At 41.2% G+C, this 243,680-nt stretch overlaps 5 protein-coding genes, 1 long non-coding RNA gene and 1 other non-coding gene across 9 annotated transcripts; 3 read left to right on the top strand and 4 right to left on the bottom strand.

Moving 5' to 3' along the window:
• Positions 1–24,277: 24,277 nt before the first annotated feature.
• Fh (fumarate hydratase) lies at positions 24,278–47,224 on the bottom strand. Of its 2 annotated transcripts, XM_027418901.2 has the most exons (11): positions 47,065–47,196; positions 43,794–43,993; positions 43,157–43,291; positions 41,616–41,726; positions 39,291–39,467; positions 36,000–36,182; positions 33,388–33,553; positions 31,176–31,379; positions 29,312–29,439; positions 27,020–27,173; positions 24,278–24,466 (listed from the first exon to the last, which is right to left on the bottom strand). In XM_027418901.2, exons 3-11 carry the CDS (start codon positions 43,193–43,195, stop codon positions 24,324–24,326), a joined length of 1,305 nt encoding a protein of 434 aa, XP_027274702.1. In that variant the 5' UTR covers positions 43,196–43,291; positions 43,794–43,993; positions 47,065–47,196; the 3' UTR covers positions 24,278–24,323. The 2 variants fall into 2 exon arrangements, with proteins under 2 accessions (XP_027274702.1, XP_027274701.1); XM_027418900.2 differs by lacking the exon at positions 43,794–43,993 and having other exon boundaries at positions 47,065–47,224.
• Positions 47,225–52,586: 5,362 nt separating this feature from the next.
• Kmo (kynurenine 3-monooxygenase) lies at positions 52,587–84,386 on the top strand. Its single transcript, XM_027418897.2, has 15 exons — positions 52,587–53,065; positions 58,413–58,482; positions 58,779–58,876; positions 60,006–60,095; positions 63,874–63,922; positions 68,289–68,376; positions 70,108–70,273; positions 73,239–73,310; positions 74,143–74,264; positions 76,315–76,462; positions 78,280–78,337; positions 80,306–80,388; positions 82,123–82,224; positions 82,308–82,367; positions 83,977–84,386. The coding sequence occupies exons 1-15, from the start codon at positions 53,009–53,011 to the stop codon at positions 84,154–84,156; spliced, it is 1,443 nt and encodes a 480-aa protein (XP_027274698.1). The 5' UTR covers positions 52,587–53,008; the 3' UTR covers positions 84,157–84,386.
• A 2,174-nt stretch (positions 84,387–86,560) lies between these two features.
• Positions 86,561–115,517, bottom strand: Opn3 (opsin 3). 2 transcript variants are annotated; one of them, XM_027418899.2, is made up of 4 exons: positions 115,029–115,517; positions 89,628–89,947; positions 87,945–88,196; positions 86,561–87,290 (listed from the first exon to the last, which is right to left on the bottom strand). In XM_027418899.2, the coding sequence occupies exons 1-4, from the start codon at positions 115,393–115,395 to the stop codon at positions 87,027–87,029; spliced, it is 1,203 nt and encodes a 400-aa protein (XP_027274700.1). In that variant the 5' UTR covers positions 115,396–115,517; the 3' UTR covers positions 86,561–87,026. The 2 variants fall into 2 exon arrangements, with proteins under 2 accessions (XP_027274700.1, XP_035300988.1); XM_035445097.1 differs by lacking the exons at positions 86,561–87,290; positions 87,945–88,196; positions 89,628–89,947 and adding an exon at positions 111,261–111,396.
• Positions 105,486–111,323, bottom strand: Chml (CHM like Rab escort protein). The gene has a single exon (XM_035445096.1). The coding sequence runs from the start codon at positions 111,072–111,074 to the stop codon at positions 109,221–109,223; it is 1,854 nt and encodes a 617-aa protein (XP_035300987.1). The 5' UTR covers positions 111,075–111,323; the 3' UTR covers positions 105,486–109,220.
• Positions 115,518–120,893: 5,376 nt separating the features above from the next.
• On the top strand, positions 120,894–213,913 carry Wdr64 (WD repeat domain 64). Its single transcript, XM_027418895.2, has 28 exons — positions 120,894–121,265; positions 127,844–127,974; positions 137,693–137,795; positions 139,602–139,705; positions 143,189–143,218; positions 144,851–144,961; positions 147,175–147,389; positions 149,825–149,959; positions 156,896–156,975; positions 166,540–166,679; positions 169,861–169,987; positions 173,010–173,158; positions 175,668–175,791; positions 178,142–178,317; positions 181,546–181,725; positions 186,250–186,380; positions 190,256–190,357; positions 191,379–191,448; positions 192,293–192,329; positions 193,333–193,466; positions 195,640–195,745; positions 197,420–197,478; positions 198,524–198,633; positions 204,226–204,414; positions 205,727–205,832; positions 207,730–207,810; positions 209,518–209,631; positions 213,792–213,913. The coding sequence occupies exons 1-28, from the start codon at positions 121,121–121,123 to the stop codon at positions 213,870–213,872; spliced, it is 3,270 nt and encodes a 1,089-aa protein (XP_027274696.1). The 5' UTR covers positions 120,894–121,120; the 3' UTR covers positions 213,873–213,913.
• Positions 198,791–198,978, top strand: LOC113836116. Its single transcript, XR_003486120.1, has one exon. It is a non-coding gene; the product is annotated as a U2 spliceosomal RNA (small nuclear RNA).
• Positions 213,270–238,345, bottom strand: LOC103163788. Its single transcript, XR_003486095.1, has 3 exons — positions 238,165–238,345; positions 232,612–232,670; positions 213,270–213,573 (listed from the first exon to the last, which is right to left on the bottom strand). It is a non-coding gene; the product is annotated as an uncharacterized LOC103163788 (long non-coding RNA).
• Positions 238,346–243,680: the final 5,335 nt, after the last annotated feature.

Below are 243,680 nucleotides of genomic sequence, written 5' to 3'. Positions count from 1 at the left end.
AAGAAAAAACAACCAAAAATTCAAGAAATAAGTAATTCTCTTAAAGAATGTAAAGAAAGAAAACAACCAAACAAGTGAAGGAAGCACTGGAAACAGTTCAAGGCATAAAAGCTGAAATAGAAACAATAAAGAAAACACAGAATGAGGGGACACTGGAAATACAAAGGCTGGATAAACATTCAGGATCTAAGGATGTGAGTATAACCAATAGAATACAAGAGATGGAAGACAGAATCTCAGTTGTTGAAGACTCACTAGAGGATATATAGTCATCAACCAAAGAAAATCTCAAGTCCAACAAATCTCTAACACAAAATATCCAGGAAATATGGGACACTATGAAAAGTCCGAGTCTAAGAATAATAGGTATAGAAGAAAGTGAAGAAATACAGCACAAAGGTACAGAAAACATATTCAACAGGATCATAGAAGAAAACTTCCCCAACCTACAGAAGGATATGCCTATGAAAGTACAAGAAGCTTACAGAACACCAAACAGACTGGACCACAAAAGGAACTCCCCTCGCCACATAATAATCAAAACACCAAACTTACAGAAGAAAGAGAAAATTTTAAGAGCAGCAAAGGAAAAAGGTCAAGTAACATATAAAGGCATACCTATCAGAATCACACCTGACTTCTCAATGGAAACTTAGAAAGCCAGAAGGTCCTGGATAGACAAACACTAAGAGAACATGGATGCCAACCCAGACTACTGTACCTAGCAAAGCTTTCAATCACGATAGATGGAGAAAACGAGATACCCCATGACAAAACCAGATTTAGACAATACATATCCACAAATCCAGTACTATAGAAAGTCCTAGAGGGAAAACTCCAACCCAACGAAGATAACTACACTCACAAAAACATAGATAATAGATAATCCAACTTTACCAAACAGGAAAAAAAACAGGAGGGCAAAATCCACACACAATGACATCACCAACAATAAATCCAAAACAAACAAGAACAAACAATCAATGGACATTAATATCCCTCAATGCCAATGGTCTTAACCTGCCTATAAAAATATACAGGTTAACAGAATGGATACGAAGACAGAATCCATCCTTCTGCTGTATACAAGAAACACCTCAATTTCAAGGACAGGTGTTACCTCAGAGTAACAGGGTTGGGAAAAGATTTTCCACTCAAATAGACCCAAGAAACAAGCTGGTGTAGCAATCCTAATATCTAACAAATTAGACTTTAAAATCAATCAAAAGAGATGAAGAAGGGCATTTCATACTCATCACAGGAAAAGTCCATCAAGATGAAGTCTCAATCCTAAACATCTATGCCCCAAATATGAAAGCACCCACATTTGTAAAAGAAACATTACTAAAGCTCAAACCACACATAAAACCACACACACTTATAGTAGGAGACTTCAACACCCCTCTTTCACCACTAGACAGGACCACCAGACAGAAACTTAACAAAGAAACAAATGATCTAACAGAAGTTATGACCCAATTGGAATTAACAGACATCTATAGAACATTCCATCCAAACACAAAAGAATATACCTTCTTCTCAGTGCCACATGGAACCGTCTCTAAAATTGACCACAAATTGGCAACATAGCAAACCTCCACAGATACAAAAAAGTTTAAATAAACCCTGTATCTTATCAGACCACCACACTTTAAGATTAGAATTCAACAGCAATACAAATTGCAGAAAACCTACAAACTCATGGAAATTGAATAACACCCAATTGCACCATTCCTGGGTCGAAGAAGAAATAAAAAGTGAAATGAAAGACTTCCTAGAATTTAATGAGAATGTAGACACAAAATACCCAAATTTATGGGACACTCTGAAAGCAGTGCTGAGAGGAAAGTTCATAGCACTAAGTGCCCACATGAAGAAATTGGAGAATAGTCACACTAGAGAATTGACAGAACAACTGAAAGCTTTAGAACAAAAAGAAGCAAACTCACCACGGATGAGTAGACACCGGGAAACAATCAAACTGAGGGCTGAAATTAATAAAGTAGAAACTAGGAAAACATTACAAAGAATCAATGAAACAAAGAGTTGGTTCTTTGAGAAGATCAACAAGATAGACTAACCTCTATCCAAACTAACCAAAAGACAGATGGAGAGCATGATAATTAACAAAATCAGAAATGGGGGGATATAACAATGGACACTAAGGAAATCCAGAGAATCATCAGGTCATATTCGAAAACTTGTACTCCACAAAATTTGAAAATCTAAAGGAAATGGACAATTTTCTCATAGATAATACTTACCAAAATTAAACCAAGAACAGATAAGCAGTTTAAATCGACCTATGACCCCTAATGAAATAGAAGCAGTCATCAAACCCTTCCAACCAAAAAAAAAGCCCAGGACCAGATGGCTTCACTGCCGAATTCTACCAGAAATTCAAACAAGAGCTAATACCAGTACTCCTCAAATTGTTCCACACAATAGAAGCAAGAGGGACATTGCCAAATTCTTTTTAGAGGCTACAATTACTTTGATAACCAAGTCACACAATGATACAATTAAAAAAGAGAACTACAGACCAATATCCCTCATGAACACCAATGCAAAAATACTCAACAAAATATTGGTGAATCGAATCCAAGAACACATCAGAAAAATCATCCACCATGATCAAATAGGATTCATTCCAGGGATGCAGGGATGGTTCAACATACGAAAATCCATCAATGTAATCCACCATATAAACAAACTGAAAAAGAAAAACCACATGATCATCCCACTAGATGCTGAAAAAGCCTTTGACAAAATCTTGCACCTCTTCATGGTGAAGATCTTGGAGAGAACAGGAATAACAGGAACATATCTAAACATGATAAACGCAATATACACCAAACTAACAGCCAACATCAAACTAAATGGAGAGAAACTCAAAGCGATTCCTCTAAAATCAGGAGCAAGACAAGGCTGAACACTCTCTCCATACCTCTTCAATATTGTATTTGAAGTCCTAGCTATAAGACAACAAAAGGAGATCAAGGGGATACAAATTGGAAAGGAAGAAGTCAAGCTTTCACTGTTTGCAGATGATATGATAGTCTACATAAGTGACCTGAAAAACTCTACCAGAGAACTCCAACAGCTGATAAACACCTTCAGCAAAGTAGCAGGGTACAAAATTAACTCAAAAAATCAGTAGCCCTACTATATACAGATGATAAGCATAATGAAAAAGAAATCAGAGGAACATCACCTTTCACAATATCCACAAACAACATAAAATATCTTGGGGTAACACTAACGAAACAAATGAAAGACCTGTACAGTAAGAACTTTGATTCTTTAAAGAAAGAAATTAAAGAAGATACCAGAAAATGGAAAGATCTCCTACGTTCTTGGATAGGTAGAATCAACATAGTAAAAATGGCAGTCTTGCAAAAAGCAATCTATAGATTCAACGCAATCCCCATCAAAATCCCAACACAGTTCTTAACAGACCTTGAATGAACAATTCTCAACTTTATATGGAAAAACAAAAAACTCAGGATAGCCAAAACAACCCTGTACAATAAAGGAACCTCTAGAGGTATCACCATCCCTGACTTCAAGCTCTATTATAGAGCCATAGTCCTGAAAACAGCTTGGTATTGGCACAAAAATAGACAGATAGACTAATGGGACTGAATTGAAAATCCTGATATTAACCCAAGCACCTATGAACACCTGATTTTCGACAAAGATGCTAAATCTATGCAATGGAAAAAAGATAGCATCTTCAACAAATGCTGCTGGCACAACTGGATTCGGACATGCAAAGGACTGCAGATAGATCGATATCTGTCACCATGCACAAAACTTAAGTCCAAATAGATCAAACAACTCAACATAAATCCAGCCACACTGAAACTTCCAGAAGAGAAAGTGGGAGATACCCTTGAGCGTATTTGTACAGGAGACTGCTTCCTGAACATCACACCAGTAGCACAGACACTGAGATCAACAATTAATAAATGGGACCTCCTGAAACTGAGAATCTTCTGTAAGGCAAAGGACACAGTCAGTAAGACAAAACAACAGCCCACAGAATGGGAAAAGATCTTCACCAACCCCACATCTGACAGAGAGCTGATTTCCAAAATATACAATGAACTCAAGAAGCTAGCCACCAAAACACCAATCAATGAAATTAAAAAGTGGGGTGCAGAACTAAATAGAGAATTCTTAATAGAGAAATGTAAAATAGCTGAAAGACATTTAAGAAAGTGCTCAACATCCTTAGTCATCAGAGAAATTCAACTCAAAACAACTCTGAGATACCATCTTACACCGGCTAGAATAGCTAAAATCAAAAACACCAATGACAATCTATGCTGGAGAGGATGTGGAGAAAAAGGAACACTCCTCCATTGCTGGTGGGAGTGCAAACTTGTAAGACCACTTTGGAAACCAGTATGACGGTTGCTCAGGAAAGTGAGAATCAGTCTACCACAAGATCCAGCAATTCCACTCTTGAGCATATACCCAAATAATGCAGGTTCATACAACAAGGACATATGTTCAACCATGTTCATAGCAGCGTTGTTCATAAAAGCCAGAACCTGGAAGCAACCTAGATGCCCCTCAGCTGAAGAATGGATAGAAAAAATGTGGTACATTTACACAATGGAGTACTACTCAGCAGAAAAAAGCAATGGGATCTTGAAATTAGCAAGCAAATGGATATAACTAGAATAAACCATCCTGAGTGAGGTAACCCAGTCACAAAAAGACATACATGGTATGTACTCACTCATATATGAATTTTAGACATAGAACAAAGGATTATCAGCCTACAATCCTCTTCACCAAAGGAACTAGGAAACAAGAAGGACTCTAAGAGAAAAATGCATGGTCCCCGGAGATTGGGAAGTGCCAGGATCTCCTGGGCTAATTGGGAGCATGAGGGTAGGGGAGAGGGAGCTTGCAGAATGTGAGGAGGAGAAGAGGAGGGGAGAGGAGGAAATGCACGAGCAGAAAGATTGAGTTGGGAGAAGAATAGAGGAGAGCAGGATGAGAGATATCATAACAGAAAGAGCCATTATAGGTCCGAGGAGAGATCTGACACTAATGAGATTTCCAGAGATCTACAAGGATGATACCAACTGACAATCTAGGCAATGGTGGAGAGGCTACCCTAAATGCCTATAAAGAGACTGATGACTACTTTATATGCCATCCTAGAGCCCTCATCCAGTGGCTGATGGAAGCAGAGGCAGACACCCATAGATATACACTGAATTGAACTCTGGAACCCAGTTGCAGAGAGGGAGGAATGAAGATCAAGGGGGTCGGTACCAGGCTGGTGAATCCCACAGAAACAGTTGACCTGAACAAGGTGGAGCACATGGACCCCAGTCTGCTGTCTAGGAGGCCATCACAGGACTGATCCAGACGCTAAAAGTGGATGTCAATGAGGAGGCCTCGGCACCCTATGGTGCTTCTGGTAGTGGATCAGTATTTTTTCCTGGTGTAAGAAGGGACTTTGAGAACCCATCCCACATGAAGGGATGCTCTCTCAGCCTGGACACATGGGGGAGGGCCTAGGCCTGGCCCAGGATGATGATGTGGAACTTGGGGAGCCCCCATGGAGGGTCCTACCCTCTATGTGGAGCAGAGGGGTGAGGGGGGAGGAGGCTGGTGGGAGGCTGGGGGAGGGGGGGAGGGAGAATGGATTGACATGTGAAATTATAATTTCTAAAAATTAAATAAAAAATGGAAAAAAGAATATAAAAAATTTTCATTCTTTGGTCATTACTGACTGATCTGGGCAAACTGCCTACTAAGGCAACTTGATGAAATTTCTTTGCTTTCCTCCATGCCACAGATCTTTCCTAAGATGAAGCACACATCAAAATGAAAACATTCCTATTCACACCACCTTGAGCTAGGCCAAGCCACACCCTATCCACTCATATTCCTCACTTCTCCCTAGTCAAGAAAACCTTCTTCCCCAGACACTTGCAGACTTTACAGACAGAGCATTTCCTGGAATTCACAGTGCCCCTTTCCTTGTGCGATGGTCCTTGTGAATTTAGTAACCCTCCATCTAAGTCCAGATTTCCTTTTTCAGTTGCAAGGAGAAATTGCACTTTTTAACCTGCCCCTGATCTTTTGAGTGTTTCTTTTTCCCTTGAACTTATCTATTAAAGAAATATGCATGTATCAAAATATATATCAAGTTCACACTTGGTGCTAGAGATAAAAATAAAAGCAATAAAGTCTCCACTCTACAGAAGATGAGATGAGATACAGATAAGAAGCAAACCTCAAATGAAATGATTTTATAGATAAATAAGGCAAACTACAAGTAGGAAGATCATGACATTATTTGGGGTATTAACTTGATTTGGCCTCATTATTTACAACTAAGAAATTAGTAACTTCTACTCTGTGCCCTCACCTAACTCAGCCCCTTTCTCACACCCAGCATTTGTGTTTATCCCCATATAACCCACCATATCCTTTAAACTGTCTTCCCGACACAACATTTAGTATAATTTCACACAAGCAGGGGTCAGAATATTGTTAAGATTAAATCCTCTTTCCTATTCAAGCAGAAAGTCCTTTTCAGAGGAAGGCAGTAGGTTTGCTTATTTCTGAATGATGCAACTATTTCTGTGTGTGCTCTATTTTCTAGGCCCCATGAAATGTGTTTCAACTGCAAAATCTGGGTCTACTGGTGAAAGTCCAAATCCTACTGCTGGGGGTAGAGAAGGATGGGTTCAGAGCCTCTTCTTGCCAGCAGTTCTTAAACTTCATAACTTGGCAGAGGAGCTCAGCAACGCATTTTTTCTCATGTCCTTCCACAGCACTCTGAACCTCTCAAAAATAACTGAGAGCACCCATCCAGCCCCAAATATACTGTGTAGGAATGGTATTTATCTGTGGTTTTCAGATGCTTAGAAAATATTTTTGCTTCTTATGTAAATAGGAATTTGGAAGAAAGATCACCAATGCCTTCCCTTCATGCAGCTATCATGCCCAGAAAGAATTTCTTTATATATAACTCAAGACTGGGCACATTTGAAAAATAATCAGAGAAAAAGGTCTGGTGACCAACTTGTTTGTTCATGTTCAACAAACTTATTGAATGCCCTTATTAAATCGGTTATGGTGGCTGTGGATACACATATATCCAGACATGTTTCCTAGTTTCTCTAATTCTGCATATCTAAGTGGATAGAGCTGGATTTGGACCCAGGGGTAATAGAGAAGAAAGAAGAAGAAATTGATCCAGACATTGTGGCTTATTCCTATAAATCCCAGCACGTGAGAAGCTGAGACAAGAAGATCTAGTGTAAAAGATCAATTTTGTATTCTATAGAGGGACTGTCTCAAAAACCAATAAAGATAATAGAAAAAGGGTTGGAGGGTTGGCACAGGGATTGAGAGTCTTGCTGCTTTTGCAAACGGCTAGAGTTGTGTTCTTAGCATCCCCATCAGGCCACTTACAAGTGCCTGTAACTCTTATCACCAGGCCTTCTTCTGGCTTCTTCAGGCACATGAACATACACATAAACACACTCACTCACACGCACATGTTAAAAATAATAATCTTTTTAAAAAAGAGAAATCAGAGAAAAAAGAATATGAACTTAAACTACCAGGATACAAAAGGTCTGAGGGTAAAAGTAATGACTTTTCTTAATTCCTTTGGTCCTTCCTAGAGCAAGATACAAATAAACATGAGATGTATTTAAATGAGTCATACTGAGAGTAAGCTGGAGGGGCTGGAGAGATGGCTCAATGGCTTTTACAGAGGACCAGAGTTCCATTTCCAGCACCCACACCAGGCAGCTCTACACCTGTAGTGCCAGCTCCAGGGCATCCCATGCCCTCTTCTGGCCTCCTTAGGTACCTGCACTCACATACATACACATAATTTAAAAACAAAAGCAAATTCTTTTCCTTTTTAAAACAGAGTAAACTGAAGAGCAAAAAGAAAAAAAGTCTGTACATCTGTTCTCAAATTCTGATCCTGAAGCAATGATTGGCCTTCATGTCTCCAGCATTTAAAATCATGTTGCCAGTTTCTGTCTCATGCTGTTCACGGCAATTCATCAAGGCAGAAGTAGATGCATTTAAATTGCCCTAAATTTCCCCTTCTAGTTGCCTATTCATTATGTTACTCATCTTCATCTTTTTGCCAGAACTGTGGGGAGACAGTTCTCAGCAAAGTAAACAACAGTGGGTGTCATTTAGACAGCTGTGAGGTGTCAGTGGAGGGTGACGTGGCTAAATTACATAGCTATCTCTGGCCATGTCATTCAGAGATTTGGCAGTATTCAGAGCCAGACTAAGGCCCTTATGAAGTTAACCTGAACAAACCACAGATCCCTGAAATGATAAAATGCATAATTATCAGTAATAAGTTATATAACTGCGTTATTGACAACACACCCGTGTAGGCAAGAAGCAGAGCTTCTAGGCCTTTCTGGGTTTGCTAATGTGCTCACAGATGGTAACTATGGGAAACATAAAACCCAGAGAAATTGGCTCTCAGAGAGGCTCGCTGGCTTATAGCCGTAGCTGTGCCGCTGCATTAGCAGTGTCATTCAGGCAGGTGGGGGAGTATTTGGAAGGATAGAGACCATCTCCAAAGGGGCTTCAGGTGGCAACAGTAGTTGTAGCCTACAAATGTGTACAGGCACAAGGGCCTGGAGAAGGGGCCAGAGGATCAGCAAACAGTGGGTACCAGGGGCAGAACAGGAGCACAGAAGGTATTGGGGAGGCGTGGGGGTGAGCCAGCAGATGGAAGGTTGGAGAATGACTTGGAGGTTTAACTAATTTCCCCCTTGTTCCTAAGAATAATTCAAAAGCAAATCCAATTTAAATCTGAAACATTTTATTTTTGAAAGCTAAGAAGTCTTTCGTTTCTATTCATGTGGAAGTCCGAGGTGGTGCCAGATATATACATCGTGGGACTGCATAGCCTGAGTCCTATGCCTGAGCTGCTGTCGTCTCACTAAGCTTGGCTGGGGCATCTCTTGCTCGCAATTGCTAATGCTGAAATTTCCATTTGGAAACAGCCCAGGTGCTTCACACAGAGAAAAGAGCAATTTCGTTTCTATTACCCTGCCACTTCCTTTGCCCTAGTCTAACAAGATGGCCTAGATTCAAGTGTTGAGTTAGTGTGAACCGTAAGGATGTCTAACTTTTACCATTTCATGGATGACAAAACTTGGGACCAAAGAAGGTAATGGACGTGACCAAGGTCAATACCTACTTAATAAGAGAGCCAAGACTAGAACTCTGGTCTCTTAGATCCTTATATTGTTCTCTTTAGGTTGGCAGGGAATGTTTTCTTCTAGGACATTATAAAGAAGGTATCATGTTGTACTAAGTTCTATAACGAATGTTTAAGTACAACTAAGGAAAAGAAAAAAGGTCACCAGCCATAAAATGTCAGTGACTGGATGTTGCATTTGGTTTTAGGGAAACAAAAATATTCTTTAAAGCATCTTATAACTGATTGAAGAAACAATAGAGAATATCAGGCATATTTAGGGCAGTACGGTATTAAACTGTGTCCTAATGACCTATTGATACACTCATAGACCAGCACATCACTCAGCCCTCTTAGAAAAGCTTCTTCTTACAGTAGACGCTGATTAACACAGAGACCCACAACTGATCAACATGAAGAGAAACTGCAGAGGGCACAGCCCCAAAGGAGATATCTATAATATGCCTATTCCCAAGGATTGTCAGGGAAGAGGAGGCCAAAAAGAGTATAAGAGAGAGCCAGAAGCAATGGGTGACTACAATGAAGACGTGTTTTCTAATTACAACATGATAGTTACACACATGAACTCACAGAGATTGTGACAGTGCACAAAAGACCTGTGTAAACTTAGCGCAGACAAAATCCCATCATAAATGAGGCAGGAGCTATTGACATGTGATAGTCACTGGGAAAGGTAGTTGGTTTTCTTTAAGGCTTAGTCCCTGGTATGTCAACTATGCTCCAGGAGTTAGCCCCACACTTAATAATATCTGGGCAACAACAAATTGGACTCCATGGGCAGAAGAAAGAGGAGAAGGAGGAGGAGACAAAGTTGTGTGGGTTAGAGGTGCATATGGATTTCAGAAGACTTCCAGGGGTGTGTGAATATGACCAAACTACATTTTATGAAATTCTAAAAGAATGAATAAACAAGTTATTTAAAAACTAAATAAAAAAAAAAAACCTCAAACATTCCTAGCACTGATTCCTAAGGTATCCTAGATGATTTTCAAGCTGGGAATGTGGGGACTTTGGGGGCCTTGTGACTAGACCATGGCCATATGACTCCTTCACAATAGGCTCTGACAACTGCTTTGGAGACATCCACCAGAAGAAAGTGAGACATCATCAGACTCAAGAGTAAACTCATGGAGGCAGGCTGACTCCCTTAAATGGCATCGCAGGCCCATAGCAGAGTCCATAAAATAAACTTTCATTTCTCCTGAAATGAGGGCAAGAAAAATCAGCCTTTAGGTTGTTAAAAACAAAATCTAGAAGGCCATTGGAAGAACAGAGTTAAGAATGACTGTTAGATTTCTGCTTAAATTAGAAGTACAAGAGAGACGAGACATGGATCTAACAATGACAATGGATTACTTGCACATGTTACTCATTGCCAACCCCATACCATCTTTGCCATTGTAGTGACCTGGTGCTAACCAGTCATGTCTCCCTGATCCCTTTACAAGAAAAGTAACTGAAATAACCAATCTGATTTTTGGTTTTGTTTCTGCTCTGCCAGCCTTTCTCTGTCCTTAAAGCCAGAAACTAGGGGCATTGGTACATATATGCATAAAGTATTGCATAAAGTCTTCCAGAATGGAAAATAAAGCTGTAGGGCACATGAGTCAGTCAAAGATGGCACTTAGGGGAAGTCAGGTGGGCAGGTCCTGAGTTGTTTACAAAAAAAGATGATTGGTTGCCTAGATCAAACCAGATGAGGTCACTGCATGAACAGCTGGCATTCAGTGGATGAAGTGTAGGGCGCCTAGGCGCATGATAGGCTGACCTTTAAAACCACTGGCTGACTGTTTTCCCGCTCTCCAGGTTTTTTTTTTTTTTTCCTTTAAAAGGTGCTTGCTGTGGGACAATAAATGAGTTCCTGCTTGACTAGACTCCCTGCTGCATCTGATTGTCTTCAGGATCCTGGGAGGCTGGGAACTTACCTTTCCTCAGACCAAGCTCAGCCTTCCTTGGTTGGGCTAAGACCCTGCAAAAGCCAGTTGGAATCCTTACAAACCCATAAACCTCTGTTTTCTAAATAAGCCAGATGCTTAGAGGAGAGAATTCCATTCTTACTCTAATGTGATATCAAGAAACTATCAGGCCAAGTATAACTGCCATACAAACTCACAACCCAACAATCTGGAAACTGAAAGGCCAACAGCTGTTCAGTCCACAAGGCTTGGTACCTCAACTGTCCCAGCCTGAAATAAATCCTGAAGAACCACCACTCCTCTGTCTGCACTGGAAGTCCAGAAAATCTGGTTCTAGTATCAGCAAAGGAATTAGTAGCTGAAACAGGGACGGCTGAGTGAGGAGACACCAAGTATCTTCCTTCTCCTGTGTTCTTTTTAAATCTGGGCTGCTACTAGAAGGTTCCACCCACAAGGTGGCCGGGTCTTTCCAGATCAATTAAAATAATCAAAGTCCTCCATGAACACTCCTATAGGCCAACCTGTTGGAGGCAATTCCTCAACTGAGGTTCCTCACTCTTGTGATCCTGTTTTGTGGCATGGTGGCATTTAAAATCAACCATCACAACAGCTCATTTCTTCCCACTGTGAAATTTTACATTGTATGGATATACCGCATTTGTTTACTCTATTGAAGGACAGTGGTTAGTAAAAACTTGGAGTGTCTCCAGTTTTTTTGGTTATTCATAAAGCTTATGTAAACTTCATGTGCAAGTTTTTGTATAGAAGTGCATCCATTCATTGTTGAAAAATTAAAGAGTGCAATTGCTTAATCATATGGTGGCAACATTGAGTTGTGTAGGAACTGCCAGCATCTCACATCTTTGCCTTTCTCCAGGATGCGCATGTATCTGTCCCTTTCATGTAGCAACTCCTTAATGATGACCTTGCGGAAAGGTGCAAGTAGTTTTCTTCAGAATTAGAGATTTATAATAGAAAAAAAGCAACCTCCCAGTAGGACAGTATATTTCAGGGCTGTGTAATTGTAAGTGCTGTTGGCTTGGATGAGAACGTGTCAGGCAGCAAATGTCTTCTTGTGACCAGTCAGATGAATGGCAGTCCTTCCAGCTTCATCTGCTTGCTTCATGACAGTCAGAAGCAATAAAAATGTTTTCTGATTATCAGGCAACTGATACACCGAGATTAATTTAAAATTGTGGTTGGATATAAACATACCATTTCAGAGTGTGTATCATCATGGCACATCTGCAAAAGGCTAAAGCAGGCTTGGTCAGTTTCTTGGGAAGTAATTAAAACTGATCAACAGAAATGATTAATTTTAAAACTACATTAAGTAGCTGACTGTCATAGGCAAGTGCTATCAGGTCCAATTTAGAATCCACACATTATTATTATTATTATTATTATTATTATTATTATTATTATTCGTATATGTGTTAATGTGTGTGGTGTGTGTGTGTGTGTGTGTGTGTGTGTGTGTGTGTGTGTGTGTGTGTGTGTGTGTGTGCCACAATATGGATGTAGAAGTCAGAGGACAACCTTCAGGAATAGGTTCTCTCCTTCCACCATGTGGGTCCTGGGAACTGAATTCAGGCTATCAGGCTTAGCAGCAGCTTCCTTTATCCTCTGAGCAATCACTCTAACCCACATATTTCTTAATACACTCAAATAATAACACTAGATTATTTCATTACCCATCATAATGTTCACTGACACATCTGGCCCTCTCCTACACAGAGGTGGAGGCAATGTCATTTCTTTATTTCACAGATCACATTTCCTCTTTCCCTTGTGGGGGTTATGGTCTAGTTTTCATACATTTCTAGACTCTAAAACAAAATTAACATATGGTTTATTTTCTAGGATACTTCAAATACCTATGAATCAAAATATTGTGTCATTTCTATATATGCATTAGTATATTGCATATATGTATACATATACTAATATACTATACTTGAGACTGTTCCAAGTCTTAATGAAAAGCAATTTAAGGTGACTCTAGTATACAAAGGAGAAAAGTAAAGAACCAATTTTATAATAGATGTACAAGTATCTAATCTTTTCTTATTTTCTTAATGTTTAAAAAAACAATGGGAGTCCAGAGCCTTGGGCTGGGGCTGTTGTTGCTTCTGGTCCTGATGTTTCTACCCTCCATCTGTGACAAGCTCTGGATTCTAACCAGATACTCAGAGACTCTGTTGACACTGTCCACTGCTTACAAACTCTGTAAACCTGCTCTTCTCTGTGACTAACTCCTCTAGACTCAGGTACTTGAAAGCTATTGGGATAGGACCTCCATTTTTATCTTTCTAAGTAGCAGACTCTGAGTCCTCCCCATATGAACATCCAGGATTAGCTCTTCTACACATTCAGATCTTGAAAAAATACTTATCTATTTAGGATTTAGGATGGCTCATTCCCATTTATCTTTTTTTTTTTCTTATTGGGCTATGGTTCTTATTGGTTTCTTATTGGGCTATAACAAAAAGACTGTTATAACTCATTGGGATGGTTAGTTTTAATTATCAACCTGACATGATCTAGATCTAGGAATAGAGCCTCAAAGAGGGATCACCTATATCAGATTGGCCTGTGGATATATCTATGGGGGACTGTCTTGATTTGCATTAACTGATGTGGGAAAAACCCAGCCTAAATGTGGGCAGCAGCATTCCCTGGGTTTGTACCAGATGTGTGTTGGTTCTCTCTCTTTCTGACTATGAGTGTAACAAACTGCTTTGAGTCCCCTCCTGGACTTCCCTGCAATACTAGACTCACATGAAACTGTAAGCCAAATAAACCCTACCTTCTTAAGTTGTTTTTCTCAGGGAATTTCATAATAGAAATGACACGAGGACACTTACTGAAATGAAAGAGAGCCCAGAGCTTGAGAGCCTGAAGCTATCTACCCTTCCTGCGTGATGAAACACAAATGTTGTTGGGTTTCCATAGTCACCTTTCCATGTGACTTTATGGCACTAATGATGTTGGCTCCAGTAACCTTATGAATTTTTTTTACACAATCACTAACACCTCTGCTATCCTAACTACTACTACCCACTCTTATCAAGTGTCCTTATCAATCATTTTTCCAAAGCTAAGGATAAGGATGCACCTTAGCAGCAGCATGTTTGCATAGTGTACATAAAGTCCTAGGTTCTACCTGAAAAAGGCACAAGATAAAAATAAAAAACCGGAGGCCAAACACAGCATTGCTGCCAAATATTCAACACTGCTCCACCATAACAGCATTACAATACAAGAGAAGGCCTGAGAGTATAAGGATAGAAAGAGTATCATGCAAATAGTAAGAACACTGGCTTTAAAGTAATGATTGCTGTAAGAAACAAATGAGATCTACTTACCATGTTTGCAAACAATTCTTTTGTGTAGATTTTTTCAGTAATATGTGACACATTACTAAGGCCAGTCCTTTTATGAGTCGGCTCATCCTGTGTGTCCATTCCCTCTGTGTGAAAATCCATAGGTAAGGTCATTCTTGCTCTTCTCACCAGGGACCAGACCAGACAAGCTTTCGGCTGCCCTAACTTTAAGCTCCTGCTGTATACAAGAGGACATTGGGGTTCATGTCCGTTCACTGTATTTAGTCTTCAGGTAGAATAATAGTCCTAGTCCTCATTTACCATGCTTGTAGAAAAAAATTGAATTATGAAACTACAGTGTCCAAATTGTATATCTCTGCAGCCAAAATGCAATCTCTCTTTGTTTGAGGTTGGCTAGATAACAGGGCAGCTGAGTATTAGAAAACCTGGGAATAAATAAATAAATAAAAGTTCAAAGATGTGAGCAATGGTTCCAACCATATACTGCCCCCACCCCCATCACCTGCCCTTCCACCACCAACTATAGGAATGATTTTCTGACTAGGACTGGTGGCACCATAGTGTTCTAGGGACAGAATGGTAGTCTGCTGAGTCATCAGCCACTAGAAGAAAAATATTCAGGAAATGCAACATCATCGACATTAGAAATATTTCAATACTGTGAATCTCTTCCTAAAAATAAGGACAACAAAATAACTTTATTCACTGACAAGAAGCCACACATCCAAGCAACTGTGGCAGATATAATTATTTAAAGAATCATCATGATTACTCATAAAAAATAAATAAATAATTTTTAAAAATCCTTAGCATTTGCCAGCCATTTTTCCTTGTCAAAACATATTGTTTCTTGTGGGGTTCAGACCCTCAATTTTCCCAATTACCCTCCAGAAATGTTCTCTTTCGTGGCTGAAGCACACAATGCCATTCAGATTGTAAAAACTGTGGGAACATTTGAGAAGCAGATGAATAGCTTTCAAGGGTGGTTTTACTTAATATTTGTGAGAGAAGAAGAAAGTTAAGGGCTATCTGGGGGCAGGGTCATCTGAGGACTTGGGCCTCTTCTGAGGAAGCGCCGGGTTCTGAGCAGTGCAGGCAAGCCGGATGAATAGCAGAGACCACCATGCAGGCCCCTGCTCACTCTCCCCCACTTTATATTTCTTTCCCTGCATCTCTTCTTCAAAATGGTTCACGTTTCTCTTAGCCACTTTCCTCTAGCTCCCTCCCCTCTGCCTCCTTTTCCCATGTTTTTTGTGTGCATGCTAGATTTCTGAGATCTAGCCTCCTGAGGTAAATGTTTGGTAGACCCCACAAAATAAATATGAGGGGCTATCCCTTTCTACTATGCCCTTAAAACAATGTTTCCAGGATGCAATGAATTCCACAATATCTTACTCCAAGTTGGACAGAGAATATCTACACTGAGTAGAAATTAGTCCATATCTGCACTAACTGATGCTTCTCATGAGCTCTCTCCTGGATTGGGATGCTCTTCCTATAATGAGCCTCCTCTGATTCCCTGCTAGTTGCTCAGCCACCATCTACCCCAATATCATAGCCATACTTCTTGCTTTGACAACATCTTATGACCTTGACCTTCTGCCATCCAACTGTGTCCAGTTCTCCTAGGACACTGCTAATTGTGCAGCTAATGTAATTACTAGTATAAGTCAAGACACTGGCCATTAAACAGATACTCCTTGCTTTATCAGGGTTTGTACATTTTTACTTTTTGTTGTGGTAGAGCTACTGCTCTGCTTTGAGTGGAAAATGTCCTCCAAAGGTCTGTGTGTTAAAGGACCAATCTCAAGTGCACTGTTGGGGGGGGGGGGGGCTTTAGGAGGTAGGCCTTCAGAAAATTCCTCAGAGTATTAGGGAGATGGCCTTGAAGAGGGTTGTAGATGATGGGCTCTTTTCTCCTCTGCTATTTCTTACAAAGTGTTTTTTATAAATATGCTAGTTCTTTGATTTTCATACAATGTATTTTGGTCACATTTACCCCAACTCCTCCCCTTTATCCTCCTCTACTTTTATTCCTGGCCATGAGTCATATGGTTTTATTTCACCAAACACTTCCACCTTGACAAGCTAACAAAAGCCCAAAACAAACACTGTGAGCCAAAATAACCTTTTGTTTTAGTAAGCTAGCCATCTCACGCACTTTGTTATAGTAGTAGAATGTTAACTAAGACAAATACTTAACCTCTTCCTTGAAAAGCGGCTCAAAAGATTGTTCCAGTAACATCTTCATATTGCACCTGTGTGTGTCAGGCATTGAATCAGGCACTGAGTACACACAAAGGTAGACAGTGTACTATTGTATCTATGCTTGGAGTTTGCATAGGGAGAGTCGTTTTGTTTCTCCTCTGCTCTGTTTTGTTTGAGACAGGTCTCATACTGTAGCCCCACTCTGTAGTCAGGTTGGCCTCAAGTTCATGGTGATCCTCCAGCCTCAGCCTTGCAAGTGCTGGGACTATAGTGAGAGATCCTATGCCTGGCTCATGGTTATCTGTCTCCTGAGCACTGTAATGTAAATCATCAAGCCCAGCACACTAGATTGGCTGTCTGTGAACTCATTCTATACAGAAGAGAGGTGCATCTGTTCTGTCATCTTACGAACTGTAGACAATTTTGCATTACAAAATTCTCTTCTGAGACTTATTCCTGAACAAACAATAAGTACATGGGTTCTGTTGCCATTTAGCAAGGAACGATAAAGCTAGCTTTACAAAGGTCAGCCTTCTCCCAGTGGTCACAGGACAAGCAAATAGCTCTGTTGATGGATGTAAGTTTGTACACCCAGTGTAGCACTCTTCACTCTACCATTAGGGCCATCTCAGTGTCTCAACCAGCCCCCTTCGACAGGCCACAGGTAGATTATCAGGGTGTGTGCCTCATCTTCAGTGTCTTAGCACAAGCATTATGGGTGAGAAGACTAGAGACAGAATGGAGGCTTTCAGATACTATTGTTGCAATAATCTCATGCTAAGACTGCATCACTGTTACTGCATAAAGCACACTGGCTAGAATCATCTAGCTAGTACCCTACACGTCCTTTAACTCCTCAGTTCTTTAAGGTCCCGTATATCCTCTCCACAAAGGTCAGCATAGCACAAGAGTTTGCCTCTAGTCAGTCTTTTCCTGTCTGACTTTCTCCTAAGGTACAGTGACATTCATCATTCCCCTTCCTCTGAGGTCAGCTTGTTGACAAGATCCTCAGCCCTCCAGCTTGCCTTCTTTGACAATCATTCCTTAGAATCAGGAAACCGAGAGTTGATGTAGCACAAAAGCATCACATGAGGCTACACTGGCATTTTCTTGGTTGGCAATTGATGTAGAAGGGACCAGGCCACTGTGGGCAGTACCATCCTCCAGCTTCCTGCCTTGATCTCTTTCCCTGGCCTCCTTTGATGATGGACTATAACCTGTAAGCTAAAATGAGCCCTGTCTTCCTCAAGTTGCTTCTGGCCATGGTGTTCATCACAGCCATAGGAAAGCAAAGTAGGACACAGTCCATGGGAAAGGAAACAACTCTTCCTCAGAGTAGAATTCCACGTAACAAATTGTAAACAGAAAGTGAGAGACATGGAATTATTAACAAACAGCTGACACAAAAGCTGTAGACAAGGTTCACTGATGGATGAAAATCATGAGTAAAGGCTTGAGGAGAACAGTTGTAGTTTCAACATGTAGTCCCAACATGCTTGCTCACTGCAAGAAATAAAAAGTAACTTCTCAGTATGGAAATGTGACTAGTACCCTCTTGATTAAATATCAATACCACCCATGAGACACAACAGGACATGGTAGCACTTTTTCTATGGTATTCCTTTTGGTTGTTGTATTGCTGTTGCTTTTAAAACGAGGTCTCACATTGTAGGACAGCCTGGCTTCTAACATGAAATTCTCTTTTCTAAGGCTTTGTGAGTGATGATGGTAATACAGGGGTGTGGCACCACACTCAAAGCAACACAGCCAAGACTGAAACCAGTATGGTCAGAATTTACAGGACTTCTCAGAATGGAGGAGATTCTATAAAATGAAGGATCCACCCTCTAAATAAGCATCAAAAACAAGGGGTTGAGAGGTTGTGACAGACTGGAAGAGACAAAGGACAATTTACAGCAGAATGCAGTGCAGGGGGTCCTGGGTAGAATCCAAGAAGAGAGAAGTACAACTGGGGAAAAACTGGTGAAGTTCGAGCAAAAGTCTGCAGTTTAGCTAACGCTACTGTACTGAGGTTCATTTCCCAGCCTTGACTATTGTACTAGGGTTACATAAAATGCTAGCATGAGAGAAGCTGGATGAGGGCACAGAGGAGCCTTTCATCCCAGCCTCTTAACTTTGCTGTAAGCCTAAAATAGGTGAAGATAGAGGTTTTAAAAATAAATTATGATAAAAATAGCTAGTGGTCAGTGAGGTAAACTCCAGCATGCTAGCTAGTGTCATGGCTGGGAAAACTGAACTGGATGAAGCTAGCTCACAGGAAGTCTTTTGTCAAAAGTTTCATGTTAAAAAAGGAAACAAAAGCAAGAAACCAAAAAGAACCATGATCTAACCCAAAGTAACTGAGACACAACACCTTGGTTTTCCACTCTGGCTTTCCTGTCTAATATATGTATTCCTTTTCTAAAGTAACTGCCAGGAAGCAAAATGCCACACATGGATATATGTAATAAAAGGATATCCCGTTACTGTGTTCTAACCTTCGTGACTGTAAGCCAGAAATGGATCTAGTCAAGAATAAAGGAAATAACATTTATTTAAAGACAACAGAGGGTGCCGTCCCAGAAAACAGCATTGGCATGGGCCCCAAGGCTTACAAAATGGCATCAGCTTCAAGCCACAAGGCAGCTGGTAAATACCACGCATGTTAATTAGGAATGATGATAAGTACCAGCAAAAGTTCAGCTGTCCTGTGGATGAAATGATCCTGAGAAGACTGCCTCCCTTCCACTGCCCATGGTTATTTGCTTTGACTTTAGAGAGCATGTGCTAGCATGTGCCCCCATTAGATTTGCTATAGATAACACCTCTAAAGAACACTAATTATATTAGTTACCATCACATCCTGATCACAAGATACCCAATGGAACGACTTAGAAGGAGGATAACTCATTTTACCTCATGGTCTCAGAGGTTTAGCTTATGTTGGGAAAGCATGGTGGTAGAGTAGAATGCTTCCTGCCCCAACAGTCCAGGAAGCAGAGAGAGTAAGGCACGATCCAGGGGTCAGGTCTAATCTTCAGTGTTCTGTCTAGTGACCCAATTCTGCTAGTCTGGCCTGCTTCCTAAAGGTTCCACAGACTCTCAAAGCAGCACTACCAACTGGGGATCAAGACATGAGTCCGATGGGTAGTTCAGATACAAACTGTAATAGTAATGGTTATGTACGTTGTTTCTAGGAACACAGAGGCAGCTCAAACCAGTTGAATGTGCCAGCCCTTCACTGGGACTTGCACAAAACGACATCAGAGAATCCAACAGTGTCCTCTTAGAGCAAGCTGATGCTGCCATTTTGTCATCGCCTGTCCTGTGGAGAGCCTCAGTTTGTCATCGCCGGTCCTGTGGAGAGCCTCAGTTTGTCATCACCTGTCCTGTGGAGAGCCTCAGTTTGTCATCACCTGTCCTGTGGAGAGCCTCAGTTTGTCATCACCTGTCCTGTGGAGAGCCTCAGTTTGTCATCACCTGTCCTGTGGAGAGCCTCAGTTTGTCATCACCTGTCCTGTGGAGAGCCTCAGTTTGTCATCACCTGTCCTGTGGAGAGCCTCAGTTTGCTTTCGCTTCTACAGATCATTTATGCTGCATTTCCCCACATCAGTCAGTTGCCCTTGTTTTCCTCCCACAAATATCCCCATATTAGTTACTTTTCTCATTGTTGTGACCCAAACTCCCACCCCCATCAGCCAAGCTAGAAACTCCTTCACAAGTATGAGTTACTTCTAAGTGATTCCACACTGTACTATCATGTTAACCATCACGTGTCAAAAACATAAACTGGGGAAGAGACAGCCTCTTTAACCAATGATGCTGGGAAATCTTCATACCCACATGTAGAAGAGTAAAACTGGACTCATTCCATTGACCTGGAGTCAGCTCAAAGACATCAGTGTAAGACATGAAAATTTGAAACTGGGAGAGGATGACATAGGTAAGTATTTCAAGACACAGGCACAATAAAAACCTTTCTAAAAATGACTTCAATAGGATAAGAAATCACCTCAAGAATTAACCAATGGGACTAACGAAATTAAAATGAAACAATCACCAACATAAAGAGACAAGCTACAAGAAGGGATAATTATTTGCTGATTGTACATTAAACAGGACATTAATATCTAGAATATGTAAGAACTCCACAAATTAAACACAAAGTATCTTAAATCATTTAGTCAATAAATGCGCTAATGGGCTAGTAAACAGAATAAATAGTTCTCAATAGAAGAAACACAGTCGTGCAATATTTGAAAAATATTCAACACCCTATGAGGAAAATTAAAAGTAAAACTACTTTTAGCACAAGTGAAGTTCAGTAGACAAAGGTGCTTGCTGCCAAGGCTCAATGAACTCAATGAACTCGAGACTCTGAGTTCAATCCCAGGATCCAGATGATAGAAAGAGAGAATTGACTTTTGTGAGTTGTCCTCTATTCCACATAGTATGTGGGCATATGTATGCACACACACACACACACACACACACACACACACACACACACACACACACACACACACACACGTGACAGAGAAACATGAAAGAAATCAATCTGCTGTGAGATTCCACCTCACCTCAGTCAGAATAGATATAATCCAGAAAACAAATGACAACAAATTCCAGCAAGGATGTGGACAAAGAGGAATGCTTACACATTGGTAGAAATTGGCGCATTCACTATGGAAGTCAGTGTGGAGCATCCTCAGAAAAAACAAAACAAAACAAAACAAAAAAAACCCAAATACACAAAATCCTACCATGTGATCTAGCCATACCTTTCCTGGTTATATACCCAAAGGACTTGGAATCAACATATCAATATACCACAGAGATATTTCATAGGCATGTTTATCATTATACTATTCACGATAACTAAAAAATTGTAACCTGCCTAAGTGTCCATTTAACAAATGAATATATGGAACCCACTGGAGATCTCCTTGTCTCCAAAGGGTTTGTGTAGACACCTCTTTAGTTCTGTCATTCAAAGTATATACAGCTTGTCTGATAGGCACAGGCTGACTCCACTTGACACCTGCCACTGTCCTTGTTGGTCATCCCATGGTCCTGGCATCTCCAATATGCTGGGTTCTCCACGGCAACTGAGCCTGCACCCTCACCAATGTCTTCCAGGCTTCTCTGCTGGAGTTTACTCCTGCCACATGGTGCCAAGCCTCAGTTTCTTTCAATGGACCTTAAAATCCTGCTTATGTAACACCCAAACCAATACTATGTGGGGGACTTTTATTCCTTATTTTCCAAATTTAGCTGCCAGACTGAGTTGTGGCCTAGGGCCCCTCAGGAGTACAACTACTTTCTGCTGACTCAGGAAATATTCCCCAGGAGACTTCTCCTCCGTGATGCTGGCCTCTTACTAATCACAGCTGACTCTTCAGTTCTGGCTAACCAGCATCCATTGTCCCAGCAACACAAAGATTTCCTTTCTATAGCCTCTTAACCCAAAATTCCTCATACATCTGACAGTCTTGCTGTGATTGAAGGCAGGAGCCACCACTCCCCACCTGCCTATCTTTACTGGGAAGAGAATCTTTCCTATTAGCACCATGGAGTGGAGCAGGGAAGTGAAACCTAGCTGAATGGTCGTAGGGCTGGAAAATGCCCTTGGAGGGGGCTCTCCTGTGCATTGTGTTTGGCAATCTCTTTGGCTTCAACGAGTTAAAATTCCTTCCACAGCTGTGACACCTAAATGTCTGTGTAGACTTTGCTAGATGCCTCCAGCAGACAAGTTTCCCAGTGGAAACATGAAGTTAACCTTCAATTCAAGGATCCAACAGAGAATTCTAAGCCTTCTTCCCATGACATCATCCTGTACTATTTTGCTTCAGCACCATCAGAAATGATTGTCAATTCAAAGGATTCTTTGGCCTGTCATACGCTGGGCTGAGTCAGTCATACAAATGCTATTTGAGAAGCTGGGAACCTGATGTGCTATTATCTATATTACCTAAATAGTTGTCTCTAGACAAGCCCTCAAGTGACAGCCTGCCAAGGTAGACATCAACATCCAAGCAAATACGGATGTCACAACTAAAGATCAATTGTCACAACTACCAGTTATTTGCAAGTTTGTTTGTTGTTGCTATACAATGTAATTGATTTTTATTAATTTCAAAACCCTTCTTAGAAGCAAGCTGTACAAGTATTATAGTATCAACATCTTACTATCACAGGCAAAGATAGCACTATAGGTAAGAAAGTATCTCAGCGGTAAAGCCTGCCTAGCATGCTTGATGTCCCAGGGTCAATCCCCCACATTAAGAAAGAACACAGAGCACGTGCGCATGCACGCGCACACACACACACACACAAACAAGTAAGTACATCCTTACTTTTTGGGAGTTATATAAGAAAAAATCTGAAGCTCTTTATACTAAAACTGCCTAAAGTTGGAAAAATAAAAAGCACTGGCTGCTTTTGCAGACAACCTGGGCTCAATTTCCCAGCACTACACGGTGGCTCACAACATCAGTAACTCCAGTCCCAGAGAATCTGGCCTCTTCTGGCCTCTAGGGCAGGAAGCATGCACACGATGCACAGACATACATGCAGGGAAAACACCCAGACACATAAAAATAAAGAAAACATGTAATGTCCATTCAAGCGTTAACAAATTAGAATTCAGCAAGCTGAGGTCTGTCCTATAATCCTAGAGTAGGAGGCCAAGAAAGGAGGTTTGCAAGGACAACACCTGCCAGGACTACACAGACAGTTCAAGGAAACTGGGTAACTTCATGAGGGCAAGTGTGAAAAACGTAAAAAGAAGACTAGGGCTAGAACTCAACAGTGGAGTGCCCAGCATGTGTGAGGACCTGGATTCCACCTCCAGCACCACCAGAGAAGTAAATAATAAAAATTCATCTTCCATAACATTTCTAGTAGTTTTAGTTACTTTTTGCTTCTATATAGACAATGACTTTAAACTGACACGGAAGAATTGGTGGTATAATTACTTTCCCAACAACAAATATTAAAGGATTCTTGGCCCAAACATACCAGTCTTTATAACTATCTGTACTATAGCATGTATATGTCCCAGGTTTCAATTGATCCTATTTCCTGACACTAACACACACACACACACACACACACACACACACACACACACACACACACACACACACTACACATATACATATACATATCCTTACACAAAAGGGTTTGGCCAGCTTAAGCTCTGAGAGCCCAGGAAAATTCAAGCTGGTTGGAGACATGATTTGTGAATCAATAACAAGTACTTTTTACTCTCAGGGAACTTCATTAAAATACTACCAGCCATAAACCAAAACCTTAAAAACTGATGGGGCGCTTTTAAAAAGTTCATGAAGTGACCAACACATATGCACAGATATCAGAGCTTTGATTATCTGTTATTTAGCATAAAATAAAAATTATTTTGTTTTCTTCTTTATTTTAAGAAATCATTTTGCACTTATTTAGTTTACTGTGGCCCTGGAGCATCATGCAAATGGTCAGTTCAAGTCCACAGAGTTTCCTTTTTTGAGTTCTCATTTTTATCTAAAAGCAGAGCCTTGTTTTTTAAATTTCATACAAGTTTATTTTAATATAAATTTATTTAAGTCACTTTGGACCCAGCATATCCTTGGGCTTCACCCACTCATCAAACTGCTCTGCAGTGAGATAGCCAAGTTCAATAGCCGTTTCCTTTAAGGTTGATCCTTTCTTGTGTGCTGTCTTGGCAATCTTCGCTGCTTTGTCATACCCTGCAGAGAAGACACACAACACACACATTAGTAGTGAAATTTTCTAAAACAACAGGCAACCACACTGTTTACTGATACTGATGTTACGGCTCTCTGAAATGACACATTCTATTTTAAAACTAAAGCCAATCACTGTCATGTCTTCTATAGAATCTGACCTTGATTACCCTAGGAAATAGACTTAAGCATACCTCATTTTATGCAAGACTTGTTCCTATGTTGAAGTGGACCAATAATGAAAAGAGAGCATAAAAAATTGAAAATAAAGTACCATGGTATAAAAATTCACATTTGGGTTTGTTGTCCCACAGTTACTCTCCCCAACCCCCAGACAGGATTTCTCTGTGCAGCTGTGGCTATCCTGGAATTGGCTTTGTAACCAGGCCGGGCTCAAAATCAGAGATTGCCTGTCCCTATCTTCTGAGTGCTGGGATTAAAGACGTGTGCCACCATATCTGGCCCTAATTATCTTTCTAAGGCAGCACTAACATTTAACTGTGGCAGGCTTGCAGAGCAGACAGATGTTTAACAGGCAGCCACTGAAACTGCCTATGGAGGGAGAGCTGGCAGTCCTTGTTGAGGCAGGAACAGGGTACCATTCCCTGGCGTCTGCTTAGATATTACAAGGATAAAAAGGGAAAGTTTTAGTAGAGATATGTATTTGGAAAAAGGAACCCAGGCAACCCAATGCACTGAAATACTAGCATCCAGGAGATGACCGTGAGTCTCAGCCTGGGCTACTCAACAAGCCTGTCTCAAAAACAAAACAAAAGGAAACATCATAGGCATTGGTTTACTTCAGAGTCATCTGCTTTTTAAATGAAGACTAACACTGGGAAGTTCTCAATGTTGTTTTGACCTTAAAAATTGATAGTTTTAAAAAGAAAGAAGGCAAAAGCAATGAGAGAATACAAAAATGAAACTTAAAAGTTCAAGAACTATGACCAAAGGGGTGGAGCCTGCTGGGGCAATAAGATAACCAGGTGGTAAAGTGGTACATGTCTGGATGTAACCAAAATGGGCTTGCATGACTTCATTCTTAGCTGAATCTATGAACGTTCACTGAGCTGGCATGGAGTAACCAGATGTTCACACTAAATTCTTGGGTCCAGCTGTCTTAGGTACTTTTTATGTGAACGAGGACGAAAGCATAAGCATCCCTGCTCACAAACACAAAACACCATCAGCCACCAGCTTCTTGTATCACGGGACCACTGAGAGAGCCCATGACCAGGCCTCACTCATGAGGCACACTTGCCAGAGATGTTGCCTTGATGGATCTGTCCAAGGAAGCTTCCCAGTAATTCTGCTTAGACAGTGTCTCTAACCTACAAGTGTCCGATGGAGTGTTTGTCACGTGAGCCTTTGGGGTTGCTCTGCACCCTTCCAGGTGAATACTGGTGTGTAACAATTTTAAATCAGTCAAAACATTTAAACAGCTTTATAAAAGTAGAAACCCATGCATAAAAGCTGCTCCAAAAGCTCAGGATTATAGAACATTCTAAAGTGGAAACTCTATCATGCCACATAACGGCACCATCACTCATTTAAAAACAGTCCAAAGTCATCTGCTCAGCCGAGGGAATGTAACACAGTGACTGCCTCAACCTGAAGAAACCAGAGCAAATGCCTTATGGGCTGGGTGGTGGTGCCCAGCCTGCAATCTAAGTCTGTATAAAAAAAAAAAGCAATTACAATCTGGAAAAGACGAGGAACACAAAGGATAATTTCAGAAAAAGCATTCAGTATTTAGCCTTTCTCTTAATTAGTAACGTTCCATATCTGAATTGGACAAAACAAAATCCAAGAATTACATAGTACCTAGAAAAGGAAAAACCAAATGAGTCCATTCACCATTGGTAATCAGGCAGTGCCACCTAGTGACATTACCAGCAGAGGGTCTCCCAGATAACCCTCTCCAACTGCATGCAGCACCCAGCATCTGAGTCCATTAACATGAAATAAGGGCTACTGTGAGACCTTAGTGTTTCAAGGCAGCCTCTGAGTTCTATCCCACAGATGCACATGATGGAAGGAGAAAACTGACTCCTGCAAGCCTTTCACTGACCCCTACGTGTATCCCATGGCACAGATGGACAGACAGACAGACAGACAGACAGACAGACAGACAGACACACACACACACACACACACACACACACAGAAATGTAAAAGTTTTTCTTTTTTTAATTTAATTTTTTAAATAAGAGTTCAAAGTCATCCAAAGCTATATATATACCTGAAACCCTGTTCAAAAAAACAAGTCACTTGAAATTTTGGAGACCAACAAAATGGTTCGGCAGATAAAGGTGTTTGTTGACAAGACTTCTAACTGGGACCAGCATAATACAAAGAGAAAACATGACACACACATATACACCATGCCATATATGTATGTACACACACATACACATACACACATACACACACACACACACACACACACACACACACACACACACACACACAAATTTTTTTTTTAATTTAAGGTTTTTTTTTTTTAATTTCACTTTTAAATGCTGTTTTCAAAATGGCATTATCCTCCAAACTTACCTATATGGGGATTAAGAGCTGTCACCAACATTAAAGACTCATTCATTAGCTTGTTGATCCTCTCTGTGTTGGCCTGGATCCCCACCACACAGTTTTCTGTGAAGGACACTGAAGCATCCCCCAGCAGCCTGGCTGAGTGTAACACATTCTTAATCTGCCAGAGAAACACAGAGGAAGACGGAAAGAGAATCATTTCTAAGCCCCAGTTTACTTTGGTTTGCTTTTGTGCAATAACATGCATTATTTGATGTTCCATGTTGGATATGTGATCCCATAACCATGTATCCCTCCTGCAAATCCTGCAGTATATACCCAAGAAGACAAGTGAGAAAGGAAGGCGCTGAAAACACAAAGTTGCAAATCTAAAAATGATAGAAAAGTCTATGGTGAATAACCAACACAAAATAGCCCACAGTGAGTGACTAACACAGGATAGTTCATGATGGACAACAGGAGAATAACTAATGCAAGACAGCCCACAATGTATAACTAACACAAGAGCCCACATCAAACAACTAACACAAGGGAACCAATAACTGATAACTAATGCAAGACAGCCCATGGTGGGTAACTAATTCAAGACAGCCCAAAGTGAGTAACTAATAAAAGACAGTCCATGGTGGAAACTAACACAAGACAACCCACAGTGAACATGCAAAACAGGTGAGGTGTTGTATCCACAATCCAGGAGGAGTCCTACAAAACACAGAAGTGGACATCCAGAGCTGGATGAACACTCATCCACGAAGGGGAAGGATGTGCAGAGGCGTAAAGGCCTGGGATAGTTGCTAAATGTTGCTCTGTTTTTTTTTTTTTTTTTTGGAGGGGGGGAGGGGGGTTCTCTGATTTTATGCCTAATGGAACAAACATTCCAGGATCATTTTAAAGTAACATCACCCACAGTTTAAGATCATATAAATCCAATTGGTACTTAACACCTGTTTCTTGAGCAAACTTCCCATATATACATACCTCTGTCTAAAGCTATACTTCCACCAATGGACTAACAGAAGCTAGACATTAAAGGTTAATTTGATTCCAATGACTTAATTATAAATTAAATATCACCTTGATTTTCTAATTGAAGTCAAACTTTTTTTTCCTCAATTAGGTCTACCCCTCACCCCAATGTTTTCCCTGTCTCTCAGGCTCACATAGTAGTTTTTACTCTATGAGATGGAAAGACTCTCTACCAAACTGTTTTCTTCCCTTGATTTTTACAAAGGAATAAGACGGCATTACTTTTAAGACATAATAATGATTTAAAATCTAACAATAAACAGTTGTTACACTTCTATATATGTCAGGCAGCTAGTATTAACTGTTGGGTATACAGTACATAGATCTAAAGGTCACTTTGGCCAGTCTTTTATTTACCAATCCCAACAGAATATGCATGTCGTAAGGGCAAAAACCAAAACCCTCATTATGTTGATTGTTTTATTGTGAACAACTAAAATTCTGTGATCCAAAGTGAAACTTCAATCAATGTACTAAGCTATTTGCATATTCTTATCAATTAGATTTTACACCACAAACCAGTAAGATATAGTCTCTAGTGTATTTCATATTCAGCACTGTATAAATGAAGGACTTAAAGGTGACACAGCTTGGCTGTCTGAAGCTCAGGTACGGGCACACAGGTTGACACAGGTTGTTCCATATTTGGAATGATGTAGGAAAAAGGAGAAGTTTGGTGGACAGTTTCTAAGGTACATGAAAAAGGCAGAAGGAAATTAAAGAAAGCCTTGTTGAGGACAGAGAAAGTCCTGAAGGAATGGAGAGACAGTCAACATGTCCGCTGGAAGGAAAAGGTCACTGACGATGGAGAACAATGCAAGCAGTGTGAAAGGGCTGAGGCTGGACCACAGTGATCAAACCATAAAAGAACGAGACAACGTGTCAGTCTTTGCCATCCACATCTGAAGGAAGAAGGCACATAGCAGCAGTCTGAGCAGGGACGGCTGTAAGGAAGGCGTCTTTTTAAACTGAGCAGACCTAAACTGACTGTTAACTCTTGGCACCCATAGTGGGAGGAGACAAAAAACCCATCTTACTTCCAGATTTCTTTCTTCTACTTAAAAAAGAAAGCTATCAGATCACTTGAACTGAGTGAGATCCAATCCTAGTATCTCAAGTTATCCCAGTAACAATTTGGTACACTTGACTTCCAGTTGCTACAGACACCACACAACTACCTAATGTGGACGCTTCAGAAACCTTCAGGAAAGACAAGAGCACTGGCAATTAGTCTTCAATAAAAAGTTGCTAAACAGCAAATTGAAAGCTTACCATCATTGGTTTAAAAACGTTCAACTCAAAATGTCCATTGCTGCCTCCAACAGTAACAGCAACATGATTCCCCATAACTTGGGCTGCAACCATCGTCATTGCTTCACATTGAGTAGGGTTCACCTTTCCTTTGAGAAAACCAGTGCAGAATCTCATCAAATAGGCTCATGGTTTCCCATATCACTTACAACTGTTTTTTATACCAAAGAAAGAAATGTAACATTATTAAATAAAGACATAAAAAGGAACAAAGTTGAGACACAGACTGAAATTCTAGTCACTCAGGAGGCTAAGGCAGGAAGATTCCAAGTTCAAGGACTACCTGAGGCAAGGCCAGACTAGGCAACTTAGTGAGATCTTGACTCAAAACATACAAACAATTTTAGGGATACATCTTAAGGACAGAATCTTGCTTAACATGAGGGAGCTTTAGGTTTAACCCCCAATATCACACACATACAAAAATATCAAAGAAACAGGGAAGCAAAGTCACAGAAAATCACTCAATGAGAACTAATGATAAGCTGCACCTACATATGGTTTTCCATCTTTATGGCTTTTTTTCCTCCTATGGAGACATTTATGCAACCAGGCATGAAATATACAATTAAAAAGACATAGACTCCACCCTCCAAGAGGGTGACAGCCAAGAAAAGAGTTAGCAAAGCTAATAAATAAGGGCAGGCTTCTCTGGGGGAGATGCCAGGGCTCTAGCTCAGCAACCCTCCTTTATAAGCCCAAGCCCAAGATGCACACTTAGACCCTTCTATCCCGCGTGAGAGAACACATGCGCTTCTATTTGCTTTTTATTATGGAAACAGGTTTTGGCTTTAGTTGCCCAGTCAGGCCTGAAAATACTGTTTGTAGCCCAGGTTGGCCTTGAACTCATAACCTTCCTGCCTCAGCCTCCTTAGTGCCAGGATTAACCCCATGCATTACCACACCTGGCTCCGTTTCTCCTTCAAACAATTATTTAAATTTGCAACCAACCAAATCTACATGTCATTTTCAACACAGACTACTGCAAATAGAGATCTTTTGGTCTATGTACACATATATAGTTAAAAGTCTAGGCCGGGCATTGGTGACGCATGCCTTTAATCCCAGCACTCGGGAGGCAGAGGCAAGCAGATCTCTGTGAGTTCGAGGCCAGCCTGGTCTCCAGAGCGAGTGCCAGGATAGGCTCCAAAAAAAAAAAAAACATAAAGAAAAAAAAGTCTAGTGAAAGCATTTTCTATAGAGTAAACTGTTGAAAGTCACTTTGTCCATTTTAGTACAGCTCAACTGGTCTCCAGAGAGTCTTTGTGAATCTTGACTCTGTTCTACAACCTACTGCCACCTCAACCTTTGCTATTGACTAAATGATTAGCAAGTGTTCCTCGTCTCTATCCCAAGTCACCAGTAAAATGCCAAATGAGTAAAGCCCAGTATCAAGACATTTCTCCAAAGAAAGGCAACTCATTAGTCACTCCCTTAAATGTCGGTTTGCCCAACTATGTTCACGTCCCACACTCTAGTGACTGTCACTTCCTTTTAATCTGAGGCAAATCATGACACAAGGACTTTAGTAGGGGGGCTCATATTTATTCAACCTAGGCTAATTGTTTTACCCTGCCATTCTCTTACAACTATCACGAAGGTTCCAGTATGAAAACCTCAACATGATACTAACTCATGTCATTTTCCTGACTTGGTAAGTGACACTCCCAAAAGTTCTGCAATGATCCACATGGACACCATGAAACAAGTGCTCCCCACCTGTCCCCATCACTTCAGGGATGGCAGTAAATGAAAAGGCATGTTCTGTGGTTACGGGTCCCTGGGATCTAGTCAATTCCAGCTCCAGAATCAGCTGTGTGCTTACCTGGCATGATGCTGCTTCCTGGTTCATTTTCAGGCAAGATCAGCTCTCCTAAACCTGACCGAGGACCAGAACCCAGGAAGCGGATATCATTTGCTATCTTCATCAGGCTGCAGGCAGTGGTGTTCATGGCTCCACTAAGCTCCACCAGGGCATCGTGAGCGGCCAGAGCTTCAAACTTATTTGGGGCAGTGACAAAAGGCAAGCCTGCAGGAAGGAAAGGGTTCTGAGGGTAAGCAGGGAAGAGTAAACATGCCATCAACCTAAGTAAGTTAAACAAAGTTCAGTGTTCACAAAGCGAATTAGAACGGAGGGCTGTGTGCACAGTTCAGTGACAGTGCTTGCCTAGCATGTGCATGGTGTTGGCCGAGCTTGAGTTTCACTACTATAACCATCTAGAAACCAATAATAAATGAAAAATGCAAATCTTCACTTGAGGAAAATGCTTAAGAGTCAAGCTGTGTCAACACTGCTTTAAGACATCCCAAAGGGCTTAACATGACTCTTTAAACAAGCACTTCGAAGAAGGCCAAACTACACTCAAGTAAGGATGAGAACTGTGAAATTCACTCTCTGATCTTATTGCTTAAAATCTCTGTCTACGGGCTGGAGAGATCAGTTAAGAGCACAGGCTGCTCTTCCAGAGGACCTGAGCTCAATTCTCAGCAACCACAGTGGTTCACAACCATCTCTAGTGGGATCTGATGGCCTCTTCTGGTGTAACGGTGTGCATGCAGACAGAGTCGTCATATATACATAAAATAAATCTTAAAAAAAATCTCTGTCTACTCCAGTCTGTTCTACTTGAGAAAATAGGAACACAGATAAGCTGTGGTCTCAGTGCTTCCATTCCACAAACAAAGATTCTGAAGTCTGTGTAACTGTGTAACACAGTTCCTTTCTATTCAAACGTGATTTTTAAAACAACTCAGCTAGAGGATAAGCGACCATGTGCTCAGCCACAGAAGGCACTTCTCTATCACCCCAAGCCAAGGTTCAAAGACATCCCAGAAGAAAAGGCAGGAAGAATGGAGAGCTGGGAGATGGGGAGAAGTGCTGTGAAATGCTGTCCTTTGGACACAACAAGGATCCTGAATACGTGAGCAACACCAGCTATGGGTATCTCACAAAGTCAAGCCAGTTAAAAGTTCCTGCATGAATCCCACCCCCACCTGAGGAGATACTCCAGATACTGGCTGCTGGAGGAAGGAGGGTTCCTTTTCTTTGGGGAATAGCTACTAGTAGGCTGCCAAAACCTAGTGGATAACCCCATACCCATGTATATGAGGGAAGCAGAAATTGAACTTGGGGACAGATGCTGAGAGAGAGAGAAGGTAGGAACTTGAAGTTGGAAGGGAGACATATCTGGAGAGGGCTGGGAGATGGGAGCTAAATATGGTCAAGATGCATTGTATACATTTATGAAACTTTAAAAATTTACACGCCTTTAATCCCAGCACTCAGGAGGCAGAGGCAGAGGCAGGGATATAGATCTCTGTGAGTCTGAGGCCAGCCTGGTCTACAAAGCAAATTCCAGGACAGTCAGAACTATTACACAGAAAAACCCAGTCTCAAAAAAAAAAACAAACAAACAAAAAGCAAAAAACAAATAATAAATAGATGGATAGGTGACAGAATAAATAAGTAAATAAGTAAATAAAAAATAAATGAATATTTTAAAAACTCACCTACTAGACTGTGGTACATATTATATAGTTATCACTGCCCTAACCTTCTGGTAATATCTGTATCTTAATTATTTTTCTAGACATGACAAGCTGGCTCTAACTATAACAGTAATTATTATTCAGATTATAGTACTGTACAAGAGCGAAGACAACACTTTAAAGATGTTAAGGCTAAGAAATATCACAGTGTAACATACAAAATACTAAGCTTACAGCACAGTTATCATTTGGTAGGTTTCTCAACAGTCAACTGTTTCTACTTTCTTTGAAAACTGTACTTAAAACCCTTTGAAAGGAAAGGAATGACTTCTACCAGACAGCAAGCAAAGCTATCACATAAATTATAATTGCATGCCTAAAAACTCTTACATGGAAGTCTTATAAATTACAACGAACTTGATTAATTTCAAAAATGGACACATGTTTAATGGGAACATGTTACTCCTAAATTTTTTTAAGCCTAGAAACATCTAGACAATGTATAAGCTGGCATGAAGAAAATGAGCAGTAATGCATGCAGTCCCAACCTGTGAGTGCAGCCACTTTGGCAGCCACCTTTTCTGCAAAGCCGATTCTGGTGTTTAAACCTGTCCCGACAGCAGTGCCTCCAGCAGCGAGCTCATAGATTCTTGGCATGGCGGCTTTTATTCTCGCCATTGCATAATGAACTTGCTGAACATAACCACTGAATTCCTGCAAAAGAAAATTCACAGTAAGAACAAACTTCCTAACAGTATACCACTTACTAGGATGGCATTAAAATAGGAGCTTTTAGAATACACTTCAGAATATTAAATTATATGCTACTCAGTGTTAATTCATTCACATGATGAATTAAGAGACAGGAGGAAGGGATACAAATCTACAAGGCAGGACAATGTAAGTCAAAAACATGCAGTTTAGTTTGTTTATAACTTAACGTTTTAATAGTCAAGAAAACAGCTCATGAAATAAACTTAAAAAAGAACAGTTCCACTACATTAAACAACGGCTCTACCTGCTATCCACCCAATAAACTGATCCCCTTCCCAATCTGAATATTCCCCAAAGAAAAAAGAAAATGGAAATGTTTTCTATACAATTTCAGCTGAAAGACCTGAGAGGGAACCCAAGCACCTCCTTCACAGGGCTCTGAGAGTGAAACAACTCCTTCAGCGGCCTGAGGAGGCCATAAGGGCACAGGTTCATGGCTCCACTGTTCACTGTCATTCTGCTTCCATGTCACGCTGCTTTCCACACTACAACACTTTAAAGCAACCTCAATCTGTCATGTTTTGAGCATTGTGAATATTAATAATTATGCAGAGATAAAAACTTTATGCCTGCTGAGCAGTGGTGGTGCACGCCTTTAATCCCAGCACTCAGGAGGCAGAGGCAGGCAGATCTCTGTGAATTCGAGGCCAGCTTGGTCTACAGAGTGAGTGCCAGGAAAAGCTCCATAGCCACATAGAGAAACCCTGTCTTGAAGAAGCCAAAAAAAAAAAAAAAAAAAAAAAAAAAAAAAAAAAACACACAAATGTTATACCCTTTGTATTTTATAATGGGGCTTATCTGTGTAAATTAAGATATACAGATAAGCTAAATCTTTTCTCCCACCTGAAAGTACTGAAAAACTGAATATTTTTAGTGGGGTTTGTGGTAGTTTGAATGTAACTGGCCCCCATAAGCTCATAGGGAGTGGCACTATTAAGAGGTATGGCTTTAGAATAAGTGTGGCCTTGTTGGAGGAAGTGTGTCACTGTGGAGGCGGGCTTTGAGGTCTCATATGCTCAAGTTATGTCCAGTGTTTCAGATCAGTTGCCTTAGGATCAAGATGTGGCTCCTTCTCCACTCTCAGCTCCTGCTCAAGCACCATGTCTGCCTGCATATCACCATGTCCCACCATGAGGATAATGGACGAAACCTCTGAAACTGTAAGCCACCCTATTCAATGTTTTCCTTTATTGGAGCTGCCATGTTTCTTCACAGCAATAGAACTCCTAATTAAGACAGGAGATTACATTCTAAACAAAACACTTCAAAGGTAGATATAATTCATGAAACATTAACTTTTTCTTGTTTATCTCCCGTCTCCCCTTCTCTCCCCTTACCCCCATGTGACACATACATATCAACAGTATACAGTTAGAGCATAGATTTTGAAAATTGCAAAAACTCAAAAGACAATTCCAATCAAAACAAGTATACATGTTCTCATAAAGTAAAAAAAAAAAAAAAAAAAAAAAAAAAAAATAGAATTCCTGTCATGATGAATAGTGTGATGATTTCCTACAGAAGACTAACTGAATTTTGGCATTGTGGCTTTCAACATACAACATACCAAAAGAAAAGAAAGTAAAACTTAGAAACTGAATTGCATATATTGCTCCTCCTTAGAAATTATGTAAAGAACTAAGTGTAGTGAGTGACTCCTCCTACTTCAGGCTGCTGGAATTAAAAGTGTGTGCCTGGCTTCTATGGCTTGTGGCTGACTTTGCTTTTCTGAATACTCAGTCAAAGTTTAATAAATCATAAATATCACTACACTGTCAAGAATTCCCTCTTGTTTCTTTGCAATGCACATTATTAGATCTCCCTTCAGCTACTGGTACAGAAACATAAAAGTACTTTCTGGTCTCCCGAAAAGTAGTATCTCTTCCAATGCAGTCAAAATCATTGTAAAGGGTAACACCAGCCTCCCTTAATTACTTTTAAAAATCTGCTTTAATTAAATAACCTCTTGATTTAGGGTGAGACAAATGACACAATCATGACCATGCAGTGACGATGATGATGATGGCTATGTACCCAAGACGGTTCTAAACACTCTTCCGTCAATCAATCACTACAGCCTCACAACTATGCATTCTCTTTACTTTATTACCCCGGAAACTGAGGCACAGAGAAGCTAAATAACTGTCCTACAGTCATGTAACTGGTCTACAGCAGAGCAAAACTTGAACCCAGTAGTTCAGCTGAGTCCAGTTCACTGCCAGCATGCTCTCATCTCATGGGGACAATATTAAAAGTTGCTGACTGGTTAATTCAGAAGATCAACCCTGATCTTTGTTGTTAAAAAGTTGGCCTTTTAATTTTGAGGGAAAACATAGACAATTTGTATCAATCCCTAAACTGAACAAAATGAGTCAAACTCTTGTACCTGCCCAAGAGTAAGTGGGACAGCGTCCTGCGTGTGGGTTCGCCCAATTTTGATGACCTGTGCAAACTCTTTGGATTTTGCACTGAGTGCATCATGCAACTTCTGTAGTCCTGGTAACAAGACCTCATGAACTTCCACCGCAGCGGCGATGTGCATTGCTGTGGGAAAGGTGTCATTCGAGCTCTGTGGGGAATTTTCAAAAGAAACAAGATATTAACTCAGAGGTAAGGAAAGAAGACCTCAAAATAAACCAACTAGGTGCCTATTCAAAACCCAGCATACACAATAGTGTTGATATGGTAAGTAATAGGTCAGCTGGTGAAATAAAAAACAACCTGGCTTCCTATAAGGTACATATTCAGGACTGTCTCATATATAAGTGCACTGGGCATAATATATATTATAACTTAAGTACACTAAACCCACTATATATTACAAGTACTCCCTAATAAAGGACAGTAGACATAGGAGCTAACAAGCACATTTGAAGATAGTAATGTGTCCTAGAATGCAGCCATTCTTTTATTAAAAAAAAAAAACATTTATTTAGTAATCATGAGAAAAATTCTGTGAGGCAGAAAGCCAAAAAAATAAGTCAACCTGTCAAGCAGATAACATGACCTGAAAAATATTTCGAACTTATAAAGCTGATAGCCAGGTGTGCACACTCAGCACACAGCTGTCCTTGTACTTTTACAGTACTTACACAGTTCAGTGAACACTACAATGACCACTCATGCACCTAAAGCTAAGCAGAAATTCAGCAATGTGCATTTAGTCTTGTGACACCTGTTTCTTTATCCTACTACATCATTCTGAAGCAGACTTCAGACTACAAATTATGTTTAATAAACCACACTGAAAGGCAATACTGAATATTAAAAGTACTTTATAAATGAACTATATAAAAACTTTGCCTGGGGGGAGGGGGGGCGGCAAGGTTTGAGACAGAGTTTCTTTGTGTAACCCTGGCTGTCCTGGAACATAGTCTGTGGACAAGGCTGGCCTCAAACTCACAGAGATCTGCCTGCCTCTGCCTCCCGAGTGCTGGAGCACCACTACCATCCAGCTTTTTTTTGTTTTTTAAGATAGGGTTTTTCTAAGTAATCCTGAATGTCCTAGAACTCAGTCTGTAGACCAGGCTGGACTCGAATGCAAGAGATCCACCTGCCTCTGCCTCACCAGACTGGGATTAAAGAAATGCACCACAACCTAGCTAAAGCTTTGTTTCTGATACTTGAAAATACTAGACCAGCACCTAAGTTCCATTTTAAATAAAAAAAAAATAAATAAATAAATAAAGACTGTTCCACAGCTGAGCAGGGAAAATACATGATAACGGGCTTGGATATCTCACAGTGGTCTTAGATATCTTTCCATGACAAAACATAAGGGTGTGGATTCAGAGAAAAAAGATGGTGGCATGCCCCCAAACCCAATCTTAATAATATAAATAACAAAATATAGGGTTATAACTGAAGGAATGGAAAGCCACTGTGATTTTAGTGCTACATTTGACTGAATAAACAAAAAAATGGGAGAACAAACCTTCTTTACAGAAAAATTCCCATTAATCAATGCAAAAAGAAGGAAAACTGGAAATCATTACTAAGACACCACACGTGGGCTCAGTGGTAGAACAGCTGCCTGGCATGCTGAGGCCTTGGATTCCATCCCCAGCACTGCAGACAACTAAAAAAACCACCATAAAACAAAACAAGAAACTACCACAGAAATATGGCAATGGGTAAGAGTCACTGACAATGCTGTCTCCTTGTTAAGGGGAGGTTATTTTCACAGTCTCAAGGTATCTTGTCAGGGTCCATAAAAATGGCTTAGCTTCATCTTGGCTTAAGATCAGAGAGTTCAAATCTATCCTTACTTTTCCAAGGTTAAAGTCATAAGACCTAAAGGTCTAAGGCATAGCTACTGTAGGACATTTGGTCTAAAGAGTGGATGTCTTATCTAAATAACAAGAGATTTAGTCTAAGGCATGCTTACTAAATGTTTGGAGAATTAAGGAAGAAAATCTGTTTGTTCCTTGTATCATGATAAAGAAGTCTTTTGTCATTTCCCCCTTTTTGGTTGGGGTATATAAGAATGTTGACGAAAAAATCTGGTATGTTCAGTATTCACTGGATTGCCCTCCTGACTCTATTCTGTGTCTCTATGTTTTCCATAGTATCTTTACCTGCTGTTTCTCAATCCACACTCCCCCTCTCAGGTATGAGCCGGGCAAATTGGCTAGATCTGACTGTAGTCCCCCAAAGACGGGTTCATACAGATGGCCCCTCATAGTGGGGCACAAACAAACACGGGCTCCTACAGATTGGTACCACAACTACAATATCTCTGATAACTTCTGTGGGGATATAACACATATCCACAAATCTCCTCTACTTCTCCTCTGAAGGGATGCTCCAGTGTAACACCAGGAATGAGGACAAATAATGACAAATATGACATGGAAACAAACATGATGTAATGGTGGTGACAACTAGTAGCATCACCTTACAACCAGTGATAAAACATAACATCACCATGGCAAGTCAGGCTGCCACCAAATACTCGACAGGTTGTAGTGTGAAGGGTCTCTCACTTCTGGGGAGAGTCCCCCTAAGAACTCATAGCCTCTGCCTACATACCAAGTGTAACTGCTACTGTTACAGATTATATATCCACAACCTGTCCTCCCTTGGGAAACCCAAAACCACAAAGTGAAAACTTGGTAGAAAATTGGGGAAATCTTGAAAAAAGCCTGTATAAGAGTACTGTGCCAAGAGCAACTTCTTAGTTCCAGAAACTGAAGCCAGATATAAGAGACATTAGCATTACGGGAAGGTGGTAAATGAATAAAATATTTTTACAAATCTATTTTTAAATAAAAAATGTTCTAGCTGGGCAGTGGTGGCTCATACCTTTAATCCAGCACTTGGGAAGCAAAGGCAGGTGGATCTCAGTAAGCTCAAGGCCAGCCTGGTCTACAGAGTGAGTTCCAGGACAGCCAGGACTGTTACACAAAGAAAGTCTGTCTCAAAAAAAAAAAAAAAAAAAAAAAAGTTCTAAATAAATGGAACAATAAAATGTATACATATACTAAACCAAGATGTCCTAACAGTGATTGTTGTAGGAAGTTTGAAACCAGTCACGATTCCTGGAAAAAACAAACTTAAAAGTCTTCTCTAGTAAAGAACACAATCTCTCCTTGTCAAAATGCACATGCCTGAGTTACAAGCACATCTCCCATACGCTTGTCAATCTATCTGGATGGAGCTGAGAGCATGCACCCACCTGGCTCTTATTCACATGGTCGTTGGGGTGCACAGGCTTCTTGCTGCCAAGTTCACCTCCTAACATTTCAATTGCTCTGTTGCTAATGACTTCATTTACATTCATGTTTGTCTGGGTTCCTGATCCAGTCTGCCACACCACCAGAGGAAAGTGATCGTTTAGTTTACCTTCAGCTACCTGCAGGAAAGAAAATATTAAGTCTTTTTAAAATAAGGAATACTGGGTATTTGTTTAGCTGTTTAAAATAACCATGGAAGAGTAAAGCTCTGCATTCAAACTAATTAAAAGATGACAGTTGTTTCATATGTTTAATGGCTTGCTAATGATTTCAAGACAGTTAAAGGCAGCCATGGCACAATCCTAAATATCTGTGGCATCACTTTTTCTAATTACAGTCACTTTGAAACACCAAACTATATATATTCTGAATGATGACAACTCACTGGCTTCGGATAGAAACTGAATGAAAGCCATTTTCTTGTTTCCCTGTGCTGCCTGCTGCACTGGAGGACCACCTGTGAAGCTGCTAGTATGATGTCTTCAGATATATTAATTACTGGTACTCAGCAGGCACATCCAACAGATGTTACTGCCACAGCCAGCGTGATAATGAACCAGGGCTTGGTAATGTGAGTTTACTAAGAGCTACCTCACAGTACAAATGTTCAATGAGCAGCAACTGCCAAATGAAAAGGCCTGCCCATAATTGCCCCAATTTCTGCCAGATTTCTCTTTGAAACTTATAATTTATTTTTCTGTGTGCAGGTATGCCACAGTGTGTTTGTGTGGAAGTCGGACAACTTTGTGGAGTTAAGGCTCTCCTTCCACCTTTACATGGATTCTGGAAATCAAACAGGTCTTTGAACTTGTGTAGCAGGAGCCTTTACCCACTAAGCCATCTCACTGCCCTGTGAGATTTTTTAATTCTTAACTTACTTGAAAGCTTTTAAACTGTAGGCTTCCTAAAATAATGAATATTTAACTTCACTATAAAATGACACAGAAGATCAGAATGTATTTGAGAGGGCCATTAACCTGATTAACTGGCTCCTTTTCCAGGTATATGAACGCCACCAGTCATCTGCCTAGAGAACTCTGAGAACAAAGGAAAGTGTAACTCCATCACTTCCCTCTCCCCTGCAATGGTGTGTGTTCATGAAGGCCCTCAGTAACTGTGGGCTCCACCTTCACAGATTCAACTATAAGATAAAACATTCTATACAACTATAAGGTAAAAACATTCTTTAGAAACCTTTTAAACACTGCGGTTGTACTAAGCATGTGTACCTCACTGACAGGAACAGAGTTAACAACTCTTCCACAATATTTACAGTCTTGCTATTTCGAGTAAGTGAGAAACAAAACACATGACAGGGAGTGCCCAGGCTTTATCACATGTTTTACAAAAGGAACTTGAGCATTTGTGGATTCTACTACCCAAGCTGGGGCAGGGGTACACAGGGAAACACACATTTTCTGTCCACTTTATTTTCCTCATTAAAATTAAGATCCTGAGATGTTTAAAGAATGTTCCTCTAGGGCAGGGGAGGAGGGGAGGGAAAGGGACCTGGGATTGACATGTAAAATAATTTTCTTTCTAATAATAAAAAAAAAAAAGAATGTTCCTCTAAGCTTAGGCTCTGTTCTATGCCAAATTTTAATATCTAATTTCTATTACTGGTAACATAACTAAGGTAGCCAAATTACACACAAAGCTGTTGTGATGAAAGCCCAGCCTTCCCATCATCATAAACACTGTAAGGCAACATTGTAAACACAATGTTTCATTCAACTCACCTCCGACCACTTCCTCAAGAGAGTGCTTAAGGAGATTACATTCTAGATAGATAAACTAGTTGATAGATAATCAACTAGTTTAAAAAGAAATCGCTTATTCATAAGACCCTAAAGTTCAAACCATCTTTTTAATTTTGTCATTAATTTCTCTGTATTTTATGTGCATTGGTGTTGTGCCTGCATGTATGTCTGTGTGAGGGTATCGCATCCCCTGAAACTGCCATGTGGGTGCTGGGAATTGGACCTGGGACCTCTGGAAGAGCAGTCAGTCAGTGGTGCTCTTAACTGCTGAGTCATCTCTCCAGCCCCTTAAACAATAAAAAGACTTAAGATATAAAAATTACTGAGAAATGACATCACAAGATGTTTTGAACACCATATTGAATCCTCTGAATAATGCTGCCACCGTACCCTGAAATTCATTAACCCAAGACTTCAAAATGCCCCTTCCTGCAGGCAGAGCTTATTGTCAAACAGTGAACCTCAGGACTTTGATGCCATTGTGTAAACACTCTTATCACCTCCTACCTCATCTGCTGCCTTCATTATTGCACTAGCAATCTTTGGATCAAGACCATAATCCTGGTTTACTTCAGCAGCAGCTCGCTTCAAGATGCCAAAAGCTTTAATAACTGGGATCTAAAATTAATCAGAAAAATACCTTAAATTTGCAATTTTAGATAAGCATGAAAATTTAGTTTATGCAAAAATAGTACCAACACTATGACCCTCAAAAGTTTAGAAAGCAAAGGAAATTATCTAAGTGAATCAACAGAACAGAATCTAGATGATTATATACATTTATACAAATCTATAACCAAAACACACATACACACACAGAAGTGTTCATATAAAGACAATGCCAATAATAACTATGCTACATGGATGGATATGTAAGGTATGGGTTTATTTTACACAATATGTATTAAAATCAATAGTATTCAATCATTTCATCATTCTAACCTGACTTCATCATTCTAGCATGACTTCAGAACACCCACAAAGAGCTGGGCATGGCTGTTGTGCACCTGGAACCTTAGCCCATGTAAGGCCAGGAGGGAAAATCATGGGTTTGAGGGCAGCCTGGGCTACATAGAGAGGAGGAAAAAGAGAGGGAGGAGAAAAAGACAAGTAGGACAATTAAGAAGAAGAGAATTTGAGAAATGAAATAAAAATGTTTGCCAACCGTGAAATCCTACCCCCTCGCCCCCCCCAAAGAACAACAACAAAAAGTAATTAAATAAATAAATAAATAATAAATAAATAAATAAATAAATAAATAAATAAAAAGAAAAAACTTTAAAATGTCTGCCTTGGTTGTCAACTTGATAACATTTGGAATCACCTAAAGCCTAAAGAGCTGGGCACTGTAAAGGATTTTCTTGGTGGATCATTTGAGATCAGAAAACCTACCCTAAATCTGTACCACACCTTCTGGTGGGAGACCATGTAAAACTCGTGGAAGGAGGAAGCGTTTGCTTTTTGTCTGTTTGCCCCACTCTTACTGGCAGTTCACCTATCCTAACACGGAGATGTTCCCTCATGGCTACTAGACCTACTTCTTCAGGATTCCAGCACAGACTGAAGTCCAGCTGCTCTCCCGGAATTCCCTGGGAGCCAGCAGCTGACTGGCACTGCTGAGACATCCAGTGCTGTGAATGGGACCAGATCCTTGGCCTTTACATCAGGAGTCAGTCAGCTATTGTTGGACTACTCAGATCATAGCCTGTGGGCCAGTCTAATAAATCACATGCACACACACACACACACACACACACACACAAAATCACTTCTGTTCCTTTGGAGAACCATGACTAACACAGACCATCAGCAAATAATATTTAATTATAACAGCTAAAAATACAAAGTATTCAAAGCCTTGGCTGAAAGCAATAGCATTCTAAAACTTTAATAGTTTCTTGGGATCTTAATGAAAGAGAACTTCCTTAGAAACTTAGATAGTTTTCTCATAACTTTGTTTTAATTTTATAAAATATTTATAAAATAATATGATTCCTGTGACTGACTACAGCTTAGCTCTAAGTCAACATCTCCACAAAGCCACTTACTGGCATACGTTCCGTCGGGCCTCCAATCTTAAAATTCATTGTAGATCTCACGGTCTGGGCACCATAATACTTATCAGTTGGGACCTTCAGTTCACCAAAGGTGTCATATTCTATACGGAAGGAATTTTGGCTTGCCTAAAGACAGGGATGAGACATTATTTTAACTTGGAAAGAAATCCAGGATCAAAGCAAACAAAATCTGATCAGCTGTAAGGAGAAAAAGAAATGTTTAAAGTATCATAAAAACATAAAATTCCATCTGGTTGTTCTATTCCTCATTTTCAGTTTTCTTTAAAAAATTTGACATCAATATTCATAAATTCGGGTATTAAAGAAAGCTACTGTTAAAGTTAACCTACTGTTAACACAGAAAGTCTTTGAAATACAAAAAAAAAAAAAAGTGTGCCTATCACTAGTCAAGATTTGACCAATTCTGATCTCATTTAAATTTTATTTTACTGGAAACTTTTGAAAAGTATAAAAACATTTTGAGATTTTTAAATTTACTTAAGTAAAGCTAAAACTTAGCGAAACTGTCACTATGCCTTAGACAGTAGTGACAACATGAATGGCTCAGACTAGAAGGCAGACAACCACTTAACAGCTGGATCTCCACCTACAAGTCAGCCTTTCTCACCTGTCAACCTGGTGAATATGCAGGGAGGAAACCAGCTAAGTCTCTTCTTCATCTTCTAGGTCAATGGAAGCATTTCAGAATCTGAGGGAAGCTAGGGAGCCTCTCTAGAAAGACGGGCATGAACGCATGCATGCAAGTCTTCTATGACTCAGGAGCCACATCTTGAAGGTCACGTAGAGTAAGAACAGGGACCAAGGCTCCTGTTTATGGAGAAGTTGGGATTCTATCAAGTGCATCAACTTAAACTAACAAAAAATATTTAACAAATACTCAACAAATTTATTGTGAAATATCTTAATATAAAGCTTATACAATATTGAAGAGTAAGTGATAAATATTTAATACTTGAATAATCTCAGCAGAATATTCTTGAAATATTAAGAGATCTCTAACTTTACTGGGGGAGGTTTAGTTAAAATATAATAATATAATTTCCCCCCTCATTCTTGGGCATTTGAATGTTTGGTCCCCAGATGATGGCCCTGTTTGGGGAAGCTCAAAAGGTGTGCTCTTGCTGGAGGAAGTGTGTCACTAGGGAGCTTAAAGACTAGCGCCATTTGAGTTTGCTATCTCTGCTTCCAAATTAAACCCTTTCTTCTGTAAGTTGTCTTGGTCACGGTGTTTTAGCATAACAGCAAAATAACTAAGACACACATACTAACTAACCACTATAGAAAAAGAGGCCATGAGTCTGAGATGGGACAAGAGGGCGGGTATGTAAGAGGAGTTGGCAGCGAGGCAAGGGAAGGGGAACATTACACAATTGCATTTTAATTTAAAAAATAAAATATAAAATAATTTCAAATAGATAAAACAAGCTGAGTACCAGCATTCCTCTCACTGCTTCCTGAGTGCACACCCAGTGTGAACAGGTACCTCAAGCACCTGCTCCAATCCCATCATGCAATACTGCACCCCTAAAACATGAATCAAACCTTCCCTCCTGAAGTCACACAGCAGGGACTCGACCCTCAGCCACCTCTGCCCCCTGCTTATTTAATCTTTGCCAACAGTCTCTAAATTCTAAGCAATTATGCACTATCTTATTTACAAATCCCCAATCAGAAAGAAGGCAATGACGCACTTCAGGTGAACTCTGGGATGTTCTTTTAAGTAACAGGTAACCCAGGGCATCCAGGGTTATGTGGATTTCTCAACACTAGGGAACAACTTTTAACAAAATCAGCAGACTTGTTGGAAATGACAAGAGGGTGAGATGTACAAGTAAACAGTAAATACCACAACCTCTGTTTCAGATAACCTAAAAAGCACCCTTATGTTAAAATACACTTCAAAACAAACAGCAAATGACAACAGCAGCAAACCACACCAGCCCTTCATGTCTTCCTCACCTTCTTAGATAGTACTAAAATGTTGAATCTCAAGGGAGACCAGCTTTCATCTGCAAGCTTTATGAAATTAAGCTTCAGGTTTAAAATTTCTATGATCACCTTCTGTGTTCAAAATTACTAAAATTTCATTATTACATATCAACAATGTATCTTCTAAATGGGTTTGGTTAGTGTAATATTTGGAATAAAAAATACTGGGCAAGATTCCTTTTAGTCATGTCTTCAGCTTTAAATCTTAAAAAAAAAGGAAAATTAATTCAAATCAAGTTTAATTGCTTAGAGGGATAATTGAATAGCCAAGCATCTGCTAACATGCAGGTAACCGTAGGTCCATGGGACAGCATCACAAACGTAGAGACGAAGCAATGGAGGCACATCCTAGGATTCTGATACCCACATTTTAAAGTGCTGAAAAGTGAACTGTAGCTAAAATCACAATCTCAGCACACACTTCAAAGCATCCCATCTTGATCATTAAAAACATACCCAATGTATAACAAAAGCAAACACAGCAGTATCTCAGCATACAACAAACTCTTTCAAAAGCTACTTTCTACCTTTATCCTCAGGTGTGATGATTAATACAGTCAACCTGACAGGATCTAGAGTCACCAGTAAGACAAGCCTGTGAGGGCTTGCCTGTGAGGATCATCTAGACTAGGGTAACTGAGAGGGGAAGAAGCTGTCTTAGCATTATTGTTGGAAATGACAAGAGAGTTATGTGGGAAAATGTCCTTGGAACTATGGAAAAAGAAAACTATCTTAATTCCATTTTCTGACATTACAACCCTAAGAGCAAGGAAGTGCTACGTTTTCACATTTATTCTTCTCTAAAATATCTTTAAATGCATTAAAATCTCCAGAGAAAAGTTCCAGGAACTCTTGGCAGCCTGGACTTTGTAGTTTCTTTCATGATTTATGTTACTGCATGTGTGTTTTCCCAAGTTCAGTCTTGCTGAGCCTCTGTAATTATCTCAATTTTGCATGTAGAAACTGAGGCACAAAGACAACCTGCCTGAAAGCCGCAGCAGGATTTGAAATCACCTCACACTGCAAAGTGCACACTAAACCCCAGAGTGGTTCACTTCTCAGCCTTTTTCCAACCACACACATTCACGTATAAGGCATCCTAAAGCACTCTAAACACAAAAGTGACTTAACGAAGCACGTCATACTTTAAATTTGGCCCTGTAAGTTCCTTAGCAGTCTTTCTGACAAAATATTGATTCGGACACAGTTTGGTCCTATGCAATCTCATCAGCCATGATTGAGCCTTCTTACGTCCGTATCTATCGATTTCAGAGTTTTACAAGTTTTGAAGAGAAGGCACGTGCACTCTCACAAGCTAAAGAGTCAAATTCGTAAGAAGAAAAGCCTTTCCGTTCAAAAGACACACCGGCTTCATTCACTTGGAGGATCTGGAAGAACGAGAGTGCACGTTGGTGGACCAAGAACCCAGAGTCGAGGGGTTCCCAGCCTAGGCGACACTCTGTGTCTGGCCAGCAGGGCCTGCCACCTGGGTAAGGAGAGGGCTGCCCCTTTCCCTGTGCCCTCCTCCCTCCCCGCACTTCCTGCATCCATGTATCCTTGCATCCTAACTCACCCCTCTTGCCCCGCCACCCACCCGGCATCCTCCCCCAAGCACGCACGGCCCCAGACTTGTCCAAGACCAAGGGCCTCTGCGAGCTCACGCTTGGGGCAGCTCAGCCCTGCCGCCCATCCTGCCCCACAGGAGCGCGTCCCTCCGCGGGGCCGCAGTCCCAGCACACCCGGCTGGAGGCGGCGCCCGGGGCGGAGGATAAGATGAGCATGTGTGCGGGCGCTGAGCCCAGGCCCGGCCCGGCCCGCGGGGACACCGGGGACACGCTGACACGCATGAAGGTCACCCCGGGGAGGCCCAGCCCGAGATGCTCGCTCACCATTCGAGCGACGTTCGGGACACGCTGCGGGAGGGCGCCTGCTTCCCCTGAGACTGCAGCGCCGGCCGACGGTGCCCTCAGGAGGCGACGCGAGCGGGCGAGGAGCCGGAGTGCGCGGTACATGGTGCTGCGGGACGTGGGTGGAACGCAAAGCCTGAGCCACGCCCCCCTATCGACGTCAGAGCCCGACCACTCTCATGCCCAATCAAATGCCTTAGCCTGCGCTTCTAGGGCGGGATTAAAAATAGCTGGCCAATAATAACTGAGGGGATGGGTTGACTTCCCTGGGCGTGTAGCGCCGCGTTTGAGGTCCTCAGGTTTCTGGGAAATTAGTGAGGAAGGAATTATGGGAAGAGAGATGAGGTGGGCGGGACTGTCTTTCCGCGATGTTTTTAAATGTCGCTGCTCAGAGGCGGGATTACCAGCGGGTGACGCCTATGGTTCTAGGTCCGCGAAATAGCTTAGAAATTAACGCGTTATCAAGTTATTATTTATCGTGCAACCATCCATGGTGTGGATCCAAATCCTGCCTTCCTAGAAATTTTAGGAAGTGCCGCGAACTTTAGACAAGGACCTAGTTATTCATTGTCCCACCACGTTAGGTTGCTTTTAATTGTCATTTTGGAGTCTTGTCAACTTTCCTCTGTCTTTTAACATGTGCTCTGATAACGTTTTTAATGTGTCCACAGCCTTTGGGATTTTTGGCCTCCGGGTTTTCTTCGTGGTTACTGGTTAATGTATAGGCTTTCAGGCTAGGAGAAGCATATGGATTTGATGATGACGAGTGACATAAAACTGCATCTGAGCCATCATTTTAACCATTTTAATCTCTTCATTTAGCTTTCTACTGCAGAATCAGAGGACGGTTTAAAGAGAAAGTTGTTGGGGGTATGGTGGCTCCAATTTTAATCCAAGCATTCTAGAAGCCACTGTAGGGAGGTGGTGAATTCAAGGACAGCCTGGCTTCATAGTGAGCCTGCCATGATCTGCATGGTAGCCTTAACCTGCAAGCCCAACACTTCAGAAATAGAGATAGGAAGTACAGTAGTTCAGGGCCATCCTTGGTCACACAGTGAGTTTGAGCCATCCTGGGATACAAGACACCTAGTCTATAAATAAGACAAATGAAATAAAGTAAGAATGAGACTAATATTGAGCTAAAATCAAAATGCTTAAACCAATATCAAGTTTTCAGACATCAGTATCTATCTCTTCTTGCCTCTCACAACTAATGGTTGAGAAATTCCTAGAATATTTGGTGAAAAGGTGAAACCAATTTTACTTCAAAAGTTAGGTTAGAAAAACCAAGACATTAAGATAAAGTATAGTCATATACTTTATAATCCTAACCCAAATGTTTACACTTTCATCATTAAAGAGCAGCCACAGGTTAATTGTGAAGACAGTGGTGTGTGTGTGTGTGTGTGTGTGTGTGTGTGTGTGTGTGTGTGTAACCCTAGGGTTCCACTTGAATGAAAAAATGGAATAAAAGGAGAAGGACGTGACTACTTCTAATGGAAGCCCAGATCCTCAGAAGGAGATGTTTAGGGTAGGGGCAGGATGAGAAGGGCTGGGAGGAGGCAGAGGTACTGAGGGATGCTGGGAAAGCTAGTCTAACCCTAACCCCCTGTGATATGTTAATAGGTAACTCAGTCATTTGCTGGGGTTTCTGAGACCTAACTCCAGTCTTCTTCAGCCATTCATTTATTTTATGTGTCATCTTGAGTCTCTTCCTCCATGCCCTACTCTCCTACCACAAAATAACACAAACATTTACCGATTGCTGTCATTTCCTAGAAAATGACAACATTGTGTTTGTTCCATACCCTTAATGAAAGACAAGATACATTTCTAAACTTCAGCAGCATTTTCTTTTCCCCCTTCACAGAGGCCCTCATTTTCTTCATATGTGTATCCGTCTATGTTGTTTCAGAAACAATGATTTTACAACTTCATCTCAGGCCTGGCATGATGGTACACCCATTAGTCTCCACACTAGGGAGGCACAAACATGGATTTCTGTGTGTTAAATGCTAGTATGGTCTACATAGTCACTTCCAGGACAGCCAGAGCTCCATAATAAGACCCTTGTTTCAAAAATAAAATAAAATAAAACAACTTTAAAGCCTGCTTCTGAAACAGAATCCTGTGTTGAGAATGTAGCCTTGATCTTCTTAACTTAATAGTATTCTATTTCATGAATTTAAATTTTTATTTATATTTTCATTGTGAGTTTAGTTTAGGTTTTGGTGCCACAGCACATACATATAGGACAATTTGTGGGAGTTGGTTTTCTCCTTCCACTCTGTGGACACAGGGAATGAACTCAGGTCTTCCGGCCTAGCGGCAAGGACATTTACCTGTTGAGCTGTCTCCAGGACCCAAGGGTGTCTATTTGTATTACTGTTTGCTATTTTAAGTTCTTTTTAATACTGGTTTATTTGTTTGTTTGTTTCATTTCTGTTTCAAACCTATCTCCTGTTCCTACTGCACAGTTTAACTTTTTCAAATCCCTTACGATGAGCTTTCTATGAGTGGGATATTTAATATCTTTTTAACAACTGCCTATGACACATACAATATTCCAGAGGTTTTTCTTTTTATGGTTTTTATTTTGTTGAAATACCATGTATTTCAGGGCCCAGGTTGGCCCTGAATTTGAAGTCTTGTTGCCTCGATGATTCCAGGTCTGGGATTGCAGATGTGCATGTCATTTAAAATGTATTAATTAATTCATTAAACACTGAAGTCAATTTTATGAGATAGTACCCACTATGGTCCTTTTTACAAAGAGAATATTGATATCCAAGAACTTCCTATTATTAGCTTTTAATTTCTATTTATTAATGAAATTAAATTTCTACTTGTAGTAGCAATATAAAGTTCCATTTTAGTTAAATAAAATGTATAGGGACATGAAGAAATAGTAACAAAAGGTGAAGTGTGTAGGGAAGGCAGAATACAAGTGACTGAAATGTGGGAAATGTGGCTTAGTTCATTGTTGTCAATAATGAAAATGTATTTAAAGCCTTTTCATTAATGGTTGGCACTGTACCTCTTTATTTTAGGATGCAACCTTATATCTATGTAAAAGCATGTTTTTGCATTGCTTAGAGTTGCAATTTTTAAACTCTGGACTTGTCTGGTAACAGGGACCTGCTTTGTTCTTGTTGACACTTGCTGATTTGTTTGTGTTTCCAGTTTATTTGCACTCTGTTCTTTATGGGTTATGACCTCTGTCCTGCTTGAAGAGGTGAGTGCTAACCTAACAGTTTGCTCTTCTGCTCTAAATCCCAACTCCCAGCTGGCACAATTGACAGCAAGGTTCAAGTCTGCTCAAATCATTCTGGGCCTAAGGATAACAGTTCAGGAACAAAACACATGCACAAAGTTCAGAGTTCCAATCTAGCAGTGAGGAAAGAGACTGGGGGCGGGGGGACCTCTCCCTCCTTTAAATAAAGACCGTGAGGTGTGAGTACACCACCTTGCTGGGGTGGTTAGAAAGGAGTTTTTGTTTTCTTTTGTTTTTCGAAACTTTAAGATACAACAATAAAAAGCTGTATATATATAAAATTATAGGACGTCTATAAGATAAAAACATAAATTTCTCTCAAAAATTAGAGCAGAAAAACAGTATGGATTTGTTCATAGGCTTAGCAGTCTGCTCTGGTAAATATTAAATGATATACAGGAATAAAGTTGGGGGAAACTTTAAACCAATGAATTCCCGAAAGGGCCAATGGAACTGAAGAGATGGTTCAGTGGTTAAGAGCACATGCTTTCTGGCAGGGGACCAGGTTTGTTCCCTAGCATCTGCAGAATCCTCACAACCACCTGTGGCTCTAGCTCCAGGAGATCCTATGCACCTTCAGAACTCTGCAGATACATGTACTGTCATATGCATGCCCTCACATATACACATGATCTCAAAACACAGATACATTTTTAAAAGAAGAAATTCCATTGATCAAGGAAATCTGAACAAGCCAGAGCAAAGTATGTTAACATGAAATGTTGGAACTCCATAAGCAAAGATAAGAACCCAGAATCTTCCAAGGAAGAACATAGTAAGCTCTGTACCAAGAATCTGAAATACCTCAAGATTTAGAACATGGCAACCCTGGGAAAGTAATACTATGACAACGAAAAGTAACAAACAAGAGCCATGGATCTTAAGAAGCATACCATTGAGAAAAAGAACTAAGCTATGCAACAAAACAGGACCGAGAATATATTCAATGGTAGCTAGAGTGTTTAGCATGCATAACGCCCTGGGTTCAATTCCCAGTGATGAAACTTGTGCACGTGTACACACACACACACACACACACACACACACACACACACACACACTTATGTGTTCATGTATAGTAAAGTTTAAAAAGAGATACAAAATTAGACTATTTCTAAGGTTCATGTATGATGGCACAGATCATACAAACAAAAACAAGAAGATAATGTTGGCATGTTGGCCACTCTGTAAGGGAATGAGGGGTCTGGGGCAGCGAATTTCTGGGAAGCTGGCAATATTTTCCTTCGAATTCCATAGTAGGCACATATTATGAAGGAAGCTGTCACACTTACATTTGTGCTTAAGTACTTTACTTCTGTGGGTAAAAGTCCTTAACTTTTGAAAAGCTTCTCCAAAGATACAATTATTTCATATTGATACTAAAGAACTATTGAGTTATATGTTGTTAATCGAAAGAAAATAAATGGGGTGTGAAGAGGTGTGAAATTTGCTAACATGACATTGAAAGGGAAAGGAAGGAAGAGAAAAGAGGAAAGTGACGTCAGGTGGCAAAGTAGGGAAAGAAGAAAAGAGGGCCAGGGAGGAGAAAAGAAAAACAGGGGCGGGGGGCGACTCGGAGCTTGGAGGGGAACAGGGTAATCCACACAGCAAAACCACTGCTAGATGCTTGTTTCTGGACAAAAGAACTAGGTTCCCAAGAATACAGGATTCATAGAATTACCCTTCCCTGTGTGCCCTTGCTGTGTCTTTAACTTCATTGCCATGTGATACCTACTCTAAATACTCAGTTTGCTAGCACCTCTATCATACTCACCAGAAGGGGCGCTATGGAGTGGGTTTCCTTCCAGTCCCTACCAAGTGAATTCTTCGCCATCTGACCAAAAATAAAAGAAATAAATCTTCATGTATGCTTTCATTTTATTCTACCCGACAATACGTCCCAGAAAAGAAGCACAACTCACGAATACTCGCCCCCAAACCAAGTATATTCATCTCAAAAGTCAAAAGAGTGATGAGATGCCCTGAAACCAGACACAAGTCTAGACCCCACAGTGTGTTCACCATTTTGTCCATGGCAGGCACAAGCTAGAATCTAAAGTCCAGTGCTAAAACTCCACAACAACGAGAAATGTGCTCAGCTGGTTACACATCTACAAACAGGAAACTATGAAGATGGCAAAAAAAAAAAAAAAAAAAAAAAAAAGTTCCCAGCAGAGACGGCCAAAGGCAACCAGCCCACAAGAACCTTTCAGGCCAGATTCTAGGTTTGTCTCTGCAGCAGGGATAAATTGTGAATCCAGTCCTCTCACTCTCTGAGAGGTGGAAGATGCTTCCAAACCTCAGACAATACAAGTTTCATTCATAACCGTAGTTTGAATGAAAATGAAACTAACAGATGCCGTAGAAAAAGAAGAAGGAAAGCCCCAAGACTGTTATTTAAAAAAAAAAAAAAAAACGTGTCTTCTACATGGCTGGGTTTTTCAAATTTTGGTTATCGCAATGAATTGTCTCTGAGAGCAGAGCTGATCGGACTTTGGGCTTCTAGCGGGTTAAACACTATCCGAGGAAGTGAGCTTTGACCAAACCTTGCTAGGGCTCCCAAAGGCCCTGGGCTTCTGGCAATAAAAAGATTGCAAAACACCAGCATGTAGGACAGAGAGTTCCAACCTGGACAGAGGTGTTCGGGCAGCTATGGCCTCATCTGATGATACTCAAGGGAAAAGAGTGGCTGTTATCGGCGGTGGTTTGGTAAGACTGTCCAGACGTGTATTGCTCTTCGGGTGATTTTGATTATTATTATTATCTCACTAATGATTGTTTATCATGTGTAGATGATTGATTCTAATAGTTAAACTTTTTAATGTTTAAATATACCTATTATAAGTACAGCATTGTTTTTATTACAATTAACACAATAAGTGCTGATATTGTCATAAACACATGTCCATACACTAATCATGCCTATTTTCCCTTTTACCCCCTTCCTTCTCTCACACCGCCTTCTCTAAATTTTTAGGTCTCCTTTCTTTCCCCTCCTCTGTGTGTTGGTATTTTCATATATGACAGAGAATATGCAGTACTTGTCTCTATGTATTTTTATTATTTCATTCAGCCTGATGTTCTCCAAATCCACCCATTTTACTAAAAGGACCTAATACATATTTTCATTCTTCTTTATGGCTAAATGCTACTTACTCCATTGTGTATGTGTACCATATTGTCTTCATCCATTCATTCACTGGCAGCCACCTCAGCAATAAGTATGGGTAACAGCATTTGTTCTAAATTGTCCTTTCTGGGAAAGGTATTTTTGTATCCACTAAGCATAAGGATGTCTGTTTTCTTTTGTTGTTTTGGTTTAGTGTTTCCTAAAAAACAAAAATAAAACAAACTGAACTTGATTTTGCTACCAAACATGGCTATGTGTTGCCCCACTCTGGTTAATAACTCAGTACTCTCTAATGAGAAGAAAGGGTCAAGACACATGAAATTAATAGTTTTTTAAAACTTATCAGATACTCACTAGCTGTTCAGATAAATGAGAAATAACACATTTGCTCACCAAAATTACTTGGCAATTCCAATGTGATGGGGTGGTGAGTGAGCCCCTTACTTTTTACCTCAGCAGGTGAGGTGACAGGGCTGTCACTAACACCTAGCAAGATGTGAGATTGTGTTGATTTTTTTGCCCCCAACAGTAGGAAGGAGTGTGAATGTGTGCCATATTTTTACAGCCAAAGCTAATCCCCCCCCAAAAAAACTGTATTTATTTCTGCTCAGTAGAACTCTGATAGAATAAAAATATTCCAATAAATGAAAACCATCACACAGAGGCTCCTTAAGATTAAAAATAGAACCTCTCTACAATCTAACTACACACCGGGCATTGGTGGCACACTCCTTTAATCCCTGCACTCGGAAGGCAGAGGCAGGTGAATCTCTGTGAGCTAGAGGCCAGCCTGGTCTACAGAGTGAGTGCCAGGACAATACAAAGCAATACAGAGAAACCCTGTCTCAAAAAAAAAAAAAAAAGCAATCTAGCTACACTACTTCTCCATTTATACCTAAAATAACCAAGTCAGCTCTCTGTAGAGATACTAGCATGACCGTGCTTACTGCTCCAGTACTCCCGGCAGCTAGGTTACAGACTCAGCCTAGGTACCCACCAGAAAATGAGTGGATAAGGAAAATGTTACACACACACACACACACACACACACACACACACACACACACACACACACACACACACCCCACACACTGGTATTATTCTCCCATAAAGAATGATAAAATTATGTTGCTTGCAGGAAAATGGATATGACAGGTCCTTTAATATATCTAAATGCCTCGAAATGAGCATGTATGACTGCCCACATCTGTAACGCTCGGACTTGGCCAGCTGAGGCTGGGGAGTAGACTGAGACTGAGGCCTATGTGGAATGCACAGTAAGATCCTGTGTCTCAGCAAAGCCAAGCAAAACCAAGCATTAAAGAAGATCACTATTTGCTGTGGTTGTCAGGCTTCAGGCCAGGCCTAGCTCTAGCTCTTCCCTATGAATTGTTGAACAAAATGAGAATGCATGTATACCTTGCTGCCCATGGTGTTTAAGGTATTACGGATAAAGGAGTGGGCATTCTAGGGAGGAGAAAGGCAATAAAGAACAAAGCAAGATTGCAGGGAGATGCAAGAACAAGGCAAACAGGGCAATACTTATAGCAGGTCTTGGCAGTTTCTGTTTGTAGTGGGATCAAGGACAGCCCTCTGACAAGATAATTCCAGACACCTACATGAGATGCAAAGCTGACATGGCCAGTGTCTACAACATTTGAGAGGATCAGGGAAGAAGGCTGTGTTTTACTCAAAGTTGCAATGCTCTTAAAGGCCTTGGGAGGATTTTAGATTTAGAAAGATCCTTCATGCTTGGCATAGTAGTGCATGCTGTTAGTCAAAACTGGGAAACCGAGGAGGGATTAAAAGTTCCAGGTAAGCCTGGGCTTCATAACAAGTCCCTATCTCGAAACAAACAAACATTCTGCAAGCTTTTTAAGGAAACATCTGGGGAAATTAGGAGGAGATAAGACCAGTTAGAAAGCTGCTGTACATTGATGAATTACTCAAGGGTAGCAGCAATGATGTCTCTTTAAGCATCTCAGAAATCCAAGAAGGGAGGGAACAAATCTGCAAAGAGTTGAAGAAGATGCAAAAGTGAGCCAGTTTTCTGTGGATTTCTCCCTGAATAACACTCAAACTCTTTCTCTGCTGTGAAATGGCTTCCTACACATGCCCTGAAGCTCCTCAGCTGTCATTGCTGTGTTTGTTTCTGACAGTGATTTCCAAACTCAAAACGCTGTTGATGCTAAATTGGTTTCAAGTGTTATTGCTGCTCAGTGACCTGGAGATCTTTCTACACTATAGCCAGTGTAAACTCAGCCTAGAGAGTGTGCACAGCCCAAAGGAACAGGCATGTCTGCCTCCAGGCAGTGGCTCTTGGGTTTCCTCAGTTTCTACTTCCCCCAATTTCTTCCTCTTGGGTTAAAACTAAATCCCAAGTGTTGAACTCAACTCTTCTTCCTTTTTGGACTCCTCACACAAAGATCTCTACATTATTCTCCACCTAGTCCTTCCCACTGCCAAAATCAGGTCATTAGAACTTTCACTTCTCCTGAAAGAAACATCCCTGATGCATAGACCTCAACAAAGCTCATGTAATCTTGGGCCAAGGTCTTTATACAGTGTCATTTAGGTCAAGTCTATCATTTCTACAAATGCTACTGATATGTACACATAGAGGACATGCTGTTAGCCTTCCTTAGTGCACTTATTTTAGTAATACTAAAATAAATTTCCATTCAGTTTTTTATTGATATTTTACATTATGTTTTGCAAAGAAATGAACTTTTTGTTACATTTTCATAACATGTCTGTCATTATACTTTATTTTTCGCTCATCGTTCATACAGTTCCCTCCCTGTCCTCTGTCCTTGCCTCTTGCTGGCCATCCTTCTCTCCTTCTATTTTTATGTCATACATATACACCCCCCTGCCTCCTTTAGACCTCTTCCCCCCTCCACACTTACTTAAACCTGTGTTGTATATATGAGCAGGAAAAGCTGTTTATCTTCATGATCTTGCTTACTCCACTTAATAGAATCATCTCCAACTCCATCTGTTCCCCTGTAAATGTTATAATTCCATTTTCCTTTACAGCTAAATAAAATTCCATTGTGTACACTGCCACATTTTATTTTCTTTTCTAGATTTTTTTAATTAAGTTAGTTCTTGGACAGTTTCCTGGTATAAAATGCATACTATTTACTCTCTCCTCCCACCCTCTGTAATCTCTCTCCCACCTCCCTCCTCCTTATCTGTCTCCCAGATTCCTAATTTTGCTTTTGTTTAGTGACCCATTTAGTTTAACAAGGATCCTCTGTGTGACCATTCATTTTCCTTCCCACTCTTGAGGCTCTGAGATTCCTCTCTGTCATTCCATCCCTAGGCCATCTTACAACAGGTGGGGTGGACTTCAATGGGCTGTGGAAGTCTATCTTCCTTTGTTGGGGGGGGTGTCAAGGGACATTTTTGTTGTTTCTACGAATCTCCCTCCATCTTTTGAGGCTCTGGTTTCATCAGAGAAGTTTTAACTCTATGTCCTCTGCCTTTATCTCTCCAATGGTCTTGGTGGGTTTTTGAAGTACTTCACAGAAGCCAGTCTTGCCTACATGCAAAAAATGTATTCCTCACACCTCATTTGTTCCCCGCTTACTGGTGTGGGTTCTTGGTGCAGTACTTTAGAACAAATGCAGAATCAGTTCATAAATGTCCACGCCCCTAAGAGGGGCTACCTTCCTGAGGTCCTGCTTAGTGTGCCCAGTTTCCTCCTTCCTCCACCCTCCTTCATTATGGTCAGGAATCCAGCTGTGCCTTTACAGAGTCTTGGGAAGCTTGGAGTGCTTTACACATCACATTTCCTGTCTCTTAGTCACTTCACCACCTAACAGCCGAAGATGACACTGCCGGTTATTCCAAATTATTCACTTTCTCCAGAAAGTGAGAAGAAATAACACTTTCAAAGGGTAAAGCCTACATCCCTAGCTGTAGAACCAGACCGTGAAGGTGAACATACATGCCTAGGTTTTCATCTTAGCTTCATCTGAACACCACATATGCAGAACAGGAATTCTCACAGTCTTTGATATACTACCGTGACTGGGCTTAAAGAAGGTGCTCCTAGTTACTGCTTTTGTTGTTGTTGCTAGCTGGTTGTTAATAATAAGTGCTTGCCAGCTCACCCTCAACACAAGAACTTCCACTAACTTCTTCTTCCTCACCCACTGGAACACTGCCATGGATATTTTCCTTTTAATTAATATTTTTCTCATATCCATACCATATGATCATATATGCATTAATAAATGTAAATACATATTTTAATGATATATTTAAATACATATACTCATGGCTGTGTCTCTGTTATCCTTTTTGTAAGAATGTCACATAGTATGAATCATCTGTAACTCACTCTTCACTTATACTTTTGTGTAAATACACCAGAATTCATTTGTTCATTCCTTTGTAATGGCCATTTTGGGATGCTAGCAGGGTATTTTCTCATTTATTTGATTATGAAAAGGTCTTCTTTAAATATTCCAACACCTGTCTCCTCCTTTGCAGAAGAAAAGCCAAACCTTTGTCTACAACTATACCACTTAATCTTGAATTAATCTGATTGTTTTGTTCTTTTCTTTCTCTCTTGTTTTTTTTACATTATTGTGGAATGAAGTCAGAGTGTTGCTCGTGCTAAACAGAGGTAATATTCCCAGTTACCTTTTGATACTGAGACAGGCTATTCCTAAATTGCACAAGCAGGTCTTGAACACAAGAACCTCCTACCTCAGCTGGATTATAGGCTTACAAAATCAGGTCTATATGATCTAACTTATCTTGCCTTTCATCTTCTTGGGCAGTGACTACAACTACGTCCATGTAATGAATGGACTATATATCCATCAATACACAATAGTATGTTTTCCACCAAAGTATCTGTGAATGTACAGAACCAGATGAAGACATGAAAAAGATTGTTTTGATTTCTAGGTTGGAGCATTGAATGCATGCTTTCTTGCAAAGAGGAATTTTCAAGTTGATGTGTATGAAGCCAGGGAAGGTAAGTCAGTAACAGAGAATGGGGGAAGAGTTTCCCATTCTTTAATCTATTTCTTTGGATTTTCTAAATAAAAGAAGTTTTAATGTCAGAAATTTAAGATATAGGAACTATTAGAATACTTTTAATGCCTCAGTGAACTAAACTTACTAATTTACACCTGGTATTTTGTTTAGACAAGTTAATGAGTCTTTTAATTTGACTCTGACTTTAACAATTGCTCAAATGCAAGGGTTTATGTACTCCTTAGCCACATTTGAGGAAGTGTGTGCAACACAGAATCTGTTTCCTGTTTTTAGATATTCGAGTGGCTAAGTTTACACATGGAAGAAGCATTAACTTGGCCCTTTCTTATAGAGGACGGCAAGCCTTGAAGGCCATTGGTCTGGAAGATCAGGTACATTGTTGATGCAGTTTGCTTTCTTTAAAAAAGTGTGTGTGTGTGTGTGTGTGTGTGTGTGTGTGTGTGTGTGTGTGTGTGTGTGATATAGACCTATGTATTCATGTATGTGTTGGGTGAACACACTTACACTAGTACCCACAAATGCCAAAGGAACCTGTTGGATGTCCTGCTCTGTCATTCTCTACTTTATCCTCTTGGGACAAGGTCTTTCACTGACGCTTAAGTTTGCCACTGGGGATCCAAATGCAGGTCCTCATGCTCACACAGCAAGCACTCTTACTCACTAAGCCATTGCCCTAGTCCTCGTAAGTTTTCCATGGAGATGTACATACTCGATGGTTTTCAACAATTATGGCACTGATTTCATCCTGATATGAAATGTTATTTGATACCAGCGACCTGCCTATAAAAATTCATTCAGCAAAGGCTTGGAAAATTCCAGACAACAAGCTAGTGACCACCTAACACATGATGGGGCTGGAGACTTGAGGCATGGGGCAGGGAGTTGAAGACATGACACTACGATCCCATCTGATATCATGTCTCACACTGGGCTTACAGGAAGATGCACCTCTGATTGGTTGGGTAGGGGTGCTGTAGTTTCTTTTCAGGTGCTATGATGAAACACTCTGATCAAAAGCAAATTAGGAGAGGGGAAGCTTTGTTTCATCTTACAGGGTACCGTCATCATTGAGGGAAGTCAGAAACGGAACTTGAAGGCAGGGCTGCTTGCTGTCACATGCAATACTACCTCTAACCAGAGAGTTCACACACCAAGGAAATACAACAGATACCAGGGAGGATTGCATTTTTCTCCTCACAATGGCCCTGTCCATAGTCATAAGAAAATCATTTAGCCCCCAACTCAATATCTCTAGCACCTAACCACTCCCCCGAGTCTACAATACCTGGTTTAAGCCAGAGAAATGTTCATTTTCTTCCAATTTAAAGAAACACTGGCATATTCTGGAGCAAAGTAGTCACTGAGTGACTTTTCAACCACATTAGGCTTCCTGGGTCCCTTTAGAGGTTTAACTGAAAAATCCCATTTTCATACTCATCTATTTAATTCTCATGGTGTTATGTCGTGGCGATGGAAACAGCTGTTTCTGGTTCTTCTCAGATCGTTTCCAAAGGTGTGCCCATGAGAGCAAGAATGATCCACTCTCTCTCAGGAAAGAAGTCTGAAATTCCTTATGGGAACAAGTCTCAGGTAGGTCTGCATGGGAGGAAGTGAATTATGAATGCATCAGTTCTAACTGAGCCCAACACCTGCAATGTGTTGGGAAATTACCATGTTATCTGTTGTTGAGTATCATGTACAAGGACACTGGGGCACATGGCACTGCAGTTGCCTTCCCCTAAATTACCATCTTGCCCTGGATTTGCTTATAATAAGATGTATAGAATGAACCAGAAAAGCTTTCAGTACTTCATAATTCCCAAAACAACAGAGGCCAGACGGTGATGTGGTCTTTGAAAGCAAATCCATTATCCTGCTCTATGTTTTTCTGGCCTTTCTCTTGCTGACATTCATAGCTGGGAGAACATGTATTTATATCTAATTATACTCTTTGGGTTTACTTCTTTGAAAGAGGATGAAGGCCCCAAACATCCGCCAACAAGAGGGGAATTCCCAGTTTGCTTTGTTTTTTCTGGAGCCCTGCCTTATGAAGCACAGAGCCTGAGTAAGGTTCACATTCTTCTGAAGGACAAGGGACAGCCATCTGGTTCGTGGAGAAGAAGCATCAGTAGAGTAGAGTAAGACAGGGGAGGCTTCACTGTGTGGTATGGTCAGGAAATGGAACAGTGGCTTGGAGAAAGGGGGAAGTTGTAGCTCATGGAAAGTCTACAGAGAAGGTAAAAATCTGAAACACTTGGTAGAAATTTTAAAGCAGTAGCAAAATAGAATCACCCTAATCAAATGGAGGAAAGCTGGGCAGAACTTCATTTCTAAGACTTAAATCCAAAATGCAAAGTGTCTATCAGAGGTTTGATAGAGAAGTCATGTAAATTCACTCTAGCATAGCGTAATCTTCAGAATTATTGAACTTGAACCATGCTTTAGAGAAGAGGAACAGCCTGCAGACTTGCATGAGATGCATCAAGGCACAAAGAAAGCAGCTTTCTTCTCAGGGGTGTGACCCGGAAGCCTGGGCAGCACTGCCTACAGCCCCATTGCTCTATGAGTCCCTGGCAAGTGACTCACACTATCAACTCACTATTCTTTTGTATTGCCATGGAACATCCTAAGGATGGTGAGCTGTCCAACCAAGTTCACTCCAGAGCCCTGTCCAATCACGTATCAGTGGACAGATACGTGTCCAAATACCACAGAAACTAGATGAAGAAAGTGACAGGGACAGGAGGCCACAATGCTTTCTTCAGCTGTTGTAGTGGGGATTGATTCCCCAAGAGGGACCAGGTGTAGGAGGGTTCCAATTTTGGAGCCTTCACTACAATAGGGAGGAAGCGGTCCCTTTCCCACCACCAATGCTATTTCTCAATTCTTACAAACTGGGTGAGTGCTAAGTTTACAGCCACCCTCATTCTTCAGTTTCTACATGACTGCATTGGCATCTGTTGTGTTTTAGTCAAACTTAAAGGCCACTTTACCCTTTAAGAACTACATCAAGTTATTTTGAACCACTCGGTTGCTCTGCCTGAGGAAATACGGTCATCCTTGTTTTTGTCAGAACAGCCACTTTCTGCCTTTAGACTTATTAGTTCCCTGAGGGATCTGCCTTTTAGACTAGCTGTCGGAGGCATGTACTATGACAAGACAACACTGACTCCTGCTTCTGAGGCAATGCCATCCCGACAGTGGAGTCAATGGTAGAGAAGTCTTGGTGGCCCTATTGGACAACTATGTCTATTGGTTCCCAAGCACACAAGCCCTATAGCCAACATGCAAAGACTATTTTCACCACATTAATTTAAACAAATTTATAATTGGAACATTCCCTAATGTCATCTATAGCATTTCCTTGTTGTGCTGGGAGTGGAGACCAGGGCCTTGTACAAGTTGAGCAAGTACTCTACCCTTGAGCTGTAGCCCCTGGCCTTTCATGCTCACATTTGATTTCCACTGAAATGCAGTGACACCGGAAATAGAACTGTGAGGCAAAGAAGAGGTCTGTCTTCTTACATCAGCGTTATGAGGAAGCTCACCTGTAATGACTACTCAGACAGTGTATAGCATTGAGAGCCTTTATTCCAGCTGGCTGAGACTACACCCAAGTATCCGGGGACCTACGTTAGACCCCAAGTGTCCAGAACTTGGTTTTGTTTTTTAGGACAGAGGCCTTGTCCAGTCATCTTGCTCAGCATCCAAGGTGGGGTGGAGGGGTTTCACAGAGTAAGCAGTTTGAAGCAAGCACTTTTAACAGAAGCTAAGTGGTTAGCTGGAGGGAGATTCCACAACAAACAAGCAGTGTTAACAAAGGCTAAGCTAATTGGCTGGGACAGGCCGACCTTTGCTTCCTAGATAGAGTTGGGCTGTTTTCCATGGGATTCTCCATCAAGGAGATCAAATTCCAGTTAAACCTAGAAACAGCCTCAGCACAAATCCAAGATGAAGGAACCTCTTCATTGTCTTCCCCTGTCGAAAAGGAAACAAGCACCTCCCTAACCACTGTCACTGTGGTACGCCCGAGTTATTTTTATACCAAGTTTAGATTTGGCTGCTAAGGTAAAATTTCTACTTCAGAATGAGTGGAAGAACCTATGTTAATATTTTTGTGTTAAAACCTGTGTAGTTAGAGTAAGGGATTATCAGCCTACAATCCACACTGCCAGAGAAACTAGTAAACAAGGAGGACCCTAAAAGAGACAAATTTTGTCCTCTGGAGAAGGGGAAAGGTTCAAGATCCCCTGAGCAAATTGAGAGCATGGGAAGAGGGGGGAGAGAGCTACGAGAATGAGAAGGGAAGAAAAGGAAGAATGCAGAGGTCATGAGGGAGCAGAAAGGTTGAGTAAGGTGTAGATTAGAAGAAAGGATATAAGATAGGTAGGGTTTTAGTTGGGGGGGTGGTAGTGGAGGAAGGGAGGGAGAAGGGAACTGGGATTGTCATATAATTCAATCGTGTTTGTAACTCAAATAAAACAAAAAAGAAAAAAATAAAAGACAGTCCTGTGGGAAAAAAATAAAAATAAAATAAAAACTGTGTAGTTTCCCATAATTTGGAAAAATGATATGCTTTAAATACTTAATGACTTCACTCTAAATCATAAGACTGTATTGTGACTTTCATGGTCCATGGTAGGTATGCTTGCCAAGAGGTAATTCATATTTAAACTTAACTTTTTATGACTTTATTGTTATGATGATGAATACAAGCAACCTATGACTTATTATAGATCAGTTTTTATTTTACTTGATTTTCTTCTTTCTGCTTTTAAACTAAACTAAAAATAAAACATTTTAATCGATGCTTAAAGTATTTTGGTCCCTAGACACCATGTATGCCTGGCATTATAGGACAGTCAACCTGCTACATTTTACCACAAGGTCTGAAAGACTGTCCTTTTCCTAAACCCCCAGCCCTACCCCGTGTTACTCTCACATACAGTTTTCTCTGAAATTAAGGTCTTGGAGGTAGATTTGGGGGGGGGGATGGGGGAACAGTGCATTTGCTCTGATGTTATCAGTAGTGAAGCAAGTAACAACCATTTTTAGAGTTCTGATGGAAATATGAAATTTACAATGTTAAAATTATGTTAATAAAACCAGTATTTTCAGTGTATGAGAAGGATTTGACTTATCGAATCAAACTTTGAGAAAGCCTAAGTTAAAAATGTGGATATTATATTAAGCATAGTTGGTTAAAGTTGTTTGTTGTCATTGTATTATTGTTGTTATTATTATACCAATTAGCTAAATGGTTCTAAAACTAGTTTACAACCTTCTAAATAGTGAAAATTTCTTTTCTGAGTAACTTAGAGTGGGATTTGCCCCTCAAGAAACAATGTCTACTTTGTTTCTCTTACAGTATATCCTTTCCATAAGCAGAGAAAAGTTAAACAAGGATCTACTGACTGGTAAGCCTAATGCTTTTGTTCACTCAGCTCGTCATGACTTAATAGAGTTTAGAGTTTAGTTGTTGTTCCTTTTTATGAACTATAAAGAATAAGATTGTATTCAGTACAAAGCCCTTGAAAAGTGAAAAAATTGCCATAATGTCTCTTTTCATCTCATCAATTATTTAAGTGAAAATAATTCATTCCTTAGATACTGGAATTCTACCAGCCATTGTCTGGTCAAGAACTCACAGTCTGATGGGTCAATAGACATAAGTAGACAACTTGCCTAGTGCCCCGTTAGATGTGCATGTCAGGAAGATAAGATGTGAAGGCTGAGAGGAGGCTGCAACCTTGAGGGCATTGCCACAGTCCCCAAATGCCTAGCCCAGGCCCTGAACAAAGTTAGACAGCAGTGTGGTGAAGGGGAGGGCAGACTCAGGTCTGAAGAAGACCAAATGTGTGAGGGGACTGAGAAAGAGGAAGATGGAAGATCTAGCTCTCAAGATTGTCCTCTGAGCAACTAAGAAGAACTACCAATAAACTGGAAGCTACTGGCTGTTAAGTAAATCTGCAAGTTTAACCATCCCACCATATCCCTGGTAAATATTCACACCCCTGGGAAACTTTCACACCTGTGGTAACCTTTCACACCCATGGTAACCTTTCACACTCCTGGTACCTTTCCCCTAGTAACCTTTCAGTCCTCATTACATTTAACAGTAGATTATACCAGTTCAATGATTATACAGAACAAATTCCCTACTGGCATAGCATACCCCTCAAATATTTCTACTATCTTCTTTTTTTAATTTTAAAAACTTCTTTTGCTTTTGAGATAATATAATTGCATCATTTCCCCCTTTCCTTTCCTCACTTCAAAACCTTCCATAAAACCTTTCTTACTCACTTTCAAATACATGGCATCAGTTTCCATTAATTGTTGTTACAGATACAGATATAGGTATATATCTCTATACAACTTTTTTCAGTCTGTATAATGTTATTTGTATATTTTCAGGGCTGACCATTTGGTTTTGGATAACCAATTGGTGTGTTCTTCCCTGGTGTCTTAGGGTTTCTATTGCTGTGAAGAGACACCATGACCATGGCGAATTTTATAAAGGAAAACATTAAATTGGAGCTTACAGTTCAGATGTTTAGTCCATAACATCATGGCAGGTAGCAATCAGGCAGACACAGTGCTGGAGAAGGAGCTGAGAGTTCTATATTTTGATCCTTGGGCAACAGAAACAGCTTTGTGTCCCACACTGGGTGTGTCTTTAGCATAGACCTCAAATCCCATCTCCACAGTGACACACTTCCTCCAACAAAGCCACACCTCCTAATAGTACCACTCCCTGTGGGTCAAGCATTCAAACACATGGGTCTATGGGGCCATTCCTATTCAAGCCACCAAACCTGGGAAAGACAACTGATTTCTCCTGTTCTCAGCTTGCCTTGCCTATAGTTCTCTGTGTAGGGTTGGGGCCCCAATGGCTCCCACCCCATCCACTTCTTTGTTGTCCTTGTTCAGCTTGTGATTAGGCAGCCATGTCAATAAGACTTTATGGGTGTAACTTCTGACATTCCCAGGAGACCCAATCTCATAACAAACTCTCTCATCCTCTGGTTCTTTCAGTCTCTCTGCCCCCTTCCACACTGTTCCCTGAGCAGTAGGTGGAGGCCTGTTTTGTAGATGTATCCTTTGGAAGGACTCCACGACTCTGCATTTTGTTTGGTTGTAGTTTTCTGTAATGATCTCCATTTGTTACAAAGAGACATTTCCTTGATGAGAGGTGAGAGCTACACTTAATCTGTGGGTATGAAGACAAATGTTTAGAAACTGGTTAGGGATTATTCTGGTTTAGTGAAGTATCAGTTGTAGGTTCTCCTCCAAGATCCATGACTTCACTGGCCTTGGGGAGTTGACTGGGTTCTCAGTACCAAGCATGGTTTCCCTCTGGTTGAGTTTCTATTGTCTTTTTAACCAACCCATATTGAAACGTCCTAGTTGCCTCTGTCTTTTTTAGAAAGTTAAATGTTCCATAGGATTAATTTAATCTCTAGTTATATTTGGAATTGTTTTTCAGCTAGACAGTGGATAGAGTGGGGCCAGTGGACCATACACATCCCTGTCCATCTTTAGAAAGAAGATAAACCAAGCAGCTTTTTAGAATAGCAATGTCACAGACCTGTTTAACATCCTCTGGATTTACTAAAATAAAGATAATAGCAAGATGTTACTGAAGCACCAGGCACTATAGCAAGTGCTTCACTGCACTGACTTCCACAACCCTCCCAACAGCTATGTGAGGCAGGAATTAAGTTTTATCTCAAATTTACAAATGGAAAAACAAAAGTTTAGAGATCTTAGGTCCTACTGTTATGAGTGGTAGAATCTAGAGTTGAGCTTTTATCTGTTTATTCCCAAGTCTCTGCTTTTTAGCGACTCAGTTTCTGCCTTTATTATTATATATGAAACACCAGCTAATAGTAAAGAGTGTAAAGAGTGATATATATATATATATAATATATATAATATGCATATATATATATATATTCATGTCTTGAGATACATGACAGACATTTCCACACTGTTTTTCTTTGAGAATGTGCTTTGCAGACTCTAAATTAGTAAAAAGGTGCATGTATCTGTGTGTGTGTGTGTGTGTGTGTGTGTGTGTGTGTGTGTGTGTGTGTATTTGTGTGTGTGTGTGTGAGAGAGAGAGATGAATCTCTTTTGCAAGGCATGAAACATGTGATCCACCCATTCCACATATTTGATCAACCATACTTATTTTTCTCTAATTTAATAACCTCCCCTCTAAAAACATTGTAAGTGAACTCCATTCTCAGATGAACCCACATTTCATGTACCAGTGTTTCGTGGTTTGTTCATCTATTTGCTATTAATAACAAGGAAAAGAAGATAAATGTGGTTGGGACATTCAGTAATTCCTGTATCAAGACACTTTAAAAAAATATTTTCCTAAAAACAATTCTCAAGATCTTTATGTCATGTTCTGCCCTAGGAACCTCCCAAGGTGGCACTGTCTAGTCTGGAACCACAAATGCCAAGCCACATGTGTAATGTTTTAATTATATAAACATGTCTTTATTGTAACCCAGAATAACAAAAGCTAACTTTTTAAAGAAAGATACCCTAACTGTATCATATCTGATTTCTGCAATTATGTAACAAAGAAATTGTCATTTTTCTTTTCTCTTTTTTATTTTGCTTTTCAGAAATATATTATTAATCTTAGTAGAAATAATTTCCATTTTCACTAGATTATTTGTTGGTGGCAGGGAAGGGGGGTAGTGGTTCATTTTCTTATTTCTTTTTAATTCCTTTTTGTTTTTTGAGACACAGTCTTACTACATAGCTCAAGCTGGCCTTGAACTCATGATCCTCCTGCCTCAGCCTCCCGTAAAATGTGATTAGAGGCATGCCACACTACACCAAGCTTGGCTGGTTCTACAGTTACTTAGTATCCAAGTGCCATGGCACTGGGAGTACCATGAGTCAGAAGCCCCAAGGAGAAAGAGATAGACAGGCATGTATACTGGAGGGAGTATTCTTAATGGCTGAATGTTTCCAGTCACAACTAGAGCCTTAAAGGCAACTTTTGAAGTATATGACAACTGTTTCTTTCCAGGAGCACAAACAATCACAGGGATGCTGGAGTTTGTTCAGCTATTAGTTGAGTATTTTTGAAGCTGTTTTTCATTTGTCTGTATTTTTTAGAATTTATACTAGACTATCCACAAAATGGTTGTCAAATCACCATTTTAACAAATTCATATCATATTAAGAATAAGTGTCTTCCTTGGTGGTGGTGGCACACAATAATCTCAGCACTTGGGAGGCAGAAGCAGGAGGATCTCTGAGTTTAAGGCCAGCCTGGTCTGTAAGTGAGTTCCAAAACAGCCAGGGCTGTTACACTGAGAAATCCTGTCTCAACAAAACAAAACAAGCTAATTAATAATAATAATAGTAATAATAATAATAAATTAAAAATAAATAAAAAGAAAAATAAAGCCCATGTACTACCATGTCCAGCTTGAATTAAAAAAAAATAGCCAGATGTCATGGTAAATGCCTATTAAGACCAGCACTAGGGAGGCAGAGGCAAGCAGATCTCTGTGAGTTTGAGGCCAGTCTGGTCTAAAGAGTGAGTTTCAGGACAGCCAAGGCTATATAAAGAATCTCTGTCTCAAAAAACAGCAAAAAAAAAAAAAAATTGTACTACATAAGACCCTGTCACAAATTATTAAGTAGTATCTTTTCCTCCTATTGGAAGCAAATGACCAGCATTTCAGTTTGATTAGGTACAGTCAGATTTGAAACGCAGCTCTGTTTACCTTCTGTTTCTTCCCTCAGCGGTGGAGTCATACCCCAGTGCGAAGGTGCACTTTGGTCACAAGCTGTTGAAATGCCGTCCCGAGGAAGGGGCGGTCACCGTGCTTGGGTAATCACCATTCAGGCTTTTTGGCTTCAGAGGGCAAGGGTGGGAGTGGAGAACTCTACCTGCAAACTTTGTTTTTTGCTATTTTGGAAGAGTTGAATGATTACTGAAGCGAGAATTCAAACAGTCTTCACAGCCAGGCCTTTCTGTTTGAGAATAGTCCCCAGATGCTTTCTGAGTACCCCGAACTGGTAATTCTTAATTTCCACGCTCGAGTGACCTTTCTCTGTTCAGACGCTCTCTTCCTTGCAAAGAGGAGGCCCTCCCCAGCCTTGTGTCTCGTGTTCTTTTTCATGGCGTGACTTCTTTTTAAAGTCCCACCTTCGGAATACCATACATCAGTCTCGGGTTACACAATCATTTGTAAATTCGTATCTCTGGCATTAACATGTGTGCCCAGATCTCTGTCCTCATTCTCAGTCTCAGTGAGGTCCTGGTCAATGATGTGCCAATCCAACTATAGCTGCATTATCTTGGATTCTTAGAGCCTTTCTCATCTCTCTTGCCCAGTTCCCCGCTCCCCATTCCGGTCTTCCCTGGGAATGTTTTGGCATAATCAGTCCTCATGGTGTGCTCGGCTCCCCTGTTTTCTCCCATTACATCTGTACATTCTCATCACCGCGTCTTTCATTCTACGCTTTCCTCTTCCTGTGATCCGATGGTGTCCAGCTTTTGTCCCTGCACGTGTGGGCTCCTTGCCATCCCTCCTGTGTGTCCCCACTTCCACTTCAGATTGAAAAGTCAGCTTCCTAAAACTGCCACTCTTCAGTCATCATCCTTCTAATGGAGGAAATCATTTTCTGCCTTTTGCCAGAATCATGAATTTAAACTTCTGTCTTGATATCCAAAATTCTCCTTATCTCCCCCTTTGCCCTCTGTGCCTTCTACAGTTAACCTTCTGAACCTACGGATGCTTTAACCACTGGTACAAGCAACCTCAGATAAAAGTATCCAAAACAGAGATGGCATCTCCAAGAAAACACAACAATAAAAGAAGTCCTCTGTGCTGACCATGCAAAGGCTTTTTACTCTTGTTCTTGCTCCCTGATGATTCAACCTCTCACACAGCTTTCCTAGAGAGAAACTGGAGCATCTGGGAGGGGGTGTGGTGGGTGTAGAAATACTGAGTGTATGCAAATACTTGAACATCTGCAGATTTGGATATTCTGGAACCAATCCTGGAAATCGACAAGGGGCAAGTGTGTTCTACTCTTAAGCTTATTATCTGGTATCCTTTACTCAAACCAAGCTTGTTTTCTCCAGCAAACCCTGGTCACATGCCTGCAGAAGCTCCTGAGGCCACTCACACTTAGAGTGTCCCCTCACACTTCAGTGTCCACTCACACTTCAGTGTCCACTCACACTTGCAGTATTCACTCACACTTACAGACAGATGTCTTTACCCCTTCACTTCTGGACTGCTTTCCCGTCTTCTCAAGGTTTCCTTCAGTCAGCTCTGTCCACTTCTGGAGCAAGCACATCTGTCTTTAGTATCAGGGTAGTGGCACATTATTCTCATTCTCAAAAGTAAAACCGTGTCTGGGACCAGCATTTCCATCTTAATTTTAAATCTGTTAATTCAAGTTAGATAAAGTCAGGCTCTAAATGAGCTGTGTAAAAGTGGGTGTTTTGAGTTACCTTTGGCGTTTGCTTTTTACACCCAAGTAGAAATATATTACTATTTTCACTAGATGTTTTTGTTGGTGGCGGGGAATGGTTCATTCTGTTTTTCAGACCTGATAAAGTTCCCAGAGATGTCACTTATGACCTCATTGTAGGATGTGATGGAGCCTATTCAACTGTCAGAGCCCACCTCATGAAGAAGCCCCGCTTTGATTACAGTCAGCAATACATCCCTCATGGGTACATGGAGTTGACAATCCCACCAAAGAATGGAGAGGTAGGTCTTCTCCCTTCCTGTAGCCCTTCCCCCACAGGAGCATTTAAGGAGAGCTAGTGGAGTAGTTTAATAATGTATTTCTGAAAAGATATTTAAATTGAATTTTTCTCATTCCCATATTGTTCCGTTACTAAAGAATATGCTGTGCCAGAAGCAAAAAAATGCTATGAAATTATTTTAATATAAAATTTTATGTTTAAAAAATAAAATGAAACTATTTTACTCTGTCATAATCAAACAGAAACTTATGAAAAAGGAAATACTAACAGAGATAATATAAAAACATTAAAAATTATAAGACAGAGTGGATAACATCAAAGGCTTAATTTGCATCCAAAACACCCATTCTAAAGTTCTGATCTGATTTCATCTCTCCTAGATGAAGTAAGTCATCTATAAAATATCTAGTTAATTGAGACAGAGGAGTTACATTCTAACATACTGTACAGGGCAATCAAGTGGATATTTTTTACATCTCATTGTCTATTTCTTCCTCCTCATCAAATCGATCCACTAATTTCTCTGTGCTTGTTGTATGAGGCTCCCGACTCACAGTTGGAGAGCTGGTAACTCTAGATTCCAGGGTAAGATAGTTCTGTTGACAGGCCAGCCCTCATGTCAGCAGAACAGTGCCCAAGAAGGTAGCTGTAAGGTAATCACTTACATTTCAGCCACATGTAATTATTGGTAATGATTAGTAGGGTTTTTCTTCTCAAGGTCTCATTTTTTCAAACAACAGTGTCTTGAGACAAATGTGGCCCAAAGACAGTGACAGCTTAACAAGACCCCAAACAATTCTAGGCAATAGTTTTTTTTTTTTATTTCTCTCTTCTGAAAGCATTTATATATTTAAGTTTTTGGACATGTATTGTGCACTCAGCATATTCCTACCCAGGAACATCTGCCCTTTTTTCTCCCCTCTCCCACTTTGTCCCTTATATAGTTTTACTTCTACTTTCTATATATAGGCACGATTTTATGTATCTAAGTAAAATCTAGGAACCAAAATTCAAGAAAACATATGTTTGTAAGATCAGCTCAGATCACTTCCTGGAATTTTCTAGATCTTTGCTTCCTCTCTCCTCTTTCTCGCTCTTTTTTGAGGTGCAACTTGCCCTCCGTCTCTGAGGTGTGGAGTGGGAAGAAAGACTGGATACTACAGCTTTGGGTATTATTAGGAAAATATCTTCTTTCTTTTCATTTTTTAAAGGTTTGTAAACTTAGCTTTACTATAAAGCCTATATTTTATTTTATTTTATTCTTTGAGAATTTTATGCGTGTATATATACAATGACGGAACTGCCTATCTCCTCTGGACACATCCCCCTCCTGGCTTCATCTCCTCCTCCTCTTTTTATTCTTAATCTTATTTTTTCACACACTAAGTCCAGCTAGTGCTGCTCATATGTGCACAGATACGGAATCATCCAGGAGAAAGATTATCCATCCTCTGGCCTTTGCTATCAATTGCCAGAAGCTCCACGGGAAGACACCGTGCCTGAAATTCATCTCCCTTATCTGTGTGTAAATTTAAGACAGCTTGATTTTGTGTAGGTCTTGTGCAAGTTGCCACAGATGCTGTGAGTTCTTGAGTATAACAGCCATGCCATGTCTAGAAACACCATTTCAACATCCTTACATTCTTCCCCTCTCTCCTTCCACACCCCAAGGGTTACCTCTGAGCTGTTCTGGCACAATCAGAAAGCTATCTGAACTTAGGTTTTGAGGGACTTAGGCTGCCCTCACACTGCTGTCCCATACAGGCATCTCTCGGGAGTGTGGCTTTGCTAATAAAGAAGCTGAGTTTTAAAAGTTGCCTACTAGGCTCCAGGCCTACTTGTGAACTTCATATGTTCTTGGTAGCATACTGTCCTTGCCATGATACAAAAGCCATTCTTTGTGTCAGTGAGGAAGACAGAACTTAAAGGTTGTCTTTTTCGCTATTATAATCAAGCTCCGGCCTTTGATCTTGTGTTGGGAAGTCAAGTTAGCTTCTCTTTCTATTTTCCTTCTTGTCTTACCTTTCAGAGTTCTGAAAAGATGAGGGGGTGGTAGAAAAATACAAAAGGTGGCAGGAGGGACACGCAGGGTATTTTCTCCTCTCCCATCCAAGTGCTAGGTGCATCTCTACCTTGCACAGGTGGGGGTGTGTGTGAAAGGTGACTTAGCTCGCTTGTGCCCTGGTCTTCTATACAAGACCCTGTTTTAACCACTTACACGTTATTTCCTATACTTTCAGTTGGCATCAAAACTCTCCCTGTCTTCCTACCTTTTATATTATTAAGCAGAAGTGACTTGGCTTTTTGTGGCATCTGTACTTTCTCGTCCCTCTACTCACTGTATAATCTTTGAAACCAAACACCTAGGCACTTGATTCATCTCAGCGTCTGTGTTTTAGGCTTTGTTTAGGGTCCTGGGACAAAAGCAACAACAACAAATAAATACAAACAACAGAAGAACAGTGAAGCCAGGTAGATAGAGACCTTTGTCATGATAAGGGTAGCTAGGAGACTGTACCGTTCCTTCAGTTTTGTTCTTGCTACTTAGACTCAAGACTTTTCTGTTCAGTCTATAAAAACCCTGGGTGTAAATTATTACACACAATCCCCCCACACAAATATCTACCCACATGTATGTCTTATATGTTCTTTTTATGTGCATGGACATACATACATATATTGACTTGCATATTTATGTGTATAGAAAGACAGGATGAAAGAGGAACACTATCTTATTATAGTATGGTCTCAAACTTTGAAATAAATGCTTAGGAAAAACTTGCCAAGTTTGAATGTATAAAGATAGGGCCCAAAGTATTTTCTAAGACAGTATCTACTTCATGCAGCAACAACACAGGTGCAAGGTGCCAGATCTATGGGAATGGTCTAGATTACTGCAGAAGCACTGCAAAGCCATGGTAGAGATGAATCCCTTGCTAACTGAACCTGTGTTCTTCGCCCTACAGTATGCCATGGAGCCTAATTATCTTCATATTTGGCCTAGAAACGCCTTTATGATGATTGCCCTTCCAAACATGGTAATGTACAACTTCCTATCAGCTACTAATACATCTATAATTAATATTTTTTCATTACTTACTTTTGTGTTGGGTATTTATGTAACCTAGTTGACCTCATCATTATTTAATCTATTTAATGATTCTGCCTTTGAAGCTTTGGGCTTCTGAGGAAAAACCAGAAGCAAGCTCGATATTTACTTTAGAAAGGAGACTGTTCTGCCATGGATAATGAAGAGTTCATATCTAGAGTGCTGTCATCTCCATCAAAGGAAGTCCAGGAACAAGCGCCACAATAAAGCCAAAGAGATTTAGGTTGTGTATTAGAAAACAATTCCAATCTTTAAGGTCTGTGGGACATTAGAATCTCTCTCTCTCTCTCTCTCTCTCTCTCTCTCTCTCTCTCTCTCTCTCTCTCTGTGTGTGTGTGTGTGTGTGTGTGTGTGTGTGTATGTTCTTTCATTTGTCTCCAGGGTTTATATATCCAGCTTGCTGTGTTCTGTGATAGTCGTTTTCTTCCTGTTGCTGTCTATCATAGGATCAATAATTTCCCATGAAGACAAAGAGGAGGAAAAAAAGTCACATAAGACAATCTATAGACAATCTAAGGACTGCAGTATTTACTTGGTGAACATGGATAGTTTGCACAGTAGCAATTCTCCTAGTGACCCAAGAATCAAGGTGCACATCAGATATGGTAGAGCTGTCCTCCAGGGAAAAGGGACAAAGCTGGCTTGGACGTTCTCTTCCAGGAGATCCTTAGTCCCAGCGAGGGCTCTGTGGTTTAGGGACCTATCCTTAGTGCCAGCCTCACAGTCTCTTTTCTCTCTCACCCTGTTCCTCTCCTTCACAGGACAAATCTTTCACATGCACCTTGTTCATGTCCTTCGAAGACTTTGAAAAACTTCCAACAAGTGATGATGTGCTGGACTTCTTCCAGAAGAACTTTCCAGATGCCATCCCTCTGATGGGAGAGTAAGTCTCAATGGAAACTGTACCTTTCATTTCTTTGGTTTGAGTTAATTTAAATTCAAACAAAACTGTTTCAACTTTTCTTTAAAATTGTTTTTAAAATGCACTGGCTGGAAACCACCATTAACGAAAAAAATCTAAGTGGGCTCTTTGTTATGAGTGGAGATTCTGAGGAAATCATATTCAGTTTATCCCAGGAACACAAGCACCAGTGTCCCTAGGCTTGGTGTGCTTGCCACAAGACTGATTGTGACTTTTTTTGAGATGCAGATATGTGACACAACAGATATCTGCCTCAAATCTGTCATCTTCCTCACTGTGGGCTCTTCTATGCTCAGGACTCCTTGTGGGCTACTGAATGATACTACCAACGTGGGCAGGTTAATAAGGTTAATTCTATACACTGTTTAGCACAGGGTCCATATGCATTAAGTTGTGGTGATATATTATTTATGATTTATTAAAGCTTGCCTAAGGATTAGGAAAGCAAAGTCAGCCACAAGCCGGAAAAGCCAGGCACACACCTTTAATCCTTGGCCTCAGGATTAAGAGGTAGGCGGATCTCTGTTAGTTCAAGGCCACACTGATTACACAAAATATATCCAGTCCTAAAGAGAAACAGCTCAAACAAAGATGATCTCAGCACTTGGGATCACATGCCTTTAATCCCAGGACTCAATGCAGGTATTTAAGACAGGGTATCAGAGCTAGTAGTCATTCTCCAGCCACATTGAGGCTAGGAAGGCATTGAGTCTCTAGCCATGTTGAAGAGAGCATAGAAGTCTGAGTGAATCTGAGGAGCAGTGAAATCGGGAGCAGTTTGAGGATCACCCCTTTTCGTCTGAGCTGAGGCAGAGGTAAGAATTAATGGCTGGCTGCTTTGATTTTCTGAGCTTCAGCTTGAAGCTTCAACCCCAATATCTGTCTCTGGGTCTTTTATTTTTCATGTTAAATTAAGTTCTGCCCCACAAGGCTGAGTGAATTAGCTGGATAGATGGTTTGTGACTGCAGTTCAGGCCCATGTCAGCATCACCCTCCATGTGGACTTTGCTGTATGTTCTCCAGTTCCTCCAAATACTAAACACACACACACACACACACACACACACACACACACACACACACACACACACCAAACAAAACAAACACCTAGCTCACTTCTCACTCCAGTGCTCTCTCCAAGGAGACAGAAGAGTGCTACAGAAACAGTGTCAGCTGTACAGGCCTGCCACAACAAAACTGCCACACACTGGGTGACTCAGAAGTGACAGAAGCCATTTCTCTCAGCTCTGGAAGCTGAAATGTTCAAGACCCAGGCACCAGCAGATTTGTGCCTGATGAGAGCTGCTTCCTGGCTCACAGAAGGCGCCTTCTGCTTGTGAGAATTCCCGTGACTGAAGGGACATGGAGCTTCCTAGAGTCTGTTTTGAAAGGGCACAAATCCAATTCTATTTGGGCTCCATGCTTGCTAGTGAAACCCTCCCAGGTTCCAGGCTGCAGCTGCCATCGTGCTGAGGATTCAGATTTTACACATGGAACTTGGGGCACGTGAACAATCAGGCCAAAGAGAGGCAGGAGCTTTTGTTTCCCACACAGGGCTTCCTTGTTGTAACCCAGGCTGATTTGGACCCATAATCCTCAGTATTCCTCAGCCTCCGGTGCTGAAAACACAGTCCTGTGCTGCCAGCCCTGCTTTACAGCAAGATTTCAACCCACTCTGCCTCCTACTTTTAACTAAACTCAGGTTCTCGTGCTTGCATGGCCAGCCTTTACCAAACCAGCCTTCTCCGTAGCCCCAAAATAGCAGAATTGATTTCTGGAAGAAACCAATTCCTTTTTCTTTTTTTCCCTGGTTCTGGGGACCTTCCCCTCGTTCCCAGGAGCTTTCATATGTTAGATGAGCAATCTTCCACTGAACCTCATTTCTCTCCTTCTCCCTCAGTTGCTGTTTCAGTCCTGTCATTATCTTTTTTCATCCAAATGAAGCCAATAAATCTGAGAGAACTTAGCAGTGCTTGTAACCTGTCCATATTCTGATTGCTTTCTCTCAAAGGCAAGCCCTCATAAGAAACTTCTTCCTGCTGCCTGCCCAGGCCATGATATCAGTGAAGTGTTCTCCCTTCCACCTGAAGTCACACTGTGTGCTCATGGGAGATGCAGCTCATGCCATCGTCCCATTTTTTGGGCAAGGAATGAATGCGGTGAGTTCTTTTCCTCTAGTCCAGGAATGTTCCTGGACATTCCAAGGTCTGTCTCAAGTAGTAAATCCTAGTAGAAGGTGCTTTCTAAACCATCACCACACAGTCCTAAGAACACAGCCGTTTCGCTCATCACTCCAATTGCTCAGTCAGACTCATTATTTCAACTCCATCGAGGATCCAGATTATTTTCTACAAAAACCCAATCCAGAGAAAAGCACACAGTGTATGATATGGCATCCTGTTTTCTTGAGAACTGTGTCTTCTACAGACTAATGTAGAAACTTGGCTAATATAATTGACAGGTCTAAATCAAGCTACATACTGGTTAGATGTTGATTGCTATTACCTTCATGGAAATTTTGGTATTCTGGTTAGAAGGAAATTTTTAAAATATAGTGCTCCAATATTAAATGTTAAAATCAAGATTCTTTAACTTCTTGCATGCATGCGTGTGTGTGTGTGTGTGTGTGTGTGTGTGTGTGTGTGTGTGATCATAGTTTAGAGTTCACTAGTCACATATTGCTTTGATGACAGAACTATATTCCAAGTGAAAGTAACTTGTAGACTTTCCCACAAAGCAGTTGTGTAGGGGATACTGTAGCCACACCTGCTTGGGGGCTGGCTGTTGGTGTGCCTGACCACGCCCTCGCAAGCTCTTTGTTTCATAAGAACGTAAGTAAGCATCAGTTATAGCATTGTAGATAAAATGCCCACATTCTGGAAGTAATTCAAATCTTGCCTCAGGGATTCACTACACAATTTGTTTTGCATAACTTCCCTGATACCCACCTTTCACGTCTAACACTACAATTTTACCAGTGTCTAACCCAATATTGCAAAGAAAACCAAATTATTTGAAGTAAGAATTTAGAACTGTTGACTTCTCCATATATGTCATCTCTTATGTCAAAGTTCCTATACCATAAAGAATTTACAGACATTCGTCAAAAAGTGTATTTACTACTTCAAATGCAATCACTATAATTCATATGAAAAGTATATTTTACATATTTTTTAAGATTTTATTTATTTATTATATATACAACATTCTGCTTCTATATATGTCTGCACACCAGAAGAGGGCACCAGATCTCATTACGATGGTTGTAAGCCACCATGTGGTTGCTGGGAATTGAACTCGGGACCTCTGGAAGAACAGTTGGTACTCTTAACCTCTGAGCCATCTCTCCAGCCCCTATTTTACATATTTTTACATTGCCTCTAAAACTGTAGTTTGAATTTGTAGATAGTGGAAATATACTACTTAGGGTTCTTGTTCTTCATTGCATTTAATATGAACTTACTAATTTTTCAAGTTCTTTGTGTTCAAAATTAGTTTTAAATTTGAGTTATAGGAGGTAAATGAATTTGATCCTATCATTAATATTTTTTAGCAGTAATGGGAATTGAAGCTAAGGCCTCATGCATGGCAGGCAGAGCCCTTGACCACTGGGCTATATGCTCAGCTCATTAAGTCATTCTAAACGTGAATCTTAAAGACCTGAATAGTTTACAACTAATTCATGATAGAGATGTGTAATTGTTAGTCGTAAGCATTGGGATCCACCAAAATCACAGATGTATTTAATTTTTTTGTTGTTAATTTTCAAATCATTCTAATCATTATGGTTATCAATGAGGCAAGGACAGTGTGGGGGTCCAGCTGCTGGTCTTTGTGTCATGACTGGGCATCAGATGAGAATCTGTTACCTACTAATGATCCCCAGTCTGTGCATACACCCACCAAAACTAGTTATCTTTATAATTACTATGAATTATTTATGTCTTATCCCCCCCCCTTTTTTTTCTTGTTTCAGGGTTTTGAAGACTGCTTGGTATTTGATGAGCTAATGGACAAATTCAATAATGATCTTAGTAAGTATACTTTCTCAGGGGCACACAGACTGGCCCAGATGATTAGTTGTGGGCCTGTTTATGATCCTGGCACTCTAATAACATCTCTGCCATAGTCTTTCCCCTCCCAGGGAGTGAACACCCAGAGAGGGAAACCTAGGTTGGAGGAAAGTGTTAGAAATCTTTCTGTTACTGTAACAATATCTGGGATAATCAGCTTAGAAAAGGGTTACTGTGGCATGCACTAGGCTTTTACTTTTGGGCTGCCAATCAGTTCCCAAATCACAACAGACTTATTAGAGATGTATCATTAGTTTTCCATGTTCAGCCTAGCTTAGGCTTGCTCCTGGCTAGCTCTTTTAACTTAAATTAACCTGTTTCTCTTCATCTCCCTTTTGCCTCAGGACTTACTGCCTTTCTTCCTTCTGTGTATCTTACTTTCACTGCTTCTCTATATCTGACTGGCTGGCGTCTGCCTGGCTTCTTGTCCTGAGCATCTCTCTCATTCTCTCCTCCTCCTTCTCTTGTTCTTCCTTCTTTTCTCCTGAGCCTAAATTTCTCCTCCTATTTATTCTGTCTTCCTGCTAGGATTGCTCATGGTGCGTGGTCCACTTTCTCCTTTTTAGTCATTCCAGGATACCAGCCCACATTTAGGATGGGTCATTCCTCTTCAATTCTACCTCTCTGGCATCATCCCTATAGACACACATCCAGAGATATGTTTCCATGGTAATTCTAAGTCCAATAAGTTCTCAGTATAGATTAACCATTGCAAAGTTATTTTCCATTTGTTGAATAAGGGAAATGACAATTTTAAAAACCAATATTCTAATATTGGTTTTATTGTAACCTTTATTTGTTCACAACAGGAAATAATCAATGGACATTGCTCAATAACTGTAGATTTCTGTGTTTATCAACAGTTTTACAAGATTAAAATGTTGCTAGAGGAAACACTACTTAGTTTGACCTAGGTGGAGACCAGCATTTAAAAAATAAGATTTTATCTTGCTTTTTTAAAGGGATTTATTTATGTGCCTGTGTCTCTGTGTGTGAGTGTATGGCAAGTGTGCACAGGTACCTCAGAGGTCAAAAGATGACAATGGATCTTCTGAGCCAGAGTTACAGGTGGTTGGGTGCTGGGGAATGCAACCATGAGAGCATAACAATTATGAGAGGGTGTACACCTTGAGAGAAAGATCTAAGAAAAGACAAAGACAGCCCCCAAATTTTTCTTTTATTCTGTATTACATCAATCGGCTTCTTGATACAATACAGAAACACTAAAGTTTAGCTAAATAACGTGCTTGGATTTTAGAGGAGGAAAGTCAAATCCACCTCTAAATCCAGCATTGGTTTAATTGAATAGGGACTAGGAAATAAAGAGAAATAGAGTTCTCTGAGAGACAGCTGTAAAGTTTACCATATGGCACGTTCCTTTTGTTTGATGGTTATAGCTACCTTTTCTTCTTAAGTATCTACCTATGCAGTGTCCTTTGCCTTTTGGAGATGAGTTTTCCAGAAAAAAGCAAAACACTTCCCTTTCCTTTGGGGGGTTTCTATTTAGTGTATAAGATATACCTTAGTAGAATACCTGCCATTTGTCCTCATTGAGAGGTTTTTCCTTTTTTACTCGAATCTTGATCAACTTTGATGGTATCCAATTTTTTTTTCTCCTGTGGAAACCAATGCAAAACCCTTACCCCAACGTAACACATGTCCTGGTTTCCATACAGAGGTTGGTACATCTTTGAAGTATACCGGCTGATTGAGTTCAGCAGTTTTTTCGTAGTCCAGTGTCTTTCTGTAGCCTACAGTTGGGAGCCACCCAAGGTGGGTGCTAGGAACTGAGTTCAGGGCCTCTGGAAGAGCAGCCAATGCTCTTAACAACTTAGCCATCACACCAGCATATTTTCTGTATATTATGTAATATATTTTCTGTATATTATTTTAAGCAATAACAGTGTTTTATTTAATTTTGGTTTTTAGGTGTGTGCCTTCCTGAATTCTCAAGATTTAGGATTCCAGATGACCATGCAATTTCAGACCTGTCTATGTACAATTACATAGAGGTGAGAAAAGTTTGGCCCCATTCCGTGATGCCTTTCGCCAATAGACTAGAAGTCTTTTTATTTTTCTTTGCTCCAGCCCTGTCTCATACATGCTGCATATGTGTGGACAAAAACACCCATGTACACATGCAGTAGACAAATACAAGTATGCACCTATTCACACACACACACACACACACACACACACACACACACACACACACACACACACTATTCCTTAAACAGGGGTAGATTGCTGCTATGTAGCCAATGACAAAGACTCCTACTCATTATTTCTGATTACAGGAGCATTTTGATGATAGCAGAGTGACAAAATATTTAAACTTTCACAGGTAAAATTTCAGATATTTAGGAGGTAGCCATATTCTATTCTCTTGAACTATGAATTTGAGATACATTAAAATAATTGTGAAATCTTGGAAATATTGAATGACTTTCTTTTCCTTTTTTTCTTTCTCTCTCTCTTTCTCTCCTTTTAATTGAGACAAGGTTTCTCTGTGAAACAGCCTGGCTGTCCTGAAACTCGTTCTGTAGACTAAATTATCCTTGCACTCAAAGATCTGTCTGCCTCTGTCTCCTTTGGGATTAAAGGCACGAGTCATCACACCGGGCCTGAATAACTTTGTCTTAACAGAATATCCTCACTATTTAGAATACCATGGAATACAAACAATATATAATGCCAAAGAAACAAATTCTTGATCAGAAAGATGAATATATTAAGATTTACACGTTCATTCCATTTTAAGCTGGTCACATGAAAATCTCATGACAAATGATTGTTATTATTGCTTTAAAATAGCAGAATGGAAAAAATTTACACAATACAAGGAAAATAGTGACCATTCCAATTTCTCTTGAAGACAGAAAGAGATAATGTTGGCTTCAATTTGATCATAATTGTAACATCTATAATGGAGTTCTAGAAGATATTGGAAGACTTTGTTGATATATATTGTCTGACTCTAAAAGCAGGTGATGGGCTGGGAGCTGACTCTGGCTGAGGACACTTGCTGCTCAAGCATAAAGACCTGAGTTCTAATCCCCAGGATGCATGGCCATGCACTTAGGGCTCCAGAGTGGTGAGGGCCTTCCTTGCTGTCAGAATAGCTCCAAGTTCAATGAGAAACTCTGCCTGGATGGGATAAGGAGGACAGTGATTGAGCAGTCTTCATAGTCTTCATGCATATGCATACCTGTGTACATATACCACACACATTCTACACATGTGTGGGCACACATACACACACACACACACACACACACACACACACACACACACACACACACACACACACTTAAAGCCAGTTTGACTATAGCACAACATTTGTCCTAAGAAGGAATATAAACCAGGACAGAAGCATCTGTAAGTAATCCTTGTTGCCATAAACAATATTGCCAACTAAATAAGGGGCAACAGAAATCCATCAAATCTTTGAGCTTACAGGACATTCAAAATTCTCGTTCAATAAGTCTTTTCCTGAAACAGAATATTTTATATTGAAATTGTCTTCTGAGAAAAAAAAACAGACTAGATTTTGTATATTTTCAAGGCAATGTTTTGTACTCCTGAGGTTTCTTAAGGGCACTTGGGAGTGACTATTGTGGAAATGGAATTTTATTTGATTCTTTATTAGCTTCCATTATTGTGACAACTGTGAATGAAAGAAACTGTTGTAAGGAAATAGAGGTGCTTCATCTAAGGTATTCTTTTTAAGACTCCTGTCATTGCAGATGCGAGCACATGTCAACTCTAGGTGGTTCCTGTTTCAAAGGCTCCTAGATAAACTTCTTCATGCTATTATGCCATCTACCTTTATCCCTCTCTATACCATGGTAAGGACTGTATTAAAGACTTTCACTTTCTCCCTATTTAGCTACTAAAGAATACACCAGATGCTTTTTAAATCCCCCTGCAGGTTGCCTTCACCAGAATTAGATACCACGAGGCAGTGCTGCGCTGGCATTGGCAAAAAAAGGTTGGAAGGATTTGACTATTGAAAAGGGTGATGTCTTGAATTGTCATATGTTTCATGGTCATCTTAATTTCAGGGAAACACAGACATGACAGAACAGAGATATTATGCTTCTCTTCCAAATAAAACCTGTTCTGAGTTTACAGAGTAGAGGGTTACATACTCTGCATGATAAAAAAAAAAAACAAAAAGCAAAGAGAAATTTGAAGAGGAAAACAAGGCTGATATTGCTCAGCTTTTTATCTTGTGTTAGCATTGTGATCCATTCTTGACTTTTGCATTATGTGGTATGTTTGTACGTTTAACTTGTAAAATTAGACAGAGCTGTGTCACTTAAAAAACACCATCTGGTAGAGTATAGTGATGCTTTCATTTAGAGAAACTGACCCACAGGTGTGATGAATTGCAGTTCAGATTTCTGAATGCTTTGGGGGTTTTATAACTTCATTTGTCAATACTTCTATTGGATGAATATATACTGAGCTAGATACTTCAGTGGACAAGATGTAGTGCCTACCATACATGTGGTTTGGGAACTAATAGGAAAGGTGGACAAATATATAACGGAGAATGCTTCCTGGATGACTGCAAGGAGAATATGGGTGTAGGCTAGGAAATGAAGGCTAAAGATACACTAGCCTAGAGGTCCAGGGTGTAAGAATGGCCAGATGGAAGCTGGAGAGGTAACCAGAGTCTTTAGAATCTTGCTGAAACAGGAAAGCGGGGAGACCTAAGAAGACTTCAATATCCAGGCCAGGATTTTAGATCAATCACTTTGCTGTGTAGAGAACAGGTTGGAAAGAATCAAGATCTACCTATAAGCTCTACCTCTATAAAGATGAGTAAAACAGGGGCTTGGAAGATTACTCCTGCACAGTCATGAGAGCCTATAATGAGACCCCTAGCACACACATAAAAGCTGGGCACAGACACATCTGTAACCATGTTCTAGTGGGGGGGGGGGTAGATTCCAGGGGCTTGCTAGCCAAAACAGTGAGTTTCAAGTTCAGTGAGAGACTATCTCAAAACAGTAAGTTGGAGAGAGAAGGGGAAAACCACCTGACATTGATCTCTAGCCTCCACATGTGTAGGCACTGACACGTGCACCCCATGCATGTGTACACACAATACACATACATACACACCAAATAAAATAGTGTCCCTGACCTCAAACATATAAAAATGCAAAGAAGAGCCAAGCAGATAGAGTGCGTTGAAATAAGGACAAGGACAGAACAGAGGCCAAGCAATTAAGTTCTGCCTCAAGTTAAAAGCAACAAAGAACTGCACAGTTGTCTGTAATGTAGGAAGAGACTTGCACACTTGTCTGTGATATAGGAAGAGAATCACACACTTGTGTATGATGAAGGCAGACACCTGTGCACTTGTCTGTGATATAGGCAGAGAATTTCACACTTGTCTGTGATGTAGGAAGACATGTGTGCACTTGTCTATGATTAGGAAGAGAACTGCACACTTGTTTGTGATGCAGGCAGACACCTGTACATTTGATTAGGAAGAGAATCACATACTTGTCTGTGCTGTAGGAATAAAGTTTATCTTAGAATTCGACCTCTGGGTGAATGGTTTTGGATTTTTGCTGCCCTTGCAGGTGATAAACAAAGGGCTCTTTGTCCTGGGATCCCTGACAGCTATTGGAAGTGCCTACCTGCTTTTGCACCACCTGTCCCCGAGACCTCTGGGATTCTTGAGAAGGCAGGCATGGACTGGAACCACTGGCTACTGGAATAGGTGCACAGGTGTCTTCTGGCAAGTTCCATGGAGTCACTAGAAAAACTCATTTCACTAACCAGAGAGCTCGGGTTCCAGAAGCAAATGTTTGACTTCTCTCCAAAATCAAGGACACAAAGCATGTTCCATTGTCACATTTAATTCACTACTGGAAAACAATTGTTAGCATGTAATTAAGTTCCACGTAGAATTTCTGTGTATTTGTCAGCCAAACGAGGGGAGATATTGTTACTGTTTAGTAGTGTTTCCATCACTTTGCATGCTTGGATTGGGTCGATTTAAATTTAAAAAATGCAATAATCAAGGTCTCTCACTTCTCAAAAACAGATTGGTTGGTTTGGTTTTTTTCTTTTGTTTTGTTTCTATATAGGACATTATAGGAGCAACAACATTCAAGACAGAAAACCACAGCTTGCCCAGCATGCTACTTCCTCTTTATAGCAGGAAGTGGAGCTTATCTAACCGCAAGTTCAGAGCATTTGTTAAAACCCAGGGTGTGAATGAGATTGTAGGGTGTTCCAAGGAGTTCCAGGATGAATCTGTTTTATTTCCCCAGATACCAAATCATTACCTTCTGAAGATAAGAAAAGGGCTATTAATGTCATCCTAAGTGAAGAAGAAAGGGTTGTTATTAGTAAATGAAATATATATGAGTGAAAAAGGAAATGGGAAGGCTGTTTTGCAGAAGCATGGAGACATAGTGCGTTCCATTTCAGACACACAGAAGTGATGCCTTGAACATCACACTGTGACAATTAACTTCATCTTCAAAAGGCAGTGTGGAGACTCTTTCTTTGGTCCTTTAGTAGGCTGACTGGTACACTTAGAAATTCTTTTCGAAAATTGTTAATTTTGAAAGCCATGATAGTAGTTACATAGGAAATTAAGACTGAGATAATGAAGATGAAACAATTTGTCACTTTCCATATTGTCAAAGACAACCTTGAGTCCTAATAATCTAGGTTTGGTGTGTAGCGAAAGAAAAAACATTGTTTTTTTTTTTTCCTGGAAAGAGGATGTAGCTCAGTGGTAGAGCACATACCTAGTGTGCCCAGAGTCCTGCGTTAGATTCCCTAGCACTGCAAAAATAAACAAACAGTATAATTATTCCTTTTATTTATCTTAAGTTCGCTGGCTGTGGTTACTGTAATAGGCAGATTGACAAAAGGAAACAAACGGAAGTTTAGAAGCATACATATTTCATATGTACATGGGAGACACTCTGACAATGAGCTGGCTTAGGAGCTGGAGAGATGGCCCAGCTGTCAAGTACATGAACTGCTCTTGCAGAGGCTCCTAGTTCTGTTCCCAGCACCCATGTCAGGCAGCTGCCCATAAATGGAGCCCCAGGAGATCCACTGCCTCTGGCTTCCTTGGGCTCCTGCACCCCTGTGTACGTAGCCACATATAGGCTCCCCCCCCCCAGCATAATTAAAATTCTTTAGAAGCCATGATTTCTAGAAGCAGCAAGGGATGTACGGAGGGATTGGAGTGAAGAAAGGGAAAGGAGAGAATTATGTAATTTTATTTTAAGTTTAAAAGGTATTTAAAAGAGGGGATCTATGTGGTATACAATGTTGTGAGGAAACAGTTTAAATAAAAATCGAGTACAATTTTAGGAACATTTAAAAAGAAAATAAGTTTTCATACAAAGCCCAGTTTTACATCATCTTCAACAAGAAGCAAAGTTATAGAGACAGGCTGAGACAAAGGAAAGGGACTGGAATCCATGCAGCAGCAATCCTTAGATCACCTTGGTATATTGGAGGAAGCTTTTCTTCTATTGTTTCTTCTTAGTGAATTTCCACTCAAGGTGACCCTGCAAAATGGACCATATGGGGGAGGGCAGTATGTTTTGTTCTCCTCTAGGTATGAACAATGACATACTAAAAGATGTCCTTTTCAGTAACATGGTCCATCCACTATCCAGGATCCTACTGATAAGCAATGAAAATTTTAAAACACATTGTATAGATCTGGTGAGGTGGCTCAGTCAGAAAAGCCACCTGCTACCAAGCCTGGGAACTGAGTTCAATACCAAGGACTCAAGTGGTGGAAGGAGAGAACTGTTTCCCACATGTCCTCTGATTTCCACATTCATAATATGACATGAGTGAACACGCACATGCGTGCACACACACATACCATGAATAAATAACTTTGTTTACGGGGGACTCCTCTGCAGATGCAGGACTTTTGATAAAATAGTGGGAAACTATTAAAAGGAAAGGCGAGTTTGTCAAACTAATTTCTGGAATAAATAGAGATATCAATCTGTCTTCAACACCCCCTTTCCCATGTACATTCTCCACTGTGGTATTATCAATCATCCGCATGGCCAGCGTGAAGCCTCTTTGCTTTTCTACAATGCTTCACAGAGTACCTTCTGGGATTTAAGCTGACTGCCCTGGCAGTCACACTACATACATGACAACAGCCTTTGGTTTCCAGATAAAAGTATAGATTGATTTATTAGCTCCTTAATAAACTGAATTGGTCAAACACACAGCATGGCACAGAATAGGACCCAACACCATGACATAGTCCAGATGTCCCAGCCATTGCACACATGTGTATGAGACGGTTATTTATACAGTGAACTATATTTGAGAAACAAAATGTATTATGTGCTTTGGCAAATATGGTCATTCAAATGTTAAATCCTGGCATAGTAGATGATGGTGCCAGATGCTCATCTTGTGCCACCAGGAGTTTCTCATGTTATAAAGCACCCATTGAGTGAAAATAATTTATCTTCCTCAGTCTCTTCTTGAAAACAGACAACATATGGCCAATTCAGATCTCCTGCTAGGCCATGAGGTTCTGTTGTTACTATACCAAATGGGGACTCCAAGTCAGTCCTTATAGTAGACATTGTGTAGCAGCGATACAAGACTCCATCTTCCGTTCTTATAAAGGACGAACTTGGATTACATTGGCCTTGGATGCATTGGTTCTGTCACTGTCATCGACAGACAGGGACTCATCACTGGTGATGATAAAAATGATGGAAGAGGAGTTAAAGGTCACTTTCTTCTTTGGCCTGTCCCTATCTTTCTGTGACATTACAATGGGCCTGATCTGCATTTCACTCTCAGCTGCTGGTAGGTTTTTAGCAGGCCGTTGGCATCTGAGCAGTCGGAAGCATAAGAGCTGGAGAAGGGACCTACGAAACTGCCGAGAAAAATGGAGCAATAAAGTCAATTATTAAGTGAAAACTTGGTCCTTAATCTGTAGCAAAATTCAAGACAATTAGTTGAGATTTTAATCTCTCTCTCTCTGTCTGTGTGTGTGTGTGTGTGTGTGTGTGTGTGTGTGTGTGTGAACATGGGTGTGTGTGTGTGTGTGTGTGTGAATGAATGTGTGTGTGTGTGTGTGAATGAACGTGTGTGTGTGGTGTGTGTGTGTGTATGTGTGTGAACTGTGTGTGTGTGTGTGTGTGTGTGTGTGAACATGGGTGTGTGTGTGTGCGTGCGTGCGTGCGTGCGTGCGTGCGTGCGTGCGTGCGTGCGTGCGTGCGTGCGTGCGTGTGTGTGTGTGTGTGTGTGTGTGTTGATACCTGCAGAGTCCAGAAGAGGGCATTGGATCCCCTGGAGACAAAATTACAGGTAGTTGTGAATCATGTGACACAGGTGCTAGAACTCAAATTCTAGTCTGATAGAAGAGCAGCCATCTCCCCGGTAGACTTAGACAGAATTCTTAACTTGGGTTTTTTGCTCCTTTAGGTTTGTTTTGTTTTATCCTTCACAATGTTCTGTGTTGTCACACCACATAAAATCTATTTCTATTTGTTCCCTGGGGTGAAAACAAGTCAATTCCAGAGCTTACCTTTCTGATCATGAAGATATAGATAATTGGATTGTACACAGTGCTCGATTTAGCAAAGAGAGAAGAAACAATAGACACTGTTGGCGTGACTAGATGTCCATAGCCGTTAACCACCAGGAAGCGGGTCACAATGTAAGGCATCCAGCAGGTGAGAAAGACAAAGACCATTGCAAAGCTCATTTTGGCCACTTTCTTTTCACATCTTAAAATCTTGATCACTTGAATTGTCTGGAGATCTTCAACACAGCGTAGCTGCAGGAAGTGAAGAAAGGATGGGACTGAAAATGATCCCTTTTCTTTTTAAAGAGATCAGCAGCCACCATTATTTGCCCTGCCTTCATGGAAAGAGACATGCCCAGGGCCCCAGGAGACTGACTGACTTCTGACCTGAAGCTGGGCCTAGCCTTTATCTCTCTGGGCTTCAGTTCCCTCATCTAAAACCTACTGTGATTGAGCTAAGGACATCCTACAGCATGTTGGGCGAGGAGTGAGGGAGAGATGGAGGAGGAGAGGATCAAATGGGCACACACATCCCTTAGCACCTGTGTGGAGCTCAGACGACAGCCTCAGCCTAGGTCACCACCTTCCTCTTTGTCTGAGATGAGATAAGGTCTCTCTGGTCTGCAAGTTTCTAGAGATTCTCCTACCTCTGCCTCTCATCGTGCTATAGGATTGCAGGTGTTACAGACACAGATCACTGCTGTCCATAGATTCTGGGGGTTCAAAATCAGGTCCTCACACGTGACCAGCAATTGCCTTACCAACTTAAAGCTCCCTTTAATGGCTTTTAAATGCTTTTCTAAGGACAAAATACATTATTTTGTCTAGATCTTCAAGTCCCTAAAACACAGGCTGAAAGGCTTGTGGTCTTCAGGACTGAGGAAACCATTTTATCCAGAGCACTGATTCACAAATTCTCTATCCAGATAACAGACTTATGTCATGCTGGACATACTACAGAGAGAAGCCTGCAAGGAGTGCTCTCCTAAGGTAATAACAGACTACAGTCAAGTCAAATCTTATTCTCAGTCACTTCCTGTCTTCAATCCTTCCCTTGTATCTACTCTGCTTGTAACTCATTCCCCAAATAGTCACTGATCAGTCATAAATACAAAACCCTCACCTAACACACACAGACTAGGAAATGGCACACTGCTGAAGCTAACAGTGCCATGTAGCTGTACCTCCTGTGTCTGTAACTGGACCTTCTTCCTGCCTGGTTCCCATATGAAACCTGCTTTGTGTGTGTGTGTGTGTGTGTGTGTGTGTGTGTGTGTGTGTGTGTGTGTGTGTGTGTGTCCAGTCCCTTACGGCTCTACCAATCTCTGGCAAGTGGGTTCATGTGATCTTGAAATGAATATAATTATGGAAATTGCAACTTTCCCCCTGAGAATTCCTAACTTTCAAGAGTGCTGCATAATGTAAGGTCTGGGGTTGGTATTGTCTAGCTGCCTTTTGCTTGTTTCTTTTGGTTTTAGAGGGTGGTAGGCAGAAAGCAAATGTCATCCCTCAGTGATGTGCTTGGGGAATGATTCACATGCAAAGTTCTACCAAATGTTAAGTCCTGAAGAGTCTTTGAACTCGGGGAAAGTAACTGATTACATAGGAGAGTTTGATTCTTTACACACCCAGTGATGGATGTGGGCATGGTTCAGAGAGGGACATCTGCCGCCTTCAACTCACCATTCGAACAGAATACAGAATATGACCGTAGCAATGGGTTATGATGCCCAGGGGCACCACCAGGCAGCCAAGAAACAAGAAGAGCACAAAGGAGGAGTCGTTGGCATCCTTGGATTTCCAGTCCACCGTACAGCCCAGTCCATGTATGTCTAGGATGTATCTGTTCCAGCCCAGCAGAGGTGCTCCTGCCCATGCCAAGGAGTAGAGCCAGATATAGGTAATGGCCCTCCAGGCCCAGGAAAAATTGATCACTCTGGAATGCACCACACGGATATAACGCTCATAGGCCAGCACAGTGAGGGTGGTAATGGAAACAAACCCTGCAAGAAGAGAAAGAAAAGTAAAGCATGGAGCAGTGAGAAATCACATGCAAACCACATGTCCCACAAGAAACGCTACCCAGAGAATCTGGCATCAATAGGATGCTTGAGAAACAACAAGAGATCCTGGGTGGCAATGAACCAAGCTCCCCAGGAAAACCAACTGGAAATGTATTTACCTATAAAAGAAAGTGTAGAATAAAAAAAACGGTGTGTGGGTTGTGGAACAAAGACCAAAGCCCTAAAGTCAGCCTGGCACCAAATGAAGCAGCTTCTGCCCAAATTCTGCTCTGCTTCCGGGCCTGCGTGACACATGACACGAGGACTTGCCAGGACAGGAGCTGCTCTTTTTCACCTCACCTTCCACACCATGATGCTGGAAAATGCTCTAAAACCATGAGCCAAAATAGGCCCTTCTTCCTTTTAAAATATTTTGTCACAGTAACATGGAAGTAAACGATGCACCCTATAGGCAGACCCCTGGAGAAGAGTTCTCGGTAACACGCTGTGCAAAGTTACACGCTAGCCCCAGGTTGCAGAGGCAGCTCTCAGAGGGAAGGAAAACAAGACTGGTCTTCCAAGAAGCAGCGAGAAGGTATATGGGGCCCTGCCCCAGCCCTCTCACTACCCTGCTTCATAGCTTCGAGAGATTAAGACAATCTCTCTAAGGCCCTGGATTTTGTTTTCATAAAGAAACATTGTTTGCATTATAAAATTTTGTGATTCTGTTAGAAAAGTGTGGTGGTGGCAAGTGCTGGAAGACAGAGACAGATGGATCTCTGTGAGATCGAGGCCAGCCTGGTCTACAGAGCGAGTGCCAGATCAGGTTTCAAAGCTACACAAAGAAACTCTGTCTTGAAGAGAGGGGGGGGGGAGGGGAGGCAAAAAGAATTGGGCAACAGGCAACACAGTCAATTCATTTGAACCATGTGCTTTGTGTGTGTAAGGGTATAGGGGCAGCATTGTTCTCGGTGTATGATACGTGCAATATTAGCAATAATTAATAAATAACTGGGCATCTATTTACTGACTAAAAGAAGCCTGTGTTCTAGAATACAGCATGAGGGAATAACCTTGGAGAGCAGTGACCAAAAACAAATGGTACACCTCAGTTCAGATTACAGTAAGGAATTCTGAGCACAAATTCAACGTGCTTCAGCAGAACGCTAATTTTAGTCCATTAAAATTTTACATCACAAATGATATATCCTTTAATTATTTTCCATAAAAGACATCTAGAAATCTAGTTAATGCATAATAAGTTGATATTTAGATACAGTTGACTCCATAGAGTTTACAAATATTATTATTAAATGTAATGGCATTTAATTTTATAATTAATGTCAAATGCTAAAATTTGACCTTTAATTTGTCATTAATTTACTATAATTTAGAGTATATTATTTCATTCTCCACAGCAAGAAAATTTAGTGCAAAGAATTTCACCATTGTAAATTGTAAGTCTCAACATACCTTAGAGATGAATAAACTAGTTTTAGGGAAAGGCAACACATTGCCTATCTATACGTCGATCATGGTGCTACAATAGGCAGAAAGTCCCATAGATTCACAGTGCCTTGCAGAATTTCAAGTTCAATAGTAAGTCTGAGAAAAGGTTCAGCAAGTAAATTAGCAAAGTTCAATGAGTGAAAAGGTAGGAAATAACTCAAGACCAGGAGAGGGAGAGTACAGAGGGGGTGGGACACAGCAGTACTGCCAGGGTGTTAGAACTATGGTGTGAAATTGTCACCTTGGTGATAAGCCAGGGTATTGGGAGTTGGTGGGTTTCCTTCTTAGCCTATTTAAGTAAAGGGTTTTCTAATGTCAATACAGTTTTGTTGTTTGTTTTAGCATGCTGTGTCTTAGCAAGCACAAGTTTCAAGTGTTTGATTTCAGTCATTCCAGGTTAATGCTGACTCATGGTGGGAGGGACTATAGCAAGCCCTGTTTTGCTCAGAAGAAACAGGTGGATAAATGAACAGTAGCTGTAGTTTGACTGGTCTTTCAGTGTGACCCACTTGAAATGATCTAAACCACAGTGCCCTGGGGACATATTATCAGTCCCTCAGCGATTCTTGTGGGCTCTGAGTAAAAAGTATTTACTGTAGACTGTGAAGATGGATCAGTTAGCAGGGTGTTACACATGCAAACATGAGGACCTGGGCTTGATTCCCAGGACCTACATAAAAAGCTAGGCACGGTGGCACATGGAGATTGGCATAGATTCCTGAAGCTTGTAAGCTACCCTGTGTAGCCTACTCAATGAACTTCAGGTCAGTTAGAGACCCTATCCCACAAAACACGGTAGATAGCAGAGTTGACAGTGAATGTTGACCTCTGACCTACACATATGTGTATCCACATTCTCCCTCACACAAATTACATGTTGTGTTCTATATAATTCCTAGAGCTTCCCTCAGGAGGATGAGGATGGGTGGATGGGTTGTCTTGTCTCTGCTTCCCAGCAGAGATCATCTGGTGTTGAGTGTCATTATTTCATGTGTTACATGCTTTAAGAACAACATGGAAGGCAAAGGAAGAGGCCACTAGCAAGTATGCATCAGGCTTATGGCAGTCACACCACATACAGTGTGTCATTCTTTTGAAAAGAAATCTGTGGCTCAGAAGAGTGAGTGAGTACTATACGTATCAAAGGCTATTTCGAGAACCCAATTCTGACCTCAAAGCTATTATTTCCTCCTTAATATTGTGTGTTTTCTCTCACATATACTATCATGAAAGGGGACTGTTTTGAGGGGTAGATGGAGTCCAGTATGAGTGGGGAAGGCCAAGACAGGGTAAGGGGGGAATATGACCAAAGAACAATCATATATGTATGTATACATGTATGTATGTATGTATGTATGTATGTATGCATGCATGTATGTAAACTGAGATGATTGATCCCTTTAAGGAAACCTGTATCTTACCAACAAAATTATATACGAAAGCTCCCTGCTACTCATTTTACAAAACAGCTAAACAGCATTTGGCTCTATCTTGAGTGCAAATGGAAACAGGATGACAGCACCTATTGTACATCAAAGTACTACGTGCCATTCACCACCTCCTGTCCATCACCACCCACAAGAAACAGACTGATAGTGACATCCCAGACAGAGCAACAGTGATATCCCAGACAGTACATCAGTGCCATTTATAAACTTACCAAAGGCTGGGAACATGAACACCTGAATTTATTACAACATCAGAAAACCTCTGAAGATTTGTAAAATATACCAGGCCTACGAAGAGTGCAGCACCTCTCACCAAGACCATGTAAAGAGTTCACTCTGAGGGCCACACTGACCTGTCATTGAACTATCCACCAAGGGACAGACAGGCAGAGAGCCCAGCTGAGTTCCCCATTACTTGACACTGGCCTGCTCAAATTGCTGTCTCTCTGTTCATGGACTGGTTTTAGGTATGTCCCTCAGTGAACTTTTAGGGAGAAATCCCCATTTACCACCTGATGCCTACGTATGAATTGGCGTGTTGAATTCTGGTAAAGTGGGCTTGCTAGCAAGTGTTTTTACCTTCTGAGTTGTCTGACTGGCCTTCAATAGTAACTTGGGATGATACTCATTTCTTTTGTATTTTCATCTACATTTTAAATCATCCTGTGTTTTAATCCTGGAGGTTCCCTCCTTCCTCACTAGCCACACCCACAGTCAGACTGACTTTTAATTGAGAAGGGGAAGGAGCAGGGTGACAGAGGAAAGTAGTGTCTGGGGGACTGGAAGGTCACCAGGGGAGAATGCATAGGGAACAGAGAACTGAGAACTAGGCACTTGGAAACAGGTGTAGTGCAGCTGCTGGAAGATCTATGTACCCTTAGACTGGAAGACAGCGCTCTACCAAGTCAACTCCCGGTAGTGCTCCTCACACCACGCAGCTGCTGCAAGCTGACAGCTTTGATAAATGCTGATGACAGTCCCTTCGTATGGAGGAGACAGCATCGCAAACCACTGCAAGAGTGAGGTTAGTGTTAAACAGTTGAGTCTGGGAGCTGATACGGCAAAGGATTCGGGGCTTCCTCTGCCTGGGGAATACTGGGATCTGCTGGAAGAGAAGTGGATTTTGAAGAGATGCATATATAGAGTTTGAGCCAATGCCAGTGTGGATAGAAAGCAGAGCTAAGGGCTGGGGAGACAGACCTGCAGGCAAAAGTTCTTGCTGTGCAGGTGTTAGGATCTGGGTTTTGATCCCTACAGCCCACATAAAAGTGGGCGCAGCAACACGATCTGTAATCCCAGCTCTTCTACAGTGGGATGGGAGGTGAAGACAACAGAACCGCTGGAAGCTTTTAGGCCAGTTAGCTTGGTGGAGGACATGGGGAACCAGAGACCTGTCACAAAGGTGGAAGGCAAGGACCTACACCTGAGGTTGTCCTCTGATGTGTGTGCATCCACACTCACACATAAGAACACACACACACACACACACACACACACACACACACACACACACACACACCCCAACACATACACACCCCGTACACACAAAAATGTAAAACCATTCAAACCCAAGATGCAAGAGGTATTCAAATGTTACTCCTCCACATCAGCATGAACCAAAGACAGCTTGTTTACAAATTCATTTACAGCGTTTACCAACAAACTTATACACACACGCTAGGCAATAAAAATTATAAACAGAAATAGTTACAAAATATTTGCTAAATTCAATAATAAGGGAATATGTTTGAGGCCACAGTCCTATAATAAAGTCCAGCTTATTTTCCTAATTACCTATTTGATCCCACAAAAATTCACCAATCTGGTAAAAAAAAAAAAATGGTCTCTCTCTCTCTGTGTGTGTGTGTGTGTGTGTGTGTGTGTGTGAATTTAGAATGTGAATGAACTTGGTAAAATAGTAATGCATAAAGTATTTTTGTACACTTCAGAGTAAAATTGCTCCGGGTGGGTGCAAAGTGAGCAGAAAGCATATAAATGGAGAGTGCTCTTGAGCTTCCTTATTTCTAGTCAAATTCAGAAGAACCAAGTTATTTCCTACTTTGGCCACTAGATGGCCACATCGAGTAACGGATTTCTAGATCAGTTGTCTAGACTGGATAAGCAATTTTGTACCCAACAGAACACAGGTCTGGAGAGTTGCTGTCAGCCTGGTACCAGGGCCAGAAGTTTGTGTGTTAGAAGAGTTGGCCTGGCAGCCAGCGCCCATCACTTGAAGCCACTTCAGGGAAAAGTAGGAGAAACTCCTTGGTGAACTAGGAAGGGTAAGAGACCATCTATGAGAAATTGGTGTTTTAAGCCCGGGGTGGGGTGGGGGTACCTCCTGATCCTTCCTATTCAGGAAGAGGTGAGGCTGCTCTCTGCTTATCTGCATACAGCCATGGAAGCAAAGCCATTTGAAAGCAAGTTTGTTTAGTAAAGAGGATACGTAGTTCCTTCTACGGGAAACAAACAAACGCTCTGCCTTTTATATCAAAGGGTTAAGTAAAACAAAACCCCATTACATTTTTTTTTTTTAAGACGCCAAGGCAGAAATTTAAAAATTCCGCCACGGTCAGCACTTCTCTTGACATTGAGGTCGCACTCAGTGTTTAAAACTGCATTCTGCTTAGCAACTGTGCCGCTTTAAAGTAGCCAGTGTGAGCTGCAGATCTGACCATTCAGAATGACACAGCACCTCTTTATGTTAGGATTGAAAATCCAGTGGGTCCTCCACTGGGTGTGTTTGCCTGCTTGATCAAGCACCCTCTGAAGAAGTAAAACTGCTTGCCTTCCAGAAACACTGTGGACCATATGATCATTTTAGTGAGACCCCCCAGTCCCATTTCTTACAGTCAGTAGCCTCTACTCATATTTGAACTTTAAGGAATAGAGGTGCCTTTAATACATTTAAAAACACTCACTCGATATATTATTTACAGTGTCTGTTACAGAAGCTTCCTACCCCCTTCACTGAAGGTGTTAATTCAACCCATTCAACCCCCTAACAGAGAGGGGGACTACTTAAAGGGTGTCAGGGATGGTTCTGGGCAGCCTCTTGTACGGTTTCATTCAATGCCCTCAACACCATGACACATGTACAAGGCACTACTGCCATTGCTGTTTACAGATAAGAAAACTGAATGCTTCCAAAGCCAAGCTTGGGAATTGTCAACATTTTTCTGCAAGTAGGCTGTTCAGAAAGGAGATTTATCTACTCGCTGCTGACTACCTATGTTCCATCACTGTGTTTATCTTCAGTATCAGAAGAGGTCACTTTGGAAACTCAGCATTTTCCAATGTTGGAATGATCAGTTTCCACTTAAGCAATAAAGGCAGAATGACAGATAGTTTTTGTTTGTTTCTGGTTCTCTCTTTTAGGTTAAAAAAAATTGCTCTAGTGAATAATCTCCTTTTTCATGTCTATTTCTTTCCTGCCCTTTCTCAAATTTCATTTTCAACTATTTCTTCCAAAACACAAATCTTTCTGGACAGCACACAAGACCCAGTTCCAAATAAAATAAAACAAAAAATTAAAAAGCACAGCATAAAAGAACTCCTTAAAATCCTTAAAATATTATGCTAAAAACATACATTTCAGGGGCTGAAGAGATGGCTCAGTGGCTAAGAGTCATTATTGTAGAAGACCCAGGTTCAGTTCAGAGCATCCACTGGGGGATCAGGCATTGTCGTCTGACCTCAGAGGGCACCAGGCATACACATGTGTGCATGTATATATGCAAGTAAAAATTCATAGAAATAAAATCAAAATTTTCATTGAAAGAAAAACTATTTCAGATAAGCACCTCAAACAGATCTATTTTCACTGCCGGGTAGAAACAGAGCCACTCTGTGCCTCTGGTGACTTAAAATCTGGGTGCTGCCTGTGGAAGCCATCTCCCCAGAAGAGTCACTCAGTCAGGCAGTGCTTAAGCTTTGGTCTACGGCTCCCTTCTCTCAGCCCAAACATCTGCTGCTATTGCAGCTCTTGTTCACACAGCCCCTCACCAGTATTGCCTGCAGTTTTGTCCATTAAATATAGTAATTTTTTAAAGGAAGGAGGGATAAGTAACTGTTGATGCAGCTGGTAAAATGCTGGGTGTGGATACCCTAGGCTCCCTATGGTAGTTGGGAAGAAAACACCTAAGAAACACCACCATGTTTCTTTCCATGACCTCTTCGTGCTATTTAGGTCTTCTTATAGCAGCTCTCATTGGTCTCTGACCCCCATGACTGCCAGCTTAGCTCTGTCTTTCATAGCCCCACTTGGAGAGATGCCTGAGATTTAGACTATTTACCTCGACCTGAGTTGACCGACTTTTAGTATCTTTTAGCTCCTTCCTCCTTCTTTCTGGGGCCACTGCAGCTGAGGGGTACATCCCCATTGGAACCTGCTCAGAGCTTAGTTCCTGCTTCCCAGAGGACACCCAATCAGGGTGGAGAATAGGCTGAGCATGCCTCGAGTGAGAGGTCACAGGATCTTGGGTGATTGAAAACCCAGATCATGTAGCTGTTGATCCAGGTCCTTTTCTGGAATGTTTTCCTAGAAAGATTTGCCTGAAGCAAGTTGCTGTGACCAAGAGGTAAGCTGAAGGTCTCTTGAAATCCATGAAGATAATCTACTTATGAATGCAGTGTGGATAGGGTGGTATGCAAGTGCAATGCATCTAGTTTCCAAGTATATTCCAGCATGCTAGATTATCAGTTTGGTGCCAGGGGAACAAAATCTGAGATAGACCAAATGAGAAAACTTAAAATATTAGGGAAACCTTAAGGTGCAGCTCAGTGGCAGGGCTCCTGGCTAGCCTGTGCCTAGCACCACAAAAAGAAATAGAAAGCATAAGGGAATCTGAGAAGTACCTAATTATATTTCCATTCAGTCACTTTATAATTTACAAAACTCTCAAGAGAGCCAGGTTGTACAGCAGATGGTAGCAACACTAAAGTGACTTTCTATTATCATGCTATGATGACTCAACTTAAGAATACCCAACTAGCCTGGGGGACCAGGGCACTTTTCTAAGAATGAAGAGCTAAAGATGTGTGTGCATGTCAGTAATTAATCGACTAGAAAATATAAATATAAACCAGGATCATAAAAGGAGAACAGGGAGAGAAGATATGGAACCTGTGGGAAGGCATTGATATGTAGGCTGGGGAGGAAAACACAGGGGCAAAAAGCGTTAATTTGCCAGGTGGCTGTGTGGGAAGTTTAATGTGAAATCCATCTTGTTGACTAGGGTGGGGATTTGGGATAGGCAAGAAAATCATTTCCTCCAAAGTCCTAGTCATACCGAGTCTCCAGTGGCAAAGGGAGGAGGACAAACAGAAAAACGGGCGGCTAAGGAAGGAGCTTTATAGCTGTTTTGTCCAAGGGCACAAAGCAAGGCTAGAAGGTATCAGGGCACGGCTGATTCCAGAACCACTCACTCTTTCAAGCTTCTCTTGCTTACCGCCAAGGGACGATTTATCTTTCCTTTTCCTCAGAGCAGCAGCCTTTCCTTTGCTGGTATCGCATTTCCATCTTCCGGTCCTTCACACAGCTCGTGGGGATCTCCCAGGAGGTGTTCTCAAATGCTGACTCCAACACTTAGCCCATGAAAACATGAAAGTAGTGTAAAAGGTTCCTTGATGATTTTGACTTTTGGACCAACTGATCCAGGTTGGTTTGGATAAATGCCAAATCTCCCTTAGTGCAATCTCATGGGATTTTTGCTCATTTTCCAAGATGTCTACCACAGGAGCACTCATCAGGAAGACTGACGAGGGCATAGCATCTTTCTGTATCACCCCTGCAGAATGACTGCAGACAACCTATGACTGTGCCATCTTCCCCCAACCATCTCTATACTCAATTCTTCCGTTCCAGTTCCTGAACTGTTTCCTCACAGTTTCACCTCTGCAGCAGCACAATGGTACCACTGTCCTCTTGTTTGGGCAGTGCCCTCCCTGGAGACATACTTCGGGAGCTTAGCATTCTATGGGATGGTTGTTTGAGAGGCCTTTGCACACATGGCAGGTCATCAGTTGTTTTCTTTTCCCACTGAGTCGTATTAGTTTGCTTACCTCTGGATTTTGATGGGGAGGGGTCTTTTTCATCCTAAGAATCATAGTGCATCTTTGAAAATAAAAGTGTATTTTCAGTAGAGAACACATACACATGTATGTGTACATATACACACATATACCTTCCATCTGTCTTTCTATCTGGAAGATGGGCTCAAGTGGGTATAATTCAAAGGACAGTGGTGACTGCCAGCTGCTGGGGATGATCCAGAAGGGAGGCAAAAGTCTATGAACAAGGAACACAATGGCCAAAGGAGTTCTGTATTTCTTGTGCATCTGTGCGGGAGTGAGTTGTTTTGCAGCCTCATGAGGAGGAGTGCAACAGAGAGTTATGGCATGAGGGATGCCTTGGAAAGCAGCAGTGGTGTTCAGTGTCATGGCCTCTCATGTTTAGTCTTTGGGTAGACGGAATACTAGGACAGGGTCCTGGGGAGTTATCAGTTAAAGCATGGGGGAGGGGGTTAAGGACAACACCCAAGGGTGTTGGATACTGTTCATGAGGGGAAGGCTGCAGAGGGCACAGTGAGTAGGAGGTCAGTATTAAACAAGATCCAGAAATACATAGGCTGTACAGAGAGGAGCTGTGGAGGCTATCCATCCCCCATTGTGGCAACCTTGGCAGAGATGTGAGCTATGGAGAGATGAGCTTTTGGAGTAGAGGGCTTACAGGGTGTGGATCCTGAATGGTTTGCCCGTGGTGCATTTCTATATTGTTATCTCTTTCTGATTTCACACTGTGGACTTTGGGATCTCTTGCAGCTGCCCCTTCATCTGACAGTGGTGCAAGGAGAGACAATTCACCACTGATTGAGTTCTGTATCCTCCACTTTTTGTGTGATCTGGAATGGGTTAACTGTCTGGAACTTTTATTTCATTAACTATTAATAAAGTGGAGGCAATAATGCTATCTAGAGGCCCCACGGAAGTGGAATAAGAATTGAATTCATTAGTATTCACAAAGGACTTATACTATCATCTGGCCAATAGTATATAAGGCAATGTGTTGGGGAGGGATGTTACAATCCATCTAGCTATATTTTTACATATATCAACAATGCTTTAAGACAAATTGATAGTAATGCTATATGAGCAAGTATACAAATGTGAATGCTTCAATACACTTTGTCAAAACAGCCACCAGAAATAAAATTCCCAGCAACATATCAGATATTCATGCTAATCCTTCTTTGTATGGTAACCCTTCTTTTTACATGGTACAGCACACACCCTGTCTTCAGCCACTCAATGATCTCAGGAAGCCTACTGATCCTCAATGCCAGAGAGATGTCTGGTGATTTTTAAAAAACCTCCCAGTGATTTCACACCTCTCCTTCAGGCAAAGTCTGTCAGGGTAGTCTCATAAGTGGACACATCTAACGCTAAAGCATTTGCTTACTGAACCTCTGTAAGTCAACACTGGACTAAGCCCTTATTGATATTCCCGTTGGCTTCCAATTTCTCTCCTGTACTATGTGTGTGCCATGTTCCTCTCTCTGGTAAGAAAAATGTAAATGGATTGTGATTTGTAACTGGAAGCCCAAAGTGGCGCAGACTCCATGCATAGATAGGCGCCCAATAGAAAATAGATGGGAGCCCTATAGTCACAGGCTGAGTTCAGTGAGAACCTACTCTGGGACAGTTATAAAGGCACTGGCTGCCCTTGCCTCAAATCCTTGAGCTTTCAACCAGCCTATGAAGGGAAAACATACTTAGGAATCTTAACAGCCCGAAACTAATGAAAGGGTAGGATTTCATGTCAAGTCAAACATTTGTTTCTACCATGCTTCTGTCATGGAATGCTTTCCCTTGTATCATCTCATGGAAATCCTTTTCATCCTTCATATCTAGGCCAAATGTCTTCTCATTTGTGAAACGTGCCCAGATCTCCCTACAAGTAACTTTCCTGGGCATTCATTGGTCTCTGTCTATTTTTCCAATCATGCATACAGCCAAGCTGCACCTACTGGGAGTTAATGAACGGTCTATCTGATCCCCACGTGGGAACATCAGTGTTTACTATCACAGGGCTGCTTAAAAAATAATTAGTATATGGAGGAGACAAGGACTGTTCCTGGAATGTATGCAGTTCCTGGTGACCCTGAACTGGATCTGACCCCTCTCTGGAGATAAGGCATCTCTCAGTCACAGCACGTGGGTTATGGTATCAGAAGGGTAGAGTTTGAAGCACAATCATGCCCCCCTACCACTTACCAACCGTATGACATTCATCGAATTCCTTGCCTTCAGAGTGTCTGTTTTCCTTTCTGCAAAATGAGGCCAATCTAAGCACCTACCCTGGGTGGTTAGTGAGGATGAAACCAAAGATAACCAGAATTACAGGAGCAATTGGGTTACATAAGTACCCAGTGTTTGTTGGCATCCATACTCCTAAAGTTTAGCCCAGACACCGGGATAACCAGTCAGTGAGTGCTGGCTGTCTTGAAACCTCTGCATCTAGCTGTGGTACGGTTTCGAGGGTTTTCTCTGTGTAAAGAACACTTATCCCAGCACAATTAGGCACTTACAGTTAATGCCTTCTATTAACTACCAATCTGCAACACCGTCTCAACACCTGGTAAGCCCCTGTTAACGAAACTGCAGTTCCATTGTTTCAGCAGCTTATTCAGTTTTCTGATGGCTCCTCTAAAACTCACAGGAGCCTGCTGGATGTATGTAATGAGAACTTTCCCACAATACCCTTTCAAAGAGCATTCTGAAATAGGCTGTTTTCATATGCTACAGTTTTTCGGTAGCATATGAAAAAAAAATCCTCATCTTTAATATCTTGGAATTATTCTAGTTCTTGGAAATAATACTTTTTTTAAATCCATGGAAGTTATAATTCATATCTGAAGACTCAGGATGGGTAGGGAGTATTAATTGATTCTCTGAATCATTTGCATGATCTGAAATCTCCAGAAGGAAGTCACTGTTGGCTCATAATAGAAGGGAGATGGGTGGGTGCAGGGGATATAAACGAAGCAGCCCAGTGGAAGTGCTAGGATTCCTGCGGATAATGACATGATACAAAATAACAAGTGACCTAGTTAGAAATCCTGAAGACAACAGGCAGATGTCCCGGCACAGAGAAATGAGGTTCCTTAGGATAATCATTTGTTCTGGGCTCCTTCATTTTGGCAGCAGTGATGTCTGTGCTGGGTAAACCTGTTGTGAAGGAGCCTCCTTGAGCATTGCATGAGGACAGCACCCCTACCTTGGTCTCACAACACTTTTAGCTTCCCCCTTCCCATTCTGTCAACAAAGACTCCCAACATTCCCCAATGCCTCCCAGAGGGCAGATGTCTTGGTTTGAGAATCACTGCTCTAATGGTAGAAAATTAATAAAAATATTAATGGAACATCTTAAAATTATAATTTGTAGGTTTAAAAATGGTCTTATTGGTTCATTCTAGGCTGACTCTAAAATAGAAAAATTCATAATTATTGATTGCCTGAAAGTAAGATCCCTGCATCTTCAGCAAGGTAGTCTATGATACTTCTTCTTTAAGATGTATGAGGTCTGAGATTTATTCAAAAGGTTTAACTATAAGCTTACAAACAAAAAGATGCTAACTTACAAAGACCATTTTAACTAGGTTGGCATCATAGTATATATGAGATAAAGGAAGAAGTAAATCTCAAAAGATAGAGGGCTCAGAGACTTTAATTATATGGCATTCGGCTAAAATCAGTGGTGGGACATGGTGATGCCCACCTATCATGTCAGAACTTGAAAGGTGGAGGGTCACAAGTTCAAGATCATTCTTAGCTACACAGCAAGTACAAGGCCATCTTAGGCTATAGCGATCCTGCCTAGAAAAGCCAAAACCAAGTAATACTCTGGTATGAAACCTTCTGTGCGGATGTCTCCAAGAATTATTTCCTATGAACTATAAAATGCTTGAAGATGCCATGTCCTTCTGGCTGAACTACAAACACCCACCTTCCTGACGCCCTGCCAATCATAAGCTTTACCATTCTTCCTCTTATGGGTATGCCTCTGAGGTAGTTCTAAGGAGTATATAAAGGATTAAATATACGTTCAGCAACAGTAAATGCTAAAATCACAGGAGAGTAAGAATAATTTATGTAGAGCTCTTGACAGCAACACAAGGACAAAGTTTTGTATGTGTGCACAATTAACCTCCTCCCCCTTCCTTTCAACCCTCATCAGTCTGCTTAAATTGTAAGGTATAAATTTTAATTCATAGGGTATTTGTTAGAAAGCACATCCTCAGAATCATCACATTTCAAGTGGTGATTTATGTGTTTTGCGCACAGATATGGAACAACCTACTCTATTCAGGGCAAGCAGAACCACAGCACCCTAAGAGATGCTGATCCATCTAAATATTAAACATCACTTGGATGCCAGGTCTCATTGTAAAATGAATAAAAAATTTGCCCTTCCTTACCTTATAGTGATACCTCCAGGCAACACGTCAGTGTCCTACATACACTGTAGTAAACTGCTATTCCAGTGCCCATGAAATAATCAAGTTGAGTCACCTATGATCTGCATGAGCACGTCTCACAGAAACCTGGACATATTGTTCCCCCTGTGAAAATATGTGTTCTTTCATTGGTTAAAAAATGAAACAAACAAACAAAAAAAATGAAACAACACCTCATTCTAATACAGGCTAGCACAGTACAGGGAGCTGAGTATGTATCTCAGTTGGAGGATGCTTGCCTTGCATGCGACACCCTGGGTTCAGTCTCCAGCACCCCACAAATTAGGTGTGGTACTGCAGGAGGATCAGAAGTTCTTCATTAGAAATCCAAGCTCAAAGACAACCTGGATAAGTGAAATCCTGTCTCAAAAACAAAAACAGTAATAATAAAAGTTAAAAAGAGAGTTGAGATGGCTCAGCGGATAAGGGGCCTGCCAACAAGCTCAAGGACTTCATTTCAATCCCTAGAAACTTTGTAGTAGGAGGGACAGACAAGTTGCCCTCTGACCTCCACAAGTGTACTGTAGCAGCCCCAACCCCAAACAAATATATAAATGCAAATTAAGACAAGGCCAGTGGAATGAGACTTCAACTCCATCTACCACAAAGGCAACTCGATCTGATCCTAAACAGGGCACTGTTTGTGGTACCTCCACACTCTGCTTCTGTCTTTTGGCTATTTATACTCTCCTCGCCCTCAACACGCAGGACCTGTGCTTTGGGCTCAGTTTCTTCTGATTCCTCTTCCCCAGACAGGACACAAAGCTGAGAATGTTAGATAGGACGGATTTCTACAACTAAGAAGCTTGTTTCCAAATATGCAACTCAAAGCTTTGGCACCCTCTTAGAGAAATGCCCCGGTGGTAGTGGTGGAGGGGAGTTTGGATGTTCTTACAAATTGCCACTCTAAAAAGAACAACTTACAAAATAAAATTGAAAAAAAAATATGCCATGTATCACAATTCAGAGGGTTGTGTTGAGTTTTCAGATTAAGGGTGGTGGGTAGAAAATGTCATAATGCTGTTTAGCAGGAAGGACACCTTACCTTAGGGTAACAGTCCAACAGGCTTCTCAGGTAGAGAATGTTTGCTTTCATATTTTTAACCCCTAAACTGACTGATGCCAACTCATAGTCACATTAGGTGTTTAGCTGATGTTTGTCAGGTTACATTGCTTCAGATCACTCAAGCTGACTGAAGAAAGTACTGGCCTGCATTCACAGTCCCTAGATGTATCCTTTCTGCAAAGGGCTCCCCGAAACTGCTTGGTGGACACCTGTGAACTGACCTCATCTTCATGGCCCTCATATTCAATCTCCATAGTGATGGATGACTTTAGATTTGGAATACTATGTAATTTTCATTCTCTATCTCTTGAGACAGGATGTCTACATAGCCCTGGATGATTTGGTATGTGGTCTAGGCTGGCCTCAAACTTATACCCAACTTTAGGGATTACAGGAATACACCACTATGGTGGGCCCTGGAAGATCTTCACATTGATGAGCTGGAATGCACCAGCTATTTCTCTGATTAGCTCTTAAAGTAGGACAACTGAGAAAAGACACGGAAGATAAAAGTTCATCTTCATCAAATTATCTTCTTACAAAGTCCTGCAAAAACTTTTAGCCACACATTCTTGGATATTAGCTTTTAGTTTAACAGTTAGAAATGTATTTTCTTTTTAATTTAAAGAATTTATATGATTTCAAGAAATCAGTATTTTGTCATCAATCAAGCAAACATTTCACCAGTTAATCTTTTATTTTTATTGTACACATCAATATTTTACAGAAATATATTAAGTATTAACCTGCGATTACATGCCTTCTGATTCCTTCCAGTGTAGGGATCTGAATTTTTATACAAATGTAACCAGCACGCAATAATTTTGGTTGTAAACTAACATCTTTTTGATTGTCAAACTGTTTACATACAATCTTACATATGCCATCTAACTCTCTGTAAGGTTACTATAGCACTAGCAGCACACCAAAATTTATCCATTTCTTAGTCAGAAGGTTAAAAAAAAAAAAAAAAAACTTACTTTTTAGAAGTTGCTTTATTTATTAATTTGTTCATTCTGAGTTTTTTCCTGGGCATGTGCCACTCAAAGTGATGTCAAAAATATCAGTTATAGAGGTCTGGTTAATCTCGACTAGTTCTTCAAAATGACCATGAATACATGACGCTGCTGTATGAAGGCTCATGCAGACTGAAAAATCCACTAACTAGAAGGCACTCAGTCAAAGCTACTTTAATATCTATTTTAATGCAAATTAATTTGAGGATCAAAGAGTTTATTTTTACTTCTTTTTTTTCCAATTGCAACCTATCACTTTATGCTCTGCACAAGAAGAGTAGAAAGCCTAAAGAATCTGCACCCACTAAAACAATTCAAAATAAACAAAAACAAAATACAAGCTGACAGTGGTAGTGCATGCCTTTAATCCCAGCACTGAGGAATTCGGGGCTAGCCTGGTCTACAGAGCAAGTTCCAGAACAGCTGGGGCTACATAGAAAAGCCCTGTCTTGAAAAATTAAAATAATAAAAAACACCCATGCAATAAAAACAGCTTTTTTATTCTACCTTCTCTCCTTGTTATGTACTTATTTTTTTTTTTTTAAGTTTTAATTGGTCTATCTTGTCAATGTTCACCTGCCAGAACATTCCTTGGCATCATTACTGAGGTAAAAAATGTATTCTTATTACTTTCATGTTTAATATTTCAATTACCAAATAAACTGCATTATTGGATGCAAAGTGGCCTAGAATATATCTCCATACTGATCTAGTCTTCCTATGAACAGCTTCTAAATACTGTTTTCCAGGTAGCTGATAAGTCTTAACTCAGCACCACAGAACAATTTCAGTGTCTGTGTATCACACCTTAAGGATTCGAAGGGCAAAACCCCACATTTTCCCCTCTAAAACTGAAGACATCTTTCCTTGGTTACTTTCCTGCATGCGTAATTTATCACAATTCTCACAAATTCATAAAGCATAAGGTTGGCGTCACAAATGATATCGTAATAAATATCAGTTACAAATATCACATGCTGGCATTACTTTAGATATGGGTTCTTATGCATTATCCAACATAATCTTCACAGTAATTCTGTTAAGTATTATTTCTATTTGATAGATGGTATATGGAAGCTGAAAGTGACTGCCTTGAGATCAGACAACTGATAATAAATGACGTGTGGTCTCCCTGTGTTTACAGCATTTTCTTCAAGGCAAACATCTCTCATGGTAGCATACTCATATTTTAAATTTAGCTCCTTCATTAAACCTTCTATTTATCTTTCTTAAATTACTCTAATACAGCTACAACATTTTAAAGATGCTCATCTATATTAATATCAATGCTTTTGAAAATTCCATCCCAATTGGAATTTAGAAATGAGATTTCAAAAATAAACAAAACAAAACAAAACTATGCATTTTGCAACTTGTGAGATTATCTTCTGTTCATATTGTATTTATATGGTAATAGAGGTTTAGTGAGGTATAAAGCCATGGAAATAGAATATATGTGCACTGGTTTCTTTTTACATCTTTACTTTGTATTTTTTGTTCCAGTGACAATTTTTTTCAGACATACACAGATAAAAATAGTACCAAAGCTGTTCATTTCTGCTTGAGAAATGGTGATTACTGACTTTCCCAATATAAATACAAGTTTTAAGTAGTTGCTTATCATATTATGAAAAGCCCACAAATTCATTAGCAAACATAATTAAACCAAATGGAGGCACCTAGTTAGTGCAGTTAATATTATGGGTTCTTATCTCTTGTTCTGTTCATGTTGATGCAGGGATGCTCTACTGGACACAAGCCTTCTCATCCTGAGACACTGTTTCTGATAGCTGTTACCTCCTTGGCCAACATTTTACTCTACAGTTTCACCTGGCCAGAATGAGAAATTTGGTTAGACTGTTAGTATGGAGCCCTAACTGAGTCACATATAATTAATGGAAGGTAGCATTTATGATCTTCCTTCTTAAACAACTGAAAACTACCAAGAAACCCATTCTAACTCATTAGAAAATTAGATAACATCCCTTATATTTTTTAAAAATAAGTTTTGCTCACTTGCTGCACTTCCACTTAATGTTTAGAAAACAAAAAACAACAAACCCCTGCTTTGACCTCGTCTAATCCTCATTTCTATTACATTCAGCCCTGTTTATCTCTTACAACTATGCCTCTTTTTAATATCTTTTGAAAAGACTGTGGTCTGACAAACTTTATGAATTTAATTCTCTCAAATTTATGAACTTAAATTCTCTTAATTGCTACTTCTAGGTCATTTAAGGTTATCTTAGTTGTTCTGCTATATTTAATCCTTAAGATCTATACAATATTATGGATTATTATATTAAAAAACACCGGGACCAATGGATGGCTTTCTATTCTCAGCACACTGGCATTCATTGAAATGTCTTACCTCATTTCTCTCACTGAAGGGCATATACTAGCGGATATTCAGACCACACTGTAATCTGCTGACACACTGTGCCTCTTCTCACAGTAGAGGGCTTTTACTGCGGGGACACTGCAGGTGGTCAGGTGGCTCTGTAGCCAAAGCTTCCCATTCTACGTGTAGCGGAAGTGATGCACTCTGTCAGTTACAGTGTTCCTTAAAGCTAATCAGGTGTCCTGTTTCACTCTGAGAAGCCGGAATGGGGAAATCTGTAACTTAAAGGCATCTATAATTCCCACATCAAGATGCACCACTATTCTTTCCTTGGGATTCCTTTCTGGAAATTTCTAAACACTTATCCTAAAATACCTTTTTCTAGGGTCACTTATTAATTTATGTTAGCCTGAGTTAATTGTTAGTTCTTTTAAGTATTAGTCAGCTCTATAGAAATTTTCTGAATAAATTTGTCCCTTTAATTTTCTTTACAATATACTTCTTTTTTTGGTAGGTAGTGGGGTTGGTTTTGTTTTGAAATGAGTTTCGACACAGTAGCCCAGACTGGCCTGGATTTTACAGCAATCCTCCTGTCTCAACCTCCTGAATGTTAGCATTACATGAATAAGCAACCATACCCAGATTGCAATACATCTCGTAAATAAGAGGTTCTTCAAACGACTAAGGGGCACTTTTTTTTGTAAAGTAGCAGGCTAGCGTAGTCTCACTGCCTCCTCAGTGACAAAGGTTAAAGCAGGTGAAATCACATGTAAATAGCAGCCCCAAGCCACAGGCTCATGCATGGCCAAGCTTCTAACACTTGCTTTTTTACCATACTTGTATTAGCTGCTACTCCTACTACCAGCCCTGTGTGTTTACATAATATACAAAAAACTCACTCCGTTTATGATTATGTGTTCCTCTGTGCACCCGAGGTGGTAGCAACAGTAGTAGCACTCTGTGGATATTAATTTTTGTGTAGATAATGATAAAACCTGAACACAGAACACAGAAGACGATGCTACCTTAAGTTAAGCAATGTCGCTAATGTGAAACCCAAAAGTAAAATAAAGCTAATGACATTCAGAGATTCTGGATTCCTGTAGCCAATTCTGAAAAAGGTGAGTCACCACAAACCAGATGCTGACAGATTAGCAGAGCTATTAGGGTACCCAGTGTCTTGGTGTTGAAGACATGTGAACAGCGCTTATCACAAATGGCAGCTGTCTTTCAGTGACAATATTGTGAGACCAGGATGAAAATACTTCCAGTCAGTTTTAATTTCGAAGGTGTTCTGTGCTTTACAAGTCCTTGCTGTGTCCTTGGGGTGTCTAGCTGGATGGTAAGTGTGTTACTGACTCCAGGATGTCTGCTTGCTAACCCTCACCTTCAAAGATAATGTCTTCTGGATTTGGTGGAGGAGGGCAGAACTCTTCACTGGGAAAGATCTCCTGGAACAGTGTTTCCGCTTGCTTAACGGCATGCTCATTCCCCAGTCCACAGTCAGGCCCAGAGCAGATGTACACATTGGAAGGTAAACCATGGTATGAGCTTCGGCTCACTCCTGAGGAATCTCTCATATTAAAATAAAGGGCCCACAAGAGTCTTGGTTTTCTGAGTTCTTCCTCATCTGTTTCTGCTTCTGCAAAAGGAATGAATAACTGCTTAACTACTGGTTCCAAGTCTTCTCGGGCTGTTTTTGAAGAAACACAGGTCAGGTGGACCAGATAGCTGTCCTTCATGCACGTCATGGTTGATGAGCATAACTCCATGACCCGAATTGAGCTGCTTCCAGGCTCTAGTGGAGGCACTACCAGAATGGAAATTTGATGGTCTGAATCTGTCTTTAGGATGGACTGATCTGTGATAAGCACAGCCCTCGAGATCTGCTTATATTGCACATTTGAACAGGTTTCCTTAGAAAGGTAACTGTCCTCCACAATAAAGTAGTTGGCACTTATTCTCTGACCAAAGTGGTCAATGACCCCTTTACATCTTCCAGAGTCTTTATCAACTACAAGGCATTGGACTTTATGGCGAAGACAATAGATTCCACCAAACACTGCACACATCCTGCAGAAACACTGGGGGATTTCTCCTTGGCCATATAAAGGAAATATAAAGGGAGTGTTGCCAAACCGTCCAAGACACTGAAGAAAGGTTTTTGTTGCTTTAAGACCATCTAACGTAGTGCAGGATGGTTCTGATGTCATTGCAATTGAGTGTAGTATGAAATGTTGGAGGTTGGGCGTTAACTTTTTAGTTTTTAGGTACTCAGAAAATGGGCATTGTTTGAAGTCTTGGTATTCATCAGAATGCTGTTCATAGTCTAAACAGAATGTGAGGAATTTCATTAGCATTCTCTTCTCAACCACGGTGAGCGCTTTACTACTAAAGACATCTGCTCTGCAGCAAGGCACCTGCTCTACCTTCCCGTCCCGAAACGCAAGGATCCTAGTGACATTCTTAAATTCTGCGTAACGACTAACGTTTGATTTGATGAGAAGATCAATCAATGATCCTTGAGAATACAGCAGCTTCGATACCAAGTCAATATTAAATCTCCGGCTCTCCTTAATCATTTGAGGGTAAGTAATCCTGTTTCTCTTTGGTTGTTTGCTGTTGTCTTCTATATCAGGTTTGTCTTCATCTTTATCTCCATCTGAAACTGTCTGGATGCCACCATCCTTTTCTTGATCCAGTGAGTTCTCTGCATCAGTTAAGGATGGTGACGGCTCCGTATCACTTCTCTCTGTGTGTCTAGAAGGTGCTTCGTGGCTTGAAAAGTATACTGTGTACCCTTCTTTGGGCAAACCTGCAGAATCCAGAGAGTCAGCCAGGGTAGCAGATGCCTTTGGGGAAGGACTTCTCTGCAGAGCATTGTTCTCTTGAGTGCTGTCCCCATCATCTTGACTGGCGTAACAGAAGACTTCTGTGTTCTCAATAGTCTCATCTTTCTTGCAAAGAGCGATGGCGTCTTCCGTTTCATGGATCAGGTCTTGCCACGAGGCAGTCATGTCTTCCTCGCTGTCATGGTTCTGTTCATAGTCCTTCAGCCAGGACAGCAAGCCTGTAAAGCTGAAACTTGCCCAATTCCCTCCATAGTAACTTCTGGAGTCAACATGCAGAACTCGCTGTCCACTTCTGGAACACGCAGCTGCCAGGATGGACTCAGGCAAACCTGTCCCTATAATAACTACATCAAACTCTGTGGGAAGCTTGTCTGCCATCCTAGGAGCTGAAACTTCAGGTCACAGCTGATGAAAGAACTCTGTATGGAACTAGGTCGAGGGCTCCTCTGAGGTATTTATGCTGTAATAAAATCTCTACTTGGGATCTTCAATCAGGAACACTGAGTTTGCAAATCCTAAGCTGTTTAACGCTTAACAATTTTTAAACATTAAAAAAAAAGTCAGTAGCATGGAAAACACGATAATGCATGTAATCGTATGTGAGAATACTCAAATGGATGCGTCCTTTTCATTTCTGCATTTCACCTTAGCGGGAAATGTTACCATGCATCACATGTGCATTTGTGACTGGAACTCTCCTCTGAAAGAAGAAAATTCAAGAAAAGAACACAATGATAAATAATATAAAAGCAATTTCATGCAACAGCAGTTTCAATCCACCGGAGTCTGACTTGTTAACGTGGCTACAAACCTCTACCCAAAGAAGTCATTAAATGCTTTCCCATAGGTCTTCTTAGTTCTTGAAAATGAACAAAAGATATTTAATATATTCTCTCCCCACAGCCCAGCAATACTGTCATAAGGCATGGACACAATATCCCACAAAAAATAAAAAAATTATACAATTATTTGATTGTTAATTATGTATCTGGACAATACTGTGAGCTTAGACTAAAAGAGATATGTGGCTTTACTGTGTTTATGCAAACATACTATGCTGAGTGAGCATGTCAACATAATGGCAGATATTTCTGTGGTCAGGAACATTTGCGGGTAACCCCAGACAGCTGCATAGGAGATTTTACATCCTGAACTACCCTAAGGATCTTGCAGGAGATACATGAGACATCCAGACATTACAAGAGAATTAATTCAATAACTGGCATTTAATGTATGTAGGTATGTAAAAGAACAGGCCTGAGGGGAAACAGTTTTGTAACATTTTCTGTGTCAAAGTACATGTGTAAGTTAAAGTTCTTGGTTTCCTGTATTAAACCATTTCAATATAAATAACATCTATTCATAACACCTAAGTGAGGAGACATTTACATTTTGCCAGACTGTCTCTGCAACTACGAATCTCTCTCTAAACATGTTTTCATTTCTAAAGAAGAAATGGGAAAGGACTCTCCTGTCCCCTCCCATCACATGCTGGCTATCTCCATGTGATGCTGGGTGTGGCTGGAGGCTGTTCCCTTGGACATACTCACCTGGAAGTCGGCAGGCTGGCACACTCACACACCCCACTGCCAGCCTTTTATGGCTCACCATGCATAGCAGCAGCAAGTGTTCCTTGGCCTCTACTTTTCACTACCGTTAAATCTGCTGACCTCTAGATACAGGTACACCTAAGAGAATGATACTTCTGATATTTACGAAACAAGCCATACAAATGGAATTTACACGAACTTCACTAAGTAGCTGGTCCGACCTGTCAGTTTAACTGAAACAGTGATCCTAACAAGCCCAGCTGGTAGAAACCTCGGACCAAGATTATCAGGGATTCTACTTATTTTTAGCTTTCTTTGAGAAGCCAGGATGAGAGCCCAGAATGAAGCAATTGCTTAGTCTACTTGTGTAAATATGTAAGAATAGGTGAATTACTTACTCGCCCTTCTTCTAACAGGTTGTAAAGAGGGAGACAGAATCTATGAGGACTAAAGTGTAAACATGTATTCACTTCCTCTAGGCTGAGGCTGGCAGTGGGGCCAGTGGGGCAGGAAGCAGGTTATAAGCACTAAGTATAGGTACTTTCTAACCTAAGGATGTCAAAGCAAATGGGATAGATGACCTTAAACACAGTCAGCTCAATAGTGGATAACAAAGATGGGAAAACTTGCAGCCTGGGAGAGTGGATGACTTGGGGAAAACGCAGAAAATCAAGTAGCCATAGGCCCCCAACAAGACCAGTGGTGGCAGCCACACCAAAGCTCTGGAGCTAGCAGCTAGCCACTTCTAGCATTTAAAACTTTCCTCTCCTTTAGTACTCAGGCTTGATTAGTCCTGGCTTAGGGATGGAAAGGAAGTCTCCCTTACTCCAGCCTTAACCCTACTCAACCCTACTCAAGAAGCACACTCAGGGAGAAGTTATCTTTGCTAAGAACATTGTGAGTTCTGCAGTAACATCATTCCTGTCTCCAAGAGTTAACTGATTTCCAATCCTGTAAGCCCAGAAGATCTGCCTCAGGCTTTAGGATGGGAGTAATGCCATGATTGAAAGCACTAATAAACGTCCTGAGTAAAGGAGCCCTCCCTCAGGTAAAACACCAGGGTGGTGTTTCTAGAGGCCTTAAAAATTTTCTTCTGGGCTGGACGTTGATGTCGCATGCCTTTAATCCCAGCCCTGGGGAGGTAGAGGCAGGTGGATCTCTGTGAGTTCGAGACCAGCCTGGTCTACAAGAGCTAGTTCCAGGACAGCCTCCAAAACCACAGAGAAACCCTGTCTCGGGAAAAAAAAAAAAAAAAAAATTTTTTTTTCTTCTGATAAGGATGGCTCCCAGCAGGGGGAACAGGGAAGAAAGGACTGGAAGATGAGGCTGACAGAGCAAGAGGGGTAAAACAGGGTGGATGCTGCAAACCCTTACAAAAAACAAACAAAAATTCAACTCATTTTTGTTTTCATACTCCCAGTTGATCACCACAGCACAGAACAGTGTTTTACAGAAAAAAAGAACTTTTATTTCTGTGAACACCTGTCGCCTACCCCAGGGATTCTGTAAGCTAGACCTTCTTTAAAGATGATTCAGCCCCAAACCCTCCCGACTAACATTTCTAACACAGAGAATAATTCTCTAACACAGAGAATAATCATATAGCCAAGCTACATTTCCATTTACATCCTTATACAGCCCCTCCTCAAGGTTCAGTATTTTTGTATAAAGGAAATCCTTGGCTAATGTTTACTAGGAGAAGAGACTAAACTCCCAATTTTTTTCTTTAACTTAAAAAAAAAGGAATCATGACAAATAACATGAGATTTAGGTTTGTCACACATAAGTTGGCAAATAAAAATATCCATGATATTACATAGATGCTTTTCTCTAAGATCTGCCAAAATAAAGACAACAATAAATTATTAGTGTGTTTCGAGGTTTGGAAAGGGGACTTTAAGACTTAAGAAATACCCATTTCTATTTCAAATCTCTGTACAAACAAAATTCTTAGGACACACAAATACACACAACACAGCCTACACCCTCCACACGAATACCAAACACACACACACACACACACACACACACACACACACACACACACTTTCCCAAGCCTAGAATACTCAGTTAGTCAAGCTCTAACCTGTCAATTCTCAATATAAATCTTCAAGAAATCAACAAGTTCTACTTTAATTAAATGTACTGACTGCCCAGCTAATTACTTAGTCACACCAGTGAGTTGGACTTCTGAGCCATTTGTAACCTCTGGTGTGACAGAATCCATGTAGAGGAAATACAATTAAAGTGTCATGCGGTCTCACTCCCTTGGAAGCATTCAACGGTTTAAAATTGCTAGCAAATGAAAGGGGGAAACATACACCGTTATTTGTGCTTCTATGTGTCACTTTGAGAAACAAATACTAATTAGATATTAAAAGAAATCTCTCCTTTCCCCCTTCTCCACTTTTCAGGAGTTGACTTTTTTCATGCATCTCTTGGACTCTACAGGCCCTCATTTCTCTCTCCCTTGTGTAAAGCCCACTGTGAAAATGCCCTGTTGAGCTTACACTAGGAAGTAGAACAGAACAGAAATGAGAAGATACAAGCTGGCCAGCGGTAGGGAGACTTTCAGAACTGCTATAGCTGCATTGGGAGCTGGGGATGATGACTGGCTGGAAGTACCCCGAGGAGGAGGGAAACAGGGAGTTGGGAGGAGAAGATAGGCTGGAAGGGAGGATCCGGGGGACGAGAGACCGGGAGTCAGGGGTGATGGCTGGCCCGGGGCTGATGTACCCAGGGAAAGTTGGGAGGCGAGGAGGACGCGTCCCGGGCGACTCACCGAAGAGGCTGCCGCTAAACCCGTCCCACGCGCAGCCCACAGCGTCCCACACCCAGCCGTTCCGCAGGCACGACGCGAAGGTGAAGGTGACTCCGAACAGGGACACCAGCAGGTCGCCCAGGCTGAGGTTGACCAGGAAGAGGTGGGTGGGCGTGCGCAGCCGCGGGAACTTGGAGTAGAGCAGCAGAACCAGCAGGTTGCCGCCGACGCCCAGCAGCGCGAGGCCGCCGAGCACCAGTGCCAGGCGCTCGTACGCGGTGGGGCTGAAGATCGGCGCCGGGCTCCGCGTGCCCGCCGGCGCTGCGCCCTCGGCGCCCGCCCCGTCCTCCCAGAAGCCCTGGCCGCCGCTGCGGTTCCCCGAGTACATGGCCCGACGCCGGCGCGCGGTGCGGGCGAGGGCTCGGTGAGCTGGGCGGCGGCGCGGGCGAACCGGGCGGAGCTCGCACTCAGCCGGCCGCTAAGGCCATTGTGCCCCGGTGCCGCGCCGGGCCCGCCCAACCCGCGCGCGCCCGAGCCCCGCCCTCCAGTGACAAAGCCCCGCCCCGACACGTGAAGCTCCGCCTTGCCAGCGATCCCGCCCTCCCGCGTGAGGCCTGCGCCCTACCAGAGAGCACTTGCGACCCCGCCCACTGGACCGCCCTGAAGGCCACGCCCTCCCGGTCTGCGGCCCCACCCACACGCAACCTTCTTGACCCCGCCCTCCTTAGGCTCCTCTGTCCCGAGTGCGACTCCTCCCTCCGAAACACCCTGGTATCCCGCCCTATGGCTCGCACCCTTGGCCCCGCCCCCTGCACATGGGCACGCCCCCAGGACCCCACTGACTCCGCCCTCTGAGTTGTGGCTCCTCCCTGCTGTCCTAGCGGCCCGCCCTTTCCCCCTCCCACCTCCTGCTTGCGTCTGCGCCCAGCGTAGGCGAGTCCCAGGGTCCAGTCAGGTCTTGCTCTGCCTGTGAGCTGTGGTGGAAGCCGGAAGAGAAGGAACAGAAGAAAGGGAAGTAGATTCCTTTACGGAGGTAAATCAGCCTCAGCGGGTCCTCACGGTCCATTTCTCCTCAATTGGCTCGAAAGCATCATATCCATTCACCCGTTCAGTCACTCACCCTTGCACACATTCATTCATAAATATTTATGAACGCCTGCGCTTCAACTCTGTAGTGTGCTGAATGAAATACTCCCAGTTAGGATTCTCCCTTTCCTGGGAGGGAAGCTACAACACCCACCCCACCTCATTTACCCAACAGAAAGAGAACTGAACACTGAAATGAGCGGGGTAGGGTGCTAGCCAAACAATTTTACAAACAAGGAAACAGGTTTAAAAACAACAAAAAAAGAAAAAGAAAAAAACAGCTGGCTGAGGCTTAACTACTCTAGAACTGGAAAATATGTCCCAGGGTTTATGACAGTATGCCGAAGTGGAAAGAGGTGGCACACCTGCGTCTCTCAGAGTTCTATGATAAGGAATGGCACCCTAGTCAAGCCCTTCCTGTCTCTCTCTGCTGCAGGGGTACCCTGACACACAAGCCAGCCTAAGAGCTTCACTGCAGGTGACCTCGTGAGCAGTGCCCCCAGGCTTCGATCTAAATCTAGCAGGTATAGAGAGGATATATTTAGAATAGCACGCATTTTCCATTGGACCTTTCCCCAGCAGCAATGAAAATATAGTACAAGTCAAATATAGAATGTGAACGCGATACACTTCTTTAGGGCTATGTTCTCTGTCTCTGAGAACTACCCACAGGAGGAGGATGTCCTGGGCTGCACCTGAAACTGTCATGGGCACTAATGATTGCTCTGTGGAAGCTAAATTGATGTGCAGTAAGTGTTCACTCCTCCCACGTTTGTTAGTTTCAGTGCATCTCCAAATTCTCCAAGAATCAGCTAGGTGAATAGACAGCTCCGTACCCCACTGCAGTGAACACTTAGCCAGTTGGCAGTGTGTTTGGTCCTAGAAATCTTGATCTTTTTTTTAAGACTTCTAACCCGGTGTCAGCATCTACGACAAAACCTTTGAACTCACCTGCCCTGAAAAACGTTTTTAATTTTGTATTTTAGACATAGGACCATCTAATGAGTCTTTTTCTTAATCCATTGTGTTTTCATCATAGTACAGTTTCATCATCTACAGTAAGATGTGGATGTTAGTTGAAGGAACGGAGGAAGGAAAGAAAGAAAGAAACAGAGCGAGAGAGAGAGAGAGAGAGAGAGAGAGAGAGAGAGAGAAAGAGAGACTTCTGATTCCCCCCCACCAGCATTCATTCTTAGGTGAAGAATCTTTTTCTCATAAAACCCACTTTCTTGTGGTGTTGGGAGATATGATAATAATAATCAAACTGGTTCATATATAAGATGTCAGATGCCATAAGTGATTATAAGGCGGAGAAAATAGGAAAGAGAAGAGAAAGGTGCCCTTACCTGGAGAGCTCTGTATTGAACTTACGAACAAGACATTTGTGGGACCCAAGCCCACCTTGGTGCATGCGTGCCTACCTTGGCACAGCCCTGTTCAATGCAGAGTTGCCCAAAAAAGGGCACATATCTTTTCTCTTTGCTAATTTATCTGCCTTATGAAAATTTCCCATAGTATTGTGTGCTTTAATACTTGTTCCCTATCTGGTGGCACTATTATAGTGCCATCTTTGGACATGGGTCCCAAAACAAATCAGGCAGTATTCCCCAGTAGAACATCTCCAAAGTGACTCAGCCAAGCCTAGCAGTGCCTGGTCCGTCAGGACTGTGCACGGTGCAGGAGTCACAGGTATCACATGCCAACACTCATTCTTCCTCAGGAGAGTTCTTCCTTGACTTATTCCTGGAGCTGGTTTTGGCCTTGGTAACTGAAATTTAAAACAACCGGCTGCTACCCTGCCCTCATCTTCATTAGTTGTTGCTTTTTGTTTTCTACTTGACACAAGCTTTTGGAAATAAGAAACATCCATTGAGAAAATACCTCACTAGACTGGCCTGCAGGAAAGCCTGTGGGGCATGTTATTGTTATTATTAACTGTAGATGTGGGAGGGTCTAGTCCTGGGTTGTATAAAAAAGCAGGTTGAGCAAAACACAAAGAGCAAGCCAGTAGGCAGTGTTCCTCCATGGATCCTGCTTGAGTTCCTGCCCTGACTTCCTTCACTGATGAACTGTGATGTGAAACTATAAGATGAATTAAACCCTTTCTTCTCCAAGTTGCTATTGGCCATGGTGTTTATCATAAAAAGCATTCTTCTACCATGTAATAATAAGAAAATGCCCCATATGAGGAATGGGCATTTACTAGCTACTGCTGGAGCCTCACATTGTTCCCAATCTTCAGAACAGTAGGAAATGAAGTACTGATTTTTGCAAATTACTCAGTGTGATGTATTTTAGTGTGGCAGCAGGAATGGACTAAGACCAATGCAACAGAAAAATATAACGTCTAATATAGTGAGCAACAGTGTCATTTAAAAACATTTATTTTTTAATCTATATGTGTGTGCATATGTCCATTGTGTGCAGGTGCCCATGGAAGACAGAAGGCAGTGTTGGATTCCTGGAGCTGGAATTTCAGGCAGTTGTGAGTTGCCTGATGTTGAGCGCTAGTCATCTGGAAGAAGGCTATCTACTCTTAACTACTTCCACAAATAATTTTTTAATGTCACCAATAACCTTGGCAGCATTCTGATTTCTAACCATTTTGTAAGAATTGTAATGTGTTAGTTTGATTGTAGAAAACCTAACTATAGTCCACATACCTTCTGAACTTCTGCCATCTCTTGCATGGATTATTCAAAAACTGCTGCACACACTGGTCTCTCCACTTCTCCCACTTTCCCTTTCTCGCTTACTTTTTACAAAGTTATTTGGAAGAACCCTTTTTACTGACAAGTCAGAACATGTGAGTGTTCTTCTCCGGCCCTCTCCATTTCTCTCAGAGGAAAAGCCAAAGTTTTTATAATACCTCTGTGGTCTTACTGGATCTGGCCACCAGCCTGTGGCTCTTTCTCTTCCTACACACCTGTGTGCTGCTGAAGTGTGTTGTTTCTTGGGTGTGTCAAGCACGCACTAATGTCAGGACATTATCCCTATGGTTCCCTGGAACATCCTCTTGCCATTTAACCACATGGCTTGCTACCTCCCCTGCAGGCTTCTGCCAAATATCTTTTTGTTAGTATGATTTCTTTTCTTTGGGCTTCTCTATACATCCCAGTGCATACACCTTTACTCTGTCTTCTGAGCATTTGCCTTCTTCTGGCATACTACATATGTATCTGTTTACTCTGTTAGGTTGTAAGTTCAAGGTACTGTTTTGCTCAATATGTTATCATTACTGCCTAAAACACCCCCTAGCATAAAATGGGTGTTCCATAAATACATGCTGGATGAATGGATAAATGAATATAAGAATTCATGATTGAGAATTGTAGGAAAGATAGTTCCTTGGATATTGCCAAATAGTATTTTGAGAGCTTTAAAGAAGAAAAAGAGTGACAGGATTCTCTATTAACATGTTTATAGAGATTACTCCCCTAATAGCTCATAGTCAGAGATGGATTCCAAGAGTTGACCTAGGACTCAAAATGGAAGTGCTCCTAATGCCATTTGTTTGGATTCTGGACTCAAAGTTTCACAAGAAGATTTAAGAGAGCGATTACCAAGGAATGGAGACCTCACCTGTCTCACCCAAACTTCTATAATTTAATTGGTGATGGGTGAGCAGACAGAAGGCACTTTCCTAAAAAGCTGGAGAGCTATCTCAGTTGACAAAGAATTTGCGACACAAGTATGAAGACCAGAGGAGATCCCCACCAGCACCCACATAATAAGATAGGCACTGTGGGTTAGACACCTGTGATGCCAGTGCTGGGCACACAGAGACACAGGAACCCTTAGGGCTCAATGGCCAGCCAACACAGCCAAAACAGCTCTAGATTCAGGGCCATCCTATGCCAAAAACTAAGTTGGAGAGTGATTAAGGAAAATGTCCATTATCATCCTCAGGTCTTCTTGGGTACACATACCGGCAAACACATTCACAGAAGCAAACACATGTGCGCGCGCGTGCGCGCGCACGCGCACACACACACACACACACACACACACACACACACACACACACAAACTTGGAGACTGGAAAACCTGAGTCAGAAGTAAACAGTTGGACTCAGTGGTATTAGATGTTAGTGTTGAAGGCAAAGGCGATCAGAAAGGCCTCCTCTCCTTCAACTGACTCCTCTGGAAAAACTGTCCCCACAAGGATGACTTCCTCATCCACAGCTCCTTTTAGTATTTTAATTCAAGGTAAATGAACAAAGAGAAAAGACACATTTTTCTTCTCCACGTTTTCTAAAAATAAATTCATTTGTGCCAAATAAGAGAGGTGATGAAATACATTTTCATCCTCACAAGTTGGAATTTCCACATCCAGGAGAGCCGTGGGAACAAATGTGAATGTTCCTCTCTCTAGTACCATAAGGGAGACAGGAAGTTGACAGTGAAAAGAGACATTCATTTTGAGGAAAGTCATTGGTCTTTATTCATCTTCATCTCAATGGACAGACACATACTCTCTCTCTCTCTTTCCCTCTCTCTCTCTCTCTCTCTCTCTCTCTCTCTCCTCTCTCTCTCTCTTCACACACACACACACACTCATATACAGCCCCCCTCTCTCTCTCTCTCTCTCACACACACACACACACACAGACACACACACACTCATATACAGCCTCTCTCTCTCTCTCTCTCTCTCTCTCACACACACACACACACACACACACACACACACTTCAGTAGGTGATTTCAATCTTCTGTGAAACTTACAGAGCTACTGTGATGTAATGAGGTCCACATGAAGGAAAATGCTGACATTATGAGGTCAGGGCCCCTCTCTAACACCCCTGTCTCTTTGAAATGCAGCAGGCCTCAGCTTTCCTTCTGCTAACATCCTACGGGCAACACTTACTTCTTATTCCCATGGGATGGGAATTTGAAATGGAAGGAATGAGACCTAGGGCAAAAGTTGAGACGGCAGAGAGGCGCTGGAAGAACTAGAAGCTTTTCAACATTTGCAAATTCACAGCATTATTTCTGTGAAGAAATAAGAGGTTCTGTATGTCTGTATGGATTCCAGAGATGACAGGCAGTTCAGCCTTGCACTGCAGATTAACAGTTTCAAAGCAGCCTTGGTTGATTTCGATAAATTGGTTGAAAAGACAACAATCCAAAAAAAGGAAGAAAGAGCAGGCTTGTTTATCCCCAAAGAAGGTAAGATGGATGATTACAGGGAAGTCCATCTGGAGTTGCTGATTAGAACTGGGAAATGCTTTAGGTCATCAGAGAACAGAAGTCTTGTTTTGAAGCTAAGACACTGAATTGGGGCAGGGGACTCGAGTTCATTCTCTGTCTCTAACATACCTTTTCTATCTGCAATACAGAGAAGTGGATTACATTACACTTTAAGGGGTTCTTTTGCAGACACTATCAGTCACTGGCTGACCCGAGATTCTGTATAGCACGGTGACCATGAGGGAGGCCCTCTGTGTCTCTGTGTTACCCAGCCTGCCAGCACTGTAATGAAATGTCCTAAATAATCAACTCAAGAAGAAAAAAGAATTTTGGAGGTTCTGAAACATAGCCGGATGGCCTGATGCTGTGTGGCCTATGGTAAGAGTACATTATGATGGGGCCGTGTGATGAAAGCTGTTCACCATATGGAAGCTGGAAAAGACAGGAAGAGACCAGGGTTCCAATAGCTCCTTCAAGGGCATGTACCCAATAACCTAACTTCCTCCCACTACCCCTGCCTTCCAAAGGTTCCTTCACTACCCAATATTGTTAAAGCATGTTGCCCAAGCTTTTAGTATAACTGAGTCTTTGGGGAATACATATCCAAACCAAGGTATCCACCCTCCCACCTTTTCACCTGGGAGCATCATGAGACCATAAGGACGTTTCTAGACAACTCACAGTTTCCTGTTTCACTGTGATTTCAGTCTGTGGCCCACTCTGTAGTCAGGGATTATTTGAATGTGCTGAAGGAAGGGCCATGTGGAGGATGTAGTCATTTGGGGGTTTGAGAAGAAGAGTGAAATCTAAAAGTATGATATAGCCAGGGGAGCAGTAGAGTGAGTAGTTTGGGAGTGTTAAGACGTCAATGAAGAATAAAATTGCATAACAGTAGAATAAATCCAACAGAATAAGTCTAGGTGTTATAATAAAAGGAGAAGCATAGACAGCTACATACACAGCTTATAAGTGCTGGGATGCACAGTCCCATGTAAATGAAACTCTTGACCTAAGTGGTCAGACTCAAAGAGGTATTGCTCAAACAGTAGTAGTATTTCCTAATTTACAGGTCAGTTGAATGAGCACAAGTTCATTTGATTGGCATGACAGCATGAACAGATAATACTGTAGTTAAGTCTACTTTGCTTGAGAAGACAATGGAAGACAGAGAGGACTCACCTGCCCCAGTCATTTAAATGTCTGCAGGGCTCAGGCATTTTAGGATGCTCTCCAGATCCATGCTCTTGGCTGGGCCCTCAAACTGTGCGACAAAGTTTTCGTTTCCCTCCAGTCAGCTTGTTTTTCCTCCAGCTGTAATTGATTCTCCAAACCCTCACCATGTTTCTGAATCCTTGATGGGATTTCTGCTCCTCTCAGCCAAGTTTCCTATCACAGGAGCAAGCCAGGTACAAAGCCAGGAATCTACTCACTCTCCCTGCCCTCTATACCCTCTTCCCCAAACAGCATCCATCCCCCTCCTCTCCAACACCATCAATTTGCTGTAACAATCTCAAAAATCTCTTTCCACTGACTTTATCTTGTGAGTCTAAAAATAGACTCTGGCATCGTGTCCTTGACTGTCTCTTTCCTTAAGCTATCACTCTGTGTCTCTTTGTTTTTCTGCTAAATTTCCCCCAGTATCGCTGCCTCCCTTCTCATCTATTCCAGTCTTGTTTCCTCCACTTTGCTGAAAATATATTCAGTACCTAATATGGCTGCCAAATTCAGTAAGTTGGGTTTCTCCTCCTCCTCCTCCTCCTCCTCCTCCTCCTCCTCCTCCTCCTCCTCCATGTCTGACTTAGTTTCCCCTTTTTGCAGCAAGCATGACCATCTCACTGCATTAACACTGGGTTCTGCCTTTGTGTTGAGAAGCACCTTCTTTTGCTATGTGTCTCCCTGCCACTCTCTTCTGATTTTGTACATTTCTCATTCTAATTTTCTTTTTTCTTTCTGATTTCTTGCCTAGTATCCTCTTGACTAAGTCCTATGGCATGCATGCCAGCTGCCTAGTCTCCTAAGTCATGTATCTTAGTATCTTTGAGTATGTCATGATGGTTGTCTCGGGTCATCCTTACAACACCTACTGTTAATCTTCCTGCCAAAAACTTATTCCTTCCTGTATATTTCTCCAGAGAGTTTTTTTCTTTAATAACAAAAACACACATGAGTCTGTCATATCCCTGGTTTACTAACCCATCTTTAAAATCCTTACACGTTGATTTGGTGTGCAGAGCCATTCATCAGCCATGCCTCAACCTGCCTTTCCAGTGTCAGCTTCTGGCACCTTCAATCCTGTCAGACCCTTTTCAGCATCTCTAATCATGTCACAGTTTTAAAAACTGTTTAGTTATTTACTCTGTGAACTGAAACTGTAGCAAGGGAAGTGCATCCCCATCCCTGAACAGACCTTCTCAGAAAAAAGATAAAAGACAAATCTGTTAAAAATTCCACAGAGCGTTGGTGGCACACGCCTTTAATCCCAGCACTCAGGAGGCAGAGGCAGGCAGATCTCTGTGTGTTCAAGGCCAGCCTGGTCTCCAGAGCGACTGCCAGGATAGGCTCCAAAGCTACAAAGAGAAACCCTGTCTCAAAAAAACACAAACAAAAAATCCCATAAGGCTGGTTGACTAGTTAGAACTTCTTGACTAACCACCTGGGAATCACTATCCTTTCCTCTCACACAGGATTATATAAGCAGAGCACCGATTTTCACCAAACCCAAAGCAGAAAGTCTGCAGAGAGCATCTAAACCTGCAGCAGGGCTTTGTCCACTTTGACATTCCCTTCAATGTATTGGAGAAATGCTTTGACTTAGGACTTGCTTTTGTTCTGTGACTATGAAAGCTAACCACTTCCACAGGGCAACTTGAATCTATTCCCAAGCTATGCTCACTCATACCTGGCTCAAAATAAAGTTCTATTCCCTTTGAGATAAGAGCCATGATTTGCATCAACAGTTATCAAATTGTTTCTTTTGCTGTACTTTCTGTGACCAATTATATCTGCCATTCTCCCAATTTGAATAACTCTCCAGTCCCTCTCACCTTCAATTTTGAGAAAATAGAATGCCACCTCTTTGCAGACACTCCCAAACTTCCCCCAAGCAAAGCCTTCCTCAGCATTCTTACTGCATTTATTGCTGTCTCTGGGAATTTGCCTGCTTTATTTAGCCTGCTGACATTGATATGTTCTCACTCCCTGACCATTGGCCTGTAAGTGTTTTCAAGATTTTGCAAAGGTAAGGCCGGCTCAAAGCCTGGTGTCAGGAGATGCGCCTTAAACACACATTAAACAAACAAGCTGGCATTGCTTTCTTCTAAAACCCTGCAACCCCAGGTCTGTGGTACAAAGTTCCTTCCTCTAGGGTTCTTAAGATTAGATAAAAACTAATCTCCTAGACAAATGGCCTTTTGTGTCTGAGGGACAAGATCTACTGAGTGGGGAGATGGGACCCTAACTTGTGCCAAGCTGCTAATACTATCCAAATACGTTTGTATTTATTAATAGATACAGGAAGACAAGGGTTAACTTTGTATGGTAGGAAAGGCGCTAAGAGTGTTTCAATGGAGAGGTGTCTGCCTCAGAGGGGGGAGAAGTAGACTGCAGAGATCTGTCCTGATTATGTTACTCTTAGAGCTCACTGAAGACCTAATAGAATTCACATCACCCTGTGAGCAAGTCCCACCCCCACCGCCCACCCAGGTGCATTTAAGATAGAACATGTGTCTTTAAAATAACTACATAATCTGGACACAGTTCAGGCTAGGTGTCTGTTATTGCTAGGAATCTCATCTGGGGTCATCCCTTGGGATGATCCCATGGGAGATTCCCTTGTGCCAGGTTTTTATCTGACCCCTAAATGCCACCCCCGCCCCCGCCCCAGCTTCCAGTAGCTCTTTCAGCACTTGTCAGTTATTTTCTTGATCTTAGTCATTCTGACTGGAGTGATATGAAATCTCAGAGTAGTTTTACATTTTCCATTTCTGTGATTGCCATGGATGCTGAACACTTTTAAAAATATTTCTTAGTAATTTTCATTGCTTCTTTTGAGAATTCTCTGTTCAGATCCATAGGTAATTTTTCTACTGGGACATTTGTTTACATGATTCTTCATTTTTGGAGTTCTTTGTGTATTCTGGATATTAATTCTCTGTCAGATGCATCACTGACAAAATCATCTCCTATTCTGTGGGCTGCTTCTTCACACAATTGTTTCCTTTGCAGTATAGATTTTTGGTTTTATGAAGGTCCCATTTGTTGGCCCTAATTCCTGAGCAAATGGAGTTCTATTTGTAACATCCCTTCTTGCACCTGAGTCTTGTAGGGCGTTGCCTATATCTTCTTCTAGCAGTCTTAGGGTTTCAGGTTTCACATTTAGGTATTGGATCCACTCGAAGTTAGTTTTGTGCAAGGCGATACATATGGGTCTACTTTCATTCTTCTAGTTAAGGGCACCCACTTTCCTCAGCACAACTTTATGAAGATGCTTTCTCCCAATATTTATTTTTGACATCTTGGTAAAGGGTCAGAAGGGTGTAATTACAAACACTCACGTTTGGATCTTTTATTTTCTCCCATTAAGCTACATAGGTATATTGGTGCCAGCACAATGCTCTTTGAATTACTGTAGCTCTGTAATATATAGCTTGAGCTCTGGTACAATGATTCATGCAGTATTGTTCAGAATTGCTTTGTCTATTCAGGTCTTTTGTGCCTCCATATGAATTTAGGAACGGTTCATTTTAATTCTGTGAGGAATGCTGCTGTAATTGATTTGGGTCAGATGATCATTTTTCACAGTAGTTCTACAAACCACGGGCATGGGATCTCTTTCCAACTTTCAGTCTCTGTCTTTGGAGACTAAAATGTATCAGGTTCAGTCCTAGATAGTTCCTGAGGCTATTGCAACTAGGAGTGTTTCTGGGATCTCTTTCTTTGCATGTTCACCATTGGCTTATAGGAAGGGTACTTACTATTTTTTGTAAGTTGATTTGTAGCCTGCTACTTTTTTAAAAAAAATAATGTTTTCTAGTGAAAGTTTTGGGATCTCTTATTATAACATATAATTTGCAAATAAGGATAATTTGACTACTTATTTTCCTACTTATATCCCTTTAATTTCTCTGTGTTCCCTTTATTTCTCTAGCTAGTGCTCACTATATTGAAAAGAAGGGGGATAGTGGACAGCCCTCTCATTCCTAGTTTTAGTAGGATTGCTTCAAAATTTTCTCCATTCAGGACAATGTTAGCTCTGGGGTTGTCACATATAGCATTTTTATGTTGAAGTATGCTCCCTCTAGGGCTGTTACCCTGAAGGCATGTTGGGTTTTGTCAAAAGCCTTTTCTTTAGCTATTGAGAGGATCAGGTCACTTTTGTCTTTAAGTCCATTTATATGATTTACTACATATATTAAGTAACTTATGTTGAACCATCCCTGCATCTCTAGGATAAATCCCTCATGTTATAGAGAATAATAGTTTGTTCTAGAGTCAAATGACCTATGGAGAATGATTTGGGCTATTCCAAACACTATGTTTCAAGGTAACAGTTTCATGAAGTAAAGTTGTCTTTCAAATACACCAATGGGAACACCAAGTGGGTGGTTAAAACAAAGTGAGAAACCTCTGATATGGGCTTCAGATGTCACCTGTTGACATTCTTAGCTTTTGTGTTAGTAGAGGTTCTGTTCATACATTCCAAAAGGATTTACTAATAGTAACAACGAAATCACAAACAGAGCTGCACAGTAAGTGGCTATTTAGTGGACTAAAGCCCCAGTTAATTTGGATTCGGGCCTGCAGTATTCCCACTCATCACAATAATTGAAGTTCACCTGAGTCTTATAGAATGTTAATACAGGGGTCTCTCTTTTTCTGTTGTGGAAATGTCAGTAAACATTTCCTATATAGTTTTTCATTTTATGTCCAATGTCTAGCTAAGTGCTCACACATAACTAAGCTAGAGTATTTCTCAATATAAAACATATTTTTGTTAGTTAAATAAAGTAATAAGATTTTGTTTATACAGTTTGAGTAATTCTTTTATCTAACTCTTTCTTGAGATTTTAGTAATCCTACCCAAAGATATTGATAAACTTGGCAAAAATCAAGATTCAAGTAATTGTGTGTGTGTGTGTGTGTGTGTGTGTGTGTGTGTGTATTTCTGTCTGTCTGTCTGTCTGTCTGTGTGTATTTACATAATCTCATATTACCAATAATTGCTCTGTGCACAAATCTAAGATAAATTCTAATGAAGATTCCAACTAGTAAATGTGTTCACAGTAAGAAAACGTGACTTTCTTATCTTTGTATTCATGCACACGATTTCTAAAATAGCTGAGACAGAAGAGAATCCTAAACACCAAAATAAAGATTCCTTCTGCCTGAATAATAATCTAGTCATGGCCTAGTTATTTTCCCAAAGATAAGATCTTTAAGGTTCCCTTACAGTCGGTTTTATGGGCTGAGATGAGCCTCGAGGGTGGGGAGTGTACATGGAGTGTGAAGCTCTGCCCTTGGAATATGACGGCAATGTTCCTGTACTTTCCCCACTGCAGAAGCAATTGATTACGAGAAGTTTTATGCCTCAGTGCAGCAGATCTTTGGCCCTGAAGTGAAAAATCAAGATGTGAAGTGTTTTTACAGGAAACTCTGCAACAATCCTGATGCATCTTTCGACTGGTGTGAGGTACCTGCTTTGCGCGCACATAATTCAAAACCCCAGTCTTATTTGACTTTGTCCAGAACAAACAATTGAAACAGTATTACTCCCAACAAAGTTAAATATACAATGTGTACACAGACTATTGCTGTATCTACAGCCGCTAAGACTTAGCCATAGTTCACAAGAAAGTGAAGAAAACAGGCATCTATTTAACCATAGTCCATGATTTTTTTTCCTTTTTTTTTTTTTTAAGTCACTATATAGCCCCAGCTGACCTAGTACTCACTGTGTAGACCAGGCTGGCCTTGAACTCATAGTTTCCTACTTTGCCTCCTAAGTGCTGAAATTAAAGCTATGCACTACCATGCTTGATCTCAATGAGTAACTTTTAAGACTTTTAAATGAATCCAGCAACTTGAACTGTCTGTGCCATTTAACAACAATCAAGATTTTAACTGCTTTTTTTTTTTGCATTTGACAATGAAACATTTTTCAGTCAGTAGTGTGTGTGTACATTTTCAGTGTGTTCAAATTATCAACATAAGAGGTTGGTTTAGTTGGTCTCTTCTGTCAGTTCTTGGAATGTTTTCTGACTGGCAGAATATTGATGCAAAAATTACAAACATGCAGGTAATTAAAACATCTGGGTCACTCTCAGAAATGAGTAGATATCATAGACAAGAGAAAACGTGGTGGTTTTGAGTATTTGGCTGTCACATTTAACAATATCACCAGAGTTGTTGACATCCAAGCCTGGCTTCTAGCAGCCTGAAGATGCTAGGGTCAACTGCCCATCCCCAACATGTCAATTAAAGAGATAACTGATCATGAAGAACAGAGAAAGAAGGTTTATGTACAGTGGCCACATTGGAAAGAGGACAACAGGGGTCCAGTGACCCCCAAGTGTTTAGGAGTACTGATATGCAGATTAAGTCTCAGTAGAAGGCAAGAGGGATTTATAACTGAGCAGTTCTTGTCAAGGTATGGTCCAGCCTATCACAGTCTAAGGCCAGTCTGTCCTGTGAGGTCATCCAACAATTTGTCAGAACTGTAAAATCTCTTCCTAGGAGGCAGGTGCCTCTGCTTGTCATCAGGGGTCCAGCTTTTCCCTTTCCCCAGAATATAATTTCTGGGAAATTTCTTCACAGCCCAAATCCCAAAACCTGCTAAAGCAAAAATTACTAATTAACTTAGGAAACATTAAAAACCAAAAGTTTCTATAACCCTTAAGAGAATATAATTCCCATGAGTATTTTACTAATATGCTAAAAACTTGCAACAGCTATCAAAATCATTTTATGAGGCTAAAATAGCAGAGTTGAACAAAGAAACCAAATAGCAAATATAAATTATGAACAGAAATGCTGAATTTTTAAATAACATTTAAAAGTTAATTCCAGGAGTACACTCAAATTTTTTCTGAGTAAAGCCACAGATATATTTTAACAATTTAAGGGGGAAAATGCTGTAACCTTAACAGAGGGCAGCAAACCAAAGCCCAAGGCCAAAGCTGGACACATGCAGATTTTATAATCAGCTCCTTGGGCACAGCTAGGCCCAGTCATTTGCACACACTCTACAGGTGTTCCTGAGACACACTAGCAAGGATGAACAGCCCTGACAGACAGCTAATGGCTTGTGAGCCTCACTATTTACTACCTGCCCCCTTTTCAGAATCTTTAAGATTCAGTAAAATAAAAATAAGGAAGGTAATTGGTAAAAATCCAGCAGCTGCCCCTACTTTTAAAGGAATTACAAAGCAGTAAAAATTAAAGGAAATTAACTGATAAAGAAGCCTGTTCTTTTTTTTTTTCTATTTTTCTTTGTATTCCCACTTGTCTGCTTAGAATGAACAACTATACATTTAGCAATATTATGTCATAGTTTCCATTGACAAGGAGTCTGGAAAATGGTCCTGGGAAGTTCTCATTTGAAGCCTCATAAAGCTGCAGCCAGCAGTTAGCTAGGCTGTAGTCTCATCTGGAGGACCCTCTGGGAAAGAATGAGTCTAAGTTCACAGGTTGCTGACAAGATTTACCCCCTTGCTATCTAAAAACAAAACAAAACAAAACAAAAAACAATACCCCAACATTCCAGTAACTGAGTTTCAATGCATCTACTTTTTTTCTCGTTCTTATAAATACTCCTGGCCTATTAAGCAAAGGTGAAAGAAAGGGGGTTCTGATACTCAACCCTGCATAGAAGGCTCAGGTAGAATGGGACAGCTACATTAAGGCATTCAAAACATTAATGAGAAAGTTTGTATCTACCCTTAATGATCATGTAACAAATCTCATAAAAGCCTTGACAATAAAACTCACAAAAGATCTCCTGCAAATTGGGAACCTTTCCCACTGAGGCTTGTGAATACCTACAAAGCTTGGCTAGCTACAGACTAATGGCAAAGATTCTGCCATTCGGTAAGTTCCCAAAGCATGTTCAGTTCTCTTTTTTTTTTTTCAAGAACTGAAACATTATTTTAACTTAGTTCTTTGCTCAACTGTGATAACCAAAGGTCTCTTGCTCTTTCTGTTGTTTGTAGGTAAAAACCTGTCTTTTGATGATCGGAAGGAATTTGTTTTCTTTCTATGATGACATTTTCTGTGCTGTCCAATAGAAATATGAGGGGTGAGGAGATGCCTCAGTGGAGGAAAGTATCCACTGGGCAAACACTGAGTTTATATCCCCGGAACATACTTTAACATCATGCCTCTGACTAAAACAGCTCAGACGTGTCCAAACTTTTGACAGTTAGAGACAACACTATCTATAAAGCTTACCACACAATGGGGTTACAAAAATGGCAGGAAAATGTTCATGTGTGAAGTAAGTTTACAGTTTGGGGTTGGGCTGCATTCACAGCTATCCTTGGTTGCATACAGCCACATGCAGAGGTTGATATGCCTAGGAAATGTCTAAAAATATATAATCTAGCAGAAAATAGCAATGGGAGGAAATACCAATCACCCATAAGGCTCAAGTATCAAAGATGAAGAATTCTGATTGTCAAGTTCCCCTCTCCTCTCTTTCTTTTCCTATCTCCCCTCTGCTCTCCAATTCTCCCTTTCCTGGGAATGACATAGCAGAGGCTACAATGTTGACATTTTCATCCTGTGTTTGTGGCCAGGTTTCCAAGATGTCTTAGAATTTGAGATACAATTTTTTGGTAAAGATTTTTATCTTGGTTAACTGAATTTTGTGCAGTGATGTCCTGTCGGTCTGGGACGCACTATTCATTATTGTTGGTGTTGCTAAAATTAGAGTGAACTGGACTCAGGATACACTGAAAGAAACCTTTTATATATTTTACCAAGGACAGGAGACCCAGCCCACCAAGGGCTGAGATGTGCTTGTGCTCTCTGCCTGGATGGTTCACACACAACCACACACTACATCAGGGCATTCAGAATAAGAATGGGAAACACTGGGCTCATCGTCAGTGAGTGTAGGATATAATAAAATGGCATGAACCCTCATAGGAAAGATAGCATCTAAGAAACGAATCCTTAGATGCTCTAGACCTGCATGCTGAAGAGCTGCCCTTGGCCTCATGGGGCTGTCAAATGTTGGAAGAATGATTTGTCTGAGCTGAGATGTACCGTAAGTGTAAGTGTAATATACATACAGATTTCAAAAGTATTGTCTTAAAAATGCAAAGCATTCCACTTTAAATATTGACTTTAAATATTGATTATATGTTGAAATTATGTTTTCAACATGCTGAGTTAAATAAAATACACTGATAAAGTTGATTTAATTTTTGCTTTATTCATGTTTCATTAACTACCATAAGATTTAACATTATATATATATATATATATATATATATATCTTATACAATATTTCTATTGGACACCACAGAAAATGTCAAAATGAGAACAGAATGAATTCTTTCTGACTATCAAGGTTAGGGTTTTATGGACAAACAATGGAAAGATGAAGCAACCTTGTCCAGCCACATCTGTTAGAAGACTCCAAATTTGTGATTTGGGGTAGCACCTTGTTTTCTTATATAATAATATCTCCAATAATCTTTGAAAACTGTATGCAATGCAGTTTGATCATATTTATCCCTCCCCCAGTTCCTCCCAGATCCACTCCTACCTCCCTGGGTCTCAGAAACTATGCACCTAAAACAATATCAATAGACTTCTTCAATTTCAAGGGGATACATTTTTTATATATTAGCATGAAGCATTTGTTGTACATTTTTACTGGCCAAAACTGCTGTCTCAGTAATGTAAGCTTCAAATAGCATACTGTAAAGGGACCCAGGACTCTTTATGTTCCATACATGCCGAACGTTAGGACATCGTGCCAGCTGGGAGAGATCTGCACATGGAGAGCCACAGGAACCAAGAATCTTTGAATGTAATGGAGAAAATAAGTAAATCTGCATTTTTTTTCAGTTATGGGGAGGAGGAATTAGAGTCTTGTTCTCTGTGACATCTGCTCCTTCTAGTCATACACAATCTTCTTACATCTGTAAAATCTTCTTTTTGTAAATCCCAGGTACCCATTTAGTCCTCACAACAGATCCACATGCAGATTGCAGAAAGCCCCGCTATTGCCACAGTGAGGCTGAGAACAGAGAAACCCAGCGCGTTAAAGACGTTTCTAAAGCCACACAGAAAGTGGGCTTTGGTCTCCATCTCCAATCCCAGATACAATTATCCTTTTGGACTCCTAAAACCTTTCAGCTTTGATAGAACAGCTCTCATGAGCAGCCTCTGAAGTACTTTGTGCGTGTGAGTTGGTTGAGGCTCCAGGAATCTGTGCGGGCAGCTCTGCCTTCATTGCCCTACCATTTTCTCACCACCATGAGTCACTGCCCTCAAGGATCGTTGCTATTTCAAGACCTGCGACTTAATCTTTCTGGGCTCCAGATCTGTCATCTGTAAAATGGAAATTTAATATTAACTGATGAAGACTCACTTCATTTCAGTATTGATTAGCTGGTTTTTATAAAGTGTCTTATGAGTTAATAGTCATTGATCAGGCCGTATGAGTTAGATTCATCCTTCAAAAATCAGGCAAAAGTATACAAATCTGATTCCAACATGTAAATCTTTTTTGTCTCAGCAATGCCACAAAAAGTTACGATTTACTTTTCTGAGGTTTAGATGCAGGTGCACTTGGAGAATTTTATATTATTAGTTTAGTGAAATCTTAGAACTAATGAAAGCATAATCTAGGTCTGCCCCTGCAATATATAGTGAGAAAAACTAGGTATAAAGGAATCTGAATGGTGTGATTGCCTCACATTTACAAAGACCTGGTCTACATTTTTAATACCACCCTGTTAGTCCTGTGTTGCTAATAGGTAGCTGCTGTAGTTTATATATGAAATGTCTTCCGTAGGCTAGGGTGTTTTGAACACTTGATCCCCACATGGTGGGACTGTTTTTGAAAGGTTGTGGACTTAGGGAAGGAACTGAGTCACTGAAGGGGTGGGGAGGCTTTCGTTTTTCAGCCTTCCCTAGCTTCTTGTTTAGCTGCTTATCTGAGTTTGGCTGCAAGGTAAGCTGCTGGCTCCCTGCTCTTACCACCACGCCTTCCCTGCTTGCTGCTATGTCTTCCTTGCCACGATAGACTATATACTGCTGGAGATGTAAGACAAAACAAGCCCCTGCTCTCTTAAATTGCTTTGTCAGAATATTTTATCACAACAACAGGAAGAGAAATCAAGAGAGGAACATAGAAACAGATTTTTAGGAGCACACTGTGAACTAACTCAAATTGGAATCATACTGCATGGGGTGCCAATCATGCCCCCCAAGGTAAATTTAAAGTGAGTTATTATAAAGTTAAAATTATATTTGCTAACTTCAAAATGTAAAAAGGATGTTCTAGGGTAGATTAAAAAATAAGCTGCATGCAAGTTTTTATTCAATCTATCTGCTTTTCATTTTCTTCATATGTTCTACACTGAATATATGTCACCTAAGTAATCAAAAAAGATTTTTAATGGATGAAAGCATGGGGAATCCCTGGAAATTGCATTGTTAAGAGAAAATGAATGCTGTTTGTTATAATGTACTTGATAGTCATAAAGTACTCAGGCCAGCAATGCACCCAAATCATGTTACAGCTCCTAGCCTGAAATTTAAAATTTCAAGGCAGAAACTGGAGATCCTTGAGGCTACTGCTTATCATAAGATGACAAGGGATGTTTCTCTTTGATCATAAAACTTTCTCCTTGAAACATAACCTTTCAAAATGAGCTTTGCCACCTCTTCTGAAGTTTACCAGTTACATCTAAAATTTTTCCCAAGTAATTTTCAATGACTTCATGTACTTGGATTCCTTGAGAAGTTATCAAACAATGTGAGAATATGTTTAGTATAAGTGAAAGTAGCAAAATCATTTGCCTATTTTAAAATTTGTATTATCATGTATTAATAATACATAGTAGTAGGCTTCATTATGACATTTCATACATTTGTATAGTATATCTGGATCATGTCCATTCCCCCATTTCTGCCTCTTGTCTGCTCCCACTTTCTCTGATCCGAGTCTTCCTTTCAGCTGGTCACCTTTCTACTTTCCTATCTTGTCAAATTGGTAATTTTGGCAGGAGTAAATGTCACATGGATATGTAGATCCACATGGCTATGACTCTCTAAAGGATATGTATGACAAAATGCTCAGACAGCAAAGGTACTTAGTGGATGATTTTTAACTGGCAAGGAGTTAAAGGAACCTACGTTCTGTTTCCTTTACGGTTCCAGGAAACCTAGCGCCCCATTCCTCACATGTTGAATTCCTGTCTGGCACTTGGTGTAATCCGAGTACATTATACTCTTCCTAATTACTAAGAAATACAATCATCCACGTCCTCATTTAAGGGGGACCATTCCTGATGATCATTTTCCAGATGGGGAAAACTCAGGCACAGAGAACTGACACAGGCTTGCGATCATGTGACCAGCTGACAGTAGAATGAGGATTAACTGATTTCCCAGTCCCAAAGTGTGTCATTCTGCTTTGCAGGGGTGTGGGGGGGGCATTGCTCCCACAGTTCTTCACATATCTCTTCTCAGACACTGATCAGACACTGTCACCGTCTCCACAATGACTGCAGAAACAAAACATCAGGGTGAATGGCTGTGTGTAAACTATTTGAAGTTACTGAAAACATAGCACCTGGTTTAGAATTAGCCTTATCTTGTAGAATTCTCCAACCCCAAGAAACGCTGAAACTTATTTAACAGGGGACAGAGGAATCATGGTCCCCATTGTCATTTCACTTTTTGACCTGAACATTATCATGGTACATTACTATCTTAGGTTACATAGGCTGCCAAACATTTATTGATTGTGCTGAAGAATGCTTATAAAAAACAAGGGCATGTAAAAGTACCCTCCTTCTCAGGAGTCCTGTTCCCCAGTTGCACCATCAGTCACCGTTCTAGGTAATTGTGATGGGAATTTGCTGATGGATTGAGGGACTAATCACGAGAGCTTAATGCCAGAAGATTATCCTAGTTTATTTTAGTGGTTCAAAGTCCTTCAAAACAAGATAGGGAGGGGAAGGATCCCAAACATGGAGGAGACTTGAAACTCCCCTGCTGTGGCTGAGAAGGAGGGACTTAGGTCTAGGGCTGAGTAGAAGCCCCTGAAATCTAGACAGTGTCACCTGACAGCCAACAGGCAGATCAACCTCATGCCTCCAACATGAATGACAGAGAACTGATTCTTCCCAACACACATTTCTACTATCTCTTTGATTGGAGCCCATTGAGATCCATTTTGGACTCAAGTCTATGAAAGTATGGGTTAATAAAGAAGCCTTCTTTAAAGACATGTTTGTGGCCATTTGTTTTGGTAGCATTAGAAAAAAAAATAAAACAGGAGGATAGGTGGTTGGGCTGGGGAGATGGCTCAGTGGGTGTGGTGGTATATTATTTATAATTTATTAAGGCTTACCTGAGGGTACAGAAAGCAAAGCTGGCTACAAGCCATAGAGCCAGGCAGTGCTGATACAACCTTTAAGCCCAGCAGCCATACTAGCTAGTCATAGAGCCAGGTGGTGGTGGCACACACCTTTAATCCCAGGACTCAGAGACAGGCAGATGGATCTCTGTTAGTTCAAGACCACACTGAGCTACACGAAATTGATCCAGTCTAAAAGAGAAACAGCTCACATAAAGAAGATCTCAGCACTTGGGATCCCATGCCTTTAATCCCGGGATTTGAGAAGTATAAAAGGAAGAACCAAAGGGTCTCACAAAGCAATTATCTCCAGCCACAATGAGGACAGGAAAAGATTCAGTTTCTAGTCAAGGAAGACAGAACCTCCATTTCAGTCTTGGCAGAGGCAAGAGCTACTGGCCAGCTGCTTTTCTTTTCTGATCTTCAGCTTGAAGATTGAACACCAATATCTGTCTTTATGTTTTTATTATTTGTGTTCCAAGATGATGAGCCCCCTTCTGTACAAGCATGAGAACCTGACCTCAGAGTCTCCAGCATCCACACAAACTCAGCTGGGTACCTGACCTCAGAGTCTCCAGCATCCACACAAACTCAGCTGAGGACCTGACCTCAGAGTCTCCAGCATCCACACAAACTCAGCTGAGGACCTGACCTCAGAGTCTCCAGCATCCACACAAACTCAGCTGAGGACCTGACCTCAGAGTCTCCAGCATCCACACAAAGTCAGCTGGGGACCAGACCTCAGAGTCTCCAGCATCCACACAAAGTCAGCTGCAGACCAGACCTCAGTCTCTAGCGTCCACACAAAATCAGCACAGCAGCAGAGCACACTGTAACCCTAACCCCCCCCCCCCAGTAATGGTTAGCAGCTAAAAGCAGGTGGATCCCCAGAGCTCTTTGTCCAACAGCTTAGCTATGGGTGAGCTCTGGCATCAGTAAGAGACCCTGTCTCAGAAAATAGAGAAAGACACTGATAATGACATGTACACACACATACACACAGCATTTGAAATTCCTAATTTCTTTTGAAATTCTTAATAGGTGAAAACATTTATTTCTGCTCATTAATAAGTTAATAGGAGTTATTTTGTTGCTGGTGATTTTGAGACAGACTTTTCCTGTGCTGTCCAGGATGGCTTCAAACTGGTCTCAAACCTCTTACCTCAACCTTTCAATAACTGAAACTACAGACTTGTGTCACTATGCCTGGCTTATAGCTGTTAACATTTTTTTCAAATGCCTCTGATTTTGAAACTTCCACAATTTGGTAGTTTATTTGAAAAGATCACTTTTTATATCCAGATTTTCTTCTTATAGCAAGGTAGCTAACTTTCACTTAACACCTGGAAAGTAGGTAGTAGCTAATCAAACAAATCTGAAATCTTTTATATTCTGAAACATCCCTCTGCCAGAATAAAAAACCTGACCCAGCAAGACTGATAGATGATGGTTAGGAATAGTCAGTCATTCATGGTGAACATGCATGGCTGAGGCCCTGGCTGATCACTTCATTTCCAAACAAGGGCAAGATGGTAAGAGGTCATTTACTCTGAGCAAGGACACCAGCCTGGTTCATGGTTGCTTCATGGAAAAGATGTCAGTCCCTCCCTGGAAATCACTCATCATCAGTGACAAGTGTGTTGAATGTCAAAGTGTCCCTTATTTCCAGGGGGCTCTCTACTATGATATCAGGAAACAAAGTGCATTTCATCTCAGTTAGACTTTGAATTTACCCAGTGCAGAATCCGTAGTTACTTGGCAGCCATTTCTGAGATACTCTTTGTGTTTACTCTGTTGGGAATTTTAGATCTTTGGCTATTTCTCCTCTGATGAAGATTCTCTTGCTTCACATTTGGATGAAGAAAATTTGGTTTTCCTTGTGTCCAGGAAACAGCGAATTGTGATTTCAGGTGACTTTTACATTTCCTTTCCAAGTTAGTATGAATTTTCAGATTTTTCTCAAAGCTGAGCTCTGGGAGCATGGTGTTTCTGAAGAATCGCCTTTCGTTTCGTGTACTCGATCAGTTCCTCGTAAGTACCAGTTTGGGTTCAGTTCCAGAGATTCTATCTGCAGCTGAAACTGGAAGGTCACCCTCACTCTGAAAGAACTACTAAAGGTGAACAGGGAAAGGAGTCAGCGTGTGAAGAGGCTTGGGCCTCCCGTTAAGTCTCTGTGATGACATTCTATGAGCATGTGTTCCAGTGTCACTGGAAGGAACTGCTTATCTTTTACAATACTCTTGAAGACTTCCCAAGGAAATCTCCTCCCAACCTGGTACCCTTGATTCTTCTGAAACTGAGTTTGAGCTGGTCATGGACAGGCATTAGCTCATCTTAGGACCTTTCCAGCTTCCAGGTATAATCTTTTTTCCCCCTCAAATTGACCCTGAGACTTGGGTACTCCTGTCCCTCTGCACCCTCAACACTTTGGGTTTTCTTTCCTGTTGGTTCACCCAGGGTGGGCAAGGGTTAGGGGAAGAGGTAAAGCCCGGAGCCTTTTCCTGTCTTTCAGCATTGCAGTCCATGTTCTGAGAAGAAGGGAGCACCCTGGGTGGAGTGTGGTGTTCCTGTGCATCTCTGAATGGGGATGCAGCTCAGCTGGAATAGTACCTACAGTGTGGGTCAGATACATGAATGCCGGGGACACTGAAGTGAAGAAACAGACATAACTCCCCAGACTCATCTGTTATTCTCTCTAATGTGTGCCCCTGCTACCTGGAGTACAGACTCTGCTCATGTCCATTCTTCTCTAAGTGTTTGCAATAATAAAAATTACATCACCACGAGCAGACCATGATGGTGCACACCTGTAATCCCAGCAGTTGGGGCAAGGGGAAAGTCATGAAGTCAAGATCAGCCTGGAGCTACATAGCAAACTAAAATCCAAAAAAAAAAAAAAAAAAAAAAACCAAGTTAACTCACCCTGAGAAGTATTGCATGTAGAGCTTTGTCCTTCATTCTGATGGTAGGCACAAGAGCATCAAAGTAGCTAGTGTTATTTCCCCAAATGTACAAAATGGTTTTAGAAGCCTTCAAATAGCATTAAAGCAGTTTGATTCTTTGATGATGGAAAGCCTGAGATAGTGTTAGGATTTTAGTCTGTGTAGACCGTGATGGTGACACTTTAAAGAAAAAACAGCTAAGAGATGTGAAAAGCCTCAAAGTAGAAATGATTCCACATGATGTTTAGAAAGCCCATTCTCTGTGAAATGTGCTCAGAGTGGTGTGTGTGTGTGTGTGTGTGTGTCTGGTGTGTGTGTGTGTGTGTGTGTGTGTGTGTGTCTGGTGTGTGTGTGTGTGTGTGTGTCTGTGTCTGTGTGTGTGTGTGTCTGGTGTGTGTGTGTGTGTGTGTGTCTGGTGTGTGTGTGTGTCTGGTGTGTGTGTGTGTGTGTCTGTGTTTGTGTATGTCTGTGTGTGTGTGTGTGTCTGGTGTGTGCTGTGAGGGATGTGGGTGGATGATGGGGTGTGGAGTTACAAGATGATTGGGAATTCATATGCTATATTTAGCCAAAAAGTTCTATATTCATATTATGTCTCTAAGGATAATTAAAAACCAAGCAGTAGTTGCAGGATTGTTTTTTTATAGTTTTATTCTAAGTTCTAAGAACTTGGGGCTTCTAGTAAAATGCTGGCTGCCTTCTTTTTCTTGTTTTAGACCAATAACAAATGAGTTTTAGGGCCTCTGGAAATTGACATTAATGACGTGCTTTTGACAGGCAGTAGAAGACGAGATGTGATCAAATGCATTGTGAAGGTCCCACAGTTGGATTTATTGATAACCGCATCTCAGAAAGGATTGATAACAGTCTTTAACAGCCAGGTAATTTGAAAGCATGCCCTCCCTTCCCTCTTCCCGGATTTTTATCTATGCATTACCCAAATGCTTCAGAAAATACAACAACGTTTCAGTATTATTTAAAATATAAAATACAGGGACCACCAAGCCCTGGGGTGATTGCTGAGGTTTGATTGCTGCATTTAGTATTGTTTCTCAAGAGTGCAATAGTGAGTCGTGTGGCATCCACCGTGTGAAGGATTGATCTGGATATTTTCCAAGATAAAACCCTGAACACATGCCAGCCACGTAATAGAAGATGCTATGAGGATAGTAGACTTGGAGGAGACGAAATGTCTCGAGTGTCCCTGGTTTTCTGGGATGCTGAATAAGGAACTTCATGGGCCTTGTGTCTTCACATTGGGATAAATGGACAATATGAAGATCAAATTCAATATTGAAGTAGAAACCTGAATATTTCAGAAGAACGTGTGGTGGCATGTCCTATATTCTTCACTGTGAAAACAGGAGATGCCCTCTTGCTATTAAATACACAGAGTAAAGATTCAAAGTTCATTTTAACTGAAGACAATGATGGGTTTTTTATTTTATTTTATTAGTTCAAATTAGGAACAAGCTTGCTTCAGATGTCAATCCCTTCTCCCTCTCCCCTCCCCCACAACATCCCACCTGCCCCTAGCCATCCCCCCTCCACTCCCCAGGCAGGGTAAGGCCCTCAAAAGGGGCGCCCCAAAATCTACCACATGATGGGCTTTTTTACACAAGAAAAATGTATTAGAAATAATCATCATTTCAAAAATCATTTTTAGTCCTTTCGTAACACTAAGCTCCGAGTTTTCCAGAAGATCACAGCTGGGATGATGAGATTGTTAGGGAAGGGCCTTCTGGCTACTGGGCTTTGGTGTGTGGACAGAGTCAGTAGCTTTAGATGTGTGGACAGAGTCAGTAGGTTTGGATGTGTGGAGAGAGTCAGTGGCTTTGGATGTGTGGACAAAATTTGCTCTCCAATCTACTACAGAATTAGCTGGATGTGATATTTAATGTCTTTAGGCCCCAGGTCTTATCCAGAGCAACAAACTTTCCTTCCCACATTGTTGTGCTGGTTAAATGACTGAATACATCAAATGTGCTAGCCTCACTGTGACAACCCAGCAAATTCTAGCTATTAATATGTTTTTTTTTTTTTTAAAAAAAAAAAGATCAGAGAACTGGTCTCTGTTTACACAAAACCCTTCTCCATTTTTTTCTTTCTTCCCTAAGAACATTAGTTCCCTTCTCAATATGGACCTTTATATCTTCAAAAATTGGACCAAGATGTCATTGTAAAAGAGTCCTTGATTATGAGAAAGTAAGGTTTCTTTCTCTAGGATGCTTCATAGATACCTCAAGCAAACCAACACCACAGAGAAGTTTACAGTTGAGCACATCGAAACCCACAACCACACAGAAAGTCAACTCAGTCTCTTATAACATGACAGGATCCTAAAACAGAAAGAAAAAAATAAAGGAAGAAAAGAAGGGAAAAGGAAGGAAAGAAGTAACTGGAAGGGACAAGGATATGGCACTTGTCATACAAGCATGATCACATGATAAAAAATATTACACGTGGCCTCATGTGTCTGCAACTATGATGCTGGGGGGGGGGGCGTTAGAGACAGGCAGATCCTGGAAGCTTACCAGCCAACCAGCATTGCTGAATGTGTGGAGTTTTGGTTCAGAGAGAGAGAGACCCTGTTTTAAGGAAGTAAGGTGTATGGTGATAGAGTGGAACACATGATGTCTTCCTTTACCCTCCATGGGTGCACATGGACAAGCATGCACACACACTTGCAAATACCGTACATACACATTCTTGCTCTCCCCCCATACACACACATACACCATACACTCCTACCATACACATGCACACAGTGGGTCTGAAGAGAAAGAGACTGCTTTAAAATGATGGTAAGATTTGATACACTAGACAGAAATACTGTTTTGCATGTTATGTTCCTTAAGCATGGGAGAAAATCCCGGGAATCCCTGTGTAGGTCACAGTGATCACTTTTAAAAAGCAGTCATCAATAACTCCAAATACCTTTTAATAGATAAACACATAATTTAGACTTTACTTGAGGAATGATGAATAGAGCTAAGGATTTTCTTGGTGGTAACAGACCGGAAATATCTTTAATAGCAATTCCTGCAAAAAAGGTGATGAAGAAAGGAAAATAACTTTAAGTTGTTCCCACCGAAACTGCATACAGGGAAGTATCTTAGTTTCTTTTCCTGTTGTTGAAATGAACCACCAGGCAGAAGCACTTAAGGAAGGAAAGATTTCTTCTGGCTCACCTTGAAGCTACAGTCCATTCCAATGCTGCAGTCAAGGCAGCAGGAGCTTGAAGCAGCTGCTAACAGCTGCCAGGTTTCAGAAGACAACAATTAATGCTGCTGTGCTACTTGCTTTTGCAATTTAATGTAATCCAGCATCCCCACCCAGGGACTGGCCCTGCCCAGGAATTGGTTAAGGTGGGTCATCACAAGTCAATTAGCCTAGGAAAGACAATCCCACATGTACATTCTCAGAGGAGGCAAACCTTAATGTAGGATATCCCTCTCAGCTGTGCCCATCTTCTAGGAGATTGTTCCAGTTGAGTACACTAAAACCACCACAGGCAGTAAAAAGAGGAAACCACAGTGCTCTATCCTGCTATAAAACACCTTCCTATGCAGAAATAAGACCCCTAGTGGAAGGCCTCTTGGCACTCTTCTGATGAAAGACAGTCTGTGGCTTGAATGAAAAACAATTCCAGAGCTCTCCCTGCCCTACTTTTTTGTTCATGTAGCCCATTGCTTCAAAGAAGCCATTTCCAAGCCACTTACCATGACCATCTGAGCATGCTGAAGAATCTGCCTCACTGGGATACTTTAGCTGCTTGCCTTCATTTTGGCAGCAATCATCATGAATCCAGGGTGTGAGAGACACTGCTACATACTAGGTCTCTGCACAGGACATGTCTGACACTTAGCTCAGTGCCCAGGACACCATTCATAGATGCTTACATAGAGGGCCACTAAACAGAATGCTTTAAAGATATCCAGTAACTCAAAGAGAAGTCTCAGATGAAGCATGCTGTATTGTTCTACATTGTCCCCATGTCCCTATTGCTCTACTTAGCCACTGTTGTCCTTGCTGTATTATTTTGCATTTCTAACTTTTGATAACAAATGTTGCTATGAATAGCTAAAAATGAGGTATTTGCATATGGAAGGAACAAAATAATAATAATAATGATAATAATATCACCAAGAGATGGCTCAGCACCAACGGTAGAGGAGAAAGTCTTGCTCCCTGCAAACTGAGTTGTGTTACTTGACAGCATTAGGTGAATCTGAGGAAGAAGTCAGGAGGAAATTCTCTCAGCAGGTAAGATGGCAAGTGAGAGCAAACCAGGGAGATTGTGTGTTTCCATAGCTTTCTTATTCTTCCTAAAGATCCTAACTCAATTTCATCTTTACTCACAGATGAGAGTTCAGACCAACACCAATGTTACAGTAAGTACATTAAAAGATTTCGAAGTAAGTCAAAGTTAGGGCTGTGGTTATGGCTCTTCCACGGCTGCTCAGAAATCTCAGTGAAGTGCCTGCTTGAACAAAGGGCTAGAGAAATGGTCCAGGGGGATCAAGTGATTGCTATGTAAGTACAAAGACTTGAGTTTGAATTCCCAGGACCCAAGGAAAGCTGGCCATCTTAGTGTGTGTCTGTTATCCCTGTGCTCATCTGAGGATAAGATGGGAGGTGGAAACAGGAACCATGCAGGAAGCTTGCAAGTCAGTTAGGCTGCTAAATGCAGCATAGAACAAGAGGAGACTCTGTAAGGAAGGTAAGATCTGACACTCGAGGTTGTCCCATGTCCTCCACATATGCTTTATTGACATGTTTTACTGAACCCACACACACAAACACACACCCTACACAAAGGTTTCTAAAGCTTCGTAAAAATGATATTTCAAGATTGTGAGTTTCGCATTTATTGACCTGGCTCAAAACGAAGCCTTGAATAATACCAAAGACCCAAGAGTTACTTCCAGGGGTTTTGTTATCCACAGAGAATTTCTGGGAAACTAGAAACTTCTGGGAAACTAGTTACTTCTTGGAATTTTAATTAAAAGTGTCTGAGTTTTAATTAAACATTGTTTTAAAAAAAATTGACACCCCAAGTTATAAGAACAACATGGAAATAATTTGCGAGCATTTTCAGCTTGAAGATTGCCATAAATATTCGAGTGCAATTTTGTATTCTTATTGCATGTCACTAGTCTTTAGAGTGAGCTTGCAGCAGATGGAAAGCTGTGGTGGTTTGCTTTCCAAACCATCCCCACTGAAGATGTTTGAGAGATGGGGTGGATGCTGGAGGTTTGTTTTGTTTTATCACTGTTTTCATGTACCCAATGAATTCACCAAACTACCAAGAGACAACACACTACCTGGTAAAAGAGCCCCGATTCTTGTTAAGCTTCTCAGCCTCCATTTTTGAAATGGAACAAACCCATTGGACTCCTGGTGGTTTTATGGAAGATTCATGTGCACATAAGTTTCTGACATCCCAGGCAATCCAGGCTGTTGTTCCTGCTGATGCTGTAAAAGCTTCCAGACTTGAGTTGAGACCCAAGAAGACTGTGGGCCTCAGCTTATGATCAGATAGATCGATGATCACTAAGGGCTTTTCTAGAGGAAAGTGTTAGCAAGCAGCAGGGCTGGAGCACTTGCTTAATCGGTGCTCTGGTTCTAGCTGTGCATGTAAACAAATGGTCTCACTGACCCTCCACCAAAGCTGGCTGCTCCTTCAGCTGCCCTGCTCTTCTAAGGAGCAATTCCCACACTAGCTGAATCAGTCTTGAGATGGTGGTACTGAGAACAAGGTGGGTTGGAGGGACCCTTTTCCTGTCTTTATGCCACTCCAAGGAGATGCTCTGTAGGCTTTCCTGCCACTTGAGATTTCTAGTGTCAATAGCCTGCTTCCTGCTGTGCAGCACCTTGAGAAGGAAAAGCACTGTGATTCCCAATCCCCTCTGTCCTACAGTACTGGAGACTAAACCTAGGGCCTGGTGCATGCTAGGCAAGTGCTCTACCACTTGAGTGTCGTCCTTAGTCCCAGAGTCTCTGACTCTATGCTTTTCTATCAGGATACCTCCTGGATCACAGGCTGTGATTACCTGGGCCAGCTAAAGAGAATCGTTGCCACTACAGAGAGGACCATCGTCGTCTGGGATTATAAAGCTCAAGGGAGTAGCCAGGTACTGTGCTGAGAGAAATGATAGAAAGAAATGAGATTGCGTGTTCAATCACTGTAAGGAGAGGAGCCCAGCCGCAGTGTAAGGAGTACCTGTTAGAATGTAGAGAAGTAACTAAGTAACCACTTAAGATGGAGTTCAGCCTCAATATCTGGTAATGAAAGGGGAATGTGGTTTTCTTTTAGTGTGGCTCTCATTTTGTTTTCAGTTTGAGAGGGAGAGGTAATTCTTTTAGTTTGTGCTGTTGCTATGGAATTTGGGTTTTATGTTGTTTCCTGAGGTCGAGCAGCAGGCTCCACACACTCATTGTGCTCTTCACTGGTACTCATGGCTCCAGGCATCCTCCTGCCACCACATCAGACTCGTTTGCTCTTGCATTTCCTTCTACAAATCCAATCATTTTCATTTTGGTTATGCTTGTTATCAAGTGCAAAGCCTTTCTCCCCAGCCCAGCATCCATAGGAAGAGCAAAAGTCTCATAGGATTGTAGCTGACTCAGAACACTAAGCCCCAGGGCCTGGACTTTGTGCTCTCTGTTCAGGCTCTCCTGTTTGCACACTTGATTTTTAACTCGGAGAAGCCTCTTCCTTATCTCTAGGTCCTCGTGATTCCCTCCTTCCTGCCTGCACCCTAGGTGGGACATCTGGGCACCAAGGCCATCTTTGCCCCCTGCTGGCTTCCAGCTGTAACTTGGAAAGACATTTTCTGCCCATTCTGGTGCACGTGGTGGCTGAGCACTCCTGGGGAGACGCAAACCAGCAAACCACACGACATCATCACAGAACAGAACCTGCGAGTTCAGCTTAGTTGTCTGTGGTTCCTACTAACCTTTATCTTGTCCTTGTCAGCTTGTTTTCCTCACAGTATCCCACCATTTCCCTGTTCTCCTCAGGCTCTCTCCCTCCTGCTGGAGCCTTGCTTGCTCTTCTCACTTCCCTTCCCTTCCCTTCTCCCTTACCCTTCCCTCCCTCCCTCTCGCCCTCTCTGAACACCCTTGTATCTGTCTTGGCAAGCCAAGGGTCCTCAGTTTCTCCCCTCTCGTCCCTTTTTGACATTAATCTTTTAATCTGGAGCACCTTGTCTTCTCCTGCCTCTTTATCTTTCTTTCCACCAGTTTAGGTCCCAGATCAAAGGTCATCCCCCCACCCTACCCCACTACCACCTCTGCCCACGGAACATAGTGTCCTCACGGGTCCATGGCACTGGTCTAGTATGTACTGCATCCTCTCTGTCCTCCCTTCTGGCAGGGTTGCTCTTACAGAGTGGAAATCTCTGTTGAGCTCATCTTGTACAACCATGCCTGGAATAATGTTTGGCACCTGGTTACTGCTCACTACACATTAGCTGTTGGCCTAGGGAACCTCTAAATATATCAACTCTCACTCATTCTAAGGAAATGGAACAAATAACAAAAATCTTCATCTGCTTTTCTTCCGTCTTAGGACAGGGAGTTCTGGAAAAGCAACAATAACTACCTAGCTTAGTGAACCCATTGAGTGGTACAGAATCAGCTTGCAAGTGTTTGTTGGATATTTATGGATAAACTTGGGTGTTAGAACACTTTTCTACTGATAATTCCATATAAAATTCATGAGCATTGCCTAGCATGGATGAGACTCTCTTGAGTTCAACCTCCAGGATTCCATAAAGCAGACACAGTGGCAGCACACCTGGAATTCCAGCACTTGTGAGGGAGTGGTTGTGGGGGGTGGGTTAAGAATGGTCTAGAATATATAGTGAGTTTGAGGCTGGCTCCGTATTTCCATACAAAGTCAAGAGAAGGCATTCGAGGTTGCAGCTCCTAAGATCCCATACACATCCAGCCAAAGAGTAGCTTTCCTTTCCTCAAGGAACACCCAAAAGCATTGAGCTGGACTCACAGCTTTAATTTGGTTTTATTTGGTTAATTTTTTTCATAGCTTTCCCAAGTTCCTGTATCACTGTATCACGATTGGATCTAAAATGAGAAACAGCACAGAAAAAAACCATTAATAATGAATAAATTTTTTTCTTTATCTTCCCCCAACCCACATGTCTGGTGTGTGTGTGTGTGTGTGTGTGTGTGTGTGTGTGTGTGTGTGTGTGTATGATACTGGGGATGAAACTCGGCACCTCATACATACTGAGCAGGTGCTCAGCTACTTGCTACTGAGTAAAACCACAACAATGTGTATCACGTAGAGTGTAACTAATTCCCAACATTCCTATGCTTTCAGGGGCACTATTTTGTTATCAAGCCCATGGACCACTGCCTGTTGTGTGTGTGCGTGGTGCCCATCCCTGACCAACTCTGCAGAGATGACATCCTCCTGGGAGATGATGGTGGGTTTGTGAACAAGTTCACTGTAAACAGCGACGACTTTGGATTAAAGCAGGCAAAAACAAAGAAGAAATTACAAACCCAGGTCCTAGACTCAAAAAACTTCAAAAGGTAAGGACATTACATGAATAATTCTCCTTGGATCTAACAATTGTGGGCATTGTTCAGTTCTGTACACATATAGTGAAATGGAATGCAAGACCCACAGTTCTTTTGAGGATCAAAGTCATGCCTAATCCAGGCTTGGAGGAACACACCTATATATAATCCCAGGCTCTGCAGGGCAGAATCAGAAGAATTATGAGTTTGAGGCTAGCCTAGACTATATATGGAATTCCAGGCTAGCATGCATTACATAGCAAGATGTAGACTAGGCTGGCCTTGAACTTCCAGAGATCCACCTGCCTGTGCCCCCTGAGTGCTGGGACTAAAGGTGTGTGCCACCAACACCCAGCTGTTTCAATAAATTTAAAAACAAAAAACAGATAATACCATTCTCATCTCAAGAACCTTCCAAGATAATAAAGAAAGCACAATTTGCAACTGAAATTTAAGTGTCATTGACAGTTAAAATCTATAAGTATCTGATATGTTGAGTTAAACTTAAAATGACATCATAAAAAAATCTACAAAATATATACTTGTGTGTATTTATAACTACTACCTGGCAATTGAATAAGAAAGTTTCTAAACATAAAAACAATAGATGCTGATTTTAAAGAAAATAATTTGATAGATTTGACTATATGCCCAATTATGTTTCTTCAAAAGAATAAATTTAAGAAGTAAAATAGCCTGCAACAAATATTTGTAATAAGTATGAGAGACAAGTTGATACTCCTTAATAGATGTCAGAGTTCAATTAAAAATTTCTCTTGGGCTCAGTAGTTAGGAGCATGGACTGTTCTTGCAGGGGGTCCTGACCAATTTGTCAGTACCCATGTTGGGCAGTTCAGAGATGCCTGTCATTTCAGGTCCTATCACTCTCTTCTGCCCTCAGTTGGCACTTGCACTCACATGCACGCCCACACAGACAAACACATTATTATTATTTTAGTACTTATTTACTTGTACTGTGTGTATACATGAATCATCTGGTCCTTACCTTGCACTGAACTAAGATCAGCCCTAATGCTGTCACTCTGAGAATAACAGTCAGAAAGACAGCTCTGTTTCCTGCCCTCTTCATCTGGTCTGTGTTATGCAGTCCCTGTGTGGGTTGCTGCCCTGCACACTATGGGTCCCTTGTTTCTGTCATGATAGACCCAGATAATAGAACTTTATCTCCACTAGGAGGTGGGCCACTTGTCAGAAAGGTCCATGGTCCATTGTCAGTTCCTCCTCCCCTTAGATAGACATGTCAGAAGTGAGAATGGGGTGGGGTGGGAGGAATTTGAGGTCTGTCGGTGTGGTTGAATGGATATGATCCTACTGCTTCCTGAGAAGGATAATTTATACCCAGACATTCACCATGCCATCTACTTAAATCTTTTAAGTACAGATACAGGATGAGTGTTGAGGAATTTCTTCTGCCAAGAGATCCTAAAGCCTGATGGAAGGAAAAACGATAAGGCGAGAAGGACAGTTAAGTTTGTGTCCATCATAAAAGTTTGACTGAAGTTGACAATTCTCAGAATTTGTTCATTTTGAGTCAGTAAAGGTGTGGGCAGAAAATACTGATATATGGAACAGTGTACATATTAGAGGAATATCCATTATCAAGAGTTCAAAATTAAACAGAATCTAGGATGGGGAATAAACAAACAAACTCCTCTCCTCTACTGTGCTCCCTCCCCTGCTGCACAACGATGATACCTGGAGTCACAAATGTGTCTGTTCGTCTACTAGAAGACAAGTGATACTCAAAATTCTATGCTAATCACATGTGAATGCTCAGAGTTTTTCATTAAAGTAAGGATAAGATGGCCATGTGCTCTTATCTGAGATCCTTTAGATTACTCTTTTCTCATCCCTTCCTTCCTTCCATCTTTCCTTCCTTCCTTCCTTCCTTCCTTCCATCCTTCCTTCCTTCCTTGTAAGAAAATATCTGGTAAATTAGCTTAGGGAAGGAAGGTTTATTCCGCTTCTGGGTTTAGAAGGAATACAGTCCAACAAGACGATGCATGCAAGTTGGCAGGACTGTGAGCTTGTCAGACGTCTTCTGTCAGGAAGCAGAGGACAATGACTGTGGACATTCATGCTTTTATTCTTGGATTCCAGCCCGTGGAATGGTGTCACCCACATGCCTGGCGGCTCCTCCTTCCTCAGCTAAACCCCGTTCACATCATGTTTGCTAAATGATTCTACATCTAATCAAATCGACTCACACCTTTACTGCTGAAGTCATATCTCAAGATTTAACAAGAGTCTTATAAAGTTATTTTTAATTTTAAACTTGCTAGATTGAGACAACTTAAACAGCTAAAAAATGGTGTGATACATAGGGCTACAGACTTAGCACAATTTGATTCAAACCAAATGAAATGCTAAGTAGAAAAAAAAACATTTGTGTATCTAACATAACCTCCACCCCTTTTCATTCCCAGTGTTAAGAGGAAGCTGCATAATGATTGGGTTATGAAAATCAGATACATTCCAGCTCTCAATTGCTTTGGATCCTGCTCCTTAGACAGTGTCCATTCATTAGTTTTGGAATCCTTGAAGAGACTTGAGGACAATTTGTAAGTACAACAGTGTATCTATATGAGCATTCTGGGACACCCAGCATTTTTACAACCACTTGTACCCAATTGTTGTTTAGTGGGGACTGGGGCTGTAGGCCCAAGCTGGAGCACATGCCTAGCATTTGTGAAACCCTGGCTTCTGTTCCCAGCACTACAAAGAATTGTTTATTGGTCTAATGTATTGTAATAAGTCTATAGACCCGTATCTATATGTTAAACATTTATTTTGTTGGTAAAAGTTTATACTTCAGAATCATTTTAGCTAGCCAGCAAACTATGCTTCTGATCTTTATGTGGCCAATCATATCTTATCTATCATAAACATGCCAGCTGGTGTTCTTATAGAATTGTAAGTTTGAGTAATATCTGACTCATTTTCAATCTGGTTAAGTAGTTCCTAATAACTAGTTATGGCATTTGATTTTTTTTACATTGTTATTTTTTCCATTCCAATCCCAGTTCCCCCTCCCTCCTCTCCTCCAGCTCCTCCCACTTCCCCCCAGCAGCAACTCCCATCTGGGCATCGGAATTTTTAAAGTCTTTAAGATATTTGCTATAACAGATAAACTTCAGAAACATTCTAAGGGACAGAAGCTGGGTAAAAATTCTGTATATTGTGCAATTTCATTTATTTGACATTTCTCAAGGTAGAGATTTATAGAGACAAAATGCACATCATTGGTTGCCTAGGGCTGATGACAGGAGTGGGAATCTCAAATGGGAAACTTCTAACGTGGAGAAACTTGTCTTAATCAGGGTTTCTATTGCTGTGAAAAAAACATTGTGGCTAAAAACAAGTTGCAGTGGGGAGAGTTTATTGCATCTACAGTTTACAGTCCATCATCCAGGAAAATCATGACAGGAACCTGGAGGTAGAAACTGATGCAGAGGCCATGGAGGATGTTGTTTACTGGTTTGTTCCATATAGCTTGCTCAGCCTGCTTTCTTATACACCCACAGGACCACTTGCCACGTCAATAACTAAAGTAAAAAAATAAATGTCCCACAGACAAGGAGCTAGCAAACTTCCCAATAGGCAGCCAGATAGAGAGAAGGGCTGTTACTAGGTGAATATATCATATAACTTTCACAAGAATATAAATTATAATAGACCTGTGTAACAGTACATTGTTTAATAAGTTTTAAATAAGTTTTATGCTGCCTAGTTTCATATAGATTTGACACACTCTAGAATCAACTGGGAAGAGGAAACATCAGGTGAGAAAATGCTCCCGTCAGATGGGCTTGTTGGTAAGTCTGTGGGACATTTTGTTTCTTTCTTTTCTCCCTTCCTTCCTTTTGCAGTTGGAGAAAAGTTGGTATTAGGGGTGAGAAAACACCCCTAATTAGGAGTTTGAGTATTATCTGCCTAATATTCACACATACACACACACACACACACACACACACACACACACACACACACACACACACACACTTTTCCAGAAATGATGCAAGCAAGAGAGTAGCATGAAATATTTAGTGCTGACAAGAAAAAAGCAAAACCGTCCAAACAAAAGCAACCAGCCTGGAATTCTGTGCACTTTGCTTTTAAAATTACTCTTCAATATAAAGAACACCAAGAGTAGTAGGGCATTCCTGCAATCCCAGAATTTTTGGCAGCAGGACCAGGAGTTCAAAGTGATGCTTGGCTACCAGCCAGTTTCAGGTCATTCTAGGATACATGAGACCTTATTTAAAAAAAATAAACGAATAAAAATAATTAAAACTTTCTCGGACAAACAAAAGTCAAAGGAATTTGTTGTGAGTAGGCCTGCTTCCCAAGAATACTATGAGAAGTTCTTCAAAGCAAGGAAATGACAGTGTCAACATCCTTGAGCATGTGAGCACATACATGTGTTTGTGTATAAGTCAAATAACAATGAGAGCAATAAACAAGGGATTAGAGAGAAAATTAGTATTGTTTTGTCTTTATAAATTACTTATGCTACTATGAATCTGTATACCATATATATCACAAACTCCAGTGCAACCTTAGGAAGAAGAGGAGGAAGGATGGGACTAGAAGGAAACAGTTGATGCTTAGAGAAGCAAAACAGCAACCATGAACCTTGATGATGGGAAATGAGCCAGACACAGAAGTACAAAATTCATAAACACAGAAATTAAGCTAAACAAAGATCAAAAGAATAAAAAGTGAAAATGCATAAGATGCTCAGTGGAAATAAACAGACAGAAAAAAAAGTGGAAGACAAAAATAGGAACAAACCACAAGGGCAATGAATAGAAAATAATTAACATAGTAGACACAAATCTCATATCAACAATCACTTCAAATGTCAATAGTAAATGTTACAGCTAAGAGTTGGAGATTATCTGATGATAAAAAAGAACCAAATATATATTGCTTACAAGAAACACATTCTTAATATGTGTAGTTAACATATGTATATATTAATAAATAAAATTAACATATACATAGGTGGAAAAGGCAAGTCAAAAAACAAAACACAAACAAAAACAACCTCTAAGCTTAAGTTCAAGTAAAGAAATAAGAATTAGAAATTTAATAGAGTAGACTATCATATCTCTCAGATGACTTACATTTTCTTAAAAAAAAAAAAAGAATTGTGGACTTCATGAAAGACCCACATTTTGTATTCATTGCTTAGAAGCTGAAATGCTTATTTTGGTCTATAATATTGTCACATTCAAAGATAAATTTAAAAGCTTCACCGCATATTAAAAGTAATTTCATTCCCTGACACTGGGCTAGGTTCCACAAATGTCATTTATATGATGCAGTTATTTATAGGGTTTTATTTCATTTCTGTACATAATTAATTGCTAATGAGTGCATACTGGTGTTTTATAGAAGTACATTTCTGAAACACAAACTAATTAAGAAATAGGTGCAACTGTATATCGAATTTGATTTTATCCTGTGCTGGCAATTCATAACATGGCCATAGCCGTGGATAACAACTCTGCCTAGTCCTGGAACCTTGGCTAGAGGTGGTGAGAGAATGAAGACAGGATTAGCATAGAGGTACATGTATAATAAAGTTGGGATCAGGTAGGGTTCTCTAATACTATCAGCCCAATTTGGAACCTTAGTTTATTAGTTTACAGCACATGAAGAGGAATTAGCTAGTCTTGGTAGGGGGCCCTGTAGATCATCAGTCTTAAGCTGTAAACATCCAGGAGGTGGACGATGCCTTTGCTAGTCTTTGCATACACTGATCTGTCTTTCATAAATACTCATACATGGACTCCCAAGAAAAGCTTTGCCATATCTTTTTATTCTGGGGCATATGGGTAATGGCTTTGTCCATTTCCCATGGGTCAACTGGTCTTGGAATCCTTGACAAGCTATGCCTGGTTCTTAGATTTGAGTACATATTCATTACCTTAACTCATAGCCCCTAGAATTCAAATGGTTATATAGGAACCACCCTTCAAGAAATACCTACAGTAGCATATTACATTTTGAATTGGTGACATGAGTACCAGAAGGGGCTGTGCAAACTTCCAAAGAAGGGCAATTAACATTTTTACCCAGCTATAAAACCTATGAACCACAGCAATGACCAGCATGGTACTTACAACCCTAAGAGTGCAATGAGTAGCTCACATACCACAACAGTAACCAACAGCTCTTTAATTTAACTTAAAGGTCACTCAACAACCTACAACCTACAACCACCACTTTACTAAGCCAGCAAAATCCCTAACTTCTAAATACCTGTCCTTACACCACAGATAAGTGTAGTCCTCACATCTCATCAAGGATACTTCCTTTTGCAGCACCCAAAAATCATTACTGGAAAATCCACAACCAATAAAAATGCAGAGTTGTAGAGCCTAGTCCCAATGGATATATCAATAAAACAACTCCCACACCTAAGGTTCAGGGAACATTCCAGAATAGGAGACAGCATGATTAAGAGCCAGAGGATCAGAAATTTTGCTATGAGATCGTATCACCTAGGAATGTCAGAACCCATGAAGCCTCACCAACATGACTGCCTAAACATGAACCAAACAAGAAAGATCCCATTAGACATGTCACCCCTACACAAAGAGCTGGAGGCAGCTAAGGGATGCTGAGAGCTGGAAAAAAATAGTATTCCCTGGGGACAAGCACACCAATTGGTTATCCAATACCGAATGGTCTGCCCCCAACACATCCAGACAAATAACATTATACAGACTGTAACAGGATGTATTGGAAATATTAGTGTGTACGCATAGATGTATGTAATGGCAATTAGTGTAAAAAGAGGCCATGAATTTGAGAGCAAGGGGGCTATATATGAAGGTTTGGAGGAAGGAAAGGTTAAATGATCTAATTATATGATAATCTCAAAAATAAAGGAAATACTTTAAAAAAGACTAATCACGCTCTTGTAGGAAGGGCAGACAATAAACAGATAATATAAATTAAGTGATGGGAATGAAGTAGCATTTGGGGTGGAGGGCAGCGGGAGGCAGTGTTGGGTCAGGACCATCACTAGAGGCTGTTCTTAGGAGATCCTTGCTGAAGCAGAGATCTTCATGAATGGAGGACTCACTTTTGCAAAGAGCCAGAGATAGAGGTTTGTTTTTGTTTTTTGGTTCATTTTAAATCTCAGATCAGATGTTGCTGTTATGTCAGAAGAAATATGACCATATGGTTAGCAGGATTCTAGGCAAAATTAATAGTGGCACAGGAGTATGTGGTGACCTTAGAGATGATTTAGTAATATTTTCATATTCTTATTTTTTGTTACCCTTATTTCCCGTTTCATTCACACACATGCACACATGCATGGACACACAAACACAAACATTCTGTTCTAGGAAACTTAAATTCATATGCTGCATAGTATCCCACAGACCTGGTCCTTAAAAGTCATAAGTAGATTACCTGGAAGGTTTAACCCTCCAACCAACTGGTGCACTGTGGTGTTTGCTGCAAAGGGCATCTCTTTCACAATAGTCAGGAGTCTGTCTTCCAGATGGATTCTGGACTTCCTGATATTTACTGTCTCTTTTGGAATTTGGTAGGTGGTAATTGCATCTCTGCTGATTACAGCTGGAGTCAGGAAGCAAGGAGATAAAAATACTCAGACAACCTCAGCAAACAGGGCTCCTTGATCCATCAGGTGCTCCAGGAACCCATCAGCTGCTTGCCCTTCTCTTTCTCTCTTTCTCTTTCTCTCGGGTCACGCTTTCTAAATCTAGAAGCTGAAGAGATTTCTCAAGTGGTACTTATGAGCATGTTTTCCTGGACTGCCATGGCCACCAGAGAGCCATCACAGTTGGGTTCCTTCATTCCGAATGCAACATGTTTCTATTTCCTATTTCTGCAATTTCCTATAATGAGGCTTCAGATGAAACTGTATTTATACAAATACATAATTGGTCAGCTGTTAAAATGGGAGTCATCCCATCTCCCCAAAAATGCAGGAAAGGAAACTCTCAAGAAATTTTCATTTCAGAATGATTAGCATACTGGTTAAAATTTTGTGTGGGACTTTCAGAATTAGAGCTATGTACCAGGAAGCTGCTGAATGTCTGCAACTAATTGCCACATAGCATGCTATCCTGTTGTCGCATACAAGCTGAGCCTCTCACTCAGCCACAGCTTGCCAGTTTACCTAAAGCTGAGCAAGAAACTGCTTAACACTGCCTTTTCTTAGTTGCTCAACTGAGAGGCAGAATCTTACAGTGGAAAGATGAGAGTGGCATTCCATAAATTTGCTATGGAATGAGACAATACCAATTTCTGCCCAAGCACTTATTCTATGACTATTGGCACAATTTAGCCTCAGTTTTCCCTTGCTTGGATGGGAATGAAGACATTTTCAGACATAAAATCATTTAAAATAACTCTTGTGAAGTCCCTGATTTGATGCCTGGAACTCTGAGTACTCAATAAACTTCCATTCCCTTTTCTTGTTAACCTAAGAACAAGTTCTAAAGAACATTTTTAAAAGACGAAATTGAATATTATCATAGCCCTGCACTGCTTCGGGCTCCATGTTCCCATGTCTCAAGCATGAATCAGAAAATAATAGCCCAAGGGACAAATCCAGTGGGCCAGCAGTATTCATGGCATTAGCAAACTAAGAATGGTTTCTAAATTTTTAAATAGTCTGTGTTTCCATTGCTGTTACAAGTACCTGGGATCAATCAATTTAAAAAATAATAGGATATTATGGCTCACAGTTTTGGAAGTTTCAGTCCACGGTAACTTAGCCCTGTTAATTTTAGACTTGCTATGTCACATCATGGTGGCAGGGGTCAGGGAGGAAGGCACATGGTAAACTGTTCACTTACCTAATGGCTATCATGAAGCAAAGCAAGGAAAAGCATCCTGACCTCCAGGTATATTAGTCCTTGACTTTGAATGGTTCTACCACCTCTTGACACACCATAACTTAGAGCTAAGTTGTGTGTGTGTGTGTGTGTGTGTGTGTGTGTGTGTGTGTGTGTGTGTGCGTGTGTGTATTATTTAAATTAGAAACAATCTTGCTTTACATATCAATCCTAGTTCCCTCTCCCTCACATCGTCCCAAGACCCCCATTGACCCCCCCATCCCACTCCCCATCCACTCCCCAGGGAGGGTGAGGCCTTCCATGGGTGGTCATCAAAATCTGTCATGTCATTTGGGGCAGGGCCTAGACCCTCCCCTGTGCCGAGAGAGTATCTCTCCACGGGGAATGGGATCCCAAAGTCCATTTGTGCACTAGGGATAAATACTGGTTCCACTGCCAGAGGTAGGGCTAAGTCTTTAGCCCATGGGCCTCTGTGAAATACCCAAACTAAAACAGGGATCATAGAAATTCTGTGGCTCAGTGACTAACCTCTCAGGACTTATAGTTACTATGGACAAACAGATTTACAAGCAATTTAGAAAGGAGCCCATTAAACATAATCTATTTCTAAGTTGCAATTAGCATTGCACATCTAATTTTGTCTTCCAGGCCTGTCAGAGAATTTGCCATGCCAAGAGGAGCCAACACATTCTGCTACTGCATGAAAGCAAACGTGATTGTGACTGGAGGTAAGAGGATGGCTCCCATCAGAGGTTGGGTTCCTCCCAGGGCTCTCTTTGTGTTTTATGGCCAGAAATAACTTTATAGAATAATTTAAATGTTGTCTATTCCTTTTACTGCAGCTTCTAGGTATTATGGCACACTTTAATAAGCCATCCTTCGGGACTAGGGAAGTCATGGATCTTGGAGGAGAACCAACAACCACCATTTTTCTAAAACAGCATAATCCCTAAATTACATCCTAAACATTTGTCCTTATACCCACAGATAAGATTAGTCCTCACCCCTTATCAGGGAAATTCTCTTTGCAAAAGATGAAGCCCATTGCAGAAAACACAGAGTAAGAAAGCAGAGCTGTGGAGCCCAAGCCCAGTGGAACACCTCTACTACTAAGTATAAACATCTATACACTTTGTTGTGATTTGAATGAAAATGGCCCCCATAGGCTCCTAGGGAGTGGCTCTATTAGGAGATGTAACCTTGTTGGAGTTGGTACAGCCTTGTTGGAGGAAGTGGTCACTTGGGGTGGGCTTTGAGGTTTCAGATGCTCAAGCCAGACCCAGTGTCCCTGTCTTCCTGCGGCCTGTGGATCTAGATGTAGAACTCTCAGTATCATGTCTGCCTGCATGCCACCATGCTTCCTGCCATGCTGATAATGGACTAAACCTCTGAAACTATAAGTCAACCCCAATTAAATGCTTTCCTTTATAAGAGTTGCTGTGGTCATGGTGTCTCTTCACAAAATAGAAACTTTAACTAAGATATTTTTATTTCAGGCCTAGGTAATCTCTGAAAAGATAAAGCTCATTTTTTCAAGTTTATTGTGCATTTTATATTTAAATTTATATTCCACATTTAGTCTTTCAAAATACTTTTTCAAATTAGCTTATGATTCATATTTTAAATGTTTACAGTGGTCTAATGGACAGAAAGCCCAATGGAAGATAGAAGAACTAGGTTTAATTATAGCCAGGCCAGCAGTAACCAGTACAATATTCAATAATCATTTGTGCTTTCCCTGTTATTTTCCTTATCTGGCAGAATCAGGAAGTTGAACTGTAAGCATTCCAAGAGCCCTCTGACCTAAAATACTATTGTTACAACTTTCAAAGACATTCTGAGGGGATATCCTTGTAAATGCTGGAACTCCGTTTGTTACCAAATATTACTGGAAATATATATACAGCTTTGTATAAACAAAGCTTTTTTTTTTTTTATAGAATAAGGCATCTGTGGCTCCAACATTGTGAAAATTCAGCTAAAGTCTTTAAGAAAAGAATGGAAGGCACACAACCAGAAACATGTTTCCTGACACCTAGTAGTGATTCTAAGAACACACAGGAATCTGATTCTCTCAACGGTGGTTTCATTACACTGGCCATTAAAGGAGCCCCTACATCACATACAGGAACAAATGCTAGACCCTGGTACTTTCTAGACAGAAAGTTGCATCATGATTTCTTAACCTCGGTAGCCTCTTTCTGAGCTGATAACTGTCTTGGCTTATCATTTTTGGTAGAAATGAGTGTACTTCCAAGCCTAGACTATAAGGCAGGAGGAAGTGGAGGGGGCTCCAGTGTCAATCACATTGTCTGGCAGATGAAATATTGAGCATACTGTGTTAATCAGCATTTCCAAAAATCTGATAAAATACCTGAAGCAATCTATTTTAAAGGAGGGAAGGTTTATTTCAACTTACACTTTCAGAAGTTTCAGCCCCTGATGTTTTGGCCCTGTTACTGTGGGCTTACGAAGAGGCAGACCATCATGACCAGGAAACACAGCAGAAGTATCCAGTTTACCTTAGGGCAGCTAGGAGGCAAAGAGATACAGGAAGGGCCATGTTCCCAGTATCTCTTCCAAAGGCATTCCCTTAAGGACCTCATTTCCTTCCACTGGGCTCCACCTCCCAAAGCGTTAACCAGTTCTCAGTAGCAGTGCAAACTGTGCTCAAGGGGAACATTCCAGATGCAAATTGCAGCATGTCTAAGAATCAAACTGCAGTAGATTCTGCCCCATCAAGGCATGTCTGCAAATAGACTTGTATCCCTCCAACACAAACCCTTTGACTGAGCAGTGTTCAAGTAGCTGGCCAAAGGAGCTGACTTCTAACACATGAATAACATTAATCTTAACTACCTCTTTGTGTTCACACAAAAAAGAAAGCAAAACTTTATGGATACCAGTTTTAGAATCTGTTGTAAGCTTAGCTTTGTAATCAATTCTAGGGAAAAATATTTTGGGAATGTTCTGGGAATCACATGACTTTACTGTTATAATGAGGGCGATGATGCTATTAACCTTGGTGTTATTCATCGTAGAAAATCCTCAACTACAGCTCAGAAATTAAGGGGTTTACGCTCTCATGGAGGCTAGCAAATGTTGAGCAGCATGACTGACAAGCAGCTAGTGCTTCCCAGCATGCAGGACTTAATGAATTCCCACAGATGTGGAGAATCTAATGGGAGAAAATGTAAATTCTCAGTAACTGTAAACATCCCCTCCTCGGGACAATAGCCTTGTTGATTAGTGGCTCAGCCATGAGCCTCTAAACAGCATGTGCCACTGCTGACTACAAGAGCTGTTCTGCTCAGCACAGCTGCCTGTGTTGAGTGTACCAGGACCCTTGATGAGCTTGGTAAAAACAGGAGCTCTTCGGGAAGCAAACAAACAACATGGAAAACAAACAAATACCCAACAGGAATGGGCAGTGGTGGCCCATGCCTTTGAACCACGAACTCAGGAGGCAGAGGCAGGTGCATGTCTATGAGTTCAAGGCCAGCCTGGTCTACAAAGTGAATTCTAGGGCAGTCAGGGCTATAAAAAAAAAAAAAACCCTGTCTTGAAAAACCAAAACAAACAAACAAACATCAAAGGAACTTACGACAGCAACAACAAAACCTTAAATTTTCTGAGCATTATTTGTTCACTAACACAATTTTTTTAAACCTAATATTGTCTTCATTTATCATTTCAAGAATTAAGCATCTCATTTGGAATGTTCCAAGCATAAAAATCCAGGACTCCCACCTGTGATAACTCAGCACTACATGAATTTTTTTTCATGTTATGTTCAACAAATATCTTTATGTAACTGACATAAGGACAAGGAGCTAGGGACCGACCTGATGTGATCCTAACCTTCAAGAATTCAAACTCTAATAGCAAAAGTATGACAATTCTAGACAGCTCTAATACAAAGCAGATCTGAGTCAACAAATGGTGGTGATGAAGTTAATGCAAGAATATGAGTGTAGCATTGTAGATCTCAAGAGCTCAGTTTCATGTGGCCTCAATTGGCCTTTCTGCTCATTCTAGTGGCATCACATTCTATATGAGGACTCTGTTGGCATCTAGTGAAGCAGTAGAGCCCACTCTGGAGGTAGACAAGATGGTTTTCTCCACAATATACGCAGGCAAAATCCAGGTCAAGAGGCTGTCATGAAAACAATTGAATGTGTTGCAGTGTGATTAATGAGCAACTAATTTTCACCATGCATAATGGTTTGAATTGTTGTAGTTAATAAAGACTATTAGTAAAAAACAACGCAAGTTCTCAATGACTGCAAACATTGCTCCAGACCAATAAATACTCTTGTTGACTGGTGGCTCAGCCAAGAGCCTTACTACATGTACAACATGTACTGCTGGTGACTCAGGCAGATGTCCTCTTTTTGTACTCTTCTTCATGTGATACAGAAGCCATAGACGTTCTTCCATGGAGAGCCTCAACTCCTCTGGTAGTAGTAACAACCATTTCAGGGATGCCACAGTCACCATTATCATTACTTGTGGGCCAGAGGGACAGATTTCTGAACATGCCTAGTAATATCATACTTCTTGGCTGTTGTTGGTGAAAGGCAAAGAGGGAAAAATAACTGAATTATTGGAATTATTGCTTTGAAGCAGGTGACTGAACCTCTGAAGGCTTCCTCGTGGCTATAACGATGTTAGCTTGCTCTCTACTCTCACTAAAGTAACCTTGTCTTCCCAGAACCCAAATCATAAAATGGAGCTGAACTGAATCTTGGAGATCATCATTTTACACATGAGGAAACAAAGGAAACTATTTGCCGCAAGCTGTGCAGCTAGTCCGCTGGTGGAGCTGAGGTTGAATCAACTGTCTTTGCCCTCAGCCTTGTTTTTTCTTTTCTGGACCACTGTGATCCTGTGCATCAGGGCGCTCCCCCACACTGTCCTCTGTGATATGAGCCAGCTTATTTCATCAAAGTGATGGGATGGGACTGAATGACGCACAGCAGAGATGAGTCTGCTAAAAGAAAGAAAAGCCTGTCTTTGATGAGTAGCTTTGTCTAAATCCTGCCTCAGTAAAAGAGAGAGGGGGAGGCAGAGGGGAAAGAGAGAGAATGAGTTAAATAGAAAATAATACAACAGGGCATCAACTTCTTATGAACCATAATGTATAATATAAATGGTATAAATAATACATCCTATTTAGTATATTATTTGATTATTCAATATTTCTCTCTAAATATTTCACACATGCCTTATGGCCATATTAGATTAGAAGCACTTCAAATCAGTGACATACTTCACATGTCTGTGTAGAGGCTTCTCCCAATCTCCCCCAACATTTTGTAGAATGCATTATACAAGCAGGGACTATGAACCATCACACTAGTGGTGCTGATGTCCAGTGCGCAGTCAGGATCTGTTCAGTTAGATGTGTATGAGCTCATTTATTCTCACAAGAAAACAACAGTATGAGTTAAGTGCACTAGGAGAGCAAGATACTCAGTTATAGAGCTAATAAATGATATGCCAGATTTCAAATTGAAACACTTACAATACTAACTTAGCAAGCAACAGTAGTGTACCTGTATCTGTCAAGCATCACTACAAATGACTGATCCAAGGCTTATCATGTAAACAACTGACAGACAGAGCTATGATTATGGGGTTAGTGCTGCACAAGTCTGAGACCTGGAGAGCATGGAAAAAGAAATAACTTCATCAGGGACCAGGAAGGGAGACTAGGGGAAACACTGGAGAGGAATCCAGAATTCAGTTCAAAAGCATATGACTCCGACTCCAACTCCGACTCCGACTCCTCCGACTCTTCCTCCTCCTCCTCCTCCTTCTCCTCCTCCTCCTTCTCCTTCTTCTTCTGTAGACTTTGGGACAGATGGCTCATTGAAGGCACTCGCCTCCAAGCCTGCCAATCTTGAGTTCATTCAACCCCAGGGACCCACATAAGGAAGATAGGAACCAATTCTTTCAAGTTGTTCTCTGACCTCAACACATGTATCATGGCATACACATACTCCCATCCCACATACACACATGTGCACACAAAAGAAATAAATAAAAATTGCATAATTTTAAGTAGGTATCAGGGAAGAATAATATCTAGAATTTTGTATCATTATAATCTAGCAAATTTCCACATGGGTAATAAAGGGAAAGTTTGATTCTTGTTCTTAATATTTGAATTTAAGAATACCCTAGTGATCTACCTCCAGATAGTGTGTTGCTTCATTAATAAGATTGGGCTATCATAACAAAACATTTCATACATTACATAGCTCAGACTACAAAATTCCATTATCTTATAATTCTGTAGGCTTCGGGTTCAAGATCAAAACATCAACATGGTCACCTCCTAATAAGGACCTTCTTCATGCTGTGTAGGTGGCCTCCTCATGTGTAGGAAGATGAGAAGAAAACTGCCTGGTCCCTCTTCTTATGAGGACCCCATCCTTATGACCTTATTTGAAGTGATCTCCCCAAGGCCTTACCTCCAAGTATCCCTCCCACTTGATGGTTACGATTTCAACAAGGATTTTGAGAGGGCACAATTTGGTCCCCAGCAAATAAGAGCCATTTGAGTCCTCATTTTTCAGCCTTCTTCTCATGCTACTCCAAGATCTGAGCATCTAAATGATATAATTGAACTTCACAAGGGTACTAGACAAATAATCAACCAAGGTTCCCTTTGGGGTAGATGTATGTTCTCCCCACCTCCATCCCTTAGCATTTATCAGTTAAACCTCTGAGCTGTGACTCCTCAATAACTACTTGATGAGCTCTTACTGTATGTTCCCTGCTAGGATAGCACTGTAAACCAGAAGGGAATTCTGCCTCAAAGAAGAACTTAGTAGATTGTTTATTATAAATAAATAATAAAGGACGATTGTGAAGTGGGATGGTACATTGACACAGCACTCAGGGTTTCTGTTTTTTTAATTATGTAGCTGTTCTCTGGTATATCCTTGAAGAAAGGATTGGGAGAGAATGAGAAGGGTACAGAAAATACTACAATATCTTTTCTTGGGGCCCAACAAAATAATCTGAATCATTGGAGCATCTGAATCTATCACATTTGGCTAACCTATGAGTATCTAGCTTCTAAGTCCTCCAGTTGTACCCTATGCCTAACTGGCTCTTTCAGCATGGGTATGGCTACTTATACAAATTATCTAGCATATAAAGGCAAGTTGGTCCTATGGGTGGTCAAATACATGATAGCAGATTAAGCAAAATAGATAAAGTTAAATTTAGCATCTATGTATAACTGTCCCTTGGTTATGAGACCCCAATTAGAAGGTATAAAGGGGATCATGGTACCCAAAGGTTCTCCTCTGACTTCCTCAAGCACCCAGAGGCACATGTACACCAGAGGCACTGTGAAAACACACAAGCATACACTTACAGGTCACACACACACACACACACACACACACACACACACACACACACACACGCACGCACGCACGCACGCACGCGCGCGCGCGCGCACACACACACACACACACACACACACACACATGCACATGCATGCAGAGGCTGGCTAGCTTTGCTCCACTTGCAGATCTTCTCTTTCTGAGCAACTCAACTACACCATCTTCCCCAGCCTCCTTGAACTTAGGTGTGGTAAGTTACTAACTTTCAGTAAATAACTACAAGAGCCAAGATTTAACATGACTAAGAAGAAAAATATTTTCATTGTGTCATATATATTTTGGAATTTGTTATAAGCATTCCTTGTTATTTGCACAAATGCATAGCCATAATTTATTTATGGTTTTTAAAAGAGTCTATTGTGTAGTGGTTTTTAAAATATAGATTATTTTGAAGATATCAGATTTTCTATTTTAGAAATAACTCATTAAATATCATTCTGGAAACTGAATCATAAAAATATTAAAGAATTTCAAGGTAATAGTTGAGAAATTGTATGATCCAACATCCTTATATTACAAGAAATGAACTCCTCATTATTAAATGACTTAAAGTATTAAATCATTTAGCTTAGTGATTCAGATATGATGGGTTTGGAATAATGTATCAGAAAGTAGAAAGAAGAGGCTGGAGGGATGGCTCCATGTAAGAGTGTTTGCTGCAAGGGTATCTGAATTTTCTCCTCAGCACTCATGTAAAGCAAAATGAACATCATTTTAGTTGCATTAAAGTGCCTTATACTTGAAATCACAGGGCCCACACGATGGTCAGACTGATAAAGCTAGTGGCCTTAAAGTGTGGTAGAAGCATTTTGGAAAGCCACTTGGCAGTGTGTCTTAAAGTCATAAACATGATTTAGCATAATGTTTCTACTTTTGGCAACTTACTGTTGGCAACTAATCTAAAAAACAAAGTGAACACACAGACAGGCTGTCCCTGACAGCACTGCTGAATAAAATAAAAGATAAAATCCAGAATCACAGAACAATATGTCATAGATGATGGTTAAGAAATTGTGAACTATCAATGGAAAGTTATTTAACTATGAAAAAAGAGCCAGGTGGTGGTGGCGCATGCCTTTAATCCCAGCATTCAGGAGGCAGAGGCAGATCTCTGTGAGTTTGAGGTCAACCTGGTCTACAGAGTGAGTTCCAGAACAGGTTCCAAATCTACAGAGAAACCCTGCCTTGAAAAACCAAAAAAGAAAAAACAATGGCATTCTATCACTTCTACCAACACGGACAAACTTGAGGCCATCATGCTGATGAAATAAGGCAAACACAGAAAGACAAATACTACATGTTCTCTTTCTATGTGAAAACTACAAAGTCGATCTCAAAGAAGAGAGTAGAACAGCAGTTACCAGAGCCTGGGCAGGGAGTGAGGGATGCAAAGAGATGGTGGATGGGTAGAGGCACACAGTAGGGAAGGAGGAATTTCTTCTAACATTCTGTAGCAGCATAACGGGAGAACTATGGTCCAAGCAATTAACTGATTATTCCAACATAGCTAATAGGATTTGAAAACATTCCCAACACAGAAAAGATATTTTCCTGATCCATTACATACTGTATACAGGTGTTGAAGTCTTACAACACATACTACAAATATATGCAGCTACAGTGTCAGTCAATGCTCTTCAGGCTCAGTGAGAGACCCTGTCTCAAAAACTAAGATGGAGCACACTTGCAGAAAATACTCGAACTTGACCTCTGGTGTTTATTCTCTCTCTCTCTCTCTCTCTCTCTCTCTCTCTCTCTCTCTCTCTCTCTCACTCACTCACACACACACACACACACACACACACACACACAACACAACACACAAATGAACTGCAAAAACTGTGAACAGTGATTTCCTCTAGGGAATAGAACTAGAAATTGGGGCATAAGGGGGCAGGCTGGGAGACTTTTTTTTTCTTATAAAAATATCACCCTTCTATACTGTTTCATTATTTTACTGTGTACTCAGATGATTCTAACAATTAAAAGACAAAATCTATGCTGTGATAGTAATTACATATGAATGTCTTGTGCTTGTGGTTCTGCAAGAAAAAGGAAAGTGGAAAAATAAATGGCGGATGATTTGCTCATGCTGGAGATTATGAGCAGTTTGCCTCTTCCCTTGATTTCTTTTATTATTATAATGTTTGCATAATTTAAGGCTGTAAAAACAAAAGACCAGCTGCCTGAAATTTGTTTTGGAAATAAATAAAGTATAAATAATGTATTAATGCGTGGCAGGGTAGGGAAGTATTGAATCAAGAAAAGTATTCATGAAATATTTATACGAATCCACATTTGTATGTGAAAATACGTTGATCACAGACAGATTCAAAGCCAGGCTAATGCCTTACAAGTCGGTCGCAGAAGGAAAGCTCCAGGGAGCTGTGGGCTGGGGTTGGTTTAAAAAAAAAAATCAGGATCTCCCTGAATGAGAGATGCTTTTGGTGATGGTGAATTTTAATTGTCAACTTGAGACAATCTAGAATGGCCAGGAAAGATCTCAGTGAGGGACGGCCTGGTTCCCAAGGGCCTGTGGGCATGTCTATGAGGATTGTCGTGGTTGCATTCACTGATGTGGGAAAACCCAACCTGAAATGGGCCACATGACTCCCTACTGTGGAAGAGTAGAGAGCGCTGGATGAGCAGTAAGCAGGCTTGCACTCGTTCCTCTCTGCTCTTGATGGGGGGTGTGCTGTGACTACTTGTTTTAAATTACTGCTGCCTTTATGCTCCTGCTCTGGTAGACAGTGACCTGAAATTGTGAGTTGAAGGTGTTTTATCACAGCCACAGAAATAAAATGAGGACATGTTTTGACTTTGGAGCACTTGAGATTACGAGGCCTCTGTCACTGTTGTCCTTCCTAGGAGATGATAAAGTCCTCCGGTTGTGGCACCCCAATATCAGCACTAAGCCAGTCGGGAAGCTAGTGGGCCACATGTTCAGCATCACAGAGATCGTAAGCAATGAGAAAGAGCAACACGTCATCAGCCTCTCCTCGGCAAAGGTAACCAGAAGAAAATAGTAGAACCCAAATAAAGCTGCTCGTCCTTCAAGTCAACTGCAGCAGGGAGGCCTAGCACATGCACACGCGCACACACACACACACACACACACACACACACACACACACACACACGCATGCACAGACACATACACACTCACACACACACACACATACACACACACATACACACACACACATACACACACACACACACACACACACACACACACACACACACATACACATGCATAATTTTTTCTCTGAAGTAACTGATGACTGCTGAGAAAAAAAATGATGTCATCATACAGAAGAACAGCCACTGCCCTGTTGGTTTTGGCCACTGCATGAGACAGGACATGTTTAGAGACAGATGTAAAACTTCATATTGGAAAGAAAGACAGATTTTCCTCTGTAGTAAAGTACCAGAGGCTCCCTTTCTAGAGAAGATCTCATCATTAAGGACAGAAAAAAAAAAAAAAAAAAACAAACAAACAAGGACTTCTGTGTTTTCCTTTGTTATGAAACTGATTTAAATATTCTGTCAAAAGTAATACAGAAAGAAAAAAATAAGTTATAAATGTTAGAAATATGTATTTGCAAAACGGTATTTGTTTGATTAAATCTACTAAAAAGTTTTAAGAATAAGTTCAATAAGTGTGGTTAGTCTTGATAGCAATTGTAATTTTTTTCTTAGAATTCCATAGATGAGAACTACATTTCCATGATTTCCACCCCTCCTTCTCCTCCACAACTCTTCCCATTGGTCCCTACTTTATTTTGCTACGTATATTTACATATGTATATATACAACCTGCTGAGTCCATTTACTGTTGCTTCTATGTGTTCCTGGTTACGACTGATCACTTGGCATTGGATAACCTGCCAGGGCTCATCCTAGAGAAGGTTTGTTTCCCTTGCTCAGCAGCCATCAACTGTCGACTCTCAGCTAGGAGTGGGGATTTATGAGCCCCTCCCCAAGTATTTGATATTTAAATCATGTGTGTGCTAATGACTTCATCTCATCTTTTTTTTTTTTTTTTTTTTTTTTACTAGTCAGTTGTCACACTGAGGGGAAAAGATGTGAGAACAAAACAATAAAATTAGCAGGTCTCGTTCCACATTGCTAACTTAATTTTTCATGCCATCTTGCTGAGAGCAAATAAACAAGCACACTTGGCACTGAATTCCTCATAAGAATGATGTCAAATACCTATGTCCATTTGTAGTACAGCTGTACATAGGCCGTTCGTACCTCAGTTTTACACACCAACTCTCACACATACCGTCTCTCCATGGTGATGACTCTCAAAGGGGTTTCATGGCCTCACACATTTCCAGGCTCCTCACAATGTAAAATCATGTAATTCATTGAGTCAGATCAATCTGATTCAGCTCTTAACTGCTTGTGGTCATTGGGTAATGTTTAGAAAGGCAGGTCAAATTTCAGACTCCCTTAATGTATGATAGATTAATCTGTTCCTAAATTGCTCACTCCATCTACATGACACTGTGTTTCTAAAGACAGGCTCTAATGATGATTTTTTTCCTCTGTGTCTCAATGCTCATGTTTCCATTTAAAGAGTACTTATGGTGCAATAGAATGACCCATCTCCTCCCTATTATTTGCCTGAGCTTTGCTGTAGTCAGCAGCAGTGACACGGATAGCACCTCCATTGGTCATCACCCTTGAGTGAAGTGCCTCTCCCAGTTCATGGATTATTTGTGTCTTGTTAGTGCTGCACCTTTTTAGACTAGGATATTCTCTGTTCTGTGAATCTGACACCAACTCCTAAAACTCAGATATTCACTCTTCTCATTCTATGGCAAACACTCATCAAAGGAAAACAAAATTAATTAATGCCTTTGGCTAATAGCAACCGACGTGAAACTTGCCAGAAGCTGTGGCTGAATCTGAGCATGTTTCCCTTGGAGTGCAACACTTATATTTTCATATTCCCCTTATCATTACTCATTAGTTGTTCCTTACAGAGGGCTTTGGGCAAAACTCCCTTGTCCTTTTCTATGATGTTTTGTGGCTAGCGACTTCAGCTCCTCCCCGCACCTGATTCTCAGAGTTAATCAGCTTCATAATTCAGTGTTTTTCCCCAATGCTAACATAATCCTTTATCTAATTCTTATACTCCCAATTTGTTGGGAAAAAGTCAGCATTTTAACTCTTACTGCTACAAGACTGAATTTTTTAATTTATGTTCACTTGCTCTTATGCAAGATTTAATCATGACTTGTAAATATTCCGTTCTGTCACCCAAGATTTGTTTAGTGAAAGTGAGAATCTTCTATGCTCGTCCCTTATACCAACTCAAGCTCTTTCTGAAATGTTTTGTCCTTGTTTTCTTTCTAAGCCTGCCCAGGGCTGACTGGCTCTAGGTTGGCTCTCCCAAACTTTGACACCAACACCTTCCCAGGAACACTGCTAGGCCCTGCTTGGAGCTACTGACAGAAAACAAGCACTCACAGAACTCTTCAGTACCTCTGCCCTTTGCTCTCAAAAGCACCAGCATATTGCCAATACCTGAGAATGGCATCCTTATGCATCACTGCCTTACATTTTCTTATTTATTTCTGCCTTTCTGTCCCTACAGCTGGTCGCTTATCTTCAGGCAGCCTTCCTTTCTGTTACTTTCTCTAATTCCAACTTCCCTAACATTTCTTCCTCCTCCCTTGTGATCTCCTTTCTGGGTTTATGACTTGCCTACACACACACTCTCAACGTCTAGTTTCCATATAAGAGAAGATATGAAGTACTTTTTCTTTCTGAGTCTGACTTATTTTACTTAAGGTGATTTCCAGCTGCATCTATTTCCTTGTGATTGTCATAACTTCATTTTTCTTAATGGCTGTACAAAATTCTATTGTGTATATGTAGCATACTTTATTCATCTCTTAATAGACACCTCGATTAGTTATGTTTCCTGGGCATTGTTAATGATGGAGGATAATCCAGTGACTAAAGATAAACCCTTAAGCAACACTTTGCAGCCAGTTACTCCATGTTAGTAAACATTAGAAGCGAGAGCCAAATTGAAACAGAGCACCTGTGTGCTCACAGTGCAAATCACATTTCACTGCAAGTTTATAAGAGCATAATTATCTTTAAAGACTTAGCTGTCCCAAGTGAGAACAATGGTGTATAAATTGGCGACTTCTATTCATTCCCCAGGTCTTCCGGGTGTGGGATATCCAGACTCTATCAGTATTGCAAGTCTTCCACGATAGCCAAGGAGGACCAGGAGACATGCAGATTTACTCTATGATATATGATTCCAACCATGGCATGCTCATTACAGGTATGTGTACCTAAAGCAAGATAAATTAATTTCATGTATTTTACATTTAAAAAGATAACTCTTACTATGAAAACACAAAAAAATAAAAAATGTCTAACCACATTTCATGACAATATAAATTTTTATTTCAATATCTTATCCTATGTGAGTTGATGAAATATACAACCTCTCTTTTATGAAAATACTAGGTCACTTCTATAAGGTTATGAGTTTAGGAGTACATGGCCCAGGTTAAGCAGAAAGGTGTAAGAAAGCTGTCGCCATGCCCAGGGCTCTGGTTTGTCTCTTGGATGCAGTAAATTGGTACTTTCATAGGATGGTGACTCTAGCATGTGCCAGCATGAACTTGTTTTCTGAGGCAAGACAGTGCTGGTAAGAAGTTGGTCATCTTGTAAGATGGATAAAGACCTTCTCAACTGCCTTTGCTTCCAGATAAAGAGCAAGAGAGAGAGCAAGAGAGGGAGAGAGAGAGAAAGAGAGAGAGAGAGAGGAGAGAGCAGAATCCAGGAAGATAGGACCTAAATACAATGCATTGGTTGCCAAATTGTGTTACGGGTTTTTGTCTTTTTTTTTTTTTTTTCATTTGGACAGATACACTAAAAAGACAAAGAACCTTGTTAGGCATTTAGGTTGGCTACTGTTCACATGCACAGCCTTCGGCTTTTAGAAGAAAAATGCTTATATTAATAGCAGCTCTATCCTCTGGAACACTAAGCCAGAATTGCCTTTCCTAAGCATATTATCACTGACCACCTGCTCTGAGTTCCTGGGGGATTAATTAAGGCAGGGAAGTGATTGGTGCTGTCTCTGTTGGGGAGCATAATTATTTTTAATTTTGTGTTGTTTATTTTTCCTGGGTTAGAGGAGAACCATCACTTCATGCTCAATAAATAATTTTCCACCCTGAAAGCCAGAACTTAGTTTCAGCTGTGATGCCTCTCTTCCATCTGATCCCCTCTGAAATGAACATATTAATGACTCTACACAAATGTCACCTCTTAATACCCAAACTTGCCTGCTTGATTATCAGGTTCAGCATTTCTATCCCAATTATCATCAGAGTAAGGGAAGGCTAAAATACCAAGACAAAGAAGAAAATGGAGAATAGAAAAGTCAAGAATTCTTTCCACATTTATATACTTTTGGTAGTGCTCCTCTTTGTCAAAGTACCAAGCTCTGTGTATTGCCTGATCATTGCAAGTGCAGCCATCACATCCTCACAGAGACATGCATGCGGGCAAAGCACCAATGCACATAAAATAAATGAATTACATAAGCACAGCTATAAGCTTGACATTAGGATTGTATCGAGTTAGTAATTTGTGCTTAGATTCAAGTGACATCAGGTAGAGTAGTTTTCTGAGCCGTGTGGGCAGCCACACTGCACCAAAGGCTTGGTAGAATTGTTACTGTCGGTGTCGGCGTCAATACGCTGGCAATAATGACAACAACTATTTGCTTCCTTTTCACTCTTCATTCCATCTGCATAGTCACCCTTTGAGGCAGGAATTGTTCACTGAAGTCTTATAACATGGCCAAGCCAAGCCTCAGACAGTTCAACTGACTAGTAAAATGTTGAAAGAGAGCTGAGATTCCATCTCAAAACTTCTGAGTCCTGAATCTGCATTCGTTCTTTTTCCTGCATTATCTCCATTACTGTAGGATGACTAGCCAAAGTGTCAGGTCTTCACATGCAAGTCCAGCTATGTTAACTGTCAGTATCATCTTTAAGGATGTGTGGAGAAGCTCCAAGGGTGCCTTTGAGAGCTTGATGGCCACCCATCTATCATGTTTCCTAGCAGTAGTGTTTGAATTGAGTAACATATCCTGATGAACTATCTCAGTCCTTTACATATGAACAGGCTGTACCACACAATCTAAACACCTTAGAAACTGCTACTAAGACTTGGAGCGTTTCTTTGGAATGACTTAAGAAAGTCACTGCAGTGCCCACAGTGGCAACTTGATGTCCACATTAATAAGTAGGAAGAAGTTTCCTATTCTTAAAACTTCTGTTTTTGTTTGAACTACAGAATGTGCTGGGCTATGGCGGTGTATACCTTTACACCCAGGCAGCAGAGGCAGATAGACCTCCGAGTTGGAGGCCAGCCTGGTCTACAGAATGAGTTCCATACAGCAAGGGCTACACAGAGAAACCCTGTCTTAGATTTTAAAAAAACGCAAATAAGTAAATCAATAAAAATGAAAGCTTTTATACATTCACAGTATTTCTAGACATTACACTCAACTACCACACACAAGATTCTTATTTTGAGATTTAATTCATACCAATGGGAAAAGGCAAGAATACTGCTTCCCAACACCCTGACCATGCTAACTATTTGGAAATTAATTTTACTATTGATGTTGCAATCACTGGCCTGTATTCATTCTCATTCATTATATTTAATCAGACCATGTTCACAGCATGTGTTATCATTTGTTGGCTTGAAGAACTCTCTGACTCAATTTCAATCACCAGAGCAAGCCTCAAACTAGCAGAAGGCTGGTGGATAGCATCACTGACGTGCACACACTGGAGAGGCACACAGTAAGGAGCAGGGAGCAGACTATAAAAACTAGGAAAACGGGGGTCAAAATGACCTGTGCTTGAAAGATAATGAAGTCTCCAATGACTGCTTTCTCCTGGCTGAATCACATTTGCTGTGTTTGTCAGAGGTGTTCCAGAGTAGCCAACAGTAGTCTCACCTTAGTAAATGCTAAGGCACTCATCTTTATACTTTAATCTCACTGGCCGGCTGGCTCCAAACCTAGCTAGCTGGGTCAAATCCACTGTGAAATTCCAGACTTCTGATAATGACAATTTAGGGAGGAGATGCTTTTGCAAAGTTCTTCATTTTTGACTTCATTTCATTTTTAAGATGTGATGTCACTATGCAGTCCATGTTGGCCCGGAGACCCATGATCTTCCCATTTTGGTCTCGAAAGTGTGGGATTACAAGGATGCACCATTATCCACACCCAGCTGTGCGACATCCTTCCTTCTTTCCTTCCTTTCCAGGATCAAGTGTTATAGACATGTATCCCTTGACCAGGATGGTACAGGACACAAAGCAGGTGCCTCACACTCATGAACGAGAAATCAATGTCATGCTGTACAACAGATACTTCCACCAAGTGCTCACTATCTGCTCAGAGTCCATAATCAAGGTGAGTGTGCAGTGACTCCCTGGCAGGCAAAGACTGAGCAAGTGAAATGTTATCTTCTAGGTAAAACATAGGGTTTTATAAGTAGTGGTACATAGACTGAGAATACATTAAAGCTCTTTAAGTTTTCATGAATACATGATAAACAAGTGTTTTAAACCAGTTCAAGCCACATGTTTGATTAAAATCTGATTAAAAATAGAAAATTTAACAGAAGTACATTTATAGATTCATTTCATGTGGAAATGGGTGTGTGTCTATGGAGATCAGAGGACAACTTGTGGGTTTGATTGTCTCCTTCCACCAGGTAGGTTTCATGGATCCAAATCAGGTCATCAGGCTCAATTTGCAAGCATCTTCACCCCCCTAAGCCAAATAGAAATTTTAAAGGAAATATATGAGGGAGAAAGAACTAACACATACTTAAATTTCACTAGAGGTTGTATGCTAAGAAGGAAGGCATGCACCATAACTCTTTTTTTTGTTGTTTTTCAAGACAGGGTTTCTCTGTGTAGTCCTAGCTGTCCTGGAACTCACTCTGTAGACCAGGCTGGACTCAAGAGATCCACCTGTCTCTTCTTCTCTAGTTCTGGGATTAAAGGTGTGTGCCACCATGGCCCAGCTGCAGTTATATACGGTGCAGTTATATATACCAAGACTGCTAAGTCTATGATGTCCATTAAATCTCATGGAAGATCTTTGCAGACAAAGACTTCTGTTCTAAAGATGGGGAAGTCAGGACTCAGAGATAAGTGACCTGCCTCAGATCCTATTGTTCTCATAAAAGTGTGATGTGAGACTGGGTCTGTCTACTGTGAGCACCCATCACCTTGGGCTCTGTATCTCTAGCCACGCCCACTACTGTGTTGGATGGTGTAGTGCTTAGCCTTGCTAACTGTGTTTGTCATTACAACCACCGAAACCATCTACCAGTGACACCTAGGAGGATTTCCCTCCTGTTATTTCATGAATGCACCAAGTGGAGGTCTATGAACCTGTAGACAGCATCCCTCTGGGAACCCATCAAATTGCTCGTATTTTAACCTTCTGTGGTCAGCTGCTAGATATTCAAACCTGAATCCCCTGAACTCTGTTCATTATCATAGAACTTTTTTTTTTTTTTTTTTGCTGCTACAGATAAACTAGACTGAAATAAACCCTGCCCTGCATTCGTTAACAATGTGCTCTTATGCATGGTCTGTCTTATCTTTTTCCAATAGAAGATGGAGAGAAGTATCTAAGGGAGTTTTTCTACCCTATTAGATAGAGAAGGATTATAGTTCACACTTGGAGATGAGATGGGTGAATGCAGGGAGCCACCTTCGTCTCTCTCCTTTAAGGACATCATCTACACACAACACTCCAAGGCTGAGAACATGGGCTCTGGGCCAGACTTACTTTGTGTGAACCACGCCTCTCTGCTGCTACCCAGACAGTGGCCATCATGCAGCCATGAGCCATTTCATCAGATTCCTCTCCCTCTTTCCTGTGGCTGCCATAACTTCCCTTTCATTCCCTGAGAGACAAGCACACCTCTCTACCTCTGACCCCCTGGATGTGCTGCCCCACCCCCACCAGCTCTAGTGTTGACAGCTGCTTCAATTGCTCACTGACTAGAAAATTTACACCTGAACTTGGCACGGTCCCAAAGTAGGAGAGATGCAGATCATAGCTCTATGGATCTGTCCTCTGTGTGTTTCCAATGAGAGGGATTGATGAGCCATGATGTTTCTGGACTTTTCCCAATACTGCCAGCCTGCTTCACAGATGGTCTGTCTCATTCTTACACAACCCTTTCTCTGTCACTGTGCCTCAGAGAACTGCCTAAAATGACCAGTGAGTTCTTTCTTTAGGATTTGCCCACATGTTATGCTGTTTGCCATACTTTTATCCCATGACCCTTCGTGTCCCTGAGGACTTAATTGAGTACTGTTAATTATTGTGCTTCTATCCAGCTGCCACCTTTGTTTCACCCTTATAGTAGTGTAATTTTTCCATTACTGTGACGAAACACCTGAGATAATCAACTTAAAAGAGATTTGCTTTGGTACATGACATGGTTTTGGAGGTTTCAGTGCATAGTGGATTGGCCCAGTTACTTTGGGATGTTTGATAGGGCAATGCATTGTGGTAGAATGTGAGATAAAATATCATTCTCACCTCATAGTAGTCAGGAAGTAAGAGAGGGGAAAGGGAGGGGCTGAGGTCTAGTACCCCCTTCTAAAGCATGCCCTCGGCTGTCTAAAGTGTCTGCATGAGTGCTCTCTTAAAGCAGAAACTGCCTCGGCCACCTGGTGCTCAGCAGGCACACTCAGGGATAGCACAATCCCTGATAAGAGAAGTCAACTTTCACAGCTTTGACCAAGCCCACACACAGGGCAGGGTGCTGGGGAAGGTGCTGGGTGTGGAGTACTGATTTGAAAACTTTGAAAATGGTAAAAAGCTTTGCTCAAAAATGAAGGGCAGGTATATGGAATACCTGGTTTTTGCCGTTGTTTTTGTTCTCCAACAGGTATGGGAACTTGAAAGTGGCCTCCAAATATACCAGATTCTAGACCCTCATGGCTTCAATATTGAACTTACCTGTGCAGCTATTGATGAAAGTGGCTATCTTTTTACCACAGGAGCATATAATGGTGAGACTAGTGTTCAGTATATGCCATCTCCACTTTGGTGTTCTGAGAATTCATGCAGGAATTCCTAAGTTTAGGGGGCTTAAAAGGAATTGTGGATCAGGCTGACATATAGACATTCCAGAGAAATGGCTATGCCTGGGTGAATATCAACAGTCTTATTTCATGGCCACTGACGTCCGGATATTGATGTGATAAACAAACCAATAACTTACATTCTGTTTATACAGTTGATACAACTATGTGCAAAAGTCTTTCACATAATGATGCTTGTATATGAAAATACCATAATGAAACCCTCTACTTGGTATACTAACTTAAAAAAATAGTCATAAACACAAACCAAAGCCTTTCATTATTGACCACTGGTACACTGGCACATGGAATATCACCTACATTACAATGAGTCAATACATTAGAGAAAGCCACTTTACACTGTAGCTAAGAATGAAAAGACTTTTACGTATACCACTGCATTTCAACTTTTGGTGGAAAATAGCTGTGTTGCACTGACTTGTTCAATCCCAATGCCTTTTATGTACTGTTAAGCTAAGAGGCAGTCATTAGACTTGGGGGTCTCTTGCTGCCGACGCTACTGCTAGTGCTACTATTGCCGTGTGTGTGTGTGTGTGTGTGTGTGTGTGTGTGTGTGTGTGTGTACGCGCGCGCGCTTGTATGTTTGCTGAGAATTGAACCTGGGGCTTCATATGAAGTACTTATAGACTCTACCTCTGAGCTACACTCCCAAGCCCTGCAATATTTAACTCACAGTATCTTTGATGACCATACAAAATACCCATCCTGCTTTGGTGCAGAATGCCTAGGGTTCTCTACTGGATATACTTCTATGCCTAGGCTCTATGGAGGCACACCAAACTTGGGCACTTTGGGGCTTGGATGTGACTGTGTTTCGTATTTCTTCCTCTGTGGAACACTTGTAGGAACTAGAGAGCTGCACACCACCCCACCTTCCCACCTTGTCTTATTTTGAACACCTACAAAAGATCTGCTTGTTCTAGAGTAGACAGAGTGACCAGTGGTGTGCACTCTGCGGAATCTATTTACTCTGGAGTGTATTTGATAAATAAATGCTTCCTCATGACCCGGTTGATGGAATGAGTGGGCACCCCCTGTGAAAGTCAGATATTTGAAACCGTGAACAGAAGATAACACAGCAGGGATGCAGTCGTGAGTGCAGGGTCAAGGTGTGGGAAGGCATTGGCATGCGATACACAGGGGCACAGTGTTCCTCCCTAAAGAGTCATGCAGAGGACAACTGCCACAGGCACTTGTTACATCCATATAAAAATGTCTAGTACTTTTAGTACATGTTCATTGTATTGAGTCATCGGTCTGGTTTGAGGTCTCTGGTTTTTAATACATCATCAATACTGAGCCCTCGCTGGGGTGCCTCTTGGATATCCTGTTTTGTCCTGTGTCATGGGGACCCTGTAACTTTGGGTCTGCATGACCAGCCCCTTCACGTGCACCAGCAGATCATAGATGGGGTGGCTGATGGAATGGGCCAACTCTTCGCTCTGGTTCTGGGTCTGGGTGGTTGCTGGTTTGGTCAGCCCACCAGCTCTTTCTCATCCTCAGCACCAGAGTGAGCCCTCCAATGCTGCCCCGGCTATGTAGTAAGCAGCAAGAGGCAGGGCTGATTCTCCTGAGCTCACGTAATTCTTGCCACTGCAGGGTATCCTGGGTATGATTGATATCTGGTGTTGGTAGTGAGCAAATGAATGATGGGGCTAGCCTGGCAGAGGAGCATACTGTCCAATCATTGCTTGTCCAGAAGTGTTAGTGCTGAGGGCTGAGTCCTGGAGAGGGATGGCAGGCTTAGGGAAGAAACAGGGACTTGAGTAAAAAGCTATCCACTGCCCCACCCTCCCACCTCATCTCATTCTGACTGCTACAGAAGAGCTGCTTACACTAGAGTAGACAGTGTGACCATTCACTGCATTCACTACCCAGAATGTGTTTCTTCTGGGGTAGATTTGTTAAATAAATGCTTCCTCACAAGACGGTTGATAGAATGAGTAGACATGAAGATGAAGTGACTCCATCTATGATCCGGGTACCTGTAGGCCCCGCCTCCCAAAGATTCCAAGCATAGTGCCAAGATGGAGAGCAAACTTTCCTCACTCCGGCCTTTGGGGAACACTTATCCAAACCAAAGCAGATGTCCATTGCTCTCAAGACACTTACCCTGTGCTGCTCACTTCTTTGATCAGCCTATGGCAAACCATGTAGAGCAAGACTGGGGAAACCCAGCTGCCTGTGTCCCCTGAGCTAAAAAGCCAGGCTGTCTGCACAACATTTTGCCCACAAAGCCTTTGCTTCACACCCTCAGGAACAGTTAAGATATGGGACTTTGGCAGTGGACAGGAGATGAAGATGCTGCCGGAAGGGAAAGACTGGGTAGAGGAGGAACACGGGCTGCTGCGCCTGTTTTTTCTCAAGGCCCAGGTGAAGCACCAGCACCTTGTCCTGGCCTTGGAGCGTAATGGGACCATCAAGATGATCCAGGTTTGAGTCCAGCTTCCATACTTGCTCCACACATGGTCTTCTTGGGGAAACCCAATAGTAATCTTCATTTCTCTGCCTCTCTGTGTGTATGTACCTCTCTTTATCTGTTCCCATCTCTGTCTCTGTATCTTTCTGCCTGTGTGTGTGTGTGTGTGTGTGTGTGTGTGTGTGTGTGTGTGTGTGTGTGTGTGTGTGTTCTGTCTATGTGTATATGTCTCCATCTCTGTCTCTCTCATGTTACGGTTTTGGGTATTCCAGGCTGACATGGAACTCTTGATTCTCCTCCTGCCTCCACCTCCCTAGTGCAGACACCACCACACCCACTTACTCAATGATACTGGGAGTTGAGTCTAGGGCTTTAAGCATATTCGGCAAGTAATCTACCAACTGAGCTACATCTCCAGCCCCACTCAACTCCCCTCTTGCCAGTCACTTGAGGATAGTACTTATCCACCAACTAACTTGCCTGTGATGCTCATAACCAACCAAGTCCAAACAAATGGCAAAAAGCACAACTACCAAGGACCAACATCCTACCCATCACATTCTTGCTTCAGCATCATTCAGGGTCCCCTAAAATGGGTGTCAGAAAGGTTGAACTGACACATATCTATCTACCACTGCTAACATTGCTTACACCCTACCTTGGCAATAACTCTCTGCTCCTCAAGAGGGCTCCCCAGCAGATTCTGTCCCTTATGGCCTATAAAGCATTCAAAATGCTCAATTCACTTTTTTCATTCCTCACCAAAATGACTTTGTTTATTTTAAGGTTAATGGTGCAATCTGTTCAGGGCTGTTTGAGGAGGATTGAGATTGGCTAATTTATTTTTCCTGCGAATCTCTTACCACCTAGGAATACTAATGCCTTCTTCAAACTTAAAAAGAAGCCACCAGCATCATTTATCCTGGATCTGTGGCCCTCACCCTGCCAGCTAGACCTCAAGGAGTATCGTTGCCTTTGTTCTCCTCTGGAAGCTAGGATCAGAAAATAAGTCTCGAATAGGGTTTCAGGGATGGAGTACAACATGAACTGGGATGACTAATCTTTTTAGCTGAGAGAAAGGAGGGAACACTTTCCCTAGTCGATAGATTCTTCCCCTGTTGTCTGCATAGTCCAAAATGTGACTGTAGAGGAATGCCTTGGCAGCCCACAGAGAGCACAATGTCACTTGCCTTCTGGAAGTTGCTGCAATCGATCATCAGAATATCAGTAATCATAGATGCCCACTAAACTTGAAGGAATACAAAATGAACCATGATCCTGGGCTTGGGCTGCAGCTGGGTTGGTAGAGTGTTTGCCTTAAGCATGCACGGAGCCCTACCTTTGATAACTAGCACCACATAAACTGGGTGTGGTGGCACACATATGTAATCCTTGCCCTTGGGAAGTGGAAGCAGATCAGAAGTTCAAGGTCATCTTTGACTTCAGAGTGAGTTCTAGGTCAGACTGGGACACATGGGACCACCACATACCAAAAATGTTTGGGGTTCTGCCCTAGTCACTTCCACTTTGGTTATTCTGGTCCTCTGTGTAGAACATTAGACTAAGCAAGAACTAAACAGCTAATTTTGTATCTGTATTCTGGCCCTGCTCATTAGAGGTTGAAAGAGTAAACTATTAAGAAATTTCTTAATTTCTTAATACAGTGGTAAATATATGAGGGATATTTGGGAATTTTTAAAACTTCCTGTTTCATGTTGCAGAGTTAGCAACGTGCTGTGCAAAGCAGATCAGAATTTCCATGAAGGGGATCCTGAAAGCAGATCACTGACTCCATTGCTTCTTTCACCCTCAGAATTTTTCACAGCTAACTAAAAGCTGATCTTGGAGACTTATATCAAGAGAGGCCATAGGATCCAAGCCAAGGCCAAAGAACAGCCTTGAATCTTTGCTCTGTTGGAACCCCAAATCTCACTGATTGACCACTGAAAATTTTCTTAACCTGACAAATGCTGACCAAAGAATTCCCATTCACACACATGGACACAGGCAGAGAGAGAGATAGAAAGATGAGATGAGAAAAACAGAAGCCTCAGAGCCACACCTACAACTCAAAGGCTAGTTGAAGCAAAAAGCCAAAGAAAACAGGAACCTTCCAGACTTAGATCACATGGAACTAGGGATGCAGCCCACTCTCTTCACTCCCCAAGAAGTCATCTCTGTCCAACCACAGCCACTTTTCATTCTAGAAGGATCCCTGTTCTGCTAACAAAAGGACCAGCCTGAAAATTTTGGGCTGCTATGCCCAAACAAAAGTAAAAAATTAACAATATTGTTAATGATAACAATTTAGAAAGCAGGGCTATATAGAATATGCTATCATAATATAAAAGCAAATAAAAAGATAGGGTGCATTCCTCCCATCTCTCCTTCATGTGTGAATTTGATTGAGAGATGCTGTCTCAGTAAATAAGGTGTAAAGCAATCAAGGATGAATCCTGATATTAGCCTTGGGGTTTCACATGCTCATACACACATGTACACATGCAAACGTGCATGCACACATACAAGCATAATATACACATGAAAATAGAAAAAAATAATGGATGAAAATAGAAAGGCAGTATCATATTGTCTTAGCAAGGCTTTCTATTGCCTTGATTAAAACACTTTAAAAAAAAAAAAACAAAAAACAACTTGAGGAAGAAAGGATTTATTGTATCTTAACAGCCTGCAGTCCATTGCTGAAGGAAGTCAGGGCAGGAAGTCAAAGCATAAACTGATGCAGTGGCCTGGACGGGAGCTGCTGACTGACTTGCTCAGCTGATTTCTTACAGCACCCAGGACCACCAGCCCAGGGCTGGCACCACTCACGGTGGGTTGGGTCTTCCCACATCAGTCATCAGTAAAGAAAATGCCCTACAGGTGTGCCCCTAGGCTACTCTGGTGGAAGCATTTTCTCAATGAAGTCCCCTCTTCTCAAAGGACTCTTCTCTAGCTTGTGCCAATTTGACATAAAGCTAACCAACAGATACAGAAATGGCGTAAGGCATGTACATGTGTGTGTGATAAAACTTCCATGACTATTATCAGATTTGGGTTTCTGGTTACTATAAAGAGTGAGTTGTGAACAAAATTATGTTTTGAGTGGAAAGACACAGCTTGAGAGCTGATGATGCAGGATGACGGGGTACCACTCTGTGTTTGCTTCATTTAAGACCAGCTCAAAGGAAATAATTCATTGAACTCTTATTTTTCTACTTACTAAATTTCTTCTGCACAAGGGAAAAGAAGATGATGTCATCCTCGTGGTGATATGGGAGCTGCCTGATGCCATGCCTTACCTACAGTATGGGAGCCATATTGTACATCTGAAGATGTCAACTAAAGAAAGGTTGATGGCCATTCCTTTCCCGGATGTTGAGTTAATTGTCCAGAAAAGTGTTACTCAACAAACTAGTAACGTATGTTCAATTTCTTTTTTAAAAATATTTCCACTGAGAATTCCATAGAACATATTTTGATCATATTCACCCCAACTCCTCTTCTTCACTCCTCTGAGATCCATCCCTACCTCCCTAACCCCTAACTTTGAGTCTTTTTTTAAAAAAAAATAATCCATAGACTCCCAATTTGTGTTGTTCATATAGCTCTGGGTATGGGGCCATCTCCTGAAGCATGATTGACTTATCAGGAGCCACACCCTTAAAGAAAATTGATTCTCCCACTTCCCTGAACCCCCCCAACTGTCCATTAATCCTTAGTTAGGGGTGAGGGCTTGGGAGCCACTCCCTCTCCCGTTTAGAGTGGAGATTGTGATCTCGCTCAGACAACAGCAGCTGCTGTGTGTGCGATGGTACTGTCATGTCCAGAAGATACTTTCACTCTGGTCCTCCTCACCTTTGGCCTTAAACTCTTTCTCTCTCCTTTTCCACAATGGCTCCCAAGCTTTGGAGAGGGGCTGTGAGATAGATGGCTGAGCAGTTTGACTTGTAAGTTTTCTGTCTTAAGCGTCCTCCACTGCATAAAGAAACTTTGCTGATGAAGTCTGAGGGCTGCACTAATCTACATGTGAAGAAATTTGGATTTAGAGGACAGTTTGATATTATCTCTCTTTAACTCAGTAACAGTAATAGATTCAACACCCAGGGCCAAAGGACTCACCAGCCATGCATGTTTTTTTGTTTTGTTTTGTTTTCCCTGTGGAGTTACCTTAAAAGTTGAATTCCTTGCTGGGTGGTGGTGACACACACCTTTAATCCCAGCACTCTGGAGGCAGGTGAATCTCTGTGAGTTCAAGGCCAACCTGGTTTACAGAGCTGGGACTGGCTCCATAGCTACTGAGAAACCCTGTCTCAAACAAAACAAAACTAAACAAAACAAAACACCCCCCCTCCAAAAACAAATACAGAAAATAGTACAGTCAACTTCTAGGCATTAGATTTGTTTTGTTTATGGCCAGTTTTTTTTTTTTTTTTGGTTGTTGTTCTTCATAGCACTTCCCCACATTTGCTATCTATGCATTTTGAAGTGGAGCTTCAACATGGCATCTTTTCTTTTTTGTTCTTGTGGCATATGTTTTTATTTTTTTATTTTTTATATATTTGAATTACAAACAAGATTGAATTACATGACGATCCCAGTTCCCTTCTCCCTCCCTCCCTCCTCTACCACCCCCCAACTAAAATCCTAACTATATATGTCCTTTCTTCTAATCTACACCTGACTCAAAATTTCTGCTTCCTCATGACCTCTGCATCCTTCCTTTTCTTCCCTTCTCACTCTCATAGCTTCCTCCCCCCTCTTCCCATGTTCTCAATTTGCTCAGGGGATGGTGACCCTTTCCCCTTCTCCAAGGGACAAAGTTTGTCTCTTTTAGGGTCTTCTTTGTTTACTAGTTTCTCTGGCAGTGTGGATTGTAGGATGGTAATCCCTTATTCTATGTCTAAAATCCACATATGAGTGAGTACATATCATGTTTGTCTTTTTGTGATTGGGTTGCCTCCCTCAGAATGGTTTCTTCTAGTTCCATCCATTTTCCTGCAAATTTCAAGATTCTGTTGTTTTTTTTTTTTTTTTCTGCTGAGTAGTACTCCATTGTGTAAATGTACCACATTTTCTCCATCCATTTTTGGTTGAGGGGCATCTAGGCTGCTTCCAGTTTCTGGCTATTACAGATAGTGCTGCTATGAACATTGTTGAACAGATGTCTTTGTTGTATGAATGTGCTTCTTTTGGGTATATGCCTAGGAGTGGAATTGCTGGATCTTGTGGTAGACTCATTCCCATTTTCCTGAGTCACCATACTGATTTCCAAAGTGGCTGTACAAGTTGGCACTCCCACCAGCAGTGGAGGAGTGTTCCTCTTTCTCCACATCCTCTCCAGCATAAACTGTCATTGGTGTTTTTGATTTTGGCCATTCTGACAGGAGTAAGATGGTATCTCAGAGTTGTTTTGATTTGCATTTCCCTGATGGCTAAGGATGTTGAACACTTTCTTATGTGTCTTTCAGCCATTTTAGATTCCTCTATTGAGAATTGTCTATTTAGTTCTGTACCCCATTTTTTAATTGGATTGTTTGTTTTGGAGAATAGCTTCTTGAGTTCTTTGTATATTTTGGAGATCAGTCCTCTGTCAGATGTGGGGTTGGTGAATATCTTTTCCCAGTCTGTGGGCTGTCGTTTTGTCTTGCTGACTGTGTCCGTTGCATTACAGAAGCTTCTCAGTTTCAGGAGGTCCCACTTAAATTAATTGTTGATCTCAGTGTCTGTGCTACTGGTGTTATGTTCAGGAAGCAGTCTCCTGTACCAATTAATTCCCACTTTATCTTCTAATAAGTTGAGTGTGGCTGGGTTTATGTTAAGGTCTTTGATCCATTTTGACTTAAGTTTTGTGCAGGGCGAAATGCTTGGGTCTATCTGTAGTCTTCTACATGTTTGCATCCAGTTATGCCAGCAACATTTGTTGAAGATGTTCTCTTTGTTCCAGCATATATATTTGGATTGTTTGTCAAAAATCAGGTGTTCGTAGGTGTGTAGGTTAATATCAGGGTTTTCAACTCTATTCCATTGGTCTACCTGTCTATTTTTGTCTCAATACCAAGCTGTTTTCAGGACTATAGCTCTGTAATAGAGCTTGAAGTCAGGGATGGTGATGCCTCCAGAAGTTCCTCTATTGTACAGGGTTGTTTTGGCTATCCTGGGTCTTTTGTTTCTCCATATAAAGTTGAGAATTGTTCTTTCAAGGTCAGTGAAGAATTGTGTTGGGATTTTGATGGGGATTGCATTGAATCTGTAGATTGCTTTTGGCAAGATTGCCATTTTTACTACAACATAGCATCTTTTCATCCTTAACTGTTTCAGTATATATTTCTGAACAATAATTCTTTCAAAAATGGCAATAACGTTGTTGTTTTATAGACATGTTTATTATGAAAATATGGGCATGTCAAATATAAAATTACAAAAACTTTTAATACTATAATGCATTCGGTCTTCAAACCAGAGTTCCAGTTTTCCTTATATTTCAGAAGCATCTGTATATATTGAAGTAGACACCTTCTCTTCAGCAAGTTATTTCTGTGACATGCTTGCAGGCACATATATCTGAGGAGGAAGTATTCAGGGAGTTTGGTTGAGGATGAAAAAAAGGGAAATAAGGAAGGAAGATGTCATCTTGTTTGTTCTTTAAAAACATTTAGGCCTTTCATTGTTTTAAATGTGTTTTCATTAACTTTATGACTATACTGTTAGCTTGACATACCTCAGCGTCTCAGCTTTTTCAAGGACAAATGGTCAGATGCCAAAGCCTACAAGAAGGCTGAAGATTATACAAGGACCAAGCAAAAGAAGCCTTCAGGATCTCCCTTGTCACTAGTGAAATAACTATCATGTAATTCCCGAGAAAATTATGAGGCTTGTCCTATAGAATTTGAAAACTCTCTATTGGATCATTTTAATATGGAAAAGATATTATTTTTCTCATATTGAAGCAAATGTCAGCATAGTACTGACTGAACTTGAATTGCATTGGTAGCTTCAATAGAGGGTTATATTGTTAGATTAAAGAAAGGGCTTTGAAATTAATACACATGATTCTCAACACTTTGGAGAGGAATTCTAGCCTACCTCCTCTAACTCTGTTTGTCATTGGAACTAGGTTTAGACCTAGGTATACACTGTATGAAACATTGTATATAGCCAATAACAGCAGAAAGATGAGTGTGCAGTGCTTTGGAAGCAAAGCAGTAGTGAAGTAATTGCACAGGTGACAAAGAATTGAAAACTGATCACTTTAAATTAGATGATATATTAGTAAAGTACAATGTAAGGGGGGTCTGGAGGTATGATTAAATGGATTAAAGTGCTTGCTACACAAGTCTTAGACATGCCCCAATACAGCATTTTGAGATCATTCAGTAATTAACACTTCATTTAGATACTTTAAAATGTCATACGTATCTCAGATCACAGATACCATATTTAATTCTGCATTCCAAGAACATAAGATGATAAACAAATACCCAAGGCAAGATAACTGCAAAAAAACATGTGTAACTAACTGGCAGTTCATAGCAAAGACTTCTATAAAGTTCTACGACATCAGAAGCTGGGACAGATGGACTTTTCAAGTGTGAGACTAGCATGTTAGTGGAAACAGCAAATGTAGACTGTTTTTTTTTTTTTCAAAAGCATTGAAGGGAAGATAAAAAAGAAATAGAAGTAGTCTAGTGTTGGTAAAGCAGGGTAAGTCAGGACTAAGTCAAAATGGGCCAGAAGAGAAGAGAATATGTTTGTTGTGTCAATGAGTTCTCCAAGGTAAATTTTCTAATGCTAAAGACAAGGATGTAGTAAATGTCATGCTCAATGACTTTGAACATACTATGAAACTGCTTTCAGTGGATTACAATTATAATGTGCAAGTATAGCATTTGAATTAGGCTGACTTTGTATTCCCACCAATCTACATCTGTGTCATTTTTCTTTAGAATCCTGCCGTTGATGTTGACGTGAACTGCATTGATCTGTTTCAAACGGAGGGTTACAATTTGATAGCTTGTGGAACCTTGAATGGCATGATTATCTTATGGAATTTTGTAACAGCTACTGTCAAAGAAATGTAAGTGTCATCTTGGCCCCAAATACTATGAGTTTTACTTCTTAAGAGTCTAAATAGCAAGTAATACCTCCAAGGAAGGATTTCCCTGGAGGCTATGTTCATATGTTCTGAGAGTCTAAATCCCTAAATTGCACAAAAAGCCTTAAATATTTGTATACCCAAAAGATTTCTCCTTTACGTAAATATATGATCTTTCCGATTTTAAGTTTATGGCTTCAACAAATGGTTTTAATTTTATTTTTTAAATTTTATTTATTTGTATGTATATGGATATTTTGCCTGATGGTGGCAGGGGCCAGAAGAAGACACTGAATCCCCTAATGCTGGTGGCACTAACAGTTGTGAGTCATCCTATGGATACATGAAATCGAACCTGGGTCTTGTAGAAGAGCAGCCAGTACTCTTAACCACTGAGCCATCTCTCTAACCCCAAAAATATTTAAAATGTATAACAACTTGACATACTAATGTCCACAAGCTTTCAAGTATACATATCCAGTCATCCAGTAGCATTTCCTATCTGATCTCTTCCCCTTTCATGTCAAGCTTCACAATTCCTGACCTGCCCTTCCATCAAGCTTTTCCTCCCACTGTATTCCTAGTGCCATCAATGTCTATGCACTTATCAAAGACAACATTCTAGAAGGCATCCCAGAAGGCTTTTCCTTCTCCTTCACGTCAGCCTATCCAATTTACTACCATGATGACTCTAGCAAGGGCCAATGTCACAGGTGCATCCTGGATTCCAACCAATTCTGCTGAAATACTCTGGATCATGACTGGAGTGTTTACTCCCCAGTTAGCCATCTCTAAGTGTTCCTGCCATTGGTTTAAAGGACCTAACATAATGTATTATCTATATGACTAAACTGTAAATAATAGACCGTCTCCACTTGTGTACTTGGACCTTGTATGGACACCCTCTATCAAGAGGACTTATAAAATTATTTGCAGATACAAAATATAAAATCAAGTTTAGCTTAGAGAAGAGGGGAGTAGAATCGAAAAGAAAGGGATATTTTGGGGGAGAGAAAGGGGGAGAGAAGAAAGCATATAAGAAATCTCTATGTCTAGTTAGAGGGCATTATCTACTACTGGTCTGCCTGGATCATAGCCCTTCTCATCAAAAATTGGCCCCATCAAACACTCAGTGCCTGTCCGTGTACTGTATGCTAGTCATTTGATACCTAGTCTACACACATTGGACAATTCCTCACAATCTTATTAACAATCCTCACACTGAAGGTGTAACTTTTGTCTGACTCACCACTGAAAAGGAAAAGAAGACAGATTAAAAATGATCAGTGCTGATGCCACCGTGAAAAGAGGGGGCAGCTGTTCTGAGCTATTCCAATTTCAAGGTAGCAATCCTTCTTGCTTAAGAACCAGGCATTTTATTTTGCCAAGGGATGCGTGCAAATTTAGTACTCAATAAAAGAGAGCAACTATGGTAGGTTATACATTGTGTCTCTTTTCTATAGGTAGGTGACTATTTTAGAACAGTAGGGTCCTGGGAGATAGTTCAGTGAAGAAAGGACTTGCACTGCAAACACAAGAACCAGAATTTTATCCCTGAACTTAAGTGTGAAAAGACAGGTGTTCTGACACATACTTATAACCCCAGCACTGGTGATATAGGGACAAATAGATCCCTGGGGCTTGCTGGCTACCAGCCAGCCAAGCCTACTTGACAAATTCTAGGCCAGTGAGAGATACTGTCTCATAAACAATGGGTCCTGTGCCGGGGGAACAACACAGAGTTTGTTATTTGGCCACTACACATCTACATACACACATACACACAGAATATTTTTCATTTAGACTCAATCACTGGAGTCTTTTGGGAAAGAAAGACACAGCTTATCCCAGAACTGTGTAATATAGTCCCAGCTTTACTGGTTATAAAGCTGAACATTATTCCTATATTTATGATTGGGCTATTTCCACTATTTTATTTATTAATTAATTTTATATGTGTGGATGTTTTGTCTGCATGTGCACCAACTGTGCGTCTAGTGCCTACAGAGGCCAGAAGACCATGTCAGATCCCCTGAAACTAGAATTATGGACAGTTGTGAGCTGCCATGTGTGTGCTGGGAGTTGAACCCAGGTCCACCATAAGAACAGCCAGTGCTCTTAACCATTGTTCCTCCAACCTGCCATTTCTTCTCTTTTCTTTTCTTTTTTGGTGAATATCTTTTATTTAAATTAGAAACAATCTTATTTTGCATATCAATCCCCATTCCCTCTCCCTTCCATACCCCCTACTAACCTCCCATCCCATCCCCCTTCTGCTCCCCAGGGAGGGTGAGGCCTTTCATGGAGGATCATCTCAGTCTGTCACATCATTTGGAGCCGGGCCTAGGCCCTACCTCATGTGTCTAAGCTGAGAGAGTATCCCTCTATGTGGAATGGGCTCCCAAAGTCCATTTGTACACTAGAGATAAATACTGTTCCACTACCAGAGGCCCTATAGACTTCCCAGGCCTCCTAACTGACACCCACTTTCAGGGGTCCTGGGTTGGTTCCCTAGCTGTCAGTCTGGGGACCATGAGCTCTCCCTTGTTCAGGTCAGCTGTTTCTGTGGGTTTCCTCAGCCTGGCCTTGAACCCTTTGCTCATCACTCCTCCCTCTCTACAACTGGATTCCGGGAGTTTGGCCCAGTCAACCTGCCAGTTCTTAATATACCTCATTTTGTCTGACTCCTTCACCAGTCAAAGAGAAAGAATGCTTCTCTCTCAAGAACATCATGATTTGGAGGTTCAAGCTTAATAGAGTTTCTTGCTAATTGAACATCTATTTCATGATTGATTGATGATCAAATATATCTAAAAGTGTGGAGCTAAAGGAGCCATCCGTTCACAAGCTTCTTTTTTGATCTTGGTCCCATCCATTCAAGACTCCCACACTATTGTGTCATTCTCCTTTCTGCTACTGTAACACATCCCTAAGGCAGTTAGAAGAAAGATTTGTTTTGACTCTTGGTTACACAGGTTCAAGTGATCAGTTGACGCTGTTTGCTTTGGGCCTGTGAGAAGACATCAGATCAGAGTAGGAATGAGTGATGGAGCATCTTATAGTGAGAAAGTGAATAAAGAAAGAAATGGGTGCCTGATCTCTCTCAAGGATCTGCTTCCCAAAGGACAAGAAAACTTCCCACTATTGCCCACCCCTTAAAAGCTCAACACCTTCCAAGGGCACTGACCTGGGGAGCAAGCCTTTACAATATGGGTCCTTGAAGGATGTTCCAGATCCAAATTTTAGCAATCACTCATCAGTTCAAATTAGCAGATGTAATTTCCCTTAAAGGAAAGAGGCATGTTGCTAAGAGGTTAGTTTGCCCTCAGGGATGCAAAGTGACAGAGATACAACAGAGTGTAGTGTAGGTGGCTAGAGACTATTGTTCTGTTCCAAAGACACTACCTGGGAAGTCCCATGGGATCTGGGTCCATGGATGACTAGAGCAGTGGGAGCAGAGTAATCTCTGGATTATCTGCTGTTGTCCACTTGGTTTTAAATCCTATGGTTAGGCACCACATGTCACTCAAGTCCCTCCTTCCTTATGTTCAGAGTAGAATTCTGTTGTTTAAACTGTCAGGAACTTCCAGGTGGTTCCTCTACAGGCTGAGACACTCTGACCTATAGGTAGGAAATCTGTCCAGTTAATTGGATTAAAGACTTGTAGATCATCTGATGATCACATGATCCACAAAGCTTTAATAAACAAGGTATACCTGAACTACCCCCTTCCCCAGGTTTTCACTTCATGTGCAGTGGTAACATTTTAAGTCACTATATCTGCATGGGATTGATGAAGTATGAGGCAAGTTTCATAGTTCATGCTGTTCACTAGGCAAGGGCATGCTTGTTTTCAGATACCGGCCTGAGGACTGCTTCTCCACAGACCCTGAGTTGGATCCCAAACGCTTTCGGATTAACGATATAATGTTCCTCTTCCGACCTCCTGACTGTGTAAGGTAACTCAGAACTTCGTGGTCCAGTAGTGCTATCTGGAACCCAGGTAGGGTGGCATGAGCTATCCATATCCCAGAATGAGTAGGAGTCAGCTGAAGGAAAATGGATGTTGAGCTGAAGGAAAAAACCAGTGTGTGGACCCTTTGCGTGTCAGCCACATTGTGTAGACACCATGTCATCTCACTGTATAGACCCTTACCATGCTCACTGGATCTTACTTTTAGCTAAACCTAACCCAACCACCACAGATGTGCAGCCAATTTAGGTCTAGGAGGGAATAACTGGAAAAAGCATTGCAGATTTCATATACTATCTAGTATAACTGGGCAATCTCCATCCACTCTTTCAAGAGCAGGGCATTGCTTGTTAACTTTCTAATAAAAAGTATTTTTTTTTCTGTTTTCTACTTATATTTGCTTTAGGAGTCTATATTTTTAAGCAACAATGTTAAACAAATATCTAGAGAGAAATGAAAGGTTTCTGTGCTATAGTTAGGGCTCACTTGTTGGTGAGTCAGAATTTAGCACCTTCCCTATATATCTTAAAATATCATCAAAACTCTTTGAAGAATATTATCAGAGCCTGTTCTCTATATATAAACTACTTTTCAGCCCCTGGCCACAAAGCATAGAAGAAGAAGGATCAGACCAGAAGAAATAAAACAAAACAAACAAAGAAAAAACAACAAAAACCACAGTGCAAGGAGTTAGCCAGTTTTGTCTTCACCTGCTGCATTTCAGTTTCTGAACCTCAGTGGCCCAATCTGGTGTTAATAATGGGACAGCCTCACCAGACCCAGGCAGCAGCAATACCCCTTCAGTACTGAGGCTCCTCAGCACTCTCCTATAACACCACTCTAGTGAGCAGCCATCCCATGGGATTTAGGGTGTGGCTGGTTAATGAGTGAGTGGGATACTCCCAGGGATGAGGACCAAATAACCACCTGAACCTGAAACACAGGACACTCTGAGTTCTATGGGTTTTCTGAACCTTGCATCCTGTGTCTCCCCCGTCCCTGCACAGGAGATCAAGTCAGGATTCTATCTGCTCATCAACCCAATGTGACTCAAGCAAGGGTCCGCAGAGTAGCAAGGTAAGTGCAAGGTAGACACAGCATCCTCCTGTTACAAGCAGTGCCTCAGAAATAGTGGTTCTTGTTGTACATCTTTGTGTACATGTGAAATCTTTGTTTTCCTTGAAAATCAATGACTGCATTGTTTTTTCTTCACTTACTTTCAAGGTCTTCCCATACGTCAACAACCAACACAAGACCATTAATAAATAAGTGTTTTAATAAGTTATTCCTATTGTCTTATGCTTGTAAAATGACCCAGTGATTTTGAGCTTCTCTTCTCTGTTATCATATTTCACATATGGTGTAATTAGATCACAGCCCATAATGCAATGCAGTGGTCTTCTGTCTTCTGAGTTCCAATTTTACATATTTTTGCTGAGTGCTTTTCTAATCAGAATTTTACTAAGTCAGATTTTCACACAAAAGTTATTTTGAAAGAACTAGTGTGGCAGAAAGACAACAACACAGATAGATAGAAAAGCTAGGTAGAGCCGCGCCTAAATCCTAGCCCTCTATACACTGTCCTGTCCCTAAAGCTGAGTTTCTGTCCCCTTATGGGAATTTAATGGGGGAATAAAGATACCTGGTGTGGCTGTCAGTAGAATTAGAGACAAATACACACCAAGATTTAGGGGCCTAGTCACTGTCACTAGAGCAAGTCACCAGGAAATGCCATTGTTTTATAGCTCTTCTGTTTGACTATGAAAATCTCTGCAATACAGTATTTCAAAGAAATAATTGTGAAATGACTTTTAACATTAGTATTTAGGAATGTCAACTCAGCTCTGCAGAAGCTGACGATCTAGTAGGTCTCACCCCCTTGCAATGTCACAGAAACGTTTTCTCTCTCTTCTCCATTCAGGGAAGTAGACTAAGTATACATGACACCGAATTCAAAGGTCAGTATCAGCTCTCTCCCTTAGAATCAAGCCACTGAGTCTTTTCTTTCCTTTGTGACACAGGGGATCAAGCCTGGGACCTCACAAATGCTGGGCAAGCATGCTGCCATGGAGCTACAGTCCAGAGCAGCTCCTTTGCAACAGGGACTTTGTGTGATAGAATATTCCTGATGTGCTCTTTCTGTAACTGAATCTTGAAGGGTTTGGAGGTCTAGGCAGTCTAATGCAGTGGTTCTTAACCTTCCTAATGCCACATCCCTTTAATACAGTTCCTCATGGTGTGGTGACCCCCCAACCATAAAATGATTTTGTTGCTACTTCATAACTGTAATTTTGTGACTGTTATGAAGTATAATGTAAATATTTGGTATGCAGGATATCTGATATGTGACCCCCTGAAGGTTGGCCTAGTGGGAAGAATATTAAAATGATGCCCTTTGAGGGGCTCAATGAGAGTGAGAGGGGATGAGAAAGAGTAATACAGAGTAAATATGATTAATACATATGCTATACATGAGTGAGATTGTCATAATGAAACCTGTTATTATTGGTAGTTAATACATGCCAATTTTAAAAGGATGGCATGTCCAGAAACATTGTCAACATGAACAAAAACAATGCATTTTATGCTAATTCTAGGTTTTTAAAATCTTAAGTATTACTGACCTTTTTAGTCTCCAATGCATTTTGCTAAAACTTATGCTAGATTTATAAAACATAGATGTTTTAAAACTTTCCCAAGGTTCAGCCACCACGTGCAGAATCTTCTAGAGGCTTTTACGTTAGGAGCCCAAATATGCCTTTTAGATTTTTCCAGTGATCCAGTATTCCATTCTCCAAATGCTTTTCTGTTTTCTTCCTTGTGAATTCTCTTGAGTTTAAGGGGAAAAAATGAGAAAATTCTGTGTTTCTCTTTTCCCATCCATCTCTTCTTTGGTGTCCCATAAAACTTGAAACCCCAAGGATTACAAATACCAAGAGAGCTCATGAGTTTCTCTACCAGGTGAGCAAACAGACATGGGAGAGCAGCATACAGCGAGCAGAAAACAGGCCATGTTCGGTAGCTCATTGGAAGCACAGCCTCCTATCCTGGTCACTGCTCATGAGGATGGACACCTCCGCCTGTGGACGCTGGAGGTGATGGAGTTTGGTCTTGGCTGGGGCTCAAAAGGAATGGGATGATAAAGAGGACAGTCATGCATTGCGACTTCTTCCACCTGGCACCCAATTCAGACATTCCACTATTCTAACCAAACAGATGGCCTTTCAGTTCACTCACTCTCTACTGCCAAACTATACACTAGGCCAGTTTTACTACTCAAGACATTAGATCATCAGAACTGCTGAGAGGGTCAGATCTTTCAAGCTGCGCTGTAAATTCATGGTAATATTTCACTGGATATTTAAATCAATGCTATCAAATGTATTACATAAAAGGTTGTAAGGGGCTAGGGAGATGGGTTTAGCCAATAAGGCACTGAAGAACTGAGTTCAACTTCTAGTTCCACATTAAAAACCTGAGTCTGGTAGAGCTCTCTTATAATCCCAGTCCTGGAAAGAATGGGTCAGCATATCCCTGGGGCTTGCTGGCCAGCCATCCTAGCCTAGCTGGCAAGCTGCAGGCCAGGGGTGAGCTTTTCCCAAAATAAGATGAATGGTGTTCCTGAAGAATGACACCCAATTGTTCCCTGACCTACACACACACACACACACACACACACACACACACACACACAATACATTCATATTTTCATGCCATAAAACAGAATATAAGAATATTTATGCATAGCATAAAAAGTACTTTTTCATTATATTTATGTATCTGTGTGTACGTTTATGTATGTCTGTGTGTGTATGTGGGTGGATACATGCCATCACAGTAATGAAAAAAATTAGAAGGAAACTTGTGAGAGTCACTTTGCCACCATATAGCTCCCAGGGATCAAATTTAGGTTGTCAGGCTTGGCAGCAAGCCCCTTCACTGCCTGATCCCTAATATAAAACTTTAATGATATAAATTATTGAAAGATGGTATTTGCATCACATTGAATGTTCTTAAATCTTTTACTGTGAAAACAGTAGTTTTAATTCACCAGGAGATTTTCAAGTGTTTTTTTTTTTTTTTTTTTGATGGAGGGTGGGCATCCCAAATTAAAAGTACAAATTAGGGACCATCAGGATGGCTCGCTGGGTAAAAATCAGTTGCCACACAAGCTCCTAGAAATCCCATGTATAGGTGGAAGGAGAGAACCAGCTCCACAAAATTGTCCTCTGATCTCCACACATGCATCCCAACACACACACACACACACACACACACACACACACACACACACACACACACAACACAACACACACACACACACACACACACACACACACACACAACACAACACACACACACACACACACACACACACACACACACACACACACACACGTTTATTTTTAAAAAAAGAATTCAAAGTAGGAGGCCTTAAGGGAGCAGAAGAGGATACAGGAGTTGTGAGTCGATTGCCCACTGTGGCCCTGAAGCTCTTGTACACACAAGAAGGTGTGAGTGTTGTGATAAGGGTTTCTTCTACAGAAAATCCAAAGGCAGCAACAGCATTGTATGACCCACACTGAACTCTGAAAACTTGAAGCAGCAAAGCTATCTGCCAGCTCAGCCCTAGTCTGCCCATGGGTTCTGACTTCATAATGAAACCCCCGGTTTGAAAACATAAACTGCCTCCAAGATGATCTTGGAATAAAATGTTGTTTTATCTGTGACGAATTTAAAAAAGACAGAGAGAAACAGAACAGATGATATCTGAGTAAAGTCTTAGAAAACAGCTACTGACTCAAATTCTATTCTCAGTGTCCAGTGAGACAACATATATGAAAGTCCTTCCAAGGGCTAGCCTATACCACTCAAAATAATTACAATCCATTATTGCCCCAATAATCAGAAATATGTTTTCCTGGCAGGTAAATATGCCTGTTGAAATATGCCTTGTAACCATTGAGTTACATTTGACTCTGATGGGAATGCCTGTGTAAGAGGAGACCATATAGTTGAAATCCCATGGAAGAAATTGTGGGAAAAGGTAACACCAAAGAAATAGGAACTCATTAGTCAGCTAATAGTCATCCATGCTTAGAGTTATCCATACCATTCATTTCAAAGTAATAAGTCCTCATGGAGAGTGTCAAGTTATTTTCAGTACAGGATAGAAAATCCTGTCTCAGGTAGAGTGAAATTCAACTTTAATATTGCGATCTTATAGAGTTTATTGTAGAAGTGTTGTTTGCCTTGTCCTTTGTTCAGGGGAAGCTTCTGAAAGACATATTGCCCTTCACGAAGCACTCAGCCATTTCTCTGACGTCACTGTACACTGACTTCTGCTGCAGGACACTGCTGGCTGGAAATGTGGGTAAGTCCTTTTTCTGACGGATTAAGCTGCATCTTAAGGATTTATGTGATTTAAAAATGGCTCTGAGAAACACGTGTGACATTTGTGGGGACAAATGAAAGTCTCCAAGTGAGAAAGTTTGACATCTGAGAACACAATGCAGCATGGTTATCTGCCAGCTCAGACCCAACCTTTTATGTTTGTGGCATGTGTCCTCCTTACAAGTCTTACAGGGCCTGAATACAGGTAAATGACCCATCATTTTGTCTTTCACCTTACAGCCTCAGAACTCAGCTTAGATGCTGAGACTCTGCTGGGCCTCCTGGAGGCTGAGACTCCAGGATTGAGATTGGACACTGCTGCAGACTGGTACCTGACATGCCCCAGGGTATCAGCTAATGCCAAATGGCTGCATGCCCCTACCTCAGGGCAGGATCCAAAGCTCTATCCCCCATCCAAAGGATCTTTTTTGTTTGTCTTTTGAGACAGGGTCTTTCTATGTAACTTTGGTTGTCTTGGAACTTGCTATGTAGACCTGGCTGCCCTTCAATTCATAGAAAATTGCCTGCCTCTGCCTTCTGAGTACTGGTAATAAAGGTGTGTGCCACTGTGGCCAGCCTACAGATAATTTCTTCTCAAATTCTAGACGTTTTCTGATGGAATCTTGGGGGTCTCTTTTGTATAATATCATACCATTTGTAAAGAGGAATAATCTGACTTACTTTGCTATTCATAGTCCTTTGATTTTCTTCTCTTATTTTACTGCTTTAGCTAGGACTTCAAGCACTGTATTGGATAGAAATGGGTAAAGTGGACACCCTTATCTTTTTGATCTTTGTGGGAATGCTTTGAGTTTTTCTTCATTTATCATCATGGTGACTACTAGTTTTTTATGCACTAGCTTTTATTCTGTTGAGATATGATCTCCATCCCAAGTCTCTCCAGGGATTGTATCTTAAAGGGATGCTGTATTTTCTAGATAGCCTTTTCTGCATCAATTTAAATAATCATATGATTTCTGTCCATTTATATTGTCCCATTTTGTTCATTACTTATTTCCATTGAACCATCAATGCTTCCCTGAAATAGAGCCAACTTGATATGTGTTCTTGAATTCAGTTTGCAAGGTTTTATTTTTTTCAAGAAATTTTTTATCTGTGTTCATCAAGGGAATTGGCCTAAAATTCTCTTTTTTGTTGAATTTTTATCAGTTTTGGTATCAAGGTAATCCTGGCTTATTAAAAGACCTTGGAAGTGTTCCTTCCCCTTCTTTTATGGAACAATCTGAGTTGGTATTGCTATTCATTCTTCCTGGTGTTTTTTTTTTTTTGAGATAGGATTTCATGGAGCCCAAGATGGCATCAAACTTGCCGTATAACCAAGGATGACCTTGTACTTCTGGTTATTGTACCTCTACCTCCTGAGAACTAGGGTTACATCCAATGTACCACCACACCCAGTTTTATGCAGTGCTGGGGATCAAGCCCGGGATTTCCACATGATGGACAAATTAGACAAGCCTCCTTCCACACTATATCCCCAGACTACAAATTTCCTCTTTTATATCTTATTTCTCAGATTCTATTCTATCTACTAATATAAGTGCCTGAATCAAAATGACTTGTCATTATGGAGAGTGTTTGCATAAAAAATATAATATCTAATTAAGGACTACAATGTTTAATTTTTATACAGAAGGACATGTTATCCTTTGCAGTATTAGTTCCTTCTTGGATGCACCTCATGATGAAAAGGTATGAAATTTAGTTTTCCACTTACAGAAACCAGCTCATGTTTGTTGAACATTTTCCTAAAGTACACACACAATTGATGGAAATGCAAGCTGCCCTCTCCACTCCAGGTACATATTCTACTGCAATTTAAGCTACATGACCCCAGCCTTTGCTTGGATGGATGCTGTCTTAAGACAGAGAAAGAATCCTTGGATGACCAAATGCTCTTGAAAGCTCTGACACAATATGAAGTAGGAGAGTGCAGACTTTTAGCCTGCCTTTCAAAGAATAGACACAGGAAACTGAGTCACCAGTCATAGAAACTCAGAAGAAATTATTTTTAACCCTACTCAAGTCTCAAGGAATAGGAGATATGCAGGAGAACTGCCAGCTTCCTAGGACTTTGATCACACAGATCACCCTGAGTAGATGGCCCAGGGGAAATGCGGTCTTAGTGTGTCCATCAGTAAGTAGAGAGTGTGTTACATACAGAGTATATTACTGCAGAACAAACTGTAGGAATGCCTTCTGAAGTCCCTTAGACTCCGAACTTGAGGACAGATGTTAATGAAGGTTGGGCTTCTTTAGGTGGATTCATTGACTCTCACACTGCTTTTGAAAGAGAGAAAGCTTTACCTATTCTTTTTGCCAATTCCTTACATCAGATGTCTCTTACTGCATACCCCATGCAAAGAACATAGTTAATATTTTCTCTAGATACAGTTTGCAAGGAGAAAGGTCTCCTGGCCTTCACCTTCTGGATCTACTTTCCGTCTCTCCTGATGGTCTTCACTGTGTCTCCCACAGCTACCAACCATCCAGTGAAGTTCACAGCAAATTAATAAAAATATGAGCTGCTTTCTCCAGCAGGGGTATGTGCAGAGTAATAATGTTCTAAAACAGAAATGTCCCCAAACCTCGGTGAGCAGGAGAAAAGCTAATCAGAGCAGAGACTCAGTCACCATCTATCCTACCCACTCATAAATGCAGCTCTTCAATGAGGAATGATTTTTGCTTAAGACTGTATTCTGATTCACTCCAAGAGCTATGTCTTGTTGCCATCTAGAAATTCAAGCAGCTGCTTTCCTGGCGTGCCCATTCCTTAGAAATTATTCAAGTGATCTATGTGGAAGACAAGCAGCTGGTGCTTACTGCCTCCATTGATGGCTCAGTGAGGTAACCCAAATGGGTCCATCCTGGGAACTCCGAAGGGCGCTCGGGGTGGTGGCGGGGGGGGGGGTGGGGGGGTGGGGGAGTGGCAGGGGGGGTGAGAAATGAGACCACTAAGATTTGATGCTAAATTGATGTGTTTGGTTTCAATGCAGTGCTTTGGATCACTTCCTGACCATTTGGCTAAGATCAAATGTGTATCTAATTTTATCAGCTTAATATCTGATACATTTTCTATCTGAGGACAATATATTTAATAGATTTGGGATCTGAAAGATGGGATTGGAACTTGCTCCACCTAGTCCATGTGTGAACCTAGTACACAGCATCTCCATAAATGGTTCACCCCTTCATGGGATTTCAGGGAAAGCATAGTGATGGTACACTTATTAGAATAAATTTAGGAGCTCCAGTGGCACAATCAGTTAGTGTGCAGTACTTAAACAGAATAAATTTATAAGTAAACTAAAAAAAATATACAAAGAATCTTTGGGAAAACCATCACTGACTTGAATTCTTTTTCTATATCTAGGGAAATCAGTTGATACATTCCTCTATGGACAAAGGGGGCAGAGACATGGGCCTCAGAATCATTTTTTGTTGTGTTTGCTTCTTTCACAGACTCATTAAGAAATATTGCTTTTTTAAAAGTTATGATAAATATTTGCAGTAGACTTGAGGGTTATTTCAGAGAACAGATAGACAGCTCAGAGAACTAGAATCATATCTGAGGAAGGCCACAGAAAAAAGATAGTCATTGGAAAGAGTGTGTAGCTAGGTGGAGTGGGGCATACCAGGGGCTCTAGTTCTGTGGAGGATAAAGAGGCAGGAGGTTCTCTTAGGCTCAGGAATTTTAGGCCAGATTGGGAAGCCTTGTCAGAAAGAGAGAAGAAAGGGTAGGGAGGAGGAAGACGAATGAATGAAGGGAGCAGGAGAGGGAGGAAAAAGGGGAAAAAGAAGGAGAGGGGAAAAAGAAATGAAGGATAAGACAGGACAGAAGTAGGGAGGGAAGGAAGGGAGGGAGGAAGGCAGAAAGGAAAGGAGAGAGAGAAGAAGAAGAAAAAAGGATAAAGAACAAAGCAAAGAGAGGGGAGAGGACAGGTGAGGAGGGCAGGAAATGGAGGGAAGAATAAAGGAAGAAGGGAAAGGAAGGAGAAGGAAGCAGAAAAAGAAACAAGAGTAGAAGGGCAAGAGAGACACACCCAAACAAAAAGTTACCCAATAGTGAGAGATGGGAGGAGCCTAACTATTTTAGTGTGATTGATTTTTTCATAGCCTACTTACTTGAACTTAACTAATTAATTGTAATCAATGCTAAGCACATGTACCCAAAATACAAATACTAAAAATACATACACATATATAAAGAAAGAGAAAGGAAATGCCATGACATTTCTGGAGACAAACTGCTGCCTACTTGAAATGTTTGAAAACCACGGCAATGAATTATGCTCTTGAAAGAATGGAGTTAGACAATATTAGTGATCTAGAGAGACTTTGGTTGAATCCGAAACCAATCGAAAAACAAATGAAAAAGAAGGAATGTTTTATACTCTTATCAATGTCTTTGAATTAAAATTCAACAGATCCTGGGTAACAGATCTGGACTTGAGGGCTATGGGTTGGTTGGGACACAGCTATGTAGTACCTAGGCATTGCTGTGGATTTGTTCATTTACCTTTAAAAATAGAGGGTTGTAGACTAGAAACAAGTGGTTTAAGATTGAAAGCCACATGGCAGGTCAAATCAAGATAACTTGAGCTTTGACTAAAGGAGGAAGTGAGAGATAAATGTAGAGAATGGGACCTGCCATGTACAGCCCAGAGTAACCCTAATGCCATTCCAGATAGAAGTCACTATAAAACTACAATATGGAAATATTAAGGGAACTTTTTAGAAATATCAAGATCAAGATGATTCTGTAGGAGAGGCAAATGGATAGAGCCATTTCTTGTGTCAGAAAAAAACAACCAGTTGTTTTATTTGTAGGAAAAAAATGTATTGTCATAAAGGCCATTAATAACTTGGCTTTGTGGTCTTTCATTGGGGTTGTTTTCAGCTACCCATCAACAGAAATGTTTGCTGAAAGCTGTAGTGCGTGCAGTTGTGCGTGTGAGTGTGTGTGCACAGGTACACACACCAACCACACAGGTATATAAGCTATGAGCATTGCCCTCTTTCCCCAGTCTCTTTAGGCTGCTATAACAAGCCCTTTAAAATGGGTTGTTTACAAGCAAAAGAAATTTGTTACTCATGGTTCTGGAGACTGAAATGTCCAAGGTCATGTATCAGCAGATGGCACAGTTAGTGTTTGTTCTCTGCTTTATAAATGTCACCTGCCTAACTCCTAACATAGTGTATGAACATTGGCTTTCCATCATCGAGACAAGACACTTGATCAAATTAACTTAAAGGTGGAAGGTTTTAAGCTAGTTGTGTGTGTGTGTGTGTGTGTGTGTGTGTGTGTGTGTGTGTGTGTGTGTGTGCGCGCGCGCGTGCGCGCGCGCACTCCAGCATGTTCGAGCATGTGTCATAGGGGTGCACACATGTGCCATGGCACACATGTGGAGGTCAAAGGACAACCTCATGGAACCAGTTCTCTCCTTCCATTTTTCTGTGGGTTTAGAGGATCAGACTCATGCTATCAAACTTGAGCAACGAGTGCCTTTCTCCTCTAGCCATATCAGGGTCCCACGAGGGTGTGTTATCGGGCTCAGAGCATCAGAGCCTTCAGTCCTCAGTGGCATGGCTTCCTTGTTTCTAGGCCTGCAGTGAGACAGAACCTACTGATAGAGGGGCATGGTGGAAGAAAGCTGTTCACTTCATGGAGGCTGCGAAGCACACACACACAGAGGAGCAATGACATGACTTTCAAAGGCATGTCGCAGTGACCAGTGCAACCAAACCCCACTTCCTTAATACCTGCTTAACTGGGAACTCATCAACCAGTTAAGGTCAGCACCTACATGATCTCAATCAACTCTTCAGCGCCAAACAGCTGGAGACCAAGTGTCCAATGCATTAGCCCTTGGGGACATTCTGTAACTAAATCATGACACAATGAAAAGGTGAAACAGCTCCACCAGAACTCCTTTGTTAGGGACACCACTATAATTTAACTGTTTCCTCTAAAACTCCTGTTCAAATTTAATCACTCATGTGAGCCATTAAGAAGGTAGAAACTTAATTTGACTGTGATATTTGGAGGTTAAGATTCCTAGGATGTAACCAAGGTTAAATGAGGCTGAAGACAGGGAACTGATGCTATGAGACTGTGGCTCATAAAATAAATAAATAAATAAATAAATAAATAAATAAATAAATAAGGAGACAGCTAGCAAGATGGATTACAGGATAAAGGCACTTGCTGCTAAGCCTGATGATCTGAGTTTGGTCTTGGAAGCCTACATGTTAGAGAGGAAACCAATTCCCACAACTTGTCCTCTAACCTACACACACACACACATACACACACACACACACACACACACACACACACACACACACACACACTAAATCAATAAACATAAGAATTTTTAAAGGATGAAAGGCATGAGTAATGATAATTTGTCTTGTCCTATAATGCTCTGAGCAGCTTTGGAACTCAATAGAGAGCCCCTTCTAGCATGGAGGACATCACCCTACATGACCAACCATCTTTGAACTTCTCAGTCTCAATACAGCATGCAGTCAGCTCTAGAAAGAAAACAGACTAAGGCGGGCACAATTCTATTTATGTAGGTGGACTCTTCATGACCTAAACACTTCATAAAGACTTTATCTCATGCCCATCCTATTAGGAATTAGGGTTCAACATGACTTTGTGGGGACACAGACATTTAGACTAATGCACTGTTCAAGCCACTTGTCCTTGGCCCGGAGAAATTATTTTTATGATTCCTTTAAGTGGAACGCTCCCCAGATACTCAATACATAGAGCATGTCTCTATTAATAGCTGTCTCAAAGCACTGCTGCCTTTGTAACTAAGCCACATCCTTTGGCTAATATATGCTGCCACATTCTCAAGAGGCAGGTACTCCATCTAACATTCTAAATCTTGTTTATGAAAAGATTATGACTTTTCAGTGGAGAAAAAACATAATTGAGACTTAAGTCTGGGGCACAGGGCAGGAAATTGGAAACCCCATCACATGGCTCAGGGCCCATGTCTAAGGCCCAGGATGTCAGGTGGGCTATTCATTTGGGACAGAGCCACGAGGAATAGGAAACACTGAAGCAGGAAATGAAGTTGCTTTAGTGTGGGCCTGGAGCAGAATTCATTTAGCCTCTTAGCCTCCTTGCTTTTCTGTTTAAAGGGCTTGTTATAAATGCTCTTAATAACTCTATTTCCTTCCTGGTAACAGCTCTGGGAAGGCCATGTTACTTCAGTAATGCTCTAAATTAAAATATAGGAGGCATGTAAGACTCCAGTGTTAAATCCTCAGACAGTGTCAAGTATGAGGCATCTCAACTGGTTACCTCTCCTTCTGCCTTCCCTCACTGGCTGCTTCCCACACTGAATTGTGTGGAATCTACTCTTAGTCCCTTTAGGTTATGCTCCTTCTCAGTCATTGCAACAGAACCCATGGTTAGGATTGAAACCAAGACATAAACAGATGTCTGTAATCCCAGAACCGGAGAGGCTGAGACAAAAACAGTATTTTATTATATACCCTTGTCTAGCCAGAAACTTCCTGTAAATCTCTGGATAGCTAAGCTAGGCTACACAGTGAGACCTGCTCTCAAAAAAAAAAAAGAAAAAAAAGAAAAAAGAAAAAGAAAAAGAAAAAAAAAACTAAACTAAAACAAAGACACAAAACATCTCTCTGTAAGATAAAGAGCACAAATTCCTGTTAATGGTATTTATTCTATATTAGTTTAAGTCCCCTGGGAAAATTGGAGGAGCTTCTTGGGGTCAATGGATATGGAAATAATACAAACGGGTAAAGAAGAATTTACTTTATCATTCTTCCTCACCACTCACTTGTGAACATTAGAGAGCAGGAATTGTGGTTGGAACCAGATCTCTCTTCTCATGAGTTCTATGTTGGTGATGATTTCTAAGCAGACAGATGAAACATAGCCCATTGTTCAGACCTACTTTAGCTAACAGATTCTCAGGTGGGTTCTGATCAGCTTGTGTTAGCGAGTTTGTTTGGAGAGAATGCCTAAAAAGTTACAGGTTAGAGTGCTGACTGATAAAAATGTTTACATTAAGCCGGGCATTGGTGGTGCATGCCTTTAATCCCAGCACTGGGAAGACAGAGGCAGGTGGATCTCTGTGAGTTAGAGACTAGCCTGGTCTACAAAGTACACAGAGAAGCCCTGTCTTGAAAAACAAACAAACAAATATTTACATTAAGGGTTAGGGGTGTAATCCTGTGACAGAATGCTTACCTGGTATGCTTGAAGCCCTAATTTAAAAAATAAAGGTTTACATAATGATAGTTCCACAACATTTAGGGGGAAGAGTCCTGAATGAACTTTAAAATCCTTGGTAGACCAAGGCAGTCCATGTGACCTATGACCTGTGATCAAGCTCATTTCTTCTGACCACCCCAGTCACTTTCCCTTCCTTCCTTGACTCTTCCCTTCAGGCTCTGGCACTCCACCAGTGGGCATTACTGTGGCTATTTCGGACAACGCAGAATGTTTGATTTATCCCAAACAAGTGATTTCATTTTGCCTTGTGATGTTAATGAATATCCCGTAGAGATAAAAGAAGAAACCAAGTTCACAGAGAAGAAGCAACAATATGAATATCCTCTGATATTTGACCGTGAAAGGTGAGAACATTTAGTTTTCTTTAAATGAAAAGACAAGAATTGAATTATTACTGCGTGGTGGCACTGCGGAGGAATGGGGAATTCAACATCAAAACTTTTCATAATTTTGAAGCCCCACAGAAGGGAGGACTATGTAAATAAAAGTATAAATTTGTGCAGTAGTCCTGAGAACACATAATTCTTAATAGCCAATGGACAATACCAAAGAACAAAAAGGCATTTGTGTCAGCAGAGGCATCAAGTAACTCAAGACCATGATATGATATAGTCCCAGCTGTGGAGCTGACAATATTAACTATCATGTACCTTAATACCTCGGATTGGTGTTCTAGTGTGTGACTGTGAGTCTTCCTTACTCATGAGTCCTTTAAGGACAGTGGTCTTGTTTATGCATCTTTGTGTCCTCTGTTCTTAGCGCAGTGCTAGCACCCAAGAGGCACTCAAAAAATAGTTCTGGAAAATTGGTAGTGACTATTACAAGCACAGGCCTAAATAGTAGATACCAAAGCACCACAGGGTCATCATCGCTTGGGTAATGCAAATGTATGATATGGGCTTACATTGTGTTATTATTTGCTCTGTATAGCAAATTAAGCCTTGTTCCACAGAATGACTCCATTACATTACATTTGTTTGTTTATTTGTTCATTTGCTTGGGGAGGAATAGATAGTGCATGTCACAGCAAGTCTGTGGATGTCAGAGGACAACAGACAATAGTCAGTTCTCTCCTTCCACCTTGTGCATCCCGGGAATCAAACTCAGATCATCAGGGTTGGCATCTTCACCTACTGAGACATCTCTCTGACCCTAGAATGATCCCATCTCAAGATTTTATATATAGATAGAAATATGGATATAGAGCTAGAGATGATAGATATAGATAAATATAGATATATAGATATATATTGTTTTTAATGCTTAGCTATTACTTTCTAAATACATATGTAAATAAGTTTTAACTGTAGAGGAAGCTTCCCGAGGTTAAAAGTCAAAAGTCAAGCCTTGAATTTGTAAGACTTTCCCCCATCCCTACTATGTAGGGCTCCCCCAAATGACAATTGGTGATTTAAATTACATAGACAATTCTGGCAGAGTTGAAATTGCTGCAGTTTCCCCGGAGGGAGATCTAGGAAGCAAAATGGAATGCGAATTAGGTAGAGAGTCAGTGTCATTGGGACTGGTGCCATGAGAGTCAGGCATTGTGGGAAGCAGAGGGGAAGGATGCAATGGCACAATGGAAATTCGCTCACTTGGCAAGGAACGCAAGTTATAGCTATGTTCTTGACTTTTTTGTTGTATTTTTGTATGCAGATGGAAAAAAATGAGCTCAATGTCTTTGCTTTTCAAACGCACACCTCCCAAGCCCTTTGAAGTGCAACACGATTTTAAATTTTTCAAGTCTCTTTCTTCTCCGAAGGTAGCTAAAATGACAAAACTTACTGTTGCTTTTGAATTTTTGAATTCAAATATCCCCCTTATTGTAGCATGTTATCTTTCTGTTGTTACTCTTGCAAACTGCAACAAAATTTTTGTTTTGATTTTTGATTTTTTTGCATAAACAATACAAAGTAATTAACTTACAGATTTGTAGGTAAAATGAGAGCAGGGTGCAGTGCTGCTTGCCTACAATCCCAGCAGCACTTGGGAGGTGGAAGAAGGAGGGTCAAGTGTTCAAGGCTATCCTCAGAGACTATTGAGTTCAAGGCCTATCTGGGCTAGATGAGAATTTGTGTATTTTTGTTTTTAATGCTGAAATGAGTCTCATGAGATCAAACTGAAGTGTAACCGGAGCTGTATTTGCTCTAAGAGATTGGGGTGGGTGGAGAACCCACATTCCTTAGTTTGTGTACCCTCCCTTCATCTTCAAAGTTAGAAAGGCAGGTTCTCCCTGATTGCATGGTTAGGGGGCTAGGTGGGGAGCTCACTCAATGGGAAAAAGGTTCAGTACTTGGAAGAATCAAGTAATTGCCTGGGGGCACCGAGTTAAGTCAAGAGAACCTCTCCCCTCCAAAGTAAAGTTGGTACATAGTACTCCCAGGTTGAGGATGGGAAATAGGGTATAGACATCAGAAACAGGTGTAGACAGCATCACTGTTGCCCATTCTGTGTTTACAGGCACATTTTATTTACAGGGCACTCTGAGAAAAGTGACCTATTATTATTTACCTATGCTAGAGGATGGATTAGTGTGAGGCCAGAGGTCTGGAATTGATAATTAGTTAAAATGTATTCCCTCTGGCTCACCTGAAAATAAAGCACACACGCCTGTCTGAATTAATCTCTAGTCCATTACTGCCTCACTGTTTACCAAACCCACTGTCTTCCTGAGCTTTCTGTCCCCAATGTGCACTTCATCTGGGATGCCCTTGACACAGCCAGAATGTGTCTTCATCTGTCCAAATCAACCCTGTCTTCAGAACACTCATAAATGAGCAAAGATTAATGTCTGGAATATGAAAAAACTAACAAAAAAAACCCTCTGAAAAATAAATGAGAAAAAGGGAGTCCAAAAACTGCTTTCAAAGCTTGGATGTTTCACTAAAGAAATAGTGCATGCCAATGATCACACAAAAGACTCCTAACCTCTTTAGTGCATAGGAAATGCACATCAATAATACTGTGGGATTCCACTTTAGACCTCCCAGGGTCTAAATGAAGAGCCTGGTGACACCAGAAGCACTCATCTTCCGGTGCCAGTCATATGAACTCCTAGAAAGTCAAGGAAAATCAACGTGGCATTATCATGAATGTTTGAAAATAGCCATGCCCTGTTATGTACATTAGTGCTCAGGAGATGAGTGTAAGAATGCTAGGACAGAAGGCTAGCTAGGTCTACATAGTGAGTTCTAGGCTGGCCTAGACAACGAAGAGAGACTTGCCCCAAAACTCAACACACACACACACATACACACATAGGAAACAAACAAAAGGTGAGGTGATAGCTGAAGTAGTAAAGAAATTGGTTAAAATCCTTAGAAAGGCTTTGTAGAGTCCTTGAAACACTTGAATAACCCAAATTTCTTCTCTTGCCATCCTGTCTTCCTGCCTCACTTGTACAGTGAACAAAAGGGCTTTGATGCCTGTAAAGTTGAGATGTGATTCACTTGGAGTATCTGATGAAACTAGACAGCTTTCTGGTAACTTCCTTCTGACATGCGGTTTACAGTTACAATAATAACATGATAGTCAAGCTTCCCTAAATTTATCTTCAAGAGAGAGCTTGCCTAAGACCTTACACTAGTGAGTCAGGCATGTGACAGATATTTGATGAATGGAACACGCCCTTTCCAGTAAATCATTGTGTTGTTTTGTAGATTCACCGATATGCTTTGGAAGGTTTCATGACAGAAAACAGAGAAGCAGGGATTGTTTTTGGTTCTCTGCCTATATACAGGGTAAGTCAGAAATTTCTATAACTATATACAGGGTAAGTCAGAAGTTTCTATAACTATATACAGGGTAAGTCAGAAGTTTCTATAACTACAGTGGTAGCAGGGCGATACAATATCTGACTTCTCATTGTTAATACGAACAGCCCATGGATGCTTCCATAAATGTACTGGGTCCTGTCCTAGGCAAGTCTTGGGTTATGTATGTCAGTAGCTTGAATTGCTCACCTCTGCCATTACAGGTAAGAGTGACTTTGAGCTTTGACCCAGTGGTCCATACCTTCAGGATAAAATCCAAATGCCTTAGAGTAGCATATAAAACTTCTATGATCTGGCTTTGCCAGGCTTTTCTGCCACACTCTCCCTATGCTGTCCCTATGTTCTAGCAATGCTTAAGTGTCACTGGATACTCCATCACTGTGCCTATGCTAGTATCTGCCCAGTATTCATCAAATCTCCAAGTCTCCACCCCAAGGTAACCTGTGTTGATTAATGGATGAAACCAAGAAATAATAAACCAAATACCAAGTGTGTCAATGTCAACATAGATCTTAAATATTACTTATCTTTATAAGGTCATGTTAATTGTAGTAGATAACAACAATGAGTCTGAGAGTAATCAACAATTAACTGGGGAGATGGGTCAGTCATTAAAGGACTTGCCACACAAGTATAAGGACTTGAGTTTGGATCGCCAGCACCCACACCAAGAAACAGAACACAGTAGGGTGCATCTGTAATTCCACTGCTGGGGAGGCAGAAACAGAAGAATCCCTTGACCGCCTATTCCAGTTTAATTAGTGAGCTTGAGGTTCAGTGAGAGACTGGACCTCAAAATATAAGGTGGGGGGCTGGGGAGATTTCTCAGTAGATAAAGCACTTACCATACAGGTGTGAGGACCAGAGTTCACATCCTCGGAGCTCACAGGAAAGCTGAGAAGTCAGCAGCTCACCTGTAATCTCAGTGCTTAGGAGGCAGAGGCAGGGGATCTTCTAGGCAATCTGGCTAGCCTGACCAGCCTAAACTGGCAAGCTCTAGTTACCCTGCATGAGTAAAGAAAGCAGAGAGTAATCAGGAAGACAGCTAGTAAGAATCTTTGACCTCCATAAGCATGAGGGCACACATATACCTGAGTGCTTATACACACACACACACACACACACACACACACACACACACACACACACACTGAATTAACAATAGGGTTATATACATCTATATTCCCAGCACTAGGAAGGCAGAGGCAGAAGGGTGTAGAGTTCGCAACCAGCCTGAAATACATAAATCTATCTCAAAAAAATCAAAAGCAAGGAGCTGGGAAAAATGACTTAGTGGTGAAGAATATTTGCTGTTCTTCTAGAGACCTGGGTTCAATTCCCAGCATCCACATGGCAGCTCACAACTTCTATAACTCCAGTTCCAGGGGATCCAATACCCACTTCCAGCAACTGAAGACACCAAGAACATGCATGGTACATGTACATACCTACAGGCAGAACACCCAAATACAATTTAATATATATATATTATTTTTAATTAAAAAATCAAAAGAACACAAACCAACCTAACACAGGGAGAAAGACGGAACAATGGATGTCTGAAAGGGGGCATGTGCTTGAAGCAAGTGGGCCTCTCATGTGGCACCCGTGTCTCAGGTTTACATTCCAGAAGTAAACGTTCTAAGTGTGCTTACCTCAGTCTGTGGTTTGCAGGTGCCAAGCCCCACCAGTCTAAGATTCCTTCCACTCATTGGCTCTGAAGCACAAAGAGATTCGGTAGACGGTGTTCACGGGAAGAAGAAAGGCGCTCATGTTCAACATGAGAAAGTAAGTTTCGTGCGTGTCACAGGACACTCTAATTCCATATGCACATACTACATATTTTTAATTGCTTCTTTGTCCCCCAAAACATCCTGAGCCTAAAATTATTTCAGTGCATATTTTCATGGATATTCCAGATGTGTATGTGTTTAGCTCAGTGAGATTAAAGTCGTGTGTGTGTGTGTGTGTGTGTGTGTGTGTGTGTGTGTGTGTGTTGGGTAGAAGTGAGAGGAGGAAACTAAAATACAACCTGTGTGTCTGGACACATGGGGTTACCCTGCTCCAGCACCAAATAAGGTCTTCGGGTGGCTTTAGAAGACAAGCAACTGGATACAACATGGCTGCAGTGTGTAGCTATCCTCACTTTGGAGTCTAACTGCACTTATGGAGGCTGTGGGAGCCCTGGCTATCAGTGAGCTTACCAGCAAGAGTTATATCCCCATGAAGTAACAGGGAAAACATGCAATTTTTTAAAAATTACAATGTGTTCTTCTAAAAGATTCTCTTAATTTTTGCAATTAAGTTAAAAGAAATGCTAGGTCCATTTTGCATTTCGGCAGGTGGTACCAAAGACCACATGCTGATTAAACGATAAGCCTGAGCCCTTGCCCTTCAGATTTCATGTTCAGACTTTATTCCAATAGCCCTAGAAGCCTCCTTGAGCCTGACTTAACCTACACTCATCTATCCAGTCATCAGCATGGATCCAGCATTAAGAGAAAGATGCAGCCCAGTGTGTGGCTTTTATTGCCCATTGCAAACTCAGTAACTGATTACAGACACAGTAACAACAACACCAACCACTTTTAAAAGCTATTTTATTAAATCAAGATGGAAAATATCAAAGATCTCCAGAGACCTACAAGAATGACATGATCTGACAGTCCGGGAAGTGGAGGAGAGGATGGCCTAGAAGCCCTTCCCCTAGAATGAGAGTGATGACTACTCTCTATGCTATCCTAGAGTCCTCATCCAGTGGCTGGTGGAAGCAGAGGCAGACATCCACAGAAACACACTAAGCTGAAATCTGGAACCTAGTTGAAGAGAGGGAGGAATGAAGATCGAAGGGGTCTGCACCAGGTTGGAGAAACCCACAGAAACAGTTGGCCTGAAAAAGGGAAAGCATATCGACCCCAGACGCTCTTTGGAAGGCCAGTACGGGACTAATCCAGCCCCCTGATCATGGATGCCAATGGGGAGGCCCCTGCACTCCTGGGAGCCTCCGGAGGTGGACTGGCGTTTTGCCCTGGTGTGTGGGGGGGACTTCGAGAGCCCATCCCACTTGAAGGGATGCACTTTGTCTCTGAACACATGGGGAGGGACCTAGGCCCAGCACAGGAAGATTTGGTGGACTTGGTGGAGCCCCGGTTGGGGGCCCTACCCTGCCTGGGGAGTGGTGGGTGGATGGGGTGGGGGGTAGGTTGGAGGTGGGGGAGAAGGAATGGGGGTAAGGGGAGGAAGAGGGAGAGGGGAATTACATGTGAAACAAGCCTGTTCCCTAACTTGAATTAATAATAATAATAAAAAGAGAGAAAAAAAAGATGGAAAATATCTTCATAATTTAGTTATCTTTTGCACTGACTGGAAATATGGATGAGTCCCATTAATCAGCCATGCTGTCAATTATTCAAGAAAGAGCTATTAGCAATGAAAGCATTTTTTATAACAGTAATATTTGCTTTTAGTTGTAAGGAATGGATGAAGCAGCATGTTATAAGTAATCCAAAAGTAAAAGGTAATATATATATGTGTGTGTGTGTGTGTGTGTGTGTGTGTGTGTGTGTGTGTGTGTGTGTGTGTGTTGGGTTTCACAATTCAGATGTTTTAGTGCCCCATATTTTTATTTATTCTTTATAGTTTTAGCTAATCTGATAGTAAATATAAGTTTATCTTCTAAGTAAATCCAAAGCTTAGAAATGAAGGTGACCACATAGGTCTTAAGAATCAGCATAGTGGAATTAAAACTTAGTCATAGCTATAAGGATATGGGTTGATAACTCAGTGGGAGTTAACTAGCATGTGCAAAGTCCTGGGTTCAATCCGTAAGTGCCACAAAAATCAAACAAAGGGCCAAGTTTGGTGACACACAACTTTAATCCCAGAACTCAGACAGAGAGGCAGGCAGATATCTGTGAGTTTGAGGACAACCTGGTCTGCAGAGTGAGTTACAAGAAATGCCAGGGCTATGTAGTGAGACTTTGTCTCCAAAAAAAAGAAAAGAAAAGAAAATCAAGAAAGTTTAAACGTGGAGAAAGCATAAGAATGTGAACTCTGTGTCATGTAACCTATTTTCAAATTTATAGAAACACACAGTCACAGAAAAATGGTTTCGTTGAAGATGGTATATATGCCAACATACTCCATAGTTTCTCCAAAGGATACCTAGAAATACTCACAATTTTATTTTAAACAAACATACAAAAAGATACTCAGGGACCCGGGGATATGGCTCAGTTGCTAAAGTGCTTGCATTGTGAGCATGGGAGCCTGAGCTTGGATACCCAGCACCCACATCATTAGTGGGGTGCAACAGTGTATATCTGTAATCTCAGCACTGGAGAGATGAGACAACAGACCACTGGGACTACGGACCAGCTAGTGTAGCTAAGTTGCTGCTCCAAGGTCAGTGAGATAACTGAGGAAGACACTTGATGCTGATGTTCTAGTATCCACATGCGCACACACACCCACACACACCCACACACACACACACACACACACACACACACATCTGATGATATAATTTATTATAATGGCTGATTTTACTTTAAATTAATATGCCAAGTCTGGGGCTGTGTGCTTGGCATGGATTCTCACATCTTTGTAACAATGCATTAAAATTAGCACCCTCTTTTTGCAGTTGCAAAACCCGAGCACAGGGCATAAACAACTATCAAAGATTCCCAAAGAACCCTGTGACAGAGCTGGGCTTTAAACCCAGAAGTTTGGCTTCAGAGTCTAAATGTTTAAATATAACACAGTATAATTTGGAAGTACATGAGTTTCTAGGATCTCGTGGTGGGAATACCTCTAAGAGCACACAAACAACAACAGCCTCCTCATTCAGTTTTATTTTCTTCCTACCCTCATCACCATCAGACTTCTTGTCGTTCAGTAATTCCCCCTTTCTACTATTGCATCTTGCTTTTCCTTGAAAACTCATTTCTCTTCACTGTCTTTCTTCTATTGGATTGTAAATCATAAGGGCACGCATTTCATCCAACTCATTCTTTCAGACTGACACTAAGAAGGAGGGAGAACCTGCTGAGTAGTGGGCTCAGGAAAGAAACGAAGGAAGTCTAGACTACTGCAGAGAGGACACCTGGAGAGTGGGGATCCTCCCTCTGCTGCAGTATGCAGGTCATGGGGGGACATGAGGCTCCTATTTCGTCTCACGGAGAGAGGAGCAGAGATACAACCTTGTTAGTGCCCAGGCCTAAAAGGTCCATGAAGACAGAGGCTGGGCCTCAGAACTTTCTGTCACTTTCTTTACCTTGTATGTCTCCTCTTCCCTTTTGGTGCTACAAAATTTTGTAACCAAATCCCAGAAATATCTGAGAAACATATGGTGCTCGTCTAGTGTCTTATAAATGCTGATTGAATGTTGCTGACAAAATGTGTCTATCTATATGCATCTATCTATCTATGGGTTTAAATTTTTTATTTATTTATTTTTTGTGGGTGCACACCCATGACATGGCATACAAGTAGAGGTCGGAGGATAGCATTCAGGAGTCAGTTCCCACTTTGAACAATGAGATCAGGGGATAGAACTCAGGTTGTCAAGTCTGTGCAGAAAGTGCTGTCCGCAGTTGGACCATCTTGTTGTCCCAAGGAGTGCTTTCAGGGTCTTGTCATGTAATCCTGGCTAGCCTGGAACTTGTTTTGTTTTGGGCTCGACTCATATTTGTCCTTCTGCCAACCTTTTCCAGTTAGTGTCCACAGGTCCTAGAATGGAGAAGCACCCCATTAATTAGCTCCAAAGCTCTTCCAGAACCCTTTGGGACTTTCACTTCCTCCCATCAACACTCTTTTGTTGGAGACTCACAGGGATTGTTGAAATCACTCCACTGCTTGTCTAAGAGGATGAAAACTCTTTAGTGGTAAAAGTTGGGAAGTTTGTCTATAATGCTTTTTTACTAATAAATATGCCCTTTATTCCACAGTCACGGAGGAAAAGCCTGAAAAGAAATCTAGTCCCACAAATAAATCTGGCTTCATCCTTCTTCCCAGCCATTACAAGGTGAAGAGTAGACTCGGAACTGGCTGTTGTACAGGAGGCCACAAAGTCCAGACAACACCCCATCTGCACCATCAGATGGTTACACATCCCTCTATCCCACGTGATCCTGGAAATGGAGATTACTCAAGGGGTTCTGGTGACCTCAGGCCCTGACAACAAGCAAGCAACAGCCTGCAGCTAGTTTGCCAACTTCTTCTATACATAGAAAAATGTCTCTTGTTATTGTCAACAAGATGGCACAAGGAAACATGGGATCAGTAGCATAGCATAAATGGACCCCAAATGATTTGGTAGTGACCATTAGCTTTCACCTATACCTGTTGTTCACTCCAATCCATAACCACAATTAGAACGTGTGCAGTAAGAGTCAAATTACGTGTGTGTCATGCTGTGTATATCCAAAGAGGATTATTGTCATTGTTTCTTTGTTTATTTGAAGTTGAGCCTAGGGTCCTGACATGCTAGGCAAACTCAGCTGCATCAACAGCTCTTTTGAGATACGGTCTTGCTAGGCTGATCTGGAAGGCCTTGAATTTAAGATTACTCTGCTTCAGCCTCCAGATCTTCCAGGAAAATTATTATTAAACAAGAAAAGCATCCTATCCAGCCTCTCACTATTTGTCTGCTTCATCAAGGGTAGTGTCACCTGGGAGACGTAAAGGAGAATTCCAGGAATGAAGCTGTGACTACAAAAACTGATTGATTGATGAGAATGTCAGTGACATGGAGAGGTTGAAATGTTGCCAGTCCGAAGCCCAATTACCTTGAGGTCATCTCTAATTCCATTAGTAGCTATTTATTGTCTGCCTCTATGCATGACTCAGTGTCAGTTGTGACCCTTAGGTAAATCCTCTGGAATGTATGAACAGGCCCCTAGTTTCTGCCAATCAGAGCTAAGAATGCTGTCAGATAGCATCTAAGGCTAAAGCTCAGTTTTCTCCAATTTTGCTGTAACCTGCCTTCCTGATGTGATATCTTAGTTACTATTCTATTGCTGTAAAGAGAAACCATAACCAAAGAAACTCTTACCAAAAGGAGGCATTTAACTGAGGTCTAGATTACAGTTCCAGAGGGTTAGTCTATTATCATCATGGCAGGAAGCAGACAGACAGGTACTGGAGCAGCAGCTGAGAACCTTACATCCTGATCCACAGGCAGCAGGCAGAGAGACACTGACCCTGGCATGGGCTTTTGAAACCTCAAAGCTCACTTCTGTTGACACACCTCCTCCCACGAAGACACATCTACTCCAACAAGACCACACCTCCTAATCCTTCTAAAAATGTCATTATCGAGGGTCTCAACATGGGAATATAGGATCCTAGGAGAGCCATTTTCTATCATCTCCACATGTGCTCACCAATATTTGAAAAGTGTGTTAAGTTTACAACTTTCTTTGTTCTGTTACCATAAAAGTCCATAAAATTCATGCCTTGTTGGAACATGGTATTTGAAGAAGTCTGATTGTGTTCCTCCACCATGAACACTCTTAATTGGCTCTAGAATAAACTCTTTTATTCTTTGAAGTGAGGGCTGTATCTTTTGTCAACAGACCAAGTGCAGGCAGTGGGCTCTCCTCTTGGATAATGAAACTAAAACAAGACAGCCAAGACCTAAGGGAGTGGGAAAGATTTATGGGTGGAATCAAGCAAGGGAAAGCAAGGACCTCATCAAACTGAAGGATCATGGGTATGTTATTTAAGTAGCCAATATATGTTTAGTAGAGGATGACCCATACCTGGGCAAACTCAAGAAAGCATTACATTCCTGAACATGCTTATTTTAAGGCTAAAGAAAATCCAAGGAAAAACATAATTTTGGGCTCAAGCTCATGTAAGCACATGTTTGAAGGGCTAAATTTAAATGGTGGACAAATGCCTCGGGCATGCTCATCTGGCAGCATCAAATTTGGCCTGAACATAAAGGAAAAGACATTTTGGAGACAGGCTGATAAAGAGTCTGCCCTTAATAGTGTCTGTCTTGCTTAGCAGCTAAGAGAATGTCAGTCAATGGATATGCATGTTAAAAAAATTGAAAGCATTGAAATATGGCTGATAATGAATCAGATTTTAAACATAAAGCATGGGAAAAGTATCAGAATTGGAACGTGAGAATTAGGTAACCTGAGCTTCTTCAGGAAATGATTCTGAGCCCTGAGTAATAAAAGTGTTGCCATGGTAACAAGTGTTCATCTACTTTCCCCAAAGCATCACTCCACCACTTGGTTAAAGCAAACAAAAAAAAAGTCCCTTTTTAAATTCTGAGTTCTTACTCTGTGAGAGGATTATTCAGGGAATTCTAAAACAACGATGACAAAAATATGAACAAACCATATTTAATAAATAAATAGAGTAGTTCAATTAAAGAGCAAGTTAGTAAAAACCCTTCCTCGGGCTTTCCTCCAGGTCTCTACTTCCCTCTAGGACTCCATCATGTTCATATCTTCATATATCTAACTCCCATGTGAAGGTCCAATGATGATTTTGAGGCCTTTTCTCCTAATAAACTGCTTTTTTCTGAAGGGGATTATGTGTCAGCTTCCTTTTCCCAAGCTAACCAATGCTGCAGTTTCATTGTTAACTATTATAACATGTAACGGCCACAGAATTTGGGAAATGATGAGCGTTTTTAGAGATAAATATTAGTAGAAAGCAATGCAAATTTATATACTTCATAGGAAAAATGGTAAAACAAATGGTAAAGAAAAAGTACAGAAGCAATCAAGTGAGACTGAAGGACATGACATCCTTGTATGGTGCACAGGTAGACTGACATCAGACAGCTTCTGCATAGAGCCAAAGGAGGAAAAGCCAGGAAACAAAAGACTCCTGACATAAAACAAATGCCAACCCAGTATTACCAATCATGAGAAAATATCCTTCAGGAAGGACAGGAAAATGTCAAGTAAGGTTTTGACAAACAAAAATTGAGAGGATGAACAGGAATAGACACACACTAAAGAGAATACTGGAGAGGATGCTTAAAGCAAGGGGAAATAGATGGGCACACGAAGATGGAGAAGAGTACCACAATGGAAAACACATCACTAACTCACAGGGTACCAATGGGATGAAGCAGCAACCACAGCAGCAGTTAAAACAGGTCTCAGAGTAAGGACCTGGGTGGGGCTAGAGAGGCAGCTTCATAGTTAAGAGCACACACTGCTCTTGCAGACGATCCGTGTTTGGTTCCCAGGACAAGTGGAGCAGCTCATGACCACCTTTCACTCCAGCTCCAGAGGCATCCAATGCCCTTTACTGGCATTCACAGGCAGTGCACACATATGGAATGAACTCAAAATGTGCACACACACACACACACACACACACACACACACACACACACACACTGGATCAAAAATAGAAAGATGGGAGAAGGACTGTTGTAATTTTTGAGGCCCTTTTATTGCCTGGAAGAAGGTAAGATTAACAATAATCATTTGGACTCTGATTTGTCAGTAGTGAACGGGATAATCTCTGTGGAAACAACTAGACTAGCAACAACACATGGACAAGCACAGGAGGGAATTGAGAATGATAAAAATTACTTGCTCTAAAAAGCAAGAGATGAAAAATCATGAAAGGGTTGGATAAATAGAAAATGCACAACGACTGCCAGATCTCAGCCCTCAGCTGTGTTTCCCCACACCCCACCCTGAAATCAGGACACACACCTGCAACCTATCATTTAGGACAAAGAACTGACAAACACTCAGGCTGGGATGAGGGTCAGGGAAGAGAAGCCCAGCCCCTCCTCTAAACTATGAGTTTATGAGCCCGGCGTTGGTGGCGCACGCCTTTAATCCCAGAACTCTGGAGGCAGAGGCAGGCGGATCTCTGTGAATTTGAGACCAGCCTGGTCTACAAGAGCTAGTTCCAGGACAGCGTCAAAAGCCACAGACAAACCCTGTCTTGAAAAACCAAAACCAAACAAACAAACAAAGCTATGAGTTTATGATCCCACCAAGTGTCTGACTCTGTGCCTCTTGACATGTAGTCCAGACTAGACCACATGGTATGATATTTGCCTGCCCCCTGTTGGAACTTATCAAAAGTCCTCTTTGCTCTGGGTATTTGAAAGCGCTTTCCTCTGGCCCCCTGCTGGCACACTTCATCATCCCACCCCCATTCCACACAGGGAAGCTATCTCTCCTAATGAATTAATGAAACTCCTCTTCCAACATGGAGACCAGTTCTCCCCATTAAGGGCCCCATAGTCTAATAAAGCACTTATGAAGGGTGACCTTGTTAGCTTCTTTCTGCAACCCTGACACCCCTTAAGTTATAACAGTAAACATTACAGATGTAAGCCTAAATATACTGAACATTATGTAACACTTAATAGACACTATATTCAAACTGGCTTTCAGAATGCATAAAAGAAAACAAACCCCAACTATAAACTGTTACAAGACATATGTTTTTGTGGTTTGAAAGAGAATTTCCCCCACCTACTCAGATATTTGAACACTGGTCTCCAGGTTTTGGTGCTATTTAAGAAGGTAGAGAAGAGCCGAGTGGTGGTGGCACATGCCTTTAATCCCAGCACTCGGGAGGCAGAGGCAGGTGGATCTCTGTGAGTTCGAGACCAGCCTGGTCTACAAGAGCTAGTTCCAGGACAGCCTCCAAAGCTACACAGAGAAACCCTGTCTCGAAACCCCTGCCCGCCCGCCCCCCAAAAAAGTTGAAAACCTTTTGGAGGCGGAGTCTTGTGGGAGGAAGTTGTCTCTGGGGTCTATCTTTGAGTGTGTAGAGAGTCCCACTTCCTAGTTGCTCTCTGCTTCATGCTTCTGGTTAAACGTGATCTTCGGCTTCCCTTTCCTATTACCATGCCTTCCACATGCTGCTGTCTCCCCACTGTGGTGGACTCTCATCGTTCAGGAGCCGTGAGCCAAAATAAACTCTTCCTTAAGTTACCTTGGTCATGGAATTTTACCACAGTCACAGAAAAATCACTGATACAGAAATGGGTACCAGAGAGTGGGCTGTGGCTGTGAAGAGCCTGACCAGGGTTTATTTATTTGGAGACATATATAGAGGACTTTGAAACTTTAGACTAGCACAGTGGTTGAGTGTTATAAGCGAGGTTACAGGGTCAATCTAGTGGGAGCCTGGAAGACAGTAAAGCAAGGCAGACTGCAGAAGCCCAGCTCAAGGTGTTTCAGAGAGTAACACCATTAACAACTGGGCGAGAAACCACTCCTGTGACACTTCAGCAAAGACCCTGGCTGCCTTCTACTCCTGTTCTAAGAACTTGTCAGAGGCTAAATTTGAACATAATGAACTTACTTCATACAATGGCACTAAATTGTTCAATATAAGAGGACAGGAACAAATATAAAATATAAACCAACCTAAAGGAATGGTATATTAATATATCACATGTTAATATCATACTAGTATATAAGTAGATTGTATTTTAAAATCATAGTGCATATTAAGAAAATAAAGGAAGAATGGATCTTCACAACAATTTTATTTATCGTGACTAGAGACTGGAAAGGCCTAGTTTGCATCAGCAAAACAATGACTAAGCAATCCATGCAGCAGGAGAATAGTGGGGTGCTCTCTAAAGAAAGCAAATACTGTACCAATATTTGCGTTAACATGGATAACTCACTTTCAGCACAAGTCACAAAGGCTTTGAGGAAAAAAAGGCTACATTCTGTTTTTATGGTCTTTTTTTTTTTAATATGAAAGACTAATCTTTCATGATTAGTTAAAACAATGGGTTCCCTCCATATGGTCCTTCCTAGTGCTGAGACATGATAGACTGAAAGACTAGAAAAATTAAGGGGACATAGGAAGACAAACTCATCACTCCATAATCTAGCTGAGAATGAAAAACTTTAACACAATGGCCATGGTGACACACACTTTTAATCCTAACACTTGGGAGGCAGAGTCAGGCAGATCTCTGAGTTTTAAGGTAAGCCTGATCTATATAGTGAGTTCCAGGACAGCCAGGGCTACACAGTGAGACCCTATTTCAAAAAAAACCTACAAAAACAAAATAAAATAAAATTAACAAAGCTGCTGCAGTTCATAAGAATACATAAATAGACTAGAGGATTGAATAGGAAGCATAGACAGCAGTCTTCACACACGTCTAGATGTTTGACTCTAGCACAGCATTGTAGCACAGAATAAGAAGGGTTAGCTCTGCGTAAATGGTACTGCATTGTTATCTCTATTGAAAATAAATGAAGATGTTTCCTACCGTATATAATGCCTACAAAGTTAGTGTCATGGGGGATGGACAGCTGGGTGTGTAATTAAGAGTACTTAGTCCTCAATTAAGAGCATGGGAAGAGGGGGGAGGGAGCTACGAGAATGAGAAGGGAAGAAGAGGAAGGATGCAGAGGTCGTGAGGGAGCAGAAAGGTTGGGTCAGGTATAGATTAGAAGAAAGGGTATGCGATAGGGTTTTAGTGGGGGGGTAGGGGAGGAGGGGAGGGAGAAGGGAACTGTGATTGTCAAGTAATTCAATTGTGTTTATAACTCAAAAAAAAAGAAAAATAAAATAAAAAGAGTACTTAGTGCTCTATCAGAAGAACTGAGGTTCCTCATAAATGCCTATAACTCTAGCTACACAGCACCCAACCCCCAACTCTGACCCGCATGTGCACCCACACACATACGTGTACATGCACACCAACACACAAATCAATCTTTTAAAAAATCAGTCATATAATTATAATTCTACATATGAAGTGATTTTTAAATTAAAAAAATTCTCCCTGAGTCCAGGGCAAGGGCACTTAAACCACACACACACACACACACACACACACACACACACACACTAGGCTGAGGATGCAGCTTAGTGGTATAGTAATTGCCTTGCATGTACCAGGCACCAGGTTCAACTGTCACAGAAAAAAAAAAGAGATACCTAAAAGTGCTGAGGGCAAAAAACCAACAGAATGGTAAACTGAGCTGTTCTACAGTTAAAAATACATTTTCACCAAAAATACTCACATGAAAGTGAAAAAAAATGAGCCTCAGAGTAGAAAAGGTATTTGCATTATAAATTTGAAATGGAAGATGCAAAATATATGAAGAATGCCCACATATCTATAAGAAAAATACAGTCTAACTGAACAAACAGTAGGCATGAACAGAAACTCCACCAAAGAGGATATCCAAATTACCAATACCTCTAAGAAAAGATGGTTAATTTCTTAAGTCTGGATATTGCTAATCAAAATAAAGTTCATCATAATTAACAAAAAGCGTGCCTCTGTCTGCAAGTTTTCAGGACACAAGATTAACACGCAGAGTAAATTGCTTTTTGATATATCACCCCTGAGCAGACAGAATTGAAATTAGAAACGCAATCCCACTTCCATTAGAGCCCACCAAAATTAAATGTTTGGGTATAAATATTAGCAAAATACATAAATGATCTATAAGAAGAAACAGCAAAGCTGGTGAAAGATGTCAGACTAGAGACAACTAACTAAATGGAAAGATCAGAAGACTCAATATTAACCCAGGTGTCAGTGCTTCCCAATTTGATCTAACAAGTCAGTGAAAACCCTAGTAAGTTGCTCTGGGAATCCTGACAAACTGTTTCTAAGGTTTGTATGGAAAGGCAAAATAAGCCCTCAATATATTGAAGGAAAATGACCAAGCTGGAGAATCAACCTCAAGACTTAAGATGAAGCCACTCTCATTCAGAATGCACTGTCATCTAAAGACGAGACAAATAAATCAAAGGAACAGCAGAGCCCAGAAATAGACCCACAGAAGCAATTCAGGGTCAGCATCACTACCAGAACACAGTCGCTGCCTGGAAATCAGACTGAAGCAGTTGCCTCTAATCATGATGCACAAAATGCCGATGCACCTGGCACTGAGGGACTCAGTGGTCTACCTTTAGCAAGCACTGTCCCTGAGCCTGGGCTCTCCTGACAGCGGAGCAACCTGTGCACCATCACCAGGTTCAAGCTTGTAGCTTCTCTGATCCGTGGTTGCCTGCCCTGATGATTTCAAACCCAGAAGGAGACCCAGAAGCAACAGCTTGTATAACACATGCACAAAGCTCCCAGATTGGGTTACGGCAAAGCCAGTCAACAAACCCTGTCTGTATTTTATGGTCATCCTCTGTTTTCTCCAATAGATTCCTGATGGACACATAGAGGCTAGTACTCCTCAGGGGCCCTGGGAACTTCCCATTTCTCTCTCCTGAGACAACACTGTTATGTAAAATCAGAAGATTGCCGTGTCCACATGTTGTTCAATTTTCTGTAGGTGTGCTATCTTTCAGAATAAATTATTTTAAATCTATCTATCAAACGTCAAAAACAGAATAAAACTGCTATCATGCCTGATGTTGACAACTGTTGCATGTGGCCAACCTTCAAAGAGAAACTTTTCTTTTACCCAATGTTTGTTTGTTTTTAATGATGAGCTATGAAAGGACTGTTCACATTGTTAGAGGTTCTTCTCTGGAAAAAAATAACACCTTTAGTGGTGTAATCTCTTTTTTTTCTAAGATGTAGAAAGTCTAATTATAACAGCCATTTGCTTCTCTGACAGTGTTTGAAATGCTACAGGCACACTGATGTGCTATTTAGGAACTCTGATCAGATGGTTGTGACACAGGTATCTCGCTAGAACTCTGAGGACAGTCTCTAGATCAAATGTCGACATCACACTAGTCACCATTCTATATGCTGGGCAGCTCTCTACCCTTCTTGCCCCACCTCCAGCCTTGCTTCTGGCAGCCTACTAAATCCAGACACTGGAACAATTGCGGAGGGGCACTCTGGTTGCCTGAGGGTCATCTGTGTTTCCTTACAACACTAAACCCCACAAAACTGTGTAGAAATCTAAGACATTGACAATATCTGTAATGCATGAGGTTGCCTGTAGTACCGCATGTAGCAGAGACAGAACATATGTGGAAAAGCCTTCACTATGTAAATGACCGCTCGCTAAGTTCATACATATGACACAAAAGCCTTGATCCTTTGTGCATCAATTGCTACTATTTGAGCTACTAAACCCCACCTTCCTGGGAAATGGATACTTTTTCAACAAAGCCTCTTGCTTTCTTACTCCTATCCAGGTATCTTTAGTTCTTTGTTCTGGAACACAGAAGCCAGAACCTCTCTGGAGGTCACCGCTGAATCCCATCATCTGCTGGGGTCACTATTTTTATAACAGGAAGAGCAAAGCACATGTCCTTCACCATGCACTCACTGACAACTGATTGAGAAATTCTATCCTTAAAGATCTAGATCTGATCTAGTCACTTTTATCTTTTTATCTCTTCGGACAAATTCAATTCTGGGCAACCTGGAAAACTCACCACCTCAGACAGGCTTTAACCTTTTCCTTGATATCTTCATCCTATGTTACTGGCGTTCAGACATTTTCAATTTCTTTGAAGCTTGAGCAACTCCGCTTTAAAAAAAAAAAAATCTTTATTTGGGGCTGGAGAGATGGTTCAGTGATTAAGAGCACTCAGGGCTCTTTCAGAAGGCCCTGGTTTGATTCCTAGCACCAACATAGCAGCTCTCAACAATCTGTAATTTAATTCTAGAAAATCCAAAACCCTTGTTTGGTCTCCATTGACACTACAAATACAGAGAGACATATATGTAGGTAAAACACCCACATACATGAAATAAAAATAAGGACAATAGCCAAAACCCTTTATTTATTACTGATTCCACCAGCAGTGGGAGCTTCCGTCTCTTTGACTTTCATTGTCAAATGCATTGTTTTCTTAGAACCTCCTTCATGTTATTTAACACACTCTCCATGGAATTACAGTTATTTTAGGTGGTGATACATCCTTCCAGATTCCCATGCTTTGGCAGAGTTCTGGGCCTGAGAGAAAGTTAGGTATCAAAAGCCTAGTATCAATGAGTACCGATTAGTTTCAATAAGAATGCAGGTGATGGCAGTAGAGACAGAATTTCTCTGCCCCAAAACGACAGAATTAAGAGGCTAAGACTTGCTTAGAAAGATGCTTAGAACTGGGGCTGGAGAGATGTCTCACTAGTTAAGAGAACTGGCTCCTCTTTCAGAGAACCCAGGTTCAATTCCCAGCACCCACATGGCAGCTCACATAGGATTTATCTTAGACCTGAGACAATTCCTCCTACTTATCTTCCTCCTCCTTCTCCTCCTCTGTAACTCCAAATCCAAGAGATCAAAACCCTCACACAAACATATATGCAGGCAGAACACTGATGCACATAAAATAAAAAAAAAAACCTAATAAATCACTTTTAAAGAAGAAGGAGGAGGAGGAGGAGGGAAAGGAGAAGGAGGAAGAAGAAGAGATTGAAGAAGAAGAAGAAGAAGAAGAAGAAGAAGAAGAAGAAGAAGAAGAAGAAAAGATGCTTAGAATTAAAACATAGACACTGGGGTGGGAAATCCAGAGAGAAATCTCACATTTAAGAAGCCATGAGTTTCAAGAAAGATGTTCAAGAAAGAAACCATCAATAATATTCAATTTGATAAGGAAATCAAGTCAAATAATAGGAAGTCGTTTGGGCCTGTGATGTGTTTTCATTCAGCTCTTTCATGATTCTGATGGTGTTGAGTCATCCAGCCTATATTTCTCTATTAAAAATAACCTAGTTTTGGCTGTGAAAGTAGGAGAACTAGATATAGAATAGCTGGAGGATTCTTTTGAGATGGGAGGGGCTGGGGCTTGTTGAAAGACTTTGAGAAGTAAATCATGAAAGGGCAGAAAGAGAAACAGAAGGGGCATGCCTGTGAGAAACTAAAGAAGGGTACTTGTGAGAAAGTGAAGGAGGGTGGAGGGGTAATTTTGGGATTTATTACAGTAGGGTTTGACTTAGACCTGATAGAATTCTTCTTCCTCCTCTTCTTCATCTTCCCCTTCTTTCTCTCTCTCAATGTATATACATATATATGTATGTATGAGATTACATCCAGAGTCTCACACATGCTAGAAGAATGATATACTACTCACCTCCATCGTATCACAAAACAGTAAGATAATGGGTACCAGTAAAGATGAATTAACTGTTACGATAGGAGAAAGTTGAGGGAACTTCTGCCACTTGGCTCAGTTTCCATCATGAATAATAACTAACATGTATTTAGTGGGTTTTTACTATTACTTTGGCTATTTGGTAGACAAAACGAGTTTATTTTGACTAAAGTGTTCATTTTTGCTGGTCCGTTTAAACACTGGCTTAAACATTCACTCGATGATATTGTTATCTCCTTATTATATACATGAGAAAACAGAGGTTTTAGAGAGATAAAGTAATTTTCTCCAAAGTCCCATTTTGGGGGAAGCAGAGGAGCTAAAAGTTTTATCCACTTCTATTTGATTCCAGAGTCCATACCACAAATGACATCTTTACAAGAATCTCGAGTGAAAGCAGTGAAGGGTATTGGTAGTTGGTTTAAGAGTGAGGAAACTTGTATTCATGAAGGGTGGAAGAAAGCATTGTGTATAGCACTGTCTAGATATAACAAGATTCCACAAGGCATTACATGTCCTGTTGAGTTTTAAAGACCAAGAAAGAAAGAAAAGGAGGAAGAAAGAAAGGAAGACTTATTGACAACTAGGTGGGGAAGTCCAGCCACTCAGGAGGTTGAGGCAGGAGAATTGCAAATTTGAGAACAGCCTAGACTACATAAGGACTATGTAAGTCTTGTCTCAAAAGAAAAGTGGCAGGCTGTGGTCAGAATGGGCTCATGAAATTTAAGAGTATGAGTGAACTAACTGGGTAGTTACAAAGCATGGGTAACGGCCACAGTGAAAGATTCTCTCTACAGTGAGGGTTTCTGAAGTTGAAGCTCATTGAAACTGAGATCAAGGAACTCTATGTCCTGAGGTCAATGAAATATCCACAGCATCATCTGAAAATACCTGAGCCAGATGTTCCTTGCCAGTGTGAACAAGTGTTGCAGTTCTGGGAACAGCATGACTAGGAAGAAAAAAGATGACACAGAAAGAGAACAGGGGCCTCAGAGACCACTTCATATGAGGGTAACAGAGACACGGCCCTGCGAGGATAAAAGAAATGGAACCTAGAATGTGTCCTTATAGACATCTGACCCTGGCTTGTTTTAAGAGAAGGGAGAGTTTACAGTGGAATGGAAATTCTGGCAAGCATGGTAGAAAGGACTAGAAAACAAGACAGGTGATAGAACAAGCCACGACAAAGAAAGCTAGAAGCAGAAATGACACAATGTAGTAAATGAACAGTGCTCAATGCCCCATCCTTAAAAAATGCAACTAAAGACTTGCTGCTATCATTCTTACTGATATTGTTGGCATTTGTATCCACATTGTATCCTCTTTCATCAATAAACAAGAAAAGTATCAAAGTTATTTAGATTCTACTTACCAACTAAATATAACATGCTTTAAAAAGTAACACTATGGTGGATATACAGAGTTATTTTCCCAAATATTTCCCTACCCCGGTTCCCTAGTCTTTGAATATGTTATATGACATGGTACTTCTTGGATACAGTTAAAGATTTCTGACACAGGAACATTATCTATTGAGCCCCAGATAATCACAAAGGCTGGTGTAAGAGAGCGGCAAGAGCTTCTAAGTCGATAGCAAGAGATCCGATCTCAGAAGCAGAGGATGCAGGGAGATACTTCCAGGGCACATGTGGTGTGCTTCTGGAGCTTGAAAAACATGGAAGTAGACGCTTCCTGAAACTAGTGGAAAGAGCCAGCTCTGCTGACACTTCACTTTTAACCCCATAATATTTGCTTCAGTCTTCAGTTCTGTAAGATTTTAAAGATGATTAGTGTTTTCAACCCCGAAGAGTCTGTTCATGGAGATGGGTAAAAAAAAAGAGATTCTGTTCATTTGTTAAAGCAGTTGAAGGGTGAGATGCATGGAATTACATTTCATCTGGGATGCTCGTGGTCGTTTTAGTCTCCTCAGGTCTCTCCCCACAGCCGTGGCTGAGCAGTGCTAAAGGAAGAGGGTGAAGAAGAAGAATAAAGGACCTGTGGTGGTTGATCTTGGTGGCCAACTTGACTAGATCTGTAACCAATTGAAAGATATTCGTGTGGGTGTGTCTTAAGGGTGTTTCCTGGAAAGGTTAAATGAAAGGGGAGAGCTTTCTTTAAGGTAAGTTACCCCTTCCGGTGGCATCTCGGATATAAGGAGAAGCTGGGGGGGAACTGTTGCTCTGTGCCTCTCGCCTTCATTTCATGTGTGCATTTACTGTTTCTGCTGTTGTCATTGTTGCCACATCCGTGGCTACCATCCTTTGATCAAATCAGAACTATCCTCTTTGACAACCCAACATGGGCCAGTGGTTCTGCAACTGCTGAGCCATCCATCCCCATGGACTGAGCAGTCACTAAGTTTTCAGCTCTTACTTGCGAAGAAGCCATTGTTGAACTACCCAGATCATATTGAATAAGGCGATCTAATAAATCCACCTTCAGCATCTGTTCATTCCACCAGTTCTGTTCTACTGAAGAACCTTAATATACATCATAGCATCAGAAATGGGATTGTCACTGGCATAAACCTGAAGCCAGTATGAAACTTTGGGCTAATAAGCCCTAGAACCAGATGTTAATGGACCATACTGAAGGGATTTTTGAAGACGGGAAGGTGGAGAAAAATGAAAACTGGGCAGGGGGGGCTTTTGTTGATTTTTAAACTACACTGGGAGCTGGACAAATAGCTCAGCTGGAAAAGCACCTGACACACAAAGAGAAGGATCTGAAGTTGAGCTCCAGTACCCATATATAAGAGACCAGGAACAGCATTTCTAGCCTACATTCCTGGAGGGGAGGAGACAAAGACAGGACAGTCTCTTGGGTTTGGTAGTCATTCAGTCTTGATGAATTTGAGAGCTCCAGGTTCAGTGAGAGACACTGTCTCAACATCAAAAATGGAAAGCAATAGAGGAAGTCATCCAGCATCAACCTGTGGCCTCCACGTGTGTACATGCATGCACGAAAGAGAGAGAGGGAGAGGGAGAAAGAGAGAGAGAGAGAGATTAAAATTTTTTGAGAGTAAGGCAAGTTTATACTTTATACAGTCTTATTGAATTGAGCTATCAAAATAAACCCAATGGAGGATACGAATGTCAGCCATGATACTAGCTATCTTTATTCTGTAGCATCCTGAAATCCCATCTGTGATTCAATTTATTCCAGTTTTGAGGCCAAACCCACCCACCCCTCCTCTCAGTGGCCAGGATATTTTTTACCATATCTTGTCACACTTGGGGACATAATTAAATTTATTCTAGTCTAGCAGATTTTACTCCCACTAAGCTGAGAACACTTCATAATAATTATCAATGTGATAATAATCGCTGCTGATAATTTTTACACAAAACAAAACAAAAAAAGTCTTAAGATGTGTAGGCCATAACATACCCTCCAATACAAGCAAAGTCTCAAAAGAGAGAGTTTTATATTTTGGCCAACATATATGATAAATACGTCCCCCAAGGAACTTCTCCACTTCCTTCAGCTCTCTGCTCAAAGATATGCTTATCGGAGAGCTCTCCGCCCCCACTGCCACACCTTTATTTTAAATGCCACCCTTCACCTGCCACCTCTGCCCTTGGCTCTCATCCTCTCTCCTTTCTTACAGTGCCTCAAGCCAGCTGACACTCATTGTAGGTGGTTGTTTTATTATCTGCTTTTCTTCTACAGAAGATAATCTGGGTCAGAGGTAAAAACTCAGCTTTGATCACGCACAGTGTCTTTCAGATCTAGCACTGTGACTGGCAGAGTGGCATCGTAAGAATTTGCTACATGACAGCTTCACAAATGTATCCAGCAAGGAGTGACACAAACAAAGGGATTGCAGTTGAATTTCTGGGAAGTGTGCAGCCTTCACTGTGGAAATCAGGGGACGCAAAAAGTTCAAATTAGGTCTACGTGACAGCCCAGCCCTACCACTCCAGGGTGTATACTCAAAAGACTACACATCAACATATCACGCGCCTGGCAATATCAAATACTTATCTCACATGTGGTTTTTAGATTCTATATAGATACACAAGGACGTGTGTGTGTGTGTGTGTGTGTGTGTGTGTGTGTGTGTGTGTGTGTGTGGATGTGGATGTGTGAGATATGAAAGTAAAAACAAAACTAGGGGACAAAGGTGACTAACGGTGTTGGGAGCAGGGGTTAACAAGGTCAGAAAGGAGAATATAGAGAACATACACAATGTAAAATGTATATACTTGTATGAAAACCTCCTTATGTAACACAGCCCCATGTTCAGGTAACATATACAATGAAAATCCTGTGGCTACTCACAATCTGTCTAACATCAGAGAAGTTACTTAATGTCCCAGTGCTGGATTCTCCTAACTGGAAATCCAGGTGTCCTTCCCTCTGTGTACCTTCCATGCCTCAAAATCGACAAAATGATCTGCTGTGGTACCCACAAGCTGTTTAAGTTGATCACAGCATGGTATGGCTACTCATTAAGAGCTGAGCTGTTTTGTAACTTCTGTCTTCAAGCCACCACATGCCAGTGAAAGAAACTAGAGGAGAAATGATTTGCCCTTCACTGGATAGCTCACTTCTAATGCCTGGATGTTGAATAAAAACAAGAAAGCAAACGACAGAGACAATGTGGTTTGCAAAGTTTCCATTCAGCAGCTCACCCACCCCTACAAACCAACCTCCAGTTCACCCAGGCCCTCCATTCCCTTGCTTAGGCCAATCAAAAGCTGAACAGATTTACAGTCAAACCTTCAAATGGGTCACCAAATGTTAGTGACACACGGAAAGGCGCTGTGGGGTCTGTTGGGGTCTGACGCCTACAGCTACCTCCCTGGTATACAGAATGCCTTTGGTAATTATTACCTCACCACATCTTTCTTTCAGGAAAGCTTAATTTATCTCAGTGCCAGAAGTACTAAAACCAAGGTGTTATTTTGTACAATACAAAAGAAGTTATTCCTTGCATTCTTAAATCATGCTATGGCTTTCTATAATATTACTGTTATAACTTGAGTTGTCTCATTTCATCCCTGAGCAGAACAGTTGGCAATTTACATAATACACTTGGACTTCCACATTTGGGTAACTCATTATCTTTGGCTTTGTTGGAGTTAAACAAAAGGACACTGGCAAACTGGAAAGGAGGACCCAGTGATGCACTTACTGCAGAAACACAGTGACGGTAATCACCCCTATCCCATGGACTATCTTGCAAAGAGAACATGTTCCCTCGAGTCTGGGCTTATGAAAGGCTATGCTTTCTCTACAAAACTGATCAGCTTTGATCTTACAAAATCATAATAATTATAACCTAGAATATTTTGATTAAATTCTGTTTTCTTCTCCCAGCAACTGTTTCAATTATTTTTAAGACAGGGTCTTGCTAAGTTGCCCAAGCTGGCCTTGAACTGGTGATTTCCTGATGAGTTCTCAGGCCCCTGAGTCTGGGGCTGCAGGCATCTATGACTTGCAATGGCTCACAGCTGTTTCAGAGAATGGTCATATTTTATATTCTCCCACAAATGTTCCGCCTTTCAAGATATCCTATTATGTGTATTTTTGTAAGGTTAATGCAGCCCTCCTGTGGGAAAGGTCTGCTGTGAAGTAAATAGAGTATGTGTGTGAGACACACACACACACACACACACACACACACACACACACACACACATACACAGAGAGAGAGAGAGAGACAGAGACAGAGACAGAGAGACAGAGAGACAGAGAGAGACAGAGAGAGACAGAGAGACAGAGAGACAGAGAGAAAGCATATGTGTGGAAGTGCGGTTTATTTGTGTATATGTATGTAGGTGTGTGTGTACATGGGTATATGTGTATGAGTGTATATGTAAGGTGTATGTATGTGAGTGTACTGAGTATCGTGTGAATGGGTGTGAACTTTTAGTATTTTTAGATTCACAGCAAAGCTGAGGAGAAGAGCTGCAGATTTTTTTCTGAATTCCACTTGCTCTGACACATTAGCAGCCACCCTGCTACCAACACCCCCACTAGAGAGTAGCTTGTTAGAGCTGATGAACACCTGTGACCCACTGTCACTTGTTACATCCATTACTGTTCTCCTTGTCATAACAAAACACTCAGTGGAAAAGCTTGGGAAAGGAAGGGTTTACTCAAGCTCATAGTTTGAGGCTACAGTCCATCGTGGAGGTGGAAGGGGTGACAACAGGATCTTGAAGCCACTAGCCACACTGAATTTGAGACAGGAAACCGAGAGCTCCCTTTCTCCTTTTTACCCAGTCCAGGACCTCAGCCCAGTGTATGGTGCTGCCTACCTTGAGAGTGGGTCTTCTCACCTCATTAAGCCAGTCTAGAAAATCCCTCACAGACATGAAGCCCAGAAGTTTGTTTCCATGGTGATTCTAAATTCCATCAAGCTGGTCATGGAGATTGGACTCCTCGATGGTAGACATTAGTGTTAACTCTTTACATTGCATATTCTCTGTAGCCATCATTACAGTATCATGGGGAGCAGCTTCACTGTCTTGAAAAGATCTGTGTATCCACCCACAGTGGGTCCAGCTTGAAAGACTACAAAAGCATACACCTTGCTCTCAAAGTGCCTTCTTAGTTTCCATGTCTCTCTCACCTGCTTCTCTGATAACCTTCTGGCTGGTAATAAGTCTATGGTTTTGGAAAACTTAAAGAAGCCATGTTCATTTCTCCATTTTTAGTGAGACAATTTTCAGGAATTTGTAGTTTATAATTCAGTAAAGTTAAAACTCAGAAACAAGGAAAATGTAGATGAGTTTCTTTATCCTGAATGAAGCTCTGACTCTTTTCTTGTGCACTTTACCTGCTTGCCACGCTGCAGTGATTCATGATCAGACTTGTGAGTGGGTATCAAGAGGAAGAGAATTGAACATATCCCAAAAGAATGGGCTATACTAGCTGTGAAATCAAAATCACAAAACCAACTGGGTACCTACTGTGTGGCAGGCACAGTGTGTGGATCACTGAAGTACTGTGACAGGTAAGGACGCTATGAAACAAAGTCAGACCATTAGCATGGACATCAGAGATGTGAAGGGCAAGCCCTATATCACCATTCTTCTGATTTGGCGAAGGACAGATGAAATTAGATCCTGTGTCTTATTTTGTTCATTTGTTTTGTTGTTCATTGTTCAGAATGCAATGCAGAGTCATAGGCCCAATCCCCTAAATGCTGGCTTCACTGTTCATAGTGAGAAGCCAGAGCATCCTTCTTATTTTAAAGATACCCAGGTGATCATGATGTACAGACCAGTTTAAGTTTAGGACTGACTCAGGTTATCACACACAACAGAATCAGTTTCTGAATGAGTCAGCATACAGATGTCCTTAAAAGAGAAAATTGCATTTTCTCCTTATTTGATCAACCGTTGTGTTGAATACAATGGCTTTCTCATGACAGGAGTCTAGTGTTTGCTGACTAATTGAGTATGGTAAGACATATCCTACTCAATTCTGTTTACAACTGAGGAAAATAACTCTGTAATGTCAAGAAATTGGGCATAAGGAGGTATACATTTTCAGACTAGCAAACCAACTTAGTAGGTGAAAACTCTTGCCACCTGTGATGCAAACCTGAAGGCCTGGGTCAATTCTGGGAACTCACATGAAGGTGGAAGGAGAGGACCCCCTCCACAAGTGATTCTCTCTCCTCCATACATGCATGTCACATTCATGGCCAAGAGCATACCTACTTGCTAATAATAATAAATAAATAGATTTTAAAGAAATATCATTTCACAATGACATTACTAAAGTTTCAGGATCCCCTTCTCTTACCAGAGTCATTCAGTGGAGACCAAGTCAATCTGCTGGGGAGGTTGTCACACAGTTCAAGTCTGGGGAGAGAATGAAAGAAAGCATGGATGGTATAGCAGTTGTGCTTGGTACGCTTGGGGCTGAACTAATATGTCAGGTCTAGAATGTTCTTCCAAGCACCTTTGGGTTGTGGTATGAAGCTACCACAATCAAGGCCAAGGTTTTATAACTCTTTGCATTGAGCTGAGCAAGAGGGAGTAACTTCTGTCAATCTCACCGAAAGTTCTTGAGTGGCAAACTTCAAATACTCAATACAAGCAGCCTACATTTATCTCTCAGGTTATCTATGTACATCATAAACTTGAGATTAATTACCTCCACGGGTATCTGAATGGGTCAGAAAACTAAGCCATGACGATGGGCTTCACCATTTGTGCATCTGGAGTTGCTGCTGAGCAACTCAAATAAGTCTGCAGAGCATATCTGCAGTCAGATGTGCATCAGTACTTCCTGTGCTCCCACTTGAGCCAGGAGCTGTGCTCAAATGGAAGGAAGAATCAGAGGCATTTATAACGAGAGCGCAGATGATCCATAGTCCATAAAGTTAAGATATCTTTATTCAGATAAACACCAGTCAAGCGCAAGCCAGAGCGTGCCCAAAGGCAGCAAGCTAGGGAGGCCAGAGAGAAGGGGTTCCCCACGTGTCTGCGGCCCCTTAAGAGTCCCCCCCATCATTCTCAACCTCCCCTGACCACGCCCTCATGGGCATGGCCAGGCACACCTGTAGTGGCTCCTAGGAGGCGGGGCTACAGTGTCTCCCTACAGGCATTGAAGGCAAGCTATTTGTTGGTGGTGGTGGTCTCTGTTTGTTTCTATGAAACATGTTCTCACTGTGTAGCACTGACTGGTCTACAATACATAATCCTCCTGCCTAAGTGCTGGGATTACAAATGTGTGCTACCACAGCCATTTGAGGTGAGGTCTTTCATAGGTGATCAACGCAGAAATAAGTGACTTTAATGCATCAACTCATGAAAGAGGAGTCTAGAAGTCTTATACTGTCACCGAGTACAGAGTAACCAACTGTGAGGGCTGGGAGAGTGTGTAGTGAGGATGTCAGAGTGATGTCAGAATGTGGTGCAGAAATGATGAGAGATACCCTATGTGTACTTTCAAATGAGGGTCTGGGACTAAAGACGTGTTTAGGGGGTTGAAGCAATGATTATGATTTCACAGGGAAATAAACTGAATGAAAGGGAAAATGAGAATTGATGAAAGAGAGAGAAGAGATCTTTGAGGAACCCAGGGCTCTTCTAAAGCAGATGCTCCTGGAACAAAGACCAAAAGGACCTGGGGATGTATGAATGCATGGAGACACTGGACTGAGGCAGGAGGGTACCAGCCAGACCTTTATCAAGGGAACATAAGTGTGGGGGGGGACATCAAGAAGGTGGAACCCATAAACAGTACTTGTTTGAAAATAGCTAGCTTTCAAAAATCAAACTTTTGAAGTATAGAGTAGGCTCATGGGTTCTGAGAATTAAAGAGGAGTGTAGTGACCAAAAAAAGTGGAGAAGTTGAGCAGAAGCAAACTGCAGTGATCAAAGAATAGAGTGTCAGTCTGCAGAAGGGGTAGGCAGAGGGAAAGGGTAATAGCCACTTGTAATGATAAGTCTTTACTCCATCTGCCTGAGCCCTGCCACCACGTGGGTGCCCAGAATAACACACAGAGTCTTGTATTAGTTTACAATGCTGCTGGCCAATTGACTAGGATTTCTTATATGCTAGCTCAGTCTTAATTATCATAAATCTATATATTTTATAAGACTTATCTTATCGAGGACACCTTCCACTGGTGTCCTCTTCCTGGGATGACATGGCAGCTCAGTAGAGAAGAGAGCAAGAAGAAGAAGAAGAGCAAGAGGACGACTTCCTTCTTGTCCCTTCTTATATCCTGAGTCTGCCTAAGTAGGCGGTTCAGTGTACCCACTGCAATTGCCTTGAAGACATGATGACCTGAGTTTGGACCCCTACATAATCCAGATACAGTAGTGTACACCTGTAATTACAGCACACCTGTGGTAGTACTAGAGGCGAAGACAGGGGAATCCCTGCTGGCTTGTGGGCCAGCTACCCAGTGTACAGAACAGAACAAGAGACCCTGTCTCACACAGGTAGAAGGTGAGGACCAACAACCAGCACTTTCTTCTGGTCCCAACATGCACACCATGACACACAAACATTTGCACACACACACACACACACACACACAGAGAGAGAGAGAGAGAGAGAGAGAGAGAGAGAGAGAGAGAGAGAGAGAGAGAGTTCTCTGGAGTAAAGATAAGAAAGGACAAGTGGAAAATTCAAGTCAGACTGCGACTAGCCGAGGTACCTAGCTAAGTAGAATAGAAAGAGCCTGAGATTCCACCAAACTAAGCAGAATAGAAAGAAAGAGTAGATTCCACCATGGTTTTTATTTGACACAGAAATGCATATTACAGTATTTTTGGAAATGAAGGAAACTTCTGGATTGTGTTATAGATTAACACTGAAGAGATATGCTACCCACTACACATACCATCTGCATATGGGGAGAGAATGGCTGCAACATTTGCTAGATGTCAGCAAAAACTTGCCTAAAATCCCAAATATTTCAGGAGTGAAATGTGACTCAACATTCAGTTACTTGGGTATCAACAAACAGGCTCTATTCATGTGGCTAAACTCTGTGTGTGCACAATGTGGCTGTATTCATTTTGCTAAGAAAGAGTTCCATATTGTGTGCAGTTGTACTTTTAATCTAGAAGAACTTCAAATAAAACAGGCTGAGGAATAGCTCAGTGGTGGAACACTTGCTTAGAATATGCAAGGTCCAGAATTCAGTCTCCACTGTAAAGGAAGGAGGGAAGGAAGAAAGGGAAAGAAGGACAGAGGGAGCGAAGGAGGAAGAGAGGGAGGGAGGGAGGGAAGGAAGGAGAGGATGTCTGGCATTTCCTCCCTGTCTCTGTAACTATATACTTTAGATATTTTTACACTATGCATGTCCCACAATGTTATTTACCTATTCATGGGTGGTCCATGTTTATGTGTTGTTTTTAGAGACAACTTTTTTACTCAGTAATGATTAAAGGGGATATTAATTTACTCAAATATTGTATAAAATAGAGATTCTCTGGAAATGGAACTGACCCCTGCTTTTTAGGTATGTATCACCTAGGAGCCAGCAGCAGACACAAGCAATGGAGTGTTGGAGGAGCAGCAATGGAGGCTAGCGCAGGTAACACAGCACAGAGACTCTCCCATTCTGAGAAATGCACACCTCTTCTTCTCAGTTATGAGCATCGTGGGCCTCAAAGAGAAGGGAATTGTGTTTGTTATCTGAGTAAAAACCGTCTTCCTCTTTTACAGAAGTACACACCCTATTAAAAGCAGTAAGAAAATAGGTGCATAAGAGTTGGCAGGATTTAGATGTCCAGGTAGGTGAAGATGAAAGAGTCTAGCTAAGAGGGTTCATGATTCTATTACCAGTCGCCATTTTTATATTATTAAATAATAGATGATTATGCCTCAGTTAGAATAGACTTTGTAGCTACATGCCATCTGTACTACTATTTTTATTATGGCAACATCTTTGAAGAATGCATTTTATTTTTAAAAAAATCTGCTTTTATATCTGTTTCCTACCAAAGAAAATGAAAAACCATAGAGAAGAGGAGAGCACAGAGGCACATGTGTTAAATAAAAATTCTCAATGAATAGAAATAAGCTAAAAGTCCCTAGTAGTCCTCAAAACATCTTGTGATGTCTGGGCACATTAGATGAGTTTACATATTGCTCATACACACAGAGAATGACTTGGACACATTGCTCAGCTAGGAAGTTCAATTTCTGCCTTTCTGTTCCTTACTTTGAACAAACAATACTGACTTAATCACTGATGAATAAAAGACACCAGGGATTTGGAAAAGGACAGATCTAAAAGATTCTGACCACACAGAACAAAAGATTTTTTTCTAATGAGGACAGTTATAAATAACCAGCGTGTATGAGGAAATGACATGCCAAAGTGGTCACTTGGAGCTTCAGTATTTTACTATTAATCCCCCACTGCAGGCAGCAGCAACACGATGAGCAATACTAAACTCTGTTACTTGGGAAACATAGTCACAGAGAAAGCTTCAAGTTCACCTGTGCCTTGTGACAGTTAGATGCTATCTACAAGACAATTCAAGTGATAGAGGCTTCTTCCTCTGTTCTGGTTGAATTCCGTTCAAATTGTGTCTTAGATCTGAGGTACCAGAATCTCCTCAGTTCTTCCATAGATTCTTCTGGAGGGACAGACTGACAGGCTCTAGACAAGATCCACCACACACATCTGTCCTGGAGTGGCACTGGATCCTTAAAGAAATGTCTTAAACTCCCATACTTCACAGTTCGAAGAGTCAAATCTAGAGCTTGTGGCAAAGATTACAGGCCCTGAAGTTGTCTCACGAGGTACACACCTTGGTCCACAGATGAATGGTTCAGGGAAAGTTGGTTATGTCTTATGCACGAGTGAATTCATTTACAATATAACAATTACAACAACACCTACATCATAGAGCTTTGTGAAGATTATATATAGGTTCATAAGAAGCTACTTAGGAAAATACATTCCTGCAATGCATACCTATATATAAATATTCTTTTATATTTTTCAACTTCTCTTCACCTAGCCAGACACTCCACCTAGGTCTTGTCTTACAAGAATTGCATCTGGGAAAAATTTTTGGTGCCTCCTTTTCTTTGTCCTGCATCCTATGCTTCCCTTTGCCAAATAAACACAACTACCCTAACTAGGAAGGAGGTCACCCCTCAGTCTAACGGCTTAGTAGTTGTCATACTCTTATTTATGCCAGCTGTGACATTTTGGTTATTCTTTATAGTAGCAAAGAGGAAAATTAAAAACACTCTGGGCAACTGGGTTTTATGCTCTTTCCATCATGGTTACAATCCTGGAGTAATGAATGACCAGAGCAGCTTCAGATGTGTTTCAGAAAGTGGCAACAAACCCACCCATGTAGCTGTCTGCCTGTAGGCAGCATCCTTTCTCCCAGGGGTTCTGGTTCAATTCCAAGGCAAACCCAATGGAGTACAAAACAGTAAGGTGGAAAGTTCCTTAGAAGAGAACTAAGTTAGCTGGGTTGTGGTGGTACACGCCTTTAATCCCAGCACTCGGGAGGCAGAGGCAGGTGATCTCTGTGAGTTCGAGGTTATCCTGGTCTACAGAACAAATTCCAGGACAGGCTCCAAAGCTACACAAAGAAACTCTGTCTCCAAACAACAGAGAGAGAGAGAGAGAGAGAGAGAGAGAGAGAGAGAGAGAGAGAGAGAGAGAAGTGTAGATGTAGTTGGGAGTTTTTCTCACACTCCTTGGGTTCCCGTCTCCATAGCCGCTTATAAAATAATAACTCAAAGGGTAATATATCAATTACAGTTGTTTGGCCAATGGCTCAGCTATATTGCCAACTAGCTCTCTCTTGTGCATTAACTCATTTCTATTCCTCTATGTGATGACATGAGGCTGTGGCTTACCTTTAATGCTTCGGCATGTTACTCCTTCGGTGACTACATGGTGTCTCTCTGACACTGCCTTCCTTCTCTCAGCATCTTTGTTCGGGAAATAAAGTCCTTTGAACACAACATTGAGACCTAAATTGGCAAGCTGTTTGAAGAATAAAACAACATCCACATTTCAGGTTTAAAAAGCCCAGGAAGTCTGTGAGGGAAGATTTTTAATGATGCACATCCAGTGTTCCTCAAATTATTTTCCAGCGAAGCCTTAGGGAGCCATGCTCTCTGGGTTCCTCATTAGACTGATAGATAAAGTAGACAGCCTAGGTTCCAAAAAAAACAAGTCAAAAGGAAGAGACTGGCCTTAAAGTGCCTAGAAAACTAGAATCATATGACTAAAGAAAATGATGGGGAGGGGGGCTGAAGAGATGGGTCTGCAGTTAAGAGCATTGGCTGTTCTTCCAGAAGTCCTGAGTTCAATTCCCAGCAATCACTTGGTGGCTCACAACCATCTGTAATAAGATCTGGTACACTCTTCTGGCCTGCATGCATACATGCAAACAGAACACTGAATACATAATAAATAAATAAATCTTTTTAAAAAAGGAAATAATGAAGGAAGGGAGAGAGACAGAGACAGAAACACAGAGAGAGAGATGATGTGCTGGCTCCCACCTGAAATGTTAGCATCCAGGAGTGCAGATAGAATGACTGAGAGTTCAAAGCCAGCCTGGGCCACATAGAGACACCTCATCATCAGAAATGATGTCAGAGACTAGGGCAAGGGATAAGGACACTTCCCATCTTCCCAGAACTCTCTATTATTGCAGCATGAACATTTGGACTGGCCAGCTGCCTGGAGAGATGGCATCAAGAGACACGGCAGTCACATGTCCACACTATGCATTTCCTTCCAGGAGCTACAGTGTGAGTGTTGAGAGGCAGGATGTGACCTCTCCAAAGAAGCAGGAGTCAGGAAAGCTGATGTAGGAATAAAGGAGCATTTGAGAAAAGCAGGGTGTGGGAGAGAACATTTACAGTGGGTGTTTGAGACAAGAATCAAAGGATGCTTTTTTTCAGGGTTTATATTTTCCAGTGAAAGATAACACTATCCTTGCAGCCTGAGCCCTGACTTTTACGGCTTCTGGCTAATGTGGTTTTTTTTTTTTTTTTTTCAGTGTACCTTGTAACAGCCTTGTGGCAGAGGCAGAGGAATGCTCCTCTGTCTGTTGTAATGATGAAGAGAAGAAAAGGGGATGACGGGATCCATTTTCTTGAGTCTATGCCTTCAGGCTCAAAATCCAAGTCCTCACTGTGTAGTATTTCAGCTTCATTTCCTGAGGCTAATGCTACCTGCCTATTGAAATTCCACTCTGGTATTTGGCCTATCCAATCATTCCCGCCTTGACCTAACAGATGATTGAAACACACTTTTACAGCATTCCAGGATTCCAGAACATTTTATTATTCTCTAAGTATCCGGTGTGTGCAGAAGAGGGGAAGAAGGATTGTAGAAGCCAGAGGGGTCAAGAACACCTGGAGAACACAGCCCATAGAATCAACTAAGCAGGGCTCATGGGGGCTCACAGAGACTGAAGTGGCAGTCAGGCACCCTGCATGGGTCTGAGCTAGGTCCTCAGCATATATGTTATGATTGTATAGCTTGGTGTTCTTGTAGGGCTCCTAACAGTGGGAGTGGGGATGTCTCTGACTCTTTTGTCTGCCTTTGGAACCCTTTTCCTTCCACTGGGTTGCCTTGTCTTGCCTCAGTATGAGGGTTTGTGCCTAGTCTTATTGTAACTTGTTATGGCATGTTTGGATGATATCCCTCGGAGGTCTGCCCTTCTTTGAAGGGAAACAGAGGAGCTAGGGGAGAGGGGAGAGTTAGGGGTGAGGAAGGGGAAACTGCGGTCAGGATGCAATGTATGAGAGCACACTAAGTAAAATAATGATCAGGTTATTATCAGATGTTCATCATCTATCGCTGTAGTGAAGACCTAAGGTAGTCGTCAGCGTGTCTCAGCTCACAGTTTGGGGTGTTCTAGTCCACAGAGGGATTGGATCTGTGGTGGGCCATCATGGCAGGGGGTGCTTGGGAAGATGACCACTCAGAGCATAGCTGTTCAGAAAAAGAGAAAGAATAACCCTTAGGGTTATTCTCTGGTGACTGAAGGACCTTGCCTGAGGTCCCACCTGTCCCACATTTCCACTCTGGAAGCAAAATTGTAAAGTTCCTATTCCTTAGGACATTCTACATTCAAAACACCACATGAGTACTTTCTGGTGTTTTTGTAAAATAAATAAATTATTTTGGGTTTTCCAAAGTCTCTATTACATGTATTATGAAATACTCAGAAAGTTATTCATTGCATTAATCTCATAACAAATATGAATGCGAAAGTAAAGATGACTTTGAAGTGCATAACTTCCTATTAAAAAAAATCTATTCAGAATTCTGTTTGGTTATGCTATTCCCAGTTTCCTAATGAATTATAATGCTAAGTCCATTTAGTTTTGTTTCCTTAAGGAATTTTTATTTTCCCCATAGTTTGCCTTGGCCCAACAGTTTCTAGAAACCCTTAGTATAAATTTTAATGAAATGGGTATGGTAGTTTAGGAAGTGACCCTAGGGAAATAGGGTAGGACAGAGAAACTAGGGAGAGTGGGCTGGGGAGTTGGCTCAGTGGTTAAGAACACTGACTGCTCTTATAGAGGACCTGGATTCAATTTCCAGCACTCGAAACCATCTATCTGGAGCTCCAGTCCCAGGGGATCAGATATCTTCTTCAGACTTCAGGGCGCACCAGGCACATACTGGTACACAGACAAGCACATAGAAAGACACTCATACAAAATGATAATAACAATAAAAATGATGATGATGACAAAGTCTTTTAAAAAGGAGAGTTAGGGGAAAAGGGATAAGAAGATTTGAACAGGCTCATAAATTTGTAGTTCTTTTTGCCCCTTTTCTCCCCTGAGAGGTATAAATCTATTTCCTCAGAATTAGGTTATTTTCTCGATTACTCCAGAGGGATTTAGGATAGAAAGGTAAAAGAATAATAGCCCTTAGTTAGCTCACTCTCACTTCTGTTTTCTCAGGACCAAGTATAGAAAGTTCTGGCACCATGATGATGGCAACTTTTATAAAATGCTTTTAATGGTAATGTGGGTGCCAGTGTTGTAGGATTATAAAAATAAATACAGCTATGTTCTGTCACATGTCGCAATGCTGACTATCTGAAGTTATAAACCTGACTATTCTGTGGCCTTTAACCTCAAGTCACTCGCCAAGGTCATCAAACTGATGACCCTTGTTAGAGCAGGTGCCTTAATGACTTCTACTCTGACCCCAACTGGCAAACAATGGCTTCTACTCTGACTAGGAAATATTCTTGCAGGGCTGGAGAGATGGCTCAGTGGCTAAGAACACTAACTGGTCTCCCGGAGGTCCTGAGTTCAATTCCTAGCAACTGCATGATAGCTCACAACCATCTGTAATGAGATCTGGTGCTCTCTTCTGGCCTGCAGGGATACATGCAGACAGGACACTCTATACATAATAAATAAATAAATCTTTAAATAAGGAAAGAAAGAAAACATTCTTGCTCTAGATGGAGCTTGGATACCAGAATTACTGCTCTCATTCTCAGCTCTGTCAACAGATCGTGGACCAAAGAGCTTAGTAGATGTTATGTGGAAGTGGGGTGGTGATGAAGTTTGGGGCTTGGAACCTAAGTGGCACTCTACTCCTCAACCATCAGCCCAGCTTCCATCAGTGAGGACTGAAGAAATTTATCAGTGTCCATCAATTCAAAGTGAGGCTATCTGACAGGCAGTGGTGGCACATGCCTTCAACTCTAGTGCTCGGGAGGCAGGTGGATCTCTATGGGTTCAAAGTCAGCCTGGTCTACAAGCTATGAAGAGAAGCCCTGTCTTGAAAAACCAAAAAGGAAAAGGAAAAGGCGAAGGAGGAGGAGGAGGGGGGGAGGAGGAGGAGGAGAAGAAGAAGAGGATTAGGAGGAGGAGGAAGGTGGCAATCCATTTACATGTTTTGTCTTCATGGGTCATTGAAATGACAAGGGCAAGTCTGAGTGATTATTGTGTAAGCCCATTTGTGAAACAAAGACTCTAATGCATTCTTTTCCTGCCGGTTCCTCACCTCTATACCTATGTGAAAATGAATTGAAAGGTCTGGAGATGTCATTGGCTTAACTCACAGAACTGCCTGAATGCACAAGGAATGTATTTGGACATATTTGGTACCCAATTTCTTTTTAAGTATAAAAATAAACTCAGAAGCAAGCCATGAATTGAATGCAAAATGCTTTTTGTCAGGGGAGGAGCAGGCTGCCTGCCAATGCACAATGCCAACTTCAAATAAGCCAGCTTGGGAGGGTTGCATCTGAGAGGAGAGGAAGAGCCCACACAGCCTGTAAGAAGAGGTGACTCTTCTTGTTGGGGATGACACAGGAATCATTGCAGCCCTGCTCCTCCTGATAATGCTGACAGCCAACATCCCCAGCTCAAATTTGCCCCATGTTGGGCGCCACTTTGTCGTGACCCAGTGCGTCTCAGCCTTAGTCCATGAGGTTCTACCTGAGTGGGGGGGTGTGGTCCTGGAAACTCCCAGCAGCCCACCGGCGATAAAGATCAAACACAGGCATCTTGTCATCATTAGAGAGCTCTCAGTTCCATGTTGTAGAACTAGAGTCATTTCTTTATTAGCCATCTTTTCTGCTGTTTCTTAACCGTCCTGTCATGACCACGAGGGAACCATTTCTCTCTTTGTTTCCTCTCTGCTCTCTGGTCACTAGCTCCTAACTCCTAGCCTTCTATCCTCACAAGTTACTCACATACCTCTATTCTCCCTGCCCAGATGAGGGGCTATTCAGATGCTTAGGTGCATAGAGATGCAAATTAGGAGGCATATTACCCTGAGGCCATGGTAAACAATAGTAGCCTTACTGGCATTAACAATACAATAGTGGGCCGGAGCTTTCCGGTGCTCCATGTTTAGTGAGACCATAGAGGAAATATTTTGGTCCCCCACAGTTCAGAGGTGACCTCCTACCTCCCACTTCCCTTGCCCAAGAGTCCAGCAGAGTTCTTCTGTCTTCAGCTAACAAGAAACAAGAAGCAGGCCTGAGCGACCATGCCCATGGGCAGCAGCTCCCTGCCCCAGGAAAGGGCAGAAAGTGGCTCTTCCTTAATTGCTGCTACAATAGCCTTAGTGGATGCACCATAGAGCTTGACATCGTTTGCTGCAATTTTAAGGTTTTCATTTGAGAGGTCAATATGAAGTGACCAGCTCCCCTTTCGGCAGCCATAACGGCTGAACACGTGCTTGTCTGACCTTGTCCTAAACACTAGAAAGTCAGACGCCTGCCTCGTGACAAGGAACCAATCAGAAGTTAGCTGGTGGCACTATGCTTTACGACCCTGGGTGTACTTTACTACGGACGCACAGAGCATAGCAACCACCCTGGGAGGGCCTATGGGCCATAACAACCAGTTGGCCAATCAACACAGGGCAA

The sequence above is a fragment of the Cricetulus griseus genome, chromosome 5 (assembly GCF_003668045.3).
Source record: "Cricetulus griseus strain 17A/GY chromosome 5, alternate assembly CriGri-PICRH-1.0, whole genome shotgun sequence".
NCBI lineage: Eukaryota > Metazoa > Chordata > Mammalia > Rodentia > Cricetidae > Cricetulus > Cricetulus griseus.
Note: the sequence above shows the minus strand (reverse complement) of the source record. Positions and strands in the feature narration are given on the sequence as shown.

Excerpts from the sequence above, each read along its gene's own strand:
- Chml (XM_035445096.1), bottom strand. The coding sequence starts at position 111,074 with ATGGCAGACAAGCTTCCCACAGAGTTTGATGTAGTTATTATAGGGACA.
- Opn3 (XM_027418899.2), bottom strand. The coding sequence starts at position 115,395 with ATGTACTCGGGGAACCGCAGCGGCGGCCAGGGCTTCTGGGAGGACGGG. Across the intron at positions 88,197-89,627 it reads TTCTGTATTCTGTTCGAATG|CTACGCTGTGTTGAAGATCT; the intron begins GTGAGTTGAAGG and ends CACTTCCTGCAG. Across the intron at positions 87,291-87,944 it reads ATATCTTCATGATCAGAAAG|TTTCGTAGGTCCCTTCTCCA; the intron begins GTAAGCTCTGGA and ends TTTTCTCGGCAG.
- Wdr64 (XM_027418895.2), top strand. The coding sequence starts at position 121,121 with ATGGATTCCAGAGATGACAGGCAGTTCAGCCTTGCACTGCAGATTAAC. Across the intron at positions 181,726-186,249 it reads TTACTCAACAAACTAGTAAC|AATCCTGCCGTTGATGTTGA; the intron begins GTATGTTCAATT and ends ATTTTTCTTTAG. Across the intron at positions 197,479-198,523 it reads ATGCACCTCATGATGAAAAG|AAATTCAAGCAGCTGCTTTC; the intron begins GTATGAAATTTA and ends GTTGCCATCTAG.
- Kmo (XM_027418897.2), top strand. The coding sequence starts at position 53,009 with ATGGCCTCATCTGATGATACTCAAGGGAAAAGAGTGGCTGTTATCGGC. Across the intron at positions 53,066-58,412 it reads CTGTTATCGGCGGTGGTTTG|GTTGGAGCATTGAATGCATG; the intron begins GTAAGACTGTCC and ends TTTGATTTCTAG. Across the intron at positions 82,225-82,307 it reads TTATCCCTCTCTATACCATG|GTTGCCTTCACCAGAATTAG; the intron begins GTAAGGACTGTA and ends ATCCCCCTGCAG.
- Fh (XM_027418900.2), bottom strand. The coding sequence starts at position 47,187 with ATGTACCGCGCACTCCGGCTCCTCGCCCGCTCGCGTCGCCTCCTGAGG. Across the intron at positions 33,554-35,999 it reads TCCCACTTACTCTTGGGCAG|GAATTCAGTGGTTATGTTCA; the intron begins GTACAAGAGTTT and ends TTTCTTTTGCAG. Across the intron at positions 24,467-27,019 it reads AGCTCTTAATCCCCATATAG|GGTATGACAAAGCAGCGAAG; the intron begins GTAAGTTTGGAG and ends TCTTCTCTGCAG.